The following is a 288,358-nucleotide window of genomic DNA, read 5'->3' as shown; positions in this document are numbered from 1 at the left end:
GAAAAAAAAATGTCGGTTGCTTAAATTCAACTAAACTTGATGTGGCTTCCCGTCGATACTTTAGAAGGGACTTGGCTGTTGTCAAGGCGTCAGACTAAGGACGGAAAAACGACACAAAAGTAAGATGAAAGAGAAATAAAAATCTAAAGGTAAAAGAAGAAAAATTGGGGAAGGATATGCAAATTTTCAAGACCTTAATAGCTTCGCTTAATAACGCATTAGTTAGAAAAATTAAATACTTTTTTTCTTAGAAATAGAAGCGACAAATTAATTACCTTTTACACCAGCATACGTAGCGAGCTCTTGCCTACGTATAACTAAATTCAAACATTTACAAAGTCTGGTCTTGCAAAAAATAACAAGACTAACTCCATAAAATTAGCTTGCGTCCGGATGTGCTTACACACGAGGTGTGTTAAAAAAAAAAAAAAAAAAAAGTTTTCACTGTTCTGTCTTTATTGCTTATTATACAAACTTTCAATCACTATCCATCTAAAATACTTCCTCTACTGTCAATGCATTGTTGACATCTTTTCTCCGAATTTTGGAACGCCTGCTGGAAATTACTTTTTCGATGGCGTTCAGTACTCTCATCGCATTTTCCTAAATTATTTTTATGAACTGGAAACAATGTTCTTTCAAAATGGTTTTCAGTTTCGGAAATAGAAAATAGTCTGCAGTGCCAAGTCCCGAAAATAGGGTGCATGGAACACAACGGAAGCATGATGTTTCCTCAGATAATTTGTAAGTTTTTCAGCCAGGATTTGAAAGCAAGATCTTCCACTTATCAGCATTTTCATTAACCTTCTGAACATTTAAATGACGATTTTCACGAATTCAAGCATCCCACCCAATAACGATATATGGCACATTTTGGAATGTGTGGCGTTACCGGAGGCATTAAAACATATACTGGCATATACTGAAGATTCATTTTTTCCATTGCCCAAATAATGGCACTAGTATATTTGTAAACTGATCTCTAAACGGAACAATGCTGTAGTCCAGTGCCATAATATACTGCAGGAGGTATTCTCCGTTTCTCTCTAATTAACTAAAATGTGTCATACAAGAATATTCAGTGAAATGCTTCAGTTAAAGCTCGTACAATCTCAAATTATTGGCCGTCTATTGACATGAAAAGTCTTTCAGTCCTTGAATCTTCGGCAACTGAACTTCTGCTCTTCTCAAAACGTTTAAACCAACCATAGCACTGTGTTTGGCTACTTATACATTCTTGTATACTTGCTTAAGTATTTGAAATGTTTCCCTGAAAGTTTTCCCCAGTTTTACACAAAATTTCACACAGAGGCTTTGCTTTACCAACTTTTTCATAGTTGCTTTGTCACTTAACAAGCTTATGCACGACGTCATTCAATTGATACAGTACTTCCTCGATAACTACAGTATAAATTGGAACTCAGGGGAAAAAAATAACGATATTTTACAAAGTATATCGTTAGATGCGCACAGTAGTCGGTCGGAGCATGCCATCTGTAGCCGCTTCTTTGCTATTTAGAAAGTTTATTGGTCTTTTTGAACATACACCGTTACGTTTAAAATTCCTCTAAATAACATACTAGAGCAATAATATACATTGTTGCAAGTAGTTCTGGCACGCGCCGTAGCTCACCAGATCGTTTCAACAGGAATCTTTTTTTTTAAAAACGCTTGTCACGATATCTTGAACATTTTTAACAGTCTTAAAATGGATGTTCTTTCAAGTTGAATTTGAGCCAGAAGAGCAGAAATATGTCAGACGGGACAAACTCCAGGAAGTATGGAGGTTGAGGAAACGTTGTTATGGTATGTTTTGCCAGAAGTTCTCTCGCTAGCGTTGTCGTGATAAGGAACCCAGGTGTTAGTGATCTCTGGATGGACGCAGAATCAAGAAAGGGACAATGATCATAGATTTTATCTTCGATTTTCTCATTCAAACCCTCTTTATTCCAGGAAATTCGGTAGTACGCCACTAAAACTTGTGCCGTTGTAACACTTGTGCTTTCAATAAAACTTCATTCTTCTTGTAGATTTTCTGCATCATAGTAAGCGTATCTGTTGTGGATTTTTAAAGTTTAACGCAAACTTTATCGCATATGGCTCCTAGATAATCCTCTGTACTGTGATCACTACATGGAACTACACAAGCAATCCACACTCTGTGAAAGCTCAAAGCTAACTGATGAGAAACCGATCTTTAGCCTAAATTTTCGATCAACCATCACGACCTTGAGAACTTCTGATTGGCTCAAGGAAACGAATCTCACTATTTCCCGGAAAGTTTCTTGAGTAAATTACCGCTATTTGCTGTTGATATCCAACTGTCTCCTGACTGCAGTTATGATAAGTAAGTATAATATGATACTTAATGCACTTTACAGCTGTTTCGTAAGTTCTCAAGGTGAAATTTAAAAGGAAAACAGACAAGGATATCAATAACAATTTAAATATGGAAAGATAACACATGATCTCGCACGAAACAAGAACAGTATTATTATTCGTAAAAGTTACACGTCTGTTTTGTTAACAAAAAATCTATTTGTGATCAGTCAATTCATAAAAATTTAACAACCCTTTTTTTCGTGAAGAGCACGTAATTTTCCAAGACTTCTAAGGGAGGTTGCATAAGCAAACGGCGTTTTCTTTAAACAAGGTTTACATTAATCTGCCTGGCTAACGCGAGAGCTCATAGAGAAGTAAACCTCAAATAGATTAACGGATTGCCCTCTCCTTTTTAAAAAATAAACCTGTACGAATTTAATTAGTTTCAGTTTATTCTGAATAATAGATAACGTAAAAACATTGAAAGTACCAAATTACCAATGTTCAAGTAAGCTATATTAATATAAGAATTCATTAAGAAATTAATTGTTGACTGAAAGCAAGGAACCCGTGTTATTACTCAGTATAAAAAAAGTATTTTGCCTTCGTGAATTCTGTTGAGAATTTTAAGCTTAAAATATATAGAACGATAATTATGCACGCTGTGCTGTATAATGTTACGGAGCATGGTCGCTTACTTTGAGAGAAGTACTATGCTGAAGCTAGTCGAAAATAAGACCCTGAAGCGAATATGCGGGCCCAAGAGGAAATGGAATGGGGAATGGCGGAAACTTCATAACGAGAAACTGCATAATTTTTATATATCTAAACGTGTACTTGTGTATATATGCGTGCGTGTGTGTGTATGTGTGAGAGAGAGAGAGGGGGGTGTTTGTGAGTGTGTGTGTGAGAGTGTATTGTGTTTGTGTGTGTGTGTGTTGGAGTATAACTCTGGATCGCTTGGAACAAACTTCGTACACGTGTTACTTACAGTCTGGTAAAGAGTACCATAGGTATAAGTCCCCCGTAGCACACCTAGGGATAGGGGAAGGGGGAGCATAAAAATGATCGAAAATGACCGATAGTTTTTTGGGCCCATAAGCTGATTGATGACAGGTCCAATTTAAGTCCAATTTCAACCCTCAGTGAAGGTAATACCTCTTAGCAGACCTAGAGACAATAGGAGGGGTGACTTAAAAATGATCGAAAAATCGACCGATATGAGTGTCGAACCTGTAGTTTTCGGAGTCGCTGAGATTAACAGTGACACTTGTGATGCCGTTTAAATCCAAATTTAACCCGTATTAGTAGTCCTGAGGGAAGCGGACGTTGACATGCAAAAACAATTGAAAATGAGCGATAGGAGTGTCGAATTCCTTATTTTCGGGATCTCTAAGTTGATTAGTGATAGTTTTGGCGCCCTTTAATTCCAAGTTTAGTTCCCACTTGGGGTAAGACCCCCTAGCACTCCTAGGGGCAGAGAAGGAAGAAGTATATAAAATGATAGAAAACGACTGTCGAATCCATAGTTCTCCTGGTTGATCAAATAAATAATGACACTCCCGATGCCATTTAAGTCCGATTTAAGTCCTCATTGTCACCGAAGAGAGATGGGGACGGATGATATGGTGACATGTAAAAATATCGAAAATGACCAAGATTGTTACAGTCCGCTTTTAAGTGAACTGTAACATTGTAGTTTTTGCATGTTTTCATAAATATAAACATGTATATATTTTTTATTGGTAATGTTATTTGTTTTTGAGAGGGAGTATTGTCGATTGCTTATTTTTAACCTACGCCATCGGGTTAACATTGTTTCCGTCAGCAGTATTTACACTTTGCACTACGTATGGGTGTACTTTTACTGGTATCTAAGCTTGCTCTTCAGGCAATAATATTAACTTATTAAAGATGTTCAGGTCGTTCAGATGACAGTAATGGTACCGACTGGGTATGTAAAGCAGGGAATGTTAACCATAAGCATGGCAGAGGACAAAATAAACAATCATTCGTTTGGTAGACCTACGTGCGTATATCATATGAATGACGTTCTAATTTATTTTCATAGCAATTTTGATGGAAGTAGCAATCTAATTCAAAATCGAACTCACGGAATTTCTATGATTATTCAGGCTAGAGATACGAATGCTTTCACAATAATTAAGAAATTACATATAGTAATTACATACGTATATGCCATGATTCTTTGAAAAATTTCTATCCCGGATGTAGTTGAAGTTTTGTAACTCAAATTAAATACAAAATTTATAATGCATATACGTAATATTAATAAATTTGGACTTCTAAAATTAAATAGGAATTTAGAAAATGTAATGATAAGGAAATTATGATAAAACGAATATATTGAAAAATATATTTCTTAATAATAGTTGTCCCAGGGGACGCTATGATGTCCGGTGCAGTGAAAATGAAGCAGAATTAAAGTAACTAGCGTAGGACAGTGCCCAGAATTTGAAAATAACTACGTAGCCATAAACCTTTAAAAATTTGGGATTTGAAAGACGTAAATCATTTTGGACACTGGGTACTCGCCAATAAATACTTAGAAATCAGAAATTCAATATATATATATATATATATATATATATATATATATATATATATATATATATATATATATATATATATATATATATATATATATATATATATATATATATATTCACGGGAACATTTTGTTGGTATGTGCGGCCATCTTGGTACAATCCACCGCCTACAAGTGAAAAAGGGACAATAATTTAGGAAAATTACCTTTCGTAATAATGTTGAGTCTGCATGAAAGTCTTAGGTTTATTACGATGAATAATTAAATCCGTTCTGTCTGCACACACATGATCAGGTAAGCCTATGGGGGTGATTCAAACTTATCGCTAACATCTCTATGCCGATTCATTAATGCCATCTAAATAGAGCCATCTAATTATTTTCAAATTGACCAAGTTACTGGATAGCCTAATTAGTCACAATTAACCCAGAAATTCGTAAGTTAAAATCCTATGACATTTTAAGACGACATTTTTTTTTTCACTCTGAATGTCAATAGTCGTTGCAAAAAGCAAACTTTAGAAATGATACAAATATCTCATTTGCCGCTTTTGGCTCAATCTAGGTAACGGTGTAATTGTCAAATAGTCCTAGCGTTCACGGTAAATACTAAAAATTGTGCTATAAAATTTATTATAATTTTGTCGGTGCTCATTGTTAATGTGTGAATGATATGCGTAGGTTAAGTTATGTCAGGTTAGATTAACTAGGTTGTTAGATTAGAGTTTTATTAGTTAATAATATATATCAAATAATGAATAATTGAAATAAATATGTTATGACACAATTTTTGTAAAAATGAAGATTGGAAATTGCTTCTGTTATAGAATAATACAAACATGCATGTGGCGTAGTTGTAATAATGTTTATAAAAGTAAGTGCTAAAATACAATGTTGATAGAATTATTATGGGATGGATTTGTTGATTACGTCAACCACATGCTAGACAAAATGTTTAATGGTAATAAAGTCTTCATGTTAGCACCACCGTGAACCGCTATAGGAATGGACGATTGATGTAATATGTACGTTCAAAATGCAAGAGAAAACGTTCAGATAAGAATGTACTTAGACTGACTGAAATTTTAACAATTGTTATTTACAAATGACTACATAAATGAATGGACATATTTTGAATAATAATGATAGCAACTTTAATAATAATTGTAATAGTTTATATACAATGAATTACACCCTTGGCGTCAGAGCATAACAATGATTGTAATGTAATTACTTGTTATCCAGACTACAATCTTCTTGTTGAAATTTGCAACTTTGGTTTTGAATAGATTTTTTTCTTTCTTTCTATCTTCCACTTGATGTTTGATTGTTGCTGTTAAACCAGGGATGCAAATAAGGAACAACATTTTACTAGCCCAAGAAAAAAGCTACTAGCACACATCCCACAATAGAAATCATTTAGTTATCTTCGATATTACATTAAATACTCGCCCGCACCGATGAACCATTCAGCGAGTGGGCGAGGGGTTATTTGCATCCCTGTGTTTAACGAAAAGAGAAAAATAAACGTATTACTAACATTTAGATTACTTACTTATTGATTCAAGAAAAAATCTAAATAAGATAGTAATCAATAAGATGGCTAAATTTGGATGTAAGAACGCTGTATTTATGAGCTTCTTTATTGGAGTGACATTACTGCAAGTTACTGGAGTAACAGGTAATGTTTTTCTTTCTTTTTTTTTTTTTAATTGATAACCATTGCGCTTAGTAATAATAGAAATCCTAATTCATTTATTAGCTTTAGGTCAGTTTAACCATTTATGAGAAATTTAAGATTAGGTTTTGAACTAGATAATTATTCAGTTACAGTCGTTACAATGAAAAGTAGCAGTGTACAAATTGGCATCTCCACACGGGATTCATTGCCATGGAGACTGAGAATGGAGTTTAATTGTTTAATTTACAGTCTAAAAAATATAGACTGTAAAACATTAGTGTCGAATTTTTATTTTTCTGTGTCGCTAAGTTAGTTGGTTGCAAGTCCCTAGTGGCGGCAAGACCCTTGAGCATTCCTCGGGGGAATGGGAGGGGCAAACATAAAAATGAGAAGAAACGATCTATATTAGCATCGAATCTATAGTTTCCGGGATCGCTTTGATAAAGAATGACACTTCAGATGCCGTTTAAATCCTAGTTCATTCCAATTGACAGAGGATGATGTAGGGAGGTGTAAAGTAAAATGTCAAAAATGATTGAGAATTGTGTCGAATTCATACTTTTCCGGGTCGGAAAAACTTCTGACCCGTTTTAAGTGACTTTTGGAAGATAGTTAGTACCCACTTCAAGCTTAGTTTTTTTTTTTTAAATCATATCAGTTTGATTCAAGATGTAGTCTGTGTGGGTAGGATGTTTTAATATTTATGCCGAAAGTAGAGTATCTTCTGTATTTTTATCATTACATTTTCATTAACACAAATGTCCTAAGGAGGAAGGGGATTCAATATTTCACATAAATCTATTCTTCCTCTTGCGAAGAATGGGCATTTCATTAACATTGTCTACGAGGCTTAGGTGGTTGAATCATGTAGCCAAAATGGAAGAAAGTAGGAATTCTTTCAAAATTTTTGTTGTAAATCCAATAATAATAATAAAAAAAACATGAGGAATACTTATGCGCAGATATGAGTAAGGAATAAGTAAGGAAAAATTGAGTAGATTTTGAGTTTAACGTCTCTTTCAGCAGCGAGGCTTTATGAGACTGGACCTACTGATTAACGTGGAATCCGAATCACATGAGCTCCCGCCAGGAATCGAACCCGGGTTTCCCGCCAAAGGCGCGTAAAGTAAGGAAAACTATTCATTATATTAATCTCTGTGTGCAAAAGTGATCATGCGAATAGACAGGAACTTCTGGTTCCTTGTGCAGGCAAATGTTCATGACAACGTCGTAACTGAAAAGTTCCAGACGTAGTACTTTCAACATAAGATATCCCATCATGATGAGACACATTTTGAATACAATATCTGAAATTGTAATAGTAAGTTTTAATAGAAACTGTGCGATATACAGGAGTTTTGCACACTATATTAAGTTTTGAAAATCACGTCCTTTAGGTGGCCATCATTACAACGAAAATGTTCTTGGATTCTATGGTGCGGTGCAGGGTGTCGACTGAAATGGGTGCAATTTTCCTTCTGATTTCTTCCTCTAGTGCATCAATTGTTCGTGATTTGTTGGCGTATATTTTATCCTTCAAGTAACTCCAAAGGAAATAGTCTTCCGGTGATAGATCTGGTGATCTTGTTGGCCAAATGATGTCACCCATTCGTGAAGTGAGGCACTCTGGGAAGCTTTTGCGGAGAATTGCCATAGGCTGTCGTTCTGTGTGGTAGGTAGCGCCTTCCTGTTGCATCCACATTTTTGACAGACCATGATGTTCTAACTCAGGAATGAGAAACGTATTGAATATGTGGTTATAGCGTTCACTATTAAAGTGTAACGTTCCTCTTTGAGCGTTACATTTTCTCAAAGAGATTATTTTATAGAGATATTTAATCAGCTCTTAGTTAGTGTTATTTTTCTTTTATATTTTGTCAATTCTCGACCCTCAAGATGGTCGACAATTGGACTAGTATGTGTAATCGAAATATGCTACTTTTTACATGTCTATGGCCTGCATGGAGCGCATATCTCTCAGTCCCGGTAGATGATGCTGGCTGCTTGAAATAAATTGAAATTTGTGTTTCGTTTAAAACTGAGGAATTTGTTATGAACACACATATATAAATACTAACTTACGTAATTTTTGTTTCCATTCAGTTATATATATTTTATTATTAAAATTGTCGTTTTGGTTTTACGCTCTGTTGCGTAGAACGGAGCAGCCAATCAGAGAACGAGCGGGACCTATAAGCGCATTCTCCTTTGTCTTAGCTCTTTGTACTGGAAAATCATGGCGATGAGGAAGAAGAGATAGTGTTTCGTTCTGTCTTTTAGACATGGAATTACTGCATATTATGCTGTAAAATGGTTTGTTTCTATCACACACCTTTTCGATGGGAGAGGCCATAACAGAACAGTGATAAGAAAGTCAGTGTAATGTATGATGAATCATAACAAATTCCCTGCAAACATTCAGCTTGTGCCTACTCCGGTTACTATTGGGATCGGTCTGCTACTTATTAACAGTTCGTTGTGTTATAGGTGGAAATATGATAGTTACACCGAGAACCACCACTTGGATTGACTTTTGATCCGGCCTGCTGCCTCTTTCCTGGATATATTATCTATAACGTTGTCAACGTGGATTTTCTCCGTAGCGACTCCTCGTCTTCCTTTTCCTGATTGGGACTTGATCCTTTATTTTGCCGACTGACTCCACCTGCTTCAGTGGGACCCAAGTCTATCGCTTTGTGGAATCTTCGTCCGTGGTTGTCGTTGTGAGCAGAGGTGCTACAACGACTTATACGGTAAAATTGTGTCTATCTGGTGAACGTTGAAGAAGTGTCTCTAGTTGCTGTTAACTAAGAAGAAGGTCGCCATTTGATCAATCTGTACCTGTGGCTAGAATTTGAGATTACCGCGTGTCGAGCTGCCTGGGAGGTCATTGGAGACTGGTTGCTGCCCGAAGATGCTGCCCGAAGCTGTGCTCTTTGAACTGGCTCGTGGTGCCGGTATTATCCACCAGTAGGCGTCGAAAGGTTGAGTGAGCTTTGATCACCGTTTCAGGTAACTCTGTTTTTATTATTTCTATCTCGAGCTATGGAAGGAGTAACGCTGTTCCGGAAATTGTAAAGGACCTTTGTTTATAACTCATATAATTCATTCAAGTGTTTGTCTCCGTTCATAATATCTGGAGCAATATTATCAATGTCGTGTGTCTATTCTATTGTTTTGAGTCGTTCCATAAAGTAAAGGACAATATATGATTTATTAATCATTTGTTACTCAGTGAGTTTACATAATATACGCATATTGATTCTGCAAGGTCCATAATGTTGCTTCAAGTAAATTTTGTCCGTAACATGTTTGAGTAGACAGAAGTGTCTCTATCCAGTAAGTCGAATCATACGCCGACGGGGTAGTCTGATGTCAACACCATTTCTCTCTTGCTTTAAATGAAAATTATTTTCCGAATTGCGTAGATGTATAATGTATCACTCGCTACCATCTAGCTCATGTTCGTCCAGTAGCGGCCACTCCGTATTGTTTATTTTATAAGTACTATGTTTAGTGAAGTTAAAGCTTGATTAGCGACAACTAGCTCTTGTTTGTCCAGTCGTATGCACACCGTATTGGTTACTACAATATATAGTTCATAGTCTAAGTGTCAAGTCGCCACGCAAGGAAAAATCTATGTAAACCCGCGAGTTGTTTCCGTGTCTTATCTCTAATCATAGAACTACTTACTAGTTCAGTTGGACGCGTCGAAGATGGTGGGCATTGCGATAGTACTCACACCTAGATGTGATGGTGTCAGGGGTAGAGTCTAATTTACTGGCTGGTCTTGTACTTCCTATAAATGTTTCTACAGTATGTATCATTATTACCGCCGCTGTTTAGTTGTAAGCTATGTCGAGGGAAAGCGCCCTCTTAACAGTTGGTTGCGGAAAAGTAGTGGAAACGTTATGCTATTGGAGAGGAAGGTTAGTCGATGCAGCCACACACTTACTCCCTCTGTGGTGAGATGTTTTGTAAACAGTAAAGTAATTTGTAATCTCCCTTCACTCGCTGTGATTTAGCCTACTAAAGATTTTGTCTCAATACTTGGTTGAGGAATGTAAACAACTCTTTTACTGTTATCAAGGATAATGTTTAAATATTGTTGTTACTCATCTTTGGTTTGTTGGCGCAAGAAGTTTTCTGGAATCTTTAAAGACTGAATACATATGATTTTTTTTTCTGACAACTGAGTTTAGCTGTCCATGATCGTTAATATCGATGCCATTCTCAATATTATACTCTGTTTGCAAGAGAGTTAAATAAACATGATTTGTAAGGTATGTGGTGTTGTTCTGAAATGATTTTTTTCTTCTCTTCCTTCTCATGGTACCGGCAATACCATTAGTGTGCAAGAGTCTGGAGTTAAATAGCGTTGTGCTCACTGGTCTATAATTGTAGCTTAAGAAAGGAATTATAACGGCGACCCACTTGATTTTTGTTCACTTTTCCTTTCCCCTAACGTTAGCTACGAACAAAGGTGTAAGAATTGGTGAAACTTGTACAATACAAAGGTGGTTTTCAAGCCACGAGATTCTAAGGTCGTTACGAGTTTAGCTACCCAGCTATAGAATCGAACTCGCATTCTTCGAGCTGGCTTCCCATAGGCAGAATCTATCTTTACGTCTCAAGTTGACGACCCAGCCTAGGTATGTTTCAAGTTGACACCCCAGTTCAGGATTTTAAGGTAACGTAAACTTATACGCTTCGAGTTTGGCTTTTCCACAGCCAGGATTGGCGGGTTTCAAAAGGTAACGGCAGAACAATGTTTGTTCTAGAAAAAGTACGAACTGATGGTACATGCATAAGTCACGGCACACCAACTACAGTTTTAATTAGCAGAACACAACCAGACATCGGGAAATGGGCCTCATCTGATGAGATTATTTACCCAAGAAATGTTTTGTCCTGGCTGCACTTATCCAAGAGTATATCACACAATGTTTGTCGACTAACCCTATCTGGCGAGATAACTACTATGCTACCTATATCTTAACTTATACGGATACGGCTACAGGTTTTGTCTCATAATCCTAGCGAAGCTGCTACGAGGGTACATTCACTTCCTGGAACAATCAACGCGTAGACTTGTTTGGACTTCTTTGAATGGCATTTGCAACACTATGTCATAGAAACGAGACTCGAGGCCTTTAGGGGACATTTTTGTTGGCATTTGCTGTTTCTCGAAATTTCTTCACTGCACGGAGAATCACTTTTTGCGATGGTGCATCGTGTTTATTGAAGTATTGTCTGAATTTCTTTTGTGCAATGATCGAGTCTTATTTGTTGAATTATAGTTTTAAAAAAATTGGGCTGTCCCACAGTGCGTTGAAGAAGGCGGATTTGGGACAAAAATCAATCCTGTACTCCAGTTTTCAGTGGAGGGTATTTTATACCTTTAAATACAAAGAAATGATCACCACTGCCATAACAACTGAGAGAAACAAAGCAGTTAATATGCAATCGTGGGTATAACACAAGTACTCAATCCATTCAGGAAGGAAAATGCCGAATCCAAAAAAGGCAATCTGAACAAAGAGAAAATCTCCCTTCTTGTATCTAGGAAATATTCTTTGATATCAACATCATAAGAATTTTGTTTTGTAGCTATCCTTCTTTTGGAAGATATAACAGGATCAGACATCAGTAATAAATATTTCATGAAGTCATGACATGTATTGGATCTAGGTGACTTTCGCGTATGATGCAACCTGCTGTACGGAACAGTTTATGCGTTGCTTCTAAAGCTTCTTCACAAAAATTGACCGATCAGTATTTCAAAAGACTTGATGATATCAATACCGTGAATGAGTAATTTATGTACACTGCTTGGTATATAATACTAGCTATAGAGCTCCAAATACAAATCCTTTGTCTCAACAAGAAGGTTGTTAAACTTTTCTAAATTAATTTCTTTTCACTTGCAACCATTCCCAAGATCAACGAAAACTTTTTAATCAGTCTCTCATCGATGCCAACTATTTCGGAGCTCAGTTTCGAATTAGAAAAAAGCGTCGAACTGTGTTGCTATCGTTCGTTCACCTAAAGCCTTGCTTTGCTACATCTACCAATAAACCCATTTTCGCTTTAAATTCGAACTGAATACGCTCTTGTTCTCTTTTCAGAAGTTCCTGCTTTTCTTTTCCTCGCGCTTGCCATGTTTTAAAAGATGGTCTATAAGCAATGTACATTAAACATTCGAACGTTCTTATCCAACTATGTAATGAAAATAGACCAAAGATAAAGTGATCTTCATTTTTAGGGTTTCTCATACACCTTCCGAGTGTTCATTTCTTTAGGGGTTGCGCCACAAACAAAGCATTTCGAAGATACATTTATCTCAGTTAAAATTTGCGCACAAAACTGTCAACCATGGTTAAGTGTAAGTTAAAAGACACTTGAAGATTGTAGCAATTCACTGACAGGAAATGTGGCACAAGATCTCTAATTTGGGACTTCGCTGCAGATTCTTCACGTAAGGTGAGTTCCGGGGTTTCCTTTTCAAACATATATTTACATGGCCTGCAATGGAGTGTGGATGAGGAACGATTGTTTTGCCACATTGGTTCATTTGAATCTGAATCAGTTAATTTCAAATGAACAAAGGAAACCAAAAACATGTATTGGTCAGTGCTTACATTATCGGTAAATATTTGTATGTGCTGTGACCCGCACTCCCATCTAGTCCTCACTTACAAACCGATTTGGCCTGCGTGTGTTTTTGTAGCATGAGAGATTGAGAAATACTGTCCATAGTCTTATTGAGAACGTCTTGAACACTGGCACTAGGTGTTACATCAGTTACTAAAATAGGATAAAGCAAAATTTTATTTCTCGTCTCTTTTAATTCGTACATACTTGGAAAGCAAACTTCACGCACTGCATTTCCGACAGTTCGGAGTACATTGTATTTAGCTTCTGGAAGGTCAAGGTGACAAGCATTTTTGCTGTTGTGATGCATTCGATGTTGACATCTTCGACTCTGCTTCCGCTGCACCAAAACGAAGTCCTTCGGGGGATTTGGTTGCGATCAGCTCTTCCACGCGCTTTTCTTCGTTTTTACCGAACACTGGTTGAATGGCTTTTGTGACCTTCCGCGAACACTAGTAGCATTAGCAGTTGTCGTCCTAGGATTAATTAAATTACTTACGTAGTTCGGCAACAAGCACGGCCAATTAAGCAACTTTTCATATTTCTTCTGAAGTCAACTACTTGTTCTGTTGCATCTTCGCCACTTTTTGTTTATGTCCACGCATAATAGCTGACTGTATTTGTTTAGTGCGCGATCAACATCTTCTGAGCAATTGTTTAACCCAAACACCGACCGTAGTAACGAATATACTTCCAGAGATCAATCTCTTGGGTCACTTGAAGGTTGAAGCCCATGTTTCAAATACTGTTCTGTTTGTTAGTAACATGCTCCGGCAAAAATATGACATAGCGATCAAACGGGCATGTTGGGGCACGAAATATTTGAGTTATTGTGGAAAATTTTACAATGAACTATACCCTCCACATATCCCATCACATGTTTTACCATTTATGAGAAATGTTTACTTCAAAACACAGACACGAATATAGTGTTAGCTTTATCGAAAATGGAAATAAAGCACTTACACATACATTACAAGCCTTCAGGAACCCAGTGCCATGCAAATATTGAACAGTTTGGAGACTGGAGCTGCACAAATCACATCAAGTTCATAGCACTACTCACGGTGAGTAACCGTCTCTAAAGCACTTACACATACATTACAAGCCTTCAGGAACCCAGTGCCATGCAAATATTGAACAGTTTGGAGACTGGAGCTGCACAAATCACATCAAGTTCATAGCACTACTCACGGTGAGTAACCGTCTCTCTTACAAGTCTTGGTTTTATCGCCACTATCAACACCCCGCATCACGCTGCTAAGAGGCATCTACTACGTTTCTGATCGGCAACATTCCTCCCAACTCTCGTGTTTAATTTTATGTCATTTTGCTATCGTAAACATATACCTGCGTTTCTGATTTTTTGTCCACAGCACAACGCAGTGTGTCCCGCTTAACTCGGGACAGGTGCCAATCTTAGCTTCAAGACATTCAAGGGTATATGATGAAGAATCAAGAAAGCGTTACCATTTACAAATTGCTGAGTATTTAATGCAATTGTGTAAAAAAAAAAAAAAGGTATGTGAGGCAAACACAATTAAGAGTTTTTTTTTTTAACATTCCTGATGGATAGCTTTTCATAGACTGAGGAACTACAACGCACTGCTGTTTTCAGTCAAACTTTTCTCCTTGACGAAGCAGTTTCTTGTTTTAATTCCGTCTATCAAATGCATTTCTTCTACATTCTCTTCCTCTTCTTCTTTTCGTTTTATATTCTATCACGCCCCTCACAAAATATGTATAATTTCTTCTCAATGTTGTAATCACTTTCTTTTTCTTTTCTAATTACCAATTGTACACATGCACCAATTTTAATTGCACGACATCGTCAATTACTACTGAAATGAGCACGTGTCCATCGTTATTGGACCGTCGATCAATGGCACAACTTTGCATGGTCCAATTAATCACGATACTGCCTTCATTATATCGATGACCAGGTTAGAATCCGTTGTCTTTCATGGAAATATCTGCTCGAGACGTGTACAGTAGGACGACGATAGACGGCGGTAGTTCTATTATGACTTAGGGAACCTTTGCACGTCACCCATGGGCTTAGTAGGTTGCATAGAGGCCACTATGACGGTTCCTAGCTATCGACAGGTCATTGCTGATCATGTGCACTTATCCATGTCAGCCATGTTTCTAGCTGATAATTGCATCTTTTTCAGCAGAAAAACATTCCTTGTGTCACAAGGCCAATGGTATGCTGCAGTGTTCGAGGAGCACAGTGATGAATTTCAATAGCTGCAGTGCCCCCAAATTCACCCAATCTTAACCCAATTGATCACCCTTAGGATCTGAGATCTGAGCTCATAGCGGAATTAACAGGGATTAAGTGATTTTTGTGTGCAGATGCTGTACACCATGCATCCAGCCAGCTACCAAGACCACATTGCTTCCATGACAAGCCTCATTGCTGCTGTTCTGCAAGCAAAAGATAGGCTTATCAGATATTAAATAGGTGGTCATAATCTCTTGGCTGTTCAGTATACATAATTGTTCTAGTTTCTCGCAATTTTCTCTTTCATATGACACACAGTGCGCGTGAGACAGAGCGATTACGATTTCTTTCACAAAACGCAAAACTTTCGTCACTAGCTTTCGCAGCTATTAATTCAAATAGAACCGGATTTCCGTGCAGTGGTGGATAGACCTACATCTGAAATTATCCTTCGCTTAAAAAAATTATTTGATATTTTCAAAAAATTCTGTGATTACATCAGTATTCAGTTACATGGTTTTCGCCTTGTTGTGACAATAAATACATATATAAATATGTGAGTTATGAAATTTAGTTGATGATCAACTCGCATGAAACCTTTCAAATGTCAGATAATCTCACCAATTATTAATATTGTCTCTTGTGTTGAACTACAATCATTTTATTTAACTATCCGCACATCGTAGATACACATTATAACAGACAAAACAACGAGAGAAATAAACAAATATCGAATACCATTTTCTGGGTAACTATCGGGGTTACCATACATGATCAGTCTTTATGCAAAATGAGAATTCCAACAGAATCCATATATTACCTACTATATACACACGCTGTCTGGAATAAACACAGGGAGTTATACAGAATGAGTGAGCGGTATGGTAAAAACAGCTGAAGGTAGGGAAAACAACAGAAAAAAGACCGCCACTATCCGTAAAACCAATTAATATGCTCCTATAGGGCTTCCGCTGTAATGGTTTTCCGTTTTTGTCAATAGCATAGGAAGAGGGATTTCCCCGGTGAAGTGAGGGGGAAATGGAATTAAAGAAGAGAGGGAGGTGAACTCAAAAAGCAGGATTATTGTCTTAATTATCTGTAAACTGATTACAACCTGGTTGTTTTTTAACAGGAGGGAAGAAATACATTTTAGAGATAGATGGATGGAAGCTTCGTTAGAAGCATTTTTTTAAAATTAAAAAAAAAAACAATGGGTTTTCAAATGTAAATATTAATGGAATATATTAGTAAATGAATTACTTTTGCAAATGAAATTATAATACGACAGTGTTGGTGCTTCTAATTAAACTCACAATCCAATATGTTGCATCGTTTGTAACTGATAATAAAGTGTACTGAATATGTAAGGTCAGACTTTTTTTTTAAAAAAGTTTAACGTTCAACAACTGTACATATATCGAGGTTTGGGAGACGGTGATAATGAGATGGATGATAATGATGGAGGGAAGAAAGTAGAAGGAAACGGGAAAACATCGAGAAAATCCACACACACGTTGTTTGTCCACCAGTATCCACTTGATCAGAGCTAGAATTAAATCAGGGAACACACACACCAGAAGTGAGCCCTTTACCAGTGAGTTACTGGCCTTAACAGATATTGGGTTAACAATCTTTCTATTGATTTTAGTCTTCCGTACTTCCCTCTCTTAGCCCAGGCTTCTAATTTCTCTCTAGTTTTCTATTCTCTACATCTTGTATCTGCTCCGTATACTTCAATGTCGACCTTACTCCGGGTACTTTCATTTTTGATATTTTCTCCACAGTAAATAGCAGAAATTGGTGAATTACCGTGTTTACTCGCGTAATAGTTGCACATTTTGCACCAATTTTTTAATACGAAAATCCAACTGCGACTATTACGCGAGGAAAGCTGCCATTTAATTATCGCTACAATCAAAACAATTTCGAATTTTGATACAGCATTGTGTCAACATAAAAAATAAAATATAGCCTACTAACGATAAAATATTAAGACATAAAAAATGAACTCGTAACTTACCGACTTGTGAGGATAAAAATGTTTTCTTGGCATTGGTACAAAAGAATATATTTACATAATTGGGAAACACATGAATAACAACTACGTAACACCACAAAGAAGAAACACACGCACAAGAAGTGTCAGAGCTGTCCATACATGCGAAAGGCACTATTCACTCTCATCCGAAGTTTCTGTCCGGATTTCTGTCATTTCTGCATCTGACGAATCTGGGTAGCTGTACCACAGAGCATCATCTTCATTTCCGTCCAAAGCGGTGGATATGCCGGTCTTTTTTGAAACTTTTTGACACGGTGTCAGATGCTATTGAAGACCAACTTTGCACTATCCACTTGCATAAAAGTTCGAGAGATGAACGCTTTATTTTGCCACTGGGTTTCTCTTTGTTGCTCGAACTTGCGCAAGATAAGCATTTTCGAGGAAAGTCTCGTTCACAGAGACAAAAATCCCGTGGAATGCGACTTTTATGAGGGATTTTTTTGGTGAATGTTTTTAGTTCAAATTTAAGGCGCGACTATTATGCGAGAGTGACTATGGTATTACGCGACTAAATATGGTAAGACCTAGTTGATGAATAACGTCTTATAATATGTTTAAATAAAAATTGTGCTTTTTTAATTAAATAAGCTTGTTTAATTTGCAGTAATAATTTATATCCAATTCACATATTCAACATTGTAATGTTCCAAACTAATTTCTAGTTAACATTACAATGTTTCTATCCTATTTTACTAATTTTACAATATTTAATTTTGAAAAACAAATTTATTGTTAATATATGTAGACCAAACAAATAATTACAGACTGTTTGTGTTCACGAAGGACATTGATCATTATACTAGTGTTTATGCCAAATTTGCGTAGCATTTGCAGCTAACTCAAATAACTTAGTACTTTTATGAACAATATGTTGAATTTTTATCTTGGTTTATCTTTCTGAAATCGTCTTCTGTATCCTCCATTGTGTCTTACTGTTTTCAACACTTTCATTCATTACTGTATCTTGTTGACCCATCCAATTATCACCATTCTTCTATAGCTCCACATTTCGAAGGTTTTCATTCCTCGGTTTCTTTTTCACTTTAGAGTTAATTCTTCACATTAATACAACTTATACGTTTCATTTGATACATGTGCTTTCACAAAATCTTTTCTTCATTAGCTCTATATAGTTTCTCCCGTCAGAAGCTTTTTCTTCAAATGTCTTCTTTGTCTAAACTATTTCGTATTTCAAATCTTGTTTGTATTATTATTCTTATAATGTTACACTGTAAATAAAAAAAATCCTTGATACTTTTTTCCACCAATGATATTCTTTTTTAACACTTTTTCTTTTGGCGCATCTCATAATTTTGCCTTGTTCTTATTAACCTTCGTGTTAAATTTGCTGTCAAGTACCTCCTACATTTCATTTAGATCTAGCATCAAAGGAGGGGCTATATCCCCTATAGCCCCCCTTGGATCCCCCTCTGTATATATATACTAATCCGTAACTACGCAACTTCTCGTTAACCCTTTTAGGATTTATGGTATCTTTAGATACCATGGCGTAAGTGTTGTCTTTTACCGCTTATTTAGGTTCTATAACAGGTATTTAGGCCAGTCTTTTTATTGGTCAAGTCAAGAATGGACCAAAGATCACCCCAGATGCATTTTGGAACCAGATGTTCAACTTGGTGACGCCAAGTGGGGGCGGAGGGAAGTGACTTTTTTCCTTAAGGCAAATTTCAAAACTTTCTTCAAGATTTTAGTTTTCAACATACCAGATTGAAATTTTGCATATGGATTGTGTACACCTTCGAATATTTCTCAATGTTTTAGATCCCTACGTATACTCGGGCCCAAGCCTGAGGGGCGCAACTATTCCGAAGGGGTGATTTTTTTTTTAGAAAAATTTCCGGTTTTTACACATTTTTCCAGTTTAGGTGTATGATACGGACATGTGAGTCGTACCGTTCGAAAGGGGCTCGTTACATTGAAGAAAATGGCGTTTGAACCATGACTCTAGGCCAATAGTAACGATGCAGTAAATTTTTATATCAGTTGAGTTGATTTTGAGTTTAACATCCCGTTCAGCAGTGAGGCTATATGGGACATGGACCTACTGATTAACGTGGAATCCGAACCACATGAGCTCCCACCGGAAATCGAACCCGAGTCTCCCACGCCAAAGGCGCGTATGCTAACCAGTTAGCTACATGTGTGTATGTGTGTGTGGCCCAAATTCAGACTTTCAAAAAAATTGTCATCCCTTTGTTTTCAAGATACAAGAGTGAAATTTTGCACACGCATTGTTTACGTAAGTACGTATTTTCAAGCAATTTTCAGATCCTTACGTGAACCCAGAGCTGGACCAGAGTCAGTGGCGGATGTAGAAGGTAAAAACTCGGGGACCCAGCCAGACCCCAGACTATGATAGGTATATCATGACTTTAGTATAAACTTTCAAAAATATAAAAATAATAAATTATTTTTGTCACTCAAAAAACTAGGGCCCTAGGTCCCCGGCTCCGGGCTAGATCCACCACTGGTCAAAGTGGTGAAGTGTTTCGGGGGGATTCTTTTTTAAAAAGTCCGGGTTTTCCCGAATTTTCCGGTTCAGGTGTATGATACTGACATGTGAATGGTATCGTTGGTAAGGGTTTGTTATACTGAAGAAAATGGCGTTTGAACCATGAATCTAGGCCAAATAGTAACGACACAGTAATATATATATATATATATATATATATATATATATATATATATATATATATATATATATATATATGGGCCACTTTCAGACTTTCAAAAATTTCTCCCGACCTTAATTTTCAAGATATAGGAAATTTTGCACACGTATTGTGTACATATCCAGTATTTTTCTTTAAAAAAAAATTCATATCCCTACCTGAACCCAGGCCCGGGCCAGAAGGACGCAAAAATTTCGAAAAAAAAAACAAAAAATCTTCCGGTTTTCCTCGATTTTCCAGTTTCTGGTGTATGATACGGACAAATGAGTGGTACCATTAGAAAGGATGGTATATCAGTGCTGGATCCAAGATATGTAAAGGGAGGGGCTAAACCGTAGTTTGTAGCTTTATCCAGTGTAAAGCAGGATTGAACCCCATTTTATCCAATGTATACCTGAGCGTCAAGGGGGGGCTATAGCCCCTCTTGGATCCGCCACTGTGCTCCATTCTGAAGAAAATTAGGTATAAACCATGGTCCTACGATAAATAATCCCATGATCTCAACATATTTCAGATTATATCGAGAATCAAATTCATGGTGTATATTTCAAGGTGAAGTTTCCCTACCTATTCAAGAAACTTGTATGTCAGTATATACAGGTAAATATTTTTGCTAACTTCATATACCCTGAATTTCATTGCAGTTTATTTTATTATAAATTATTGCTTAATTCTATTATGAACAATTCTATAATTATCTTCGACATTTTCAAGTATAAAGTTTTTTTTTCATTTCTTTATATAACGAAATGTAATGCCATAGTGACATTTTGCACTATGCTCTCTGTTTCGTTAAGAGCTAAAGGTGGCTATTTTATTTCTAAACGAAAAATAAAATTAGTTATATTTAGTTCCAGAATTAAAGATGATGGAAGCCAATGTGCTGACCACACACAAAACAACTTAAATCTATCTTTTTGACCATAGCTAATTATGGACTACAATTGAAGAGCATTCAATTTATTTTTGAGCTATAAACTTATTCATAGCTTTTATTAGTAGTAAAATTTAGAACAGTTTTACGTTTGTAAAATTCTACTTTATTTTCTTCGCTTGACAATAAATATATAAATAAATACTTGCAGAATATCGAATCACACATTGCGATTGAACTATGACAAGTTTAAATGGCAGATTTCCGAGAATCTGAAAGTCATAGGCATATTACTTGGGCTACAACAGGGCTACACCAAATACTGTTGCTTCCTGTGCCACTAGGATAGCCGCGCCAAAGCACTTCATTATAAAAGAAAGATTGGCCTAAGCGTCAACCATTTGAACCAGGACCTTACAATGTTATGCACGAAGCACTTATCGAATCCAAGAACAAAATTATCCCTGTCCTTCATATAAAACTGGGCCTAATGAAAAACTTCGTTAAGGCCATGGACAAAACTGGGGAAGCATTTCTCTATTTGCGCGAGAAATTTCCTTGTCTTAGTGACGCGAAAATAAAAGAGGGGATTTTTGTGGGTCCCCAGATACGTAAACTGTACAAACGTAAGCATTTTTACACCATCCTGACAGGTGATGAAAAGTTAGCTTCGGATGCCTTTGTTCAAGTATCAACAAACTTTTTAGGAAATAAGAGGACAGAAAACTATAAGGATCTTGTGGCAAATCTTATGCACTGCTACGATAGACTGGGGTGTAACATGTCCTTAAAGTTATATTTCTTAGATTCCCACTTGGACTTCTTTCCTGATAACTGTGGTGCTGTAAGCAACGAGCACGGGGAACGTTTCCACCAGAAAATTTCGGACATGGAAATGAGATACCAGGGAAAGTGGAATGCATCAATGTTGGCCGATTACTGTTGGACACTTATCAGGGAATCACCAGCAGAAAACTACAAACGGCAGGCAAAGCGGTTGCACCTTCAGTGACCTTCCTCCGAGGGATAACAACAAGGTAAATACACGGATAAGCTTATATAGACAATAACGTAAAATTATCATAACTTCAAAACGAGAGCTAATCTTGCATTTTTCATTAACATTTTCGTTATCAGGACACCCGAAAACATAAAGATTAGCTGTTCTCATACCAGTTAAAGAAAAAAAAGTAAAATTTTGTTGCCTAGTGTAATTACAAGTACATTGTTATTTAATTGAATTTTACTTCATAAAATTCTAATATACCGTATGCGCTCATTTAATCAGTGTACAAGTATTTATATTTGATTGCTATATAATTGTGGGTATATATATATATATATATATATATATATATATATATATATATATATATATATATATATATATATATATATATATATATATATATATATATATTGTAAAGTTTTGTCCCATATAGGTATAGGTAGAGCATTTAATAAAAAGAGTGTCCGGAATCGATCTCCCACTACCAGTTTTATTATAAAACTTCTCCACTATAAAAGTATTTTTACAAAATACTACACTAATAATTTCTCTAATATACAGGGTTAGTTATAGATTGTCTTTGACCGTAAGTTCGCAGACAGGATCTCCACAGAGCACCGTAGCAGACTAAACATAGGGGAATTAAGGAACCAATGCTCCGTAGCAAGCAGAGGCGGTTTAAGTGGCCAACAGAGCCCCGTAGCAGGCTAAGCCAGGAGATAGGATAGGCGTAATCCCGTAGCAGACTAGAGGTCTGGGGTTAGGTTACTTCAAGAGTCCCGTAGCAGACTAGAGGAGGATCACCAGAAAACTGGTACTGAATTGCCTTTGTCCATCCAATTTATAGGGTTCCTTGGGTGGCGGTGGCGCTGTTGCTCCGATGTCGTCTTCTGCTCCGTGGGAGAGGCTAGAAGCCGTCGTCTGCAAGTGATTGTAGATTCATCTGGTGTGAAGTCTTCTTGCCGAACCACGTGGTGGTGTTTGTAAACACTGATATGTAGAATTGTTTGTTTATAACATCACATGGGATATTACAATATATATATAACGTTATTACATATAATCTTAGATGTTCTTGGGAGAAGATTGACCCGACTAAAATAATGGTTAACGCGGTGACTTTTGGTTCAAATATTTTAATACGATATTTTAAATTAAAATACAATTTATATAGAAGTAAAGTAAGTATGAAGTAACTATACATAAATTCATAATTCGAAATTTTAATTATGAAGTATCTATAGACAATTTTAGAATTCAAAATTGATTATAATAACATGAGATAAGCACTAAAGTGCTTGATTGACAAACCAGAGTAAGAACTGAAAATAAAACAATATTGAATAGGTTTACAACAGGAGTGGCTAGCTTTTCTTAGGTTTGAGGTCTACTTCTCAACAATAAAATTAAGATTAATTAAATACGTTTAAAACATAATTAATTCAGTTTTATTTTCTCAGAAACGTTCATTTGTTATCATAAACTAGAAATCAGTCCATCACAATCATTAGACTTGATACAGACAGTGTGACACAGACCACCGCGGGCTACCTCTCACGATTACCGGTAGACTAGTAGACCATGGTTGATGTGTTAGCCATCTCTGGTCGGTTATAATGACTTGTTTCGCAGACATGGATAAGGGTTTGAATCAAAGATCTTTCGCTTCTGATGTATGTGGTCCAGGTTTCAATTCCCGGTGCTAGTCGGTTTTATTTCCTTTTAAACTATGAATCTACCTTTGCTTTATCCAAGGTTAAACTTCAGATATCAAAGCAAACCAAATTGAACCGGTTAATTTGTTGTAGCTTTCGTAGTTTGGAAGTCTCCTCGCATTTCATGAACAGAAACTGGGGAAAAAATATTTCTTTTCTTTTTGTCAACAGGACAGACCACTGGGCGACAGGTATAAACAAATTCTTAACAAAACCTGTTTTTAACCAAATATTTCCCGCTTTCCTTCCAAGAATCTGGCAGCCAAGAAGGGTTGGAAACGGTGGCCTATTCATCCTTTTATTTCTCTTCGAGGGGCTATACCTGGCTTGCATGCGATAAGTTGAACAGGTCCAACTTATCGCATCGTATCATATGCAAGAGAGATATGATGAGATAAACTAAATTAGACTTGATGATTTCGGAAATTTATCTCTATGCTTGATGGTTTATCATCAAATCTAAATTGCGCCTAAAGTGTTCAAGATTTCTAATGAAGCAGGAATAAACTATAAGCAGCGAAGAATATAGGAGTCTATAATCTGCACAAAGAACACAAGGCAACAATTGAACTAGAAAGAGAGACAGAAGAAATAGCAATTTAGAACGGGGTTAGACAAGGATGCTCTTTGTTACCAATTTGGCTTAATCTCTACATTGAAGAAGGAATAAAAGAAATCAATGATATAAACAGTCATTGATTGGAATAACGAATAACTGTTCATGGGCAGAAAATACACACACTTAAATTTGTGAACGATGTCATGATGTTGGCAGAGACAGCTCTAAATGGTAAGCAACAGGTACTTTGCAGCAAATTCAACATGAAGATTAACTTAACAAGAGCAAAACGAAGGTTATGGGATGTGGTAGAAGAGATGGAGGAATTTTGTTGCTTAGAAAAGTAAAATAATTAGTGATAACGGATGCAAACAAATTGTAAGATCCAGAATAGTTCAGGCGAAGAAAGCATTTGAAGAAAAACACACTTCTAACCGGAAGAAACGATATAGAACTGAAGAAAAAGCTGATGAAACCATATGTGTGGAGTATGGCATGGTATGGGTGAACACTAGGAGAATAGGAAAAAAAAACGGAGAATGGAAGTCTTTGAAGTGCCGTTCTGAAGAAGAATGTTGAAAATCAGATGAATGGAGAAGGTGTCAAATTGGAAAGCATTAGAAATGGTATTATAAAAATGAGTATACTGAAGTAAATTGCGAAAACACAAGATAGGATGATTGGACACATTATGAGGTATGGAGGAATCACGGTAGTAGCTATGGAAGCGCAGAAATGTGTAGCAGAAATGCACGATTCAAATATACGGACCAAATAATACAAGATATAAGGAAGAAAAGCTACAAAAAATAAATAAAATAAAATAAAATAAAACAAAACTCTGGCTTGGGGAAAGACAATGGTAAGCACTACTTTCGATGAAATTGTCAGGTGGAGTGGATTGGGATCGGACTACAAAACAATATGTAGGCACTTTTATTTCGGAAATGTACCTGCATATGTTAGGAGAAGCTTGTTTGTTATGTGTCATTGCATTGCGTTGAATGAGAATGTTGAACTTTCTTTTCCAGTTTATTCGAAAATTAGATAAATACGACATACCATTGTATACTCCCAAGCCCCTGAAATAAAAAAAAAACTACATATTTATATCTGTCTTATGTATAAGAGGATGAGTACTAGAAGGAGGTTCATTTTTCTCTCTCTTTTCTCCATCTACGTAAACCAGATCATTGAGTTCTGGCCGCGAATCCCAACAAATGCAGCAGCTCCCCATGTAATTGAAAAGAAGAGTGCAGCGTTGATTTAATTTTGCTTCAATGGTTTCTCTCCTATTGCAATATGACTGAATTAAGGGCTTTACTAACCGCTCCTGCCTTTTAACCTTTGATGACACATTCTGCAGATACGTTTCCAACCACGAATCCCATCAGTGTTAGAATCAATGGCGTATGTAAGGGGAAAGTTGAGGTCTTTAACCCTCACTCAAGCAAGATATGTGTATATACAATAAGTACTTACCATATTACAGTATGTATACAAACATCTGAAATTATATGAACTTTGAAACTTAATCTCCCACCCTTTGATGAACTTTTGCGTATGCCACTGGTTAGAATTTACTTTCATCATTCGTAAGGGAGCATTTTGTAACAGTTGCGATGTTCCGTATTAATTATGTATTATATTATACATAGATTTATAAATCCTCATTTTCAGTATTTTATTTGGCGATATAAGTATTTCATTTTAACTTTTGTCAATTCACGGAAAGTCTTGTTTTGAAATAGAAAAATGAAAAGATTTGGTCCTGGTTTGATTTAATTTTAATGTCCCTTTCAGCAGCGAGGCTGTATGAGACAAATACCTACAGATTAACGTGGGATCCGGGCAATGTGTGTCGTGAGAGACAATATCCAGTAGTAAGACAATGATATTCCTATATTCAAGAACAAAAACTTAAAGAGTATAGACATTTCAGATTCCCTCCCCGCTTACCTTTCTCTGGACCTACTAGGGTTAAGCACAATGACAAATTTCAATGCTCGAAACTGGCGATTATAGAAAAACCATCCCGCTTTGGTTGGAGGAAATATGGTCATTTTATTCATTAATTATGTTACCCAGACACCAATACACTAGCCAAATACGCTACTTTCTCCTCTTGTTATTGTTCATGTAGAGTTTCATCTTTCAATCACCGTTGCAACTGTACTTTCAACTTGGATTTTCATATGTTCCTATATTTTATAGAACTCCTCGTCACGCATCCTATTATCTGTGTAGAGACTTGTTTATTATTTCTTTTGAATATAGTCAAACACTAAATAATATTGTTGAGAGACAACACTAATCTCAAATTTCCCCACAACTGCATTTTCCTTTTTTATTTCTTCGTCTACTTTAATTCTTATTTATTGATTTAGTTTGATAAATCTCAGATCCTCACATTATAACCCAATTTTCTTTTAACAGCTTCTCCACAAACTTGTCAAACCCCTTTTCTAAATCAACAAATATGACATATACAGATTCTCATCAATTTAATAGAAACATCTGGAGTAAAATCACATAAGTTGTCTGGATTGGCAACGATCAAGCGGTGACCGCAGTGCCGAGCTGTTAATGAAGGTTTGTTAGGAAAACTTCGTACTACGTGTGCAGCAAACTGAGCAGGCAATGATAGTGTAAAATGGATAACTCTCTGATTTCCAAAGAGGGTAAATTGTTTGTCCTCGGTTATCTGCTGCGTGGCGGAAGGGGCAAGTGTGTTGGGTGTGTCGTGACGGACAGTGGCCAAGATGATGACAGTCTACAAAACTCGCGAAAAAAACACATCGACGAAGAGGAACAGCTGTCGGAAGAAAACCTTGAATGACAGATTCCGCTGAGTATTTAAACGGATTGCCATTCAGAACCGTTGTACGACTGCAGTGAAATCACGGAAGAGTGACGACATTCCACATCCCACAACGTGTGCCGACAGGCACAGTCCGCAGCGAGTTAAATTATATGGACATACTGAATCGGTTGCACAGGCAAAATCGCTGGTAAGGAACCATAACTCTTTAGCACGATGCCAATGGTGCCTTGTGATATAATCGGATGAATTATCGTTCTATTTAATTTAAATCACGGACCATGTGTATTTATGATAGACACCCAGAGAAACGTAGGATCCGCGCAGTATCTCCGTCCAACCATGAATCATGGCGGCGGCTTTGTGTTGTTGTGGGCAGCAATATCCTAATTTACAGTGGAATTTGTGCTAACGTTTAACGGTGGCGTCAGCGCTCGTGATTAAATCGCCATTTTAGATAACTATGTACATTCTGTGATCCAGATGTTGTTTCCGAGCAATGACAATGCGCCCGTTCATACAGCTGTAGATATTGCGGTCGTCGTGGTGTGAGGAACAGGGATGAAGTTGAAAACTTCCCTTAGCTTACTCAATCCGTAGAACTGAACGTAATTGAACATCTATGGTCCGTTTTGAAGACGCAAAGCCACAGCAGAAATACCTCTTCGACCTCTATCACGAAACTGAATGATGAAAGACACGCAGAATGGTACAATACTACCTTAATCCATAAGTTCCCGGAATTCACTCACAAAATTAAAAATAGAAGTTTATTCCTGAAAATTAATGTTGACTTATTCGAAGTAATCCCCATTAACTGCAACGTACTTGTGCCAGCGCTTGATCCAGTTCTCAAAACATTTGTGGTACTCGATTTTTGGTATGTCCATCACAGCCGTCTTCAGGGGTGGACTGGCCATAATCAAGTACCGGCCCGATGGCCGCTGCGCCCTCCTCACATCAGTGCCTTTGCGCCCTCCTCGGGAGGGGCTAAGACCCGTCTTAGCCTCGGAAAGGCGCACAGTTTCCTCTCTGAACACATTTTTTTAAACAAAGCTACATAATTATTTTATAAATTCGCTAGCCTTTGGCCAGCTAGGGCTCCACCCCAGACCCCGGTATTTGCTCGGCCTGCGGCCTCGCTCTTTCTGTTTTCGGCGTGCGAATGCTATTAATGATATTAGATTTACCCCTAAATATATAGATTTGACTCAAATATCGGTCATTTTGGACGATTTTTACATATCACCCTTACCAACTCCACGCTCCACCCCAAATCCCAGTATTTACTCGGCCTGCGGCCTCGCTCTTTCTGTTTTTGGCTTTGAGAATGTCATTATAATGATCTTAGGGACCCTAAAATTAATAGATTTAACTCTAATATCGGTAATTTTGGATGATTTTTATATATCAACCCTCCCATCCCCACTGCTCCGCCACCAGATCCCGTCTTTACTCGGCCTATGGCCTTGCCCTTTCTGTTTTAGGCTTTGGTGGTACCATTAATGATCTTAGCGACTTCGAAATATATTGGCTTGACTCTAATCTCGGTCATTTTGGATCATTTTTACATGTCTCTCCCTCCCACTTCCGCCATTATAGGCGCTAGTGGCGTTACATCAAAACAAGACTCCGTTCAAGACTTACGGATGAATATCTGGTATCATTGTTCTTGATGAACTCAGAAAGAGACATTCTGACCAAAATAGACAACAATCTTATTATTGACAAAATGTGTGAAAAAAGCAAGGAGATGCGAAGGCTCCTTCAAGCATAAAGCAGTAACTTTACTTTCATTTTCCAGTTTTGTTTTTGAATTTCTTTTTCCGCTAGGTAGGTATATAATTCTAAATTTACTTTTGTTAATTTGTAGTAAATGTTGCATGTATAGTTTTTATTAACGGTTTTAAAAACAGATGAAAAATAAGTTAATGTTTTGATGAACATAGCTTTAAAAGGACAGAATTATGAAAAATAGCATAAGCCCCAAACTTAACTCTAATCTTCAGTTATAATTAGGCTGTTAACAAATGTAGCCGAAGAATTTAAACAACTGGTGTGATTTTTGTAGTCTCAGTTAAAGTGTGCAGATTTATATAGGCCTAATATACGAGGCGTGTTTTCTTAAGTAAGGCCGTTTGAACATAAGTACACAACGAAAGGTTATTTCAAAAAAGTAAATGTATTTTCAGAAAGTACATACTTTACTCTATTTTTCAACATAGTTGCCAAGTTTGTTCAAACATTTATCATACCTCTCAACCAATTTCAAAATACCCTCTTCAGAAAAACTTGCCGCCTGCTCCGATAACCAAGAGTTCACTGCCATTTTCACATCGTTATCATTGTAACGGTTGCCACTGAGGTGTTGTTTGAGGTAGAGGAACAGATGGTAATCGCTCGGCGCAAGATCAGGACTGTAGGGTGGGTGATCTAAAACTTCCCAGCCAGAACTGTCCAACAAATCGCGGGTCTGACCTGCGAGGTCTTGCATTGTCATGGAGAAGAACAATGCCCTTTGTCAGCATGCCGCGTCGTTTGTTTTGAATCGCTCTGCGTAGCTTTTACAGGGTTTGGCAGTATGCTTCTGCATTGATAGTGGTTCCTCGTTGCATGAAGTCGACCAACAAAACACCATGCCTATCCCAAAACACCGACACCATGATTTTGCGCTGGGACAGAGTCTGTTTGGCCTTCACCTTTACAGGCGAGTGTGTGTGTCTCCATGTCATGCTCTGTTGCTTGGATTCGGACGTGATATGCAAAACCAGTGTTTCGTCTCCAGTTACGATCTGACTCAAGAAGCCGTCAACTTCTTCATGATAACGAATGAAGAACTTCATGGCACACTCAAATCTTTGGTATTTGTTGTCCTCTTTAGGAGTTTCGGGACCCAACAGGAGCACAGTTTCCTAAACTTTAGGTGTTCAGAAACAATTTTGTAAAGCACTGATCTCGACACGTCAGGAAATTCGTTTGAGAAACCTGTTATTGTGAAGCGCCTGTTCTCACGAACCCTCGCTTCAACTGAAGCCACCAAATCGCCTGTAATCGAAGAAGAGCGACCGGAGCGGTCCTCATCATGGACGTTGTCACGGCCATTTTTGAATTCTCGTACCCAGTTACGCACTTTGCTTGCATTCATAACAGTATCACCGTACACTTTGCAAATCTGTCAATGAACTTCTGCAGCAGACAGGTTACTTGCTGACAAGAATCGTATCACTGAGCGAACCTCACACGCGGCGGGCGACTTGATAGTCTTAAACATTGTGAAAGCACAGAACACAACCTCACAGGTCAACTACGGAGTTGAAACTGAGCACAGTTGTTCCCGAGGCATGCCGGTACACGACGCACACGCTAGTTGCGGTATGCGCGCGAACTACTAGTATCTACAACAAAATGGACCTTACTTAAAAAACACGTCTCGTATTTAGTACTCAAAGTTTCTTTGTTTATGAAAATATTGAATTTGTATAATTCTATCGTGATTAACTGCAATAGCTACTTAATCTTTTGTTGTTTTTTGTGTACTAATTTTCCGGGGGAAGCCCCCCGGCACTTTCTTTTATTAGGAGGGGGTATTCCATACAAGCGAAAGCCTCAGATGGACGGCGCCCTCCCAGAGTATGTGACCGCGCCCTTTTTACATTGCCAGTCCACCCCTGGCCGTCTTCGATTTTCATATTACCTCTTCTTGGCTGCTAAAACGCGTTCACTGTAAAGGTTTCTTGAGTCAATCAAACAGGAAAAGGTCGCACGTAGCTGCATCCGGTTAATTCAGTGGCTGCGGAATGGTATTCATTACGGTTTTGGTGACAAACTCGCGGATAACGATAGCATTATGCGACACTGCGTTGCCATAGTGCAAAATCCACGAGTTGTTTGTCCATAGATCTTTTCTTTTTATGCGAATTGCTTCACACAAACGCTTCATAACGCCCAAATAATACTCCTTGCTGACTGCCTGACTTTCTGGCAGAAATTTATGATTTAGAACACCGTTGTAATGCATGAAAACCGTGAGCACCACTTTTTCGACTGATAACGACGTGGCTTTTTCGGTCTATGGGCTCATTGGGTGCTTGCCACTCGTAAACCGCTAGTTATTTATTTATTTATTTATTTATTTAGAGCATCATTGCCAAAACACTTTTCCAACATTTCCAAAGTCTTTCAACCATTGAATCTGTTTTTAACGCAAAACTTAATGTACACTTGTTGTTGCAAAATTAACTCCATTACAAAAATCGAAACATGCACCCAAACAGATGTACTCTACACTGCGCCACTTTCACATATGGCAGACTAGGATATTCAAATTAAAATGGAATATCGCTGATAGGTGTGGCAACCAACAAAAAAAAAGAAAAAGAAAAGAAAAAGAAAGAAAAAGAAAAAAAGAAAGAAAAAGAAAAGAAAAGAAAACTAAAATCAGATGAGTCAGAGCGCTACACGGTGGTGATTCCGAGAATTTGCAGATCAAGGCATCAAAGCTTTTCTAAGGGCGAAAGTATCCTCAATAAGCAACTTTATCCTTCTTAAATCGTAGGCATCCAAGTCTTTCTTCTCTTGTCTCCACATATGCCCCCTATTTCCAATTAGCAAATGCTCCTCTTTCTATTCCGTGGACAATATCTTGCATATTTTCCTTTGCGGTCTCTGTATTGAATTCGTATAACCGAATCACAAATTCGTATCATATAAACCGTAATAATCCTTAGGTATGTACACTTGTGATGAAATAATGACAACATCGGAAATTGTTTATAACGTAGGGCAGATAGTTCCAACTGGACAAAATATGACGTAGAGGCGCACTTTTTCAATCAGAGAAATATAGTTGAGATCGGAATGCGCACGTCACAAGCATTGAGGCTGTCTCGTCTAAAAAATAGTGTTGCCGATGAGACGGGATGTGATGAGAAAGAAGATTTTTCTCGTCTCGTCTCGATTATCGGAAAACTTTTTTCGTATCGTCTAGTTTTCTAAGTTTATATGCAAAATTTATGCCTTGAATATATTTTTTTAATTGCATCTAGAAATTGTCATGAGAACCCCTCCGTGTCATGAGAGATTCACGAAGGATGTGGTAAAACAATATTTAAATTATATTTATTATTGAAATGTATTATATATTAGAGACCTGCATGGGCCGGGCCTGGGCGGGCCGATACTGTTATTTCTTTGGGCCGGGGGCTTGGGCTGGCCGACACTGATTTCTCTTGAGGTCGGGCCGGGCTGGGGCCGATCAATTGCAACTCTTTAATAATTATTGACTTTCGTTAAACGATAATTGGAATAAAGCCAAACGTGAAAAATGTTACAAAGAATGCAATAGCTATTTACACTTAATGCTTGCTTAGCGGTTCCACTTTCACTATTGAGGATTGCAGGCATTATGCGGTAAATTGAGCTATGGCCTTGATCTTCACTGAACTCAAAATATAAAAAGAAGGGGTGGGAATGTTTTGCCTGTCGCTAAACAATATTGCCATCTTCACTTTATGCTAAAAATCAATAAGGTTAGATTTTTGTTACAGGGAATGGAGTTTTCGTTCTCTCGATGACAGGCAAAGTGCTAGGAGGCAATGGTACCATTAGGAAGGCAAGCGTCAGGTTGTGAACCAAAGTTTGGAAAATGTTTCTGAGGGTTAGGTCAAATTTAGTGCTAAATATTGAGAAAGATTGGGGCTCGAGCTATTTTTTTAAAAAAATTATCGGGCCGGGGTCGGGCCTAAAACTTTTAAAATTTATCGGGCCCGGGCCGGGCTTGGGCCAAGAATTTTGAAAAACTTATCGGGCCGGGCCGGGCTCGGGCCGAAAATCTCCAAAACTTTTCAGGCCCGGGCTGGGCCGGGCCTAGGTGCGTTCGGGCTGGATTGGGCTCGGGCCGAAAAATTCGGCCCGTGCAGGTCTCTATTATATATATATTTAAAATGTGATGCATGCTCTTCATTGTGTTCGTACGATCACTTTATCAATGTGTATCTTTTATACCATTAATCATGAAACACTAGAAAGACTTGGGTGAACTATTGTTGTCCAGGAGACTCCAGCAAATTCTTGTCATACTCGTCAACATGATATCTCATCTTGTGTCTCATCTCATCTCGTGCGGTACTCTACCTGGCAGAAACACATTGAACAGTGGAAGGGAGCAGATGAGATATAGAGAATAGAGTAAACAATCGTTACCAGCTTATGCGTAGTGATGGATTCACGAGTAGTATGCCTGCAAAGCCATTCACTACGCTATCGGTGTTCCTTTTCACCTGACACCACTGCTGTTTCTCACGGTGAAGTTTCCTGCCTGCTCTTTCTCCTACCTGTATGTTTTATTGAGAAGAGGAGCAGCAAATTGTTAAGTCTGGAAACCACAGAAGAAAAATGTATATTAAAGATAGGGAGTAAAATTTAACTTTTCTAAGTCACAAGATGCCGAAAATGTTGAAAAATGAACTTTAAAGCTTCATAACTGCAAAACTGTACAACGTATCGTAGTCAGTCCAAAGGAATCACTTAAGAACTGTTATGTGCCCTGTGTATCTATGCTTCAGAATCTTGTTGTAGTTGGGCAACATTTTTTTATATAGCCCTATATAAAAGATGTCGGACATGGAAGAGATAATTTGAGGTACTTATTAGTAATTTGAATGACGATTTTCTCATTTAAAAACAATTTTATCATTCTTCAGTGCTATCATTTTTCACTTGCATGCAACAACAAATATTATTTTCTCTAGTTATGCAATCACATTCTTCCTTCAAAGAAAAGTTTCTGATAATAACTTGAATTACATTTTCTTCCTAATATATTATTTCATGACTTCTGAAATGTATTTATTAACTCGTTTATGTATAGAATTAAAAATTACAAAATTATTAATACACAACTATTTAAGAATTTCCTCTACCGCTTAAGTATGCTAGTGTTTTCATAACTTTTTAATCATTATGTAAAAAACGAAAAGTAAAAAGAAAATAATTTTATTTAGTAACACTAGAAAGAGGATGATGGTAGAACGACAAATAAAATATTGGTGAGGGCTCGAATCCTGATGTTCTCTTTCTTGGAAGTTAATAACTCTTATTCCAAGTTTTTTTTTTTTTTTTTTTTTTAATGTTTAAAGTCTCCACAGAATAGTTAGTAGTTATTTCTTCGAACTAATTACTAAAATTTCTCTGGCTACTTGAGGCTTGACAAGTCCCGCAATTTAGAGATTCAACACTCTTAAGATTGGGATTCGATTCTCCAGCCTCTCCAGCGACTGGATTTTCTTGTTTTCCAGCATTGTTCTGTACGCATTGTACTGTGAGACAAGAAAATCATTTAGCATATATGAGTCTGTTGTTGTAAGCATGATTTAGTATGTTTGCAGTTGCCTCAGAAATAATCGATAAATAAAATATAGATATTCGAAAACAGATAAAACAATTTTCTATTTGTAGTATGTTATACTTAGCAATTTACAAACTTCACTTACGCATAGAGTGCATTCAGTAACTTCCGAAACTATCTCCAAGTAAAATAACGATGCCAGAAAAAATATTACCATGTTAGTTTTCTACACACATCGCTTCCCGCGCGACATACTCGCGGATCCGGTTGTAAAGAATCTGGAGCGCCCTAGAAAAGTTGGTTAAGTAACCTCTAATCATGACTCTTATAAAGAATTGCATACCTCAGGGATTTCCTTTGGAACCCCTTCTTTGTTTTCCCCCTATTTATGAATGATCTGTGTGAAAAAATTAAATACTCAAATATTTTGTTATATGTCGATGAGTTAAAATTATTTAGAATAGTAAGCAGTGAGTACGATAACTATTTACTACAAACGATTTAAATATTGTTAGTACATGATATAAAAATAACTTATTAAAAATAAATTGCGAGAAAACTAAACATTTTACATTAACAATATACAATACTACGTTTGCAAGTATGACGTTAATGGAAAACTATTGTAGAAAGCTAAGTAAGTTAAAGAGTTAGACATAGTACTCTATAGAAATATGAGAATCAGCAATCATATTAATATTATAGTGCAAGAGACTTGCTCTGTGAAACCCGAATTCAAACTATCGTAAATTTCTTAGAACTACTTTGATTAACTCGCTGACTGACCCCGGCAAAATTTGAAAATTACAGTATTTAAATTTAGCACGCAATACAAGGCGAAACAATGTGGTGCACATATACGAGTATGTATCTTAGGTTTTAATGTTAATAAACATGAAAACGACATTTACATTTAGCAAGCAAAAGTGGATGTAATAATGTGGTACCTGTGTTTTTGTGTTACAGGCAATGTGCTACATTTAAAAAATATATATAGACCACACAATAACAAGAATTTTAGAATTTTTACTAAAAAACGAGTGACTAACTAGTAATGGAACATTTTACATTTCAAATAGGGTTTCGACGATAGCTGTGTTTCTTCTAAATATAAATCGATACGGTCTCAAAGTGGCAGTAGTGACGAAATTTTATTTATGACATCTATTGTTCTTTCTTCTGTTAAATAATGATGAAACGGGAGATCGTGCATACAAGAACAAACACTCTATCATGAATCGTTTACATAGGTCTATTTGTTTCCAGTGGATTCATGAAAGTAGTTATAAGTAGAAAGACATGAAAGAGCAGAGAAGTAATAATGTGATTTACATTAGTTCTTGACATTATCAATAGTTAGTGGCAAAATATGAAATGCCATCACTAAGTCCGTAAAATGTTGTAAAGGAGGAAGAAACTTATTCAAGATAGCTTTAAAGCAGAATTGGATTCACTGTGGATGTGCCTAAGTCTCGTAATTGAATTACAAATGATCTGCTCAAAAGTTCTTCGAGGACCCTGAAATAGATTTAAAATTGACAGCAATAGATCAACAGCTCTCGTTTCGGAACAGTATTGACAACAATTTTATATGGACACAAAATGAATATAATAGTAGAAACAATTAAGTTATATGTGAGACTGTATCCTCATATATACTACCTTACCAACAGTACCACAATTTTTTTTTATCGACGGAGCAGTAGTTGTGCAAGCAGCTATTTTACAAATGGGAGAGATTTCTGAAGAATTCATTGAATCTTCAAACAAATATGTTAGAAAGTATAGAGAAAGTTACGAAAAGATTGAAGGAAGGACACCAATTTTGACCTCTCTCACAGGTTAATGTTAAATTTTGACCCATTAATTTCAAGCTCACTTGAACTTCCAAAGACAAAAATAGAAAACAGCTCTAGGAAGTGATTGGTCTGCTATGCATAAAGAAGCAGAAGAGAAAAAAGATGATGGTGACAACTGTCAAATAAGTTTCCGAAGGCGAGTTTGACGAGAGGGCCGTAGAGACTTCAAAACTTTCTGTAAGTGCTTATTTTGCTAAGTTAACGAGTTACAAGTTATTACTTTATAATATGTCAACTAATACCTTCAGTTAAGTATGTAAAAATATTTTTGTTCGTCATTTGCCCTATCCGTGTGACAGCCCAGTCATAAGCCGGTTAGGTAATAATAGCCTACTATACAGGGCAGTATAAAATATCATTTTGATCAATCGCCGGCCACAGGAAGGTAGCCAACCCAAAACTGTAGGGGGGGCCGGTAGAAGTTAGGGGGGCCGATCCAACCATATTATAGTTCATTTTGAAGCCTACCGTGGGAATTTTAGGGGGGGCAGCAAACATTTAGGGGGGCTAGACCCCCGTGGATACGGGCCTGCAGAAATTTAGCCTGCGGTTGCATTCGTACAAAAGTTGAATTGAATTGATTTTGAGTTTAACGTCCCTTTCAGCAGCGAAGCTATGTTAGACAGGACCTACTAATTAATGTGAAATCTGAACCACCTGAGTTTCCGCCGGGAATCGAACTCGGGTCTCGAAGCGTACACTAACCGCTTAATCACGAGGAAGCTCACATCGTACAAAAGTTGGTCTATAAATCTAACAATTAAACAGACAAATGATATTCAAGGATATGAATAAGTTTCTATGAATAAGCGTCTACTAAATTTTATGTACAGTCTAAATTGTAACATTCATATTACTAACTTCAAAGTATTCTGGGCAGTTAGCTACATATTTGCCTTAAGTTCGTCAAAGTAGGATTATTGAACTGCTTAAGACATAATTTACTCCATGAATGTTCAATGATAACTCACACAATAAAATGGAAACTAATGTATTTTCGAATCTTTTCACCATTTATCTTATATTTTCACAAAATTTCTTCTTTATAAATTGAATCGACATCCATCCATAATGGGTTTCTCACGTGCTATATAGTAACTGCATAGAAAAATTTGTCTGGCCACACAGTCACGTAGCCAAGGAAGGGGGGGGGGGTCCGGACATCATCACCCCTTCGAGACCAAAATGAAAAAATTAAAGCAGGATTAAACAAAATGAAATGAGAAAAAGAAGAATCAGCGTTAAAAATATATTTAAAAAAAAAGCTACAGGAAGCTTTTGATTACTCTTTCTTATGAGGAGATTTGTATTACATGCAATACAAGGTGGCAAGGTGAGCGAGATATCCTGGAAGAGTGAGGGAATTTGAAATTTCTAGAAAAGTTACGGAATTCTCAGAATTTCTGCTACTAATCAGGGGGATTTCAAGCTTCTGAAAGCATAGTGCCGTTGTGTAACAACATGGACATTTTTATCATAATTTTTTGTCATCGCATCCTTGCAGTATCAAACATGTTATTTCAAAAACAATGTTCTACTGTTCCTTTAACTTGTCATTAGGAACCGATAGTAGTTGGAATAATAAAAACAAAAATTTATATGGAAAGAAAGTTCTGTTAACATTTGATTCAACAGAGAAAGAAATGCAGATATTTTACAAGACATTATTGGGTATGTACATTTTATAATAGTTGGGATTATAATGAAAGGAAAATTGATATATTTGAATGAACAGGGGAAGGATGTAAATATTGTTAAATCTTTTTCAATACGTTTTTTTATATATTATTTTACTCGAGATTTCTTCATAGTTTGTTATTAAAAACCAACATATCCTCATTTTATTGTCCTAAAAAAACAATATATGTTGATAGTAAAGTAGTTTTGGTTGATCAAGCTCCTGGGCCTTTAGAATTTCATGTCACCCCCCCCGCCCCGTTACGGAATCCTGGCTAAATGAACCAATATATGTTCCAGTAAAATAATTTAGAATGATCGAACCCCTGGTATGGTGACCACAGTATTTCATGTCACAACCCCCCCCCCCCCTTCACGAAATCCTGGCTACGTGCCTTGGCCACAAAACTTAACAACGTAAATGTACAGGTCCGGCCATAAAAGAATATATCTTCGGTACCGGACCATTGTCCATAACATTTACAATTTTATACAAATTATCGTTACAAAATAGTGTAGTATTATCATTATGTTATTATTATTATTATTATTATTATTATTATTATTATTATTATTATTATTATTATTATTATTATTATTAATATACAGTAGGTCGTTAATAATAATGACATTTACAACAAGTTATAAGGGTAGTTGGTCAACGACGAACTATATTCTGCAAATTTTAACGTTTCTTACTTTTTCTTTTAGTTATTTTGTAAAGGAGTTAGTTTTCAAAAATTGAATTGGTACTTAACTGTTTTCTTCATGGCATACTTTATGCAATTACGGTCAATTTGTTTATGGCAAGTAATGTTTAACAAATTTGTTTTCTTAATTTCAATCCACAGATGTCACTCTTGGCTTTTTTCTTTCATACTTATCTCATGGAAGTATGATTTCAAATTAACGGTTAGAAGAGGGGTGAAAATGAAGGATTTGTTTTGACTCTAGTTGGCCATTTATGTCTCAATCAAAACCACCCAAAAAAAATCTAATACATGAAGGAGAAGGGGAGTTATGAGGGGAAATTCTCCCCCTTCAGGCAGTTGGTTATTCACGCTGTATCGATATTGATCGTTAACGGCACCCCCCTTCTCCCCCATTTCTTTCTATAACACACAACGAACGACCCCTTTCGACAAAACCGTTTCATGGTTCTCGTAATTGACATTAGAGGGCACTGCCTGCCCGCCCCCCTTTAAGTTCCCTTTTATTCAAACAATCTGTGCAAACACTACAATAACAAGCTAAGCAATTGCTTATAAAAGTCGTTGCATTTTTACTGTTAGCTCTCAGTCGTGGGAACAAAACACATATATACACACACACACACTATCACAACACGCAAATTACACAACTTTCTATTAGCCCCCCTCCTCCTTCTCCTCCCACCAAAACGTGTGTAGTGATGAAGTGATTGAAAACAGATTCCGGCATTTTATGTTATGAATTTTTGTTTATTTGTTACCCTTGTACCTCTCTCTACACAATTTTTTTTGTTAATATGTGTGCGTTTTTTAAAAGTCATTGTAAAGAAACAATTGCTATACGCGTACAAAACATTGTTTGGACATTTGTTACTTTCAGAGTTTTTTTATTTATTTATTTATTTTTAAACTTGGAGCAAAATTGCTTGAAATTCGTTTGGTTTACGGGCAGTCTGCAAAATATTTTGTTATGATTTAGGGTCGTATAAAGATTGAAATTGAAAACTCAAAAAGAAAAAAAAAAAAAAGAAAAATAGGGAAAATAACAAAGGAAAACACAACTAATGGTTACGTGGTATAATGAATAACTGAAGCCTATTAAACCTGTATATGGTAGTAGTGGTTGATATCAACTTGTATATACAAACTACACATGAAAAGAATGTATCTTATACGTTCTAATTTCACATTTTTTCCCCATATAGCTTTATTACAGTGTTCAAGAGAGTTGAAAATTGCGACAAATAGACCTATATGTATTATATAGTCGTATGTATAGCGAATGACATCTGATATAATAAATGAAAATGGTACATATTTAAAAATAAAATCGAGGCCCTCCAAGTTAACAAAACCTACAAACAACAAACACTACACAACAAAACCTATCAACAAATCATAACTAGAGCAGCCCATTTTTCTTTTTATAGTTTTATTTATATCGAAAACCGAAGTCAAATGGTGTTTATTAATATCACATATTGTATTTTTGTAACAGTGAAGTATGTAAAAAAAAAAAAAGTATAAAATTATACAACTATACACTGCAAATAATAATAATAATAATAATAATAATAATAATAATAATAATAATAATAATAATAATAATAATAATAATAATAATAATAATAATACTTAAGAATCACAATGGTGCGTTCAATGTCTCTTCCTGTCTCTTCATTTGGATCCCTCTGAAGAGATTGCTTAATTCCAAAGTTGTAGATGATTTTCTGTTGTTGGATACAACCTTCTGGAATTTAAAATTCAATTGAGAGTAGGAACACTTCTCTGAATTGAAGCAGATGATGAATTACTCTGATTCAAAGTGTGCACTGACCATGATACAATTAAACTTTACATATTGTAAAGTTATTTTAATTATTGTCCTGTTCCTCACAGGACTGCAATTTTATTTGCAAATAGTTCTTAAGTTTGATATTTCAGTACGTTAGAAGTATATAAAGAAAACCACTTTTTCGCTGTAGGGAAGCAAGCAGGATCGCTCCTGGTTTTGATGTATTTTGTCAATTAGACCCACGAAGAGTACTATTCTCAAGGAATTTCGAAGATCAGACTTTCGGAATTCGAAATATGCGAACATAAATATGATCAGGGGAAACAAACTAAACTACACTTGATTTTGTTACAGTTTGTAAATTAGACCATAAGGAAGACTAATTTGAAGGACTTTTGACGACTCGACAATCGGAACTCGAGATGTATGAACACAATTTTTTAAAAGAAAGTTTTCATTTAAACAGGAGCGGATCCAGGCGGGGGCGATCGCAACTCGAAGAGGAAACTTTCTTATTTTATAGTATATAAATAAACCCATCCCAGAGTTTGGAGCTCTTAAAAGTAGCTCTAAGTAATCAGTATTACAACCCACCGCCCGACAGAAGTCCGTCCTGGATTCGCCCCTGCATTTACATGTATTGATTGTTATTATCATTCAATATAATTTCTTGAGTAGCTGTGTATGAAACGTAATGAGTAACGTATTTATCACGAAAACAATATAGTTTAAGGTGTCTTCCCACTTGCGACAGTCCTACTAGCGACAGGAACTGTTAACTGTCCTATGAGCGACCGATTCGATCTGTTAACTGCTCTATGAGTCACAGATTCGTTCATACCAAGGTAATAGAAGAAGATAAGGTTCTCTCTTCTTTAACTTGTTTCATGCTAATGTGATTTATAACCTACCAAAATGCACTATGAAAAGTTTCGCTCTACCTGAATTTAATACATGAGAATGCTCTCATTACATTAAACAATCTTTTATACGTTTTTCCTAATATTATATTTTTGAATTAATTTCTATGAATACATTGACTATCAAGGGGAAAACTAACTAAATATTAAGAGTACCGGTAGCTCCGCCTTTGTCTATGATTCTAATATAACTAAAAATTTCATGTTAAAATGGTATGGAGCATAAGTCTAGATTGAATATGTTTATGGCATAAGAAAGAAATCAGAAGGAGGTAGGGGCGCCCGAAAAAAATATTCTAGGGAGGGGCATCTCCATGGTTGCTGTATCACGTCTGGTATACCTGGTAGTGATTTGCTATATTCTTGTGAGCCAGGGGGGCGACCCCTGCCTTTCCATCGGGCGCCCATGGAAAAAAGGATTTGAGGATATCCAAGAAGTCTAAAAACACGGTGTATTCGAAGAAATCGTTACACAAGCTACAAATCTCTCGCAGGACTTAACAGTTCGTCTAGTTATAAGGGATTATTTCAGATTGCTACACGACAAGTTTTTATGTATAAGTCAAAACAAGAGAGGAAGGCAAATTAAGCAATTAGTTTACGTTTTAGTAGCTTACAATAGGGGGGAAGGTAGTTTAAAGAGTTTTGTTTACCTTTTGGATTGTTTAGAGTGAAGTGCATTGTGATTGGTGGAATTGGTTGAGAATAGCCAATCAGACGTAAGGAATCTCAAAAGCTGACTTTTATCATTGACATTTTTTTTTTCATTTTATTCATAGAGTCTTAGGAAGTCTAAAAGGTAGATAGTTGGAGAAACTGTTACACGTTTAAGGTTTTCAAAATAAAATATATTACTGTGCTTAGTGAGTAATTAGATTTGAATCAAATTAAGTACAGAAAACAGAGCTTTTGAAGAATGGGGATATTACAACTGGATTTTGAATAATTACATAGGAATATACCGGTACTTTTCATGCAAATATCTCTGTTGTTTCGTTGTTATTTGATATGTTTTATGTCAAATCTAACTCAACATTAAAATAAGTTTTATTTACACTCACAGTAGAGGAAAAATATATTTGACGAACAGTATCACTGGCACGTACATATTTCATACCAAGGTTGTTCGGGCGCTAATAACGCCAGAGGCAAACATATTTTACGAGATGGAATCATTCATATCCTCTTCCATCATCTCAATGTAAATGAATCGGTCGCTCATAGGACAAATAACAGTTCCTGTCGCTAATAGGACTGTCGCTTCTGGGACTAATTCTAGTTTAATACATTGCGAATACAGCATAAGAATGCGTGGTGGCATTTAATAATTTTGTTCCATAGACAGCAAGAAAGCTAGTCGTTTTGATAGATCAAATTGTGCTTCACGGTGTAATTGTTTTTATTCGAGTTATTGTATGAATAGTGCCTTTTAGTGTATATAAATGTAAATGTGTGTATGTTATTCATTTTGGAACAATTAATGTTTTAAACATATAAATTGTAGGAATTTACGAAATTAATTTGAACGACCAGAACCGCTATAGTTGTAGTGTTATGGGAGCAAATACAGAGCTTGATTCATTTATACTGAGCCAAATATTAATGCACTATTTGCCTAGGAAATGTCCCCCCCCCCCCCAATTGTGTTCGATTTGCAGCATCGGAGTTTACATTGCAGGGAACTGTAGCATAACACCATGGATATTGCATCCAACTGCTCTTTACAGGCTTTCCACAGGCCAGAGACGGTGCGGACTCGACGATGGGACAGGCGCCGCTTGAGAGTTCCGAAAGCATCTGGACTCTTGATAGAGATGTGAGAAAACGAGGAAATAGCCGAAATTCCATTTTACTGTTCCATGTGGTGATAGAATTTCTGTGGCTCCTTTCTTGCTCAGCCACATGACACAGTTTCAGGGCGTCCGCACTGCTTTTGCGAACAACTGCGAGGCGTAAATTCCTGCGAATGGCGAGTTTGATTGTCACCTGCGATGTTCGGCATTTGCTGGCCATCGCACGCTCTGAGGGGGATTTTCGAAGGTCGCTATACGCCGAACCACACTCAATAGCGGCAGGATCCTCTTCCCAAGAGACCGGTTTCTAGCTTCTCGCGTCGGTGTAGTGGGTCTAGCAGTAAGTACGCCAGAAATTTTACTTGGGGTGGTGTTCAAAATAAAGGGCGGGGATGCTCGCAGAATAATGACATACATTTTTAAACGAACTCAAAAGAAAACATGGGTGCCTTTTTTTTTAAAAAAAAAAATTTTAATTGGGAAAAAAATTCCCTCGTCCCATGCTGAAATCACATTCGTTTAGTAATTAATACTGTACATAGTTGCAATTTCATTATTTTAATGTTTTAACCCTGTTGTTAACGTTAATTGTTGTAATATTATTTGATCTCTTAATATCCGCTCCTGCCCCTTCCTGACTACGTTATTAGTTCTGAATATCTTTCATAAGAAAATTATTCATTGATTTAATTATTTTCCAGAAATCCAGTTTTTCAATTTACAAATATTTTGAATCTTTCTGTTTTGTCTTTTTTTAATGTAGCCTAATTTTAATGATCCGTTCAATGAATTTATATAAATAAAAATATACTTTACAAAAAAATTAAGCTAGCGACAATGCGTTTCTTCATAACATTAGACTCGGTCTAAAATATACATATACAATTCTTACTTCGATCAATCTCTTCATTTCTAAAAACGTTTTGACTACACCCTTCTAACTTCCGTCTGTTCATACACCACTTGCATAGTAGCACTTACCAATTGAATCTGGTATAGGCTTATTATTACTGTATATTGTCACACTTTTCCTTATTGAGGAGGAGGTAGGTGAATGATCGCTCAAGACGTTGTCAATTTCAGTCATCTGCATCTGTCCATCAATCCCTTTTCTCAGAAACGACCGCGGAGCCCAGGAGGGTAGGTATGAGCGGGTCTGTTTTGTCAATTGTTTTGATCGAAACACCACCCGAGACAATGAAGTCATGTGGTTCTCGAAGCCGTACATGAGAACGAGGTCGCTTCGTATTTTGAAGTGAAATAAATAAATAAGAATATTGCCTTCTTTCCTAAACGCTAAACCTTTTTTTAACTTGATGTAATAAATAACCTATATGATACCGGTTGATACAATTGGATTTGGGGGAGTATTCCTTTTCCATCCAGGGGTGTGTGTGTAAAGAAATTTGGGGGGGTTGGGTGTAGATTACTCCCTGGGGTCCAGTGTACAAAATTACGGACTTGGCACATTTCTAAGATGTGCGTCGCCGTGAACTTAGCGTCGGCAAGGGCCACGATGAGCCTTTCCCAGAATTTGTTCAGTTTCAGCGGTATCAGACTACGATCGACCATATTGCTCTATTGGTGACTAACGAGGTACGGTTTCTTCTTGACTCGTGGCAACAAGGATGTTATAAAATAGAGGATCTGCCCATACAACAACATCGTGAAGCCATACGTCACAACTTCGCCACACCTACTCTGCCCACTCCGCGCCACTAAGATCGCAATGTTTTGAGCCAACAATCATGACGGAAACGTGAATAGCCAATCAGACGTTCCGGCTCAGACGATGCTCGGTTGTTTTTTGGCTTCATTGAGTTCATATGATGAACATACGTATGGGCAGATCCTCTATTTTATAACATCCTTGCGTGGCAATGTGACGGCGATGGATTGCTTATGCGCCGTACAGTTTCACATTGACTTCATCTCAATATAACTGAATTAACTACAACCACCTATATTTCTGGTCTTGAAAGAGATTTAGAAAGATTTCATAAATGAAAATTTGTCTTTGTTTTTCGATGGTTGTGTGGAAAGAACTTGTTTTTTAATAATATCAGCAATGTCAAGTAAAGTAGAACAGATGAAACAGGGACAAAAGCCAATGATAACAGAAAAAAATGACGACAGTATATGGCCTAAATTGATTTACTTAATAAAGAACAATTTTCTTTGAATATTCTATTTTGAAGAATTCGTTTTCTGAATTTTTACAAAATTACAACCTGATTCATCAACCAGAAGATCAATACAGAGAAGTTTCTACTATCTGCGCCACAACAATTTAACGGTCATAAGTCAGAAGATCTAAAATTAGGCTGGAGTTTTCGTTTCAAAACAAAGGATCCAGATCCCGACATTATTCAAAGTCCAATCATTTCAAAAGGAAATGCAACACTCCAAAGTGCAAAGCGCTTATCATCGCCCCACAAGAGAATTTTCGAAAACATTCGTGGATAAATTTGTATGGATATTTTCTCTTATTCATATTAGTTTCATTTTTTGTTCTTTTTTTAGTATTAGTAATATTTTTAGTGATTTTTATTGTGTCTGTGCACTGACTGGCTACAGTGGTTGAGAGCGCTCTCAGTGCCAGTGTGCATGGTGATGATAAAGGTAGCAGGACAAAGTATTTTATCAGATATTTATTATATTTCTATCAGAAAGATCTAAGGTATGATTAATGTATCATATTAATATGCAAGCTTTATATTAACGTATCAATTAACAAAGCATCTTAAATGTATCATATTAAATGTATGTATTGGTGAACTAGAACGTTCATTAGTTTAATTATTTTTTGGGCCTTACGATCTTCCGGTTAGAAGCAGTGCTATGGAATTTATAAGCATATACAGTTCATTAACAGTGGATGTGATGTTTGTATTTATATAGTAACCAAGAAAGTTCTGTCGCTTTTTCACCTAGCGCCTTCGAACATCGATTCACCTAAGACGCACCTAGAAGATCAAAAATTGTCCCCGCCATCATCGACGACCTTCTGCCAACGTTCTGGAAGATCACGGATTCCATCGAGGTAGAACTTGGTGGGCCTTGAAAAGAAGAAAGTATCAAGTGCATTTTGCACCTCTGCTAGGGATTTGGACTGGCGTCCTCTAATGTGATGGTCCAAGGAATGGAACAGGTGATAATCGGACGGTACAATGTCCGGGGGCGTTGTCCTGTAACAGGAGGATCCCTTTGCGGTTGAGAAGTGCTGGCTCCAGAGTTTTGAGTTTTTCTTGAACACAACTCAACTGCTGACAGTACAAAGTTACACTGATGCTCTGACCAGCTTGTAGCAGTTCCCGATGCACGATGCCGCTAGTAGTCCACCAAACAAAGTAGGATCTTCTTTTGGTGCAGTGCTGGTTTCGGCTGTTTTGGAACCGGTTCATGGGATGCTAACCAATGATGACGGCGCCATGGAGCTTCGTACAGGACCCACTTCTCATCACAAGTTAACATCCTGTCCAAAAATGGCTCCTTCCTCAGACGAGACAGCAAAGAAACACAGGTGTCTGCTCGCGTTGTCTTCTTGCCTGGAGTCATATCATGTGGGACCCATCGACCCAAATTCGCAAATTGCTAGAGGTGCTGCCAAATGGTTTCTCCACTCACACTGAATTGTAGTCCCCATTTCCTCACAAGTCTGGCAACTGTTCGCCTCAATTGCAGCCTGAAGATCTTCATTTTGTACATGTGTTGGTTTTCCGTCACATGATGCGTCTTCAAGTGTATCGTCACGGTCTTTAAACTTGTTAAACCACCGCTGTACTGTCCGCGTAGTCACGACACCCTCACCAAAGACCTCGCATATCTTCCGTCCTGCTGCAGCGGCGTTTCACCCTAGTTTGAACTTGTGCAGCATACACGCCCTTATGACGCTCTGTGGAGGTCCCATTTTCACCCTATCCTTACGCAAATTCACTGTGTAACTGAACTGCCACAACAGTGTAGTATGTTGGATATACCCACACCAACAACTGACCTTCGCCTTATCTGCAATCACGTTCAACTCATGGTGTAAGAGCCAATGGAACACAAACTTCCACAAAAAGCGATAGAACTTTCTTGATTACTTTTATATATCAATGTGAAGTACAAGTTTAGCATATAAACACATCCTTTTTTCTTGCATAATCAACTCATTTAAAATTCACTCAGATCCTTCATTTACCTAGGAACATTTGAAACACTCCCGACGAATCGATACTTTCCAAAGAACTGATGTTACTTCCACGTACAATTTCAGATTGGACAAAAGTATTTCGTGAAAAGCCATATTTCTCTCCGTAAACAACGAAAACTTAGAGGGGATGCCATCGAGATGCACGAATGCCATCTCTACATATGAAAAAAATGAGGCCAAAAACTGAGAAGAGATTCTCTATGGCCTGTTGAGGTGATTGAGAAAGACTCTGGACACTCATATGTCGAAATCACAGAAACAAGTAATATAAAAGTCTTGTAGCAGAGAACCCGCGACAACATTGAAAAAAACTCGACTGAAACATCAAATCATTCGACTGGGAAAATAGCCAAGGCGCCTCGTGAACATGACTCATCCTTACTCCTTGTAAACGTCACTTTGAGTCTACAAGAACTACTGAAACATAATATGGTAACCTCGATACCGCCTCCCAAATACCACCAAAACCAGTTGAACATCCATCAACTCAGCCTCTGGGTCAGTCTCTTCAAAATCTGGACATTCGACCTCATGCTGTACTCAGATGGATACGTTTGCATCACCCCTGAGGATCTCAATTCATTTCTCCTGGCTATTCATTGGGTTTATGAAGCTTTCCAACCTGTTCAGCATCAAGATCAGATCTGTCTCTGGCAAATCCCACAAGATAATGTCTCAAGAGACACACATGATGTGCATCGACCCTCGGTTCGCTTTTTTGTTCACTGATTTTATAGTTCCACATATAATCGGATTTGTCAATTCTTTATTCAATGCCATTACCTTTGCTCTCTTTGGTCGTGAGTTGTATGCCTACTTTTTACAATTCTATACTGTCAAATGCATATGAAAACATCGAGATTGGAACTCATCCTCGAGAAGACCCTCAAGACAAAGCTCACATGTCCAACTCTTCATCGACAGCAAAGCTGATCTCCTAAATCCCACCATAGTTTTGAGATCATCTCAAAGGAAAATATGAGTAAATCTGGAATAACTGAACGATTGACCGCTATCAAACAATTCAAGACAACGTAGAGGAAATGAATACCGATATATAATTGATGTTGACCAACAGCATGAGGCCTTAAGAGTTTGGCTTCTTGTTGCTCACAGTAGTAATGATGTCACCTGATCTAACTTTGGACTTTAGCCCCTCAGTGCTCCTGGGCTTCTATTCCAGGGGCCATGGCCAGGGGTGATAGGATCACCGCCTTTATATTTTTGTAGGGGTACCTTGGCCAACCCCCTAAATTTTGTCAGGAGTAAGTAGAACCACCCCTCTTAAATTTTGGAAATTGGACCAAACCTCTATAAGTTTTGTAGGTTCATCTCGTTCCCTTTCATGCGTAAAAAAATTGCCACAAATTCAAGTTTCTGAAGTTTTTGACCTAATTTATTACCTTTGATGAGGTCTTATTACCTTATATGGGCATGTACTGGGGTCCATTCTCTTTCATAAGACATGGGTATATTGGTGCACCGCTTTGAAAATTTGGGAGGGGTACATTGGACCACCCCTTAAATTTTGGAAATTACCAAATTTAAAAATTTGTTATTCTAATATAGGACACTAATAAATAGCACTATAAATTTGGGTGGTTCCCTTTCATGGGTAAAAAATTTCCAAAAATTAGTACAACTACGTGTTTGCCATGAGGTCGGATATTGACCCTATTTATTCCCTCTGATGCTGTCTTATTACTTTGATATTGCCCAATTTAAAAATTTAGTGTAGTAGTATAGGACCCTAATAAATACCACTATAATTTTGGGTTTTTCATCTCCTTCCCTTTAATGGTTAAAAATTGCCAAAATTCGAATTTCGGGGTTATTGATCCAAGTTATTCCCTTTTATGAGGTTTTATTACCTTGAATTTAAGATTATATGGACGTGTACAGGGGTTCATTCTCTTTCATAAGATATTGGTATATTGGTTCATCCCTTGGAAAATTTAGACTGGGGTACCTAGGACCATCCTTAAATTTTGGAATGATCAAAAACCAATAATTGGTAAATGTTCTCTAGGATCCTAATAAATAATACTATAAATTTGGTGGTCCATCTCTTTCCTTTTCAAGGTTAAAAAATTAGTACGACCATGTTTTCGGTTATTAACCCACTTTATTTCCTTTCATGAAGTCTTATTACTTTAAATGATTATATGAATGAGTACATAAAACATGGATACATTGGTGGACCTTTCTTAAAATTTGGGAAGAGGCACACCGACTCATTTCTTAAAATTGGGAATTTCCAAAACCGAAAATTTGGTGAAATCCATTGTAAATTTGGGTGATCCATCTCGTTCCCTTTCATGAGTGCCAAATATTAGTATGGACAGGTGTTCGCTTATTAACCTATTTTTCTTTTTTGATGAGACCTTATTACCTTATATGGTCAAACGGATGAGTATAAGTGTCTTGGACATGGGTACGTTAATACTAACATCTTAAATTTTTGAGAGAACTACTTAGGACCACCCTATTAATTTTAGAAATGAAAATGAAATCTTTAAGTTTTACGTCCCACGGTTATGCCGGTTAGGCTAAAGGAGACGGTGATGATGAGTAATGAATGAAATGGTGGAATGAAGAAAGTGGGAGGAAACGGGAGAACCCCGAGAAAACCCACGCACACGGCTATTAATTTTAATTTTAGAATGATCAAAACACAATAATAGGTAAATATTCTTTAGGACTAAAATATACATTTCTGTACATTTCATTGGTCTTGATTATCCCCAATTATGGGTAGAAAAACAATACCTAAGTATAAATGTAAGCAATACGTTGTACAACGTGGAAGATGTTTGATTCGTGTTATTGATTTTGATGAAATTTAACACGTTATATGAATATATGATTGTGTACAGGCATTTCCTTTTACAGGGCATATATACATTGACGTCTCCTTTTCAAAATTTGTTACGTACATAGGACCACTCCTTAAATTTAGGCGGTTCTGCTTATTCCCTTCTAAAGGTAAACAACTGTCAAAAATTTAAATTGGAGGTTATTGATCTAATTGATCTTCTTAGATGAGACCTAATTATAACACGATTATATGGTTAAGTGCAGGTTAATTCTAGGACTTAGATATATTGATGCACTTCTCTTAAATTTTGGGAGGTGTACATTCCTTAAATTTGGGAATTATGATTTAAAAAATTCGGTAAATGTTCTAGTATGAGGCGCGAAGTTTGAATATTGTGCTTAATAAGATAATTGTAACGTAAACCAAATTTATGTATGAGAACAGATCATCTTTACACGTTGAAACTTAGTGACAACTCAATAGTCTAAGGTTTTAGAACTTGGATCCTGATAGGCAACGATTGGTATGAAACAATACTTTGAACTTTAGTCACAACTCATAGTCTAAGATTATTGGTGGAAAATTATCTTTATCTTTACTAGGGATGGCCACATTTTTTCGAAAAATACTTTCTCGAAAAATGGATTTTTCGAAAACGAAAAACGAAAAACGAAAAATTTTTCGAAAAACGAAAAACGAAAAATTTTTCGAAAAACGAAAAACGAAAATTTTTTCGAAAAACGAAAAACGAAAAATTTTCGAAAAACGAAAAACGAAAAATTTTTCGAAAAACGAAAAACAAAAAATTTTTCGAAAAACGAAAAACGAAAAATTTTTCGGAAAACGAAAAACGAAAAATTTTTCGGAAAACGAAAAACGAAAAAATCGAAACAGAAGGAGATGGAACACGAAGGGACGAAACGAAACTGATGAGAAATTTGAAGTTGCGAAAGAGCAACACTTCCTTCCCTGCCTGGTTTGATTGAAGTTATAAACAAAAGAAAAGAAACGCATCATTACAGCTTTACTCCCTGACTGAAATTGAATAGTATCTTATTTCGCTGATGCGGCGTGTTCTAATCGTAATAGCTATTTGAGACTGCTTTTAGCTAGCTATCTCGTACTCGCCTTTGTTGATACGGTACGTGGTTTCGTATTCGCTGTGACTGAATATTTTGGTAACAATAAAAGATTGTTGTTTAGAGAAAGGACACGTGTCCTACGATATCAACACTTCTGATATGTTTATTGGCCTAGTGGGAGAAGCATTAGTTCGTTATGAGGAATACCCAACTGAGTTCATTATATCAGTTACCAACGCAGAGCTTGTTTCGAACTATATAAGATAACTGCAAGAAGAGATATTTTCGGGAAGTATTTACAATGGGAAAGTCGAATATATGGGAACATTTCACTCGTGAAAATGATGGTGTTTCTTCAAAATGCAATTACTGTCGAAGTATTATCCACAATCGAAATTCAACGACTGGCTTGTGGTACCATTTAAGATCACGACACGTTGGTGTTATACAGGAAACATCAAGATAGCAGTCACTGGAAGAGATTATTGAGGCCGAGGGTGATCCAGAGATGGAGCCACAAAAGAAACAGAGGTAAGTGATTGTACATTGGTGTCATTTGAATCTTCTAGCCCCCTCCCCGAGTGGGGTAGATAAGATTTATTTAGAGGACACTCGTGTTTGACACTCTTAGAGTAAAAATAAAAAAATAACCTGACACGAACACACTTAGTGGACTATTTATCTTTACACTCTTGTAACTTTTAGAATAATATAAAAAAAGCTGAAATTTTGTTACAAACTGAGGATGCTACAGTATCACAAACATCCACAAAGATCCAGGCCCGTGCTGGCTTACTAATGAAGGCGGTGGACAAGTCTACCAAGAGGGCGCTCATACAAACGTGATTACGTTATATATAATGTGTGTGTGTGTGTGTGTGTGTGTGTGTGTGTGTCTGTCTGTGTCTTTTGGAAGATTTAATTCCTGTCTCCAAGATAAAAAGAAAAGTATAGACCAACCTGGGTGTAGAAATGCCTCGGAGCGATGACCATCCGAAAATTTTCGGAAAAATGCAAAAACAGACATACTCCAGAACAAAATGTCGGATTGAAATTGGGCAAAAGTGAATGTCCATTATTTTTAGTCATAGATTCCATTAGTGTACAATCGGATAAAGTGCAGTGGCGGTGCAAGGGTGGCTACCAAAGAAACTGGGGGAGCACAGCTGTCTTCAATATTGGGAGACGGGCAGATGAGGCTTTTTTTATTGAGGCTTTTTTTGGTGGCAAAGGGGCAGATGAGACTCAGATGAATCTGCTTTCTGAGGTGAACATGTTGTATATTATATATCAGGCGATGTAGATGAAATAGTGGTAAATATCAGTATTACAAATCAGTGCCATGAACTTATTCTGAAATCTGAATACATGCATATTTGTAATTGGTATGCTTCTACTTAGACCGCATTAAATTTTAGGACACTTATTTTATAATAACTTAAATAATGACTTTCCCAAAACTATGAAGAAAGAAAATAAATTATGTATGACGCAAGAATACTATTATTTGAGAAAAATGATGATGATCTCAATAGCATTATAGGAATCGTTACAGGAATTAAATAAATAGACTAACAATAATTAAAGACGAATTTAATGTATTGAAATTGGGGGGCAGGCTCCCCATTTCCTCGGGATTTATGCCCTATCTACAGCTGATACAATTTTCCAGCACATATCCTTTTCTGACACTTATTGCAATTTGTGTCCAAGTAACGGGAGCTGAATTAATACAGATTGGTGTGACGTAAATACGCCAGGATACAAAGTTCAGTTTGAAATATGAAAGAATACGATTCTTTTTTTAAAATGAAACAAGCCAAGAGACATCAATTTCATCTCACTTTCCTTTGTGGCAGTCGGACACAAATCATCACATTTCTCCCCCAAAAACACATTTCAAATCGAATTATTGAGGGGACAGTCCCCCGTAGTTCCAAGGTTGGGGACATGTCCCCCTCATCCTCTCGGGATTTGCGCCAATGACTATATGAATTTACTATATAGAACTGATATACAGAAGGACAATTAAAACCACTTCCCTCTAACGTGGTGTTTCGCAGGGTGCTCTATGCGCGGGACGCACTGCACCCTTCACGGGTTCTTCACCCACAGTAACAGCATGTATTCATTTTATAGAACTAAGCCATACAGAAAAATAAATAAAACCGTTTATCTTTGATGTTGTTTTGCAAGGGTGCCTTGACGGGTTCTTTTCCAACGATAACAGTATGTATATTGTATAGAACTGTGCCATACAGAAGCACTAGCGGATCCAGAGGTATCGTTTGGAGGTGCGGTTCGCTTTCTGGAAGATGAGATAGCCTAAAAGTGACCAGAATTTTAATTTGCAAAAATGGGACACATATGAATCCGGGGCTGCAGAGGAGGGGGGGCGTAAACCTGATTCTCAGATTATATTTTGTGACCCGATTTTTATTATTATTATCATTATTATTATTATTATTATTATTATTATTATTATTATTATTATTATTATTATTATTATTATTATTATTATTATTATTTTATGAAAGTATATTCTTTCTCTAGAGTTAAATTAAATACGAACTTCCGTTTCGGAGGCGTGGCGGTATCATAATTCACTTCACACTTACGAGGAAGGTCCATAAACCGTGAGAGTTGAATTTCGATGAAAATTTGTGACAAGATTCAGTTCGAGTTGCTAAGTAACGTAGTAATAGTCACTCGATGCGCAAATGCTTCGTTGAGCTGCTACACCGACGCCATCTTGAAATCCTGTAGGCAATGCCCAAGAATACCCTTTTAGCACAAAAATGAAAACGCTTTTGATATATCTGACTTCAGTATTGTAAATCAAGGTAGATCATCTATATGCGAGAGTACTTCCAGTGCATGACCGCCATCTTGAAAGACGCCATATTGAATCGCCGTCAAATATGATAAATGGCAAGGTGGTCATGTGGGGTATCAAATAGCACTGGAATTTACTCCTGAATCCATTTCCGTAACCAAAGTTTACGTATATGTTTTTACTTGAGAGTTAAGAGGTCTCTTACCCACAGGAACATATAAAAACTGTGCGAGTTAAACTTGTGTCATGAAACACGGTCGTGCGAGCACTTGCATGATTTTAACTAATGCAGTAGTTAATGCAGTACAATAGCCACTATACCAATCAGATCTTGAGACTAGTAAGATAAATCCTTAATTAAATTGAAATTTCTGTAGTGAAAAATGGAATATCAGCCTGCTACAAGTTATACCTATTTCAAAGTGCGATGGAATAGACTGTTGGTCGATGAAACACATGCCTAATAGTACTGACAAGCAGAGAATACCAAAGGGATTGTTCGGATATATATTAGAAAAATTATATAAACTTGTGCATATTAGTTGAACGACCAAAATGGTTCGGATTCCACTATAATCAGTAGGTCCACGTCTCCTTTAGCGTAGCAGGCGTGTGGGACGTTGAATTGTATCAAACCAAAAATCTCTTTTAGGCAATTTTACGTGTTCCATCATAGTGTGTTAAGTTTTATTCTCCAATCTAGAAACCTTACGCAAAGACCATCATTGTTGCAGAATATTGCGTTCCTTTCCAATACTCATATTTGACGACCTATAATTTACCGTGCATATTACGAAGTTAAAATAATTTAATGTATTTATTGACAGTTTCTCTAAATACAATCGATTTATTGCTGCCACATTGAACAATGAAGGAGATTTAAATTATCAGTTCACAGCCAATTCTTAGAAGATACACCTAGAAACTTAGAATTCACTTTTTTGTGTCTGTTCTGCTATTAGTGATAAGAGAATGCACGCAAATCTGCTAAGAATATGTGGCAGTAAAGATTATTACAAGATTCAATTCCAACTTGCAAGCCATAACACAAGTCTCTTTCTTCATTTTCCCTTCAATATAAAATAATTAAATATCTGCATCTTTCCACCTTTAACGATAAAACACTTGCTTATAATAAGGGCAAGATTAGTTTTCATATCAAAACTGTGATAAATAACTGATTGTAGCAGGTGTTCACTTGTTCGATGTACAAGTTATACGGCAAAATTTTCATAAAGAAAATGCATTCTGTTGTGTATCATCAATTTTGTGCGCCAGTCCTAAAGGACATGCTTGCATATGCATGGCAGAAATGTACGTAACAGAAGCAATAGTTGGTTCATTTACAAATGTTCTGAAGACTAGTAGAAAATAGTGTCTGTGATTATGAAGATTGTGACCAAAGTGCATTTGTTAAGTGTTTGCACTGCTCCATGATGTTGTGTGCTAATCACTTCGTTTTGAATCTCCGTTATCACAACTGAAGGTCAAAAGCTTAGTAGGTTATTATTTGCTTATGTACACCAGTTTATATTATTTTTCTAATAATTTTTCAGTTATTTTTCTATCAATTTTCTAATAATTTCAAGACATATTTTTGTAAAGTCATACGTGCACTTAACTTATATTACAGCATTTAAATGCTATGCATAATCGCAACACACACAGACTCATATATATAGCGATTTTGAAATAGGTATAATTTGTTACAGTGCTGCTATTCCATTTTTCACTACAGGCATTTCAATTTAATTAACGACATCACTCACTAGTCTCAAGATGTGATTTATATAGTGGCTATTGTAGATCAAATAACTACTATTGCATTAGTTAAAATCGTGCAAGTGTATGTTCCTGTGAGCGAAGGAGCTCTTAACTCTGAAGTGAAAACATATATCTAAATTTTGGTTACGGAAATGAATTCAGGAGTAAATTCCAGTGCTATTTGATACCCCACATGACCACCTTGCTATTTATCATATTTGACGACATTTCAATATGGCGCCTTTCAAGATGGCGGTCATGCACTGGAAGTACTCTCACATATAGATGATTTACCTTGGTTTACAATACTGAAGTCAGATATATCAAAAGCGTTTTCATTTTTGTGCTAAAAGGGTATTCTTGGACATTGCCTACAGGATTTCAAGATGGCGTCGGTGTAGCAGCTCAACGAAGCATTTGCGCATCGAGTGACTATTACTACGTTACTTAGAAACTCGAACTGAATCTTGTCACTAATTTTCATCAAAATTCAACTCTCACGGTTTATGGACCTTCCTCGTTAGTCACCACAATATATCAGATGCACTGTCTTGCACAGTACTTACACAAAGTACTATATTGACAATGGCATTTATATGTCATCTGTTATCTGCCACGAGCCTCTCCCATATCTCCTCTGTGTATATAAATATACCTTCCCTTTGTTTCACTAAAGTGATCGCAAGAAAACATGAAGTTTGACGTAACTATCAATTTCATTATCCAATAGAATGCCTTGACGTTCGTCGACCCCTATCCATGACATTTTTTTTTCACTGTCTCTCTGATCTGATCTTTGATCTATGGCGCTATGGAAAGAACATTTCCTGAGGGCAAGATGTTGGATTTCCGTTACGTTTCGTTTTGCTAAACTCAATATTTCACCATGATTTCAGTTTATCAACATTATTGACATTTTCTTAAGTGCGCGTTAAGATTGCGGCTACATAAGTCGTACCAAAATCTTCTGATGTATCAAAGGTGAAGAAAACATTTCTGTGATTGGTATAGAACCCAGGATTCACGAGGAGTTGGGGAGTCATTGATAAGCCTTGACGTTATGTGTGCATGGAATAGTTCATTTCAAGAAAAGCTCCCAACTGTACTCAATTGATGCATTTAAAGATGAATATGTAAGGAATTCAATTTCTGGTACATTCAGGAATTTTTAACTTAAGCAGGAGAGAGCAAGAAGACAAATATAGGACACTATTACAAAAGTGTAGACCTCTATACATAGGGTATTTTGATTTGTTGCTTGAGCTTAACGTTCCATGGTAGTGATATGACGGCTAAAGGAGACGTGCACTTATAGATTGTAATGGAATCCGAACCACATTTTTTGTTGAAATGTACCCTCAACGGGAATCAAACTGGGGACTTTAAACACCGTATAGGGTATTTTGTTCGAATACTCTGCTTTTGCAGTGGTATAATTGAGTATGTAAAAAAAAAAAAAAAAAAAAAAAGACCAGACGAGGAAGAGGGTGTTGGAAATTGGCTCTATTAATTAATTTCTTAAAAGCAGCTTTTAGAAACATGTATGCCTACAACAACAATAAAATTATATTATAGTAGCCTTTACCTAGGTGGGATTTCGCTGCCAGACCCCCAATTTGTTCGGAATACGGCCCTGTACAATGTAGAAAATGCTTCCACGTGTATTGTGGCACAATATTTTGCGTTCTCCCTTCTGTGTCTTTCATATACATATAATTGAATCGAGACGAAATTTAAACACCTCGCAAGGCATTTTAGTCAACCCTCACCTATTTTTTTGCCTTTCTACTGTACGTTAAGTGGCAAAAAATGCTCAAATACATGTTTCATTATTTTAAATGAATAATCAAATTAGCAACTTTCATGTCTCTAGCCGTAAGGAATCCCGAAATATAGGCATCTTATAATAATAATAATAATAATAATAATAATAATAATAATAATAATAATAATAATAATAATAATAATAATAATAATAATAATAATAATACAAAACGCTGAAATATATATTGAATTGTTTTAAGTGAGAAGTCCATATATCTAATTCCATGTTTCTAACCTTCAAAGATTCTTAGATATTGATATCTTATTATGATAATTGCAATCCCCGCCCCCTTTTCTTTACACCTCTTTTCCCCATTTTACTGAAGTATCAAAAAATGTTGAAACGCATTATTTTAAATGAGAAATCAAAATCAAAATTTCAGTTTTCTAACCTTAAGGAATTCGGAGAGATGATCATCTTATTAAAATAATTCCCACCCCATTCCCCCTTCCTTTCTTTGAATTTCCCAAAAATCCTTCCTTAGTGATACCTTAGATCGAAAATCTTATCTACTGTCCGAATTTCAAGTTTCTAGCTTAAGCGGTTTGGCCTGTGCGAAGATCAGGACGACTTCTTTATATATGATTACAATAACAGCTTGTAGCTTGTATTATTTCCTAAGAAAAGATGAAATGCCATTAAAAGTCACAATGAATGTTTCCGTGTTGAACCCCAAAAGTCACAGTTCTTTGTTGATGTAGTAGCTAGCGGACATACCTTTGATAATTGATGCATGAGGTTCTGTGGTTTGATACAAGGTAAGTGAACATAGAACGCACTGTAGTGGTTCAGATCCAACTTTAAACTCTAGTTCTCGTTCTGTAAAGCATCGCTTTTGACAAACGACATAAATACATATCAATCAATCAACCAACCGAAAAGTCTCCTTTTAGATTCAGAGAGCTTTTCGGTAAGGAGCGCTGAATATTCTATATTTTTCTTATTCAAGGTAAACGTAATTGAAGATTCGGGTTTTGAATCACACATCATTTTTTTTTCTAGGATATAGTTTTAAAATATACATTTTTAGTTCAAAGAGTGATCCATCTTTCCTTCTTCCTACAGCTGTTCGTTCAACGAATAAATCATTCTCGCTCGTTTGCGGCTTATGGTGACAGTCTCAAGGAACTAGGGACAGAAGTATTCACAATTCAAATATGTCTGTATTAAGTACATACATTTTGATTAGACTCTGCTAGGCTTGTCACACAGATTGGATCGGCCAGATTGAAAAGACAATATTTTTATTTCCGAAAGTAAACTGGAAGTAAAATACCTTTGGGGGAGCGGTCGCCCCCTCTGCCCCCACGTGGTCGTGGATCCACCAATATACAGAAGAATAAATTAAACTTTTATCTTTGATGTTGTTTTGCAAGGGTGCCTTACGTAAAAGGCGCACTGTACTCTTCACGGTTTCTTTACCCACAGTAACAGTAAGTATTTATTGTATAGAACTGTGTCATACCGAAGAATAAATTAAACCGTTTATCTTTGGTGAGGTTCCGCAAGGGCGCCTTATATAGAGGGCGCACTGTAACCTTCATGGGTTTTTTACCAACAGTAACAGTATGTATTCATTATACAAAATTGTGCCATACAGAAGAATAAATAAAACTGTTTATTTTTGATGTAGTTCGCGAGGGCGTCTTATGTAAAGAACGCGCTGTATTCACCACCAGTTCTTTAGCAATAATAAATGTAAGAATTTATTAGATCTATATATATAAAAAAAAGTTGTACCTTTATTTATAATGAGATGTTTCGGAGGGCGCACCGGGACATGTCCCGGTGTCCCGGTGGGCCAGCACGGGCCTTCAAAGATCCAAATGTTTTAGGCTTCTATAATAGTAATAAATGATAACTTGGACGGGGCATGCACATCCACAGCACATTAGCACATTACATACTATGATCATGATTTGATTTATTTCAAATAAATAGGTACAAAGTTGTCATCATAGGTATTCTGCCATTATTGGCAAGTCACTTGCCGCAACTGAGAAGCTTCCATGCTCCTTAGTCTTCACGTAAGGGATTGAAAATTTGACTTTTTTTCCAGAAAGATTTTATTTCGATAACTGCTTGGATGAGTATCATATCCAACAACATAGAAGGTTTTCAACGGACGTAAAGATCATAATGCAGTTTACAGCAATTTGATATCTCAAACTGATCTGGAGATGTGATACACATTGGTAAAGTTTGCAACACTGGTTAAAATTATGTAATTGCAAGAATTTATTGTAATTACAAGTACCAAAATCTGTTTCTGTAATGTTATAAAAGCAAAGAGAATCAAGATACATTACGAACAATCCCCAAATACGTCATTTTTAGGAGTATCACTATCAGTATTCACGTTTTTCATATCTCCTGAACGATTTGAGATATCAAATTGCTGTAACGGCTCCGAGAAGTTTACGTCTTTTGAGAATCACCTACATGATTAGACGTTCTGTTTATGTAAGAAATTTTTCGAAAAAAAGTCTAATTTTTAATTTCTTGTATTCATTCGAAATAAGCCATGGTCATAGTATTCGACACTAAGGTATTTCGGGTTTGCATTTCACTGTCCGTCTCACTTCTATTCATAGACAGATCCAGGGGGGGAAAGGTTATTCACCTCCCTGAGTTTCACAATCACCAGTGCTGCAAAAGTCGGTGAGAGAGAAAACAGAATCTTTCACTACCTTCTTTCCTCACCGTTGAATTCGTCCTGAATCCGCCTCTGCTTTTATTAATACTATTATCAGGTTTCTAAAGTTTAGATGCTTGTCATATTGCAGCGTCCTTAATTTGCAACACTGAATAACAAATTTGTGTTGTAAGGTTTCGTTTAATATTTAGATTTGAGATATGTAATAACATGGCATAGTGGCGTTAAAAATATAACTTTATATTATGTTGGTAACACTATTAATTTGTTGGTACTGCAGAGTTTATTAGACAGAGTTCCCTTGTCGTTATTTGCATCTTACAAAATTCCAGCCATTTTTGTCAATTAGTTTCAAAATTACATAGGCGTATCAAGATAAATGGCCCATCTCAAATTTTTATACTATAAAGTGGAGGAGTTCCATATAATATAAGCCTAATTAATCATTTTTTTCTTTCTTTAAATGTAAAATCTCAAATGATTGTTGTGTTTTCTTCTTTTAAAGAGACTCAAAATATTTTTCAAGTGAAAAGAAAACATATAAATAGAAGATTCGCAATCTAATTTTTATTTTAAGCTCAACACCTTGCAAATGTGTTCCGATGATGATGAGAATATTGGTTTTAGTTTAGCGTCCTATCAGCTATAGAGACGTGAACTCAGCATAACATGAGATACAAACCACTTAAGCTCCAGGCTGGAATCGAACCCGGTCTCCCGAACCGAAAACGCATACGCTAAACATATAGTCACGAGGGACCTCGAATGGCGCTGCGTAACTAAGGGAGATGCTGATGAGCAAAATAATGGATCTTTTTGGCTGATCACTATTTTTTGTGCAATCTGATTGATTGATCATTTTCAAATCTTTGCTGCATACATTTTTAAAAGTTTTGCTTAACATTTTTCCGATTACTGTTTAAATTTTTATTTGAAAATGTGTAATTTTAAAAAACCATGGTTTGAAAGTTTTAGTTCGAAAATTTTGGTGTAAAATTTTTAATTTGAAAGTTTCTTTGTTCATAAATTTAGTTTGAAAAGTTTTGGTTTTAAATTTTTAGTTTGAACATTTTCATTATACGATTTTTGTACTCATTGGTAAATGTGATCAAAGATTTGAAAACCGTTTATTTGTTAATCGAATAGTTAAAAACATAAAATTTGGCGGTTAACCGTGAAATTTGAAGTCATTCTTGGTGCATTTTAGTTTCAAAATTTTAGTTTAAATATTTTTCTTTGAAATTTTTTTATTTAAAATCTTTATTTGAAAATTTTTGTTTGATTTTTTTAGTTTCAAAATTTTGTTTTGAATTTTTTAGTTTCAAAATTTTTTGTTTTGAATTTTTTAATTTGAAACTTGGTTTAAAATTTTTAGTTTAAAATTTGAAAAATTTTGGTTTGAACATCTTGTTTGAATTTCAAAATTTTTGTTTTATTTTCTACTTCTAAGAGTTTTTTTGAAATCGTCGATTTTTTTTAAGATTTCATTTTTATAGAGATATGATTAGTATATCATCATACTTAAGATTTCTTCCCCTTGTTTGAAACAACAAAAGTTTAATTTTTACTGATATGACACCCCTCAATTGAATGTTTCAAAGAAATATGAAAATTTTATTTTCATGTGTATGTACTTTGGTCTGAACTAGTGTTGTAAATAGAAAAAAAATGTTCGTATTTTTTCAGAAATGTGCGTTTTTTAGAAAAAAATCATTGCCTATCGTTTTATTCTGAATTTAGTTATTTTTTCAAATAGTCATGTGTAATGTATCTTACGTCATCTAAGTCTGAAGTATTTTTATGTAGATGTAATTACCATAAAATGCAACATAAATTAAATGCTAGATACTGATATGGTACAAATATTTTGCAATTTATATGAGTAGCGTACCTACTAATAATCCGGGTTTCTGTAGTGTTTCACCAATATCAACTAAGAAATAAAAGTATAAATGAAACTTTGTTTTTTCGTGAAAGTAGGCCTTTAATAAGTACGAAAATAATATCACGAACAGTATAAAATGCAAATAACTTCTCTAAAGGTAAAAACTAATACTAAGTGCATACTAATATTTTTCTAAATATCATATATAAATAATTTGTCGACTAAATATATGATATGCATTGCCGGCTCTACCATATGTGCAACACGCGCATTTGCACGGCGCTGCAATATGTCATAAGTATTTTATTTAAAATAAATATTTTATGTTGGAAACACACTTCATGATCATGGTAGTTAACTTTACTAAGCTGACCTTCTATTTGAATACTACTTTCATAAATTATGTTTAGGTAGCATTAGTTTAAGTCACATGGTCAGTGCTAAAGCAAATGGATAAATAAATTTCAGAACAAATTGCTTGATTGTTGTCAAATACAAGAACTCAATTCTCGAACATCTGTCCCCTTTGGTTAGTTATCAGAGTTCTGATATGAAAGCTTCTCTTGTCTTTGTCGCAAATAAGATCGTTATCATTGAAGGTGGAAACAATTTAAAAAATAACAGATGTAGAAGGAAAATCAAGAAATCAAGATAAAAGAGCTAGTTGCACTATAATTGCAAACTGATATGTTGAGATTGAAACTCGATATTGAATTCTATAAAAAGGATTACCATCTTTCAGATGTGTTTGCTTTATCTTTCACTAACATAATTTATTAATATTTAAAGAAAAAAAACAGACACAACAAGATTGTATTTGTAGTAGTTATTTAAGCCTTTCTGAGTGCGAATGTAGTTTCCCTCCCCTTAGTTGTTCATGCTGAAGTAGTATACTTAAAATCGTGACTTTTAAGATTTGTTCTTTCTGGAGAAAGAGGGAGGCGGCAAATTACGTCATTGCATGGGCGACAAATTACCTAGGACCTGCCCTAGTGATATGTACACTCATGTCCAAAATGATTGTCGCATATCTATAATCTTTTTGTAAGAATATAATTTGATAATGATTTTGCAGGGTACTTTTAATACTGATGTTATATGTATAATCGGAAAATTTATATTTGTTGTAAATTTCAAAGGAAAAGAATTATAAATACGAAAATGAGAAAGAGTAAAACAAAATGTTGCTAAATGGACAAGAAAGTTTTATTTTTGTTTTATTGTTCTTATTTACTGGTCTTTTGACATGAAATTTGCCACATACATGTCTTTGCCGATTATACACATACTAACATTATAAGAAATACCAGGCGGATTCTTCGTTATCAAATTATATTCCTACAACAACATATTTATAGACATTCGACAATAATTTTGGACATGAGTGTACATGCAAGACATGAATACAGGATGACAATTTGAAGTAATGCAGGGTGTTTCAAAATGAAAATTAGGGTTTTAAAACTTTGTAGTATCTATTACAATTAACTTACAATTATAAGTATTATCAAATAAAAGAGCAACTCAAACAGTTTTGTACGCACGTATGCTATGCATTGTTTCCTCTGTCTGCTGTTAGAAAGAGCAAGTAGCAAAGATGGAGACTAGAGGGCAGAAAGCTTTTTGTGTTTTAATTTTGCAAAGACTGAATCTAGTTACAGTGCAACCGTCTGTGTGAATTGAATGTTTTGTGCCATATGGCGGAAAGTTTATGGGCCTTTCTCACCTATCGACTCAATGTGTGCCGTGTGACGAATTAAGCTTACATCGAACGTTTGAAGCAAAAACTGTTTGAGTTGTTCTTTTATTTGATGTATTGTTTATAATTGTACGTAAAATGTACTAAGTACTACAAAGACTTAAACCCCGATATTCATTTTGAAACACCCTGCATTTTTCAGCAACAGTATTGGAACTAGGATGTAAAAAGGAGAGAAAATTTTCCTTATAAAGTGATTGTTTACAACAACGATATTATTATTAGTCAAGACTATAACTACTACAACAATACGGGTTACTAGTCAAAAAAATGTAATCAAATGTATATACAATAACCCTTTCGGATTCAGGTGACCAAAGTGGCACATACGGGTGTGTCACTTTTTTATTCCTCTCCTGTATGGACACTAATTAAGATATCGGGATATATTTTTTTTGCCAAATATGGTTGAACCATGCTTTATCATATTAGTTTCTTTTTCTTCTGTGTGTCGAATTTCCTTCTCAAAGTTCACTCCAGTCAAAAATTCGAGAATTTTCGAATTTCGAATTTTCTTTATTACTTTTCCCCTGTAGCTTCATTCGTTGTAGAGAGACCTCCTTAAGACTTGTCAGATAGATACGTCGGACGGATACCTAATTGTTGACATCAATTGGACGGGCCTGCGCGCAGTGCTGCCAAGTATGGAAATTAAAAGTTTCTTAAATTTGGGCAAAAAATTCGAAATTTTTGTTATAAACCGTACCTATACGTCCGAGTGCAAGTCAACTTACGCCAGTAGAACATTTGTCCTTACTGAACAAATGCGGGTACATATCGTTACAGTGGGGTAATTAGGGGCCGCAGAAAAATTTCGGATTTAAGTTCTATCTCTTGATTTTCCCCTAGTTTTCTGTTCATCGAAATATATTTTTGGTAATTAGAAGATTTGTTCCTAAAATATCGCCATGATACTTGTAGGATATATTAGTAATGTTCCAATGTTTATTTTAAGATAGTTTTCGTCTGTCTGGTAGCAGTGTTGCCAGCTACGGAAAATTTTAATTCCAGATTTTAGGGGAAAATTACGGGTTTTGTCTATTATTTCCCCTCTTGTTGGCTACATCAGAACAAACGTACCAGTATCTGAAAGTCTTGTCTTTGCCTTTCAGAACGCACTATAAACAATTTCAATACGATAGTTAGGGGAAGTACAGTTGAGGTTTACAGTAGACCTTGTTCTCTAAGTTGAAAGATAGCTGTGATTTTTTTAAGGTAGAATGAAATATTTTTAATGGCCTGCTTACTTTATTAGATATCGTCACAATACTTGTAGGATTTATTAGAGGGATATCAAAGCTTATTTTAAGATAGTTTGTGTGTGTCTGCTAGCACTGTTTTTTGGAAAAATTCCCTTTATGTCTCTATTATTTCCCTCTTGTTGGCTACATTCGAACAAACGTACCACTGTCTGAAAGCCTCGTCCTTAGCCTACAATCATAAAAAGTTTCAGTAGAATAATGAGACGAAGTACAGTTGAGGCTGATAATAAACCGTGTTCTGTAAATGGTAAGAAAATTGTGTATTTCTGAGGTAGAATGAGATTTTTTTTTAATTTCATGCTTACTTTGTTAGATATCACCATGATACTTGTAGGATATATTCTTGGGGTACCAAGGTTTACTTTCAGATAGTTTACGTCTGTTTGATGACAGTGTTTCCAGCCAAAACAACTAATTCCCGATTTTAGGTGAAAAATCCGTTTAATTTCCCTTTTCCCCTCTATTATTTCCCTTTTGCTCGCTACGTTGGAACAAATGTACCACTACCTGAAAGCCTTCTCTTTAGCCTACAGAACGCACCATAAAAAGTTTCAATAGGATAGTTAGAGAAGCTGTAGCCCCGGCATATCTGTTGATTTTTGCTTCTGAGACGTAAAAAGTGTCAAAATTTCATGTGTATGGAAACAGAGAATTTTTTCTTTCTCTCTTTGAATGGAAGCCAGCGACTTCAGGTTTTCACTGTACCTTGTCAACACACCAAAGAATATTTTTTTAGGTGACTTGGACCCATATGGCAACACTGGTACTAAATACAAAAAAAATCTTGAAATTCGGTTAGGGGATTTTTTTGTAAATTTTCACCTCTACATTTCCCTCAGTAATTTCTCATCCGCTGGCAACACTGCAATGTAACTTACACCAAAAAATAGCCACATTCCTAAGGTCTTACCCATATCAATCGGGTAAATGTTTTTTGAGCAATAAGTCACTAACTGAAAATGTAGGAAAACGCCAAAAATGACCTGGGTCCGAAAGGAATAATCACACGATTTTGCTCATTTAGGTAGAAAGAAACAAACGATTTGTGACTCAAGTTCTATTGATTATTTCAATAATCTTCAACATAAATCAATAAAATGAAATGAAATTAAGTTTAAAGTCCCACGGTTATGCCGGTTAGGCTAAAGGAGACGGTGATAATGAGAAATGAGTGAAATGGAGAAAGTGGGAGAACCCCGAGAAAAACCACGAGAACGGTGTTTGTCCACCACAAAGTTCACACGGCGCGGGCTGGGATCGAACCAGGGACCCCAAGCACCGAAGGTGAACGCTCTACCACTGAGCCACTGCGGCCCCTATAAATCAATAAATAATAGTTGCCAGAAAAAAACAGACATTTGAAAAAAACGTGGAAAAGAACGGTTTTTTTATTGAAAAAATACTTCACAGAAAAAAAGTTTTTTTACAACACTAGTCTGAACAAACTTTAATTAAATACCGGATGTTTTGTTTCGAATTTGTCCTATCCCCCTCCTTACTATTTTTGCCATGACATTATGCTCTTAGAATCCTGTACCTCAAAGCTTTCCAGAAAGTGGTCATTTTGTCCACGTAATAGATATATAGTAAAGCATTATGGTTAATAAAGCGGTTACTTTATTACTTTTCAGCAGCGTAAGGTTTCGTAATAAGCTTTCTGTAGCGCCACGTTATATGTACGTGGGTGGTTATTTTTTCTTCTTTTTTAATCGAATGATATGGAAACCCTACTCACTATAAACCTGGTTTCCTTTCCTTCTCCCCCAACCAAACCCAATACCCTTTAGCTTCTCTATTCACCCACAATGCTTTGCGGATTGAAGCGAACTCAACCTCAACTAATAACAAGAGACAGGTTCGTCGAAGCATAGTGGTTTTTGTCATTTGTGAGTTTGATTGCCAGCATCGGTGAGTGATTTACCCACTTTGTTCACCGCTTGCATGGGCTTTTTAATAATTCCTAGTAAATTATCCTCCCTCCTTTTTCTTTTTTTAAATATAACTATCTGGTTTCTTTTTTTCTTTTTCTACATTTTACGAACAAATCTAATACATGATAATCTTCACTGATGTGGAATAACGAACGGCATATTGCACTTAATATATTTTTTTTATCTTCTTTTATTGCTGCTTTTTTAAACTGAGTTTCATAAAAATAATAACGTTACTCAGGTATGAGTTTATAACAAGAATCACATAATTATTTCATTTATTATTTTCTAAAATAAGTTTTTACATTGAAATATCTCTTCTTATTTCAATTTTCTCCAGAGGAAAAGTTAGGCACGTCCACATGCTTCTGTTTTATCATAGGGGGCACGTGGGCTTAGTGGGTAGAGTGCTTACCTCTGGTACGTAGTGTTCCTGGATCGATCCCCAGGCCAAGTAAACTTGTGGTGAACTAAAGCGTATCCATGGATTTTCTCGGGGATACTCACATTGCCTTCCACATTCTCATTTCACCAAATTTTCATCATTATTCACTTGCATTAGTCACCCGTCTTCCTTAGCCTAAAGGGTATAATCGTGAGACGTTAAACTGAGAGACTGCATTTCATTTTCATTTTATCCATTAGCCTTGGAAGTTATAAATATTTACTAAATTTATGTCTGATCTCTTCCGTAACTATTGCTTGTTCTCTGCTTTCAGAAACCTTTCTTAACACAGCCTCAACACATACACCTCCCTAATACCGACATTTTTTTTCGATAAAATATATGTAACTATTATTAGGGGATTGAACCTTCTCGCTTACGGATACGAACAATCTTCTTTTCCCTCCAAAATTTTAATAACCTCTTTCTAACTTTATTCTTACTTCATACGTAATTATCAGAGAAAATACTATCTGCAGTTTGAAAATAAATCCTCCAAACCAGCACAGTAGACAGAATATCTCTTTCCCATCAAATATCTCTATCGTATATCAATAGTCTTGCGAAGCACCACATAGAATCAAGGACGTACGCAGGGGGTAGGTCCTGGGGGTGCGGACCCCCTTCCCCGAATTTTTTTACTTTTGTGTAAATTTAGCCTAATTTTAGGGGCAATTTTGGGAATTTTAATATAAAATACCCTCATATTGAGTTTGGACCCCCCGAAAAAAATTCATGCGTACGCTACTCATAGAACAGTTGCGAATTGAATTTGTTTTGTATATTCTCTGTCTAAACTAAATAATTTTCTGGTGGGAGTTCTTGAAATCTTTCGTTGAGCAAACGCGCATGGAGTTTTAGTACAATATTTTGCCACGAATTCTATGGGGAACTTTTTTCCCGTTTAGAAAAATTCACCTACCGTTCCCTTGAAGCTTTCATCTTCCCCTGCAACTTAAAACCATTAAAAAACGAAAGTTATTTGCTTTACGATAAAATTTGCGAGGAATATTTCTTCTCTAACCCTGTTTCAAATATCCCCTCAGTACTGGCATAACTAAGGATATTTATGAGAACACTTCTGAGCACTGGCGCAAATCCCGGGGGGACGAGCGGGACATGTCCCCCCAATCTTGAACCTGGGGACGGCTTCCCCCCCCCCTTGACTTAAAAAGTGCTTTTTTGGGATTAGTGTGATGATTTGTATCCAACTGCCACAAAGGAATGTAAGATGAAATTGATTTCCCTTGGCTTTTCCATTTTTTTAAAAGAATCGTATTCTGTAGTATTTTAAACTGAACTCCGTGCTGTAGTGCGTTTAGTAGTCTCATCAATATGTATTAATTCCACTTCCGCCACTTGTGCACAAATTGCAATAAATGCCAGAGGAGGATATGCCCCTCTCCTCATGCTGGAAAGTTGTCTCAGCTGTAGGTACGGACACAAATTCCGGGGAAATGGGGAGACGTGTCCCCCCAACTTGGAACTGGAGGTCTTCCCAATAATCCGATTTGAAAAGTGCTTTTTGCAGATAAGTGTGATGATTTGAGTCCGACTGCCACAAAGGAAAGTGAGATGAAATTTGTTTCTCTTGGCTTTTCCATTTTTAATGAAAATGAAGGCGTGCGACTGTGCGTGACGTAACCTGATATGAAATCTTATCTTCTCCTCTCCCCTAGGCCCTAGCACACGAAGAGTATATAGACTATCCAATGTCAGTAGAACCCGTCTTTTCAGTAAATGAGCATTTAATATATTTGTAGTATCAGCCTAGGCATCTACTCATGAATCGTAAGCTAGCTGACTCTATAGCCTATGGAACCCGGAGGTCCAATGCCGCGTTCACAAAAGCTACCTTAGCCAATTGGATCCAGTTTCTACTTTGTATTCCTATTTTTGCGAGATCCATCTTAATATTCCTTCCATCTGCGCCTAGGTCTTCCTAATGGTTGTTTTCCGATTAGTCTTACCGCTAACACTTTGAAAGCGTTCCTACTTTATTCCATCCTGGCTATATGTCCTGCCCACCTAAGCCTCCTAGACTTGATGATCCTAACAATGTTTGGCAAGCCGTATAATTTATGTAGTTCTTCGTTATGAAGTTTCCGAAATTCTCCATTTCCGTTTCTCTTTGGTTCGAATATTCGTCTCATTATCTTGTTCTCAAATACTTTCAGTCTATGTTCTTCCCTCAGAGTAAGCGACCATGTTTCGAAACCATATAGAACAACAGGTATGATTATCGTTTTATATATTTTAAGCTTCAAATTCCTCGACAGAATTCACGACGACAAGAGATTTTGAACTGAATAATAACACGAATTCCCTCTTTTTAGTCGACATTTAATTTCTTCGTGAATATGATTTTCATCTGTTAATATTGATCCTAGATATTTGAAAGTATCCACTTTATCAAAAATATTATTTAATATTTTAACGCATTCATAATTTGCCGTATCACGGTCCCGACTCATTTCCATGTATTTAGTTTTATCTGCATTTACTTCTAAATCCATGTCCCTGCAAGCGTTTAATAAGACCTCTGCTTTTCTTTCTATTGTTCTCCTATCATCCCCTATTAAATTTACATCATCAGCGTACGCATAACCTGGTGAACACCGTTGAATTCTAGGCCCTGGTTGCTATTTTTGATTTTCCTTATAGCGTATTCCAGGACAAAATTGAATAATAATGGTGACAACGCATCTCCTTGTTTCAGGCCATTCTGGACGTGGAAGCTCGTGGCCAAAAATGTTTCTACCCGGACTTTACTTTGGGATTCATTTAAACATGCCTTGATTGATCTAATTAGCTTTTTCGGTATTCCAAATTCTGTAAGAACGTTGTACAATGTTTCTCTCCTAACCGAGTCGTAAGCCTTTCTAAAATCAATAAATAGTTGATGTACCGGCCTACTGTATTCCCACTTCTTTTCGAGTATTTGGCGAATGGTAAATATTTGGTCGATAGTTGATCGATTTCGTCTGAATCCACACTGATAATCTCCAATAATTTCATCTGCGTATGGGGTCAATCTTGCTAATAGAATGTTTGAAAGGATTTTATAGAATGTTGACAGAAGAGAGATGCCTCGATAATTATTACAGTCAGTTTTGTCGCCTCTCTTGTGAATTGCAACAATGATTGATTCTTTACACTCTTGTGGCAATTCTTCCTTGTTGTAGATAAGGAGAATGAGTTTGTGTATTTTGTTCCATAATTTTTCACCTCCAGCTGAAATTAATTCAGCCAGAATTTCGTTTACACACGGAGATTTTGTGTTTCTTTAATTTCTTTATATCGGTTTCTACTTGTATTCGGTTGGGTTCTGGAATATACGGTTCTGCGGTGTGTATCTCCCTTTCTCCACACACTAGTTTTTGGCTGCGTGTTAAGCAAATAGTCAAAGAAATCTTTCCATCAATGCTATCTGCGTCAGTGAAAACTGTTCCATCAGCTTTCTTTAATATAAGCACGAGGTTGATAGCCTTTCTTAAATTCGTTGATCCCTTTATACATGTCCCGAATGTTTTAATTTTTACTATTATTTTCAAGTTCCTAAATTTTAGCTTTCAAAAAATCACGTTTCTTTGTTCTAAAAGTTTTGGAAGTTTCCCGTCTGATGTCTACGAAATTTTGTGTAGTTATTTCATTCGGATTTTGTAGCAAACGTAATTTTGCCTGTTTTCTCTTCTCTGCTAGTTCGAACCATGGTTTGTTCCTAAGTATTTCTGCGCGTCCCAATTTTTCTTTTGAGAGAGAATGCTTCGTAAGCAAAGAAAAGAATTCAATTGCTGGAATATTTTTCTTATACATCTTTTAACTAAAGAGTATATGGCATGCGTCAGATTTCTGTAACGATTCTTGTAATGTTATTGAGATTATCATCATTTTGCACAAAGAATATTCTTGCGTCATACATAATTGATATTCTTTCTTCATAGTTTTGGGGAAGTCATTATTTATATTATTATATTATTATAAAACAATTTTAACGTGAATCTTTGTGGATGCCTAATTAGAAACATGCCAATTATAAGTATGCATGTATTCAGATTTCAGAATGTGTTCACGGCAGTGATTTGTAATACTGATATGTACTACTACTACTTCATCTACATCGCCTAATATGTAATATACTCTACAATAGCTGATCAGATTCATCTACCGTAATATGAGTTTCATGTCCCTTCTCTAGAATAAGCCTCAAATCTGCCCATATCACAATGTTGAAGACAACCAATGGAGTATTTAGGATTTTGTTTCGAGAAGCGACGCCAATACAAGGAAGGAACTGGACAATTGCCCACCTGAGTTTGAGAATTAAATATATTTTAATTTATATGCATATATTGAAGTTATAATGGCAAGAATTACAGACCGATAAATCCTATATGATATGATACAAAAATTTAGGAGTGAATCTAACCCTTTATTCTATTTATACAAGAAAAAGGAAGCATCCTCTTAGCCTTCCTAATTTTCCGGGCTAATTATTCCACCGTTTTGATTTTCTTTAATTCAAACATTTTCTTCTTTTAAAAATAACTAAACGATATATTTTTTCCTTTGTTATAATAACTAAAGTCCTGTCATGTTGATATCCGCGCAAGTTGGTGTGAAACATCAGTGTCGCTTATCAACTCCTCTTAGTTTTGGTGTTACTGATGACGGCCGACTTGAATCACAACTGACAACGGTCATAAAGTAAGGCGAAATGAAAGAAAGTAACGTCAAGAAAAAGAAACAGAAAAGTAGAAAGGATGAAAGAAAGAACAAAAGGACGCAGTTCTTACATGGAATGAAATTTGACAAATACAGTATTATCTCTGAACAAAGAGCATAAGAGAATGGAAAGTCAATGACATTCTTAGAAATTGTAAGAAGGACTTATTGTTGTACGTGGAATACGAAAAACTAACAAATTTATTTCGGGGGGAGCTTGAGACCGATAGCCTCCTAAATACGCCACTGAAGACAATTCTGCTCCCATGATACGTCACAGCAATGTTTTCAACTTCATAAATATTTTGAACATCGCTTATATATATATATATATATATATATATATATATATATATATATATATATATATATATATATATATATATATATATATATATATATATATATATATATAATATGGGAACGGTCTTACCCGTTCCCCCAATGCTGAAGACAGATTTGCGCCGATGCTTCTGACAAGGGACATCACCCAATTGTCCGGCACCGCTAGCTGATAGAGGACATATATGTATTATTTGTGATGACAGAAATTTTTGCCATGGTGCATGTTTTCTATTTTTTTATAATTTTTAAGAGTTGTGATGTGGTTATTAGAGATTACTGCAGAAGTCCCTTACTAACCTTTGTAAACGGAGCGTTAATGAAAGAACAACTATGTAGATGCATACAAGGCGTAGGGGGAAGTTGTATGGTAGGTATGACCTTGACGGCAACCATCTTGAAATCCGCCATTTTGAATTAACGTCAAGTTTTTTAAAATTGGAATAGGGTAATATAATACATAATTTCGGGCTAGAATTTAATCAGAAAGATAATGGTGAAGCTAGTTTTGAGATACACCCATTTGGTGAAAAGTTACAGGCATTTAATTGTTCACTTACTACGTGCGAAAGTCCCTTACCTCCGCTTCTAACCCGCGTATTAATGATAATAAGTGGATAAAAGCATCGGTAATATATGTTATGCCTAGAGAGAAGTGATACGGTAAGGTTATCCTTGACGGCAGCCATCTTGAAATCCGCCATTTTGAATTAAAGTGAAATTTGAAAACTGAAAACCATAGCATGTGACATCTCATTTTTATAGCAAATTTTCCCATAAAGCCAATGGTTTGCTTATTTTTGTTCTATGGTTAACCAGTATGAATTTAGTACTTCTTTTAATGTGCACCAAACTTCCATTATTCGATCTTTCAAATTGGCAACACACCTAATAGTCACCGCATGTTTTAAGATTCCAACTGGCACTTTGCAATTGTTACCATGGCTCATTTGCAATTGTTTTCTAAATTTATTACATTTTTTAAGAGTTGCTATTTGTCAGTTCGTGAATAGTGTTGGGATAAGCATCCAGCAATCTTTCTGAATTTTGAAAACTTGCAATGTAATTATTTCTTTAAACGAGAATACATGACCAACCTATGGACCTATGTGACGTAAAGAAATACAAATGAAATTATAACAATCTGGTGTTATACGAACACAAAATTATCAGGAAATGTAGCCTGCATGTTGCGCAAACGACAAACAATAAATTATTTTTAATAAATACAACTTTAAAAGAACAGCAGCAATGACAGGAAATATCAAAGAGGCATAACATGACTGTTCCCAAAACACTGTACCATGAACATAATATGAAAACAGGTAACTTGCTTATAAAGAGATGTAACTTAATTGAGTTCCCGATCAATAATGATTATAAATCTTACAAACATAAATCATCGACAACAATCGCTAGAAAACGAATGACTTTTTTGTCTGACTAGCTAAAAAATTGCCATAGAAAATAAATAAATATATAGTAAAGAAATAAATATAAAACAAAACAAAAGATCCTTGATTTACACAACAATCGTATTTCGTTTTTCTTTTTGAAGTGAATTTTCATTTGATTTTTCGTCTCATCTACTATACAAGCTACGTCTTTGGTATTACCAGAATGCAAAGTTGGAATTGTTTCGTTGTGCGATGATTCATGTCAGTAATCGAGTTTTTGAAGGGCAGGCATAGGAAATAAATAATTATATGGCAAGTCTTCAAAATTCAGAAAGATTGCTGGATGCTTATCCCAACACTATTCATGAACTGACAAATCGCAACTCTTAAAAAAATGTAATAAATTTAGAAAACATGAGCCATGGTAACAATTGCAAAGTGCCAGTTGGAATCTTAAAACATGCGGTGACTATTACGAGTGTTGCCAATTTGAAAGATCGAATAATGGATGTTTGGTGCACATTAAAAAGCAGTCCTAAATTCATACTGGTTAACTATAGAACAAAAAATAAGCAAACCATTGGCTTTATGGGAAAATTTGCTATTAAAATAAGGTGTCACATGCTATGGTTTTCATTTTTCAAATTTCACTTTAATTCAAAATGGCGGATTTCAAGATGGCTGCCGTCAAGGATACCCTTACCGTATCACTTCCTTCTAGGTATAACATGTATTACCGAAGCTTTTATCGACTTATTATCATTAATACACGGGTTAGAAGCGGAGGTAAGGGACTTTCGCACGTAGTAAGTGAACAATTAAATGCCTGTAACTTTTCCCCAAATGGGTGTATCTCAAAACTAGCTTCACCATTGTCTTCCTGATTAAATTCTAGCCCGAAATTATGAATCATATTACCCTATTCCTATTTTAAAAACTTGACGTTAATTCAAAATGGTGGATTTCAAGATGGCTGCCGTCAAGGTCATACCTACCATACAACTTCCCCCTAGGCCTTATATGGTATCTACATGGTATCTTTGGAAACAGTGTCCTTTACAACAAACATAAAACACAATGAAATACTAGATGTAAGGTTTCTACTATCTACATATGACTTATTTGCAAATTTTGCTGCAATTCATTACAACTAAGTTGAAATATAATATCACTGAAACAATGTAAGCTCGTTAATAACAAACTTTGTTTTCAATCTGTTTTGCAACATATTGTATTTCAATATTTCACTACGCGTAGTAATCAATAATCGAAAATCACAATTTAACACAATCGTTTTCGGAATCCATATGCGGAAAATCCAACAGAGACTGATTTCTTCCAACTGAAACTGACTTTCTCATAGTCTTCTTTCACAATATTTTGCCAGGACTTCTACGAACATAGTTGTCGTAAGATAAGTTGAAATTGTTTTTCAAACTGCGGAAAAAAGATACATTAAGGATTGACAATTTTGAGTACTGTGTAGTGGGAGCATTGGAGACTTTCTTTAATATATCAGAATCTTTGACACATATACGGTGCTAATCTAAAACCAAAGGTACATTACCATTAGGCCTATACCGGATTAAATGAAGCTAAGAAAGCTAAGAAAGTGTGTTTGTTATGTAACCTAAACCTATAATGTATACACTAAGATGAACCAAACAGTAGTCCTTTTGTCTGATGACTTTCCTTATGACAAAGGAACTACATGTCGAAATATCCCAACAATCACTGTCAATTTATTCCCTAAATGCATTGATCAACAAAAGCTAGCACGAGTTGTCACTGTATCAAGCAATGTGTGTCAGCCTGGCACACATGCATACAAAGGGTATACTCTATCATAATATCAATTCTTTACCTCCTTTCATCAACATATATTACCGCTATACTTTATTTTTAACTTACTGAAACTTATAACACGGATATTTTTTTCTTAAATAAAGCTTTATGTACCTATTTTAGAGATTTCTGCTTCTTTGCAAAAGGCAAAATTAACTTCTCCGTATATGCAACTTGTCAATGAGAATCGATACTAACCTTCCACGTACTAAATGTTTCTTTTCGCGTGCGTGTATGATCACTAACTTTGCCAGACCTTAAAAGTATCGAAAACTCCCTAAATGGCCCTATATAGTATTTCACAGTCCTCTGCTACCGACAAAATACATGCTCAATAAGTACGTATCCCCATACCCCAACTTCCTTTATACAATTCGTTTCGTCGGGGTTAAGGATTGTTAACTACGGATATTTAAATAGAGTGTATAATGTTCCTATGTAATTCTTTCAACTGCTTGCCATAAGTTCGATAGTTTTCAAGCTAGAACGTTTTAAAACATGATATTTCATATTTTCGGCGGGTTATAATTCTGAAAGGAGTTTTCTGATTCATATTTATTAGAAATGTTTCTTTCATTTGATGTAAAGAATTACTTCCCAGATTTTGAACATCGAATTTCTAAACATACTGTATATTGAACTCTACCAAAAAATTTTAAGAGACGACTCCTCTCTTCAAAATAGGATTTAAAAAAAAAATAATTTTGACCTACGGAGATAAAGTGCATAGTTTCAGAGATAGGCCCTTTCAAAAGGGTGAAAAAAAATCCAACGTTCGTTATTTCGAATACGGGGAACTATGGAGTAGCAATCCATATTGGAGTAAAGGAAAACTATACAAAATGCATATTTCAGGTATATTTCAGTACCCGGTGATATCCTGGCTAGGCATGTGTCTTTTGTGCACGAGGTCCCGGGTTCGATTCCTGGTGGGGGAGCCACTGCACTTCGGCTTCTAGCTTAAACTGTAGTTACCTTTCTCATATACCCTAAGTGCTGAAAAGGGACACTAAACTCAACCAACTAACCAAAAATAAATTATATATGGAAGACTTCATCCTTAATTTGAAAAATGTATTTAAAGATAGCTCTAATGAAACGGTCACTCGTTCTTGTCAACCAGAAATGTAGCTATAACAAACAGGAAGCTAAATTTGGATCGCCATACGCTTTGATGGTTCAGTATTGTATATACAGTATATATGCAGAGAGTATTTTTTTCTTCACGTTGTGCATTGAAATAATTCACATAGCGAATACTGGTTGAACACGCCAGGGTTTCATATATTAATGCAATGAATTATCATGTTATGGCTCAGGAATAGTCGTGCATAATTTGTCCCCTCTGCTTTCCACATGCAATTCCAACATATTACGCTGAAAATATTTCACACATTCTGTCAGCGTTGTCTGTTTAATAATGCTTCCGTGAAAACATTATTAGATTTTTTATTACAAAACCGTTTTTCTCTCTGGCTTTCAATATCATTGGATAATTATCGTTTTAATTGCATTGAATATTGACACGCAATATTAATTTTCGAAATTTAATCGACAGTGCGAACATACACGTTTTTTTAAAAAAAGAACTTTTATTTCTTATTATTTTGCTGTTCCTCCACAAAAAGAAAATTAAAAAAGTTCGTTACATCATTGTTAATGAAAGAGTGCATTGTGGGTCGGATGAAATCATGCGCAGACTAAATAAACACATAAATGTAATTGATTATCCAAAAATATTGTTACATCACCGCTAAACATATGCACATCGTAGCAAATATAATGTGTATATATTATTTACGTGTGTCCATAAAATGAATGAAAAATTCTTACATTATTTTTCTTAATCAGTTCTTAATTTTTTAACTTAGTATGCATATTTACTATTATCCGTTATTTGTAAAGACAAAATCATAAATTCTGATTTTTTTTAATGTTATGAGGAATCAATGCTTATGAAATTGAATTGCTGTATCAAGAAATGATAGTGTAAAGAAGTTTTCGATCCCCTTTGTACCAAGATTTTTAAAAAAATATCGATTTTCCACATATATCTACGTATATACCTATATTAGTATCTATCTATCAATATATATATATATATATATATATATATATATATATATATATATATATATATATATATATATATATATATATATATATATATATATATATATATATATATATATCGTAAGCGGGGCAAAAAGCCGCAGTTTGGTGTTTGAATTGCGCTGGAGCAGAAAGATATAACAGCAGAATAACGAATTTCGCACATAAGTATAAGCGAACATTCCTCTATATTTTGAAGGTGCTAGAAAGCCTACCAATTTATTACTTAATAAGATACAGCAATTTAAAGAAAGGAGGGACAAATTCGGACTTTTACCCCAGTATAGGGGGCAAAAATCCTATCGCAATGGGGCAAAAGTCCGCTGAAATACACGAAGTAGGAAATCGACATACAGGCATTTTTATTGAATTATTTTGCTTTCTACAAGAATCTTAAGATAGGCAAAGAGCATACGAAGCATGAAGTGATTCTTCGTATTTAAAAAAGAATAGACTAAGCAAAAATATAAGTTTATCTCACTGGAGAAAAACTCAATAAACATACAAAGTATAAAGTTATTCCTCGTATTGATAAACTACAGGGTGGTCCATAAGTCTTTGTACAGTGGATTATTTTGGAAACAAACATGAGTAAAGCAAATCTAACTAGTGGAAGGCGGACTTGGGTGAAGGAACTACCGATTGATGCATGCGTGGTGGATGGTGGCCATCTTCGATCCAGTTTTTTTAAAATGGAAAGGAGAGCATATGATACATCAATTAACACTGTTTGTTGCAGGGGAATGCAGTCCCGCAAACAGAAACGCATTATCATGTCCCGTTCCAAAGTTATGACGCCCCAAAGTCCCACCTATAGGATGTGCTCCACATATTTGTCGTCCATTGCAGCACACACCGGAGTCTCTTAATCCAGTCCTCCTGAACTCGTAACAACACAGCTGGGGTGATGCTATCACAGGCGTCCTGGATACGTCCCTGTAGGTGTGCAACATCCCGAATCTTCTCCTGGTACAGCAGATGTTTTAAGTGCCCTCATAAAACATCCAAGGGAGTGAGGTCCGGCGACCGGGATGGCCACTCCACGGGCCTCGACGGCTGATCCAACTTCCAGGAAAATGCAGATCCAAGGATTCCCGCACAGACAGCACACAGTGCGGTGGGGCACCATTTTGCTGAAAATATCGCGGCAAGGAGAAGCAACGGAAACACAAACTCCTGTAACATGTCTAGATATCGGACACCATTTAGGGTACCTGGAATGAATAAGGGTCCTATGATCGATGTGTTCCATATGCCACACCACACCATGATATGAGAAGGGATAACCCTCTTGCAAGGATTGATCACATGTGAGTTTGTATGCGACCAATATCGCATGTTCTGGCGATTCACTTCTCCATCCAAATAAAAGTTTGCCTCGTCTGTGAAGAGAATGCTGGCTGGGAAATGCGATCTCGGTCATATTGTAACAAAGCCCAATTCGCAAATTCCATGCGCCGGTCTGAATCATCCTCTGAAAGGTTGTAGACAAGCTTCAGCTTGAAGGGATGCCACTTTCTCGTATGGAGAATCCTCATCACGGAAGCATGTGGTACGTCTGTTATCGCCTTGTGTTGCGCTTCGGACTTTTCACACTCGCAGCAAGCACTATTGTGTATGTTTCCTCATCTGTCGCGGTTCGTGGGGGACCTGATCATGGTATGTCGGCAACAGTACCAGTCACACTGAATTTCCTAATGAGGTAGCTAACGGTGTTGTGGCTTATTGCAGGTCTTTCGGGGTGGCGCGCGTTGAAGTCCTGGGCAATCACACGACTGCTTCTTTCCCCAGACATTAGGATAATCAATTCTTTCCTGCTTCGTCAGTGCCATTTCGCTCTACCTGCAACGAAAAGAAAAACTGTCAAATTTGGGGCGTCATAACTTTGGAATGGGACATGATAACGCATTACTGCTTGCGGGACTGCATTCCCCTACAAAAAATAGTGTTAATTGATGTGTCACATGCCTACCTTCCCCTTAAAAAATAACCTGGATTCAAGATGGCGGTCATCAAGATGGCCGCCATTCACCACGCATGCATCAATCGGTAGCTCCTTTACCCAAGTCCGCCCTCCACTAGTCAGATTTGCTTTAATCATGTTTCTTTCCAAAATAACCCACTGTACTAAAACTTACGGATCACCCTGTAGAAAAAAATTATACAAAGGTTCGTTGTTGACAAGAATCAGAAAATAAACTACCACCACTCCCAGAAAAAAAACACGTGTATTTTAAGTCCACCCAAAGCGACAACGCTTTTTTCATTTCTTTTCTTGACTTTCCGAAAAAGATGTGGTATCTGTTTAAATTTAAACCATAATTTTCGTAGTGTTTCTAATAGCAAAAGACAAATCTCTCCCAGCACCGATGAACCAAATGACATCAAGAGCACTTTTCACAGTTCAACAGATGGATTCAGCAATACAAACGGGTATGTGCTAGCACTACTGACTATTAATCCTAGGCTCTGTTTACACCGCTGAAATATGAGTAGTGCCGTTGGTGTCATCGGTACCCTAATCAGTGTTGAGCGTGGCTTGCCCAAATTCAAAGATCAACCTCCATACAGGCCTACATAACTTTAGTTAAGCTAAAGAAAGCCCACGTAGCAAATGAATTTAAATAAGTCTACTGTTAGAAACTGGAATTTACATTTAAGAATAAAATCATTTACAAATTCGAGAGCTGGGATCAAAAGTCCGCATTCGGATTCTTGCCCCAGATAAAAATCGGACTTTTGCCCCATTCGCACATGTTTTAATTACAATGAAATGCTGACTTCATAACTGATACCGGGAAAAGGGGAGGTAGTGTATATTGTTACTGAAAAAGTGTTTTCATGTGAAACAGCAATAAAATAAGTCGTAACTTCTCACACAGACTGTAGTACTATTTCCCATAAAACAAAAGCGAGCGAAGTAGCTCAAGTGGTAGAGCGTTGACTTCACATTCGGGAGGTCGTGGGTTCGAATCCCGCGGCCGACACTCCTGACTGAGGTTTTCCAGGGTTTCTCTCAGTCCTACTAGGCAAATGTCGGGATGGTACCTACTAAACAGGCCTTGGCCGATACCTTCCCAAATCCTTTCCATTGTTGTTGTTGGATATCCAGTGTAAAATGGCCTCTGAGCTGTATCTGGTAATTGTTAAATAAATAAATAAAAATATTACTTCAAAGTAAGACAAAATATAACTTACCTCATTGTATTAACAAATTTCACCGCACACCTTTACAAACATGGACAGTACACCGCCATTTAATCTTTCTGCAGCATAAGCAATATTGCACAACTCCAACAAAAGTTCCCCCAAACCCCAAAAAGGACTTTTGCCCCCGGACTCCCCCCCCTCTCTCTCTCTCTCTCTCTCTCTATATATATATATATATATATATATATATATATATATATATATTAGGGATGGCCAATTCCGGAATTTTTACTTTCCGGAATCCGGAAAGTAAAATCGGAAAATTCCGGAATTCGGAAAAATTCTGGATTTCGGAAAAATTCTGGATTTCGGAAAAATTCCGGATTTCGGAAAAATTCCGGAATTCAGAAAAATTCCGGATTTCGGGAAAATTCCGGAATTCGGAAAAATTCCGGAATTCAGAAAAATTCCGGATTTCGGAAAAATCCGGAATTCGGAAAAAATCCGGAATTCGGAAAAATTCCGGAATTCGGAAAAAATCCGGAATTCAGAAAAATTCCGGAATTCGGAAAAATTACGGTATTTTTTTCTTTTTGTAATCCTAAGAATTTTGTTCAAATGCAAACGAACAAATTTCCTTTTTGTAATCCTAAGAATGTATGATGCAAGTTAAGCTGAAACTTACATCCTAAAGTATACACTACTCAATCTTCCCATGGTTAATGAGATGTAATCCAAAAGTACGATGTACTCCTAATATTTAATTTTTGTTTTATTGTGATATTGTCCAGGGGTAATACATATATCACACTGAGATAAACAACTTGTCATAATGAAGATGTTATCATATGTAGTTTTCCAGAAAATCGTGAGAAACGAATTTTTATGAAGTTAAAATATGCGTCGCTTGTTGCCAGTGTGATGCAATTGATAACTTTTATGCTGGAATAGTCTTATTATTATTATTATTATTATTATTATTATTATTATTATTATTATTATTATTATTATTATTATTATTATTATTATTATTATTATTATTAATCGTTTATGTACTGTAAAAGAAAAATATGAACCGTTAAGTAGTAGATTTTATCTGTTGTTTTTTGATATCTTCTAACAGTAATAACAAACTGCTTGTAAATACGCAATGATTATCAAGGACAATGGCATATTAATGTAAGGACTACTCTGCAGACTAGCAATAAACAATAAACAATAACAGATAAACAATAGTTGCAAAAAAAAAAAAAAAAGTAACTCACTTGGGCATGTCAGAATGTTCGCGAGAATATAGGGACGCATTGAGATTCTAGCAAAGAGCGTTGTTTTTATTACTCAAAGTGCCGTACGATGGACGCTAATGTTAATGGCACTAATGAGCACTTACTTGCTCTAACGGTTAACCTCATTTTTGAGATGATTCTTAGAAGTGGGCGTGTTGTCATGCAGTTAGAAGACTTATATCCATTATTTAAAAAGCACACGTTATCTGTGGAGTACTAACGATTTGCGTCACTATCGAACACTAACATAGCACTAGCGACGTTTAAAGTCGAAATTGGAGTCTGACATAAGTGGCTTGTCAACTTCACGGACATTATATTTTCCTTCAATGCGAGAATTTTGCGCCCGGGAAATTTGCGCCCTACCACAAAAATAGGAAAAAATGCGCTCGCAATATATTTGCACTGGTATGTTTGCGCCCTACCGCAAAAAGAAGGGAAAATGCGCCGGCTATATATTTGCACTGGGATGTTAGCGCCCTACAATTCAACTTATTTTTGTATTGTGTAAAGTAACTTCCACTCACATTTGAACTAGGCTTGCCTCTCATCGTCTCAGTGAGTTACTCCATCCGTTATAATATTCCGAACAAATGAAAAAAATACAATTTTAGTTCACTAAAGGGCAATCCATACAAGTACAATTTTTCATTATACTACAAAATTTACAATAAAAGTATAAATGACTGATATATAATTATTTATTAATATAATCAAAGAGTATAATTTAATCTACAAAAGGCTGTTTGGCTCTACCCAGATATCTCTGTTCACAATCCTTGCGAGTTGTTTGGCTTTTCAGGACACAAAATATAGAAAAGAAAATGTAAAGTGAATGTAAAATCAGTTCAGTAATATTATCAAGAAAACTATGTACAGTGTGTTTACTTGCTGGAATTACACTTCAAACTCACAATTGCGTTCAGTCGTTCTTTCAGAAAAAATGTTCCGGGGGGCACACTTAGTATTCCGGAGGGGGGGGGTCACTGCTGGTACTATTCTATTTATTATTATATTATAGACGTATTATTTTGGTCTCCTCTGAGGGGGCACTCTGAGAGCTCTGGGGAGGCCAGTGTTCCCCCAAAATCATCTCTGGAAGAAGCAGTGATTGCGTTGATCCGTTGTGTTCTTTTGGCTTATATTGAAGTTTATTCTCCCCTTATATAGCCACAATGAAAATAAATCACAAATGGCATGGTTGTGGGGGGAGGATTGTTTATGCTGTAATGTCAGCCCCTCCGAGCAAATGCGTAAGCTCCAATAGGTTCTTTTATTTCGCAGGGCTCAAACTTCCCGGTGGAGTTACATCGCAGGCGCAATTTTCCCTGTTCTTGAGGTAGGGCGCAAATTTCCCAGACGCAAAATTCTCGACACCGTTCGAATGACCTCGGAAGACTATATCTTTTTCAATACTTTTTTATAATTTTTTACTCGAGATTTCTTCATAGCTTCTTATTAAAATACTTACTAATATATCCTCATTTTATTGTCCTAACCAATCAATATGGGTATGTTGTCAGTAAAATATTTAGATTGATCGAGCCTCTGGTGTGTAACCACAGTATTTCATATCATCCCTCCATTAGAAATCTTGGCTAAACGAACCAATATATGTTGCCAATAAAATAGTTTAGAATGATTGAGCCCCTGGTAAATAACCACAGTATTTCGTGACAGATCCCCCCCCTTCCTATTACCACATTCTAGCTACGTGCCTGACTCAACTAATTCTCTACATTCTTTACCAAGCACACATTTTCTAAAGCGGAAAATGCTCTCTAAATACCTAAGCTCATTATTTTCAGCAGATGCACAAATTGGGTAACATTCTATCTACATGAATGTTATATAGTCTATGTCGATTACTGGAAACCGCTTCTCGCTATCTATTACCATATTTACTATATAATGATTAACGTTAAAACCGGAAATGGTTGATTTGTACCGCTTCCGGTTTGAATATTACATTCATCAGGGAACTCGATTCTTAACTATTGACTCTGTACATCGTGGCCAAAATTGATGGTAATCCATCAGATAGTTCTTGAGACTGTTTGTTTCACTGACGGACAGAATGAATATATGGCTATAGAGTTTTGATAAACTAAATTCGTTAATGAGTGATGATGGAACAAATATAAGAAAGGGAACCAAGAGTAGGCCTACCACCGGAAAAATTTTCGAACACAAAATTAGCCATCGAAAACCCACATGTCCTGGGTTAGAATACCATAGATGAAAACTCTACCACTGAGTCATCAATCACCCGCTTATTAGTTTTATTAATTATTATATTAATATAAATTAATGAATGCCTGCTTATGTTAATTATTGAACAATTACATTGTATACTTCGTAAAGTCAAAAATTGTAAAATTGTATTTACTGTACATACAGTGAGCGCAGAAAGTGTTCGTACACCTATGCTATTGAAACGAGAATGCCTGCGAAAAAGAAACAGAAAATTTAAGAAGTGTAATAACACACACAATATGAATAATGAAAACTAAGCTTTATGAATATATCAATAAAGAACCACAAAGACAAGTTTAATGGTCAGAATGTAAATAAATTCCGTAGAAAGTGTATAGAGTAGACGCAAAAAGAGATCGTACACCTGACGTACGAATACGAAACAAAGATACCACAACTGGGGTTCACTAGTATTCACCTGAGTATACACCTCTGTATAGCTTGACGAATAACAGAATGAGTTTAGTTGTGAATAGGAGTGAAAAAACTGCACGGTCAAAATGGGAAGCAACCGAACAGAAACAAATGAGGAGACAAGAAAAGTAATTATTAAATTGCATAAGAAAGGTACGTATTTGAGAAAGATAGCAAACCTTGCAGACAGGCCTCGTTCAACAGTACAAACAATAATTGCGATGTATAATGTTTCTATCACTGTGAAAAAAAAAAAAAAAACAACCTGGAAGACCAAGAGTGTTAAGTGAACAAGATAAACGTTACATTATTAGGGAAAGAAAAAAGGTTCCGAAAAGTAGTGCTGTGCAATTGGCAACGGATCTGGAAACACGCGGTGTTAAAGTATCAGCCAGTACAGTGCGGAATATTTGCAGGGTATCATGGTCGGATAGCCAGGAAAATGTTATGGGTGAACGTGAACAAGACAAATCGTATAAAGAGACTAAAATTTGAAAAAGAGTATAAAGATAAGGGATCAGGCTTCTTTCTGGAATAGGGTCATATTTTCGGACGAAAGTAAATTTAATCTTATCGAATCCAATGGGAGGCGTATGGTATGGCGCAAGGTGAATACAGAGATGAATCCTCAAAATCTCGTCCCTAAAGTAAGACACGAAGGAGGGTCCGTGCTCGTCTGGGGTTGTATGAGTGCCTCAGGAGTAGGTCGTCTCCACTTTATCGATGGAGTGATGATCCACAAAGTGTATATTAACATATTAAAGGAAAAGCTCCATAATAGTGCGCAGAAAACAATTTATTGTTCAGCAAGGCAACAACTCCAAACATACAGCGGAAAATACTCGATTGTGGCTACTCTATAATACCTTGAAACAGCTTCGCACACCTCCCCAATCCCCAGACATGAACCCCATAGAACATCTATGGTCTGTTCTGGAGACAAGAATCAGAAGGCACAGCTCCTCTACTAAAGAAGGCCTGAGAAAAGCTATTCAAGAAGAATGGAACATAATCAGTCCCGAAGCTACAGAACTACGAACTACTACAGATGAAATCAATGCCACGAAGACTACAGACAATCATTAACGCACAGGGTAATCCCACAAAATATTAAATAACGTAATATACTTTATAAGCATTAATTCAAGCATAAGTGTACGGTGACTTTTTGCGTTTACAAAAAAGGAATTCTCTCTTTCTTCTGAACAAAACAGTGATTGTCTTTGTTTGGCCTTTCTCTTGTATATAGAAATAAAATGTATGAATGTGTAGTCTTAATTCTGGTTATATATATATTTTCCACCTCCCGTTCTCATGCTAGATGTTTCCAATATAAAGTATGCACGGTGTACGAACACTTTCTGCGCTCACTGTAGGTATGTTGACAATAAGCGAATGTTATTAGAATATTTGTTGAGATTTCTTTTCCTTCACTGCCTTTCGCCTGGTTAAAAAGTAGTTTGCAGTGCTTTGGAGCAGCTGCAGGTGGGAACGCGACAATGTTTGAGACATACCGGCGACTTTTTTGTGTGTGGAAATAAGACCTTCCTCATAAAGCAGTAAATAACTGCAGTAGCAATTGTCTACGTAAGTGATAAAGACATATCCAACTACAAGAAACTAATACAGTATATATATTCATTATTGTGTTTCTTTTTTAACAGCTACTAGCTAGGGATGGCCAATTCCAGAATTTTTACTTTCCGGAATCCGAAAAGTAAAATCGGAAAAATTCCGAATTTTTTCTAAATTCCGGATTTTTTCCGAATGTCGGAATTTATCTGAATTCCGGAATTTTTCCGAATTTTTTCCGAATTCCGGATTTTTTCTGAATTCCGGAATTTTTCCGAAATCCGGAATTTTTCCGAATTCCGGAATTTTTCCGAATTCCGGATTTTTTCCGAATTCCGGAATTTTTCCGAAATCCGGATTTTTCCGAATTCCGGAATTTTTGCGGATTCCGGAATTTTTCCGAATTCCGGAAAGTAAATTTTCCGGAATCCGGATAATTTTGGCCATCCCTAATATATATATATATATATATATATATATATATATATATATATATATATATATATATATATATATATATATATATATATATATATATATATATATATATATATATATGTGTGTGTGTGTTATGTAATTTTGCGTGTCGCTGATACAAAAGAATAGGAATTCAATCTCATTAATAAATAATCAGGAAGTCCTTACAGATGATTGTAGCAGGTGGTAGAAGTCGCAACTCTATTCACGGCTACATAGATTTACTCTTTTCTGGACTTTCGTCATGAGGAAAGAAAAGTAGCATAGGAAAAGAAACTAAATAGTACTAAAAACAAATTAGTTTCTTGAGCAATTGTTCAGGGATGAGTATATAAGCTCGAGCATTTGGGATTTCGAGTTAATATCCTTGCAGGCTCGTGTGATTGTTTCTTTACTAGGCGTATAGCTCACAGTTAATTTGCTATCAAGTCTAATGTGGAAAAAGTGTATGTATATACAACCGAGGAGAGACCTCTAATACAGGCGTAAATTCTACCAAGTTTCTTCCCGATTTGCCTGAATAAAATAACAATCAGGGTTCGAGTTCAAAATTGAGACAATAATTGTAAATAAGGTAATTACAGTGCTGGTACTAATGAGAACCTTATGACAGAATCAGGAAGAATCCTGTAATTAATCAGTTAATTAAGTTTAACCTGGGAGAAGATACGAACTCTGTGATGTCTGTACTATATTTCGACTAAGTTTCAAGCGTCTCGGGTTAATGGTTTGATAAGGACAGATGATAAGTATCACTCTGTTTTTAATGTTTTGATGTTTCTGTCTGTATGTCTTAAGGTTTTTTCACGAGGTCAAATCTGTCATGATAGTTTGCCTATCTCCACCTATCTTTAACCACTGGTTCTTTGAGAGACCTAAGTATCTCAGCCAGTGACTATCCCTTGCGATTTAAACCCGGAAATGGGGCTGGAAACCGAGGTTATAAAGGCAGTTGCTTTTGGCCTCACAGTGAAGTGTGTCTTTAGGAACTCTCGACCTCCTCTTCCCTTCGACAGGTTTGATTTCGACATGGAAAACTTAGTTAAGATCGGTTAGATTTGTGATTTTCTTCTAGTTTTCGTGAAATTAATCGGATTTTGTCAGATTTTTACACAGAATGGCACTTAGAATATTCCGATGTTTCAAGGAATTATTCTCATTTAATAAAATGTTAGAAATGTTGGGAAATGTTAAAATTTTTTCTCGTGGCTTCGTCATATCCAATAGAGTATAATGACTTTTCTATTTATGAATTTTCACTAGTTTTGACTAACTGAAGTGATTGAAACTTGATATAGCGAAGAGGGATACTATTAACATCAGTGGATAATGATTATTTCTCATTATTTTCTACTCTTTGTTTCCCGCTCTCTCTCTCTTTCTCTCTCGCTCTCTCTTTGTCCATACGAGTACTAACATTTTAATAAGCATCTTAGACGGACAGCTCTTGTACTTCTTTTGAACCATTTCATTTTTATACCATATTGGAGCACCTCGGGACGTTGCATGATAGATATTGACTTTTAATGACTATTAAGTAACTTCAATGGGTATCAGTTGATGATAACACGAGAGCCACGCTTTGTATAATATTGATATAAAATTACGAACGTGTAGTTCACGTTATAGACAGTATAACCAACGTTATAGACAGCATAACCAGACTTTGTACACACGGAAAAGAAAGTATCTGACAGCTGACAAATTTTCTTTTGCCGATAACTCGGGAACAAATTAATTAATTTGAATCTTTTTGTTGTTATTCATAGGATAGTTATAATTTGATAACTTGCCAAACTCGGTACTGTAATAGGTTAATTTATTGCTGAGTTATTAAGCAGGCCTAAAGAATTTTGTCAACTGAAGAATACTTTCTTTCGTGACTGTACAACTACGTAAATTATTTTTCTCTTACTTTTCTTACCCCTAATAAATTGTTATTGAAGTTGGAGTTGAAGTTACTAAATCCCTGAATAATAAATGAAGTAATTTTGAACTCTAAATTTTGAACCGAGTGATTCTCTGTACTGAGACATGTTATAGGATTGAAGCACCGCAGATAAAAATATCATCGATGCTCATACCAAATTCGCTCTACCACACTATTTTTGGATGGTAGTATATATATATGTCAAGTTCAATTCTCTCTGACGTGGGTGCGAGCGGTCCCGGGTTCGATTCCCGGTGGGGCCAATCGGTCGAAAAACTCTAAAACGCTTTTTCAGACCAGCCACCCTGAATGAGGTTTTCCTGGGTTCCTCATTCACACCAAGCAAATGCCGAGGTGGTACCTATCTTATAGGTGCCAGGCCGCTTCCTTCCTTCCCTCCCTTTCCCCGGATTGTGTGCTCGCCGAGGGACGTCATGGGCTAAAATTGTGACGGGCTAAATGGTCTTAGATGCCGAAAGCCCAGAAATCTAAATCCTAAATCCTAAATCTCTCTGACGTGGGTTTTGTCACAGTTACGTTAGTTATCTAATGGCTGTTAGAGTAGAGTCTAGGGTTTTAGATGACCCATTTTATCCACTTTTCCACTCTTCATTGGGAAACTAGTGAAGCTGTGCTTTTGCAGAAATATCTCTCATCCGTCCGATATACACGAGGATCTGCTGATCAGGATAGAGGATTGGAATGAACGTCGAAGCTGTTGTCTGGCTGAAGACTCAGTGTATTTATAAAGGTTGATAGGCTGATTTTTATTCATCCTCTTAGGTACGTACAGCTTGGTCATCTCTGCCCCAACAGGTGGCTGCGAATGAGAGAGAAAGACAAAAATCCTAGAAGTTATGGACTTAGGAACTTGAACAACCCTGCTTTGATGAAATTCTGTGCACGCACTGAGTAACAAAGTAAGACAGAGGGGCCCTTTAAGCAGAGAATTAAGGATGGTATTCAAAGAATCACAGATTAAAGATAGAATGGGGATATAGATAGAAAGAAAATGGGAAAAGAAGCATTGTAATAACAATAATCTTCATAATAATATGTTTATAAACATGACAAATCATAATTCAAATATATAGAGATGTAAGAATATTTTTTCAGGTTCCTTATAACAACTTAATTGTCATAGGAGACTAGTTTGCAAGAAGTAAGACACACGTTGACGAAAATTTCAGACGAACAAGAGCAATGGTGTTGCGCAGAAGGCAAAATCATATGATAAGAAATACTCATATTTATCTGCTGAAAAGAAGGTGATTTAGAGAAAAATTCCAAAAGACAGCACCAGAGAGGAAATAGATTGCATCTTAAACCGACAAAACTGTACTGTATCATGTAAGAGAAACCAAGAATTAGCCAGGACTGGTTCAGAAAATAACATAGTGATAATGAAATGTCAAGATGAAAATAGGGATGGGTTTTAATTTGAATAGATGTGGAATTTTGAGAAGCTGAGAAATTATATAATTTCAAACAGTGACGGGTGAAGTGACAACTAAAAATTAAAAATATCCTTTCTTTGAAGAAAAAACAAACAAACAAAATAAAATAAATTGTACTGAAAGTCCAAAAAGACTCTATTTTCAAGAAAATTACTTTTAAAAGTTCTATTTTTGCATGTCTATAAAAAGAAAGCTTTTATACCCAATCTAATATAAATAAAATAAGGAGTTTGTTTGTGTATGTGTCTGTTTGTGTGCGCCCTGGGGACCAGACGAATGGCCTGAGAGTTACCAAATTTGGGTCACGGTTACCTTGGTCCAGGCCCCAGACCAAAACGAAGCGTTTTTTCTTTTTAATTTCAAATCAGATGATCTCAGGGAAGGCGTTTACCGGGACCGGCCTGGAGACCAGACAAGTTGACCGAGAGTTACCAAATTTTGGTCACGGATACCTTATTCCAGACCCCAAACCAAGGCGTTTTTTTTAAAATTCAAACCAGGGGGCGTTTACCTGGACATGTAGAAAAAGTAGAAAATGACCTATATTAGTGTCAAATCCATAGTTTCTGACACAATATACATGTATTTGTGTCATACATGTATGTATTTTGCCCTGGGTAAAAACGTACAATATACATGTATCTAGAAAAATAATATAGGTTATAACAAATGTGTGTACCAAGTTTTGTATTGATATACAGAATAGGGATGAGAGGAATGCGTGAATTGTTATACAAGCTCACCCGGGACCACTCCAGAGGGGTCCAAAGTTGATGGGAGGGATTTCTGGAGGAAATTTTCTTGACATTCTCCAAATTTTCCTTGTTCATGTACGGTATGGGCCCAATACATTAGCACCACTAAAAAGCTTGTTTCATGCTGAAGAAAATGAACTATAAACCATGACTTTCCAATGAACAGTGTTGATGCAATAGCTATTTCACTGCGAGTCTACGATTTTCTTTATGCTACCAGTGTTAATGGGTCCAAGGGATTTACTCCGTTGTCCATGACACCTAATTTTTTCTGCATGAACATATCTTTGTTGTTTATTGAATGGACTAGGTTTGATTCAGATGTCGGGATGACACCTTCATGTCCGTTTCTTGTGAGTACATACAGCAGATAGACACAAATTTAATGGACACGTTACATATAATCATTAAAATATAATATTTAATGCCTAATTTACTACTTGCTGTTGAAGTACATGTGTATGCATTATCGCCAATACTGTAAATTGGAATAAGTTTGAATGATATTTTTAGTTTTATTTCCATCGAACTGAGTGAGAAGAAAATCTGGAATGAGCACACATAGCAAGCCTTTTAACAAGTTAGATTACTTACACAATACTTAAGAATGCTTTTGCTTCAATTTGTCCAGTGCTTTATGTATTTTGACACGTAGCATGTTTCGACTGCTTCACGATTACTAAATATTTTTGCCGAACCTTACTTAATACCTCTTTCTAAGTTTCCACAGTTATACAGTATATTCGATAGAGACATGTCATACACTGAGAAAAAAAGTCGTATGTGGCACATGTAAAAACGTAGGTTACATGTGTAAATTATTTAGTCTTTGGAGTTAAGTGTTCCGAATAAACGTACTTTCCGTAGAAACGAAAGAACTGTATATAGACAATCAGGATCTCACATATAGATGGACGTATGTAATATACGGAAGACTGTTAGATGTCAGACATCCTGCAACAGCATGATGTAACATCTTGTAATAGCAGGGGTGTAGCCAGCAGGTTTGTGTAGGGGGGGCCGTCGTTTTTGAGGGGGGGGCAGCTACATAGTACAAAGCCAAAAAATGTGTTGCTGGTAGTGTTTTTGAGGCCTGAAAGAAAGGAAAATTTTGGTTTCCTTCTGGAAAACTAAAAACACTATTTTAGCTTCTTCTTCTTCTTCTTATTATTATTATTATTATTATTATTATTATTATTATTATTGTTATTGTTATCCATAAATTATATTCAAGATAGTTTTTATTATGCTTAATCAAGAACTACTGCCCTGGACCAAACGCTATACTATAAAGGTATCCAAGAAAGTTTTGTCCTTTTCGTGGAGGTCTGTGTTGAATTGGACCTCACACCGTGAGTTGAATGCGAGGGGAGATAAGGCGAACGTCAGTTGTTGGTGTGGGTATATCCAACATACTACCTAATTGTGGCAATTCAGATACACCGTGAACTTGCTTAAAGACAGAGGGAACATGGGACATCCACAGAGCGTCATAAGAGCATGTATGCTGAACGAGTTCAAATGGAGGTCAAACGCCGCTGTAGCGGGACAGAAGATATGCCAGGTCTTTGGTGAGGGTGTCGTGACGACGCGGACAGTGCAGCGATGGTTTAACAAGTTTAAGGACGATGACGAAACACCCGAAAATACCACGTGCCAGAAGACCAACACATGTATAAAGAGGAACTGGGACTACAATTCAGTGTGTGGAGAAACCATTCGGCAGCACATCCATCAACTTGGGAAGCACTACATGTTGGGTCGATGGGTCTCACATGTTTTGACTCCGGGACAGAAGGCAACACGGCAGTCGCCTGTGTTTTTTTACTGTTTCGGAGCCATTTCTGGACAGGGCGTTGACTTGTGATAAAAAGTGGGTCCTATACGAAGCTCCACGGCACCGTCAACATTGGTTAGCATCCCATAAACCGATTTCAAAACAACCGAAACCAGCACTGTACCAGAAGAAGGTCCTTCTCTGAGTTTGGTCTATCGTGCATCGGGAACTGCTACCAGCTGGTCAGAGTATCAATGCAACTGTGTAGTGTCAGCAGTTGAGCTGTGCTCAACAAAAACTCAAAACTCTGGAGCTATCACTTCTGAATTGCAAATGGGTCCTCGTTTGCGGGACAACGCTAAGTCCCACGTGGCTAGGATGACTCAGGACACCATTTTCCGCCTTGGATGGGAAACATTGCAACCACTATATTCCCCATGTATTGCACCGTCCGATTATCACCTGTTCCATTCTTTGGACAATCACCTTAGAGGATATCAGTTCAAAACCCTAGTAAAAGTCCAAAATGCACCTGATACCTTCGTTTCACGGCTCACCAAGTTCTACCGCGATGGATTCCATGGCCTTCCAGAACGTTTTCAGAAGGTCGTCGATGCTGATGGGGACTATTTTTGACATATCGACGTTCGAAAGTGGTGGGTGAAAAAGCAACAAAACTTTTCTTGGTTACCTTTATATTTAAATTTAAGACCTTGTATACAGAACTTATCTACACAAGATTGATTTTCTTTAAAATTTAACTTAATTTCTTTACGGTTTCCTGACAAAAATATTTATTTATTATTCGTGACTAAAAAAACATAATTATTTTATTATACTGAGTAGAAATAAAAGAGAGCGAATGAAATCCAAATTGAATAAAAACATTGTTTCTCCCCAAATTTTCCATCCTCTATGTCTTTTAAAATACTTGTTAAAGCATATAAAAATATACTGTACTTACAAATCAGTTTAGTACCTCTGTTTTATGGCTGTATTTGTAGTACCTTGTTAAAACGTTTGTCTTCAAACTGTCAAATATAAATCGCAGTAAATTGTGTAATCTGCTGTCACAAAAAAGTATCCTATTTTTCGATCGTTATAAGGAAGAGATACTATACTATTTTTCGATCGGTATGGAAAAACAATGTTTCTCCATACTATTTTACCGTAAATTATTAATTGTCAATAAACTTTGTTACCTTTAAATAAATGAAGCGAGATAATTTTACTATGATGTTTTAAAAGCTGGTCATTTGGGCCTGGCCCCGATGCCCCCCCCCCTTGGCTACACCCCTGTGTAATAGTGAATATTCTGTGAAGAATGTAGAAGAGTGTAATAGTGAATAATCTGTGAAGAATGTGGTAGAGCAAATAGTCTGTGAAGAGTGTGAGAGTACTGTCAATAATCTGTGATAGGCATGAGTCAAGTCGGAGTATACATGTGGGCATACCATAAGTATTGTGAAGAACATTATTTAGTAGCATGAAGATAATAATTAGTAAAGTACATTTGAAGTTTGTGTGCATGTACCCGTATTCGTAAATAAAGAGTAGCTTAGTTGCACTGAGAAAAAAAATTGTAGGTGGCATACTTAAAAACGTAGGTTACATTCGTAATTCCTGTAGTTTCTGGACTTAACGTACAACCGTATATAACATCCTGCAGCAAACGTATAGCTGAAAAAGTATGTATTATACGTACTGTCTGCATAAGTGCAATGACGTCATTCGTGTGACGTCATCTGCAGTAACAAGTATATACGGAGGTGATATCTAGCTTTGTGACGTCAGGGTCGTATGTAGCATGTGGGTTAATAATGACGACATACACTGACTATCAGGACGGAGCATGATTTCAAGAAGTATGCAATATACGTTCTGTACGTATGTTTCTTGCGTTCAACCCCGAGACAGCATCTATATTGTACTTGTGCCCCATACGTACGACTAGATACAGTATACGTATTGTACGTATGTATTATACAGATTTTCCTTATGTCGCACACAGCTTGTCCAGATACAGCATACAGAATATCCGTATGCACCATACAGAGTGCATATATGTAGCTTACAGACTGTCTGCATGCAGCATATAGATTATACGTATGTCGCGTACAGGTTGGCCATATGTAATGTATAGATCGGATGTATATAGCTAATAGGTTGTCCATATGAAATATACAGATTTTACCTGTATCGAATACGTATTGCCTTCTTGTAATGTATGGATCGGACATATGCAGGATCTAGAGTGTACGTATAGTGCACCATTATTAAAGTGCTGCAACATACTGCAAAGTGCATGATACATTCTTACTGTAATGTTGTCAAATATTGTTTTACTCTGTATGAAAACAAAAATAGCTTAAAATATGGTTGATCTCCTTTGTGCCAATAATAATAAAATTAACAATACTACACTTTTCAAATCTTAGTTTGGAGCAGTGAAACTGTCCAAAGAAATGTATTTACCTGCAGGGTGTCCTATAAGTTTGGGCTTCCTGCTAATTCGTTGGAAAGCTACTGCAAAGCCAAGTGTTGAAAAGTGACACAAGCGTTAATTTTAAAATTATGGGCACAAAGGAGGTTAACCATATATTAAACTATTTTCGTTTCCATACAGAGTAAATCAATATTACTGTAAGAATTTATCATATGGTTTGCAGTTAGTTAGTTGCAGCACATCAATAATAATGCAAAATGCAAAGCCTTATACAATCCTATATTCAAACTCAAACAAGATTTACGTACAATCATTTATTAAGCTGTTATCATCCATTGCTTGTACGATATAAAGATTAGTTTACCTCATTTCTTTCCTTAATAGTATCTTCTTCTAAAGTGCAGTTGTTACCACAAGAGGCCTGAATAGAATTTTCCAGAAATAACTTCTCTGTACATTTTAATTAACAGGTAAGTTATGTCTTTTTTTTCTTTTTCTTTTTTTTTTTTTTTTTTTTTTTTTAATGTCGCAATAATTAAAAGTGTAGTGTCAGCCGAAAACGTATTCGCTTACAAGATGATTCCTACTCAGTACTCGCTATTAAAAATGCAACACCAAGAAGGAGACTGGGTAGATGCGCCAAAGTTCCCAGGCCGATACCTAATAGTAAGTGCAGAATACTCTTAAACGTTCGCTGTATTCGCTGTGTGACAACGTGGTGACAGCGGAGGCGTTGTGCAGCCATCGACTAAACATATTTATTCTTCCCTGCTATAGACGTTCTGCAAATCTGGACTTTCCTGGATGCATCCTTCTTAGTGCAACATTTTAAGCAACGAGCAATTTAACAGTCTCATACATTGCTTAAAGAAAGAGCAATGATTCTCAGAATTACTCGGAAGATATATATACACAATTTAAAACGGTTATTTCAAACTTTGCAATTCAAAGCACGAAAAGAACTATAGATAAAGGAACACTGATTTTAGCCAAATAGTAATTAGTAAACTCAATCACACTCAGTACCATTAGTTGCTTGGTGTTATCCGTAAGTCAGAGATCACGGTATCTCATTTCGTGTAGATTTTTGCATTTGTTTAACGCTAAAAATGTATTTTATCGCTAATTGAACCCAGTACCATATATATACCGACAGGACGTACCTTAGTCACAAGGTGACATGAGTGAAACACTAAACTATTCGATTGACACCTGCGGTCTTGTCAACACTAGAGAAAGTTACAAAGTGATTAAATAAATACGGAACATAGTTCATAGAAAGTATAGCGATGTATGAAGTCTCCGTTTCATACGACTTGGATAAAGGATACATCTGAAATAGCAACAAAGAAATATATAATGATTTCTCTGGATAATTTGGATTAGTCCAGAATTCGAACACACACACAACACGAACACACACAAGTCCAACTTTTTTTTTTAACTTCTTTCTTCGGATTCCCAATAAAGTTGACTACTGAAAAGCTGAGTTATAGATTCTGTATTAAAACAACACCTTCGCTAGACATGTTCAGTATACACATTGTCTTACATACAGAACAATACATTAGTTATTAATGCATGTCTGAAATAATAGTGCTTCGTATAGAATTTTACTTCATCCAATCGCAATAGCACAGAGATAAAAAATATTGCGAGGGATAATGTTCTTATTACAGAGAAAAAGAATTAAAATGACTTAACATTAACAATCATTTTCTTTAAACAGAGATAATATTTTATTATAATTTATGGAAGAAAGAAATAATTTGTAGTACAGTATCTTTATTAGGGTTATATATTCGTACAAAATAATGTAAGTACAACTGGGTCTGTCTTCAGAAAGGACGTACTTTTAGCCACAACCTACACTGCTTCTTTTGACTGTCTTTCAAGCAGAATCCTGGTTTGAAGCACGAAATACCTGCAACAAAAATCAGAAAATATTTAAAATGTTATATTCAGTGTGTTTAATTTGGTTGTACTTAACAACACAAAATATCTTAACCTTTTTGAGATTAAATGGAAAAAATCTGTTCGGTCAGGTATGGACTTTTGGGTTGCACGTAGAAAAAATATGAGGTGTTTATTGATGCTGAACAACAACTCAAAATGTATTACCATTCAAAAGTAAGTGGGTACCCCAATGGTGTTCGGGGTACCATGGGGTACCTAATGTCTGTATTTTTTAGATATATGGAAATGTATGTCTCTAAAATGTAAGGAACTGATATCTGTTTACCGAAAACCTCAACTCGGTAAGCCTTATGGATATCGAGATATGGGAAAATAAAGAACGACACCATAGAAATGTGGGGTTTGCGTACTAGATGGGCAGTTTCGGAAACGTAATTACGAGAGCTTACAACCACCTCAAAAGTAGTTTCAATTAAATACACTACACACACGCCCTGATGAGGGTTTTCGGGTACCATAATATTCGCAGAACTCTCATTTCTAAACATTCTAAAATATGTTTTAATAACGTTTTAAAGAACCTTAGAGGTGTGTGTTTACCGAAACCGCAAGTCGGTACGCCTAACAGTTACCGAAATATGATGAAATAAAAAGTGACACCATAGGTACGTGGAGCTTGCATATTAGACAGTACAATTTAGAAAATTAATTAAAATATGACTATCAAGATATTGTCAAATAAAGGGAGGATCCATACAGTTATGGGGTTTTCGTGTTAGGTGGTAAAATTTCCGAAACCGGCCATGGAAAGTTAATAAGCATCAGTAGCAATTTCATCTTAAAGTAATTAGGTATTTCCATGGAGTTTAAGAACATCATGGGATCTACCAAGATTACATTTTAAAAGCTTTGGAAAATATATTTTGACATTTATAAAGAGTATTAGAAATATATATTTACCTAAAACTTCCAGCTAGTACATCTAGCAGCTAGAGAGGCACCATACAATAAAAGCGTATTAGATCTTGAAATTTCAGAAAACAATTATTGATCCTAACAAAAGTTAAATAAGATGGTAATTCTATGGGTTAAGTGAGTACCGCAGACTCGTCAGTACAATTTCGATCGAAAGATTAATTCAGCTCTAAATTTTCTTTGGACAATTCCAAGCGTTCATCGGGCTCTGAAATAAAGTGAACATTTTTTGTCAATATCTAATATAGCAAACGAGATATAAGGAATTGTGTATTTTATGACGTCGTAAAAATAGAGACCCACATGGATTTGTACTTTTGAGTCTTTGCTGTAAGAAGAAGAAATTTTAGAAAACAACCGTATATACCTTAATAGACAATTAAATTAGCGGGGGCACAGTGGCTTAGTGGTAGAGTGCTTACCTCTGGTGTATTGGGTTCTTGGTTCTATCCGCGGCCAAGTCAGTTTGTAGTGGACATCGTATTCGTGGGTTTTCTCGGGGTTCTCTCTTTCCTCCCACCTTTGCATTCCATCAATTCTGCCAACAACATTCACTTGCTTTAATCAAAATCTCCCTGAGACTGAAATGCATAATCGTGGGTCGCTACACTGAAATATTTCCTTTTATTTAATTTAAAATTAAATAGGGAGTTAAGTATGATCGTATCTCTATGGGTTAAGTGAATACTCCAATAGTTTCTGCAAAAAAAGATTAGTTAAACACCCTACCACTAAGCTACTGTGTCCCCGCCCATTGAATTGTCTATTAAGGTATATACAGTAGTTTTCTGATTTTTTTCTTATAGGAAAGACCCAAAAGTACAAATATATAAAGATCTCTATTTTTACGCCATAAAATATATAATTCCTTTTATCTTGGTTACTATCTTAGATATTGACAGCGAATTTTCATTCTTTTGTACAGCTCGATGAACCCTTGGAATTGCCTGAAGAAAACCTAGGACTGAACTAATCTTTCGATCGAAATTGTACTGAGGTACTCATTTAACCCATAGAAGTACCATCTTATTTAATTTTGTTGCGACCAATAATTGTTTCCGAAATTTCAAGATCTCATACACTTTTATTTCACAGTGTTTCTCCAGATGTTAGATGTACTAGCTGGAAGTTTTGGGTAAACACATATTTCAAATACTGTTTACAAATGTCACATTATATTTTCAAAAGCTTTTAAAATTTAATATTGGTAGACTCCATGATGTTCTAACACCCCATGAATATATCTAATTACTTTAAGATGGAATTGCTGCTGGTGTTTATTAACTGTCCATGAACGATTTCGGAAATTTTAGCGAAATCTAACACGAAAACCCCTTAACTGTGTTGGTCCCCCTTTATTTGACATCATCTTGATGGCCGTTAGTCATATTTTAATTCATTTTCCGAGTTGTAGCGTCAAGTATGCAAGACCCACATACCTATAGTATCTCTCTTTATTTTCCCATATCTCGGTATCCATAAGGCTTACCGAATTGCAGTTTTCAGTTTAAAAAAAAATCAGTTCTTTACATTTTAGAGACATGTATTTCCATATATCTAAAATGCAGAAATTAGGGACCGCATTGGAACCCCATTGGAGTACTCACTTACTTTTGCATAGCAGGGTAAAAACGCCAGTGGTTCTCACTTTAAGGTTGAAAACATACTATTTTGTCTTTTCTCTGAGCATTGTGAATCTGTCGGAGCTGTACCATAGTTGGAAGGACTCACTGATCCTTCCTATAATGACCATATAGTCAGAATTCAAAAAGGAGTAGCCGTTGAAGGAAAAACAATATTTTAAAATCCTTGCACCAGTAGTCGTCACCTTAAAATCAAAATGTTCCAGTAATAGTCAGGATTTTCTATCAGTGTTCGTCACTCAAATAACTTGACATAATTTATTCAAAAACGCACTGTGTATCAGTTTAGGGTTAAGAATACAATATAAAGTAGTAAGCTTAATAACTTTTCATCACTTTTAGCACTCAAGAAAGAAAAGAAAAAAACGTTTTTACATACTTTTTAAAGCAATTTCAGAAAGAAAAATGTTAACTGAATTCTAAAGTTAACTCTATATCACTTTCACGTTAAGAGTACAATATTAAATACTATGTTTAATAACTATACGTCACTTTAAACACTCAAAAATGAAAATAAACGTTTGTACATACATTTTGAAAACAATCTAAGAAACAAAATAAGTTAACTGAATTCAAAATTTAATTATACATCACCTTAAGCTTAAGAATACACTATAAAATACTGAGATTAATAACAATGCATTACTGAAGAATGAAAACAAAAATGTTTTAGCTACCGATATTGTATTTAGATGTTATTTCTCATTAACAATTTTTTTTTTTTTTTTTTTTGAGAACTCGTGATCAAGTCTAGGGATGCGCAAGAGAAAAGATTTGAGATTGTCTCCTCTCGAAAAGGTGCCGCGAAAGTTATGTATCGTCTCGAAAACTGGATCCGTTTCTATTGGAAGAGCTCTGTCTCGTCTCGAATTTCGTAACAAAAATTATGTCTCGTCTTGTCTCGTGTGCATCCCTAATCAGGTCCATAGCCAAAAACTTCATTTCCGAAGGGTTCGATAGGGCTTTGCGATATCCGAATTTAAATATAGATAATCGATATCGACAAACTATCGAAACTTGTTCGAAATATTGAAAAATACAGCAATATCGAAATATAAACAATATCAAAAATCGAAAATATAGAAATACGAAAGAGAGAAAAGAATATGGATATATCGATCAAAAATTTCGATATCAATGTTTTGATATTTGAAAATATCAACCGTTCGATTTAAATATCACACAGCCCTAGGCTCCAACTGTTGTCACCTTTAAAATTAATGTGAAAATTACTGACTAATATTCTGTAAGTACCATAAGACGGGATTATTTTGCACTTCAGGATTAACTTTGCACAAAATACGGCAAAAGTTTCACAGTCCTCTGTCGGTAAAATGATGGACTGTAAAGAGAAAGTTTCAACTGTCACCGTAAGATAGAACATTGACTATTTGGTTGGCGGTTAACATCAGTTCTAATTACCTGAAGGGTTTGTTGTTGTAGAGGTATGGAAAGCAGTCACTGTAAAGGCCGACAAAATTTGAAAGATATCACCTACAAGAATTTTCGTCAAAGTCAAGTCAGTTTCGTAGAATACTCTGTGTATAATGGGACTTTGAGACAATAGTTGAAATTGAAGTGTGAAACGTTTTAAAGTCATAGAAAAATAAAACTGGGAGAAGGTTGTTTCAGCCTCTAATCGGGGCTACTTTGCACCGATCAAACGTAACCCCTCAGATAGGAAATTATTACTACGGGTACCTCCTGCCATCTAACTTTAGGAAAATTTCCTATTCAGGTAAATGTCGGGATGGATTTCTTGTTGGAAAATAAATTACGAAAAGCGGCGGATTCAGAAAAATAGTTTGAGAGTGACTTCACACAGAAAGACTTCCTTTATTTAGAAACGACTAGACTTTTTGAAGGGCTTGAAGCGTAGACGCATAGGAATGACTAACATCAGAATTTTGTAAAAAAGAAATCCTGTAATTTGGGTGAGCTTCAGCCTGAAAGCCTCAAATCCCGTAAATCTTCCACTGATTACGGTTGGGATGATATTCTTGGATATAAAGAGCAACCAAGGCAAATCAGATCTCGAAGATTTTTGCTGTTCTTGAGTTGCCATTTTTGTGGGACATACTAAACTATCAGAAGGTGGTTCCTATGTCGGTACCAGAAAATACATAATTTTCTTTACAAATATCAATAATTCGTACTAAGTACTGACACCGGTACCGTAAGTCCAACCTCAATATTTGTAGACTGCATGCAGTTTTGTGTAGGAAGTGAAATGTATCAATAGAAGAGAGAAAACACTGCACAGAAACATGTTCGTATGCTGAAAATACTTTTTTGTATGTGTTGCAAAGTATCTTCAGCTATCAGGTTACTTTGCAACAAAGTTTATATGAAATGAAATGAAATGAAATTTTTGAGTTTTACGTTCCACGATTATGCCGGATATGCTCAAGGAGACGATGATGATGAGAATGAATGGAATAGTAGAATGAAAATGTGTGAGAAAACGGGAAAACCCCGAGAAAAATCACACACAGTGTTTCTCCAACACAAAGCCCATTTAGCACGTGCTGGGATCGATCCAGGAACTTCACGCAGGAGAGGTGAACGCTCCACAACTGAGCTACCACGTCCCCCAAAACACAACCTCAGAATATATTTCATATAGAGTAGAAATAACAATATGTTGTAAAAAAAAAAAAAAAAATGGCCGGTCTGAAAGGCATGTAAGCTAAAAAATTACAATTGCTACTCGATTTGTTTACTAGCATTGTTTAATTATCTACGGTACTGAACATCGCAACACCAACATCATTATGTTATGTCACATCCTTTCAAAACTATGAAAACTGCAAAGTACCTGCTTTGCTTCGTGATGTCCGAAGAGTAAGACGACTGAAGGCGAAAGCAGGCAAGTGGCATACAAATTTATGATGTTGAAGGCATTATTTTTCACAGCTATGGAGAAAAGAGATAGAAACAATAATAACGAAATCTTTGTTTTACGTCCTACGAATATGTTATGTAGGCTGACGGTCACAAATGAGTAATGAAAATTTATGATCTTGGAATACGATTTGGTGGAATAATGAGGGAGAAAAATAATCATTGATTAAATATTAAATTGAAAAGAAATAAGAGCCTGACGCTCAAATACTTATCTATCCGGCACCCATCTTGATCCCTCTAAAATATCATGAAATGCTTGATTGATTCTAAACCCAATAATAGTAATAATAAACACAGAATATATAATTTACGCACCTTGAAATGTAGAAATTAATGGTTGTAATTCCCAGCTTTCCAATAGACCTTTGATTTCTCCAAATGAAGATTCGGATATCTTGTTTCTTCTCAAGCAATAATGGGTTACAATAATCAGTTGCAGTCCAAAGCCAAGTCACTAAGTTAAGTATGAATATAAAAGAATTCATTAGTTAGATGCATACAAAATCCTACGCATGTAAATCCGAATCTACTTATTAAATTGTAAATTTAAACAAACTAAATTATACTACAGATATAGTGACATCAAACATATATTAAATAAGATATACAGGGTGTCTCAAAAGTCCCCTGACATAGGGTAACTCTGTTATTATCCGAGTTATAACAAAATGTCGGAGGGGAAAGCATCTCCAAATATGATGTGTCCAATCTAAAGTGAAGGAATTTTTAAAATCGGATGACCCCTTTGCGCTGTACACTCTTTATGCGCCCAATGTGAAATGAAAATGCAACGTTGCCATTTACCTGGATCCACAACATAAGTGAGTGAAGTTACTGTCTTTTACGCTAACATGTTGATGGCCAGCCTCCGTTTCAAACAGTAACTTCATTCACTTATGTTGTGGGTTCAGGTAAATGGCAACGTTGCATTTTCATTTAAAATTGGGTGCATAAAGAGTATACAGCACAAACATCTCGTCCGATTTTTTTAAAGTGTTCACTTTAGATTGAAAACGTCATATTTCGAGATTTTTTTTCCTCTTACATTTTGTTGTAACTCTGATAACAGAGTTACCCTATGTTAGGGAACTTTTGAGACATCCTGTATACATCATAAGAAGTTCCTTTCTAAATTCTACACGGATGTGGTTAAATTGAATGTGAGGTGGGTGATACACATTAGGCCTTTTGGGAGTACGTCACACGGACGACCGTAATTTTGTGTTCAAAATTTTTATGAACTGGTGGGATATGTGATACATATGGCCACGGGCTAGAATTTTCTCAGTATGTCAAATATGCAATCAGATTTCATGCAGCTTAATTTGGTGGAAAGCTATTGCCAATTGAACGTTACATTTACCTCTTTCTTGCAGATGTTGAACCATGCCGTTAGCACGTGAGGAATGGATCGAAATAATCAAACTGTGGGGCGGGAGGAGTATATGTGCAGTGGTTGCCGATTGCAGAGTCATCTACAATGTGACTCTGTGTCACATGTTTCAGTGTCACAGTAATTAACTAAATTTGAGAAGACGGGCACATTCGTGAACATACATCGTAGCGGTTCAAACTCGCGGGACCTTGTTCCTTCCCCATTTTGAACCGGTACATGAAAATGCCATTTACTCCATGTTTGCCTGCGCCGATTTTGAAAATTCCTTCACTAATCGATTTCTCCCGTTGAGTACTACAAGAACCAGTTAAAATCTCGCGGGCCCTTTATTCTTCCCCATTTTGAACCGGTACATGAAAGTGCGATTTTTTTTTCATGCTTGCCTGCGCCGATTTTGAAAATTCCTTTACTAGTCGATTTCTCTCGACGAGTACTACAAGAATCAGTTAAAATCTCGCGGTCCTTTTTTCTTCCCATTTTGAACCGGTACCTGAAAATGCGATTTTCTTCATGTTTGCCTGTGCCGATTTTGAAAATTCTTTCAGTAATCTATTTCTGTCGTCGAGTACTACAAGAATCAGTTAAAATCTCGCGGGCCCTTTTTTCTTCCCCATTTTGAACCGGTACATGAAAATGCGATTTTCTTCATGCTTGCCTGCGCCGATTTTGAACATTCCTTCACTAATCGATTTCTCTCGTCGAGTACTACAAGAATCAGTTAAAATCTCGCGGTCCTTTTTTCTTCCCATTTTGAACCGGTACATGAAAATGCAATTTTCTTCATGCTTGCCTGCGCCGATTTTGAAAATTCCTTCACTAGTCGATTTCTCACGACGAGTACTACAAGAATCAGTTAAAATCTCGCGGGCCCTTTTTTCTTCCCCATTTTGAACCGGTACATGAAAGTGGGATTTTTTTTCATGCTTGCCTGTGCCGATTTTGAACATTCCTTCACTAATCGATTTCTCTCGTCGAGTACTACAAGAATCAGTTAAAATCTCGCGGTTCTTTTTTCTTCTCATTTTGAACCGGTACCTGAAAATGCGATTTTCTTCATGTTTGCCTGTGCCGATTTTGAAAATTCTTTCAGTAATCTATTTCTGTCGTCGAGTACTACAAGAATCAGTTAAAATCTCGCGGGCCCTTTTTTCTTCCCCAAGCCAATATTTTTTTGTATATTTTGAATGTATTCAAGTATGGAACAAAAGTATTATATAATTCCCTTAGTAGGCTTCTCAACTTAATATTTTTCAACTTAAATTTTATTTATTTTAATTATTTATTTTCTTGTGACTCAATATTTAATTGCAATCGTTCATTGGGGAGAAGGGTGGCCATTCTCAAATATATAAATATAGTATTCTTAAAATTTATGTGTTCTCGTACTATTAGTTTCTTCCACTAGACCTGGAAATTGCAAAATTAATACCTGGAAAACCTGCAAAATTCAGGGAAATTGAGTTCCATATTTATGTATGAACACTGCTATTTACAATTTTTTTTTTTCGAATAGGGAGAACTGTACGAAAGGGTGGTTTGAGAATAGTATAACAGTAGGTTTCTGGGAGTGTTGTTCGAAATGAAATCTTTAAGTTTTACGTCCCACTATTATGCTGGCTAGGCTCAAGATGACGGGGTGTTGTTCGGTGGGGGTCAATGTTGCCAATTTTGGGTAAAGTCGCTAAATAAGGGGAATTCGACCTCAACGATAGCGTAGGGTGACCATAAAATTTTCAGTTAAAAACGGGACAGGTTCTTGCAACACTAGACTTTTAGATCTACCTTTGTTCTTATCAGTGCCTTGATATCAGAGTTCCCCCTCTCTCTCTTCGTTACAGAGCGGGTACTTATGAAAAAGGAAAGACACGTTGAAGTTTGTTTAACACACAACCAACTGCTAAAACCTCTGCTGCCTTTCGAGCAGTACTGCGAACTATAGAGTATGTTTAATATAGGGATTTTCAGTTCAATTTTTGCCGCTTTGTTATTATTTAATACTTTTAAAAGGAGTAAAGGTACTGGGTTTGTTATTTACTTCTTTCATTTACATAAAACGGGACGAATACTACTTTTTCCATCTACTGACGGGACGGCCGCGACACGCCCCTAAAACGGGACTGTCCCGGTCAAAACGGGACGTATGGTCGCCCTACGATAACGACAAAAATCCGATTGGAGACTTTTTTGGGTGATTTTTAAATGACGATTTACCTACTTACACATTTAGCGACTTTTTGCTGCAAACAAAATGTTCATCTGTAGAGAAGCATTATTAGTTCAAAAAAGTTTTTACATTATTTTTTTCTGTTTGTTTGTTTTAATCAGCGCAAGTGATGAAGAGTTTGGAAATACAGCGTACTCACTACTCCACAATCCTGCATTGTTATGTTACCCTTGCCCTCTAACGAAGAATAACTACAAACTTGATGTCCTTTAGTTCGCAGAGTTTCCGTTGAGAGACACACGTAATACATCATTACCGATAGCAACAAGATTAGCTATAGATGCGTGAAAAAAGGCGAAGAAGGTGTTTGTTATATTTGTCCTCTGGGGTCTTTTAATTATTCTGCACTTTTTCTTTTACAAAAAATTGCTTAACGTAAGTACTGTAGTGTTAATTATTTCGGAACTATTTTGACCACAACATGAACAAAAGTACCCGAAACAACCTGAAATGATCCCTGAATTAAAGGATTGGTTGCGCCCTGTTTACAAAGATGTGAATAGAACCAGCGGCGCAAATCTGTCTTCAACATTGGGGGGGGGAGGGGAGGGTAAGACCGTTACCATACTTTTTTTGGCGATGTCCAAAATACTTATGAAGTTGAAAAACAATGTTGTGGAGGATCAGAGTTGTCTTTAGCGTTAGGAGGCTGCAGATTTGAGGCTTATTCTGGGGGACATCTCACGTTCCTTTGTAGCAATCGGACAAAAATCATCAAATTTCTCCCAAAAAACACATTTCAAATCGGATTATTTGGGAGAAGTCCCCCTCAGTTCCAAGATTGGAGGGGACATGTATCCGTCATCCCCCCCCCCCCGGGATTTGCACCAGTGAGTAGAACATATTGTTTAGTTTACATCTACAACTTTTACAATGCTTATAGACAATGAATTTCTCGATTATTTCTTATAGCAACTTTTCACCCAAAATTGGAGTCGTCACCTCTCGTTTCGCAAACTTATTGCCAACATTTTAGAAACTGGCTGCGGGGAGAGCTACAATGGATGATTCAAGTTATTTCGTCGCTTCCGCTGTGAACCTAAGTACAAGATTCCAAAAGTCACATTTTTTTGGTTAAAAACAATATGTCTGCTGGGTGAAAGCATAGACTGGAATGTGTTGCCTTTCCTACCTTATCTTTAATCCCATAGTAGCTCCTTTCCCAAAGTTAAAAAAATGCAATTCTTCCTTTCTTAATAGTACTTATGACCCAAAGTATTACGTAAGCATTGTATGTTACTTATGTAGCTCACAGAGCCGCAGCTATGGGCGAGCAAGCAAAGCACGTGTCCCGGGCGCGTGGTTGGAGGGGCGCCTAAAAGAGAGGTTATATATTAGTACTTTTCCTGGCGGTATTTAATACTTTTCATCAGAGTGCGAAATCATGAAATCAAAGTGAGAGGAAAAAATGAAATGAAATCTTTGAGTTTTACGTCCCACGGTTATGCCGGTTAGGCTAAAGGAGACGGTGATTATGAGAAATGAATGAAATGGTGGAATGAAGTAAGTGGGAGGAAATGGGAGAACCCCGAGAAAACCCACGCACACGGTGTTTGTCCACCACAAGGTTCACTTGGCGGGGCTAGGATCGAATCCGTGACCCCAAGCACCAGAGGTGAACGCTCTACCACTGAGCCACCGCGGCCCTAAAAGTGAGAGGAGACTGGAGAAGTGAAGAGAGAGAGAGAGACAGAGAGAGAGAGAGAGAGAGAGAGAGAGAGAGAGAGAGAGAGAGAAGAAAACGCTCGCACTTTTACACTTCAAAGTAAATTAAGTCATTTATTTTTTCTGTCCCCCTCCTCCCCCTCCCCTAAGTTCTACTGTCAAAGTAAATAGCTAAAAACACTCCCAGGCCAGAACCGCATCTACGTTGGAAATTTGATCGAGATCGGTCGGTCGGTGCAAGAGATTAAGAAAAAATGAAATGAAACCTTTGAGTTTTACGTCCCACAGTTATGCCGGTTAGGCTAAGGGAGACGCTGATGATGAGCAATGAATTAAATGGTGGAATGAAGTAAGTGGGAGGAAATGGGAGAACCCCGAGAAAACCCACGCACACGGTGTTTGTCCACCACAAGGTTCACTTGGCGGGGCTAGGATCGAATCCGGGACCCCAAGCACCAGAGGTGAACGCTCTACCACTGAGCCACCGCGGCCCCCGGCCGGGAATCGAACCCGGGTGTCCCACGCCAAAGGCGTGTTCACTAACCACTTAGCCACGAGGGAGCTCATCTGTGAGGCAGTGTAAACCCCCCAAAAAAGAAAGAAAATAAACGCACACTGGATGTTTGCGCAACTGAGGATCAAAACATTCTCAATGGAGTATGAGAAATAGTAAACGTCAATCAATGTGTGCTTTTGCTTATTCATTACTTCGTTAATACTTAATTCCTTCTAGAAATAGTGAAACAATACTATGAAGAAACACTAATTAAACTAATAACAATTACGTTGTATTTCTTACCATACCGTTTTTACCACCCATAGCATTTCAACCTAGCACTATACTGCATTAGTCACGCCGTAACGAAAGCTGAAATTCAAAGACCTGTATATCACCTGTATATCACGCGGCCTGCGTTGGTACTCCTCAACATAAATACGTCACAGCCCAAAGCCAGGAAACAGCACAAACAGAAGACAGGGGCACAAGCAGTGCCTGACACTTCACGAACTCAAACCCACCAAGACTCAACTCAACATGACCTTCAATTACGTTCTAGAAACCAAACCAGTGCTAAGGCACAAACTCACCAACTTCCTATATGAAAACACAAGAAAAAAATCTAACGTTTTGGTTCCAAAGTGATGACATAACAATAATACTAAAAAGGTTTTAATTTTCAGTAACCCAAACATTAATTAACTAGGGAACATAACAAAGCAAAAATAAATAAATAAAAATAAATTAAATTAAAAAATAAAAACCTGACAAGTAAGCTCTCCCTGACTACTTTTTTTTTTAAATTTCAGTAAGGCTGTAAAATATGTCAATATCTTCGTAATATATATATATTTCATTGTAAACAAGTTCTTTAAACAAAAGAAAGCTCTGAGAGCGCTTACCTCTGACGCGGTAGGTCCCTGGTTCGATTCCTGCTCCCGACAAATAGGCTTTTGGTGAACACTGTAGGTGTGGTTATTCTTAAGACTTTCCAGTTTCCTTACATTTTCTTGATTCCACCATTATCATGTATCTCATCGTCACCTTCTCTCTTACATTGATGTACAATCATGGGGCGTTAAACTAAAAGAAAAAAAATCTTGCAAATATCCTAGTAAAAATGAGTTTTCTAAACTACACTAGTGGCCCCGCGTAGCGTATTTGCTAACGCTCTCGCCTTCGGTGCGAACGGTCCCGGGTTCGATCCCGGTGGGGAAACTCGGTCGAAAAAGTATCAAAAGATTTTAAGTCCAGCCATCCTGAATGAGGTTTCCTTGGCTTTTCCTCATTCACAGCAGGCAAATGCCGGAGTGGTACCTAACATATAGGTCCCAGGCCGTTTTCTTCCTTCCCAAATCCAAAAATGAAAATGAAACCTTTGAGTTTTACGTCCCACGGTTATGCCGGTTAGGCTAAAGGAGACGGTGATGATGAGTAATGTATGAAATGGTGGAATGAATAAAGTGGGAGGAAACGGGAGAACCCCGAGAAAACCCACGCACACGGTGTTTGTCCACCACAAAGTTCACTTGGCGGGAGCTGGGATCGAACCCGGGACCCCAAGCACCAGAGGTGAACGCTCTACCACTGAGCCACCGCGGCCCCATTTTTCCCCAATCCATTCTTCCCTTCCTTTCCCCGGATAGTGTGATCACCGAGGGAAGTCATCCCTCATATGCGACGGGCTAACAAGGCCATTGATGCCGAAAGCCCAGAAATCTAAATCCTAAATCTTCACTACACAAGGGAATTTTCGCGCTGAAAACGGTTTATTAGCAATTATGTTAAGCAGCCCTGTAGTAAATCTGCACCAAGTAATAAATCGTCACATATAAAACGGAATGAATAAACACATAACATTCATTTTGCTACCTTGAAATGTAAAATGTTTCAAAACATTAATATTCAAAGATTTCTCAAAATTCAGATTCACCCATTCCATTGTCCTCAATCATTAACGAGTTTTACAATAGTAAGAATTGTATTCATAAACTACATTACTTACTTAGTACTATATTAAAGCAAGTTACACTAAAAGAATATATAATTAATGGAATATTTAACTAAAGTAATAGTTAACTAGTGTACTTACCCAAGCATTTTTTCCTTCCTCTCTTCTTTTCCGTTTGTAAACAACCTCGTTTCGCAAGCAAAAGACGGTAGTTCAATGACGTCAGCCATGGCGAAAGAAAGAGGTGTCTATAGGCGGCCTGGATCTCACACACAGATGGACGTATATAACATATAGCTGAAGTATTTAACATACGTATATGTATGTAAAATACAGAAGATTGTTAGAAGTCAGACATCCTGCAGCGACATGATGTAATATCTAAGCGGGTAAAAGGCAGTACCTGTGTAGCATATGGATAAAGTACGCTCCGTACAGATTTCCTTAGTAAACATAACGAATCCTTGTATTTGTACAATATACCGCTGTCCGGATAATGGATTTTTCTCAGTGTGGGAAGTAGTCTTTTTATAAGTAAAACAAATAGCAATATAAGGGGGAAGGGTAATACATATGTAGGATATGGATAACGTATGCTCCGTACTCATTTCTGCAGTAAACATAAGGATACCGTATTTTTGTATAAAGGAAACCAAGAAAGTTTTGTCGCTTTTTCACCCGCCTCTTTCGAACATCGATATGTCATCTAAGACGTGTCTAGAAGATAAAAAATAGTCCCTAATCAAAAATAGGCCATGGATTACATCGCGGTAGAACTTGGTGGGCCGTGAAGCGAAGAAGGTATCAAGTGTGTTTTGGATCTCTACTAGAGATTTGAACTGGTATTCCTCTAAGGTGATTGTTCAATGAATGGAACAGGTGATAATCAGACGGTGCAATGTCCGGGGAGTATGGCGAATGCAATAGTGTTTCCCATCCAAGGCGTAGAATGGTGTCCCGTGTGATCCTAGCCACGTGGGGCTTAGCGTTGTCCTGTAAGAGGAGGGCCCCTTAGCGATTCAAAACAGCTGGGAAATCCAGAGGTTTGAGTTTTTCTTGAACACTGCTCAACTGTTGAATTGATGGTCTGACAAGCTATTAGCAATTCCCGATGTACGATACCGCGAGCAGTCCACCAAACACACAGGAGGGCCTTTTTCTGGTGCAGTGCTGGTTTCGAATGTTTCGGAACCGGTTCATGGGATGCTAACCAATGATGACGACACCGTGGATCTTCGAACAGCATCCACTTCTCATCACATGTCACACCCTGTCCAGAAATGGCTCTTTCCTCAGACGAGACAGCAATGAAACACAGGTGTATGCTCGTGTTGCCTTCTGGCCCGGAGTCAAATCATGTGGGACCATCGATCCAACTTGTAGTGCTTCCCAAGTTGATAGAAGTGCTGCCGAATGGTTTCTTTATTCATACTGAGTTGTAGTGCCAGTTCCTCAGATGTCTGGCTACTGTTCGCCCCAATTGCTGTCTGAAGATCTTCATTTTGTACATGTGTTAGTTTTCCGGCACATGGTGCGTCTTCGAGTGTTTCGTCACCGTCTTTAAACTTAAGCAACTGCTGCACTGTCCGTGTAGTCACAACACCCTCACCAAAGCCCTGGCATATTTTTCGCCCCTCTGCAGCGGCGTTTGAGCTCAGTTTGAACTCGTACAGCATACACGCCCTTATGACGCTCTATGGAGATCCCATTTTCACTCTGGCCTTATGCAAGTTCACAATGTAACTGAACTGCCACAACCAGGTTGGTTGTTGGATATATCCACACGAACAACTGACCTTCGCCATATCTCCATTGGCATTCAACTCACGGTGTGAGGGCCAATTGAACACAGACCCCCACAAAAAGCGACAGAACTTTCTTGGTTACCTTTATACAATATATACAAAGCAGCAGTGTGTGGTTTATGTCCATGTACATGTTTTGGAGTTTAAGCACTAAGATACCAATTGCCCACTGTTCTGGATGGATCGTAATTCTATTATGACAAACATTTAATGTTAAGTTTCAAGGGAACTTGGAAACTGAACTTTAGAACAAACGTGTTATTTATGATCCAGATGGCGACCTGACGCCCGGAGTTTCTCGAGCCATATATGTTATGTGTGTGTGTGTGTGTAAGTCCCACTTGATGAATTTCTGGCTACACTGCGGGGGGTGGGGTGGAAATTAACTCATTATTCTGTCTTAACCAACCCATTAGATACTGGGTCTGAGACGCCACTGAATTGAAAGCACATCCATATTAGAGCACAAAGTCATAATCACATTTAATAAGTCCCTTCTCAGCACCGGGACTAGTTGAGACGTGGTTCTACACCATATCTTGAGATCGAAACCACATATCCCACTGAGAATCGAATCCATCTCGCGCCCAGAGGGTGCTTATTCTAAACATATAACAAAGAGAAGGTGCAACTTTTAATCTGTAAAGTCGAGAATGCATGAAAGTAGACATTTAATACAAATAGAAGCTGGTGTCTTACAGGTGATGATGAAGTAAGTTCTTTGTGAAAAATGCGGGAAATTCGTTAACGGGAATTTTTATACAATGCATTTGTTAGATAAAAATAATACTTTTCTACAATGATTCTTATTAAATAATAGAAAACGGCTTTTATTAATCTATTATATAAAAGAGAACGCACAAATCCTTTGTTAGCTCATCACGCTAATACGGCTGAACCAATTTCTTTTATTTTTGGGGGGTTATTAGGATTTGGACCCTAGATTGTTTTTATCATATCACTTTAATTTTTAATTACCAGTGTCTTGAGATAATTGACCATTCAAGTGTCCATAACGTATAAATCCTTTGTTAGTTCATCATAGGTATAAAAATAAACGTATTTATATGCAACCCGCATGACCGTGTCACTCGGCGGGTTAACATAAATGACAGGCGCTATAATGTTAACATTAATGCAATCTTCTATGGTTTTTATCATATCAATTGAAAGCGAAAAAGTAAAAATTATCTAAGTAACAAAGTTTATTGCGTTCCGGGGTGACCGCAGCGAAGCGGGGCGGGTTAACATAAATGACAGGCGATATAATGTTAACATTTACTGCAATCTTCTATGGTTTTTATCATATCACTTGAAAGCGAAAAAGTAAAAATTATCTAAGTAACAAAGTTTATTGCGTTCCGGGGTGACCGCAGCGAAGCGGGGTGAACGCTGCTAGTTATGTAATATAATAATGTACATTCTCATGAAAATTAGTATTGATTTGCTGTCAAATGTTTACAATGTTTCTTTCCTTTTCTTAAAAAAATAAACTTCGGTTAGAAAAATATTTTCTGGAGTTGTGGATAAGTAGTAATAAATAGAACTAGTGAGATGGAAGTTACGTTGAAACTTTACCGTAAAGTTTTACAGTGCTCTTAGGCTTGAGTTAACAGAAACAGGAAGGTCAAGACAATATGCGTTTGGTAAATTTCCTCGACTTTATGGCCTCTTGCACACGGCGTTGAACTGATTTCTCTCTGATTTTGTAATTTAATATTGATGTGAGAAGCAGATTGATTGAATTTGGTTTACATCTATATACAATTCCGAAGTCCTGAGAAGATTGGGATCTACTACTTACATGAACTCCAAATTACGCTTATAATTGAGTACGAGTACTTACAGAGACTTTACTGATGACTAAACGATTGGAGTTCACGCTTTCGGCGCGGAAGATCCAGATTTGATTCCCCGGGAGAGTTGGTGTGATTTGAATCTCATGTTAAGTTGTAGTTTCATATCTCGTATTGCCGCAGTACTGAAAAGTTAGGTTAAAATATTTTTAAAAAATGTACTTAACGACTTTTTAGTTCAGGTTTGTTCTTGTTTATTTTAATATAGGTAATAAAGATGTATCATTTACGTTTTAAAGACCCATAACAATTCCTTTTTCCACTTTAAACATCTGCAAGGTTTCTGATTATCTATCGATCTTTTCCTCTCGGATGGTAGTTTATATATATATATATATATATATATATATATATATATATATATATGCGACTCTCATATTGGCTGGGAAGAAACTGTATCATGAGTAACATGCTAAAAGGTATGGTGGACGGTAAAATAAGAAGGGGCGAAAGATGTTGCAGTTGATGGCTGGTACTAAAACAGAACATTCCTACGTGGATGCCTATGACGATGATGATAGATGACTAGGTTTTCCAAACATAAGTGAACATCTTAATAAGAAAATATATTTGTTTTACACAACACAAAATAATAACACGTTTTTAAGTTTTAAATATTGGTTTTCTTACCACATTTACTTTAATACAGCAATTAAAATATTTACATTTATAGTATTTTTCGTTACAAGAGGAATATTATGAACACCGATAATTTTTAAAACAACATTTTCTTAATTTAGATTATGTACAAAAGTAAAATATCATCACTTATTGAATCTTTACTTAAAGTGTTTCTGGAAACTATGTATATACTATATTTTAGAAAACAATATTCACAAATATTCACATTGGTACGCACTGACACTTTTATACTCTGTCCAACACACACACACACACACACACACACACACAAATTCACACATACATACATACGCAGACGGTCACATATATTTCTTATTTTTATACATGTATTGCAATATTTCAGTACGTGATGTAGCTACAGACATCTGCCAAATTACATTTTTAAAAAACTGCGAATACACTTACGACAAAAATGTATTATATGAGATGATTTACATATTACAGTATGAAAATAAATGATATGGAATGTGTATTGAAATCTGTAATTTTTTAAAAAAAAAATCCAATTTTATCTATATACTTAATATAAAATGTTTAGTAGCACATCATCTCGAACAAAACGATAAAAATGTAAATACCAGTAAAAATATGATCTCTATAGATTATTTACCTTTACATACACTTAAAAAAGGTTGAACAAAAAAAATTGCAATTAACGTTTTAATACCTATATTGTAAATAATATGATACCAGTATGAACATTACTTTTATAAATCATTGCATCATATGTTTCAAACTGTTTAGTTTGTTATTAGTTATTGATATGTTATGTAACTCTTAGTATGACCGATCTTGTTTCTATGCACACTAAAAATGACCGTGCTATTATCTGGTTCTTGAGACTGAACACTGATCCATTGCCTAATTTCAGTATAAACAAAAACAACATTTTTGTCATCAAAGTCCATAAAAGAATTATTAAATTGAAAAGTAGAAGAGTAAGAAAAATGAAAAAGAACTTAATTCTTTACTGCTCCTGCCGATAATATTGAAGTTTCCTCCCAGATAGTTTTGACCAGTCATGTGACCAGCTAAGGTTTCTGTTCCGGTAGTCCTGTAATTCTGCAATGAGCAACAAGTGAAGGGAGCGGGGTGCATCTGGCGTTTCGTTCAACCGGTTGATTAAGACAGAGAGAGAGAGAGAGAGGGGGGGGGAGAAAATAGAATTTATAACGTAAGTAAATAAGCTGTATTCATTCTGTATGACAAGCTTTTAGGTTTGCCACTAGAAGAAACAGAATTTACGTGACAAGATAGAGCTATATCAACAGAAACAGATATATTTTCCAAAAGAAGACACATTTTCACTACCTTTTCCACACTACCTTAATTGAGGCATCTAGAGCACAAAGTCCAATTCCCGAAGTTATAAAACAAAGAAACAATAGGTTTGTACGGTACACTTAAACACATGAAAAAGTTAACATTGTTTTTCACATTATAAGAACTATTTACAATATCTGGACATGAATCTTTTAAGCTCTAAAAGAAGCTTTGGATAGAGATCTTGTTAAAACATGAATTGTGTATTAAAAAAAAACCAAAAAAATGGACTTGATTCCCTTGTGCATTGAACGCGCCTATTGTCGATACTGTTTGGTTGTGCAGGGATGTCAATTACAGTTTCCGCATTTGACAGTTGAAATCACAACATTAATTCGCATTAATTCGTATTTGAATGTTTTGGATGTTGATAGGATATACTACATTGCTATTTTGAATGAAATGATCAGGGGTCTCATTCCGTATCAGTCTTTGCAAAATTAACGGACCACAACGTAATACAAAATATGCGGTAAAAACTTTCGGTGGTTAGTCTGTTTAATCAATTACGGCGATACAGATAATTCCAAAATACAAAATTTGTGTCAGCTATGTCATACTGCAAAATTAGTATGTGATATCGAATATTGCAAACTAAAATGCAAATTTTTCATTGCAATGACGCAGGCTAATATGGAATGTGGCTTTATTATGTTCTTTCTACGTTTGTAGTTTAAGCAGTAGAAAATGTAATTAGTTGAATATATTTCGCTATAAATGAATTTAAAATAATATTAGGCTGACGTAGATTGGAATTGCATGGAATTTTCACGTATGGAATATGAATAATATTTTTTAAAAAAGATTCATTTTAAAACTAGTAATATTACGAGATAGTAAGTGCTGACAATTATATTCCATAATTTTACCATATGTAATTTTTCCGTGTGTGTTTTAATTTTACCAGATATAATTGTACTTAAAGAGTAAATAAGTAATGGAATGTGTACTATTAAAGTAGATGCATCTAGCTACCTATATAGTAGAACCTCTGAATAACGGACACCGATGGAACATGATCGGTAAATGAGAAGTGTCCGTTCCAGAGAGATTATACAAATGTGGGTAGTTCACAGCTTATGTGATAATTACAGTAAATATATGGGTTATTATGTAAATATCGACTAATATCGAAATATTACATTTAGTGTTCGAATTACTGAGGGGAGGAAAGGGGAAATTTTCTGTAAAGAAACAAGAATATCGCTGGGGAATGTGTTTGTGTACTACAAAATACGTATACTGAATACGTAGTAATTTTCTTATCAAGCACGTATCATAAGTTACCGTGTAAAATTACCATAAATTCCCATACTGGCTGTACTAAAAATAAAAGTATCTCATTGAAGGTTTCGTACGACTCCTACCAGAAAGCAATTTATTACGGATAGAAAAAAGAAAAGAAACCACTTTTAGTTTGCAACTATTCAGTGTGGTGGTTTACAATATTGAATTATGACGACGACATAATGTGGGAACGAATTTTCTACCCACTCTAAGATTTTGTTGTAAATTGCGGAAACTTTTTTGGGGGTGTTAAAAAGTAACCTGAAAATAGTTCCTGTCCGTTATGAAGAGGTTACAAAAACGTTGGGATATGATGCAACTGTCCTTGTAAGATTTGAGATAAGTGTACGTGAAAGGAAGGATTATGCCCTGTAACAAAGCATGTTATTTTAGCCGGGTCAGAATATTCTTGTTCGATTTTCCAGTATTTTCTGACGAATTTTTATTACATCAATTTAAATGTCCGTGTATTTATAATTCACTTAAAATAATGTTACACGGCATTATTTTTTATATTTTAACACACTAAACTCAAATATGTAATAACGAGACATAAATTTATATATGAAAATTAATTAGAAAACTCTGAGGGGAAAAATCATTTTAACGAACATTTCGTGTTTTAATATCATGACTGAAACATACATACAACCAGTTTTACGCGTACAATTTTTAAAATAAATAAAGTTGCTAATAAGATTATCAACAACAAAAAACACGATTTTCATTATAATCGTGTAATTCTGCCGCATTAAAAATGTATTAACAAAATAAGAAATTGTGTTGAATTAACGTGTATATATGTAATCCTGCAGACTACTGCTTCTCTCTATGAAAATACACCAACGTTTTCATATTTAATTATATTGCATTCAATCTATATAGCATTGATTATCTGTGTTTGTGTAATAAATACTCAGAAAATAACCTGAAGCATCCTGCGAAAATAGGATTTAGAATGTTTACATTCTATATTCTATTACTAGCGGTAATTAGAGAAAATTTATACAAAAAACATTTCTCTTTTTTGCAACACATATGAATGATTTAATCACGGTGTTAAATAAATTTAACCTTCAACTATTTTCATTTCATTATGATATCCCAGGAGTGTTTAGCTTTCAAATTTAATAATGCAGCTTGTAAAATTGAGACCTGAGTCCATGCTGACGGGCTTTCGAAAAATGGTGGGTAGGGGAAGCTGGTGGAAAAGGGAAGGAAGATCATATTAAAATCTGTTGCTGATTTTCTCTGTCACATGATATATATTTTTTTTATTTTGTTATGGTTTTTGTTCTATATATATGTACGAACAAATTATTATCAAAGCAACATATATGCATATGTATACATACATTTTATGTGCAGACAATATGAGTATGTGTGTATAGTTCAGAGAGGTTGGGTGGAAAATAAATGAATTTTTGCCACACGTTGTTCCTTTTTTATTCGTGAAAATATCCACCAAGTGTATTTTTTACTGTAAATATATATATTTGTTGACCCAAAATCCATATTATATATATATGAGTGTATATGTGTAATATATTTTTTCACGGTACAATTGAATAAAAATATTATTACGTAAAAACCTCGATAAAGATTAATTAATCTAATGTGATAATTATACTTCAAAGCACGCTACATTGTGTAGGAGGGTAAAGAGTTTTTCCTCTCTATCTATCTCTCTGCCTTCAATTAAAAGAAACAAATGTCTTTACACGTGTTCAAACTTTAATTTTTCACATAAACGGCCTGAATAATGGTAGAAAACGAACTTGAAAAACGACTATTTATAGTACAGTATATCATTCTAATATTAGTGCGGTACATGTGTTATATAGATTTAAGATATTTTCTTTTCAAATTTGTATTTTAATTCAGATTAGCCTAATTAAACTATTTACGAAATTATTATAATATATAACTGCCAATTTCCATGGGTAAGAATTGAGTCTTCTTCATAGTATTATCTTCCCTTTGACAATGTCAAACAATGATTCCCTTCTCTTCAATTTACAAAAAAATAGTCTGTGCGTCTTTAAGTCTCAAACTTATTTTGTGAGCAAACTTCCTGCTACTGACTGGATTTGAATGAAAATAGGTTAAAATTAAGCTTTTATGAAATTCCACTCCTTTCAGATTTCTAAACATGATTAAAAGATCTTTATTTCTATAATAATAACACATTCTTTATTTCCATCACTGATCTGTCTCATCTACTGTACATGCAGCTTCAAATGTAAGACTGTACTTTCATTAATTATCTGAGCAATGATTGTAAATTCAACTACTAACCTAATACGTTAAGATATCATGTACACACATCAAAACATGTGAAGTCTGAAATACTTAGAACACTCAATATTCACAAAGTAAGAAATTTTTATGTAGTTGAGTTTTATTTTACAAGCTTGCATTGGAATTGTTAAATTAAAGTGAAGTTTTCCCTCTTTTATTTAATTTAAAGCTAAACTGAAATATGAAAATTACATACATTGTATTGTGATCTGTGAAAACTTATAAGATTCAACTATTATTCAGATCATGTTAGCTAATGTTTTCCTACCATTATCATATAAATTTCAAACGAGCAAATTGGTACAACTGTACCTGGTGTGAAAGCATTTAGAGAGTATTAAAAAAAAAAAAAAAGTTGCTTACATGGTACTGCTGAATGAAATAATGAATGGCTTTCGTAATCTTTGCATTGATTCCAAACACACACTGACTAAGTTACACATGTATAGGTCTAGTAATAATAAGTTAAATTATTTTATAAAAATATATTTAACTTGGTGGTCTAGTGGCTAGCGCACGTGGCTTTCGTCCATGGGATCCGGGGTTTGATTTCCGGTGCGAGAGGACAAACATTTGATTTCACACTGATTTCCTTTCATTAATCATCCGTTTCCTTTAGTGTAAAGGGCATAGCAATGGAATGCTAAACTGAAACAAAGTATATTTAGCTTTAAAATCTGAATATACTTAGGGAGGTAAAGAAAATAAGACAATAATTCGATTGTAAAATAATGAAAAGTATATTGGCAGGAAAAAAATGGAGAAGTGATAAACTAAACAAAGAATTAATTGTACATTTTCAAACTCATTGTGCTTTCTCAAGTTCTTTCTGCAACACCTATTAACGAACTTAATGACGAAACATGTACTTATTTGTTTTCTTTCAAACTATATTAATCTCTATCTGGAGAACAATGTAAGTAGATTTTGTTTTGTATGTCTAAATTCCGCAGACCTCCATATTGGGTTCTTAAATATAGGATAAATTTTACTACAGGGTGGAACGGAAATGTTACTGAATAATACAGACACACATGTATAAATACATTCAAACTGTTGGAATAACTTACCATGGTAGATGATATTGAAAAAGATTGCATGTTTACTTAAAGAGTGATAATAAGAATAAAATAGTGACGCCAATACCAGCAACATTGTGACTGAGTTCTTCTACAGTTTCAATGTACCAGGTATATAGATACGTATTTAGAAGAATTTGGTGTATATCTCTTTCAAATTCCTCCAAAGAGAACAATAGACAAAGACAATTATTGTAAGGTATTAATTTTTAGTGTTTCACTATGGTTTAGAAACTGCGACTTTCACAAACTTTTACTTACGACTCACTTGTTTGTTCGTGTATTATTATTTCCGGACAACATTTTTCGTGTGCCTCTTTGAAAAAAAGTTCAAACAAATCGCGCTAGAAGTTTGGTAACAGTAGTTTTCGGTTGATAAACATGCTGATCCAATCTATTTTAGACTGCTGATGATTTTAGGTAACTCAAGATGACCGCCAGCCTACCAAATTAGACCGTTCATGTTTCGTAGGAAGTTCCAATGAATGTGCTGGTAAACAAGAAAGCAGTGTTATACTGAAATTTTATCATAAGTCTAATCGTTTGGGTGACAGTAGGTAGCAGTAGCAAATAGCAACCTAAAGACTTATTTCCTAATGGTTTGCGTCAATGCAATGTAAAGTCTGCGTTTTAGTTTGAGATAATAGGCATTACAGCTATAAGTGATTCTTGCATGTTTTGCATTATCTTAAGCTCCGCAATTTTAATGATGGTACAGAATAAGGATCCAAATCTATTATTTCTCGTAAATGGATCAAGTGTTAAATCTAGCAAATTATATAAATATATAATTGTGATGTCCTTGTCAGAAACTTTAAAAATTTATTATTACTTTATTTTTTCTAGTAATTAAGCATTCTATAATATTATTTCATAAACAACTGACATACAAATCCGGATTAAACTATTGTAGTACAGTTAGTATAGGTTACAAATCCAAATATCACAATTGTGATTCATTTCAAGTGTAAATGTTTTCGAACACTATTAATACACCTAATTTAATATAATCATTACTGATTTCTTTTTTTAAAAAAAAATCTAAATATAAACTACTAAGAGAAAACGGAAACCTGCAATGATGTTTTCTATGAATGACAAACATGATTAAAGATGTTTTTGCTTTTTTTTAAATTAAACTGTGATTCAAAATAAGTACGGTAAATGAACAAATTAATTATTTTTCTATACTACAGTCCCCAAATTAGTATTGGTAATACTTTACTGCTTAAAGATTCAAAGTGCCCATGACAATAAGAATACAGTCACACGAGATCCGGGAATTCACATAAAATTTAAGCAATAAAAAAAGTGATAACTCCCTGATTTATTTCTATGACACAAACATGACATCACGGAACTAATTGCCTGCATCGAAATACGTTTTAGGCCTAGAACTACAACGCTGCGAATTAGTTGCTAGTTTGCGAAATTATAATTTATCCTAATATTTTGAAACAAATACCTCTATTAACAAACATTTGAAACAAATTTCTCATTAAAAGTTCTTTCCTTCGGAAAGTTTTAAAATATAAATTGAGCTTTAACACTTGCTATTAAAACACTTTTACATTTACATATATATATATAATACACTCTTATAGACATAAATATGTTATTTATATATTTATATATTTCAAAACGAAATAACATTATTTTTTCGAATTTTATTACGCTACTTCGACATCGGATGAGTCTTCACTTAACCTTCGAATACGTTCGTGATGAACTTCGTGGTGATGTATCGTTGTTCTTGTACCCGTGAGATCTGTTGGAGTGCTGAGGACTCGAACATCACTATCTGAGGATTGGTGATGTGAAGTCACAGATTCGTTGTCAGTACTACCATCTAGTTTCCTCGCCTGCTCTTCTTGTAGCTTACGTAACCGTTCTTGTTCTTCTCGTTTTTGTTTGCGCCATTTTGCACGACGATTTTTAAACCATACCTGAAATTAAGATAGATTTTTTTTTAGGAAATAATAATAATGTAAACTTAAATTTGAATATAAAATTATATCCATTTATTGATATAACGAACTGCTCGTTCCAAGCTTAATTTCTATAATATTGTGATGTCTATCATACGTTATCCTTATATTTTATATCGTTTATCTTTAATGATAGTAGTAATAAAATAATATATGTGAGTATCTGTAAACAGGATTTTGCACAAGAATTTTAGTAATGATCCAAAAATATGGATCAAAAGATTTCGATCTCGGCCAAGAATTTTAGGAACGATCAAAACAATGCATCAAAAGATTGCGATTTAGGCCAATAAGTAGATTTTGAATCAGGGGCCACAAAAATTTTTGAACGGTCCCCAAATCAAGTTTTCATTTTTTTTTTTACGGAATAAGCACATCATACTGAGTAAATTGTTAGTTTTGGTTTGGCTACACTATATGTAGTTCTTAAAATATGGGGCGTACAAAAAATGTTTCATTGTATGAAATATATTGAATTTTGTGGATAAGGGTCCACGAAATTTTTGAACGGTCCCTAAATCGAGTTTTCGTATTTTTTACGGAATAAACACATCGTGTTGAGTAAATTTTTAGTTTTGGTTTGGCTACACTATATGAAGTTCTAAGTTCTCTAAATATGGGGTGTACAAGAAAATGTTTGATTGTATTAAATATATTGAATTTTTTGGATAAGGGCCACAAAATTTTTGAACGATCCCTAAATCGAGTTTTCGTATTTTTTAAGGAACAAGGACATCATATTGTGTAAATTGTTAGTTTTGGTTTGGCTACACTGTATGTAGTTCTCAAAATATGGAGCGTACAAGAAAATGTTTGATTGTATTAAATATATTGAATTTTTTGGATAAGGGGGTCACAAAATTTTTGAACGGTCCCTAAATCGAGTTTTCGTATTTTTTGCGGAATAAACACATCGTGTTGAGTAAATTTTTAGTTTTGGTTTGGCTACACTATATGAAGTTCTAAGTTCTCTAAATATGGGGTGTACAAGAAAATGTTTGATTGTATTAAATATATTGAATTTTTTGGATAAGGGCCACAAAATTTTTGAACGATCCCTAAATCGAGATTTCGTATTTTTTAAGGAACAAGGACATCATACTGTGTAAATTGTTAGTTTTGGTTTGGCTACACTGTATGTAGTTCTCAAAATATGGAGCGTACAAGAAAATGTTTGATTGTATTAAATATATTGAATTTTTTGGATAAGGGGCCACAAAATTTTTGAACGATCCCTAAATCGAGTTTTCGTATTTTTTTTAAGGAATAAGGACATCATACTGTGTAAATTGTTAGTTTTGGTTTGGCTACACTATATGTAGTTCTCAAAATATGGAGCGTACAAGAAAATGTTTGATTGGCTACACTATATGTATTTCTCGAGATATAAGGCCTACAAGAAAATTTTTTGCCTGAAATATATTGGATCTCTTGATCCAAAAAAGGAGTTATAGAATCAGCAAATATAATACTCGGATAGATTTTCACTAGATCTAACACCCTACGAAGACTTCTTTCGGCTTGGGAGGCAACCTTGCAGGAGGGTGAAAATGTATCCATATTTTTTACTTCTTTAAGAATGCTTGATCTGTATTTTTTTTTTTTCTACGAAACCAGCACAATGATTTGATGTTGCGGGCTTACATAACAGCAAAGGATAAACACTCGGGTAATAGAATAATTGTGGAAACATTCTTCACCTTCTCATTAAGCCAGACTTTGAATTAAGACTCGGTATCAATGACTACTTAGAGCTAGTGTATATATAGGGTGTTTCAAAACATCGACAACGTTTGGGAGGTGATTTCTGACACCAAGATAAGACAAAACGTATAGACCAACTTGGGTGCACAAATGCTTCATTTCGAAGTTTTAGGCTACTGAAAACATGAAAAAATTAAATTTCAAGGTCCATAGCTCCGAAACTATGGGACCTACTATATTCGGGTCAAGACTTCACTTAACTATTATGTGCCCTATCCAAATATTCAAGTTTCAGGGTCCTGAGGTACTTACGCAATATATTTTTTATAGAGGTAGTTGGTGAGTACTGGAAATTTTATGCCAGTAGCCAAACTCACACTATAAAAATTGTTGCGTGAGTACCTTAGGATTCTGAAACATGTATTTTTGGATAGTGCACATATTAGTTCATACGTGAAGTTGTGACTCGAGTATGGTAGGTTCCATAGTTTTGTGCTATGTTCCTTTAAAGTTCTTTTTTTTTCATGTTTTCGATAACCTATAACTCCGAAAAAAGCATTTGTGCACCCAGATTAATCTAAACTTTTCATCTTATCTTGGTGTCAGGAATCACCTCCCAAATGTCGGTTGTTTTGAAACATTCACACACACACACAGACATATAAAAACATTATTTTTATCTATATAATATGTTTGTAGTTGAAACGACGATCACATTACAAAAGTTTATACAATTTCTCATATATGAAAAACTTTCCAGCGACATATTGTTGAAAAAGACCAAAAAAAGGTGATTTTGTTTTTAAAGTTTGCAATAAATTTTCTTTTAAAAACTTATGGTTTGGTTTAGAAGTTACCGTATTTATTAATATTTTGAAAAGATAACTTGTCTGACCGTTAAGATTAAAAAGAAAAGAAATATGAAGTACGTTCTACTGTTAACAGAAGGGGAAAAAATAACACGAACAAAATAGTTTTCGTACTTATGAGAAGGGAAAACACACTTTTGGTACAAGAAAAAAAACTTTTCAACTTTAAAAAAAATGAAGAAATCTAGACCGAAGTAAAAATCTTCATGGTGTATTTTTCTGTTTTAAAAGAAAAAGTTTAAAAGAGTATTTTTCTTCTCCTTACTTCTTTATTACCTGACTGGAAATATAATTAAAATTACATGAAGCTAGAGTAAAGAGAGGGAGAGAGCAACAAACATTCTGTACATAATGGGATATATAGTTTTTTTTTTTTTAAGTATACTTTTGAAAAACCTTTGTTTTAGCTTACATACAAAGTATTAAGAAATGTATTCTGATTCCTAATGTCACATGTGATTTTTTATTCTTGTTTATTGTTATTATTTACTCTTTTTTTTAAAAAAAAATAATGAATTTATAATATTAATAAAACACATCTTGAAAAAAATCTCTTTCTTTCTTACTTTACATACTTATTTTTTTTTTTTAATAAGAAGGGATAAAAATTACGCGATTGGTAAATTCCAACCCTCTGTTATTGAAGCCACATAATTACGGTACTTTTTCACTTAATATTATGTAATATGAAAAGTCTATATACGGTAGTTCTATGTATCTTTCAGTCGTTTTTGCGTTTATGACGGCCAAGAAGAATAATACAGGGTGCGGCACGTAAAACCGGCCTGTCGTAATATTCTGGTATATTGTGTTTTTGGCAACACTTAAATAATCTACCTTTCTACCAAGAGATGGCGTGTCGAGGTCGGGTCGACTTACGTGACCTGCAGCAGTCACGTGCAGCCGCAGCCAGTGAAACTTGTCGAAACCAGTTGAGAAAAAGGCCACGTTGTGTTAAGCCGGGTGAGTGTCAGTGTGTGATAATGCCGTATTCGATACCCGAGCGTGTTGCCATTGTTGAAGGGTTCATTCTCACTGGATCTTTTGTGAAAACAAAGAATTTGTTTCGGGAGAAATTTCCAGGACGTTCTGTGCCAGCAAAAAGCACCATTCAGGAATTGATTGAAAAATGGCGGCGTACAGGATCGGTTCAAAATGCTCCCAGGAACAGACGACCATCTGTCTGCACACCTGAATTAAAGATGCAGGTGGAGGAGATAATGACAAGAAGTCCTCGAAAGTCAACCAGAAGATTGAGTCAACAGGTTCATGCAAGTGAGAGAAGTTGCAGACATGTTTTAAGGGGACTGAAGTTAAAATCGTACCGGATAAGTGTTGTGCAAGAACTGAAGGAGCCTGACCTGCAGAAGAGGGTGCATTTCTGTTCATGGCTGTTGAGCAATGTTGCCAGTGGTTTCTTGGATCCACTAATGCTCATCATGAGTGACGAGGCGTGGTTCCACCTGTCTGGGTACGTAAATTCCCAAAACAACCGGTATTGGTCGACAGAAAATCCACACGCAATCCACCAGGTACCCTTGCATGATGAGAAGATTGGTGTTTGGTGTGCTATTTCCGCCACACGCGTTATTGGGCCCATATTCTTTGAGACGACAGTGAACAGTGACGTGTATATGAGAATCCTGGAGAAGTTTTATACACATTTGACCGAAGAGGAGCGTCAGTTATGTTACTTTCAGCAGGACGGTGCAACATGCCACACATCAGCTGCATCATTGTCCCTTGTGCATGAGATGTTTACACCAGAGAGGACAATCAGCAAAGGCTTGTGGCCACCTCGGTCACCAGACTTGTGCACGGGAGACTTTTACTTATGGGGACTGTTAAAGGGAAGAGTATACGAAACAAATCCACACACAATTGAAGAACTCAAGACCAGGATCCAGGATGTCACCAATAGCATTACAACACAAGAACTGACAAGGGTATATATGAATCTCCTCAATCGTGCTCACATGTGTGTTGAAGTGGGCGGAGGACACTTTCAGCACCTGCTGTGAAGGTGAGTAGTCATATTCAATACATTACATTTCATTTATGTGTTGTAGTTAATCATATTCAATACATTACATTTCATTTTGTGTTCACTTTACGGGCCGGATTTACGTGCCGCACCCTGTATTATATATATATAATCTCAATCTTGAACAATACTCAAATTAAGACTGAATTTAGAAGTTTTTAGCATTAAACAATGGTGTACAATAAGAATATTTGTAAGAATTTTTTAAAAGTGTGTTTTTGAATGTTTGTGGCCTTTTGCGCCTCATTAATTTCTATGGGGAATTATTATTATTAATATGGACTCGAGTTTTAACGATTTGATTTCAGTAATTTCTTCTTCACGCCTGGTTAAATATTTCTTGCTTTTTTTTTTTTTTTAATGAATTTGCAGTATACAGGATTTTTTCAAACAACACCGACAACGTTTGGGAGGTGATGCCTGACACCAAGATAAGACAAAAAGCATAAACTAACTTGGGTCCACAAATGCTTCCTCCACTTGAAATTAAAGCATGACGAATTAATCAATGGCGTGTAGGCTAGACAAGCGAAACGGAAACTATGGAGTGACATAAAAGAATGTTGCTAAGCAGACACACTACAGCGCGAGCAGATGAGCAGATAACAGGTACAACTCGTTCTCCGTTTTTAAGAAGATAGACAAGATGTGGTAACGCCGCAACCCTCTCATTTGGTAACAGTAATTAAAGCGAACTCGAAGCGCCGCTATAAACGCTGTCCCTTTGCATAGTAATTCTTGACTTCTTTATCTATCAGTAAGAAATATTTCACTTAGATTGAATGGACACTCAGTACTAACATAAATATAATACGAAACTTTCAAACGAAGTATTTTAAAGTTACTGTACCATGTATCATTTGTTCTCTACTGGAATAAAACGGGAAAGTATAAATCGGAGTAATTTCCAATTAGTACCAATACTAGCAACACCATGCTTCGTAGCTGTAGTATTTGTTTAAACCGAGGTAGACAACGACATTCTCACTGCTTCACTGATGGTTCCAGAATTTTCGAAGGGGAGCACCAATTTTCATGCAGCGCCCTTGAGTCATCTTGCGCCCCCATATCTGCTTAGTTTCCTTGGCATTTATGGAAATAACTACATTGATATATTTTGTAAAGTTGAAGTGATGGAAAAATCTTGGGGCTATCATAGTTTTCCCCCTCGGTAGGGAATTACCACTCGTTAAGTCTTGGACTTTTGTGGCATCTTTCCAAAATTTTGGTGTCCCAGGCAGCTGCCAGTTTGCCTAGTATACTTTTATGGTGTTGAAAAGTATGTCGTTTATTGCCAGTAATAACTTGACAATTGTTATTTTGCTGGAAGAAATAATTTGTTATTTAAGCATATAGCAAACTATTACCAGATCTTTCATTAACAAGTCATATTATTATTATTATTTGCTTCTTCCTAAGAGTAACACACACACACACACACTGTCTAACACACATGACTCTACTTAATAATAATAATAATAATAATAATAATAATAATAATAATACTGTAATAATAATAATAATAATAATAATAATAATAATAATAATAATAATAATAATAATAATAATAATAATAATAATAATAAAATAGTCCATGATATAAAACAGTAGCTGAAGTGTAAGTTCTTTGTCTTGCAAGATAAATAGAAAATATTTGAAACATACAAAGTTCTTCTGCCTTATATTAGATGGGGAAAAGTCGATGTATGCAACGAATCCAGCGGAGTTTCGGAAAGTCCTTTTCTAACTGGTATTTCTCACAGCTGTCAGGTAGAGAAATTACCCTCTCGTACCCGCAAACAGTAGACTCATCACATTTCATGGAACACGTTGTTTATTAAAAAAATTAAACGGAACGAAAGATTTATTCAATTTTCACATATGGCTACCCACGTATTGGTCAACTGTCTGCAATCTATGCATAATTTTTCTTTATTTGTTTGTTGGTGTTTAGTAGGAGCATCTCTTTTCAGCACCGAGACTCTATGAGACGTGGATCTACACTTCCGGTGGAAAGTAAGGCGGTAAGATCAAATCCGAATCACCATAATGCATTCAAATTTCAAGGCTCTTCCAGCGAGAATCAAACCCAGGACCCCGTGCACCAAAGATGCACTAGTTAGCCACTAGATTAGCGGAAGAGCGGTGCAATCGAAAAGAAATCTATTATATAAAAGAGAACGCACAAATCCTTTGTTAGCTCATCACGCTAATACGGCTGAACCAATTTCTTTTATTTTTGGGGGGTTATTAGGATTTGGACCCTAGATGGTTTTTATCATATCACTTTAATTTTTAATTACCAGTGTCTTGAGATAATTGACCATTCAAGTGTCCATAACGTACAAATCCTTTGTTAGTTCATCATAGGTATAAAAATAAACGTATTTATATGCAACCCGCATGACCGTGTCACTCGGCGGGTTAACATAAATGACAGGCGCTATAATGTTAACATTTACTGCAATTTGAAAGCGAAAAAGTAAAAATTATCTAAGTAACAAAGTTTATTGCGTTCCGGGGTGACCGCAGCGAAGCGGGGCGGGTTAACATAAATGATAGGCGATATAATGTTAACATTTACTGCAATCTTCTATGGTTTTTATCATATCACTTGAAAGCGAAAAAGTAAAAATTATCTAAGTAACAAAGTTTATTGCGTTCCGGGGTGACCGCAGCGAAGCGGGGTGAACGCTGCTATCTATTATATAAAAGAGAACGCACAAATCCTTTGTTAGCTCATCACGCTAATACGGCTGAACCAATTTCTTTTATTTTTGGGGGGTTATTAGGATTTGGACCCTAGATGGTTTTTATCATATCACTTTAATTTTTAATTACCAGTGTCTTGAGATAATTGACCATTCAAGTGTCCATAACGTACAAATCCTTTGTTAGTTCATCATAGGTATAAAAATAAACGTATTTATATGCAACCCGCATGACCGTGTCACTCGGCGGGTTAACATAAATGACAGGCGCTATAATGTTAACATTTACTGCAATTTGAAAGCGAAAAAGTAAAAATTATCTAAGTAACAAAGTTTATTGCGTTCCGGGGTGACCGCAGCGAAGCGGGGCGGGTTAACATAAATGACAGGCGATATAATGTTAACATTTACTGCAATCTTCTATGGTTTTTATCATATCACTTGAAAGCGAAAAAGTAAAAATTATCTAAGTAACAAAGTTTATTGCGTTCCGGGGTGACCGCAGCGAAGCGGGGTGAACGCTGCTAGTTAGTAATAAATAAATAAACAGAAAATGATAAAGACATTCAGGTAATACTAAGTTTATAAATAGTACATATGAATCGTTCTTGAGAGAATAATGGATGAGGGACTACTTTGATGCACAGTACATATTCAGTAAACAAATTCTTATCTCTTCGTCCAGCTGTCGAGAGAGCAAACGTAAACCGACCTTGAACAACTTCAAGTTTTTGTCAAAATTATTTCCATCATTCAATGAGACAATCCTGTAATGTTGCAGATAAGATATCCTCAACAATTAGCCCTGTCCTCCATAAGCCTAAACAGGAGAAATGTTTTCTACAGGAGCGGTTTCACAAATTGGGCTTCCAGACCTTGGACAAATTCTTGAGGTGACCCCCGCCTACTCGCATAAATTCACATACAGTAAGCATGGTCAATCCCAACAAATGTCCTTCAACTGGCTATGCAAAATATAGGCAGAAACTTTATTAGGTATCTCTACGATAAAATCCATCATATCATGTCAGAATAAAAAAGAGGGGTTCCTTCACAGGTAAATTTATTAGAAATGAACATAGAAACTTAGAAGTTTGGACAGTTCAAAGTTATTACATTATTAATCTATCTTATTAGTTTTTTAACCATAGCAAAGCGATACGCGCCACGTAAAGATGGAGTGGGTTAATAAAAAATTTGATCTATGATCAACTGATCCACCGCCCAAAACCCACCATGACCCACCGCCACCGTGACTCACTCTGACCCGTACCCGTTTCACTGTGTCAGAATAACAATTGATGAAAATTCGAGCTTCCCCATGCTGATAGTGATTTGAACAAATTTCGGAATGTTACTATTCATTTCAGCGACTCCAGAAACTATGAATTCACAATTGCATCGGTCAATTTGGATATTTCATTTTTCACATTGCGTCAGAGTGGGTGATAGCGGGTGGTGGGTCGCAGTGAGTCATGTCCTGTTGACCCACGACCCACTGGCTCACTCCATCTCTGGCACAATGTACAGTATTCCAAATAATTAAAGAGATGTATGACCTCTCCAGTATCTCTCTTTCGGACTTCTCTTATCAATTATATGCAGTATTTTTTGGGAAATGTAAGTTTAAAGTATCCTATGTAAGTCCATTAATACACCAAGAAAAGTGATTCATAAAATTTACGGGCAATAATTGGATAATATGGAACATTATGCCAAGACTGGTGTATTCGGGCTATGGTGTCGATCATTCTAATGGTAAAACACCCGTGTTTAATATGGTGATGCAAGTCGGTAGGTAATTGTTACTTTTCCCTGCTGACATACATCACCATATTAAACATGAACATTTCACTCATAGTACGTCGCCAGTCTTGGCACGATTTTCCCATCAAAAAGCATATTATCCAAGAATTTCCCGTAAATTTGGATTTTTTTTTCTGAGAGTAGCTTCAAAATATAGGCCGAAAATAAGTATATTTCGAGAAATTTCTAAAAGAATACAAATACTACCGAAGAAGAATTCAGTCAACATAAATGTCAGTCATTCTTTAAAGATTAAAACTCATAGAGAGCTTTAAAGTGACAATACGTTTTGCAGTAATTTAGAAAAACAGGTGGTAATACAACCTAGAACATATGTACCTCTAAACGTTAACAAAATATATGATAACTAGAGGTTTATGGAAACAGACACATGCTATTTCTTCCTTATCGACACTATCTTAGTTTTGTATAGCATTGTGTCTGAATTTGTAATGATCTTTATCACGTTTCGTTGCTGATTCTTCCTTATTTATGAAAAGATGGAAGATTGTGAAGCACACGGAGAAAATTATCTGAAGAAAAGATGAAAAGGCTGTGTTGGAAGTGACAGTAAATAGAAACAAAAAACTGGTTAAGGCTGGAATTGGCCGTTCTAGGAGATTTTTTTCCTTTTTTTCTCATCAATTCATTCAAGATTTCCAACAAAACCACCCCCGGAACAAGCTCTGCATTGCTGTGGAAAGGTACTCGAGGCCGCTCTCGTGGTATTCAAGCCCATGGACTCTCATCAACCGCTTGGATGAACCCCGAGAATAGCTGTTGATCGAGAAGGTGGTTCTCCAAACTTCCCGCCAGGGTGGTGGCATCGCATTGGCGTCAGCTTGTGTTGACATCTCGGCAGATTGCTGGTATACAAAGGCGGCAAAGCCTGTCAGCAAATGTCTTCAGAAGCTATTTTAGTTTTTTTTTCTGGCTTTTCTTCTCATTTATACCCGCAGAATACGGCATTTCTCTCGGCGCTAGAGGTTGTAACAGACACCCCCAATTCAGTTATTCTTTTCAGCAAAAGGCATTGAGAGAAGCTAAGAGTTAACAATCAATTAATATGAAAATTAGAGGGTCTTCCATTCTCCTCTCGTTTACAATACAATAGATGTATAAATGAATCAGCATCATAAAATGAGATGGACTACGGAGAAATTCAATGCAAGCTTTACATATATTTTTTCTTGTACATTTACATACACAAGAATACGGTAATGTGCAGTGCATTTCAAAAGTACACGTTAAAAAAAATAAAGATTTATTGATACATCCAAAGTAGAAATACGTAGCGATGTTGCTTACGTTTTATAAGCTTTCTGTTACAAATTACTTAGTTCTGTCAGATTTCAATATGGCCACTAAACCTACGTAAAGATAAAATTACATTATTTTTCAATAACGTTAAAATATTACTATTTAGAAAATATTTTCTGAATAGTCCTTTTACTAGAAGTGTCCGGAAGAGCAAGGTTTAAGAAACATAAAACCGAAAAAACTGCGCCCTTTTCTCGTTTCAGATTATGAATTTTCGAAGACTCTGCAACACGTATACGTTCATTTTAATGGCGAGTTGAAATATCAAATTTTATTCCTCAAACTCAAAAAAAGAAAGAAAGAAAAATAAAATATCGGAAGTTTGAATGTAATAAAACTTCTCTATTTCAAGTGCATCCCTGCTGGTGCTGTTGTCGATGGTGTTTTCCCGTGCCTCCCTTGAAAGATGAGGGATAAGTTGCTCTGGCCGAGATCTTTCAATAGTTGGACGCGGACAGGATTACTACATTGAATTATTTCACGGGCTTCGCTGTGCACTGTCTTGTTAGAATTCTAAGTACCCTACGATCTTCACTTAGCAAGATCACACGATTGAATGACATACTGGCAACACAGTCGAGTTGAGTTGAGTTGGTTTTGAGTTTTTTTTTTTACGTCCCTTTCAGCAGTGAGGTTATATGAGACGGGGTCTACTGATTAACGTGGAATCCGAACCACATGAGCTCTCTCTGGGAATCGAACCCGGGTCTCCCACACCAAAGACGCGTACGCTAACCGCTTAGGTCTGCCCCAAAGTAAAGGGAAGATTTCTTCCGTAAGAGGGCGGCGAGGGTGGGGCCAAAAGTATTTCACATATTTTATTATTATTATTATTATTATTATTATTATTATTATTATTATTATTATTATTATTATTATTATTATTATTATTATTATTATTATTTTGAATTAAGAGTTTCGCGTGTACTGAATTTCACACGCCCAATCTAAACTCGCACATAGGTTTTTTACGAATACACAATCGAACATAAGAGTATTATAGAATTTACTCCTTTTTCTTTTTTTCAGGAGCTGAATTTTCGTAAACGTTGAAACATGTGTTCCTTTATTTTTAATTCAAAGTTTATATACTTTCAACACCTTACACACACACCTCGACATCAGCAAATCCTCATATTAGGCATTTATGAAGAAAGAGTCGCGAATTTTAATAATATCGAAATCCCCCTCCCCGCTCAGGTGCATAATTTTCGGAAACACCGAAACACCTCTTCAGTTATTCAATTAGCAATTCATGTGTAGAGTTTCATCTCCTTAGTCTAGGGATTTGTGAAATATTCTATCATTGACAAGAAAAAAATCTTTGAGGATATGTTTTCCCAAAAAATCCTTTCTCATGCTTTGCTTCCGTGATTAAAGCTTTTTCTGCCCAAATTTCACGTTTCTGGGTATAGTAAGATGTCCTGGGTGTTGATGAATGAGTCACTTTTTCACTTTTATATTAATACTGTAGTATAGATTATTGGACTATTTCGTATGATTTTTAAAAAAATATAATACTACGAATAATATAATGGTTTTGAAAACCGTTCATCATGTACATAGGTTCAATTTATTTCAAATTGGGATGAAGTGAACCAATAATTCTTTTAAAAGAGATCATTTCTCATCTAGATAGTTTATGACATCATAATGTACGGACTACGAAATAAATCCCATGAACAAAATAACCTACGGGTCGATGCCAGCCCTGATTAGCCACGTCTATAAAACATCATGTGCAATTAGTGTGACGAGTATGATTAGTCCAATCAAGAAATTAAGTCGGGGGAGGGAAGCAGAGCAAAGGTGAAAGAGGAACAGTCAACGCGAAAATTTGTTCGTGAGCAGATGTCATAGTTGTGGACATTTGAATCGCTTTCTGTTAAAAGGGCGTAAATGTAATAAAAAAAAAATTGTTGGGAAATGACAAAAACTGTTTCCTTACGAGACGGTTTGGTTCATGAAAAAAAAAAGAAAGAAAGAAAAATGCCTTATATTTATAACACGTTTCACGAAACAAACGTTCTTTTGACAGATATTGTTATATCTACCTCTAAAGTATTCATTTCTTTTTTTTTTTTTAAAAAAAAAGTTAAAATTGTGAAAAATGTTACATACGCCCTTTTAACGAAAATCGATTCATTTTTTGTATACTTCGCTTAATTGTAATGAGTTTTTGTTTATTATAATTCGTTTCGTTTTGAAAATATTTGAGTAAATACAAAATCTGTATCTAAATAATTGCGGAACTACTTTTCCTTACTGCATATATATATATATATATATATATATATATATATATATATATATATATATATATATATATATATATATATATATATATATATATATATATATATATATATGGTGTATGTATCTAGCAACACTAATTCAGCAGGAAGTAATAAGCTCGTGCATATACTGCATAGGAAGTTAAATGTAATGTTTAAATCTTTAGTTCGAGTTCACAAGATGATTTGAAAGCTCGTATAGGTGAATGTGTGGTCCTTTGACATGTTTTCCTTTATATATACACACAGGGTGTTTCGAAACAACAATGACAATATGGAGTTAACAGATTTTTGTAATAATTATTAACAATGTATTCTGCTTTACGAACAATCTACTATTTTAATTTGATGTGTTTAATGCACTATCCAACTTCCTATTATAGGGCATTTTTACCTTCGCTATTACCTGACTGTCTTTCACCCTCCTACTTTTGAAATTCCTTTTCGTAGTAATGTTTCCTTCGCGGTGTCTTTCTATTTTCTACGCCTTAATACGTTTGCGATGAACTGAATTATGGAAAAGTTAAGAATCGGTGACAACGGCAGGTAGGATAGGATAGGAGGGCAATTGCCTGCATCTGGTGACGAAGCCTCTTTCCCTAGGAATGGCCAATTCCTGAATTTTTACTTTCCGGAATCCGGAAAATAAAATCGGAAAAATCCCAAATTCAGAAAAATTCCGGATTTCGGAAAAAATCCGATTCCAGAAAAATTTCGGATTTCGAAAAAAATCCGGAATTCAGTTCCGAAATCAGGAAAGTGAAATTTCCGATTCCGGAAAATTTTGTTCATCCCTATCTCTCCCCGTCCCCAGACATGTTGTATTGTAACGTAGGTAATATAATATAAAATTAACCTTTCCATATACAAAAGAATCGCTATCTTTCAAAATTTTTCTGCCCCTCCACTTGTCCCCTCCAAGAAATTAAAACTGGAGTCGCTACTGTTAAGAATCCTTCAGTGAAATCCTGTATTAATTTCTTTCGAATTTAAAATATTTAATAGATTAAGTAATAGCAAGAAAGGTTGACGATAGGTGACTAAAATTCATCCATTATAGCCTAAATTGACGTCGTAGTGCAGAGTTATATGCAGCATCAGAATTAAATAGATCTACGAATGTAAGTGATATTTCATTGTATAACTTAGGAAGCCAGTAGAATAGAGAGCGTTTAATTTTTTTGACAGTCTAAGTTGTTCTATATGAAAATAGATGTGTGTTACGTGTTTGTCTGAATGGAATTCGGAAATACAATTGAGGAGCGTTTTTTCAAAACTCGATAGAGAACTAATTTTGAGAAACGTAGGTATATATGGGATACGTATGCTTTTTATGCTACCAATCTAGCTGTGAAATCAGAATTGGCAAATCTCGATATGTGCCACGTGTATAGCATACTGAATCATGAGTGTTTTGTCTGAACGCGATAGAGCTCATGCACAGCAATTTCTCAAAACTCGATACAGCACATAGCTGAATACTACCGAATCCTGCAATCCCATGAAGTTGTCAAAATTCTTAACAGGCACTGGCAAATGAAAACACTGAAGAAGACTTCTCAGAAGATTCTGAAAGCAAAGTTGCTATTCCACATAGGGATGCAACGTGTCGTATCCTACAGAAGTATGTACTGTTACTTACTATAAGTGTGCAGAACACTTCCATTAGGTTACCTGTGGAGGTTTCTGTTTCAAATCTGGAATTAAAACATGTCACAAAGAAATGCTGAGATCCTCATGCCTACAGAAGATGAACATGATGTCCAGTGAGAAGAAGAAGGATATTGAATTGAAATGTCACCAGGAGGCTAAACAAGCATGGCAAAAGCCACAAATGTGTTTGATGCAAAAAGGTCGTAAATTCGCTTACGCCTTTGTTACATCAAACTCCTCAATTGATGGTTTTTATTTTGCTGTAAGAAATTATTTATTTATGTACTGTAGCAAACTGTGTTCTCCTAACTGTGACACACATACTCTTTACACACATATACTGCTTGTAACTTTAAAGATATCCTGGAAAATATATTTACGTAGCATCAACACTGAGTTAAATCTTTGGCAAACTTGTGTGAAGTTACATTGTACAGTATTTTCTTTGTATATTAAAAAAAAAAAGTAAATAGTAAGAAAAATACTTGAAAATAAATGCTGTTCCAGTTGTTTTCGAAACTATGTAGTCTGCCATGAAGAGAAGGGTTTCGCCAGTGCATATGCGGATGGCGTTGATGCGGGTAATGGCCCTCGAGGGCTTCATTTGGCCTTATGTGAGAAAGTGGCCGCTGCTCGCACGCTGCCAGCAAACAGCATAGAACAACATGCACTCTCACAGCTTGAATTGCAACATTTCCCATCTTCTTCTCCAACAAGGAAAACTGAAGCTGTCATTCTTCAAATGCAATCGCCAAGTTTCCTAAACACTTTGTATCTTCATTTGCTTGCTCACATTAATATCGATCGGATATATATTTATTAATAGAGTATCTAATGATTATATGCGAAAGTTATTTTACACTGGAGACTACAAAGGTAATTTTAGATAAAATTCTAGCAAAACTTATGTGAAGTTCATTTCAAAAAATTAAAGGTTTTGCACTTGCCCGTGCTCGAAGGTTACTACCCTTGCAAGATAAAAACGATTGTAGAATATTACTAAATTTTCTAGTTTTAACGATCTGTTCTAGTTTTCTGGCATTTAAATGAAGTGGTAAAGGGGCAGAAAAGGGTAAATATTTCGAGTTTTTCTCCAACTAAGGATGTTATTTGTTGAAATGAGCATTATATTTAAAAGCACCATCCTAGCATTTCTGGCATGTCAGCTGATACTGAGGAAATACCAGAAATAATGAAATCTAGGTTATCAGTTCCTGGATTTGACTATTTTACCTACACCTGGAACAGATTTATGTTGTGTTATTAAACTTACGAAAGCGATTCTCATACTCATGAAATATTTACAATTTTAAAAAAGAAATAATAATTTCAGAAAGTAGCCATTGCGGCAAAATCGAACATGATTCTCAGGAGATTTTTAAGTGTGGTGTAGATAATAAACAAACATTTCAGCAATATTAAATATATTTATGATTTCGCTTTCTGGTGTCTTAGTGGGTAAAAAATGAATGATTCCTTTTACATCAAATAATAATAATTTTCAGATTAAACTACGAAGTATGTACACTAGTAATCATATTGTTCGGATCCTACGTTAAGCTGTAGGTTCACGTCTTATATAGACTCGGTTCTCCAAATCAACCAACCAATCTTACGACAAATTGACTTTGACTAACAAGGTACATTCGCGAAGTGTCCCCTCGGGATTCGTATAAAATTGATTCAAATGCAAAGTTCTTCGTACCGTAATGTGTATTGCCCTAATTTTAGCGGCCCATAACGGTAATTTATATATTTACGAGCCTTATCCGGAATTCAATCATACATTACTATAACGCTCGGACACAAAATTGCTATTAGTTTCTTTAGATATAACTGGACATGAATGTGGGCATATGGAAAACAAATTGGATCAAGTACTGGCTCCCTGACAGATGTTACCCATCTCGGCCGCCATTTTGGATCCGCCATATTGGATCCAACCTTCGTTTTTACAAATTGAAATAGGTGCAAGCGATACGTCAATTTCATGTACAATTTTCTCGGAAATTCACTGGTGTAATGAATTTTACCATAGCTTGTACCGTTTGGAAGGTATTGCATGTTCAATCCCTTCACTCGCTTCGCGAATGGACATTGCAGAGTAAGATCAGTTACGCTTACGATTTTGATGTTGACAAATTAAAACAATGTCTAACTGAAAAAATACTGTAGGTGTAAACAAACTCTTTACAACATTGGTGCCATAATCTTATTACATTTCAGTGAGTGATTGTTATTACTTCCATGTTACACTATAACAAATAAGTATTGTATTAGGGTCAAAATGCCTAATGTAAATCCAGATACCACAAAATTTGGGTGAGGACCTACGACTTTCGTATTGACGTCTGTGTTTGTATGCATGTACGTCCAGAGAATGTCTCGTAAACGATAAATAACATAAAAGATTACGTTTACACACGGAGCCCTCCACAACTTTCTATTTGGTTCAATATGTGTAAAGTGCCTGATATTTAACATGCAATACCTTATAAACGGTACAAGCTATGGTAAAATTCTCTACACCAATGAATTTCCGAGAAAATTGTACATGAATTTGATGTATCACTTGCACTTATTCCCATTTGAAAAACCAAAAGTTGAATCCAATATGGCGGATCCAAAATGGCGGCCGAGATGGGTAACATCTGTCAGGGAGCCAGTACTTGATCCAATTTGTTATGCATATGCCTACATTCATGTCCAATTACATCTAAAGAAACCAGAAGCAATATTGTGTCCGAAAGTTATAGTAGTGTGTGAATTCAGGATATATGAAGGCCCATAAATATGCAAATTATCCTTATGGGCCTCTAAAATTAGTACAATACATATTGGGGTGCGGAGAACTTTGCATTTGGATCAATTTTACACGAATCCTGAGGAGACACTTCGCGAATGTACCTTGTAAGAAGGAAGACTTTGGGGGCACTCTCCTGGTTGATGGCCGAAGTCATTTAGAAATGGCTGAAAAGTTCAAATGTTCACATCCTTAAGAACAAGAAGTCATCCATCCAAGAGTATGAGCAAGCTTGTAGAAATGACCATTAATATTCTGTATTTGGGATTAATTACACTAAGACAAGCGTCATTGCACATTCTTCCTTCAGTCGTCCGTTGATTTGGAGTCCTTTTCAGCCCTGAGGCTATAATAAGATATAAACCTAGAGCAAAGCATGGAATCTGGATTACATTCATTTCTACAAAGAACTGAACCCGGGTCTCTAACTATAGCGTGGGTATTCAACACTGACATTACGGTAACCTTTTACTATAAAATAGAATTCTTAGAATTTTGGACACGATTTTTTCAGATGAAAAATACCGCACAAATATTTTTTGTCCTCATGATGTGATTGATTATAGCATATTTCTCAGCTGAAAATAGCTTGTAGAAAATTCTTGATTCTGTACGGATTGCGATCAGTCCAATTTTCGACTACAATATCCTCCATTTAGCGACCAACTTTAATTCAGACGTTGATAAGTTACGCAGAAAATAATTCAGTTTACGATCAATCGGTAACTGGTACTTTTAACAAGCTCTAGATAGAAGAAATCACTGAATCAGTTATCAGGAACGTTTTCTACATTAAGTATAGTTAAAGAAACTGGATAGGTCTAAACATGAAACTTCTTTTATATCTAATTGTCATTAAATCGATAATACCTTTAGAAAAATTACAATGTTGATGGGTATCTGGGTTAAAATGGCATGACATATAATGTATAGAATACTATACACCAAATAATACAAAATCACAACCAGCACAGCAATCCTTGCTTCGTAAGAATTTCGTTCAAAGAATCAGTTACGAAATGATCGCAAACTGGAATATTTTGTCAAAGCTGATAAATCTTATATACCTGTCAATCTGAGCTGACCTCTAACGAACAAAAATTGATTCCGCACCAAGCTGATATATTTAAAATATATATATAAATCTTATCGCTATATTTTATAGTACTTACTACGTTGTAAGATGCAATGTCCTCCAAATTTTATATCCAATTTTACAATTATAGTAAAACAGAAACACAAAGTGAATTTATTCTGAACACCTTCCATTTTAGGATTTAGGATTTAGATTTCTGGGCTCTCGGCATCTATTGCCATTTAGCCCGTCACGTATGAAATATGGCGTCCCTCGGCGAGCATACTATCCGGGGAGAGGGAAGGAAGAAAGGATTGGGGAAGGAAGGAAGCAGCCTGTGACCTACAAGTTAGGTACCACTCCGGCATTTGCCTGGTGTGAATGAGTGAAACCTCGTTCAGGATGGCAGACCTGGAATTTTTTTTTTACATTTTTTCGACCAAATGCCCCCACTGGGAATCGAATCCGGGACCGCTCGCACCGTCTGAACATCTTCCATTAAAACTTCTTGCAAGGATTTCAACCGAGAAAATAAAATCTTGCTAATCTGTTGCAGTGAATACTCAGTCTATTCTAGGTATATACTTTAAGAAAACATTATAACTATGTAAGTATACCGAAATCATATTTCTAAATAAACCTTAATACAGAAATTGAGTAATAAAAACTAACATATACGCTTGTCTTTTTTTAAATTTCTCTTCTCTTTGTAATAAATTTTAACAAGATTCTTATAAGGCATTTTTTTTCTCTAGATTTTGAATTTCTTTTTTGTTTTTATTCTCGGAACTCAAAAAATGAGAAATGAAATGTTGAGGTACGGTAGTTAAAAAAAAAGTTTTTCTTTCCTCAGTGTAACTTTTTTTATTTTTGGTAATACTTTCTACGATTTTTTGTTGAATAAAAAAACAGTCTCTCTCTCGCGGATTTTTATTTTTGCTTTCTTTCTTTTCTATTTCTTCATATATACCTCCTGCCAGCTTCTCTTGTGAGTTCTCTTACCCCCTTCCATTTCTTCTCCCTCCAACTTCCATCCCGTTTTCTCCCTGTCTTCTCTTTTCTGGAGTTCCCCCCAGGCTCAGTAGACACAAGTGATTACGTACCGAAGTGGCCAACTCAATTTCCGACGTGCCTTCTAAAACTTTCCAAATCAAACATTCTGGTAGCCCCCTGCGGGGGATTACTGGATTTTTCCATCAAAACCCGCCTCCTATTAATATATACAATCGCTGTTCTGAAATAATTTGAATGTTTGCTTTAGGTCCAAGCTCAGATTATTCTATTACAACGTATCAACATTAGGGTTAATTTTGTTTAGTCTGAAAACATTTCATTGTTTCAAGTGGATCAAAAATTCAGCGGAGGGTTAATTACACTGGCATTGATCGTTGGGGTGCGGCCCCCTCCTTCCTTTTCTCTTGACATACCCCCCTTTCCCCACCTCATACCCAACGCAACTCTCGTCGGGAGTCCTCCTCACCCTGCCCCGCGCGGGTCGAGTTTTCTCTCTCTGTCTCCCTCTCGCTCACGTCTGTTGACCCGAATTCGGGTGAATTTATCCCGAGAGTTGGAAAACTTCTGCCGTTCCTTTGCCGGAGCAGAGCGCGGGGAGACTGGATGGATGGATTGGTTTAAAACGGAGAAATTTCCCAGTCCCATGCGGCTCCGGGAAGAAGACAAGCGAAAAGCGCATCGAACTGTGTACTTGTACTAAGTTTGAATTGCAAACTGAATTGTTTTGTTACTGTGTTTAGTAACTTTTTTAAAAATTCCTACTATGTTTCTTAAGTGCTTATATGTTTGTCACTGAATTAGATCAGATATAATCTACGACAAAAGAAAATATACTTTATAAGGTCGGCATGCGGAAAATATTAATTTGTTTTGTCGCAAACTAAATTTACTACATAGTCTACTATTTACAACATAATTGTATACAATCGATATTTAATAGAGACGTAAATATGCCGCAAAATAATGCGTGTATATTTTGTAGGAAACACAAAATCATATGTTTAGTCTTCGTTTGAAAGCTGTGAACCATGTTTTCTATAGTTAAGCAACGTATCGATAGTAGTTCAGGATATCACGAAGCTCGTAGTTGATCTGATGTAGGCTTACTGGTAATTCTATTGCGTTTCTTATATTTCTCAGAAGACTATATCTAGATTAAAGAAGTAAAGAACAGTTACATTAGCCCTTTATAATACAGTAGACTCCCGAGAACCCGACCTAATGTAACGGAAGGGCAGGCCGGATAACAAAAAAGCTGGATAGGGCGGAGTTCATTGTAGTATACTTAAAAGAAACATTAAGAATGCCCCAAGAACAATTTACGAGTACAGTACTGTACGGTTATAATCAGGAACAGCGGCAAGCGTACTGTATTGAGGTTCGTTACACACTGACGAAACAATAAGTGGAGTTGAATTTGAGTTTAACGTCCCTTTTCAGCAGCGAGGCTTTATGAGACGTGGACCTACTGATTAACGTGGAATCCGAACCACATGAGCTTCCGCCAGGAATTGAACCCGGGCCTCCCACGCCAAAGGTGCGTACGCTAACCGCTTAGCCACGGAAAAGCCCATTGACGAAACAATGAAGAAGGAGCAGAACGCTGCCCCTTTCCTGTCACAACTCATATTTTCACATGACATGTAGGAGGACCGTAGCAGACGTCCGCTTCCAATGCCTTGGCAATGTTGCCAATGCAATGCCTTGCCTTCCTTATTTACTTACGATAAAAGAAAACTAGGGCGAATAGTCGCGAGCCGGATACTCGGTAGTCTTCTGTAAATGAAAGTGTAATTAATTAAAAGAAATAAACAAGTAATAGCTAAAATAAAGCATAATTAAGGTAAGTAAACAAAGTATAAGTAATCAAGAAAGTATAATTGAGACAATTAATAAAATATAATTAAATAGCTAAGCACACGAAGAATAACTAGAGGAAAGAAAATATATGGAATAAATAAAGTGAGAGGAAACGAGAGAACTCCAAGAAAACCCATGCACATGATATTTGTCCACCATAAAGCCCGTTTGGCGCGAGATGGGATTAAACCAATGACCCAAAGCACCAGAGGTGAAAGCTCTACGATTGAGTCACCCCATAAAGATTTTAAGAAACTAAGAAGACTGACGAATGAACTCAAACTGAAGATGTGCAATACTGGAGGCAGTGTATTTGCAGTTTACTACCAACCTAAATATTTTAGTTTTTGAAGGGAAGCTTGTCGAACAATGGAATAGGTGCATCTAAAAAGTTGATGACTGTGTAAATAAATAATTTTATTTTTAGGTGGTCTTGTATATGTTTGTGAAAAAATGAAACGAAATCTTGCGTTCCACGATTATGCTCTGTAGGCTGAAGAAATGAATAATGGAAGTGTGAATGATTATGAAATGTAAATGTGGGAAGAAACGGAAGAATCTCGAGAAAAACCTTTGAACACAATGCTATCCAAAACAAACTTATATGATCTAGGATCGCAGCAGGAGTCCTCGCACCAGAGGTGAGCGCTCTACCACTGAGCCACTAAGCTCTATGTGTCTATATGTGTGATTTTTTATCTCAATGCAATGGAATTTGCAAGTTTTCTTCTTTTATTTGTCGAATTTTTACAATATTTCGCTTATTTATCGTAACAAACTTTCTTTTAAATACATAAAACAGTAATAAATACACATCTTATGTTTCTATCTATTTGTAGAGTTATTGTGAAAATTGTTTACAAGAATAAAATATGGCATTTGTTGTCACTAAACAGGATTATATTATTGATTTTCACCAGGTATGACAAAACAGTGATTAGTATACCCTGAGACAAAACAAAATAGCATATTGTCTGTACAGTAATCGATTTTTCATGCAAGGGTTACGCCTTCTCTTTGGCGATGAGGATTTATTTACTTATGTTTGTATTGGGAGATGGAATTCATTCATTGTTCAATTTTTGGCTGTTTACAATACAAACCTATAGTAATTGAAATATGTTATTTTATTTGTCGATGGCTGTACAAGGAGTCAAATAGGACTTTTGACAACAGAACCACTACACTAGCGCTAGATCTCATACTATAATTTAAATATTCCCATTTTTTTTAATACAAACTTATTTTAGAATTAGACCAATCAATTTTGTACTTTTTAATAACATAGCTACGAAATAATTTTTGGTGCGAATTTTAATACTTATGACAGAACATACGTTTTTCGCCCATAAAAGAAAATTGACACGCTCAATCGTTCTGGGGTTTAGGATTTTGGATTCTGTGTACCAAAATACATCAAATCCATACATTGGAGTGGAGTACGCTGTACAGAACTTTTATGTGTGTGTGTGTGTGGCTGTGTTACGTGTATCCTCCTTATCTCAAATCGCTGAAGTTTTTCGCCCATTAAAAAAAGATAGGCGCGATCGATCTTCCTAGGGTTTCGAAATTTGGATTCTGTGTAACAAAATACATTGAATTCATACCCTGGGGTCCGATGTTTATTCATTTATTTATTTGTTTTATGTGTGACTGTGTAATCAGCGTAATGGTATTTGGGATTGCAAAACTAAGCTGAGAGACCTCACCAGCAATATCTTGGCAATTTATAGAAGTATCCTGAGGATAGTGGATATCTTAATTCAGCACAAATGAATGGCTCTCCGAACTCTCCTTCTCCAAGTTGTCTCTAAATGTGTTTTCGATCTATATGAAACAATTTGTACTCAAAGAAATACGAAACCAAAATTATTAACATGAGTACCTGCTTTTATTCCCGAATTATCAATGTCGAATGCATTTGTTCTCAACATTTATTATAAGTTCTTTCGTGATTATATAGTTTGCATAGATACGCGCTTTCGGTCCCTTGTGGGATTTTTTGGGGGGAGGGGGGATTGCACGTTAAACTGTGGATCTACGTGTGAGATATTAAACTCAAAACCAACCAATGATTTTTTTATTTTATTTTAAGATAGAAAATCTTTCTCTGGAAAAAAATCTTTGCTCTTCGCTGGTCTTTCATTAAACTAATGTAATTAAATTCACTAGCGTTACAACTAACAAAGGACAATTAAAACGCACGAGCACCCTACATTTAAGATCTACCTCCGTGCCAAGTTTGGTCATGACTTGATGAGTGCTATAAACCGCATACGATAATGTGGGCCTACCATTTGCGTGATTAAGTTCTCTTAAATTAAACCAAAGCTCTTATTTCATTGTCCCCATTTATAGGTTTAAGTCCCTTTGCAATTACGGTAAAGTCTGTTAACTTGGCCACCTCTTCTTAGCACGAAAGACCCGGGTTTCATTCCCAGTGAACGGGATCCCACATTAAGCTGTAGATCCACATGCCATATAACCACGTCACTGAAAGAGACACTAAACTCCACATTGATCAATTGCTCGAACTGGCCTCAACGTTATGGAACCTGCTTTTTCTTGTAAGATATGCATTGCTTATTACTCTATAAAGTAGGTCACCTGCATATCTTGGAACTTTACCACATTGAAGTAATGTTGAGCCTATTTTGTTAACGTCAATTCTACCTCTATATGTTGAACACCTGAATATTTGACAGCGTACCACATCTTCATTAAAAAAAAAAAAAAAAAAAAAAAAAAAAAACTTCGTAAACATCTTTCATTATTATATTCTGTGAGATCAGTGAACCCAAGGAAGACGGAAATAAATTTTATGCATTGAAAGTAACTTCTTCAAAAATACAGGAGAAAATGGTACGGTTTATTGTGCCATATGTCTCGTGTTGGTCCGTGCGTAAACAGAAAGGATCCATCCATATTTCGCATTACTTGAGTCCACACGGACATATTTAGCTATGTGGCTTTTGTTTTCGTCGTGATGTGTCTATAACAAATGACGGCCGAAATCATGTTGCATTGTAAAAAGAAAGAACAAAACTAACCATAATTAGTTTCCGCTTCTTGGAGGTAAAAACCTAATAGCAGGATGAAGTTGGAATAAAATAGTTCGTGAATCCAAGAACTAAAGCCTCTCTATGTCAAGTTGCCCCTGTTGGTGCTGCTGTCGATGTGTGTCGTGCCTTGGATCTCGACTACAGGGTTCTTTCTCCAAAGGAAAGGGAAGGTTTCCTCCATAAGAGAGTAGCGGGGATAGAACCTAAGTATGTTTCACATATTTTTCGAGGGCACACTTGAAATAGCAAAGCTCTAAGGGCCGATACGGATGAGACGGCACCGAAGTGTCGGGTTTTCCTGGAACTGAGAATAATCAGTAAAGAATGTAGCGTTTAGTGCGTAATGTTGGAATTATCTCAATAATAGGGTCGTCAATCATATAAATAATAACAAACTCTAGTAGACATGTATTATATATGTTTTTATAGGCCTATCGCAGAAATAATTTTTACTACGTAATTTTTTTTATTGCTTTCGTAATATCTACTACACTAACGAAGTGATATGGGACTTATGACTTACATGATAACGTGGAATCAAAACCACGTGAGCTCTCACCCAGAACTGAATCCAAGTCGTTCACGCCACAGCTACCTACGTTAACAATATGGCCACAAGGGATCTCTAATATATATATATATATATATATATATATATATATATATATATATATATATATATATATATATATATATATATATACCGTATATACTGCGTGTATCAAAAGTGCGGGACCATAGGTCAACTCCGTTATGAGTAAAGAAACGGAAAAATGGGAAAAGAGGGAAATTGTTGGGAATAAATTGTTTTCTGTCTAAAACAGTGGATTTTTTCCCAATCGTACCAGCAGCCTTTTCGTCTCCACACTGATACAGCGCCCTATGTTAAATAAAAACTAACGTTGCCATTTCGGCAGGGTGTTCCCTTGAGCCCTCACCATACCAAAAATACAGCATTGTTATTAAACGGATTCGAGGTCTTCAAGGTTTCCTTACACAACAATGTACATGTTTCGCATGTCATTGTTGTGTGCCCTTACATAGTGGCGGATATAGAAGGTAAAAACTGGGAGAGGGCAGAACCCAGGCTAGATAGATATATCATGAGTTTACTATAAACTTTCAAAAATAAGTAAATAATAGCTTAAATTATTTTTGTCACTCGGAAAACTGGGGACCCCAGACTAGATCCTCACTGCCCTTACATTCTATTCAAACAGTCTGCACTGACACAGCCTTTTCATGTGAGTTCCTTGCCAGTGTAGAATCCAAACATAAGGTGCGATTGGAAACATTCCAACATTTTAGATTGAAAACCACCCATTCCCAACAACTTTCTTCTGTTTCCATTTTTTCGAATCTTCATTCATATAGAAGTTTTCCTAGAGCCCTGACTTTTCATACACCCGGTACAAGATACAAGTTGATATGTGCGTAATAAATAGTTACTGGATTACAAATGTGTATTATATTATGATCTATAATAGCTATTGTCTCAAAATACATTTATTTTCCGTAACAAGATCAAGTATACGGATGATACGGATGATACAATTATTATAGCTAGAACCGAAGAAGAACTACAGAGATGATGGACAAAATAGCTGGCATTGGGAAACTATATGGAATAGAACTCAACATCGAAAAATCGAAAGTCACGAGAATATCCAGTGGAAACGCGCCCTTACAGGTCAGAGTAGAACAAAGAGAAGTTGAAGAGGTCGATCATTACAAGTCTGCGAAACATTTTAACGAGAGACGCTTACTGCACCAATCAGGATAGAATTGCCATAGCCAAAGAAACATTGAACAAGAGAATATCACTCTTAACTAGCACGCTCAATATTGGACTTAAGAAGAAGTTGGTCAAGTACTATATATGGAGCATTAGACTGTATGGTTCAGAGACTTGGACATTACGGAAGTTCGAGAAGACATATTTAGAAAGCTTCGAAATGTGGTGTTGGAGGAAGAAGAAGAATATAAAATGGACAGAGGGCCATAAATGAAAATGTTTTGAAACGGATAGAAGAGAAGAGGATGCTTCTGGCTAGCATCCTTCGTAGTCGTAATTGGATTGGACACATCATGCGAAGAAATTGTCTTCTTCACACCGCCATAGCAAAGATGGAAGGAAAGAGAGGAATAGGAAGAAAAAGAATAACTGATCGATGATTTGAAAAATAGAATAAAATATTGGGAGTTGAAAGAGGAAGTTGAAGATACAGAAACATGAAAGAAACATTTCCAAGCCCAAAGCTAAAATAAAATAATAATAAAAATCATTAGTCCCAGACCTGCTAAAAGGAAAAATACTTAATAATAATAATAATAATAATAATAATAATAATAATAATAATAATAATAATAATAATAATAATAGTAATAATAATAATAATAATAATGATGATGATGTTTGCTACCTTTGCATAGAACCGATGGGTGCCAATATAAATAGGTTTCGCTGAAAACACTTCTTCAGATAAAAAGAAAGGAGAGCAGGATCTATCAATCATAGCCTAGCTGTTGCAAAGGAAAGTAAACCACAAAGAAAAGAGAAAAGAAAAAAGCATCTAACAGTTTAAATGTCAACATGAGAACTCAAATTATTCAATACTGTAATTACCAGCTTTTTTTTATTATTATTATTATGTGGTTCACGCACTGACACTAAACCAACAGCGGGAAACCAATCGTCTGGTAACATTTAAAAAGCTCAAGTTGCTAACACTGTTGAAGGATAAGACCGCAGTTTCAATCCAAGGGAAAACGCTAAAGAAAATCAGCATTCATCCAGAAAGAAACTGCGTTAACTTTTATTTTTTTTTTGGGGGGGGGGGGTGGCTGATCTGGGAGAGCGATGGGTTTACGTAATGGAAGAAATCTTCGGACCTTTAACAATCAAAATATCGAATGAAAAGATTTTGTTGTAACAAGAAACCCACAGGGACAAGAAAAATATTCACTTGCAAAGACGGATTTTTTTTAAAAGGAAAAGAAATAAAAAGAAGAAGCTTTATCTCGGAAAATCTTTGTCATAAAATTTTAGTTAGAAGGATATTTTTAAGAACATTTTCCGCTTCTAAAAATCGACATCTTTTCTTGCCTTTTTGCATGTGTTTATTCTGCTATCGACTCTATCCAAGTTAATTCTTTCTGTTCTCGTTTTAAATTCACTTTCATATTCACACACACACAGATACAAATAAGCTTCTAGTTTTGTGTTTATAATACATAAATTAGGTTTCCAGTGTAATAAATGTGAAATTAAATCAAGAATATTTAGTCAGCGAATCTTTGGTTAATAACCTTAGTGTGGGTTTTGTGTATGTAGTAAAATCTTATATAATGTCCTATGTAATTACTTGAGAGTCATATGAGCGGTGGCTCAGTGCTAGAGCGCTTGCATCTGCTGCGTGGAGTTCCTGGTTCGATGCCCGAGCAGGTAAGTTTATAATGGATAACAATCGTGTCCGTGAGTTTTCTGGAATACTCCCATTCGTTTGCCTCAATGATCGTCGCCCTCAGCCCTCAGCCCTAATATATATAAAATTAAAAGTCACTGTGTTTGTGACTTGATACCTCTTGAACCACGCGACTGGTCTCGATCAAATTTTCAACAAAAGGTTCGGGCCTGGGATAGTTTTTGTCATTTAACTTTGACGATGCAACTTGGAGGACGGGTAGAGGCTAGATATATACAAAAATGATCGAAAATATCTGACATTAGTATCGAATTCATAGTTTTCGGGGTCGCTGAGACGAACAGTAACACTTCCGATGTCGTTTAAATCCAAACTCAGCCTCCATTACCCTTTATGTCCAAAATGAAACGTATTCTCTCTCTTCGTGCGAAGAACGGGTATTCAGCTAGTTGTCCTTCATATTGTGTATATATCAAATGAATGACGAATATATCTATCTAAGAATTGTCAAATGGTGTCCACAAATACTTTGAAAATGTGCATCGTTGCTTAATAACTGTATAGTATGTATCTACAGTAATTGTTTTTTTTACATATTAATTAGGGGTATAATAACAATAATAATTTATATTCCTAAAGGAAAACTATGTGTATTCCTTTTTCTTAGCCTCAAGACACGACCAGAACTCTGTGTATGTTACAGCAGATAGATACCTTTGAGCTGAAAAAAAAAAAAAAAATCTTGGACCAAGCATGTACTGAGCAATTGCCCTGAAACTTGTAGCCAATATCCAGCACGTATCTAAATTTTTGTCTGCTGGCAGATATTGTATGCTTTACCCAAGTGTTTCACCTCGAGTTATTTTCCCTTCGTTAATTAAGCAATTCCAATCGGGCATTGCAATTGTGGAAGTCTAAAGTAAATAGCACCAAGATATCATTTTAATACAGGTACGTTGCAGTAAAAAAGCTCTTTTGTTTTGAAAAATATTTAGACAGCTGATACACAGTAAATTAGTATTAATTTAGTGGATGGGTATGTATTTCTTGTTTCCCCCGCAAACCTAAAACAATAATAATAACTGAGTCTTTCTACTAAACAGAGAAATAAACAAGCTTCTTTATTTTTCTAAGTTCTTTTTTTTTCTCATGCACTTTTTTTTAAAAAAATAACAACTGTCCCTTGAAGCAAACGAATCAACAAATAAATTAGATATAGGAGAGAGCTGTATATGATAAGAGGAGGGAACAAAAAACAAGCATAAGGTTCCATATTTTCATTCTAACTGTTTTGGAAGAAATCTTCACCGTTTGCTTATCAGATTTTGTAAACATAGCTTGCACAGTTCTTGTTTTATCATTCTTTAAAAAAAAAAAAAAATAATAATAATAATAATAATAATAATAATAATAATAATAATAATTATTATTATTATTATTATTATTATTATTATTATTATTATTATTATTATTATTATTATTATTATTATTATTATTATTATTATTATTATTATTATTGTCGTTGATTAAATTTAAAAAAAAAAAACTATTTTTAAAACACCTTTTCCTCTTGTATTTTTAAGTGTAAAACCATATACAGGGTTTTCATAAAGTCTGGACGGATTTAATTTGCTTATAATTTTCATAAAAATGCTCATAATGAAATCAAATACAGTGCAAACGGTAGCGGAAGAATTAAATTTTTAGTTGGCAACACGGTTAGATAAGCGGCAACTCTGAGAGAGATAGCCCTAAAGTGAACGTTTGGTGCGCTGTGTCCTATGATCATCTGATTGGACCGTTCTTTTTTGAAGAGGAGACCGTGAATGGAGATTCGTACCTGGATACGTTGCAGAAATACCTCATTCCGGAACTGAAGGCACGTAGAATCCAGAACGACATCGTGTTCCAACATGACGGGGCACCCCCTCACTATGCAATCAAGGTGAGACAGTTCCTTGACGAGAAATTCCCTAACCGATGGATTGGGAATGGCGCCCAGTTGGAGGTGTGGCGGTGAATGAACTGAGCTGGTGTAGATTACAGGTAAAAATTTAATCCTTCCGCTACGTTTGCACTTTATTTGATTTCAATATGAGCATTTTTATGTAAATTATAAGCGAATTAAATCCGTCCATACTTTATGAAAACACTGTACAACTATGACTATGAAATGTATTTTTGAAAACAAAAGGGATGGAGGGAATGGATGATGTACACTCATGTCCCAAATATTTGTCGCATGTGTGTAAATATGTTGTTCTAGGAATATAATTTGATAACGAATTCGCTCGGTATTTCTTACAATGTTAGTACATGTATAATCGACAAAGACATATATGTGGCAAATTTCATGTCAAAAGAACAGTAAATAAGAACAATAAAACGAAAATAAAGTCCATTTTGCAACATTTTATTTTACTCATTGTAATTTTTGTATTTGTAATTCTTTTCCTATGAAATTTACCACAGATATACATTTCCCAATTATACACATAGTATCAGTACTAAAAGTGCCCTACAAAATCATTATCAAATTATATTCTTACAAGAGGACAGTTATAGATATGTGACAATAATTTTGGACATGAGTGTACATGACTTCTATTATTGATTTAAGTAAATAAATAAATGAAATAAACATTTTAATTTAAAATTGAATAGGTTTATTATTACATCTAACATCCGGGCAGAAGGGCACGGATAAGAAATGTATTATTATTATCATTGTTTCTAATTATGCAAACACCTACCATTATATGTATAACATAAGTCATACATTCCTTGAATATTTAAGTTGAAGGTAAAGTAAAAATAATTGGCCCACAAGGAAACGAACTTGCATAAAATAGGCAATATATGATATGTATTCAGAAAGTATAGAGTCTTTGGTTGTCAAAAACATATTTATTGAATTGGAAATCTGAAACATTAATCACCTTCAAAGTAGTCTCCTTGATAGTGCACAAATTTCTTCCAAAGTTGGGGCCGCGGTGGCTCAGTGGTAGAGCGTTCACCTCTGGTGCTTGGGGTCCCGGGTTCGATCCCAGGCCCCGCCAAGTGAACTTTGTGGTGGACTAACATCGTGTGCGTGGGTTTTCTCGGGGTTCTCCCGTTTCCTTCCACTTTCTTCATTCCACTATTTCATTCATTACTCATCATCACCGTCTCCTTACCGGCATAATCGTGGGACGTAAAACTAAAGATTTCATTTCATTTCATTTCTTCCAACGCTCGCCCCATTGTTGGAAACACTTCTGGAACGCAATTTTTTGAAATGGTGAGCAACTGTGTTGTCACATTCCGCATGACGTTTTCTCTTGACACAAATCGGGTCCCTTTAAGCGGCATTTTCAGCTTGGAAAATAACCAAAAGTTACTCGGAGTCATGTCAGGTGAGTAGGGAGCTTGACGACACACAGGAATGTTGCGTTTGCCGACGAAAGCGTGAATCAAATTTTGCGGACACTCTCCTCATGCCCAAATTCTCGTTCAAAATTGAATGTACAGATCGATTGAATGGTTCCCGTTTGGATATCGCCAAGATTTTGGCAAAATTTGACGCAGTATCATTACTCAAGGTTTTCTGTCATTTTACAAAAAAAAAAAAAAAAAAAAAAAATCCGACGACCGCCCACTACACACCTTCACTCGTTGGCTAACTGCGAGCAACTGAAGCTTTCTGCGGGCGAAAAAAAATCACGACTACAGCACATGAATGTTCCTTCTACATCAACACTGAAAGAAGTCTCTACGCCTCATTGGTTTACGCGCAAAAAAAAATAAGGTTCGATACTTTTTGAACACACCTTGTAAAAGCAATATTCTTTAAAATAATACAGTGTGTAGTTGAGTACCTTCTGCAATAATATCAGACTCGCAATCATTGTTAAAAATTATTGTACTTTTAGATGTTTTTTTTTTTTCAAAACTCTCATTTCGTCACGAAAATTTTGTTACGTGGGTAACCCTATTTGAAATCGCAGTCACTAGTTTGCGAAACAAGAAAGTTAATCACTCATCTATACTCTTTCTACATTTCTGTAATGATGATGATTTTTAGCATTTATTTGTTTCTTTAACTTTAGTGTTTCTTCTCAGCACCGGGGCCACATGAGATGTGGACCTAAAGCTTAAGGTGTAGTCTGAACCACGTTAATACGTCCTATGCTCTCCTAACCGGAATCAAACCGGCACTACTGCACCAAAGTGTGCTCATAAACTGTATGATTTACTGGTGATACTTGTCTGAGTTGATCAGCCTTGTGCAATAGTAAATTATCAACCTCAGACTAATAATGGCATATACTTATATCTCAAAGCGTCAAATATTCGTGGCCCAAGCGCATAAGCAAGAAATAGATTTGACGAACTCTGCATGTTTTAACTGCATGCTATATAAAATTGAGCTCACATCTTATTTTTCCCAGCTTTCAAGGACAAAGGTCTGAAACATTTTTTTAGCTTCACGTGAATTTCTTTTCTCGAACTGTCCTAAATAACGTTGAGGTATAAATTTATAATTTATTCCAGTTTCTCGTTGCTCTTTTGTAAATGCACTTCTTCAATTATGAATGAGAACTGACTATTGTTTCAATCTCATAACCGAAACAATACCATAATATTAACATTAGCTTTATAAGGAGAGGTAGAAATCTGCTCAGTCAATATGAGAAATAATAAAGAGATTAGTAATAAGGTTTATACAAAATTTAGACGTTCCGCAGTGAGGAAGGTTTTCTTCAGCTATGGTTAAATGAAAATGAGAGTCATAGAATTAGAAAATATTTAATTTAATTATCTTCGCTTTAGTGAATGGCAGGTAAAATGCTGAGACGAAAATCAGTTAACCTCTAACAAAAATTTTATATAAGTACGAGGGTAAGTCAAAATTTATCCGCAATGTAGATAAAATTTTTCTTACATTCTTCATACTGATCCCTTTCCTCGTTTATTTTATTGCGATGCTGTTATGGTCATGCTATGAAAGTTTGATCCTAATTCTTTCATTTGCCTTTCTTTTGTTTTAGATAGATCAAGGCCGCTCCATTAGAACTTTGCACCAAAGACGAACAACGAGCAGTGACACATCATCTGGAAATGAGTCATGGTTCTGCCACTCGTCTGTTCAATAGAACCATGTCACGTGCACGCTCAATGTTGTCATCGTTTGTGACCGTAGATGGTCGTGCTGCACTTTCCTCGTGCGACCATTTTTGAATTTTTCAATCCATTCGTAGACATTCCGTTGCGGCAAGACACTGTTCCTGTATTGTAACGAAGTCTCTGATGGATTGCGGCCCCTGATACACCTTCTAACTACAAAAACCGGATCCCTGCTCGTTGTTCCTCTTTGGTGCAAACTTCAAATAAAGAGGTTATGATCTATCTGCAACAAAAGGAAGACAAATGGAAGAATTAGGATCAAACTTTCATAGCATGACTACTTCATCAATTCAATTCTCACTTCTCTCTCTCTCTCTCATTCATAAACTGTTTGTTTAAGATGGAATATCTGAATTCACTCATTTATAGAAAAAAGTCAGTGATATAGAGTAGCTTCACTTTTCATATTTTATAAATTTTGAAAAAAAGAAAAAAAAAAGGTTTCCGGAAACAAGTATTTAGTTTAATATTAACTACATTTTCACTTGTTCTCATGCAGATTATAATTTAACAATGGTTTAATAACAACATTTTTGTCATTGACTCTTGTAAGCTAACCAAAAAATTTGTACAATATAAATTTCCATAACCTATTCCATTATTGTTATTTCTGACTTTTTAGACCTACTCCTGAAACCTTTTAACTTGTTTCCCAATTAATTTAAGATTTATAGATATACCAAAATCTTTGTGCACTTACCGTTAATCAATGCTGTGACCACACACACACACACACCATATTGCACATAGTTGCACATGTTTTAGAAGCCGGCTTCTTGAAAAACAACAACGGTAATTGCTTTTCTTTTCCGCTCCCTCCTCTTTCCTTTTAAAATACAATTTCTTTTTTATTTAGCTTTTAGTTTTGTATAACGAATAACTTCTACAATTCACAAAGAATATTTTCCTTATACAGCATTTGTGAATCTAAAAGTTAAATTGGATCTGGGACAAAGTATCTTGATTCGTTTTCAAAGTAAACATAGTCTTATTTGCTTCTAAGGTAAATTTATGCAACCCACATATCACTTCTATTGTTTGGGTTGCATAATAATCTTATCAGGACTTGAAGGTTGTGAAGTTTATCATGAGGTTTCTTGGATTGCATAGGTCCAAACTCATAGGTAAGAAAAGTACTCTTCAAACAGATAGAAATATAACGAATGGGGCCCATTTCAGTGTAACTTTGTGGGGGAGCTTCAGGTATTATGTTTCGTTCTCAGATATCCAAGTAAAGATATCCAGATTCTTCGGGGGGAAGGGAGGAAAAGTTCTCTTCCAGGCACTGCTTCCCATGAGTAAAGGACGGAAACTACTGTTTTTTTCTTGGAATTAGAAGTACTTTTATTCACGATTTCCGTTTTATGCATATTTTTCTACGTACTTGGAAATTCGGTTTCTCATAAAGCTTGATGTGAACTGAAATAAACTATAATTTCGAATATGTTGAAATCCTAGTACCTTAGGTAAAAATTACTATATGACAGGTTTTCATTTTGTTTCCCCCTTGCAACTCTCTTGAATTTTAGTGAGTGATTTTAAAGACAATGAAGAACAATAAAAATTTAAAAAGTGAGTTAGATATTATCTTGAAAATACTTGTGCCTAACCTCATTTTTATTTGATTATATTCAGAAGTATTTTTTTTATTATTATTTGGTTTTGTACTTTTTTCAAATAATTGAATCTTCTAATTGCAACCACGCCACAATGAAGTCACGTACTTACGTATCGTATTAGGAGTAATAATACAGTACTTTTAGATAGCTATTAGTAATATCCATTTAGGCTTAATTTACCAACTTCTAGCAAAAATATTTTTCTATATAACTATTTAATTAGGAAAGTGAGCGAGTAAAGAATTTTGCAGCCTTCCATTTCCAAAGCCAATGTCAACTAACTATCCGTACAATTCGCAATAATACCATCTACAATTCATGGTGATGCCTTATAACAAATTTTTAATGTTAAATTTTACAAAAGAGACACTGACCAAAGCTTAAAACTTTACTTTATTTTAAATTATAATTTGTAACTGTTTCGGATAGTATCTTTTGTTAAAACAATTAATCCAAAGCCATGAATAGTCTTACTATTAAATTTTACAATTAAAATAAGGGAATTTATTAAGTAAAAGAATTATATATATATATATATATATATATATATATATATATATATATATATATATATATATATATATATATATATATATATATATATATATACCTGTTTATTTAGCGACCACTGCAAAGTACATCAACACTATGGATTAATGCAGATTGTTCATATTTTGTGCATTCCAACTTTCTGTGCAATTAGCTCGTTAATGATTTTTATGAATTTTAAAGATAACAGCAAAGAAATGTCGATGCTCTGTACTTCAACTGAATTATCTGTAATATATATATTTATTTTAATATTTTGAAAGAGAAATATGAAGAAAGACAAACATTTTATTTATTTGGAATTCTGAGAATTGAATAACATAATTTTCATTTGAAAGTGGTGTCAACTTAGAGCTTAGCTGTTATTTAATCTAATATTCTGGTTTTGATAACGAGAGTTTGTTTTGGTAGATTTAGTAAACAGGAAATCCAAGTGATTACAATTCGTTGTTTTAATGAACTCAAAAAGTCTTATTTTTAGGTACACAAACCTAAAATCTTACACAAATCTTTTAGGTACACAAAAGAAAATCTTAGATCTAGTCATTCACTTTCACGAGTATAAATAAAACGGAATTCACACCGTAGTGTTTGAAAGCAATTACTGGAATCAGTGTACTTTATACTTTTGTGGGTTAGGTGATTCTTTTTTCAGCATATGATAAACGAGTACTAAACTATTTTAATATATGATAACGCGCTGCGTTATCTGTATGTGTTTCGTCTATAAATAAAAAGGATTTGATTTTTATAATATAGTCATCTGGCAACCCTTAGTTTATACGTCAATTATGTATCAATCACCATGATTATGAGGGAAGATAAATTAGTAATATCAATATTATGGCAAACTAAATCAAAAACGAGTTGTGATAAACCGCACTGTGGAAAACCGCACAAAATCTAAGCGAAGATCATTCCTCTTTTGATTTAACACTGTATTCAAGGAACCAGGCAGGAGTCATCAATCGGCTCAACGCCAATTTGAAAACATAACATAGTTGAGCTGATGTCACGCGAAAGCTCATCATCACGCATGTTTATACATAATAATACTATTATTTACTAAGTATGCTTGAGTGTCGTATTATTACTTATTAGTATCTTGTTATTGACCCTCGTCATAGTAGTGAATCATTTTTATAGGTGGTTGTTTGATAAAGTTATGTTTCTAGTAAGCGTCACAACTCAATAGCAATTCAATGTTACGTTTCTTTGATTATGACTGCTTAGAAATAAGGCTGAACAGACGATAGTTTATTATCTAAAATAAATTTTATACTTACTGAAAAAATTACGCAAAGAAATTTACTTTAAGTTTCAATCTTTTATTTGTGAGATATTTGACAAAATATGAAAAATTAGAAACGAAAGTGGTGAACATTTTCTGAATCTCTGAATTTTACGTCCCACGGCTATGCCGGTTAGGCTAAAGGAGATTGAACATTTTCATACAAAATGATGAAGTTGTTCGTTTTAAGAGACGCGACGTATCTTTCTATAATGATGAAAGTCCTTCAAGATGTTAAGTACTCTGTATTATAGAGTTTTACAATGTACTAAAAATCAGTGTTATAAGACTTTCATAACATATTTTAGTTTTGTGAAAAACAAATGAAAAAAAAATATGTTGTTACAATCAACATTAATAAATGAACATAAACTTGGAATTCAGTGAAAATTTTATGTAATATGCGAAAATGTATACAGGAGAGTAATAAAGCCTTGTAGAGTGCAATCTTGCTACGGAAATATTTTGCTGTATTATAAATTCATGTTGGGTGTAATTAAACTCTTTGCCTCACTCCAAAAGGACTTTCTTGCACATGCTATAGGCCAGAAGTGGCTGGTGGCTTTTGCTCTGAACACTGTATTTGTATTGTTTTGGAAGGGAAAGGGAGTCATTCGGTCACGTCTTCTTAAACTTACTTTTACAACATAATAAAACAGAAAGCGTACTAGAAACAATAATAACAATAAAACACATTATTACAAATAATAATACTTCATTCTACGTAGATCGTTCAGCATTTCCCTAAGCTGTTGTCAGGAGACCAGGTCGCTTATGTTGAACCTGAATTCTTATTCAGGGAATTCGACATAAGTGACCTGCTCTTTTCTCCTTGACGATAACGCCTACCCCCACTCAGCACGCAGACAAGACACAACATTTAGAATTAGGGTGGGAGGCCTGCCTCACTCTTCATACTGCCTCAATTTAGCACCGAGTTACTTTCATCTTTTTCCGGTGTCAAAGTCTCTAGGTGAATGTTTCGAAACAGATGAGGTAGTGGAGCAAAATGTGAGGAGAGTACTAAATAGTCAAAGCCCTGATTTTTTTGCAACGAGTTTGGATTAATTGATGCAACAGTGAGACAAATGCTTGAATTTCAATGGGAATTATGTGGAGAGGTGAGAAAGGACCCATTTACACATGTACGTATAGTTTACGAATGTATCGTAGAAAATAAATATTTTACAGCATAGAGAAACTTATATGTACTGAACGACCCCACGTATGTTTAATTTGTTCATTTTCTTCTGAAATGAACTTCATATATCCACTATTCAATTATGACCCAATGGTCGCCCTTCAAAAGTATAAATTTAAAAAATATTTTCAAAACTGCATCTAAAGATTCGTGTTTTACTATGCTTAAACTTAGTTTAAAAAAAAAAAAAAAGATACGTCTCTAGCACACACTAGGTATATTTTCAGAACTTACTATAAAACCAAATAAAATAATAACTTCTCTTAGTCTTCCTTACTGGAAAGTTCCAACTGAATCTACTAACATTCAAAGATAAAGTGGTAGATGAGGATGATAGCAAAGTTCGAGTTTAAGAGCATTACTAAAAATAATACAAAAATTACCATTCTTCTTCTGTTTGTTTATTCATAAGCGAAAAAAGATAATGGAATGCAACTTACCACAATCATACAAAATTTTATTCTACAACAGAAAATATGAACCTAAAGAATATTCAGTGTTGCCACCCATAGAAATTATAACGTTGCCAGAATAACAACACCTCTAAAATATAAGTTAAGGCACCGATTAGAGGAACGAGCTCAACTGCATTTGGTTATGTATCATGTTGATTTGGTTTCCTGTGAGCTACTTCTTAAATAACATTATTATTTAGTGTTATTAACTGTATGTTAAAATTATTTTGTTTATTACAAATTAAATACAACTATTATTTAAAAAGTAGTTCACAGGAAACCAAAATAACGTGATACGTAAGCAAATGCAATTGAGTTCGTTACTCTAGTTGTTGCTTTAACTTAGATTTTAGGAGCGTTGCTATTCTGGCAACACTCTAATTTGTATGAATGGCAACACTGAATATTCTTCCTATTCTCTGTTTTAGAATAACATTATCTATAGTTGTGGTAAGTTGCATTTCATTATCTCCTTTCACTTAGGAAAAACTAGCAAAAGAAAATATAATAGAAAATAAATTTTGTATTATTTTTAGTAAGGCAGGCTCTTAACGTAATCTCTTAATTCTGTTCAGTGAATAAAAATTCCACGTCATATGTCGAGAGAGCATGACGATCTTATATTTTTGGGTACGAAATTGAGGCAAATAACCTAGTCATGGGCTCAGAAATATACGATGATTAAGTATTATGGAAATATCAAAATCGTCACAGAATCATACTACAAAGCATTATAGGCAAAGTAGCTCTTCACATTAAATTAACTTTAAATGAATAATACGAGAGATTTCATCCCCTCACTCCTCTCCAAAAAAAAAAAAAAAAAAAGATAATCTTAGAAATTGTTTGTTTGTATTGAAGTGTTAAATAAAAGATTTTGTAAGATCATTAGATGGTCAGGATAGATTCAATCTGAAACCATTATATGGACAGGATGACTCAATCTTAGAATTAGATGGAGTTGATTACTCAATTTCAGGCCATTAGATGCACAAAATGAACTCAATATCAGATCATTACCGGTAGGGGCCTTTTTAAAAAAAAAAAAAGAAAGAAAGAAAGAAAGAAAAAGAAAAGCATGCCTTAGCTATAAAACCTACTCTTTTGTACGCTAAGAATCCACCCTTTGAAACAAGCCCCTCCCCCCCCCCAAAAAAAAAGGTTAAAAGCATCTTGATTTCATCTTAGAATTCACAGATTTACGATTTTATCATGTACTATTGACTGAGGTAATGCTAAGTTTGCTATTGTTTGAATAGAGACGTCAACGAAGAATTGGTGTAGTTTACAATTACTCTCATTGCCCAGACCCTTTAGCAACAGAGAAAAGCAGACGTTGCATTCACTCCAATATTTGACTTATTGATGGTATCCACGAAATTCTCAATCACACCAAGACATAAAACTTGGATTACTAGTTTCTCATTATTTCTTCATCAGTAAGATTTTGTAATATTGCATTTTAATTAGTCTACTATTAAAATTATTTTGAGTTTACTTTGCTGTTTGTTTTTCGTTACATTCAAATCTTTAAACTTTAATTTCACGCACTGAAATATGTACCTATACGTGCCTACAGTATTTTCACGTAATTTTCGCTGTAGCTTATTGTTTTACTTTAAAATTAATCAAATTAAATTAAACTATTCTCCACTAACTATGTATCCTACTTGTTATGCAACCAAAATGCTTTGAAGTCGGCATTTACAGTATAACACCCAGGGGATCTCCGTAAATTACGTTTCACATTGAGAAACTTTCAAGAACAGATTGAATGTGAAAACATAAAAAAGTAAACATTAATAACAGTAAAATCGAAATCTTTCTAAAAAAAATCCTTTTATAAAATAAAACATTGGTTTTGGCGGGGTAAAATGAAAAAAATAGGACAGACTATAAAAGCATTGGGCGCGGTTGTTTATAATGGATTATAGCGAACTTTTATTTCTTTTATTCCACCAAAACATCTCTTTTATGTATTTCATTATGTGTAGTAAAACATTGTTGTCAAGGAAGCATTTGGACAGGGTGTATGTATACAGTCCGCAGCAAAAAACCTGCAACATGAGCATGTAAGTTTATTGTGAAACTACGCCTAACAGCGCAGGGAATCACCATAACGTCTAAGTGGTATGAATCACGCCAGGAGAAACCTCGGCGTCCTCCCCTGCACACTTATTTTGGAGCAAAAGACTTTGTCTTTTCACAACAAACTTACATGCTCATGTTTCAGGTTTTTTGCTGTGGACTGTACGTATGCATATCATGCATTTTCCTTGAATAGTAATATTTTGTTGTGATAAATGAAGAGTCTCTCGATAACGATGTTAGCCTATACGTATAGTTACCCACAAAACGACAAATGAAAAAAGAAATAAAAATTTTCCTCTAAAAAAAGTGTGCATCAAAAACTCTTCATTCTCATAGGTTTTATGGATTCGGATTGAATCATTGTTGCAAATAAAATATCATTGCTGAAAAATTTCGGTCAAAAAAAAAAAAAAAGACTGATTTTGATTTCTTTGTCTACCACTCTGGCGGACAAAACGTGAAATATCATGATATCGCGCTGCATGCGTCGCATTCTTCCGCTCTACTGCGAGTCTGAAAACAAGTGAGCATCGTTTCCTAGCAACTGAAATCCCGCTTCTATCTATTTATCCAGTGTTATAATGATGTCGACAGAGCCCTTTTTCGCTTGCAAGATTTGCAATAAATTAGAGTTCTTTTCCCAGAGTTTTTCATTACGTACGGTTGAAAGTTCAAAGATAAAAGCTAAAACGTGGAACAGGCCTCTTTTTTTGTTCAGTTTGCCCCTCCCTCCTGTTTGTAGTACTTGCTATCTCCGCCCCTGTTTTTCCTCTTCCTCTCTGAATCTCCGCCTCATGCCACCGTTTTTTTTATTATTTTTTATTTTTATTTTTTAAATATTATTTACTGATTGTGTACGTGTCACAATCTCTGCTGAAAGCTTGTTTCAGCAAAGATAATGAACTCAAAAAGAATTCTTAGTATCTGATTTTAAGACAGTATCTTTAGTGAGAAAAAATAAATAAAAAATAAAAGTTTTCTCTTTAATATATCCGAGAAAGAGCAGAGGAATAAAGCTGCTAATAATATAGAAAGTTTCTCTCTTTTTGAGAATAATAATTGAAGACTATATGAATTATTCGTTGTTAAAGAAAGACATTTCTTTTCATCTTCATTCTTTCTTTTCTTTTTTTTCTTTCTTTTTTTTTGTCTTACACAATAAAAACATTTATTGGCTTGTGTTATTTACAACTTCCTGTACATAACATATTTAATGTTCTATTATAATTATTATATACGTCATCGTTACGAGAATAAGAAAATGAAATGAAATCTTTAAGTTTTACGTCCCACGGTTATGCCGGTTAGGCTAAAGGAGGCGGTGATGATGAGAGATGAATGAAATGGTGGAATGAAGAAAGTGGTAGGAAACGGGAGAACCCCGGGAAAATCCACGAGCACGGTATTTGTCCACTACAAAGTCCACACGGCGCGAGCTGGGATCGTTACGAGAATAAGAGTCGCTGTTAGGAGAATAAGCGTCATTGTTAGGAGAATAGCCGTTACTGTTAGAAGAGTTAGCGTCACTGTTAGGAGAATTATCGTAATCGTTAGAAGAATAAGCGTCACAGTTTGCAGAAAAAGTATCATTATTAGGAGAATAATTGCCATAGTTAGGAAAATAAGTGTCACTGTTAGGAGCATAAGTGTTACTGTTAGGAGCATAAGTGTCACTGGTAGGAGCATAAGAGAATAAGCGTCATTGTTAGGAGAGTTAGCGTCGCTGTTATTAGAATTAGCGTAATCGTTAGAAGAATAAGTGTCACAGTTTGCAGAAAAAGTATCATTGTTAGGAGATTAATTGCCATAGTTAGGAAAATAAGTGTCACTGTTAGGAGCATAAGTGTTACTGTTAGGAGCATAAGTGTCACTGGTAGGAGCATAAGAGAATAAGCGTCATTGTTAGGAGAGTTAGCGTCGCTGTTATTAGAATTAGCGTAATCGTTAGAAGAATAAGTGTCACAGTTTGCAGAAAAAGTATCATTGTTAGGAGAATAATTGCCATAGTTAGGAAAATAAGTGTCACTGTTAGAAGAATAGGCGTTAATGTTAGGAGAATAACCGTCACTGTTAGGAGAATGAGCGTCACTATTAGGAGAATGTGTGACATCGTTAGAAGAAGACAAACGACAAAATAGCCTGTAAAATCTGCAACTTTTAAATATACTGATTTTTAAACATAAACAGTACAAACTGTTCCAGCAAAATTAAAGTAACAAATTCGACAATTATTAGCAATGAATGACAGCTTTTAGCGCCCTAAAAAGTAGTTTCTACCCAGTTCTGTCGAAAACTGTATATGGATATTTACTCTCCAATAGTGTATTCTTATGCATATAATTTTTTATGGTGCTTATGTTTCTGTCGGATACAGTAAACATTCTAAAGTAAGTATAATAATTAATTCTAAATAAAATATAAATTTGATGGATGTACGTATATATAGAGCAAACCAACGAATCTGTGCTGCGTAGTGAAATAGTTTAATAACTCCATTAATTCTTGCTTTCTAGTTCAGGCTTTATTACTTTCTAATTCGAATGCAATTGAAAGAATATCTGCTATAGATGTTTCTTTGGGATGTCGGAGACAGCATATATGAATAGACTTAAAAATGTGGTAATGAAAATGTATATATATATATATATATATATATATATATATATATATATATATATATATATATATATATATATATATATATATATATATATATATAACAGTAGATAAATGTTTTTCTGAGGAGCAACTCTGTAACTGGGCATAAAGCATGTTGTGTTGATAAATAAATAAATAAATAGTTTCTAAACCACTTCAAGATCTTGTTTACAAACAATACAGAAAACTTTTCCCAGTGGAAATCACGCTTAGAGTAGTGTTCTTACATTACAATATATTAAAATAAAATATGTGGAGTCCATCAAGGAATTCCTTGTTATCTTTGTTTCATGTAGATATACAATTAGTATAAATGCACAAGGTAGACTTTTCATAGTATAGAAAACAAAACAGTGATTACGTTTATAATTCGGATAATGCTCTATACTTTATAAGCATTACTACCTACATACTATCATACCTTCTTAACATTCTCTCTTCAGGAAAATAAGTAAATATTAACATACTGTATATTGAAACATATTGTGAAATTATTGTATAATTCTTCAAATAATGTTAACTTGAAATCAACTTCAATAAAAATAGTTTTTTTAAAAAAAATCTTGCGAGTTTTACACAATCTTCAAAATAAATGTATTCCTACTTCTTCACAACCCAAATCGGTGGAATAGATAAAATGTAATGAAGTATGAAGACGAAGCCAGCTAGACAAAGCTGAAGAGGATGACTTTACTGAACGCACGGAAACGGTGGCACAGATCCAAATGGAAAATGGCAGAAAATCTTCTAGAAGTAAGGAGAAGTCCTCAGAGATAGGACTGTTAACAATAACAACAACAACTACTACTACTACTACTACAATAATAATAATAATAATAATAATAATAATAATAATAATAATAATAATAATAATAATAATAATAATAATAATAATAATAATAATATCTGGTCTTCACTCAAAATGGAGTGAGTGTAATGATAGAAAGTGATTATAAAATTATATAATAGCTTGTATTGATGTTAACAGACCAAAAACATATCCACGAAGAAATTAAATGTCGACTGAAAGCAGAAAATTCGTATTGTTATTCAGTTGAAAATCTCTTGTCTTCGCGAATTGTATCGAGAAATTGGAAGCTTAAAATATATAAAACGATAATCATGTCTGTTATGCTCTATGGTTGGGAAACATGGTCGATTATTCTGAGGAAACAACGCAGACTGCAAGTATTTGAGAATAAAACCCTGAGAGACGAATATTCGGACCTAAGGGGAACGGGAATGAGGAATGGCGGAAACTTCATAACAAGGAACTGCATAGTTTATACCATTTATCAAACATTGTTAGGGTCAGCAAGTCTAGGAGGTCCAGGTGAGCAGGTCATGTAGCTAGAATGGAAGAAAGCAGGAACGCTTTTAAAGTTTTAAATGAAAATCCAATAAAAAAAAGTGATCATTAGAAAGAAATAGGCGCAGGTTGGAGGACAATATTAAGATAGCTTTCACAGAAATAGGAATACAAAGTAAAAACTCGATCTAGTTGGTTAAGGACAGAAGTCAATAGAGTGCTTTTGTGAATGCGACATTGAACCTTTGGGTCCCATAGGCCATAGAGTTAGTAAATATAGTGATGAAACAGAAGATAAACAACATTATGATGCTATATTGTTTATATATCTTGTTATAACTTTTCTGTTTGTGAATCAACGTGGTTATATTGTAAGAAGATTATGAAATATTAGAATTTATGAGTGATCGAAGTCAATACAGTTGATTTAGTCAGACACCAGAAATTTAAAGTCTTAATTTATTGTAACAGGTTTTGCACACAAGATGAGAACAGACGAGAAAGAATACTTCCGATAAAGACAGATACACTTCCCGAGATAAGAAATCATTTTCGCGACACCTTTTCAAGGCAAGAAAGCCTTAACTCTGGCCTCATAAGCATTGTACCCTAGTTGTACTTTATATCATGTGCGCAAAAGGTGCGTTCATAAATGTTGGGTAAACGTTAGAGATGGGAAAAACTGTCCGGAAACTGGTTTCTAGATATCAAAAAGCCAACATCGTCTTTCTCACAAACCAATTCGGTTTCCTCCAAAACCCAATTACGCTTTTCAGCGAAACAATTTTCCATTTTCTGCAAAATATTTTTATTCTACTAAAATTAGTGATTTTCACCGTAGTCGGTATCTCTTCTTCTTCTTGTAGAACTCTCTCCAAACGTGTTAACAAAAAAGCAAAATAGAAAGGGAAGAAAACAAAATTCGTTCTAAAACTGAAACCAATTTGATTTTTTAAAACAAACGACTGTTTTAAAAGCGACCCAAAATGTTCAAAAACGAGTTTAACTTTTTCTTTAAAAAAAAAACCGAGTCACCAGTTTTGGGACTGCCAATAACAGTCCAAAAGGCTTAAACAGTATGAGTTAAATTTTGACCCCATGGCATTATCTGAGAAGGAGCTGAAGATTTTCTTCACAGTTTTCATCCCAATTCACTCAAATACAAAATCATGCATCTTAATGCAAGCATTAGTTCCATGAACTGTCAATCCAATAAGTATTTTAATATTTCCAATGACTCAAATGTAGACTCGAGACTTTTCTTTTATAAAGATACAGAAACACTCATATATATATATATATATATATATATATATATATATATATATATATATATATATATATATATATATATATATATATATATATATATATATATATATATATATATATATATATAGTTACAGCTCTATTAACATTGGAATCACACTTTACCATATTAGAATATTTCAATAAATGCTACCGTACATATTTGGAGTACCAAATAGGGATGGACAGAGCCGGTTCCTGGTGGAACCGGTTTTCGGCTCTAAACGGATCCGGTTCTAGAATATAGGGTTCCGGAACCGGGTTTTCGGATCCAGGTCTGGAACCAATTTGTAAGATCCTGTTCTGGAACCGGGTTTTTTGAATCGATGTCTGGAACTAGTTCTGAAAGCCGGATCTCCAAGAACCGATTCTTCACGGAACTGGTTCCGCCGAAACCGGAACTTTGTGGTCATCCCTAGTACCAGACAATTTATGCGAACATTAATGTGAAAAATAAACTAACTTCCTAGCGCATAGTTCCGCCGACAAGGAGCAAGGAGTTAAAAGGAAATATAATTTTAGGTATACTACTTGGTCATATACTAAAAGAAAACGAAAAGAAATCTTACTAGTGCTGGATTGTCCATTAGGCACAGTACCAGGTCCTGGCCTATGGGTTTCGTCTCTTAGGGGCTCCGACATTTGTTGTTATTAGCATATCCAGAATGGATGACTACAGTATTATACTTAGTTGTTATACCGTTACCAACTAAAAACCAACTAACTCTATGGTTTATGGAACCCGGAGCTTCAAATGCCGCATTCACAAAAGCTCTCCATTGACTTCTGTCTTTAGCTCACCGTTATCAATATCTCACCAGAAAACTCAATAAATTTGCGTTTCAGTTTGTGATGGTACTACTGTGCATATTGATTTTGTGAATTTGCAGTGTATTGTTAATAAAGCAAATTTTACGATTTGCGATCATCTAAACTGAGAAAATAATCCCGCTCAGCGTACTACCCAGACTTACCGTCTTGACCGTACAAACACAGCAATTTGTCCTTCTTGTATGGTATACAGTCCAACCCCTTGACTGTACGCTCTATTCACCGTCTTACTGAAATTTTGTAGGAATATTTTATTGTTACACAAAAAGAGTTATATTAGTCTATGTCATGTTTTCTATCTCCCAATGACTACTGATTCACAATTCGTTCTAGTGATGCTTTGGGCATTGTATTCCCCTTTCGTATTTCAGTAAAATCAATGTAACAAAAGAATGAAAAAAAACGAAATAAAGTTATCATCACCAGTGAATTCGTACGTTTTTGACAGTCAACGTGAAATATAACGGACCCACGTGTGTCACAAAATAAGTTAAATTGGATGATAATTTGTCTTGAGTATAGTTCGAACACAAAGTAGCGTTTAATAAAACGTCACGACGCGACGTCCCTTTGGAAGAATTGTGTCCCTGTTAGAAACATGTGCGTCATTGTTAGAATTATGTGTCACTATTAGAAATATGTGCGTCACTGTTAGAATTGTATGTCACTGTTAGAAACATATGCGTCACTGTTAGAATTATGAGTCACTATTAGGGTTATGAATCACTGTTACGTTCATGTACGTCACTGTTAGAAATATGTGCGTCACTGTTAGAATTATAAATCACTGTTAGGATTATGTTGTTCACTGTTAGGATATCTCATTGTTAGCATCATGTGCGTCACTATTAGAAGCAACTCGTCACTGTCAGAATTATCCCTAACAGCACAAGATGTGCTAGGCATGTGCCACTTAGGTTTCCCAGCTACTTTTTATGTACCCGACACTTGGCGCATATGATATTTATGTGCTAAGTATGTACTTCAGCTACCTACAGTTTTAGGTACTTGTTATACCTAATTGATATTTGTAACTATGTACCACAAATATAGCATTTATATACCTGGCTCAGATTCGCACTCTAACAGTCATTTGTTTTTATATCGTCACTTGGGACATATATCTGTCATGTTCTGGGTACGTCCTTTAGGTGCATACTATTTCAGATACCCTAACAGCACAAGATGTGCTAGCATTCGCCATTTAGGTGTTCTAAATTCATCTCCCACATTAGATGCATTTGTTGCTTCTTTTTCTAAGTGATTGTTACTAGAAGCAATAAACGCATCAAATTTATTAGATGGCAACTGTCGCCGATCATTTGAAAGTGAATATGGAAGAACCATGAAATAAAGTAAATAGATACTCGACAATTCACATGGCGAGCAGATTTTATCTGATCCCAAACGGTTCTAGTTAAATATATCCGGTTAAAGGAGCACTCTGATTAGCCGAATGCAAAAGACCTCAACAATTTATCTCTCTACAAGCGACGTTCTCCTCATCGCTTCTGTGGCCAAGTTGGAAGAGCCCATGGCTAGTAATCCAAAGGTTGGTGGTTCGCGCCCACCCTAGGGTAGCCCTACATTTTTTTACTTGTTTAAAGTGTTGTTTAGACCAAGAGCGCCGATCCTCAGGGCCGAGGGGAACCAGGCTCCCCAAAGCTCATGTGGGCCCTCTCATTGTATTTATGAATATGCAATATTTGGCATAATTTGAATGCATTTTTTTTTAAATCCTCATATATGCCTTCTGCATCTAAATGGGTCCCCCAAATTTACAGAGAAATCGGCGCCCTTGGTTTAGACTCACCTTAATGTAAACACATTACGCATATAGGGGATTTAACATATTTTGGGAGAGTAATTTTGTGGTTCATTGACGCTTACGGCATGGGGAACATACCTACAACATACTAGGAACGTTTCCTAGGTACATGCCAAGCATGTGCCTAGGGGCGGACATAGACTGTGACTATCACTTGCCATCCATGTGATTTCTTTCTCAGAAGTATATAAGACATATACTGGACACATTCCCATGTACAGTCAGCGACAGTAGAAAATGGAGGTTGGATACATAAGAAATGATAGCTTTTTCCAGTAGCAGAATAGTTTCACTCGATGTCTGATAGTTGGACAACCAACATGACAGCAAATACGTGCCCGAAAACATAACATGCCAGGATATTCCTCCATTTGGAGGAAAAAGTATTACTATCTGAGAGCATCTTTTAGAGAAACAACCACGAGATAAATCTGCAGAAATTCCATTCACATTAAGTTCAAAGAGATAGGAATTAATACAAAGAAAACGAAAAGAATAATACGCTTCATGCAGAAACCGAAAAAGTACGGAAAGCTAAACAAAATGAGAAAAGAAGGAAAGGAAAGAGCAAAAGACATGGGAATAAATTAAATATTAACACTTAAGGATAAACAGTGTCCGTCTTTCCCCCTGCCCCCGTCTTGGTTTTTCTCCCTTCATAGGATAAATCTCTTTCAGTATCAAACGCGAACATCATTTATAGTGTTGAATTCCTTGAAAAAAGTTTAACTCAGTCTAGGGCGAGACTCGAACCCCAGACCCTTAGAATGACAGTCTCACGCAGTATCCACTTACCTACACAGGCTCTATCTATAAATAAGCTATTACCCGCGCTGTTATCAAACGTGTTAAATCAGCCATTGTCGGTGAGCCACCCCAGTTCCATTTGAAGTTTAAATTTTATTTACCTCACTTAGCCATCTATGGGTAGCAGTCCCCTTGGTTTCATAAAAAGCATTTCTTCTGTAGATTAAAATCAAGAATAAATTAATCTGTACTCTTGGGAGCTCTCTGTACTCTGTATCTATCTATCTATCTATCTATCTATCTATCTATCTATATATATATATATATATATATATATATATATATATATATATATATATATATATATGGGGGGGGGTCGGATTGATTGAGGATTAAAAAAAGCGACTTCGTAAATTTACGGAACGCGTGTTAACACAACAGTAAGGACATCTCGTAACGTTGTTACCTAACACACGCAATGTAAATAAAGTTTCAAACCCAGAAGTCGGAAGATATGCCGTGAGTAAGTCGGTAAGATGTCTGCTTGCTGAGTGGAGAAATCCGGGTTCAAAACTGGGCTGTTACGTTTTTTTCTGTTCCGTTGAAAATACATTTCCATATTTTTGCGTTTGAAATTGCTTTCTTTCATTTTTTGTAGATTATCTTAAATTAGTGAAGGCCGAATAAGGTCAGATTACATATATGTCTGCTTTATCTGTGTGTACAGTCCAGAGATGGAGTGAGTCAATTGGGTCAAGATTTGTAAGTAGGTCAGTGGGTCAGTGGGTCGTGGGTCAAAAGGACGTGACTCACTGTGACACACCACCCACCGTGACCTCTCTGACTCACACTGACCCCACGTTTTAAATTTTAAGGTCTCCCTCTTTATTCGGCCTCCCTCCTTATTATTAAATTCAATGTATAGATAATTATTGAGTTGAGTTGATTTTGAGTTTAGCGCCCTTTTCAGCAGCGAGGCTATATGAGACGGGACCTACTGATTAACATGTAATCCGAAACACATGAGCTCCCGTTGGAATCAAACCAGGGTCTTCCACGCCACAGGTATATAATTGTGTCTTATATAGCAGTTAATATTCTTGCTATAAAGTATCAAATAACTAAACATTTGATGTAAATAAATGAGAAACCTAAAATATTGCAGATTACTGCAATTGCGATTTAATTCAATTTTAAGCATTATACATCCATATAATTGTTAAAGTTGCTTTATAAAGATGCAGATTATAAATTATAGTAATTTTTTCAATGAAATGAAATTAAATTATGTTTGACGTCCCATGCTTATGTCGGCTAGGTAAAGGAGACGGTGATGATGAGAAGTGAACGAAAATTGTGCAACGATGTAGGTAGGAGGGAACAGGAGAATCCTGAAGAAACGAACGCACACGGTGTTTCTTCACCACAAATTTGTCTTTGTGCAAGCTGGGATCGAACCAAGGACCCCATGCACCAGAGGTGAACACACTACCACTAAGCCACTTCGGCCCTATGAAAAATACAACCATATTTATTCTCTCTCTCTCTCTCTCTCTCTCTCTCTCTCTCCATATATATAGGTATCAGAAGCATGAATAATTTTCATTTTGGGGGGCGCGGTGGCTCAGTGGCAGAGCGTTCACCTCCGGTGCTTCGGGTCCCTAATTAGATCTCAGCTCGCGCCGTTTGGACTTTGTGGTGGACAAACGCCGTGCTGGTGGTTTTTCTCGGGGTTCTCCCGTTTCCTCCTACTTTCTTCATTCCACCATTTCACTCCTTTCTCATTATTACCGTCTCCTTTAGCCTAACCGGCATAACCATGGGATGTTAAACTTAAAGATTTCATTTTATTTTAATTTTTATTTTGAACGTATGGTTTCAAGTTGGTATTAAACTCAGAACTCTGATCTTAATGAGTTGAGTTGATTTGGAGTTTAACGTCTCTTTCAACAGCAAGACCATATATGACGTGGACATATTGATTAACGTAAAACCCGAACCATGTAAACTCCCGCCGTGTGGTGGTGATTGTGATTTTGAGTTTAACTGCCCGGTCAGCAGCGTGGCTATAGGAGACGTGGACCTACTGATTAACATGGAATACGAAACACATGAGCTCCCACCGGGAATCGAACCCGGGTTTCCCACGATAAAGTCGCGCGTACGCTAACTCCCACCGGGAATTGAAATCTGTTCTCATTGTAAGAATGTTAACGTTCCTTATTTTACCGTTTTTGTATAACTTCATGGACCAAATTTCACAGAAGTAAATCCCCACGGTAAGCAGGTTTGAAATCCAGACTCCTAAGTATGAAAACATTTACGCTCACTCCAACCTCAAACAATTCATGAAGTGACGAATAAAGGATAATATTCCCGATAAAGTATATGGTTTGAAAAAATACCATATAGGAGAGGGACATATCAGTTCTTTCTGCTCATGGAGTTATTAAAACACGATTATCGGGCAGTGGTCTTTAAACATTGGAGAGGTTTTAGTCCCTTGAGCATTGCGGTGATGTAAGAAATCAGATTCGGTCCCAAGCATTTGGGTTGTGATGTAAACCTTTGCTGTGGTTCAATCTCAGTATTTTATTACGCGAGGTAAAACCATCCATACAGCTATAAATGTTCTATCTTACGCAACCAGGTATTGATATTGAGCCAATGCGGAACCTCATTTTTGGCGCTTTGAGGCCAGAAACTGACTTCGGATATTACGCTGTTTTCAAACGACTAGGATCTTTCCAATGTTACCATCCGCGTCCAACAACCTCATGTTTAAAAGGGGAATAGAAAGAACCCGTGTCTAAAACTTCCGGACCCAGTTTCTTGACGTTCAAGTTTAGGGATCGATTTCTGACATCACAATTGTGCTCAACGGATCAAAACCTTTCAAATGCCGCCAACGCCGTCCAACAACTTCATCTTTAATAGGTAAATAGAAGGAACCCGAATCCATAACGTCAGGACCCCATTCCTTGGGTTGCGTGGCCTGGGCCAGACTTCTGACATTACTACTGCACTCAGGGGACCCGGTCCTTTCCAACGCTACCACTCGCGTCCAGCAACTCCATGTCTAACATGGTCGTCCTGACGTAGGAGAATCGACTCCATGCTTTTTTCATAATTATTCTCCAAATGGATTTGTATACAAGGTAGTTTGGCAAGTTTAGCAGCAGGTCTAAAATAAGCCTCTTGAGAGTGGTCTTATTTGTTAAAGAATACATAACGATCGCTTTTGGCTGTTGCAATGGTCTGTCTAAGCGGCTTGGTAAAAAAAAAAAAAAAAAAAAAAAGTAGCATAACAACAGAAAGGTGTTTCTCTTATATGTTAAAAATAAAAGCACAGAAAGAAAAAGCCAAAGTTTGGTAAGGAGAGTGTCGGGGGACGCCGAATTCTACTTCGCCCCGGGCAACGAAATTTCTAGCTACGGCTCTGAGCTCCAACACTTATCGGTCATTCAGAGTCTCATCCCTTACCTACAACAGCGTAGTTTGATTAACCTGTTATACCAAAACGTTTGGAAACAACCTTTGAGTGTGACTTATTGATAGCTATGCAATATGTTGACAGAGTGCTAGTCTTCAGTTTAGCAACGAAGGTGCCCTTAGGCGAAATTTCACGTTGCTCTCTACTTTTGTCTGTGCCTTGTAAATCGTAACATTGTGTTTAAAGGCAAACAGAAAGAACGTCAGTTGTTTAGTAGTTCTTTGCACAGCAACTGATAAGGCGTTTGTGTCTTTTACACAAATAATTTTTGCCAGATTGCTGTTTGAAGCCTTTTTGCATTATACACTTTAAAACAACATATCCAGATTCAGAGAAATACACAGAAAGTTTAAAGAAGGGTTAAAAATATCTTTATTATTCAGATGCATTATTATTATTATTATTATTATTATTATTATTATTATTATTATTATTATTATTATTATTATTATTATTATTATTATTATTATTTTCTTGAGTACAGAGATACAAAGAACAAGAACTCCGTCACCATTAACATGGAAGCGAAAATGACTTGGAATTGGAAATAATAGATCAATGCATTTAATTTCGGGGAGAGGCTATAGGGCAGACACGGATCCAGGGAGCGATCGGGCCAATCGCCCCCTCCCCTCCCTCGGAAGAGGAAGCTTTCTTATTTTATATATAAATAAAACCCATCCCAAAATTTGGAGCTCTTAAATCTAGCTAAGTAGCAGTATTACAATCCACGCCCTCCCCCCAGAAGTCCGTTCTGGATCCGTCCCTGCTACAGGGGTACTTTAGGGTTCACTGCTTTTCCTTGCAATCCACGCTCATTGCTGGATAAGTATTATATTTTATTATATTATTTGTTAAATTGAGCGAAATAGTTTTACCACAGCGGCAAATTCAACAATTAGGTTTAGGAAAAACAACTCATTGGTTCAAACACACACAGAAAGAGAGAGTCCATTTGTTAGGGATGTTTTTTGAGGTTCGCGGCGTCTCCCAAGAAAAAATCTTGCTAAAACATGTTGTTTTTAACAAGGAACGTAAATGGGTATCAGGTATATCAGTACTTCAAATGAAAAGCAAAAAGAAAAGAGAGACAAAGATGAGTGTAATTTCCTATACTGTATTTTTGGCATTGAAGAATACCGTTACTGTTTTATTGATCTACTGTACGCACTTCTGCGTTTTACTAACCAAGCCACAATCATGCTATATATACCATATATCGGCTAGGTCCAACCTGCTGCCAATGCGCCTTTTCTTCAAGGAACATTTTTTTATTATTACATGCTCAGAAACAAGGATAATCGCCCGAAACCTGAGAAGATGTGGAGAATGACCCAGTAACAATAAACTGACAAAGGGAAGGAAATACAAAAGTGGAAAACTATTGTAATCCAAAGTCGAGGCATTTTTTCTTGCAATAACCGACCCTTTAAGTCGGGGGAAGTTTCTTGAAATAATAGTAGGGTCTAATATATTTTTAACTTGCTCCTTATTTTAGCTTACGTAGTAATTTAAGACACAAAGATGTATCGCATTTTGCAATACATTTTTCAATTTGCAGTGCAAACATGAAAATGCAATGTTGCATTTCCATGTTTGCACTGCATTGCATTCCCATTTGCACTGCAAACTGCGATGCGATACTCCATTTAAAAAATGCAAGGAGATTCCTGACCAGTTGTTCTTTCAGAACAAAATGTTCAGGGTGAGGGGAGCACTGCTGGTACTATTCTATTTATTATTGTATTATAGACGTAATATTTTGGTCTCCTCCGGGGGGCACTCTCAGAGCTCCGGAAGGGGGCAGTGCCCCAAAAACATATCTGGAAGAAATACTGTTCCTGACACCAAGATAAGACAAAAGGTAATAACAAACCTGGGCGCACAAATGTTTAATTTCGGAGTTATAGGCTGCCAAAAACATGAAGAAATGAACGTTAAAGGTCCATAGCTCCAAAATTAGGCGACCTACCGTAGTAGGGTCAAGACCTTATTTAGGAACTAGTACGTGCGCTATCCAAATATCCATGTTTCAGAATTCTGCCATACTTCTGCAACAATTTTTATACAGGTATTTGGTGAGTACTTCAAATTATATGCACATAGCCAAAGTTCCTCTCTAAAAATTGTCGCATGTGTACTCTAGATTCTGAAACATTGTATTTTTGGATAGCGCACATATTAGTTTCTAAGTGAAGTCTTAACCCGACTATGATAGGTAGAGATGCGCACGAGACAAGATTTGAGGCTTTCTCGTCTCGCAAATGTGCTGTAAAAGTGATGTCTCGACTCGAAAACTGTATTCTTTTTTATTGCAAGAGCTGTGTCTTGACTCGAAATTTGTCAGGAAAATTCTGTCTCGACTCGTCTCGTGCGCATCCCTAACGATAGGTCCCATAGTTTTGCAGCTATGAACCCTTAAAGCCCCGGATCCAGGATATGATCAAGGGAGCGACTAAATCACAGTTTGCCGCTTTATCCAGTGTAAAGCACGATTGAAGCCTATTTTATCCAGTGTATACCTGAGTGTCAAGAGGGCTGTAGCTCCCCTTGGATCCTCACCTGTATAATATATATATATATATATATATATATATATATATATATATATATATATATATATATAACTGTTTCTGAGTGATTAGTTTCTTCAAAACTATTTTTAAAAATATGTGGAGAGTTTTGAGACATTCGAGTCGAATCAAGACTTTTACGTGCAGTCTCGATTCGACTCGACTTTTACAAATTGTGTCTCGACTCGTGCGCATCCCTACTTCTCGGTTCGGTTCGATATTGAATAAGTTGTGAGCCAAGCCGCACAAGTCGTTGACAACCGTAGACCCAGGCAGAACAGTTTTAAACATGTTTGCCTGGCACGCTATAACTTTTAACAAATTTTGGCCCAAGCACGAATACTTGATCCTCCGGAACTTAAACCCAGAACCTCGTGAACGATGTCCTTGTGTCCTAGATTTCACGACTACCGAAATCGGCAGTCAACTAGTTTTTAGTATTTAGATGCAAACCGCCTATCTTTCAAACTTAATTACAGAATTTAATAATAATAATAATAATAATAATAATAATAATAATAATAATAATAATAATAATAATAATAATAAGTTGTAGTGGAAGTAGCAACATTGATAATAATTATTTTGTTTATGCAGAATAGGTGAAAAGGAATCCAAATTCGAGTCGAGTTTCGAGTCGAGTCGGAAGAAATTTTTCGAGTCGAGTTCCCGAGTCGAGCTAAAAGATGTCTGTTTCGAGTCGAATCAAGTTTAAAAAAAAAAACTCGCTCGTGCCCATCCCTAACCACTGCCCCTGAGTTCAGTAGTAATGTCAGAAATCAGGCTCAGTCCACGAAACTCGAGGAATGGGGTCCTGACGTTATGGGCTCAGGTCCCTTCTATTCACCTATTAAAGATGAAGTTATTTGACGGCGTTGGCGACATTTCAAAGGTTTTGATCCGTTGAGCACAATGGTGATATCAGAAATCCATCCCTAAACTTGAACCTCAAGAAACTGGGTCCGGAAGTTTTAGACACGAGTCCTTTCTATTTCCCTTTTAAACATGGGGTTGTTGGACGCGGATGGTAACATTGGAAAGATCCTAATAGTTTGAGGACTGCGTAATGTCCGAAATCGGTTTCTGGCCTCAAAGCCCCAAAAATGAGGTTCCGAATTGGCTCAAAATCAATACCTGGTTGCGCAAGATAGAACAATATTTATAGCTGTATGGATGGCTTTATCTCGCGTAATAAAATACTGAGACTGAACCACAGCAAAGGTTTACATCACAACCCAAATGCTTGGGACCGAATCTGATTTCTGACATCACCGCAATCCCCAAGGGACCAAGGTATCTCCAATGATTAAAGCAAGTCAATGATAATAGAAGAATTTGTTGAATGAAATGTGGGAGGAAGCGAGAGTACCTGGGAAAACCCACGAATACGACCTTGTCCACCACAAACTTACTAGGCCGGGAATCGAAACAATAAGGACCCCATGCACCAGAGATAGGGCTCTACCACTGAGCTATCGCGCCCAACGATTAAAGCGTCAATGATAATAGAGAAATTGGTGGAATGGAAAGTGTGAAGAAGCGGGAGTACCCTGAGAAAAACCACGAAGACGATCTTGTCCACAACAAACTTACTTGACTGGGGATCGAAACAATAAGGACCCCACGCGCCAAAGTAAGCGGTCTACCATTAGCCACCGCGCCCAACAAGAACAAGAAAATTGGAAGTTACTAGGAAACATTTTAAGAAGCAATATCTTTCAATGGTAAAGACCACTGCCCGATGATCGTCTTTTAATAATTTCATGAGGAGAAAGCATTGATAAGTCCCTCTCCTATATTGTCTTTTTCAAACCACATACTTTATCCGGATATTATCCTTTATTCGTCATCCGGATGTAATCAGTTATCCGAATGTTCTATTATCCAGATATTATCCGTTATATTAATTTTATAAATTATCCGGATAAATCCATTATCCGGACATTATCCGACATCCAGATAACATCCGTTATCCGGATCTTATCCGTCATCCGTTATCCATCATGCGGATAGTATCCGTTATCTATATTATCCGTCATTCGCTATCCGGATATTATCCGTCATCCATTATCTTCATATTATCCGTTATCCGTTTTGTTGTCCGTCAACCAGATATTGCAAATCCGGATAAGTTTCTATCCGATATCAGTATAAAAATTATCCAGATGTTACAATCCTTAATCACCATCGCAGGAGCATACACGAGCTAAATATCTTCAAAGTCTGCTACACAAGAGCGGGGGCGGATCCAGTGGGCGATCATGGCGACTGCCTCCCAGAAAGGGAATATTTGTTATTTTATATATAAATAAAACCCATTCCAGAGTTTGGAGCTCTTAAAAGTAGCTCTAAATAGGAGTATTACCAACCACCGAGCCCCCAGAAGTCCATCGTAGATCCACCTCTGGACAAGAGAATGGGAAACACTTATTATTCACATTCAGTTTGCGCATCTCAATAAATAAACAATATTTTCTTTCACTTCTGCATTCTACTACTACATTCTACTGAACTGTAACGCCTTTTATGTTTAAAAATAATTATTCATTTTTCAATAATTGTCAATGTTTATAAGTTCAGTAATTCACCATGAATAGAGTCAACTAGAAGTGTTTTTGTAACGAAGAAATAACAACATGAACTGTGATATATCTTCTCACAAACTGTCGAGAGTTGAGAGTCGACAAACTTTGCTCTTTCGTTTACCGTTTACCTCGAAACCGCGGTAGCCAGAATTAGCCCAGGATAGGGGACTTATATTAAGAAAATGAAAATCTTAGGAAAATGCAGAAGTCTTTTAGTCTTACGAGGAAGGTCCATAAACCGTGAGAGTTGAATTTTGATGAAAATTAGTGACAAGATTCAGTTCGAGTTTCTAAGTAACGTAGTAATAGTCACTCGATGCGCAAATGCTTCGTTGAGCTGCTACACCGACGCCATCTTGAAATCCTGTAGGCAATGTCCAAGAATACCCTTTTAGCACAAAAATGAAAACGCTTTTGATATATCTGACTTCAGTATTGTAAACCAAGGTAAATCATCTATATGTGAGAGTACTTCCAGTGCATGACCGCCATCTTGAAAGGCGCCATATTGAAATGTCGTCAAATATGATAAATAGCAAGGTGGTCATGTGGGGTATCAAATAGCACTGGAATTTACTCCTGAATTCATTTCCGTAACCAAAATTTAGATATATGTTTTCACTTCAGAGTTAAGAGCTCCTTCGCTCACAGGAACATACACTTGCACGATTTTAACTAATGCAATAGTAGTTATTTGATCTACAATAGCCACTATATAAATCACATCTTGAGACTAGTGAGTGATGTCGTTAATTAAATTGAAATGCCTGTAGTGAAAAATGGAATAGCAGCACTGTAACAAATTATACCTATTTCAAAATCGCTATATATATGAGTCTGTGTGTGTTGCGATTATGCATAGCATTTAAATGCTGTAATATAAGTTAAGTGCACGTATGACTTTACAAAAATATGTCTTGAAATTATTAGAAAATTGATAGAAAAATAACTGAAAAATTATTAGAAAAATAATATAAACTGGTGTACATAAGCAAATAATAACCTACTAAGCTTTTGACCTTCAGTTGTGATAACGGAGATTCAAAACGAAGTGATTAGCACACAACATCATGGAGCAGTGCAAACACTTAACAAATGCACTTTGGTCACAATCTTCATAATCACAGACACTATTTTCTACTAGTCTTCAGAACATTTGTAAATGAACCAACTATTGCTTCTGTTACGTACATTTCTGCCATGCATATGCAAGCATGTCCTTTAGGACTGGCGCACAAAATTGATGATACACAACAGAATGCATTTTCTTTATGAAAATTTTGCCGTATAACTTGTACATCGAACAAGTGAACACCTGCTACAATCAGTTATTTATCACAGTTTTGATATGAAAACTAATCTTGCCCTTATTATAAGCAAGTGTTTTATCGTTAAAGGTGGAAAGATGCAGATATTTAATTATTTTATATTGAAGGGAAAATGAAGAAAGAGACTTGTGTTATGGCTTGCAAGTTGGAATTGAATCTTGTAATAATCTTTACTGCCACATATTCTTAGCAGATTTGCGTGCATTCTCTTATCACTAATAGCAGAACAGACACAAAAAAGTGAATTCTAAGTTTCTAGGTGTATCTTCTAAGAATTGGCTGTGAACTGATAATTTAAATCTCCTTCATTGTTCAATGTGGCAGCAATAAATCGATTGTATTTAGAGAAACTGTCAATAAATACATTAAATTATTTTAACTTCGTAATATGCACGGTAAATTATAGGTCGTCAAATATGAGTATTGGAAAGGAACGCAATATTCTGCAACAATGATGGTCTTTGCGTAAGGTTTCTAGATTGGAGAATAAAACTTAACACACTATGATGGAACACGTAAAATTGCCTAAAAGAGATTTTTGGTTTGATACAATTCAACGTCCCACACGCCTGCTACGCTAAAGGAGACGTGGACCTACTGATTATAGTGGAATCCGAACCATTTTGGTCGTTCAACTAATATGCACAAGTTTATATAATTTTTCTAATATATATCCGAACAATCCCTTTGGTATTCTCTGCTTGTCAGTACTATTAGGCATGTGTTTCATCGACCAACAGTCTATTCCATCGCACTTTGAAATAGGTATAACTTGTAGCAGGCTGATATTCCATTTTTCACTACAGAAATTTCAATTTAATTAAGGATTTATCTTACTAGTCTCAAGATCTGATTGGTATAGTGGCTATTGTACTGCATTAACTACTGCATTAGTTAAAATCATGCAAGTGCTCGCACGACCGTGTTTCATGACACAAGTTTAACTCGCACAGTTTTTATATGTTCCTGTGGGTAAGAGACCTCTTAACTCTCAAGTAAAAACATATACGTAAACTTTGGTTACGGAAATGGATTCAGGAGTAAATTCCAGTGCTATTTGATACCCCACATGACCACCTTGCCATTTATCATATTTGACGGCGATTCAATATGGCGCCTTTCAAGATGGCGGTCATGCACTGGAAGTACTCTCGCATATAGATGATCTACCTTGATTTACAATACTGAAGTCAGATATATCAAAAGCGTTTTCATTTTTGTGCTAAAAGGGTATTCTTGGGCATTGCCTACAGGATTTCAAGATGGCGTCGGTGTAGCAGCTCAACGAAGCATTTGCGCATCGAGTGACTATTACTACGTTACTTAGCAACTCGAACTGAATCTTGTCACAAATTTTCATCGAAATTCAACTCTCACGGTTTATGGACCTTCCTCGTTAGAGAAAAAAGGAATGAAATCTCTAATTTCTAGTTCTGTTAGTCTTGTAGCTCTTAGTCCGTACCAAAGTACTGATACAAAAATATGGCCAATGAATTATGACTATTTTGTAGAACATTCCTCTTTAATATCACAGGAAATTCATCTTCCGGCTTGCTTGGTTGTGAAAAGTTATAGAGTGTATTGGTCTACTATGTAAAGTATGTGTACTGTCGCTGATTTGTGGTAACAATCAGAAACAGAAGTATAAGGTAAATTGCAGTAATAGTTTTCTGTTAATTTTTATATTCAAGGGGAGACGGAAAACCTACTTTTATCTTAACATTTGTTTTTCTTAAAATTTCTATTCGGGTTCACACCCTTCCCCCTCAACATTGAATACGGAAATGGAGAACTTATTTAGAATTTGATTGTTGATTCCAGTATATTTCAAGCATCACTTCTCGGACCTGGGCCTGTGATATGTTGATAGATCGCTATCGTCGATATATATATTATCATATATCAACATTCGATTTCGCGAATATATGGACATGAATATATCATTCGAAATTTTCGATATCGATATTCGGGGGACGGCGAGGTATAAGGGGCCCCTAAGACTTGCGATGGATGAAGAAATTAAACTTACTTATTACAATATTGTTTTCTGATCATAATATCTTTATTACCACAAATTGCAATGTAAATACATCCACTTGCAAATTTGCAATATTATATGGTATAATTTCTTAGGCGCCAGAACTTTTCTGTTCCCTGAAAAAAGAAACAAAAAATCACGTGCAAAAGCAAGTGCTTCGAACTTTGAACTAGAATTTACCATAACAAAGTTTTTTTTATTTCTCTCTCTTGGAGATTGATTGATTGATTTTGAGTTTTACGTCCCGTTCAGCAGCGAGGCTATATGAGACGTGGACCTACTGATTAACGTGGAATCCGAACCACATGAACTCCCTCCGGGAATCGAACTCGGGTCTTGTTACAAATCGGAGGATAATAATGGGAAAACATACTTTATATTTTGTTTTCAGCTATGGATTTTAGATTTGCAATTGATATATTGTTCCGTCTTAGCCGAATTTGAAACAAAAGAAGTTTCCAATGAGTTACTCAAAGAAATGTTTTCCGCCTCCAAATGAAAATAGGAAGACACTTAGAAAAACTTATTATCGGGTTTTAACACACAAACATATGATTGATAGAGTATCGACCTAAACCACTCGACCATTTTGCATGCTTTTGCAGGCTTTCTTTTAACTTTTGTGAAAGCAGTTTACTGTTCCATACTCGCTTTTGTTTATTGCGATACGACTATGAGTTCTCAGTGAATATTTAGACGTCACAGCTCTTGCAATGTATAAAAGTGTTTGTAGAATAAATCACATTCAATTTTACGTCCTAATAACATACGTAAATCAGGTTGAATTCATGAAATGATTGAGGTTGGAGTGAGCGTAAATGTTTTCATACTTACAAGGAAGGGTCACGCAGTGGCTCCGCTGAGATTGGAACGATACCATTGGGTTTGCATTTTATATGTTATAACTAGATGGATCCCAAAGTTGTGCCACCGGGCGGAATATCGTGAGTTACAACATATTTTGTAATGTAAGAACTACAAAAAATTACCATGCAGAATAGTTTGAACCGTCATTTGTTCGGAAATGGTTGAGTAAGTGAAAAACTCTGCCAACACTTATCCCACCATTTTCAACGAGAAACTTTTTGTGGTAAGAAAAAAATGCCCCAGGGTCCCCCGCGGGGTCCCAGATGGGGTCCAACTCAAAATTTTCAAATGGCAAGGGGGGTTAAGTGGCACATCATTTGAAATCTGTTGTAAAATGAAAGAAAATGCAGCAAGTCTCGACTCTCTACAACAACCGTGTGCAAAAGGGCGACGGGTCAAAGTGTAAACAAAAACATAATTGGAAAGTCTATGACTACCCCTATAAATCGGAAACGGTAAGACAAATGTGGAAACAGGAAAGAAAGCGTGGCATTATTTTCAAAGCACAACGTGAAAATATCTTGTTCCAGAGTCCCCACAAGGTCCCAGGTGGAGTTCAACTAAAAAGTTTCAAATGGCAAGAGAGGTAGGACATCGTTTGAAAGCTCTTGTTAAGTGAAAGAAGATGGAGCACGTCTCGACTTTCTACGACAACCCTGTCCAAAATTGCGGCGGGTCAATATATAATCAAAAGCTTAATTGAAAATCTATGGCCATCTTGAATCCAAGAGACAGCTTAAAACCTATATCGAAAGGATAGGCATACCAAACTGCTGAAGCTAGGAAAACCAAATTTGGCATGAATGTTGATCAGTGGATGACGAAAAGATGCGAAATGTTCAAAAACGAAACGTCTTGAGTTCAAAATGCCGTAGTATGTATCGAACGCATGTCCAGCTCAAACCACTGGTGTTGGAGGTAATCCAATATGGCTGCCAGCGTGAAAAATGAGTTTGTATATAAATATGTTATTTCTTGGAATACTGTAATTAAACCAACAAAGTTTGGCGCAACTCGAAGTACTGAAATGACTTACACATGGTTTGGTACTACTCGCCAATCTTGCAATTTTTTTTTTTTTTTTTTTTTTTTTTTTGTATATTTGGTATTGCTTGGAGTATTGCGATCAAACCAACGAATGACATACAAATGTAACCGCCACGAATACGCAGTTACGAATTACAATAGAGCCACCCACCTACTGATGCAGCAAGTCCTTTATGCATGAACTACGTATGACAAAATTAGAGGAAGTCAGAGTTGTGTGTTCATCGCATATTCGTTATATTAAAGTAAATGAGGGCGAGGGAACCAAACAAAACATATTTGTGTTGTTACCGAATGAAATTATAGTTGAGGTGAATCGAAATTCAATTGTTCTTTAATCTTCCTATTGTTTCTAAATATATAATAGAGAAAAATAGAGATTTAAATTTGTACTGTTATGAACGACATAAGTTTTAACCGGCCATCTTGGATTTGAGGTGGCCATAATTTATCAAATAAGGTTTTGATTACTTTTTGACCCGCCGCAATTTTGGACAGAGTTGTCGTAGAGAGTAGAGACTTGATCCATCTACTTTCATTTAACAAGATCTTGCAAACGATGCGCTACTTAACCCCTCTTGCCATTTGAAACTTTTTAGTTGGACCCCACCTGGGACCATGTGGGGACCCTGGGACAAGACGTTTTACCTTAAATTGTTGTACTTTGAAAATAATGCCACACTTCCTTTCCTATTTTCACATTTCTCACCGTTTCCGATTTATAGGGGTGACCATTGACTTTTCAAGTAAGTTTTTGTTTACATTTTGACCCTTCGCCATTTTGCACAGGGTTGTCGTAGAGAGTCGAGACTTGCTGCATCTTCTTTCATTTTGCAACAGCTTTCAAACGATGTGCTACTTAATCCCTCTTGTCATTTGAAAATTTTGAGTTGGACCCCATGTGGGACCCTGCGAGGATCCTGGGCAAACTTTTTTATCCGAAAAAGTCTGTTCTTGAAAATGACGGGATACATATTATCCGAGTTTTCCATTTACCCAACCGTTTCCGAACAAATGATTCGGTCAAAATATTCTGCCATCTTTGTAGTTCTTACATTACAAAATATGTTGTAACTCACGATATTCCGCTCGGTGGCACGTATAACTTTGGGATCCATCTAGTTATAGCATATCAAAGAAAACACATTTGTCTCGTTCGAATCTCAGCGGAGCCACTGCGTGACCCTTCCTTGTTAGGAGTCTGGATATGTAAACCCGCTTAACGTAGGGATTTATTTCTGTGAAATTTGGGACATGGCGAATAAATACGAGTGAGCTTGGAAATGTGAAAGTTCATCTGAATTTGTTTTACAATCACTTCAAAATACAACTTTATATATACTTTTAAAAAGCCATCCCTATTTAAAAAAAAGAATTTTACTGTACTCAGGCTCGAACCGCCGCCCTCCGGTTCTAGAACTTTAACAGCGCTATTAAGCACGCTTGACCACAGAGGTAACTCACGAAAATGCGTTGTGATATAGCTAATAGAATCGCTCCAAGCGCAGGTTTACACTTGGAGTTTTAAATAGCCAGTTTCTGTTTTTTTTCAGTAATTCCAACTGAAGATATTGACTTATTTCCCATATTGGAACTTTGCGTGAAGTGTGAATTGTATGCTCATTTCAAAAATGCACTATTTTCTGTTCTTTCAATTTTACGTACTTGTGAGTGTTCCTAAGACCTGTTGTGTGCAGCGATTTCCACACAGTTAAGCGTTTTACTAATCCCCGGAAACATAATATGTTAAACGTAGGCAGCATTCTCTTGTTATCATAGTAGTCACTTGTAAAGGCACACCTAGTATTAGTTTTTTTGTTCTTGTGTTGACCTTGTAGGACCAACAAATGCCTTTCGTGAAGCTACAAGTTTTCTATAACTTTATACTTTATAGCAAGAATATTAACTGCTATATAAGACACAATTATATACCTGTGGCGTGGAAGACCCTGGTTTGATTCCAACGGGAGCTCATGTGTTTCGGATTACATGTTAATCAGTAGGTCCCGTCTCATATAGCCTCGCTGCTGAAAAGGGCGCTAAACTCAAAATCAACTCAACTCAATAATTATCTATACATTGAATTTAATAATAAGGAGGGAGGCCGAATAAAGAGGGAGACCTTAAAATTTAAAACGTGGGGTCAGTGTGAGTCAGAGAGGTCACGGTGGGTGGTGTGTCACAGTGAGTCACGTCCTTTTGACCCACGACCCACTGACCCACTGACCTACTTACAAATCTTGACCCAATTGACTCACTCCATCTCTGGACTGTACACACAGATAAAGCAGACATATATGTAATCTGACCTTACTCGGCCTTCACTAATTTAAGATAATCTACAAAAAATGAAAGAAAGCAATTTCAAACGCAAAAATATAGAAACGTATTTTCAACGGAACAGAAAAAAAACGTAACAGCCCAGTTTTGAACAAGGGTTTCTCCACTCAGCAAGCAGACATCTTACCGACTTACTCACGGCATATCTTCCGACTTCTGGTTTTGAAACTTTATTTACATTGCGTGTGTTACGTAACAACGTTAAGAGATGTCCTTACTATTGTGTTAACACGCGTTCCGTAAATTTACGAAGTCGCTTTTTTTAATCCTCAATCAATCCGACACACACACACACACACACACACACACACACACATATATATATATATATATATATATATATATATATATATATATATATATATATATATATAGATAGATAGATAGATAGATAGATAGATAGATAGATAGATAGATAGATAGATAGATAGATAGATAGATAGATAGATAGATAGATAGATAGATAGATAGATAGATATGTTGGTGCACCAGTAAGCTCCCAAGAGTACAGATTAATTCATTCTTGATTTTAATCTACAGAACAAATGCTTTTTTATGAAACCAAGGGGACTGCTACCCATAGATGGCTAAGTGAGGTAAATAAAATTTAAATTTGAAATGGAACTGGGGTGGCTCACCGATAATGGCTGATTTAACACGTTTGATAACAGCGCGGGTAATAGCTTATTTATAGATAGAGCCTGTGTAGGTAAGTGGATACTGCGTGAGACTGTCATTCTAAGGGTCTGGGGTTCGAGTCTCGGCCTAAACTGAGTTAAAATTTTTTCAAGGAATTCAACACTATAAATGATGTTCGCGTTTGATACTGAAAGAGATTTATCCTATGAAGGGAGAAAAACCAAGACGGGGGCAGGGGGAAAGACGGACACTGTTTATCCTTAAGTGTTAATATTTAATTTATTCCCATGTCTTTTGCTCTTTCCTTTCCTTCTTTTCTCATTTTGTTTAGCTTTCCGTACTTTTTCGGTTTCTGCATGAAGCGTAATATTCTTTTCGTTTTCTTTGCATTAATTCCTATCTCTTTGAACTTAATGTGAATGGAATTTCTGCAGATTTATCTCGTGGTTGTTTCTCTAAGTGATGCTCTCAGATAGTAATACTTTTTCCTCCAAATGGAGGAATATCCTGGCATGTTATGTTTTCGGGCACGTATTTGCTGTCATGTTGGTTGTCCAACTATCAGACATCGAGTGAAACTATTCTGCTACTGGAAAAAGCTATCATTTCTTATGTATCCAACCTCCATTTTCTACTGTCGCTGACTGTACCTGAGGGAACATGATAGGCATATGCCTGCTATGTAATTGTGCTGTTAGGGATGTATCACTACTAGCATTATGTATGTCTGTTAAAATTAGATGTAACTGCTAGGATCATGTGCGTCACTGTTAGAATTATGTGTCACTGCTGGGAGCATGTGTATCACTGTTACAATTATGTGTTACTGTTAGGAGCATGTGCATCACTGTTAGAATTATGTATCAATATCAGGAGCGAGTACATCACTGTTTGAATTATGTGTCAGTCTTAGAATGTGTCACCGTTGGGAGCATTTGTGTCACTGTTATGTGTTATTGCTAGGATCATGTACGTCATTGTTAGAATCATGTGTCTGTTAGGATCATGTGCAACACTGTTAGAATTGTCTGTTAGGATCATATGTATCACTGTTAATGTTGAGTGTCACTGTTAGGAGCATGTGCGTCACTATTAGAATTATGTGTAACTGTTAGGAGCTTGTGCGTCACTGTTAGAGTTATATGTCATGTTAGAATTATGTTTCATTGTACGACCATGTGCAATACTGTTAGAATTACATGTCATTGTTTGTATCATGTACGTCACTGATAGAATTATGTGTCATTGCTAGTATCATGTACGTCCCTGTTAGAACTATGTGTCCTTGTTAGGAGCATGTGCATCGACATTAGAATGTGTTACTGTTAGGAACACGTGCATCACTCTTAGAATTATGTGTTACTATTAAAATTGTGTGTCACTGTTAGGATTATGTGTATCACTGCTAAGCTCGTATGCGTCACAGTTAGAATTATGTGTCACTATTAGAATTGTGTGACACTATTAGAATTATGTGTCACTGTTAAGATCATATTGGTCATTGTTAGTATTACGTATCACTGTTAGAAGCATGTGCGGCGTCACTGTTAGTAAAAATCAAACAATTGATACAAACTTACTTAACGGTGGATATTTTTCATATTCAGTACAAAAGTAAAGAAGCATATTCTAGCAGAATAAAAACTATCAACTGTATCAAGTTGCCAAGGACCAACATACTTTCTAACATCATAAAAATTATTTTCTTGAAAACTGCGAATAAGAATGTATCTTCAATTCACTTTGCTCAGCTTTATATGATCTAGCGATTGATATGTATGTCTTATCTTTGGATAATATTGTAATTAAACAAACATTAAAAGTTCAAGATTAAGTAATAATTTTGGGTTACACCTCATTAACATATAACATGTTAATATCATAATGAAAAGTCGGATTACTTTATACGTCAAGATCAATTTAATCTTGATAATAAGTTACATGATTATCGTACAACTAACCAAACCCAGAGGGATGTGAGGATTATAGAATTATCAGTCTCATATCACGTGTAGTAAAACTTTTGCTTCGAATAACGAACAGAAGGTTGTATGGAAGAACAAATGAAAAAAAAGTTGAGGAACAGTTCGGGTTCACGAATAGTAAGGGCACAAGAGTGATCAGTGAAAGGTTTATTAAAAAATTTGAAACAGTTGTATGTTGTGTTGATATAGAAAAGGCTTTTGACCGCGTGAATTGGGAATTGTTGTTGGGAGTTCTCAAGAAGGTTGGGTTAGAATGAAGAGATCGAAGACTCATAGGAAATGTATATATGAACCAACAGGTGGGTGTTAGAATAGAGAAGGAAATGCAAAGGAGAGTGCAATTGGAAGGGGAGTTCGACAAGGATGCTGTCTCTCGCCAACACTATTTAATGTCTATCTAGAAGAGATAGTGCAAACTAGCTTACATAATCAAGACGGCATTTCGACAGGAGGTAGAATGATTAGGTGTATACAGTTTGCAGATGACATGGCACTTGTAGAATCTGAAAAGAAAATCAGGAAGATGTTAGAAAACTTCAGGAAGGTCTGTGAAGAATATAGGATGAAAACAAATGTTAGAAAGACGAAAGCCATGGTGATTCTAACGAAGTGACGGTGTCTAAATATAGAAATAGGATGGAAGAAAATAGAACAGACGACTAGTTTCCGATACCTGGGTAGTATTATTAGTAATAATATAAAGTGCAAAAGTGAAATAAAAGTAATGATAGCAATGGCGAAATAAGCTTTTAGGAGGAAGAAAAGTATGTTTTGTGAGACCTTAAATAAAGAGTTGAGGAAAAGACTCATAAAATGCTTCGTGTGGAGTATTGTACATGGACATTACGTAAAAACTATGAAAAACAACTGGAAGCTTTCGAAATGTGCGTATGGAGAAGAATGGAGAAAATTGAGTCGAGCGGAAAATAAATGAGAGGGTGTTAGAAATGGCGAGGGAGAAAAGAACAGTCTTAGATATTATTAAGAAGAGGAAGAGGTTGGGACATTGGCTAAGAAGGAACTGTATCATGAGGAACGTGATAAGTAGAGGGTATTGTGGAGGAAGGGGGCTATAGTTGATAGACATCAAACAGAAAGGCAATAACGAAGAAGCTAGAGGAAGGCCATGGAGCATGGAAACTTCTCAGTTGCGGCAAGTAACCTGTCAATAGTGTCAGAATACCTATGATGATGATGATGATATTCGTGAACTAATAGATACTAGGAAGCGCCTTAAAAATAGATCTTCGGGTACATCAAGTAACTAGAGGATAACATGACATAAACAAGTTCTTAGGGAAGAATGAGGGTAATATAATCTGGTGGGATCACATTTGTCAAGAACAAGATTTGCTGACAAGCATTAGCTTGTGTAGCGATGAGCAGTAGACATTCTTATGATTATAGAGTTAACTGGTTGGAAATATCGGCATGTGTATTATGCAATGATTTTTAGTGAACAAATTTACGATTTTACGTAGATTGACGTGTCATTGCAATAAAAAGAAACTTTGTATTTTGTAGGGTACAATCCATTTCATATAGGGTATATATATATATATATATATATATATATATATATATTTACTCTATACGAAATGTGTTGTCATCTTCATTCTAGATAGAGGAAAATATCTATACATATCATACCTAAAATAGTAATATAGAATGACATGTAAGAATGCTAATATACAACAAATCTCGCTTTGGAGGCTTGAATATATTGCTTTTCCGATTTTTCTTCGTCTTTTCCTATCTTCGAATCCGAGAAGAATATATATATTTTTATAGGGTGCATATATTGTAAACCTTCGTAAATAGATAGAAGCATGGCAAGGAGGTTTGGGAAAATTCAGTGTTGCTAGGTTACTCCGGGGATAAGGCAACAAAGCGTCACGCAGGAGTTTGAGATATCAAGAAGCCGAAGGGTAAGTTCTTTCTATTTCAGACATAACAGGAGACAATTTACAATGAATAAAACAGAAACAGGACGAGAGTGTAGGCAGGAATAGAAAGTGCATATATATTATGTTTCTTCAACCGAAGAAATAACAAGCTTTTGTTTAGGTGAATAACAGTATAACAGTGGTACGGAGGTTACTGGGGAGAAAAATGATGTTTTCATTATAATTGCTTAAATGATAAATGTTATGATCTGTTAATTGCTCTTTAGAATTAATTTCAGAGATAATAGTAAGATAACATAGGTTTCTTTTTTGCAGAGCAAAGCACACTGATAGTAGATAAACAAATATATATATGGAGAAACATTGTTCCTTGTAAATTGCAGGAAACAACCATTAAATTATCCCAAATAACATTTCAGTTTACTTTTGGTTAATCGTTTTCCTGAATTCTAGTCAGTCATTACAGAAGGTGATAGTTTTCACATGTTTTGGTATATTTAGCTTCTGAAATATCTCTCTTAAGCAGGTGCTGAGAGATACCTTAAATCTAAACTTCAACTCAATTTTTCTCAAACATAAGTTTTAGAAAATTAAGTAGAAGGAAGTCTGATTCCCAAACAGCGCCGGTCTACCGGTTTTCGTAAATAAGCGAAGTTCCAAAAGCGATGGTTAGTTAGTGCTCGCACTGATTCGTTGAGAAGAATTTCCTTAATCTAGGGAAAGAACTAACGGACGTTTGCCAGTGGTAAATGGTTCTACGATTGCATAAATTTCAATCGTGCTTTTGCATATATATAGTAATTTGACGATTCGATATCTAAGGAAACTATTGTTAAACATATTGGGTGTCCAGCAGAGCACAAGGAATCAAATGCAATTACCAAAGTTATTAGAAAAAGAGATATGAAGTTTCTACGACAGGCTTAAGTATATGGAAAAGTTAATACTGTTTTTGAGTTATTTACAATATTAGACATAAATCTTTTAAGCTCTGAAAGAGTATATATATATATGGAGATTTCAAAGATGAAATATGCCCAAAATGAAAAAAAAAAAAAAAGTTGATTTGATTTCCTTGTACACTGAACACGCCATATCCGTCCACAGGATTACGAGAAAAATGACCTCAAAGTTAGAACATAAATTTGCCTCTGTCTAAGGTATTATTGAACACTTTTCCAAAACATTATATAACAACTAAACGTAACTCCTGTATAGTTTAATTTTTATATAAACTATAAAAACTAAGAAATAATTTGGAAAAAGTAATTAAGGAAATGCGTTAAGAGAAAAATGTTTGTATATGCTCAAGTAATGTTTGTAGTATAATATGTTCAAGGAATTTCTTCATGATCAATTGTATCTTCAGATATAAGATGTAATCAATTGATTTATATCCGGAATTTGAGGTCATTTACGATTCCGCAATCGGAAAGTTATTACTACTAAAATAAACTTAATTGGCCATCCGGTGCGACGTAGTCACATTATGCAAAACTCCCTATCCATACCCATCATCAATAAGAAATAAAATAAAGGTAACGTAATTAATAATGAGATATAAAAGTAATGGATGAAGTCATATTAAATTGAAGAATTCTGAGGAGAGAGAAAGAAAAAAAGGCACGAAGAATGATGCTGTTTACTACAAACTTACTAGCGTCCTTATCAGGGTTCATTTGTTGCAGAATTAAGCATTGTACCACTGAGCCACTATGATGCCCATTTGAAGCAATTAGTTTTCGACATATTTACAAAGTTTCTGCTTCGACTAGGATTTGTAGTTTTTTATTGCATTTTGTAACACTTACTCCTCGGCTTATATGGCTGTACAAATTCACGCTTCCTGTCGGTTAAGTACATTTCAATATATATAAAGCTAGTAGAAAGAAATAAGTATGAAAAATACATAACAAATAAATCATTAAACGTTGTTTTTGAGATGAATACAACATTTATTCGTATTACTAGCTGGAATTACAAATATTCCTTCAAACAAATACTTTAAAAAAAATTGACAATAGAAACTGAAACATAATGTGGAAAAGATGCGAAACTTGTTTGTTATTGGTGGTATTGGGTAAAGCTGCTACAATATTTGCTACATTTGCTCTTCATAAATTTTTATTTTTTTCATGTTTATTGTTAGCACAGAAAAGAAGTAAATTTACCTTAACAAAAAACATTTCTATGATCCGCAAAACAACAAAACTAACAACAGCTTTTAGGATACAAGATCTTCACACTTTCATTGGCTTGTCAAACAAATAGGTTTCCACACAACCGAGAACCGACCACCTCCCTTCAAATAGTAGTTGAGAGACACATAACGTACGTAATACCAAAACTAGATTTTGAGTTCTTCTGTTTGCATTAACAAGGTATGATACACAGAGCCCTCATTCGGGCTTTGGATTGAAAATATTAAAAACACATTTTTTACAATGCAAATAATAATAACATAGACCTGATGTCAGAATTTCACTTTTTAACACTGTGAAAATATTCTATTTTAAAACATTAACAATAAATATTTCATGCCTTCCTCCTTGATCTAGTGACTAACACTTGTTCTCGGGTTCGATTCCCGGTGGGAGAGAACAAACATTTAATTTTACAATCCTTCACTTTCATTAATCATCCGTCTCTTTTAGGCTAAAGGGCTCAACCGTAGGACGTTAAAGTAAAAAAAATGCATACTGCTCAACGATAAAGAAATGTTTTTCTTTTTTTTAAACAAAAAAAGTGCTTTAAAATTATCGAAATTGTTCACAGTAATTTATAAACATTTTTTTTTCAAAAATTTATAAAATATGGCTCCTTAAATTTAAAACTTGTTGAAAAAGATACGAAGTTCAGTAAGAAACATAAAGAGACATTTAAAAAAATGTAAAATTCAAGAAACATTCTTAAGTAAATTAATTAATCTTGGTCTTGTCTGAATGTTTTTTCACAAAGCGAGGTTGTAGATCACTTATGAAACGTAACCGCTAAACCAGTACAGTGGGAAGTACGTGATTACTTTCTTGCCCCTATGGTTCAAAATATCACTAACAATATATTCCCAATTTTACGTTCGCGTGTTTAACCAAAGATTAATTTGGTTCCAAAAAATAATGCTATACTATACCAGGGTACAAAGTTTTCGATCGCCAGGTCGCCATTGACGACTACAAATTTAGAACTGGCGACCAGTGCTCAGTAGGAATGGTTTCTGCCTAAACTCACACGGCTCCGCCGTTTCTGTTTCGCACGAAAATAATTGGCACTGAGTGAGAGAAAACACGGAGTGTGAAGTCTTTCTTTGTCAAACCAAAGGCCGTGGAGGGAGGGACTCATAATTTGTATGTGGGAGATACTTGCGACCATCATTTTTGGATTGGCAAGTGTGTCTGACATTGAAATTTTGCGCCCTGTACTATACATAATGAATTTACATCTGCATTTAAGCAAAACCGTATTAGTAAATTTCTTCCATTTAACGAAAGAAGTACGGCAGTGCGAAATCAATAGATACTAGTAAATATTGTAGAAAGAACATTGTATTGTTTGTCTTGTGTTCCTTTTAGTCTTAATATTTAAATATATTATTAATTGAATATATTTCTAGAATTCTCTACATGCCTGGGTCACTCTATTCTCATTTGTATTATTCGTCTGGGCTCAAAGCGGTTAACGTTTGCAATTCTTTTGATTTAGGATTTTCTTAGGTTTTTTTTTTTTAACATTGATATGTTTCATTATTCTTGCTCTGGATTTTAGAACAGTATTTTTTAAAAAAAAACAGTAGATGCGGTTCAGTGATTTGTCACTTAACAACATGTTTGAAGCATGGTGCTTGCTATGTTTATTTAAATAAATTAATTTTGTAATCTTTCTAAATGAACAATCCTTAAAAGTGAAAATCAAAATCAGTCATATATAGTTTTTTTTTTTTTTTAAAAAAACACATGTATTAGAATACAGAGTGAGCACAAAAGCAGTCCCTGATTTTGAAAGAGTATAGCAAACACCAAAAGTACTATTCTGCTCAAAATTTCACAGCAGCTACAGAGGTTGATTCAGTTATATTGAGCCGAATTTGAATGTGTCTTTTACCTAGTAAATGGCGTGTTTCCACCACCAGTTGTGTCTGCAGGCTATCTCTACTGACTGTTGTTCGGCACCCAAATTTCCATTGCAGAAGACTGTTGCACCTGCACCCTAGGATTGCATCCTACTCATCTTTACAGTTTTTCCACAGGTGGAGACGGTGCGTATTCGAAGATAGGACAGGCGCCGCTTGAGAAGTTCGAAAACACAAGAGTTCATTCGTATCTCGACTCTTAACAGGGATGTCAGAGAAGCGGATTGCTTAAATTCCAGTTTCCTTTTCCATACATCAACAGAATTCGAATGATATTTTCGCCGTGTGCAACATTGATTTTGATGTTTTGCTGCACCTTTCGGAGACGCAGTTTAGCCCTATACGAGAAATCGTCCACAATCATGTACACTTTTGGAAAACTCTCCCTGTATGTAATGGCACAAACTTTACTACAGTCTCTAAGGTAAGGTAAGAGCCCACGCCTCATCAAGGGTAACAACGAACTTCCACCGTTCACCCGCGAGATGACATTTATACAGCCTTTTGCAGTTCCTTTCCGGCTCAGACATATGACACGATTTGAGGGCGTGCACACTGCTCTTCCGAAGGCATAAATTCCTGTGAATGGTGCGGTTAATTGCTACTTGCGATGTGTAGCATTTGCTGACCATCGTACAGAGGGAGGATTTTCGGAGGTCGCCATACGCCGAGCCACACGCAATAAAGGCGGAGGCTCTTTCACGGGAGGCCGGTTTCTAGCTGCTCGCGTGTGCTGCATATTTCCGTATAAAACAATTTACAGTAGCATGACCTACACGAAAATTACGCACTTGATACATTTCTACACCGCGCTATACTGTAAATTTAGCGTCGGAAAAGACCATACCCTCCCAGAGTCTGTTCAGTTTCGGGACCATCAGATTAGCTTGACTACCCTGTTCTACTGTGTGACTAACGAGATACTATTGTTTGCCTCGTGGTAAATCTGACGGCGTGGGTTGCGCATGCGGGGTACAATTGCACATTGAATTCGGCTCAATATAACTGAATCAACCTCTATATATAAACTCATAAAATTTTTGGTTGTAATAGCTGGAATTACAAACACGTGATGTGTTCGTCACCTGTTACGCGAGGTACATCAAGACAATAATCCAACTCCAACGACACCTTGTGAAGCATAACCGGTGTAGTAGCTGTTGTGATGCGTTCATGAAGATCATTCAGAAATATGGATAGTTGAGATTTGTACTAGACCAGGACTATCAGATCTTCAGAAGTGCATTAGTGGAGCTATAAACTCCCTTACACCGGGCACGCTTCACAACATGTGGGTGGAGCTGAAACAGATGACACGCACGTCAAGTAAGTAATTCCATTCAACACCACCAAAAGTTTTCTGGGTTTATGTAACTACTGTGAAAGTTTGAACAGAATAGTACTTTTGATATTCAAGTTATATCCTTTCCATATTCCAGTGCGGCTATTACACCGGTTACCAGGGACTGATTTTTTGTTCACCCTGTATTAAACTCTCATATTCTACATATTAGTGAAAGTCTATATGATGCTAACTTCTTTTATATCAGACTTCCGTATAATGAGAACCCTCATTTAAGAAAAAAAAAACCCCTTAGGAGTCTTCATCCCGGCGAAATTAAAATACCGCTAATCTTAAAGTAGGTCTAATTATGTGATATCTTGAAATAGATAAAAGATAATTGAAATATGGAACAAGAGCGCCCTAGACAATATTATTTTGCATGAGGTACCGTTATCACAAGTCACCTAGTGGATTTCCGTTTTCAGCCGTTTAGAAACGCGAAAATAAATGCCGATTTTCAAAATGGCTGGAAATCGAAAGCAGATAAGTGAATCGTGATAACGGTTTCTCATGTAAAATAATATTGTCTAGGGCGCTCTTGTTCCACATTTCGATTATCTTTTATCTATTTGAAGATATCACATAATTACTGTAAAATTAGCGGTATTTTAATTTCGTCGGGATGAAGACTCTTAAATATATTTTAATTATATTCAATATGCGTAGTACTATAGAGGTTATACTGCATGAAAATTTATAAAATAAGAATCTGCGACTAAGGGCATACATTGAGAATTAAGGTGAAACAAACCACGTGTACATTGGAACTATGTAATTAGAATATCATTACACAGATATTTACTTACATGCGCTAATTCATATTCCTCTTACGGAAAGTGCTTTGACTTTTCACTTACAGTGTCCAACACTAAGTTCTTGACAGAAAATCCTTAAGAAGAATTCTAGCAGTAGTGTATTATTAGTGCGATAGATACTCTTCGCAAATATTGTTTACACGCCTTCAGACACAAAGAAAAGTAAAGAAATACTACGATTACAGCATGAGTCTAAATTCAAATGAACTCCCTAAAACACATTTGAATAGAACCACCTTATATATATACATTGTTAATGTTAGGTTTCTTCTATTAACTTAAATGATCAAATTACTTTTTCGTATCCAGAAGAATAAGAAACGATGCCTAACAATTTCATTTTACATTATTTTTTTCCTTTGTCACTTTCCCCCTCTTATTTCCAGTCAACTATTGTATGTGTTTCCTATCATTTTTTTCTTTCTTTGAGGAGGATTTTTTTAAAAAGAAATCCCAAAAAAGGAGATAGCGTCTTTATATTTTTCTATTTTATTTTCAATTCTTTTCAAAGCATGAATCGAAAGATACCATACATATTAATATTATTCTCGTGTTCTCCATAATACTTCGAAAATATGTCTTTCTTTTTCTTCTAACGACAACCAGCTTTTACCTGGAATCTTTCTTAAATTTAATAAATTTAATGTGAAATAATTTTATATTATTAGACTTTGATGGTTTTGTTATCGTATTGGACATTATAAGGTTTATTTCCACAGAAGAACGGATTTATTTGGTTATAACAAATTATTCTTTTTCTTAGAGCTATTCTATTGTTGTTGGGCTTTGAACTAAAGGCGATTTTATTGCACTTTCAGTGGTAAAGAGTTGATTTTATTTCACTTTTACCTCAAGGTCTTCCCAAATGTTAGATCTATAGAAGATTATTAGTTTTGCCTAACTTCCTAAACCAGCCTTCCGCAAGACGATCTCAGCGGATCCGCCAGCCAATCTGAGAAAAGCACACACAGTGGTGAGAAATACACTATTTTAAGTTAAATGATCAAAGTAATAGTGACAAGTCAATTTGCGTAAGAAATGATATTCGATATGCAAGAAGTTGCCTATACTCCAACGGCATTTTTTTTTTCTGACAGAGCCAGAAAGCATGTAGAGACTGATGTAGTGTAAAATATCTTCAAACAAAAAATCTTCTTTGACACAATAGGTGACTCGAAAAGGAAAGAGGGAATGAGAAATTCTTGCTCGTAAGTCTTTCATTGTCAAAAACCTTTATTTATATATTTGTACTATCTTAGTCAAGGTGTCCGGCCCCAGGTTTGAAACCCAGAGACCACCCGATTACGGACTAGGCAACATATATATATATATATATATATATATATATATATATATATATATATATATATATATATATATATATATATATATTAACATGGGGAAGAAATATAAATCTAACTGTAACTGAATATATTGTAAGGGGCCCTTCACATGTATTATAGACTCTAAAGGGGGCCGCAGTGTGGAAAAGAATGGAAAAGGCTGTCCTAAATCAATACCCTCTATAACCTAATCATAATTTCTATTTCACCAATTCACCTATCCATCATCACTTACATTCTAGTCTAGGCATCAACTTGACAAAACTGCTCTCCTTTTCTAGTTTAAGGGCAAATTATGTAACAATTTGGCATCCGATATTTTTTTGAATATATATCCATCACTGATCACAAAAATTCCGGATGCCATAAAAAAACACCTCACGGGAGGGGAGGGGAGAAAGCCGAAATTTTAACCGTTTCTATTATTCACTATATCTTCGTAACCATTGGAGCTAGAACATCCAAACTTTTTTTTTTCATTTTGTTTGTTTAATTGTTATCTACAATTTAATTTTCGTGCATTTTTAGCTAAATATAATTGTTTTCTTGTTATTTTCATTTTTACTCAGTATTGGTTGCGCGTGACGTCAGTTTTGTAGTCACAGATTCTTTACCAGATCGAATTCGGAAAAATGCTTCCTCTAAACGTTTTTCATTATTTTATGCTCTTTCAAAAAATATATACTTATATCAGTGTAGGACTAATAGTGCCTGAGTTATAAGCGACTTTATTCTGTCGTCTGTGAAACTGAGCACGGCGCGGCCCAAGAGTTACCTTTCCACAAACAGTAGATATTAACAGCTGATGATGACTAATATATGTATAATCTTGTCTGCCTGTAAGTATATAATCGTGATGATTAAGTCTGTCTATAATCTAATTAAAAATATCCATTTTTATATCAATTGAGGGGCCTTTTTGCAAAAATAACCCTTGTTAAAATAAAATTTCTCTGAAGAGTGAAATGAGAGCTTTCTCTAATACACACTATGAGAAACTATGCAAATCTGTTTTTATATGTGTCTCTGATATCTTCTAAAACATGCACAAACATGCAGCTTTTATTTCATTTTTCTGAAAAAATCTTGTTTCGACACGGGTTGTTTTTGCTACAATTCTTTCGATTTATGTACTGCAATGATACTGAACGAAATAGAGTAGGAACCAGATTTCAAACTGGCCTTCAAGCGAAAAGCATGAACAATTTGCCACCTATCACCTTTTTTTTCTTAACACTTACTGTAACGGTAAGAAAAAAGCAAAAAATAAGATATGGTTAATACATTTTATAGATGATCAGTTTTTAAACTGTTAAATCTTATTTACAAAAGAAGCACATGCCTATTATTAAGATTGCGTATAGTTGCTGTAATACAATAAATCTATAATAAGAAACGTAATAGAAGAAATCCATGTGCTAAAGAAATCTCTGCACAAGAGAACATATTTGATTTCTAGAACTAGTTCTCAATAATGTTATGCCACTCTTATATCCTAAAAAGTTAAAGAAACTTGTGATGTCTTTAATGCATCATTCAGTCTTCATCACTCTGTTCATTAACTGATATTGAATTTTTATACTCGCTCAGACAACTACACATTGGAGTGCACAAGAAACAGCGATTCTTACATTTGCATTTCAAATTTACACACTCAATTTTCTGACAGTTACACATGGTAATCTCTAAATAAGCCTAGGGAATATCTCGAGTATTTTCAAAACTGGTCTTAGAATTTGGTACTCCAAGTACCATCCGGAGTCTCCTGGCCTTGGTAGATCAATCTCACACTTATCAGCGTTTCAAAATTGCTGTTTGGTAATGAGATCTCTTTATATGTTGTTTCAGAGCATCACTAGTTGGAGGTAGTCTCTTCAGGCTGCATTTTCCTAAAAGTAGGAGTCTAGCTCCATCACAGATCTTCACTTTAACATTGAGGAGCTTTGCGAAAAAAAGTTCTGCAGATTCAATAACGTTTTCTGATAAAGGAGTCTGTCCTAGAGAAAATAAAAGCTGACAGTTCTCTGAGTAAGCAGACCATAAGTAGATAATGTACTGCTGGAATTATCACCTTCAGAACTCTTTGTTGTTGTTTCCTGTAGTTTTAAAGATCAGAAGACTGTTAAGTCAAATTTCGGGATCGATGTTCAAAATCTTGAAGGAAAGCATGAAGGATCAGATTCTAGAATGATACTTCATGCTGTGAATCACAATTCAGAAAGAATTGTTGTGATGAGTAGAGACACCGAGCTATTCCTGCTGTTGATACACTATTATGACAGAATTTCTTGTAAAGGATTGTACATGATGGCGGAATTTCAAAGACAAGAAGGTTTATTCCAGTTCACCACCTTTGCCACCAGTTATCTGAGAATGAGAAGAGAGGTAATACCTTATCACACTCCACTTGGATGCGGCATAACGTCATATCCAGTTGGAACATCAAAGATCAAGAACTGTCTACTTATTATGTCAGAAAACTGTGGCCTTTTATTTTCCTTAGAATAGATTTCTTTATCAGCAAGCGCTATCGAATCTGCAGAACAGTTTTTCATAAAGTTCCTCAAGGTTAATGCGAAGATCTGTGATGAAGCTAAGTTCCTCCTTTAGGAAAATGCACCATGGAGAAATTACCTCCAACTAGTGATGCTCTGAAACAACATATAAAGAGATCCCATTACCAAACAGCAATTTGGGAAACGCTGATAAGTATGAGGTTGATCTACCAAGGCCAGAAGACTGCGGATGGTACTTAGATGACCAAATTCTGAAGCCAGTTCTGAAAACACTCGAAGATATTCCCAAAACTTGTTTAGAGATTACCATGTTTAGCTATCAGAAAATTGAGTATGTAAGTTTGAAATGCAAATGCAAGAATCGCTGTCTCTTGTGCACTCCAATGTGTATGTAGTTGTCCGAGCGAGTATAAAAATTCAATATCAATTAATGAAGATAGTGAATAAGAAGACTGAATGACGCATTAAAGACATCACAAATTTCTTTATGTTTTTGAGATATAAAGGTGATCAAGAAAGTTCTGTCTTTATATATATATGGAGGTCTGTGTTCAATTTGCCCTCACACCGTGAGTTGAATGCGAATGGAGATAAGGCGAAGGTCAGTTGTTGGTGTGGGTATATCCAACACACTGCCTGGTTGTGGTAGTTCAGTTACACCGTGAACTTGCGTAAGGACAGAATGAAACATGAGATCTTCATGGAGCGTCATAAGTGCGTGTATGCTGTACGAGTTCAAACTACGGAACTGCTGCGTACACTTGGAACTTTCAACATAAAATTTTAATTTCAATTCAATTCTTTATATTATTATTGTTATTTTGTAGGGAAGACTATTACGAAAGAAATTTTCTCTTGTAAAATTACTGTATTGATATAACTTCTAAACTCATTTGCAAACTCCCAATTTCCAACTACTAATGTGCGGTATTTGTCAAATTAAATAGTATCTAACAAGGTAAGCTATCCAACTCCTTGGCGAGTACGGCGTTGAAACTTGCACAGCTGGAAGAACATATTGAAAGATGGAAATATGCTTATTCTTACGATTCGCAACGTCGTCCAACTGGAAGTAGCATGATCGTTCTCCCATAGCCCCTGAAAGTTATGTACTCTGGTCATACATGCTAGAATGTGATACACTGGAACCTGTTTTCTCACGAAGACAAATATTACAAACTCAAGATGATAACAGTCGGTGGTGATTAGAATCCCTAGTACGTCATTGATACGAACCGATGTCAAATGGAACACGATACGATACATCGATCGCAAGTTCCAACGAACATATTTACCTGGTGGAGAAAAGAGAGACACTGAAGCCACAACGCCAAAATGGCTTTCTATGATTATATTATTATTATTATTAGTAGTAGTAGTAGTAGTAGTAGTAGTAGTAGTAGTAGTAGTAGTATGTTTAGCATTAATATGAGTAGTATGATGAGTAATAATAATAATAATGAGAAGAAAACAACAAATAGGTAGTATTATTGGGTCCGTTAAGTAATGAAGGATTTCGACCCGTCTTGAGTGTCCTCTAGAACTGCTATAAAGGTTTTAAAATCCACAAACAACCATACCCCAGCCGGGATTCGAAGCCGGGACCCGTGAATCGCTGGCTTGACGCTTCAACCAACACGAACATGAGGTTGGCAATTAGACGAAGACGACGACAAAGAATTATTATTATTATTATTATTATTATTATTATTATTATTATTATTATTATTATTATTATTATTATTATTATTATTATTATTATTATTATTATTATTATTAATAATAATAATAATAATAATAATAATAATCCTATACCTGTGTTCTTCACCTAATTCCGATCACGACACCCATATTATCACACCCTCTTGCCAGCGACCCCCTTATAATTTCTGGCTTGTAATAAGCTCGTGTCGGAGGTCTCACTATATCCATCTATTTCTACAATAGTAGAATCAGTTTCTTCTATAGGCCTATAGTGGATATAGTAACTTCCCTGAAAGCGAATGGATTAAAACGAAATTTTACCTGTTCATTCGTATTATAAACGTCGAATCCGATCCATCATACTGTTTCAAAATGAAGGCCATTTGAAAATTTTTTAAACTTCATAATTTCCTCAATTTTGGGTCATATGATAAAAAAAAATAAAGTGGATTTGCATTCTCTGGTATTTCAATATGTAGTTCTCATTAGTTTCATATCAAATTTCTTTCATTTAAATTGATTTTAAAAACTCTGCACCTGTTGAAAATGTTTAGTAGACCAACTTTTTCTTGTTCTTTACATTATGTATACAAATAAAAATTGTCTATCCGAACAAAATTCAAAATAATAATTATTTAAAAATATTTTCCGGTATTAGATTCTAATTATATTTATCTTTTTAACTTATCTTCGTGACCGCCAGGTTGAGAAACCCTCTCCTATACTATTACTTCTTCTTGCAGATCTCGTGTTTGTGTGGATTGAGGAGTCAAGCCAGCGACTCACGGGTCCTGACTTCGAATCCCGACTGGAGTATGGTTGTTTGTGCATTCTAAAACCTTTATAGCAGTGCTAGAGGATACTCAAGACGGGCCGGAGTCCTTCGTTACTTAACGAGCCCAACAATATAATCTACTTGTTGTCTTCTCATTATTATTACTTTTACTCATCATACTACTCATATTAATAATGCTAATCATACTACTACTACTACTACTACTACTACTACTACTACTACTACTACTACTACTACTATTACTACTACTACTACTACTACTACTACTACTAATAATAATAATAATAATAATAATAATAATAATAATAATAATAATAATAATAATAATAATAATAATACGTCACATTGTCATGACAGTAACAATAATCATAGAAAGCCATTTTTTTGCGTTGCGGTTTCAGCGTGTCCCTTTTCTCCACCGGATAAATGTGTTTGTTTGGAACTTGCGATCGATGTATCGTATAGTGTCCCATTTGACATCGGTTCGCATCAATGAAGTACTAGAGATCCTAATCACCACCGACTGTTATCATCTTGAGTTTGCAATATTTGTCTTCGTATCACATTCTGGCATGTATGACCAGAGTACATAACTTTCAGGGGCTATGGGAGAATGATCATTCTACTTCTGGTTGGACGACGTTGCGAATCTTAAGAATAAGCATATTTCCATCTTTCAATATGTTCTTCCAGTTGTGCAAGTTTCAACGCGGTACTCGTCGAAGAGTTGGATAGCTCTCCTTGTAAGTAACAATAGATAATAATAATTATTACATAGCAAGATAATTTGCTACGATACAAGAGTTGAGGCTTCTTGACTCGAAAGAGTTTGAAAGTGAAGTCAGAAAGCGGATCTGTATATATTGGGAAAAATTGCTCTCTCACTTCGTAATATGCCACGAAAATATTACACATTTTTGTGGCATGTTACGAAATGAGACAGAATCTTACCTCGTGCGAAATCCTATTTTTCCTCTCGCTAAAAAAAATGAATTTTTATAATACATTTTATTTTATATATCGATGAAAACATTTTAAAAATTGAATCAATAGTTAAATCTTGACAAACACATCTATTTTATAGCTCGCACAAACATGAAGAAGTATTGTTGTACAACGAATTCCTACATATAGGAAAACCTTTCTTTCTTACCACATCTAGAGCTGAGTCCAACTTAGTTATTCTTAATCCATTAATCGCGACCCATTAGTTGGTTCTGATAGATTGTTTGATGAATCGCGAAGTCCTCATATCGGAAAGGGTAGAGTCTCACCGATTCTATATCATATTGTAACGTGTATCTTCGAGTCGTTAATATATGTTATAAATGCCCGGAAAACTTCCTTGTAGCTAGATATAGTATATCATGCTAATTTTTCGCTGCTATTTTCAAGTTATTTTAGTTATTTTTATTATGAAGTTATTTTCCACAATAGTGCTCTAGATTTTTTTTCACTCTTTTAAACATTTATTCATTTGTGTAGTTAGCAAAGAATACGTTTGCTTAGAAAAAGAAGTTTAGTCATGAAGTAAAATCGAAAATTGATATATTTCAGGAAAATAACATTGAAATAAAGCAAAAGCAAAATAGGAAATTTACCACCCCCTTCAAAGCTTACGTTAGATGATAGCGTTTAACTGAGAAAACCGGAAATCTATTTCTATTTTCATCATTTTCTTCATCCCCTTCTCCTCTAACGTTACCACCATTTTAATGAAGTAAATCCAAATTTATACAACCTAATTAAGCTATGACAACAAATACATAGGCGTTCGTTAATTGGATCATTTCAGTACGTGATAATAAACTAATTTCGGTTCTGGAATGACATAAGGAATTTAATATATATATATATATATATATATATATATATATATATATATATATATATATATATATATATATATATATATATATATATATTAAAAAAGAAAATTAACTTATTGACCGCGTGAAGTTTCGTGTATTTCCCGGTGGGTAGAGCACTTGAAAAGGTTGAGGATCACTGGTCTAACGATACTTGATAGCTGCAATATGAGCGATGCTACTGGATACCTTCGTTTTACATTCACTGGTTAATTTGATCCTTGGAAATCAGAAGCGAATAGAATTATTCTCTGTTATTGTTAAGAGACCCCAACACGGCGAAATTAAAATATCGCTAATTTTACAGTAATTATGTGATATCTTCAAATAGTTAAAAGTGAAACAAGAACTAGCTAGACAATATTATTTTACATGAGGTACTGTTACCACGACTCAATTATCTTCTTTTGATTTCCAGCCATTTAGAAAGTCGGGGTTTATTTTCGCGTTTCTAAATGCTAACGGAAAGTTCTAGGTGACTCGTGATAACGGTATCTCATGCAAAATAATGTCTATCGCGCTCCTGTTCCACATTTTGATTATCTTTTATCTATTTGAAGATATCACATAACTAGTGTAAAATTAGCAGTATTTTAATTTCGCAGTGATTAGGCCTCTTAAGTAACTATTGTTAATTTGTTATCAACGTATAAAATTGCCCTACTCCAGCACAACTACGCTCGCAAAACAAGAACTGATTCACTGACAATAACTGATTCGCTTACTGATTCACTCACCACCAGTTCTCCAAAACTGTTAGGCGTAGAACCTTGAAATTTTATAGAAATATTGTTCTTACACCCTAGACTGTACAAAAGAAGGGATTTTGTGAAATGCAACTCCTAAAGAGGAAATGGCCCATCGAATTTTTTACCCCTTTCTTCAAGTCTTCAAAACTATTAGACGAAGAACGATGAAATTCTGAAGAAATAATCTCCTTTTATCCTAGGCTCCAGATAAGACGGAATTTTGCGAGATTCGATCTCTGAAGTGTGTAAAAGGGTGCTTGAAAGCATTTTATTCTACAGATCTCCAAAACTGTTACGCGCAGAACCTTGAAATCTTGTATAACTGATTTCCCTCTTTAACGTACGCTGACAATAAGTGACCCCTAGGAGGGAAAGGGGGCGCAGTGATTTTTTTTTCCCGTTCTACTGATCTTCGAAAATATTAGCGTACAACTTTTAAAAATTTACAGAAATAATTTCCTTGTACCCTGAGCTGGACATAAGACAGGATTTTGAGAAATTCGATTCTTAAATGGAAGAAAGGGAAGTTTTTTTTTATTATTATTTTATTTTTTAATGCCATCTTCCAGATCTTCGAAAACATTTACAACCCCCATGTACCTTGGCCGGCGATAAGATGTAGTTTTACGAAATGCATCAACAAGTATTTTGAAACAGGAACATAAATGTTTATATCTTCCAAATTTCCCATAAACCTTACTCTCCCGTGCAAAATAAGCGGGAATTCTATTAGTGCACTTATAAAACGTTTCAATAATGTAATCAAGGTGTATATGAAAGGTTTGGGTTATGTTATGAAGTGCATTTCTTAATCAAATTATTCATTGAAGCAAAAAGTCCATGTAACTCTACACCTATCACTAAACATTGTGTTGTGAGAGCTTTTGTAATTTGGAAAACAAGAGGAAGAAACGAGGAATATATTTTTTTCTATCTTGAAGATGTGAACGAAAGAAAAAAATGAATGCTGATGATCATGAAGAGGAAGAATGAATTGTTTGCTTTTCCGCTCGGAACGTTCATTTTTGACGCTCAAATTTCTTATTTAAAGTGTGTGGGTGAACGGAGACCATTTTGTTTGTTATTACTCAGCTATCCCATCAAGGACCCACAATCGCTTCAAATCTTCACGCCTTTGTGCCTTGCTTCGCTGCGGACAAGCATCTTGTTGAACTCGTCGAGGTAATTTTAAACTCTTGTTTAGCTACCATTTACACACACACACACACACCGAACCACTAACTACCCAAGAACTTCTACTTCTACTACTAATACTACTACTACATAGACCAAGTTAAAGGAAGACTTTTCAGTCTTTTTCTCCTCTCTTTCTTGGTACATTGGTTGTATGTTTCTCTCTCTCTCTGTCTCTCTCACCCTTTACCAGTTTCTCTATCGGCCGTTGTTCTTAGCGCATTGCCCCCTGCCCCACTCGATTAAGACTAATGTGGTCGCCTCTTGTGTTTGCTCAGTCCACCGCCAGAGGGACAACTCTGTTCTGCCATCTTGAACCTCTGGTATGGCCGTGAAGTCAGAAGTTTACTTGTGAACTCGTGTTGACTTTTGGTTCGTAGTTTCTTCGCTTTATTCTCTTCTTCTTCTTCTTCTTGAAGAACCTTTAGCTTACAAGAACTACCTCTTCTACCCTTTATATATATATACATGATGATGATTGTGTGTATGTGTGTGTGCTCCCGCTTTTCTTCTACAAGTGCTTCCTCTGAACTTAAGAAAACTCATTGCAGATGTCGCCGTAGTCGTAATCCATTCATTGCCTTGTCAAAAAGGTAAAGAATGGAGCCCCACCTACGTCACTTTTCCCAAACATACAAACTGTTCAAAAAGAAAGAACACCAATTTGTCTCACTCACACCTGTATTTCCGCTGCACATACAGTACGTTTCTATAAATTTATGGTATCTCAATACTTACTTGGAATTAGCATCAAGTTTATATTATACAAGTAGTATTGTGTGTCACTGTTAGGATTATATGTCGCCGTTAGAAGACAAACAACAGTAGATAAAATAGTGTATTGTTTACATATCTAATACGTAAATAAATAAATAAAGTATTCTTTCCAGCAGATTAAGACTTACCCATTATTATTGGCAACAAATAATATAATTTACAGACATGAAAAAATAGTTTTTCTTCTAAATTTTCTCAAAAACTGCGCATGAAAATTTATCCTCAAGTATGTCATTATCTTCAGCTTGGTATCACATACTGATTGAAACATGTCTCACCTACACAATATTATAATTAGACATCGGATTTTTATGCAAATAAATAGCTATATTTTGTTTGCTTCTGTGCATCTTTGTTTACCTTAGCAGGGTTTCGGACAATAATAACATAGCTAGAATTTGAAATTTTATAGTGTATATAAATATACATTTTAAAGTTTAGAGCATATATTAGTGCTTAAGAACATATTCAGCATATTCTATAAGTTTTTATTTCAGATGTGTGTTTATAGCATAGGATAGGTCTCTAAATCCAGTTTTAGTTTGTATTCTCAATGCACTTATATGTCTGTGAAACAGAATGTTTTTTTTGCATCGGAGGATGGAAGAATGCCTAAGTTATGGAGGGCCAATAATGTTAGCAACCGATCAACAGAACAAATTGCAAAGACGTTATGAGAAATTTGACAATGATAAAGACATTGTAATAACGTGTCGACATCAATTCAGAAACATGAATTGCGAGAAATACTGCCCGGTGAATTCTTAGTTCTAGTCGATGAAGTTCGGCACGAGATCAAGTCAGTTCCTGGTAAATTCGAGCACTCGGTAGTAAAGAAATTGACAGATGTTATTGCCAGAAACTCTGACTACAAAACAACTGAAGCCATGTGAAAATACCTTCAAGGGTTAAATTTCAATTTGCCAGGAAATTTAGATACTAAACTTGCTTCTCTATATAAATATTGTCAAATAAAATCTATTGATGTTAATAGGTCCTTTTCTGGCTACAAATGTCACAAACCGACATCAAAAAATGAAGAGAAGTATCTTGTGACGTACTGTAGGTCTAATTGCGGGAAGGAGTAAATCCCTAAAAACGAAGTGCAAAGTTTGTCACAACTTTGCTGCGTGTCTGAAAATACTCTCTTTTATTGCCTTATTACTTCATATTTAACACCAGGAAATTTAACAGCATAGTTGCATGCATATTTCATGAATTGTAAGTGCATAAAAATCCGTTGTCTAATTATGATTAAACAAAAATGAAAGGTTGGTGGTTAATCGTAATTTGACATTGTATCTTAGTAACCATGTTGGGTCATAAAGAAGAACTTGATCAAGGTATGCATTAGCACCAATAGATCTAATAGATTTCGTCTTAATATATTGCGTTGTTATTGTACATGATCTTTTTTGTTTTAAGGTTTCCTAACAAGATTAGGCTTTCACGAAAACTACGCGTAAAGATTTACGTCCGCATTTTATCATTTTGTTCAGCTTAATTAGATATATCGATTGGTATACGTCTTACTTTTGCACATTTTCATACTTTATACGTTGGGGCGCGTGGTGGCTCAGTGGTAGAGCGCTTACCTCGGGTTCCTGGTTTGATCCCCGATCAAATAAGTATGTGATGGACAACATCGTGTCCGTAGGTTTTCTCGGGGTACTCCCGTTTCCTCCCACAATCTCATTCCACGGATTCTTTCACAATCATTCATTTGCCTTAAACATCGTCTCCCTTAACCTAACGGGTATAATCATGGGACATTAAACAGAAAGATTCCACTTCATTTATGTGAGCTCCTCCGTGGCTAAGCGGTTAGCATACGCGCCTTTGGCGTGGGAGACCCGGGTTCGATTTCCGGCGGGAGCTCATGTGGTTCGGATTCCACGTTAATCAGTAGGTCCACGTCTCATATAGCCTCGCTGCTGAACGGGACGTTAAACTCAACTCCACTTCATTTATTTTTTTATTTATTTTCTTTCATTATACATTAATAATATTGTAGAGTTTATCTGATTACATTAGGTATGAATATGTGTATATATATAGGGTGTTTCAAAACAATATCGACAACGTTTGGTAGGTGATTCCTGACACCAAGACACCAAGATAAGACAAAAGTATAAAGCAACCTGGATGCACAAATGCTTTCTTTCGGAGTTATAGGCTGCAAGAAAACATGAAAAAAAATGAACTTCAAGGGTTCATAACTCCAATACTATGGGACCTACTGTAATCGGGTGAAGATTTCACTGAGGAACGAATATGTGCGTTATCCAAAAAATACATGTTTCAGAAACCTGCGGTACTCACACTGCATTTTTTTAAGGAAAGGAGTTTGGCTACGATTTTATAATTTGAAGTACTCACCAACTACCTCTATAAAATTGTTGCGGAAGTATCGCAGGATTCTGAAACGTATTTTTGGATAATGCACATATTAGTTCCTTACTGAAGTTTTCACCCGACTACGGTAGGTTCCATGATATTGGAGCTATAGACCATGGACCTTCATTATTATTTTTTTTTTTTCATGTTTTCGGTGGTCTATAACTCCGAATGACGGATTCTGCACCCAGGTTGGTATGTACTTTTTTGTCTTATCTTGGTGTCAGGAACCACCTCCCAAACGTTGTCGGTGTTGTTTTGAAACACCTTGTATATATACGTTATATTCTCGAGCGTCATTAAATATTTTCCAACGCAAAATTTGTATCGCAAGCAAAATATTTTTTAAAAGAACTATGGTGAAGAGTTTGTGAAAAAAAAAGAGAGAGAGAGAGAGAGACTATATCTGGGACTAAATTTTGCATCGAGTTGATGTAATTATAAAGTGAAGTATCTGATCTGTCTAATAACTACATACGCAGTGCGAAATTCTGGGAAGACGCTTGGAGATTCCACCACTTATTGTTTTTGAAAAAAATCCCCCCCCCCCAATTAATATCTTACTGGAGATTTGTGATTAAAGAGACACTATTGCAAAAAGTTCGCAAATTAATTACAGTAATTCATATGCAATTAACATGTATTAACATGTATGTGTCTATTAATAGGAAATTAACATTTAAGACTGTATTAATAGAAAAAACATCTAATTAATAGTTAAACTAGCGATTAGCGGTATCCCTGATCTGACATAGTTTAATAATGTTATGTACTATATGTTCAAATTCACTCACACACTCACAGAACTCAAATTCCAATGCGAAGAGTTGTTTTTTTTTTTTTTTTTTCATATTCCTGTCTTCTCCCCACTTAGACTGTTATAATTTCGCACTCTGTATACATATATGTATGTATTTGGCTACTTGCGCCGCAGAATAAGTCAACACAAGCTACAATGAAGGTAATAAACGTTCCCTGATGTTTAAATTGAAATATTGCACTAAATTCTCCAAACAAACGTGTAAGCGTGTTTAAATTCGTAGAAACGAGACAGAAGAATTAACAACGATGTTTATTATTTATTGATGAACAAACATTTCTTCTAATTATAACGAGTGAGTGATCTCTGTTGAATCTGATAAAGAACTTTTGACTTCCTTTCATTATTATTATTATTATTATTATTATTATTATTATTATTATTATTATTATTATTATTATTATTAATTTGCCCACTATTATAAGCGAAGTCGCTCCAAAATTCCAAGGACACCAACTAAACCAACAGAAGATAAGAGAGGATATATGCTAAAACTAATAACAAACAGTAACGGATAGACTTGGAAAGTAGCCTCGAAATTTTTCTTTATTGTAAGCCCATGTACCAAATAGCGAGGGAAAATATACACATTTTTAGAATTTTCAAAAACTGGTATCATGGACTATACTTATTACGGACCTTTTGTTAAATATTATATTAATACTTACCAAGTTATGTTAACTTTCACTCTTTTTACACTACAGTCATTTTTTTAAAAAAAATTACGGTATTTTGCGTTTGTCCATTATCAAATTCGAAGGGTAGAGTATCTCTGAAAATTCGAAGAAAAAGTTTTCGTATTACGTGTTTGAAGGCATAAGAAATGTATTCATCCCTTTAAAATAAAATCAAAGGAATTATTGAACCGATTGCATCGAACCTATCTTCTATTCAAACGTTATTTTCACGATAACTCTCCTAAAATGTATCCAGTTTTAAATAATGTGGTATCTATACGCACTTTCTTAAGATTATTTTAAGATTAAGATTACTCATTATTTTGATAATATATGCATGTTAGTGAGTCACGAAACGACCTAACACTACAACTGTGTTTATAAAATTTAAAAATGGTGGTGAATCGCTATATCATGCTCCACGCACTGGGAGTTCTCAAATTGTAGATAACGAAATATGAAGCGTGACTATTGACACTGAATATAGCCAAACATGGGAAACATTGAAAGAAAAATTCAAAATGCTGTGCAGAAGTCACTTGTAGACACCTTTCAAGATACTATGTGGGGGAAGTAGATTCCACGTATGTTGACTGCAGCTTAGTACAAACAACCCAAACCATCATAGTATGAAAAATTATGTTCTTTTTGATGGACTGTTTCGGGTATCGTGTATCGTGAACTGCTGTCATATGGTTAGCTAATCAGTGAAATTAGGTACTTGTAGTGATTGAAATGTGCGAATGGAAAATTAAGAACCATGCATCAATATTTGTGAATTGCCGAGTGTTGTTCTGCTTTAGGTCAATACGAAACCACATATATTCCTTAGACGTTGGCGGGAAATATTAACACATCTCCGATATTCCTCGGAAGCTGCTTCATCGAATTACTTCTTTTTGGTCACTCCCTATATAATCAACTGAGGGAATGACATTGTCGAATCTGACGAGGTGATCCATACACTGAGAATTTTCAAATTAAAGCATCTCTAAGTTCTACCAGTATAGGACCCATATTTACCTAGTAAATATAAAATACCGGCACCGCTCAAGAAACAAGTCAAAGTTCTTGAGATGATCTTCCTTTTTGCCCAGTTCGTCGTTGGAGCTTACAACGTACTTTTGACAATGGTTATTACATACCAACAACACAAGCTATTTCAGTACCCTAGGAGCTAGGGGTGCATAGGGCACAGGTTGTGCCTATGAGAATATTTGGAGAAACACAATTTTATATTGAAAATGGTACAAGCAAATTGGAGAATGATAAATTGGGGGTAGAAAGGCACATTAAGGAAACAAAATGGTCAATTTATGAGGGAGGGTGGTAAATTTGTTGAGAGAATGGTTTAAGAGGAAAAATGATACAAGTTTAGGAGAGCAATGTTTAATGGATGGTTCTGCCCACGGCTGTGGAGGCTGAGGCACCCCTGCCTAACAGCATACATGGTAAGGCCTACGTAGGTTAATGATTGGTATGGCTGGGAATTTGAAATTGGAAAAATAAAACTGAAATATACATGTGTTGGTCTAACATATCATAGTTTTAAGTGTGCGTTGGCCAACCGACAATTGACATCCATTTCGTACTCCCAATCGCAAGCTTATCTATTTCATAGAGCTTACGCTGACAATTGAGTTGGTTGGCAAATGTTCGGCATAGCGGCAAGTTACAACGTAAAGCTAACGGTAGAACTAAGTTGGTTGCCAAATGCTCCGCAAAGCGGGTAATTCCAACCCAGAGCCAACGTTGGCAATTGAATTGATTGGCAACTGCTCGGCTAAGCGGCCAGTTACAACGTAAAGCTAACATTGGCAATTAAGTTGGTTGGCAAATTCTCCGCAAAGAGACCTATTACAACGTAATGCCAAATGCTCGGCTAAGCGGACAATTCCAAGAAAATGCACTTAAAAGAATAGTTTTTCGTGGGATAAAATAGGACTAAAACTGGAACCATTGGACGCGAGCGAAATACTTTCTTGATATCGAAAAAAAATTAGTCCTCAACGTTAGGAGGAATGCCAAATGCTTTTACTTGTAGTACTAGCCTCATTCCTTCATTTTAGCCCACCATATATACATTCTTTCTAAATGTTTGTTCATAAGGTAATAACTGAATTACTCCACTAAAAATCTTTTTAATGCAATTTATTAAATCTTAGTTATTGTCTAAAGAACGCAACATATACTTTGACTAGCAATACGGTAAAGTTATGTCACTCTAGTGTAGAAGACTCTTTGTTTCGTGAGGCACCTGAAGAGTTTCTGGACGATATCGGGACAGGACAATAATCTAAGAAGATATAACATTTAGCACATAATAGAATCCTTTGGTTTACCGGTCAATCTATGGTTCCAGAGCGAAGATGAGACTAAATTACTGAAAAGTACACTGAGAAAAATTCGTTATCCGGACAGTGGTATATTATACAAATATACGACGAAATCAGTACGGAGCATCATTATCCATGTCCTACATATGTACTGCTCTTTTTCCGTTTAGACGTTGCATCATGCCGTTGCAGAATATCTGACACCTAACAGCCTTCCGTACATTACATATGTACGTCAGCTGTATGTTACATAAGTCCATCTGCATGTGAGATCCTGACCGCCTATATACAGTTCTTTGTTTCATGCGGAAAGTACGTTTATTCGGAATACTTATACAGAAAGTAGGTATAAAATATACTTTTTCAGTTATACGTTTGCTGTGCGTTAAGTCCAAAAACTACAGGATTTACACATGGAACCTACGTATCTACGCTACATACTATTTTTTTCTCAGTGTACTTTTCGAACGTGTAACCAACTATATAGTTGATTTCAACGTAAGGGGACGTTCAAGTTCCTTCTATACCGGTACTTGACTTAATGTTTATTTAGTTCGTACAAAAACTATGACTATGATAAAAGAACTTATATCTTGCTCTAATTATTTACAATATTTTCTCTATTCCTCAAAGGATTTAGAATCCTTGAAATCAAATTAATAATAATAATAATAATAATAATAATAATAATAATAATAATAATAATAATAATAATAATAATTTTATTAATAGTGATTAATAAAAGTTCAACATTTCTAATTGAACTTTTAATTCAGGGTTTGATATTTAAGTCAACGAATGGATTTGCTGAGATTTATTCTGCCCAAGTTGTAAGCATTGCGAATTCTCCTGATTCGTCAAGAACCACTTTTAGAGAGTGTGTAACTTGGACTTTAGAGACCTATTCCATAAAAGGTACAGAACAAGTTTTATAATACTAGTTTAGAACTTGTGAAAAAAAAAACTGAGTAGACTAGGGCTCGATCCTCGTTGAAAGCCCTAGCAGTAGTTCAGTCTCATAAAATCTTAATGTTTGAAAGTGTCTTGTCCCGAATGTTAAACTCAAATGTTATAATAAACGGAAGGCGTTACACTCTAAAATAAACTAATTGTACGCTAAACTCTGAGCGGAATCAAACAGAACATTAAACTACAAAGGTAAACTCTAACGACACGTTAGACTTTAACTCTCTTATAATAAGATGAGTGCCGAACTGGTTATTTTAATTAAATCAGCCACTGCTCTTAACTGAAGTTGGAGAACAAAAAATACTGTCGCATTGAAATAAAATTACAATGACCCCTAAAATAATATTAGTGAACGAAAGAGAAGACTTACTTCCACCCTTTCTTCCTTGAGGTCTACTTTGAGCGCTAGTTGTTCTCTGAGGACGACGTCCGGGTAATGCGTCTTGTCGAAGGTGGCTTCTAGTTGTTCAAGCTGCTCTTCAGTAAAGATGGTGCGGTGTCGGCGTTTGCGTTTCGGTGGAGGAGGTACTTGGAGTGGAGGAGCACTTGCCGCTGCAGCTGCTGCCGCTGCATGGCTCATGTAGCTCGGGTAGAAGTTGGGATACGCCATCGCTAAAGAGAAACAATCAAACAATATTAAATTAACGACAGAATAAATCAAAAGGACATTCATCAAAAGGAAGCTCTCCAAAATTTACAAAGTTGATTTGACTTTAGCGTCCCTTTCAACAGCGAGGCAATATGAGACAAGGGCCTATAGTTTAACGTGGGATCCGAACCATATGAGTTTCCGCCGGGATACAAAGTAATTATCAATTTAGATACAAAATTAAGCTGAGCATGAGGCGGACTGTATAATGGTTGTGTAATTATTGTTACAGAATGTACGTGTCTCACTAAGTGAATTGGCAAATATACTCTCCAAACAGTATCTAAACAAGATACGAATAGTAAATTCAAAGAAATAATTTTGGATTTCACGTTTGCATTCTGGTATGCAACCAAACAGTACACTTGTGTATTGCGTTGTTGCCTATAAGTAATGGTGACACTAAATTTCAACGTCTATTGGATGGAGAAGTTATGGGTCCACTACCCTCAAGTACGTGATACATCAATCGTGAGGGATGCCATTTTTTTTAACCTTGCCATTAACGTCTACTATTGTTATACAAAATTTGAGCATTGCTGCTTTCGAATTATAAGCAGGAAATTGAGAGCACAGATAAATTTAAACTCTTGTTTGGATATGTACGCATTGTGTATAAGAGGAAAGAATTTAAGAAACAAACATGAATTACAATTTGCTCTAAACTAGCCGGGGACTATAATCTTACAAACTCTGTCATATATATAAAAATGCTGCTTTCAAAAATAAATTTGATCTTATTTTCTATATGGTCTACCATTGTTTTCCAAAACCAATCTAGACTAACTTGCTAAGACAGAAAGAAGTTCGCTAAGAAACGTGTAACTCAGCTACATCTCTAATACCAACGCAATGGCACAAACACATTGATGAAGATTGGTGAGATATATTCACTTAAGATTACCACTGGCGAGTTCGTGTGTTTGTTTTGTAGAGTCGCTGTGATGTGTTTATATGCTGTTATTGGTTGAAGGAGTCGACGGGAGGTAGGGGTCTGCACGGGCCGGAATTTTTAAACCCGGGCCAGGATTTCCCTATTCCGTTCATAATCATAATCTCCTTTAGCCTCCAACGCATAATCATGGGTCGATTAACCGAAAATTTTCACTTGATTTTTTCATAATCATGAGACAATTGGAAAATTATGAGAATTATGAAGTAAGGTCCAAAAAGTCACAAATAATGACCTGATAAACTGACCACACATTACCACGTTGAACATGCTACATCAGAGTAAGCATAGCCCTTCGATTGTAGTAACAGTGAGTTGAGTACTTCTTTCTACATGTTAAATAATTTCATCGGTATTTGAAACCCGTAGAACTATAAATAAAACTAAAAAGAACGGGACTTATTTGTTGTCTTTGTCCCCTGCAATTCGACTTACCTCTGAGTACTAAAATAAAATAGTTAATATTATATAGCACATAAAGGTCTGTTCGGCTATGTGAACGTTTCAGCCGGTGGAGCATGGTGTGTGCATCAAATCAAATTAAATATATTTTTTCTACCTACCAAGCACATGGCTGTACACGTCTTAAAACATATGCACTCAGTTTTTGAATTTTTGAGTGTTGTGTGCTTTTTCTTATTAAAGACGAGATCAACTATCAATGTGAGCTCCGAACCAGGACAGGGCCTAAATCTAGTGCAGCTGGTGGGTGTAGAGATTATCATCCACTCTTAGCATATACAATTTCCCATCATAATATCTCACCTCCATAAAACATACTTAGCTTGATATATCTGATATGTAGATCTGGTATCTGATACAAGAAATATGTGAATCATTGATTCCCATTTTCGAATTTATATTTAGTTAAATGTAATACTAAAGCATAATTAAGCACGTTTCCGTATATTACTTCAATCTAAATTTTCTGTACTAGAATTTTTGACCCAATTCACTACTTAGTATTATTACTAGGATTACATTATAAACAAGAGATTTCTGCTGAGCCTATATAAGTTCAAAATGTGTGTTTTCCCCTGTCTCAACCCTACGTATTGATTGGTTCATCGTTCAAAATAACGTCAAAGAAACACAGACAAATAAATACGAAAACACAATAACAAAATAAAATTTGACATTTCAGCTAAACTGTCATACAATATCAAATCCAAATACAGATATAGTCTATTGTGTGTGTGTGTACTTGTATATATATATATAATCAGCTCTCAAGAAATGTCACTAGTAAGACTCTTTCCTCTTTTTACATTCGAAGATTTTTTAAGGGAAGAATAAGAAAAATCGTGAAAGAATTCTTTCATTTAGTTTAGGCACCGTGAAGAAAACGAAATCCGACAGGAATAACCTAGAAAGAAGTAAATCACTTACGAAAAAGTCGGCTAATATTAGTGGTTGTAGTATATTTGAGTATATGAGTGTGAGTGAAAGACGAAAAGAAGTTAGTTTTGGTAGTTAATGCTCTTATCTGCATCTGAAAGGTTACGCTTTAGCGCTGCGAAGGGAAGCCATAAGCTAGAGCAAGTAAATCTGCTAAGGATTTAAGGAATCGGACATGACAAGACAGAATATATGTATATAATCAAGCGGTGAAGCAACGCGAGTGGAACTAAGCTTTAAGAGTTCAACACTTCGCCGAAGAAAAGAAATAAAATCTCTTATCTTTATTTTTTTGCTTTGAATCAAATGATATTTTAAAAAAATGTATATAGAGAGAAAAGAATAAATACGCTAGGAATAGTATAAAGTTTGAATTCTTTCCATTGGGTGCATTATATTCTAGTTGTTGATATTATAAAACTGAAAGATCCGATATAGGAAGCCAGTACAAATTTATGTGATATGGGGGAAATTGGATTTTTCTTTGTTACCTACATTTTTCTCAATAAATCTTTCAGGTTTTCTTTTATAGATGTCAGCGAAAAGGTGTATCAAAATAAATTTGATATTGTGTTCGTACTACCTATACATTAGACTAGAATTTAAAAAAATAGATCTCAATCCTGAATGACTAAAGAAAAATTGTTGGTTTATTTATTTAGAAATCACGAGATACAACTCAGAGGTCACTTTGTGCTGGATATTTAACAACAATAACTTCGGAAAAGATTTGGGAAGGTATCGGCCAGCCCCTGTTTAGTAGGTATCATCCCGGTATTTGCATGGTAGAACTGAGAAAAGCCTGGAAAACCCCAGTCAGGATGGACGGCAATGGGAATAGAACCCACGACCTCCCGAATGAGAAGCTAACACTCTATCCCTTGAGCTACTTCGCTCGGTAAAAAGCAGAGTACACTCATGTCCAATGTTATTGTCGCATATCTATAACTGTCTTCTTGTAAGAATATAATTTGATAATGATTTTGTAGGGTACTTTTAATACTGGTACTATATGTATAATCGGGAAATGTATATTTGTGGTAAATTTCATAGGAAAAGAACGAATACGAAAATTAGAATGAGTATAACAAAATGCTGCTAAATGGACAAGAAAGTTTTAATTTCGTTTTATTGTTCTTATTTACTGCTCTTTTGACATGAAATTTGCCACATGCATGTCTTTGCCGATTATACACATACTAACATTATAAGAAATACCGGGCGAATTCTTTATCAAATTATATTCGTACAACAACATATTTATAGACATGCGACAATAATTTTGGACATAAGTGTACACGTGATGCTTTAGTTGGAAGTAGAGTTGTCCACAAAACGAGAAATTTTTGTCTCAAACGACAAGATCGTCGAGATGTTCATTTTCAAGGGACATTTTTCGAGCCTTGAGTTCAAGCACTGTTTTAATGTTACATGGTCCGTAGAATAAAAACTATAAATTATTAAGGTGATTGTACGAACATAGTGAAGAGCCATTATCAACGTTTAAAGATCACTACACAATATTTTCCAATGACAAATATGAGTTAAATATTATTATATCACACCGTTCGTGGAAATCTTTTGGCGCGGGAGAATTCTAATAACTCCTACATTAAATTAAGAAAATATCAGTTCGAGATGAGAAGCGGGAAACTTTTCCAAGAATTGAGACGAGACAAGAATTATAAAAACATTTATAAGACGAAAAGAGAAGACCTTATTTTTTGTTTCGTCTGATCTCGAGAGCAGCATAAATAGGCTTTGTTTTCTAAATTATAATAATAATAATACATTGACCCAAACTCACTCAACCTCAGATTCACATCATTTCGACATCATGTTGACATTGTGATCATTCAACCTCAATCTCACGCCGTCAATTCAACATCATGTTCATTCGACTTTACACTCACATCATTTCGACATTACGCTCTCATTATCATATCGACATTACACTCGATTTCAAACTTTCATAATCATATCGACATGATGCATGCTCACAACATACTTTCGACAACACGCTCACTTAACCTTACCCTCACGAAATAATTTAATGATCACGCTTACAACATTCGTTCAACAACACGCTGACAACATCATTTCGACACCACGTTTACATCATGTCATTATTGCGCTCACTCAACCTCATGCTCACGCCGTGAATTCAACGTCGCGTTCATTCAACCATACACTCACACCATCATTTCGACATCACGCTCACATTAACGTATCGACATCATACTCACTCAAACGTGCTTCCGAATTCACGCTCACTCGCTCTCACACCCATCATTATTTCGGCACCACACTCACTTTGTGAGGTTGAAGTCGAGTAAGAGTGATTTTCCAACTCCTGAACGCCGACTTCATATGCTTGGGCATCTTTTTTGGTCAGCTCACACCCTAGCTGCCTTTACCCTTCTCCAGCAATCCCCAAGTAACAATTTTGGGGAGGCTACGTGAACCACTGATCTTCATTAGAACATGGATAAATAGAACGAGAAAAAATTTCGGTACCTTCCAAGGATCGAAGCTGGAATACACAATTAGTAGGTAGATCCTTTATCAACTACACTCTGTAAAGAAAAAATAGCGACACTTGCTTGAATATGGTTTTCGCAACACACTTTAATCAATATGATTTTTTATATGAATTCCTGATAATATTACAATGCATATTCCTAATAAGGAGTTCATTCTTAATACTTGCGCCAGAGTTTCAGGCTTTTGACATGAATTTAATGAATTTATATGCATATATAAGTAGCTATGTGTGTTTTGAGCAAAATCGTTTATAGGAAGAGTTATACATAAAACTGAAAAAGATCAACAACAATAGCAGAAAATAAGAAATGGAATTTCTTAAGTGTAAGACATATTATGTGCAAACATCGGGAAGTACCATACACCAAACTAGTATTTTGTATGTGCACCATGGACTTTCTTCAGTGCAGCGAATCATCGGAGCCCTTTTGTAACAAGGCTATTGCAAAATGCAACCTCGATTTCACGGAATAACACCCGGATTATCCGTTCCTTGAATTCCATTCTATTTGAGATAGTTGTCTATTGAATCTTCTGCTCATATTGATCCACAAATTTTCAACTGGATTCATGTCAGGTGAGTTTGTAGGCCACACGAGTCTCTAAATAATCATATTCTTGAACCACGTATTAACGATTTTCGCTCGTTGACATGAAGCATTATCGTCCTGGAAAAGGAAGTAGTCCAAATTTTCTTCACAAAAGTCATCTTTAGCTGTTGTAAGAACTTTACGTACTAGAAATTGAAGATACTTTCGTGCATCAAACGATCCTTCACATATATTCGTCGTCCTGACGTCTTTAACGGTGAACCAAGCCCATACCATCACTCAGTAACTGAATATTTGCATATCTTAAACAAAATCCTTGTCAAGTTCCTTGCTTGTTCGTATCCACAACTTCACACCACCATCGTTTCCCACTATTCTAAACTTCTTTTCAACGAAGGAAAGAACGTGCTTGCAGTTGACATAAGTCCAAGTTGCATATCGACTCACAAAACTACATATTAAAGTCCTCTGTGTTTTGTCAGTTTCGACTTTCTACGCGGTTTCTCCTTTGTAATATCCTCTTCATACAGTCAAGACGATACAGTTGTACGAGTAACTGCAGTTCCAAGATCATGTGAAACTACAGAAGCGAATTTTGGGAAAATCACTCCTTAAATCTGCAGTGCTATTGATTTCTTTTAGCAATCTGTTCTGCGTGATGCTTTCTTTTTTCTTTCACACTGTTGACGAAGGGACGATTTATTATGCTGTTTACACTTGTGAATTACTCTTCCTGCCGTAGAATGATGGATTTTCAGTATTCCATTTATTCCCTTAGACATTTGCCTTAGCTGCGCAAAGCAAGAATTATGTCTTGTTCACATGACAACAAGTCAGATTTCTTACCCATCTTATTTGTTTACAGTCCACATGTGGCAACAATATCACACACAAACAACGCTGCACAACAATAATTTTGCCACTTGACACTGTCCAAACAATGAGAAAGCAAAGAACAATCATAAAATGCTATTTACTTCAGCCTACACATCACAAATGCAATGCAGAATCCTTACTACAATAATTTACGAGACGCAGTCAGTGCCATCTAGCGAAAATATTACTGATACACAAACAACTGGCAAGCAATATCGTACACCACAGATGTCACAGATAACGCAAATGAACTATCCCACTCTTCATTTCCTTCTATTCCTCTTCTAACGGACTGCAACTATGATTTTCTGTGTAAGTTAGCTTGAGAATTGAGGTGTCGCTATTTTTTCTTTACAGAGTGTACGCCACAGCGGCTCTTGTATTTGGTCTAGGAATTAATTCGTGCGGTTTTACAAAAGATGGCGTAACTAGCTTATTGTCCCATAGTTTCGTTGATCCAAACATGCGTTGAAAACTACTGTCATTGAGCATCTTGTTTAGTATATGTCAGTTGCTTGAAGCGGAAACAACAACATTTTTTCTTCAACTGAAAATGGCGCATTTTGTGCCTGATAAAGTGTTTTTGCGGGGAGTTATTCTTCATTGCTTTAACATGAAGAAAAGTGCTACCGCAAGTCATCATATTTTAGTGGAAGTGTTTAGTGACCACGCTCTAGCTGAGCGAACGTGTCAGAAGTGGTTTGCACGGTTTAAAGGTGGTGATTTCAGCTTGGAAGACCAAAAGCAATTTGGACAGCCAAAAGAATTTGAAGATGAAGAATTGAGAGCATTGCTTGATCAGGATTCGTGTCAAACGCAGGACGAACTTGCAGAAGCATTTGGAGTTGAGCAAACAACAGTTTCCAAACGTCTCAAAGCCATAGGAATGATTCAAAAGATGTCTTATTGGGTTTCACATGAATTGAAAAGAAAGACGTTGAAAGAAGAAAAACCGTTTGCGAATTGCTGCTTCAAAGACAGAAAAGGAAGGGATTTTTGCATCGAATTGTAACTGGTGATGAGAAGTGGATTCATTACGAGAATCCTAAACGAAAAAAGGCCTGGGTGAAGCAAGGTGAACCAGGTCCATCACAACCAAAACGAGATATTCATTGTGCAAAGGTTATGCTGTATATATGGTGGGATTTGAAACGTGTAGTGTACTATGAACTTCTGAAACTTGGTGAAACTATTAATGGACACCGCTATCGACAACAATTAATGCGTTTGAAGCAAGCTCTGGCCTGAAAACGACCAGAATGGAATAACAGGCATAATAAACTTATTTATCAAGATGATAACGCTCGACCACATGTCGCAAAACCGGTCAAAACCTATTTGGAAAATGTCGGATGGAAAGTGTTACTCCACCCGCCATATTCACCAGACACTGCTCCGTCTGACTACTACTTGATCGATTGCATGAATAACGATTTGATTGGACAGCGGTTCACTTCTTCAGAAAATATCGAAAAATGGATCTTTGATTAGATTGCGTCAAAAGATGAGGAATTCTTTCGACACGGAATCCGTAAATTGCCTGAAAGATGGGAGAAAGTAGTGGCTAGCGATGGACAATATTTTTGTTAACGTATTCATTTACTTTGTTTTTGAAATAAAGCTTCAATTTTTATTTAAAACCGCACGAATTAATTCCTAGACCAAATAGCAAAACAGTGTCCGATCAAGATTCCAAATCCGGTATTTCATCTTTTTCTTTTTCTTTGTTATTCCTATACCAGATGAAACACTTACGTCCACTGCCTAAGTTATGTGAGTATAGAAATCTCACTGTACACGACGTCACCATCTATCGTAATTCTTACTTGACACCCTACTCACCCCTTCTTTTGCATGGTTAAATAGGAAGATGGTCTGAACCTGAAACGTTGCTGGGATCTGTCTGCAGATGAAACGACGTGTGAGCGAGTCACAGCACCAGAAGCTGCTTCGTGAAGGGATTTTTTCCAATCGAATTCCCTTCCTCTTAGGGAATTTTCGTCTTCTTTCCTGCAAGCTGCTTTCTCTCACTCCACCCTGTTTCCTTCCCAAGCTGTAAATGCATTTCAGACTTCTTACATGGAGTAGAAGTGACAGAAAACATTATTTTGTTTGGTTCAGTGACCCAAAAATACCTCAGGGAAAATATTAAGGAAAGAAAGCAAAACTTTTCGTGCATTTGCAAAATTATGAGTGTTCAGAGAAAATCTAAAGTAGAAATAACTGAGATAGGAGAAATCTTCGCAGGCAAAATTTTATGAAAATGTAATGCATATTAAGGCACCTTGTCACTAAATGATTACAAGCACTTTTAAATTTGTCGATCAATCAATAGTATGATTTTCTTTTCTGTCAACTTAAAGATCAAGCAATACAAGCACTTTTAAATTTGTCGATCAATCAATAGTATGATTTTCTTTTCTGTCAACTTAAAGATCAAAATGATGTGAACAAGTGACAGAATGTATAATATGCACAAAATAGTGACAATTGTAATAATAATAATAAAATAAGGGGAAATTACAGTAAATCAAATAAACTTACGTAGACCTCCTATACATGATTCTATTTACAACTAACTTTGCACGACCTAATTTGTGACCTTATGTGACTTTCCGAATTTTGTGTTTTTGTTTCTTTGTTTATTTCGAGTTTAATCTTCTTTCCAGACTGAGGTTATAAGCGACATAGGTTCTAGTACTAAAGGGACAAACACTTACCATTTTAGCCATAAGAGGAGTATAAAAACAGACTAATTCTTGTATAAAACTATTAGAACATAGGTATGTTTTTTTTTCATTAATTTGAAGCGAAAAAATATTCATTTTTGCCGATATTGCTTCCTCAAGATCCGCCATTGAAGAAAAGAGCCTTGAATATCAGAATTGAACTCTTTCTACTGATGTCTGACTGGTGAGATATACAATCTTTAAGTGATACTAAATCATTTATAAACTATGGTATCACCTATATTATCATTATTAGTTGTAAAATGTAAATGAAATAACAGTATTCTTAGTCTGCATGAAATTACGTTGAAATCATTTACGTGCTATGCATTACTAGCTGCGAAACAAATTTAAATTGGAATCAATATATAACGAATAACAGTAACAGAAATCTAAGAGGAAGTCGATCAGTGCATAATTTAAATATACCATTGTGGTATTCCCCTCGTAGAACTGAGGAAAAATCCTCAGTAAAGATAGCCAGGCACTAGATTCGACAAAATTCAAACATCTACCTTTTTTGTTAGTTTTAAAATAAGACGTTATTGTTGTTGTAAACTTCGACTCTTCGCCAACATGCAATGGCGGTAAGTACAGTACACTGCCTTCTACATCCGGCGGTGGTACAGTATAAATACAAATCGTGTGAAAAGAAGAGAACTTCAAAGCGTATTATTATCTGAGTATCATAAATGTCCTTCTGGGGTTTGCGAAAACAGTATCACTTAACCTTTCTGTCGCCTAGCCTTTTAACATATACTTGACGTTAAAGACAGGTAGATAGAGTGATGAACTGATAAAGCATGTCTTGTAACATTCACAGGTATTAAAAAGAAATATAATCCAAAGCATATGGTTCACACGGTCACCAGGATAACAGAACAAGACAAAAGTTGGATTTTCACACTGCTTTTGTCATTTGTGTGTCGTGAGAATATTTTTGGTACTTGATCCTTTGTTCTGACTCAGGGCACGTTGACGCTGGCACGCTATTGTCTTTTAGGGTTCCCAATTGCTTCCTGGCGCCGAAATAGTAATCGAACTAACTATAAGTTTATTTTTCATGGGTGCCATTATTATTCACGTCTACGTAGGTTAGGTTAGCCACATTGCAACACAATCCACATAAGTCTCCGAAGGTTCGCTGCAGAAATAAAATCAAACCTTTGATTCCCATGTTGGGTCGAGCCAACGAATTCAGGAACATTCTTGCTCTCACAATTTTTCTTGCTTTTTTATTTATTTTTTTTAATTCTCTTTATCACAAGTAAAAGATGGTCATATAACAATAGGGGCTTACTCGGGCTCAGGATCACCTTCCTCAATAAGGTTCGCTCGTGCTCACTAACCTTACTGGGCACGCGCTCACTTGGACCTGGGCACTACTTTGCTACTCACTTATGGGGCTCACGCTCACACGGACTTGAACTCAAAGGGCCAAGACATCTCTATATCAGACGCCTCTCTCCCAAAAGTGTTCAACTTCTCTTGCATCTAAACTGTCCTTTCCATTTTATGTATATTTTTTACTGTTGAATCAGTTGTGCCAAATATCGGTATAAAACAGTGATGGGTAGGGCCAAGACAAAATAAAAACTATGTTTGGGGGACAAGTAGAGAAAAATAAATACATAAATAAAAATAATACAATGATGGCAATTAAAGAAACAGTGTTTTTAATAGAAACAATGAGATTTGTCAATTTATTTTACGAGAATTTAAAAGAAAAATCATTACTTTTTTATTCTCGGGACAGATGTGGTCTATGAGCTACCATTTGGCTATCATTCATACAGTGTTTTCCTAAACTTTGTATTGCCTATCCCCTAAAATATCTTGTTACGAATGAGTACGAAGCTCCGTCGTGGCTAAGCGGTTAAAGTAAGCGCCTTTGGCGGGGGAGGCTCGGGTTTGATTCCCTGTGGGAGCTTATGTAGTTCGAATCCCACCTTAAGCTGTAGGTCCATGTCTTATATTGTCTCCCTGCTGAAAAGGACACTAAACTGAAAATCAAATCAAACGTATGAGCAGTACTGTGCCGTGGGAGAAGAGCGGGCGCCGAAGTAAGGGAGCGCAAAATTCGGGAGAGAAAAAGGAAAGAGAGAGGAAAAATTACTTCGAATATGTGTATGAGGGCGCCGTCGTACTCTCGCCCCGGGCGTTGATTTTCCACGGCACGGCACTGTATATGAGTAAATTGAACCCTGTCATGTGTTAACGACTATTGTTACCCGAATTCCTATACTGCTTCTTTGCATTCTACTGCCTCCTAACTTTCTCAGCCTACCCAAAGGCCTCTTTCCCGCTAGCTTTCCAATCAAAACTCTACATACTCAGAGTTTATTCCTTATGGAAACGATGAGACCCCATATCATATTTGGTGGTATTTTCTCAGCTATGCTTCAAATATACTATTTCAGATATCAATCGCAAGAATACGATATATCGGACGCGACTCACTAAGCTCATCTGAACTTAGCATGGTGGTAGAGCTTGACTTGCTTCGTATATGAAATATCTATCTGTTCATATCCTTGGTTCTGGAGTTATAAACGATCAAAGTTTTTATTTGAACTCTTTCCCAAAGCAAAACAAAACCGAAAATCAGTAGTTGCTTATTTGGTTACTTATAATAACCAAATAACCGCTATTTATAATAAAGATTGCTAACATCAATGAATGATGATTTTTTTCTGCAGTAGGGAAAGTCGCAACAACTATTATAGAAATATTCTAAAGAGAAATCGTCTATGATCATAAACTGTATTCGCACATAAAATATGTTTTCATAAGATGTAGTAACTATCTAAAATCAGGCCCGCAACCAGACACGAAGTTTGGGGGGACATGAATAAGATAGGGGGGCCAAGTCATTAAAAATTCTCTTACAAATATCTAAATTGTGATTTTAGTATTAATAATAGCATTTTGTATTGAGGTCTGGAGGGGTCATGAAAAGTTTAGGGGGGACAGGCCCCCTGGCCTCCCTCTAGTTGCGGGCCTGTCTAAAATGTATTTCACTAATCCTGCACGTCAATTCGCAGTTGTAATAAATCTCGAAAATTGCAATATAGTTGTATGTCAAATATTACGTTAATATAATTACAAAGTTCTACGGAGCACATTACTGACGGAAGTTGTAGTTTTGCCGCATTTCAATCGCAAATTACAATGAATTTAGATAGGCTCTTCAAGAAATAGATCGTTTAGTGATATTCCTTAGTTCTTAATTGTGATATCTATTAAGGAATTTTTCCTACTAGGATAATTCTAATGATATAATGAATTTTGTAGAGGTATTTCAGTAAATATATATAGTGTTTTGTTATAACTTTGATTTTCAAATTGTTTATGATTTTTTTTCAGTGACAGGTTGTAATCTTACATTATTATTAGGATCACACTAAATGAACCTTACCAGATTGTAATATTAATACGTACGTACGTCGGTTACTTCATACGATCACTCTTGAACGAAATCTGAATTCTTCAATTCTATTTTCTTTTTTAATAGATAGTTAGAGCAGGAGTATGAATTAGATTCCTGAGCTTTCGGCATCTATGGCCACGTTAGTCCATCATGCATCAGGAATGACGTCCCTCGGCAAGCATACTACCCGGGAAAGTATGAAGGGAGGAAAGGAATGGGGAAAGAATAAAGCGGCTTACGACCATTATATATTGGGTACAATTCTGGTATTTGTCTGGTGTGAGTAAGCAAGACTCGGGAAAACCTCACTCGGGATGGTCACCGGGAATCGAACCCTGGATCGCTTGCACTAAAGGTGAGAGCTTTATCGACTACGCTACGCATGATTCCCAATAGATAACTGGAGTGATTGTCTCGGTTGAGTTCGGTAATATAGTCAAACCGTTAACATCTTCACGGATAGCGGTGACTAACGATCGTTACCCATATCCTAAGTTAACTTTCAACTGATATGTAAAGGACAAAACATTTAAAAATTGGTGCTTACATAAACATTTAGGCGAAATATTTATATTTCTAATCCTTATTCCATTAATCGTGAAAAGGTTAAGGGATTCACTCAATTAACGAACTCGGTCAAGATAACGGTGACTATTCATATCCCATACATGTAAGTTTTGAGTGATTTTCATTATTATCTTTAGCAGAGTTTATACTGTATAAGTATTATGCTATCATTAGCAGATCTCCTTAAGCAAACTGAAAACTTTCCATGCATGTAAACTCTGCATGTAAACTTTCCATTCAGACTCTCGTGTTTAATAACTGAGCACGATCCTATGTGGGCACGAGTCCCACAAACAAGAGTTTGAGCGTGCAGGAGTCTCGATGTGGCTAAAGAGTGCAATCTTTATTGCACAATAGCAGACCTGTGCCCTTAGTAAGCGTGATTAATGAGCGCAAGCCCCACTGATGATAACAAGCCCTAGGTAGATCGACTGTGAGCCTGAGGTAGCATGAACCTCATATTGAGATTAGTGAGCGTAAGTCAATTTGTGAAGAATGAGCTTTGCTATGCACTTTGCTAATCTTTGTTAAATGAGTTATCCACTTAAGCTTTCTGAACAATCATAGCTCTCAAACATTGTTTTAGTGTTAACGATACATAGTATAGAAACTATGAATTGATAAAGTGATAGTACGAACACAACGAAGAACATGCATCAACGTTTAAAGATAGGCAAATCATTACACAATATAATCCAATAGTAAATATAGTTTAACTATTGTTATATTACACTCTTCGTGGATCTCTCGTGACGCGAAGGAATTCTGATAAGTTCCAGATGAAGTTTTAAAAAAAAAAGCACGGATATATGTTGTAAATAAATTTACAGAATGAGTCAAGAAGACACGAGCTGTTCGAGAATCGAGACGAGACGAGATTTCCACAAAGAATTGCAAGACGAGACGAGAAAGAGTTTTGTCTCGTCTCATTTCGAGGGCAACTCTATTGAGGATTGTTATTAATTCTGCTTTGTACTTCCAACGCAAGTTAGAACTGTTACTTTTACAAAGATTTTCCACTAAAATTTTTATGTTCTGCTCACGTGGCTAACGGGTCCAGCCCATCTTCTTAGACATAATTATATGTATTATTGTTCATATTTATTTTGGTAACTTCTAGCTATATTGTTGAGCTCCCACCATCGCCAGCCATTTGTTCATTTAAACCTAAAAACTATAAGTAAATGATCTTCATAAAGAAAGTAAATCAAAAACAAGAAATATTAAAAGTGTTACAGTTATTTCATTTATCTGTAATTCCCATGTGCGATATTTATATTATACTCGCTCATATATTTCATTTTATCATCGAATAACGAAATTTAATTATTCCAATGAAATGAAACTGAACAATTCAACGTAGTCAACTTTTACAGATATTGTTCAATCATTTCGGACTGTAAAAATAAATAAATAAAAAAAACTCATTTGTAGCATATAGACCACATGGATCATTCTATTAAACTCTCAAATGTATTACTTGATTATTATCGTAATTACAGATTGATTACAACAGATCTTTATTATCTACATTTCATTTCAGGGGAAAATAAAGTATTCAATTAAACAATTTCCTCATAATTTTATCTATATACCAATTCCCTCTTCAGTAATTAAATCTATTTGTACGTGATACAATATAATATTGAAAAATAAAAGCTTAATTACACAACCTTTTTATCTAACTATTCCAATTAATGTATATCTGAACAATAAATTACGGTTTTAATATTATGAAAAACACAGACATTTGCAAATCGATGTTAGTAATTAGGATTGGTGTGACATATAGACTATTTCTGTAACTATGTGATTTTGAGTGAGTGGTATGTGGATACAGGTAGAGAATCATAGGATATCGTGGTTTCTCAATCTTTACTTGTAGAGTTACAACTGATACCTTACTAACTCCATGGCTTGAGCAACTTTAAGATTTATCGCCGCAGAAGCAAAAGCATATCATTGGGTCTGTGCCTGTAATAATCCCTTTAAATCGAGATTAATATTGCTATAAGCTAAATCAAATATCTTTGCGCTGAAACATCCGACGGGCTATGGCCGACCGCATGCCTTTTAGTTCAGTGAAATGTGGTCAGCACATTCGTTCCCATCGCGGTTATTTACTTGTTCTTAAGTTGTTGTTGTTCTGGACTAGGCATGGCCAAAACTTTTCCGGAATCCGGATTTCGTAAAATTTATTTTCCCTAATTCGGAAAAATTCCGGAATTCCGAAAAATTCCGAAATACGGAAAAAATCTGGAATTCAAAAAATTCGGGATTTTTTTCGAATTCCGGTTTTTTTCTGAATTCCGGTTTTCCGAAACCGATTTTCCGTTTCGAATTCCGGAATTTTTCCGATTTTACTTTCCGGATTCCGGAAAGTAAAAATTCCAAAATTGGCCATCCCTATTCTGGACTGAGTGGATTGATTGCAGATGGGAGCGCATAATTTTCATGGCTACTTGAGTTAAGAGATGCCGTCTAGAAAACCGGAGTGAAAATTATAATAATTGATAATCTAGTCACACATCACACAATAAAAATGCATATAGACTTTCATAGCTGTTTGTGGCCCATAATGCTAGAAAGTTAAATCCGTCTTAAACTTTCTGTAAATTGCACATCTACCGGGAAGTGAACCCGCTACCAAGAGCAGAAACAAATGAACAAACTGCAAATTATATCGATCGCTTATTTGGAGAATTTTAAGTTCAAGCTAAAGAATACTTAAAACAGTTACAAAATCTCGTGTCATTTACACTGAGTCATCCAAATTCATAGTTGAAAATAGAGAGGTTATTAAGCGAAGGAAAGTAGAAGAAAAAGATTTCTAATCCTCTGTTTATTGTCACCGGTGCATTTACAATAAAAATCACGTTGGGTGGTGCTAGGGCTTTTTGTTTTCACAGCGGTTTGGCGGCTGAACAGGTGAAAAAACTTGGATTTTTGTTAAGTGGCCACACACAGAGAATGTGTTTTTCTTTGTCCCTTGTGAAATGAGGATCAGCAGCAATTGTCCTTATCCCACTTACAATAGAGCGACAATACCTGAAGGTTTCATTTCTTATCCTATTTCCCCACCCTAAAGATATCTTTTCCACAAATATAGTCAGCTCAACAACAAACAAAGCCTTTCTTCCTGGGTAGGACTTTTTCTCAAGCGTAGTAGGTTTTCCGTTCTGTACAAAGCCATAAATATGAGGAAAGAAAGTATAGGTGCAATTCTGGGCACTTTATGACCACTCAATAGAGTATTTTCGCCAAGACACAATAATAATTGTCAGGTCGCTGGGGGGCACGGTGGTTCAGTGATAAGAGTGCTGAACTCTGGTGCGAGGGAACCCTGGTTCGATTCCGACATATATAAGTTTATGGTTAATAATATCGTGTCTGTCGTGGGGGCGCGGTGGCTCAGTGGTAGAGCGTTCACCTCTGGTGCTTGGGGTCCTGGGTTCAAACCCTGCTCCCGTCAAGTGAACTTTGTGGTGGACAAACACCGTGCTCGTGGGTTTTCTCGGGGTTCTCCCGTTTCCTCCCACTTTCTTCTTTCCATCATTTCACTCACCTCTCATCATCACCGTCTCCTTTAGCCTAACCGGCATAATCGTGGGACGTAAAACTTAGAGATTTCATTTTCATTTTTCGTGTCTGTCGTTTCCTCGGGGTTCTGCCTAGTGTTGCCCACGGGACGGAAAATACGTTTCCAAATTTGATACAAGACGAAAAACGTGACAGTTCTCGTCTCGTTTTCGAGATAATACGAGAAATTTCTCGAATCTCGTGAACAACACTAGTTCATCCAAGTCTTAATCTCAGACACTGTTTAAGTGGTACATGATTTATACTATAAAATCTGTACGTTAATAAAGTTGTTATTTGAGCATAATGTAGAACATTTACAACGTTTAAAGATACAAAAGTCATTACACAATATATTCTAATCATAAATACGGTTTAAATGTTATGTCACACCTTTCGTGGATTTCTCGTAACAAGGAAGAATACTAGTAACTTGTAGACGAAATTAAGAAAGAAAAGCAGGGCATAAACTTTGTATATAAATTTGCAAAATGAGGTGAAGGAAAATCTTTTCGACAATCGAGACGAGACCAATTATCTCCTTCCATGGACAACACTAGTTCTGTCATTTCCCTCCACATTCCCATTCCAGTCATTCTTTTATAACCAATATCATTCCAGTCATTCTTTTATAACCAATATCATTTCAGTCATTCTTTTATAACCAATATCATTCCAGTCATTCTTTTATAACCAATATCATTCCAATCATTCTTTTATAATCAATATAATTCCAGTCATTCTTTTATAACCAATATCATTCCAGTCATTCTTTTATAACCAATATCATTCCAGTCATTCTTTTATAACCAATATCATTGATTATCCGTCTCCTTACGCCTAGAGGGCATAAATTAAAAATTTCATTTTATTTTGTCAAGTGGCTTGACTTACATTATTCTCGACTTGGAATTGTTTGTTTTAGTTACGTACGTACTTCTTTCTCTTCCACCACACGACTCTTCGAATACAATTAGTACACTTCTTAAACACAGTCCTAATCAATTTTATTCTCTCTTTCGATTACCTTCAATATTGTTCTCTTCTTAATCACATAATATTTTTTCATTGCTTTCTCGATCGAACCAGCTTTTTTTTTTTTTCACATTTGTACCCACATATTTCAAAAGTGAAGGCGTTAATTTAATGACTTGAGGTTACAGAGTACAAGAATCCGAAAACTATAAAGACAAAAATAGGAAACACCAAGCCATGTGAGAACTAGACGCAAAAAAATAAAATAGCAAAAATGGGAGAAACAATTGCAAATGCATACGCGAATTTGAAAAAAAAAAAAAAAATGTTATCAATCTAGATTGAATGTAGTGCACGATTGAAATGGAAAAATTTTCACTGATCCCAGAAATGTTTTACATTGATGGTAGCGGCATTCGTGTCTATATTCAGGAATCAGCAATAGCCATACTTAACACAGAGGATCAAACGGATGCTACAAAATCTTGTTCAATATTATTCTTTTAGTTTAACGTCTTGCGATTATGCTCCGACGCTAAGGCAGACAGTATTAATGGGATTTATTATAATAGTGGAACCAAGATAGTAGGAAGAAACGGGAAAACCCGTAGAAAACCCTACACATGGTGTTTGTCCACCACAAATCTCACTTGGGCGGAGCTGCGATCGAACCAGGGATCCCACACACTAGAGGAGAGCACTACCACTTAGCCATCGCAGCTCTTCCAACATTTTTGTGCTCAATCAATTCCTTATGTAGATGAAATAATCAAAGGCCGTCAATGAGGCTTCGGTTATAAGTTAAGAAACGGCCATGTTCTTCAGAGGAACTCGGGTTCTCAATAGGCTTTGTCTCACGATCATCAACCTTAAGACCGCTTGATTACATCACACCAACACACTGAGCCGCTTGGTCCCATTCTTCAATTGTAGTTAATACCGCTTTGTCCCAAATTAATGCTCGACACAATTTGTACCGCATGTCCATCTACACATACGTTACTTGGTACTTACTGCTTTTATTTCGTTATGTTTTAAACATTTGAATTGACAAACCTATTTTCAATTCAAAATAGTGAAATGAAATGAAATCTTTCAGTTTAACGTTCCAGGGTTATGCCCTTTAGGTTAAGGGAGACGGATGGTTAAGGCAAGTGAATGATGATGGAAGAATTGGTGGAATGAGAATGTAAAGGAAACGGGAGTATCCCGACAAAACCCACGGACATGATGTTGTCCACTTGTCTTACTTGGCCGGGAATCGAATCAGTTACCCCACGCACCAAAGGTAAGCGCTCTACCACTGAGCCACCGTGCACCCCTTTTCAAAAAAAAAAAAAAAAACAAGGGCATAAATTTTGTACATTAATTTACAAAACGAGGTAAGAAAAACTTTCCGTGAATCAAGAAAGAGTTATTTGAGAATCGAAACAAAGATTTTACTAAGTTGACAAAATGAGACAACTTCGTCTCGTCTCGTCTCGCGGGCAACACTACTCGTTATCTCATATCTTTCTCTCTCTCCCTCCCTCTCTGATATGTTTCCGGCAGACACACAGACGGACATACTTGATCAAGGTTGCCCACGAGGCGGAATTTTCGTAACAAGACGAAACAGAGCACTTCCCATAGAAGCTGATACACTTTTCAAAACAAGACATCACTTCCACGACACCTTATCTAGACAATAGTCTAAACTCTTATTTCTTAGTCCATACTTCTTCCGATACTTATGCACACCAAAGTTAAAAATCTATATATGTGAATGGGAAAGGGGAGTGAAGATTCATAAACTGAAATTTTGACTTCCTTCGCATTTTAACATTTTAAGACGTTGGTGTTTAGTAAAGTTCATGCTGCATAAAAATGCTGCATTCGTATGCGAGGACATAAGCAAACTGTCAAAAACACTTTTTTGAACATAGATTTTATTATTGCCATTATTATTATTATTATTATTATTATTATTATTATTATTATTATTATTATTATTATTATTATTATTATTATTATTATTATTATTATTTTAGCAAAATTAAAGGCTTTTGGTTGTTGTAGTGCATTAGCTCGCATAAGCAATAAATCTATGTCTAAATATAAACATTCAAATCGCTTATTATAGTTTTCTAGGCCGAAAGGTTAGTAATTTTATGTCGCTTTCAAATTAATTCAGTGTCCTGAGTCAAACTCTAATAAAACTCTAATAATCCGACGATTTGAACTGGAAACCTGCTGGATATGTATCCTAATAACAATACTTTTTTTTTTTTTTTTTTTTTTTTTTTTAGCGCCAAGGTTATTTAAGATAGTTAAGAAAATGGTAACTCACCTTTCCCTCCATTGCTCCCACCTCACACTGTTAATTTAATTCATAAAATTAAGAAGAATCACTGACAAATGTGTTAGCATACTATCGTTAATTAGATTCTGGTGTAAAACAAGGAACGCGATTGATATTTAATGGTTGACACCAAAGTAACACTCCAGAAGGGCCGCGGTGACTCAGTGGTGGAGCGTTCACTTCTGGTGCATGGTGTCCTTGGTTCGATGCCAGCTCGCACCAAGACAGCATTGTGGTGGATAAACATCATGTGCGTGGGTTTTCTCGGGGTTCTCACGTTTCTCCCACTTTCTTCATTTCATTACTTCATTCATTTCTCATCATAACCGTCCCCTTTAGCCTAACCGACATAATTGTAGGACGTAACACTTAAAAGATTTTATTTCTTTTACAGTTGATTATAAATTTACAGCGATAGTAAGCAATCAACTGTCAGTGAGCTCCTGTATTTTTACTGAGTGTAAACTTTCCCCCGAATATAAGCAAATGTCTTCCATTTGTGACAACACGCAAATGATTTCGTTTCTTCCAATACTCTAAAGTAACACAATTAGCACATAATAAATAATGACTTTAAAAGTCTTTTACACTTTCAAGAGCATTTTAAACTTTTTTTTTTAAGATCCATAATTGCTTGGCACCTTTAACCCTGAAAGCCAATCGATGAAAAATGTACAATTTCCTCAACTCATCTATAGAGGGAGGGGAAAAAAGGCGAGAGATGACACAGGTGAACGGGCCAATGAACCAAAACTATTTATATTCATCAGAAGTTAAAGCTAAGCAGATGGAATGTAGCAAAAAGGCAAGAAAAGAGTAAGAGCCACTTAACACAGTACAAATTATTAAGAAGATATAGGCATTAATATGCACAAGTAGCAACCAGCCTATAATGGTTTATTTGCGACACGCATGAAAGAAAGCTGTACTACATGAAGGAAAAAAAAACGCATATGTATACTCCACACACACATGTTGTGTGAACATGTGAGCAAGTAAAGGACAGAATGAGGTATTAAGGAGAAACGGAATATGCGACAACGATAATTACCAGTGGTGCACTTAATTATATTTACACATCAAATATAATAACACTAAGAGTTAATTGTTTTGCATATGGCTGCTTGCGGAGTAAAGTAGGATGTTTCACGTGGACAAACCAATTGCCTGTTTTCTGCTGCTGAATAACACTCTTTGTGTTCTATCACCTCTCAGCTGGCGTTAGGTTTAGAGGAGCGGCCCACAACGAATTGCCACCTCGGAGTCATCATCATTTGATGACAAAGTTTAGGAAAAAAAAAACTCAGTACTCAGTCATCGTCCGTCGGATTGGAGTGCACTTCCTCTGATTATAATCAACTTCTTTGTTATAGTTAATGCTTATTCTATTTATAGCACTGACAACATAACGTACGCTTTGTCCTTCAACAGGGACAAATCAATCTTTAGACATCCACTATAATTAAAGCTTTCAAAATGATTTCTATTCTAATTGCTAGGCTCTGTATTTGTACTGTATATTCTGTGATAAAATGTGGACAACTGTTGTTGACAAATTTTCAAAGTTGGGTTACCAACCGATCAGATATCCAGACATCTCTCAAATGTGTTGGTTATGTTCCAATGTCTGGATTTTTAACAAAATATTAAAATTAAATCAGTATATTAAAGCGTTGCTCCATAAGAAAATACAAGATATAATTTTTGTGAAAAGGTACGATACAATCAATGCAAAGCTCTTCCAACGTTTTCGAGTACTCTTATCTCGAGGGTAAGCCCTAGCAGCCATATGTCATATGCAAGAAGTAATATACAATGAAAAAACCGTTCGTTCATTTCTTGTGTGGTAAATGTTTTCTGAAGTTCTAACTGCAATGCACAAGAAATTTGTTCGTAGAAAGGACGCCAAAATATGGGAAATTTCCGTTCTCTAATACTCTCTTCCAACATGAGTTCTATCTTCCAAACCTAGAAAAAGAATTATCTTTTCGTCCCTCTCCAACCCAGGAGCGGATCCAGAATGGGGCGATCGCCTTCCCCCCCAGAAGAGGAAACTTTTTTATTTTATATATAAATAAAGCCAATCCCAGAGCTTGGAGCTCTTAACAGTAGCTCTAATTACAACCCCCCGCCCCCATCGTGGATCCGCCCCTACTCCAACCTAAAAAATTCCTTTTATAGTATTGTCATTATTATTATTATTATTATTATTATTATTATTATTATTATTATTATTATTATTATTATTATTATTATTTGCGTATATTTTTTTGGTTGCGTGCTATGTAAAACTTTCGGAATTTATAGCAACATATCGGATTTTGCACATTATTAGATCGATACATTTGGAATCAGGCTAATTTTAGTTTTTCCTTTCTTTTTTATGAGGAGCACGATGCTTGAGCTCTTACTCTGATGCATGGGGTCCCTGGTGCAATCCCCACTCAAGTAGGTTTGTGGTGGCCAACGTCATGTCCGTGTGTTTTCTCGGGGTACTCCCGTTTTCTCTCACATTCTCATTACAACTCTTCCATCAGTGGGAGACCCGGGTTCGATTCCCGGTGGGAGCTCATGTGGTTCGGATTCCACGTTAATCAGTAGGCCCACGTCTCATATAGCCTCACTGCTGAAAAGGGACGTTAAACTCAAAATCAACTCAACTCAACAAGTCTTCCATCATCATTCACTTATTTTAATCGTCGTCTCCTTTAGCTTCATGGGCATAACTGTGGGAGTTAAATCTGCAAGATTTCATTTCATTTCATTTTATTAATATATAATTTTTATACTATGAATTATGTACCACTAAAACAGAATTTGAGAACTAAGACTTGGGTGAACTAGTGCTGCCCATGAGTCTCGTCTTGCCTCGACTTGAAAAAGGCACTTCTCGTCTCGGGGACAACACTAGGCGCATTTGATAAGAACAGAGCGAGAGAATAAACTCCAGGGATTGATTGAACCCAGGCTCTGTCGTCGGTAAGTAATCTCCTTTACTCACTATGTTACCCTGGTTGCTTTCATAATGCATAAGCGTTCAATGAGGTCGAGTTGCGTCAGTGGTAGAGTGTTCATAGTGAGTATAGTGGTCCGGGGATCTCTGACACGTAGGGTTCCTGGTTTGATCGCAATCCTGTAAAGTGGTCTTTGTGGTGGACAAAGTTATCTTATTTTCTCCCGCTTTTTCTTCATTCCATCATTTCGTTATCAGCAGCAGCAGTTGCGTACGCAAGGAGGCATTTGGAATTCTTGTTCTGAAACAATATGATATTCAATGTTTGAACTCTCCCTTGACGAAATTCCACGGACACCACTGATCAAGACAGTCTCCTTTAGTCTTATAGGATAAACATGAGTCGTTAATCTGAAATGAGCTCTTAGTGTTGAGTGATTAGAACTATTAGAACAATTAATTGATGATAGCCTATGATAATGGTTATCCATAATTTGAGAAATGCGTTGAGATGTTGAATCGTTAAAAAAACATTTTTAAACCGTGTAATCTCGAAAAGCTGGAACAGCCCGAACAGCGACGAGAAAGATTTTCTGAATTCAATGTGCCAAATTAAGTACAGTATTGTGACGAACTGAGTTAGTGCTATGACTTATCCCTAAATTACATATAACTAAAACTAAGGAGGAAAATTCTAAAATGCCAACAATACGCATTTTCTTAAAACAGAAGATAGAAATTAGGGGGTGAATATTGTGTGATAGGTATTTTTAAATTAACTGTAATCTCCGACTATGCATTAACTTCCATAGGATTTTACGCGAACGAATTTTAATTACTCAACTCCTATAATAAATAAATAAATAAACTCTGGAATTATAAAACAGTCAAGATTCCTACGATGTATGAAATAAACATGCATTTTTTAAAAGAAACAAGTGAGTTTCGTTTTACAGTGTGAAACTTCGGCAGAAGAAATTCTGAACTATGTGAATTCAATACTCAAAGTAGTATTTCTACAACTACTGGTTGCAATAGCGGAATAAGATCGAAGATAGAAACTGTTTCTCGGACACTGAATCCATATCAAAAACATTAATTTTTGTATCTTACTATTTTCGCTTCATGTGGGATTAACATTAAAACCAGAAGTGTTATTGGTAATTGATTTTATTCTCTTTATTGTAATCAAAAGTGATATACATCAGAGATGAAATATATTCTTGTTACTAGATGCATTGCAAAAATCAGCTTGTTCTAATTATTTTTGTTTTATCCATTATGTGATCAGTGCTGTAATCGAATGAAGGTAATTTTCAGCACTTCTGGTGTCAAGTAGACAAAATTCATCCTTGAAACGCTGAATCTGTGTCAAAAACAGTTTTTTTTTAAATATATATCCTTTACCGTTTATGCTTTATGGAGAAAAGTATTCAACCGGAAGTACTTGTAAATTTTTAACCATGTCCGGTTTCTTAGTGTTGCAGATGGTGATGATATATTCTCCTGAGACACTGAACCAATTACAAAATAATTCTTGTCGACATCTATTACTATTTTTGTTCTGTAACGATAAACACTGACACCAGAAATGGTTGTTTCCTACAACTTCAGGTTTCAATAGATGGTTAGCCTAGGACATGAAATATATTCTTAGGACTCAGAATCGATTGAAAAAAAAACATTTCTCGATATCTTTTACCATTTTTGCTCTATGAAAATTAGTGTTGATACCAAAAGTATTAGTAAACTTCAACCACTTCCGGTTTTAGCAGTGTTGCGGATGGTGACAATGTGTTTCTTTGAGACACTAAATAGATTGAAAATACCTGTTATCGCTATCTACTACCGTCTTTGTTCTACGGCGAAAAATGTTGAAACGGGAAATGACTAATTTCGACCACTTCTGGTTTTAATAACAATTTAACGCAGAAGATGGATCCTGCTCTTGAATAGATTGAATAAAAGGCTACTTCTTGAAATATCTTACCGTTTTTGCTTTAATACCTCTCGCCAGACAGATGGACAGACATAGCCGTTCTATAAGACCCACACTTATCCATAACATGGTTTGAAACTCTAAAGAAATACGAATAAAAACTGAGTTTTTAAAGCTTTGTTTAGAAATTACGTCCCTTCGCCTCCTGCAAATGAGTAAATCTAATTCTCAGTAAAATTGGCCTCCACTATATCGATCATAAATTACATACCAACGCAATATGAGTAATATTGTTTATAGTAAACAACGATTGATTGTAAATATGAGGCAATATTGTTACAGAACAATATAAACAATTTGCATCATGGCTTGACGTCTACATCTATTCATTTATGACAATATTTTGATTTTCCTTTATCTGAATCTGCAATTAAAGTATTTATTTATTTATCAGATTTCGTTTAGAGAAGATGTAATCGTTAACGTTATACTCACTCTGTTTTCCCACACAACACACGATTTATATTTCCCTTGATCCTTGTAATATTTTTAATAATAATATAAATACGATTCTGAGACTTCGTTACATTTATGAAAAGTAACTGAAGTATGTATATATGGCAGCAGCTTTTCTTTAATATATATATATCTAAATATATACTGCTGCCATAACCGTGTAAAGTAAAACATGAGGCAATGACGTTCATCCTGGTTTTATAGAACAACCACTAAGCCAACGTGTCCCCACAAAAAATATATATTCGCTTTATATATATACAGCGTTCACCTCTGGTGCGTGAGATCCTTGGTTCGATTCCAACTCGCACCTAGTGAGCTTTGTGGTGGAAAAACACCGTGTACATGGGTTTTCTCTGGGTTGTCACGTTTGCTCCCACTCTTCATTCCATCATTTCATTCATTTATCATCATCACCGTCTCCCTTAACCTCGGTGCATAATTGTTTGACGTTAACCAAATATTTCATTCCATTTCATAGATATAGATATACTGTATAATTAACGTATTGTAACGCAATGAGCAATAACGTATTAGTACATTGCAAGTATGTTCTTTCATTTTCACTATTGTATTTTTGCAATGGTTTACAAAATATGTGTCCTTTGATAAATACGAGTGTTCCAGCTGTGATAATGAATTTATTGAAAATTTACCAATGTTCACGAACTTAAAAGAATTCTGATGTGAATTAATTATGAACTGACTCATTCGTTTAAAACTTAGGTCTATAGAAATATTGGGGGGAAATAGTAATGTTCAATTAGGTTCCTTAAAAAATTACTGTGAAAAGTGCATGGATAGAGCAATATAGGCTACAATTTGACTCAACAAATATAATTGTTAGCTTGTGATATAATGGTTTCGGCTTTCACTATTTCTTTCAAGGAGTTTGTTATACCAAACAAAACTTCTTTGTACAGTGGGACCTCGACAATTCGAAGTTAAAGGGAATACATAAACATTCGAGTTATCGAGTAATCAAGGTTTGAGTTATCAAGATGGCGACAAGAAAAATTATATACCAAGGTTCCACGTTCCTCATGAAAAATGACTATATAATCTCCATAATTCGAAGTTTTATTTATTCAACCTCTGTAACTCGAAGTTGTGAAAGTTTCTTAAATTATAATTAGGATGACTAGTAAAAATAAAATACTAGACATAAGTAACACAATAACAGTACGCATTAGCTATAACTTCGAGTTATCGAGATCACATCAAGAGAAATTCGACCTATAGAAGTTTGCAGACACGAAAGTTAGAGGGTTACCGAGGTTTTTAAATATGATTATGAAACAGTTAAAATTCGAATTATCGAGGTTGTATGTAATTTTTAAACATTCGACTTACAGAGGATACATTAACATTGACTGTTATGGAGAGTTCAAGAGGATGTGAAAAAATCGAGTTATCAAGAAAAGAAATTCGAGTTATTGAGGTCCAATCGTATATTTACCCTGTCTATTCATGTGTCGATCCGTAAGACAAAATCTCAAGAACTACGTACTTGATGGATTTCACTAATTTTGGACAGGATATGCAGGGCCTAAAGTTAGGAATAGAGTTTGCTGGTCCATCCACTGAATGTGCCACTAAACTGAACCTAAACGTAGCGCATTACTTGATATTTGGACAAGTAACAATTTAAATTTCGATCAGTATGTTAGGATGCTAAAAATGGAATTTGATCCGTACCATATGATCTAAAACTTAAAATTCTAAACAAGTTTTTTTTCTAATCGATATTAGTAATAGTCGAATTGATTATAACAGTTATATACGTGTAAATTAGCGTTTGTGCTGAATAATTTAAATTAAATATGCAGCTCTAAATTAATAAAAGCCTCGGATCGACATGTGCATTGCAAAATCCAACTGTATCGTAGTAATATTTTGCCTCTGATATCGGTATACAGTTAGGAAGATACATAGGTGACAAACAATATTTTATGGTTTTAATTATGAGTATATCGAATGTCTGATGTTAACTTTGGAAACAGCTCTATGGAATCTAATGTAAAGTTCATATTAATGAAATATGAATTATTATAAGACATTTATTCCGAAATTGGTCGTCCGCCTAGTTTTCGGCAAAAAAAAAGTGTAATAATTGGTTTCTTTCTGTACCAAGTTTAATATTCAATTCACATAGTATTGCCGTGCGAGCGTTAACGAGTGAAGGCAGGTTAGAGCCCGGCAGGGCACGTTGTTTTCTGTCTTTATTGCAGCTAAATGAGATGGGAGACCTGTGTTCTAGAACCTTGCCGCCATGTTAGTTATGTTATCATTACATTGAAAAGTATAGCCTAATTTTATCCACGTTTCTTTACAGTTATTTGCTTACCCCATTTTCTACAATTTATTTTTTTAGATTTCTTAAGCAATAACTTTACTTACTTTTATTATACTTTTATTATATATTTTCGTGATTATTACCAGCCACGTTTACAAAACAAATGATTATTACATTCCCATACTCCTACCATGAAGTAACCTTGCGCGCAGTAACTCCCTCCGCTTGCCAAATAGTTCTATGTTTAGAACCGTTTATATAAGAAAATAAACACAACTTTCGATTTCATACATTATCAAGCACCCAAACAAGGAAATTATTCATTTCTTCCCGGTAAATTTTCAAAATTTTGCTAGAAACGCATGACCAACTTTGGAACTTAACCCTAATATAATGAAAAGTATTCGACTATTATGAGTGTATAATGCATATTAATGATAATAATACTTAAAATGTTTGTATTAGGGCCGGAGGGCATATTTCCCCCAGTTTTTTGAGTGGCCTAAAATAATTGAAGCTATTATTTATGTATTTTTGAAAGTTTATAGTAAACTGATGATATACTTATCATAAGCTGGGTTGTGGTTGCCCACTCCCCAGTTTTTACCTTTTAGATCCACCTCTGCCCAAGAATAAAATTCCATCTCCACTCTAATCTCTCTACTAAAACCGGAAATAGTAGAAATCTACTACCACTTCACGTTTCAACATTAATTGGGACCATTTCCAGATTTTAAGATTTCCACAATTGCTTCCAACAATTGAATCTTTGTATGCAAATGTGTATAGAGAGGGAAAAGGGCATCCTGAAGGGAATTGTATGTTTGTGACAATAAACCGTACTTTTGGCACCAGTCCCGCTAGTTTTTAGCCAGATCTCGTATAGAGTTGGGCAAGAATACGCTCTTAGTTTTAGATTGCTCATGTCTCCGTTGTACAGAAAATCAGAAGTTTGTAATTTACAACTGACAATCTTCAAACATTCTCCTTTAGTTTGAGATGTTTCTCAGATTCTGGTTGCAATAAACGATCAACGGCAGAAGCTAATCCTTACCCCACCAATCGCGTAAAAGTTTGCGTGGGACAATAAAAGTGCAAAACAGTTACTACTATCAAGTATACCGTAAGAGTATATTAGTATTATATGGAATACAAATTATCATTACATGTATCATTAAAAAAATGACTATGCATAACATGCGTTACCTTAAAATTATACAAAGAAACAAAATATACTATGTATGGAAAGAATGCTGCACTATAAGCCGAAGGAAACTTTCATTCTTTTAACTATTACTATAAATTTAGAGAAAATGAAGAAAGACATTCAAGTTTACTATGAAAATTTTATTATAAAACCCTTTTCCATGTTTCGAATCCATATTTTACTTTCCGCTATCGAATCTATACTTTGTTCCTTCATCATTCTCTGTAAAGCAATTGACACACTACAAGTAATTGAGTGGAAACCGTTATTGATCGGTATTAGATAAGAAAGATTACTTTACTCACTGCAATTAGAACGCACCATATACTATCCTTTTTTTTTTTTCCTGTAGCGAGGCTTGGTTTGAATTCTATTTCAATTTAGACTATAATTTTTCTGTAGTTGGAAACTGAATGACAGAACTTTGGGAAAGAGAGATATAATAAGCATCTATACAACATTAACTGGAAGATTAAATGAAACAGGAACAGGTCCAACAGGAGTTCCTGTTTCACTTACATCTAACATGAAACCAAAATAATGGTAGTTGAAATTCCCAGCAGAGCTGTAGCTGAAACAGGAAGATTAGCTGTGTACAGGGGCGGATTCAGGGGAGGCGATCGCCCTCCCCCAGAAGAGGAAACTTTCTTATTTTATATATAAATAAAGAAAAAAACATCCCAGAGTTTGGGGCTCTTAAAGTAGCTCTAAGTAGCAATATTACAACCCACCGCCCCAACCCCAGAAGTCCGTCCTGGATCCGCCTCTGGCTGTGTATTAATAATTCAGATTGGATTAGTTAACGCAAGAAACTATCTTTATTTTAGTGGTAATGAGCCTCCGGTTTTCTTAACTCTAGATAATTTCGTTGTTTCGAATGCTTGATACTTTAATATATTTCATATAACAAGGCCTGTATCATACTTTGAACATCGTCACATGTTGCGTATAGTTATGATGAAGTTTGTGTTGCCTTTGGCGAAGCGAAATGTCAATAATTCAGGCCATTAGTGGATTAAGCCAATGTTTAGCTATATTGATGATTTAGTACAGTATTTACGAAACATTATAAAACAAAGTGATGGGAGTCTTTGAGGATCGTTTATAATTTAAGCATTTTGCTAATTATTACATCTTGATCAAGTTCCCCATAACAAATGCCTAGTAGAAAACATTACTAATGAATTGCTTATTTCACAACTTTTTTAAATATTTGTTAATATCTTCTTGAAGTTATTGTTGTTTTTCCCTTATTTTAAAAATGTAAAAAAAATAGGAAGAAGAAAAAGGAAGAAAAGAAAGAAAGTCAAATTTAGAAAAATCTTATGGTTCGTGTTAATGTATTACTTGAATGTCAATAATATTAGAATATAGTAGAAAATTATTTCTTAGTTGAGATGGCCATGTCGTGATATATTGTAAATACCGGGTGCCCTATGTAAAACGCCCCGGCCTGACTATCTTGAATCTCAAGTACCGCCTAGTATGAAGTATAATTCCCCTATTCTGAAGTATATTTCACCTGATCTAAAGAATATTCCGCTTATTGTGAAGTATATACAGTCTATTATGTAGTATACATGGCCTATTTTGAATCTTAAGTACACACCTCCAATTCTGAAGAACATTCGGCTTATTCTCAAGTATACATAGCCTATTCTAAAATATACTCCTCTAGTTACACATGAAAAAAAAAATTTCTGTTAGTTCTACATTATAAGTAACCGTTTGTAGTAGCGTTTCTAAAAAGTTTTTAGAACTGGGGGCCTCTTTTTTTACTAGTCAGACGGTTCTACGGACCACCTACCTCTTGTCGCATTCGAAAATGAATTTATCGTTGTGATATAGTTGTGATATACCAGTATATTTATTTTTTAATATTAATTAAATTTCGTTAGTTTATGTTCGTATTAATAGAAGAAAATGCACATTAGTTTATTTTTAAATGTAACAATTAAGAGCTATAAACAATATTATATTAATACATCTACTTGTGTATAGAAACTAACAGAATTTATTTTATCTTTACTGTTGTAAATTGTATAATGTACTATTATTTGTATAATATATGCCTATTTGAAATTCTCAATATAGTGTGCGATATGCAATTAGCTTCAATTGTTCTATTTGAACTAACGTTCAATCTAACAGAAACACGAACTTGTGGACCAGCTTGAGAAAATCTATAGTATTGTAGTGAACAGAACTCAAACAAACTAATAATCAAGTATCGTACATTGTAATTTATTTTTCACACAATATGAAATAACATTACAGGAGTATAGGGGAAGGTCGTCTGGTATCGGACACCTTAGGTTTTTTTAGTTTGTCAGGCTGAAAAATAGCTATATCAAATTACTTAATGCACAAAATGATACCTTGGTATCTTACACACAACATGTTAAAGGCGATTTCACAGGTAAAAACTAATAATATATATTTTTGTAAAAAATCGAAGGTAACTCAAATTAGCGTTCTTAAAAAGTGGAGGGTGGTATCGGACAAACATAAAACTGTAGAGAATTAGTCTTTTGAGGTAATTTAATAACAGAACAAATTCCAAATATTAGCTGTTTACTTACAGGAGTTCTTACACAGAAAATACAGTTTTATTACGCTTTGAAATACAGCGTAAAATAAAAGTAAAGTAGACCTTAAAATTCTTAGTCTCATCAAGAGTTGCTATTTTTTATTCTGACTCAAATCACAATAATAAAACAGTCTGCCTTCGAAAGGTGCACATTGTTCATGGACCAAATCTTTACGTATATTGTGCTGTATCTAATCATCACAAAACTCCCCGCAGATTATAATGTTTAGTTTTTCAGCAAGTTTGTAAACTAGTTTTAAAACTTCTGATATTCTTAGTGGCATTAAACTAGTTAACTATACAAAGCCTTTACATGATTGTATAGTATTTCTTCTTGGTCATATTCTACTAAATGTGCCTTTGTTATCCGAGCAGCGAGGCTTAGCTGTTGTCTCCTTCCCTTCCGACAGTTTTTCAACACGATCTCGTAATGTGCTCTAAGGAACACCATATCTAGCACTGGTCGCACGTGCTTCTTTGGAAATAACTTTGTTCATGGCCAATCTCATATTTTCTTCATCCAAATTGCCACGTATTTTCCCCATGTTTTTTTGAAAAAGCCAGAAACCATTAAAAACGTCAAGTTTACTTACCAGTGTTTTGTCCGATACCACCCGATTCCCTTTTGTCCGATACCAGCCGAAAGACTTGTAACTTATGAATGGCTATCTACCACCTTGTAACAACATGAATACAACTATACGCCTAAATTATAATATATATATACCCTAATAACTGCTGTGATAGCAACAATATATAAATACATTTACTTTGTGACAAGTTGCAGCCACACAAATCTATCTCCATGCACCTGATCACTCGCAAAAATACAAAAACCTTGAAGCACGAGATACACCGTTCATCGGACAAATCCACAACGGCATGGGTTTGGCTAATTCATTCCGATCAACTCACTGTATGCTTGGCAGGTGCCGCCTTAAGCAGGAAATAACGAAAACTGCTTTTGTCCGATACCACCCGCTGTCCGATACCAGACGACTTTCCCCTACTTAAATCGATCGTGCCCATTTTACGTGGAACACTCAAATGTAACTTATTTTCGATCAGATTACAACGAGCAACTGGTAAATATGACGCTACAATATCATTTGCAAGCAAATAAAACAAGAACAGCACGGTAGCTATTAAAATAGACTACACAGATTTCAACTACAATATCGTTTATATCTGATTGGGAAAATGGGAGGAAAACTAAACAATATTTATTGAAAATTAATATTAAAATATATATTTAGTTTTCCATTATAGATTTTGCATTTTCTTTATTATTTTTTCGAAAGATTATCTTATATTAGAACATGAGTTTGAACTTCGAAGAAACGGAACTTCTTTGAGAATACGACTGTTTTTAATGTTATAAGCATAGGTATTTCCACATAGGCGAATTGTCTTGGCGTATTGCTTTCGTGCACATGGCTCCCTCTCAATACTGACCCAATATTATGAGAAATTTGAATTAAAGTATGATTTGAATAATGTATTAAAGTAAAGAATTCTAGCCTAAAATGCCCAGAACTAATGGTGCTGCGATCCGATGCACTGGCCACTCCTCCTCTAGTTAAACCGTCTAATAGATCAAAGTTTTTCATGAGCTTCTGTGCCAGTCCAAAGTGGTGAATGACCATATTTGTTAACTTTTTTATGTTTATTGTCTCTTTTCAGCACCGAGGCTGTGTGAAACGTGAACCTACGGTTTAAGGTAGGATTTCAACCAATAGTAATGTGTTCAATGCTCTCCCATTGGGGATGGAATCCGGGACCACTTGTATTAAATACACACGCATTAGTCATTAGACCAGCGAGGAGGGAATGATCGTACTTCAGTTAGTATAGGAACAATCATTAATTAATGTTCGTCTTCTTCCTCCAGTGTTACCTGATTTTTATTGGATATTTTCTATTCTAAGGCTCTTCAATCCTATGGACACTCATTTTTTAATGCAATTTTAAATCGTCATGAACGATTATCTTCACGATATGTTGGGTAACTGTACACGAAGAAATTAAGAACAAAGAAATGATGCTCACTGTGTTGTATTTAAAGCTTAAGCTAAGAGTTAATGTTTACTCCTTATGTTCTCAATAGTATTCTGTCTACTCTGCAGGCAAATTTAGTTCGCGAACTCACGTTTCAAACCTCACAGCCCTGATTTAAATAAGCATTTATATGTGTTTTAAGACCTTTCCATTGCCATAGAACTGTAAAACACTTTTAAGATGCCTATTGATTTTTCTATGTAGCGGTAGCCAAATGATTTAGAGCGCCTACCTGTTGATGTCGGTGGTCCTAAGTTCAATTCCTGGTAAGGAGCATACACTGTTTTTTCAACATCACAACGAAATCGAATACCTACTTGAATTATGAATGGATGAATTCGCTTTAGAATAACAGAGCTATTGGCATTATGATTCGCTGAGCTAATCATGTATTACCCAGTAGAAACTGCCCCATCCGGTCGCCGGTCCGCCAATGCTGCCCATGAGACGAGACAAGACGATAAAGAAGATTTTCTCGTCTCGCCTAGTTGATTTTCTAGAAGTCTCGTTTCGTCTCGTTTTGCAAGTTTACGTACAAAATTTATGCTCTAATTTTTTCTTAATATCAATTAGAAATTATCAGAATCCTTTCGCGTAATGAGAAGGGTGATATATAACATTTAAACCACACTTATTATTACAGTATATTATGTAGCGACTTACATATCTTTAAACGTTGGTAATCACTTTTCATTATGTTCATACAATTAGTTCTTCAATTGACAATGTTTACATTATCAATTATGTAACATTAAAATAGTCGTTGAGATCTAAGACTTGGGTAAACTAGTGTTGTGCACGAGACCCCTGAAATATTTCGTCTTGTCTTTTAAATGAGACAAATATTGTCATATTTCTCATCTCGTCTCGAATTTAAAAAGATACTTATCTTGTTTCTTGTCCCGTTTTCAAGAGGAGACGAGAAATTTGCCACAGAAACATAAGTTGTTGACAATTAATCCAGTGTGAACTATCTTTTCTTCCTGTCCCATTAAGTAGATTAGTCTGTTGATGTCTTCGATTAACGTAATTCTTTCCGCATTGAGTAGTTCGAATGAAATAGGCTAGTCTCTCGGAGATTTATATTTTTTAAAAAAACATTAATAGCTTTCAATATTTTAGCAGCAATTCTAAGATTTCTGTGTCCTTACGGTCCCCACGAGACGAAATATCAATTTCACGACAGCTTTCCAAGAGAAAATAGTCTCAACTCTTGTCTCGTGTCTTCTTTTCCTCGTTTCCCGCTTATATATTTAAGAGATCAAAGAATTTTTTTCTTCCATCTATGTGAAACATTTTTTGATATTTTGCTTTCTTGTTCCGAACTATACTTAATTTGGGTTGAAATTCCTGAGTTCAGTTTCTACAAATTACTAATTACACACATTTAATATACAGAAAGGAAATACATCGCATCACACGTTATTCCGAACCCGAAACAACATGGTTCCTAACACTTCCGACTTCCCTCCCAATCACTGGATGCCCATTGTTGTTAACGCTTACCTCCTGCCTACTTTGGAGCCTCCTTGAAATCAGGGTATATCTGAAAACTCTATTGAGAGCATATCTGAGAATTACACCCTGTAGGGAATACCTTGTACACCTATTGAAAATTGACGAAATATGCACTTTTGAATTGTGAATGCGTAGGTCCCTTTACGCTGATAAGAAACACCCTCCACAGTGTCTGGAATTTGAAATATGGCCTCTTGAAATTTGGCTTTTTCGCGATTTTGGATAGACCTAGCTCTGAAACTATGCACTTTTCGCCATAAGTCCATATGAACTTTTTCTCTTATTTTAATGTGAGGAATCATCTCTTAAAGTACGAGACACTTCGCAATTATTACGCTTGTTCAGATTCTGAAACCGCGATAATCTAGCCCTATTCCTAACTGAACTACTGTTTACACTTGTATACCTTGATATCCTATGCTTTTTACCATTAATATAATTACCTTCCGTTTTCGTCACAAACTGCATCTTTGTAAAAGTCAATTGTTACGAATACTACGATTTTTTTTTTTTTTTTTTTTGGATTCTTTAGTCTTTCTACCTCAAATTTTAGTCCGTTGACGTTCCCCTCTAAACATTAACAAAATTACGAGATTGTGATTCGAGTTGCAATTTATTCCATCTGTATATTATACGATCGGACATCTGTTACGTTGGTTCCACTAACTTATCCAAATGCCGTATTGACTCGAAAATAAGCCGCACCCTAAAATTTGAAAGATCATAAAAGAAATAAAATGATTGATACCCGAATACATACGATGAGAAAAAATATCGGTTACCATTTACCGGGTGATTCGCGGAAATATAGTTAGGTAGGTACTTATTTTATTTTATCATAAATACAACTGCAATAGGCCTAAGTATAATTATCGAAAAGTTAAGGTGTGTTATATCTACTTCAAGAGTAGCATTCTATTAACTGCCAAAAGATAGTTTCAATAATGCAGTTGATGCATAACATTAAGGTATCTACAATCAAGGGCGCCGATCCTAGGGGGGGCGGGGGGCCCGAGCCCCCCCCCCAAAGCTCATGTTGTCTCCCTAGTGTATTTATGAATATACAATATTTGGCATAATTTGAGTGCAATTTATCTTAAAATCTTACATATAAGCCTTCTGCATCTGAATGCCCCGTCCCCCCAAATTCACAGAGAAATCGGCGCCCTTGTCTACAATGAGTCACTTCCTACAATTCTATTTTTCCACTGTTCAATGCGAGATTATTATTATTATTATTTTACATCTTACGATATGAAGAAATGTCAATATTTGTAAGGTCGCAACCCTTTAAGATGCATCCTAATTTTTCACAATTACATCTGAATAAAATGCGTGGCTTATAATTATTCGGGCAAATAATATTTTTTTTTTTTTAGCACAACTATCCAAAGTAGTCGAAGTACTTTATGATAGTCATTATAGTGTTAATGCTACAAATACGTGGATGTAATTACTTGATTCTTAGCTATTTGCTTGATGTAAACTGTCTTCACTAATTTGCTGGTTTGAACATCTCTTTTCTGCTTCTCATCCCGTTGAAGTATCCTAAAATCACTTTTATATCTTTTACGTCACGTTTTGATAAACAGTTTACAACACATTCCAGTTCTTCGTGGAAATCCTCTTTAATGCAGTCTTTATTAACTAGCTAAAAAAATCTGCGAGACGATGTAACTTTTAATTCTTGTCTCGTGAGGAAAACTAGCTAACTATGTGAAAATTGTGACACAAATAGAAATACCACATCACTGAACGGTCAGTTTGATATATATGTGATACTTAAATGAAATCTTTCAGTTTAACGTCCCACGTCTATGTACTTTAGGCTATGGAAGACGGATGATTAGATATGTGCACGAGACGACACGAGACGTAATTTTTCCTGACAAATTTGAGTCGAGATACAGTTCTCCCAAATAGAGAAATATACATTTTTCGGGTCGAGACATCACTTTTACAGCATATTTTCGAGACGAGACAACCTCAAACTTTGTCTCGCGCGTATCCCTACGGATGAAGGCAAGCGAATTATGATATAAAAAAAAAATTGGTGTGATGAGAATACGAGAGGAAACAAGAGTACCCGTACAAAACCCACGGACACAATTTTCTTCACCAGAAACTTACTTGACCGGAAATCGAACCAGGGACTCCTACACATCAGAGGTAAGCGCTCTACCACTGAGCCACCGTGCCCCCATTTGATATTTAATTATGAATTTTATAAATTCTATTTTAGGAACTGCCGGCAGGATTTTCGTCATTTTACGAAGAACCGTGTTCCTAAGCTGTAAATATCGGTTTCGTAAACAAACGTTTAAAATACTATTCTATTTAGAGACTATCACTTCCAGCTCACTTAACTTCTTGAATTGCTCGTATATTTACGTTACTTTCTATATCTTTTTCACCAATGGTACTTAGGGTCCCGGGTTCGATCCCAGCCCCCGCCAAGTGAACTTTGTGTTGGACAAACCCCGTGTGCGTGGGTTTCCTTGGGGTTCTCCCGTTTCCTCCACTTTCTTCATTCCACCATTTCATTCATTACTCATCATCACCGTCTCCTTTAGCCTAACCGGCATAACCGTGGGACGTAAAACTCAAAGATTTCATTTCATTTCACACTTTTTATATCTCTCCATTGTATACTTAGAAGTCTTGTTTGTACAGATTCTCTAGTTCCACAGCTTATCCTAATTCCTTTATCGTTTTTGCTTTTTGCATCTTCTATATTAATTCCACACTAGACATTCAGTTGCTTAACTACTTTACCTTTTTTTTTTCTAAAGTAAATTGGTGGAGCATGTTTCTTAAGCCTTGACTAGTGTTGTAAAATTTTCGGAAATTTTGAACCTGTTAGTAAAAATCCGTTTCTTCTGGTTTCTTTCCGGAAAAATTGGAAAAAATAAAAATCTTTGTATTATGTCAATTTTACTAGTACTGGAATTTTATTTTTCGAACGCGTGAAAAATGCAAGTTCAGAAATTTCAATATCGCAAATATTTTTTTAAAAAAGGCACTCGAAAATAAAACTGAAAATAAAACTGTTAAAACTGTTGAAAATTAATAGTTGGCGCCCATTTCCTTTATGTTGTTTTTAGTCGTTTATTCATGGATGTGCATTGATTACACAACTTTTACAGTTACATACAAGCCTACCATCATAAACCGTTTCTGTTGCAACAAATGTATTTCTTGAGTGAAACTGAGTTCTTAATATGTTCTTTGATCTTATGAAATTTTATTAATTACATCTTAAAAGAAAGAGCAGTAGACACATTTCGCTAATACTCATACACTAAAACAAATTCTTACACTTTATGTACAAAATCCTACGTATACGTAAACAAATACCCGGTTTCTAGTGCGAGAAATTATATCAAAATGAAAGTGACTATGTTTGTAGCTTAATAACTCTTGACCGACCACTCGACCGACCTCGATAAAATTTTCAACGTAGATAAGGTTCGGGATGGTATTTACCATTTCACTTTGAAGATGCAACTTAAGGGAAAAGGAGGAGGAGATATATATATAAAAATATTCTATATTAGTGTCGAATCCATCATTTTCGGAGTTGCTGAGATGAACAGTGACACTTCCGATGCCGTTTAAATCCAAATTTAGCCCCAAAACTTGGTGGAGGGGATATATATATATATATATATATATATATATATATATATATATATATATATATATATATATATATATATATATATATATATTGAAAATGACCGATATTAGTGTCGAATTCATAGTTTTGGGGGTCCATAAGTAGATTGTGACAGTTGTGGTGCCCTTTATGTCCGAAATGTAACGTATTCTTTCCGTGGGAAGAACGGGTATTCTACTAGTCTAGTCTCTAATAATAACGAACGGGAGTTTCACGTATTTAAACCTTTAATAAATTTACTTACTTGTGCTACTTGTGCGGTGTATGTGTAAGTAAGATCATCTCTCTTTTTGAATTATTCGAAAAATGTACAAATAATAAAAAGGAATTTCACCAGAAATCAGAAAACTAAAATGTAAAATTAAAACCTATTGCTTTAAGTATTTTTCCCGTTTAACGAAATGCATTGGTCTATGCTGCAAACATGTTGCTGCAAGTAAGATTACAGCCTTTCTATTTTAAGTGTCTCCTCGGATTAAAAAAAAAAAAAAATCAAACATTCTTCGGCCTTATTTCCGCCAACTTCATAGGTAGGGAACCTTTCCTTTGCTTTGGAGAAAGAACCCTGCCCCCATCCAAACATTGAAAGGATCTCGGTCATAGCAATTTGTCTCTCCTCTTACGAGGGAAGTATAGGAAAATATACATCGACAACAGCGCTAGCAGGGCGCACTTGAAATAGAAAGTCTCTAGCATCAGACGAAGAAATAGTTTTTTTAAAATTATATTTTATGGTTTTTGCCAATATTTCCGAACAAATGATTTTTCCAATGGGTTCAAAATTCCCGGAAATTTTACATAGCATAAGGAAGATACCTCTATAAAATGTGTTCGATTTAACATACTAACTAAAATGATTCTGGCCCCGTTATTTTAACGTTTCCCTGCTATCAAGCGGGAACTTCATAATATTGCTTAAGATAATTTTAAGGCATCTATATTAATTAAGCTAACTAGGATTATATTTTAGTTTCTTTTGTAGCCATAACTCCATTCTATCACATTCTTAACTTTAAAGTGTTTGGATAAGTGGTGCACATATTTGTTGACACAAAATTTCCCTATTTTTTTATGCAAGAAACATAAGTACGTAATTATCTTAACTCTAAACTAGTAAATATAAAATAGTTTTCATTTTAAAAGCATAATATAGCAAAATATTCGAAAATTTCATTTTTCCCCAAACTTTCCGTTTTTTTCAAGCTCGAGAAAAACCGTAAAAAACTTTTTTAACCCAAAATTTCCGTTTTTTTTGCCAGCCCTTCACAGCACTAGCCTTGACAGTTTTATTTTAACGAGGCAGAATTCGTTAATCCTACACAAGACTTCTAATGAATGAAGAATCGTTCTTCTCATAGTCAGCGGTTTCATCCAATTTTAGCCGGGAGCACAGAGAATCAAATTTAGTTCCACTATCAATGAGGCACTTTATAGGATCCATATATTTTACAATTGATAAATATAACACTAAAAGTAAGTTATGGAAAAGTGTATATGATATTGAAAAAATGAGCAGAAAAAAAATATCATTACAGCGAGGATTCGAACCATAATCTTTCGTTTGTCGTAGAAATAAGGCACCCTTTGGATCAAACGATCAGATTCTTTTTAATATTTTCCTTGGTATCGTTTTATATATGAACTATGAACATCAGTGAAGGATTTCGAAAAATTGATTTTTTAAATTAATATTACAAATTCTGCCCCCAACAACGCTCCCACTATTCTAGGGGTATGTGATTGCCTATTTTTAACTAAAATAAGGATAATTTTATTTTAATAAATACAGAAATTTGCACGTCGCGGAGGAGAATAATGAAGATCGGAACTTCACTTCGAAACACCATTAATATCTCATGATTCAATGGGATTGTCTTTTCTAAAAGCGCTTCCCCCTAAAACTTAAAAGAAAAAAAAAAGAAAAGGAAAAACGAATTCATCCAAAATATACAGTAAGTCTGGGTACAGCTGTAAGTATATAGGACGAAATAAAAGTATAAACTGGATAAAAAAAAAAAAAACTTTCAACAGACAAAAGGCAAACAAAATAGAACTGATTGCTCTTAGTTTTAGCAATCTTGAGAAACCGGTTTTGTTGGTGCCCTACTATTAATTAAATCATTTTCTTCATGTATTTTATTGGCAAAGTCATATTAACAGTCGTACATTAATTTCTTCCATTTTCAGCGTTTACTGGAAACAAAGTCAAATCAAAAAATCCTTCCTGGCTCGTTGAGCTTCTAAAACAGTCTAACAGTCTTTTATTAAATCAATCTAGGAAAAACCTTTCAAGGCCTCTCAATAGAAAGGCAAGTTAGAGAAAAAAAAAATATGATATATAGGTTGAAAAACTGGAGGTCAAAGAATGAATTATTTTAAACGATTATCTTATTCATACTTTCCTGAATACTTTTCAATTTAATTTACTTTACAAAGTAGATTGTTTCAAAGGAAAACTAGGGATGCGCACGAGACAAGATTTGAGGCTGTCTCGTCTCGAAAATGTGCCGCAAAAGTGATGTCTCGACTCGACAAACGTATATTTTTCTATTGGAAGAGTTGTGTCTCAACTCCAATTTTCTCAGGAAAATTCTGTCTCGACTCGACTCGTGCGCATCCCTAAGGAAAACTAAGGACCAGTATCACAACTGAAAGTTTTATGGAATAATTTTGCCCCTTTGCAAATATAAAATAAAGATATTACTTAAGAGAACCACTATGAAGTTATCTCATATGGAGCTGAAAATTAGAAATATCGAACAAATTAATTCATTAATTCTAAAATGCAGAAACAACTGACCTCGCACATCTCAGCAAGAAAGAAAGAAAGGCTTTTGATTTGTTTATCTCTTGTATTTAACTTACACCTGCTAATAGCTTTTAAGGGGCGTAGTACGAATCCTCTCCCCTTTTTGTATGTGTATGTGTCATAGTATTTGCGCCACTGTTACAAGTGAAACTATGTATATATATGTGTGCTGTGTTTATGTTCACGCATAACTTAAAAATAGTCCCACCGATTTTTTAAAATTCTTTTTAAGTCTTCAGAGTTAGGCCATGAAACAGCTCAACAAGTGTAATCTGAAAAACGTAATTAACCAATTTTAATATATGTATGGTTACGCATAACTCCGACACTGATTCACCAATTTTGATGACTCTACTTCTGTTTAAAGATCTCCGCTACAGCGAAATTAAACTACCACTAATTTTAGAGTTTTTCTATAATATCTTCAAAACAAATAAAAATAATCAAAAAGTAGAAACGTAGTGAACTAGATAATACGATTTTGCATGTGATACCTTTACTACAATTTACCTATCTGCTTTTGGTATGCCGCTATTTAAAGAACCAGCAAAAAATGCTAAATCAATCTACAGTTGCAAATCGAAAGCAGGTAGATGAGTTGTGATGCAAAATCGTATTATCTAGTTCACTACGTTTCTACTTTTCGAATATTTTTATTTGTTTTGAAGATATTACAGAAAAACTCTAAAATTAGCGATAGTTTAATTTCGCTATATACCCCCTAGTGAAGACCCTTAAAAGAATTCTATCCTGATATTATCATATAAACTTCATAAGGATCTAACTATAATCTACGGAATTAGACTATAAAATTCGTCAATGGTTGGGTTTCATACTATAATTGTCTGTATGATCACCTCACAGTCTAACTTCAACATAGAAGCACAGATTTTTTTTTTTAAGAGAGAACATGCTTTTTCGAGTTTTCATATAAATTTTATTAGAATTTAATGATAATCTTCGAGCCTGAACTCTTCAACAACTAACAGAGTTAATTTATAATAATTAACTTACTTCATTTTATGAATGTTCACGGATATTAGTTTGAAAGAGTATACTTTCTCGCAAGTTCCACATAAATTTTATCATGATGTCATGAAAGAAAGGTTTTGGAATTAAACCATGGAACTGTTCAACAGATGATAGCGTTAATGTCGTGTGTATATTCACGTGTAATTCCGTAATCCGTAGACCCGCATGTTTCGTAGGTCGCCCCTTTTTATAGAAAGTTAGCCTCCTCCCTTTAGTTTAGGTGTCTAAATAAACAACTGGCGATGACGAAAAACTGGAAAAATTAAATAAACTTAGAAGAAAAATAAATGACTTCAAGCACCCACTAAATAGCAGAAAATAAAGTCTTCTTTTAAAAAAATTAACATGAAGGACTTCAACAAAAGTGCTAAAAAATAGCAGAAACACCTAAAAGCTGAGAATAGTTGTTTCCCATTATCTATAAAAATTTTTGAAGTCTGTGTCGAGCTAAACAAATTACTTTTATTATTATTATTATTTTCAGTGTTTGAGCGTTTATTATTATTTTATACTTTTTATCGTTTTTGTTGAAGTCGCTTAAAATAATTGTTTTTTGAAAAGTTTTTTTTTAAAATTTTTAGTAACGTAAGTTCATTTCTTCAAAAAAAAAAAAAAAAAAAAACCTTGCTATGGCTTATTGAGCATTTCCTCAAAAAAAAAAAAAAAAAGTAAAAGTAATTGATATTAAGCAAACTTAACTCAATTCTATTTTCCTGTTTTGATTTTTTTGGTGAGTTTTTATTATAAGAAATTTAATAATAGCCTATTTATTGGTGATTAATCTCGAAGTGAAAGGTGGTGGACAACATCGTGTTTGTGAGCTTTCTCTGGATTCTCCCGTTTCTCCCACATTCTCATTCCATCAATTCCTATTATTTATTATTATTTATTATTTATCCATCCATTATTTATTTTCATTATTCATCCGTCTCTTTTAGGTTACAGTGCATATTTCTAGTCGTGGAACATAAAACTGGAAGGTTTCGTTTCATTTTTCACTCTGAACTTATCTGAAACAATTTCGACAGTTCCTTAGGAATAGACATTTTTTTACGCAGTAGACTAATTTTCTTCAAAGATAGTTGTTTGTCTCTCTTTCCTTATGTTTTATTTTCTTCAATAATGTTGAATAAAAAATATCTTCCGTAGGTGATTTAATTACAGTACACTATAATTCATATGTGTTCGTAAGATTTTTTTATTGTAAATGAAGTTAAAATTCAAGAAACCCAATTCTTACTGATTAAGAGGAGATTATAATTTATTTAGAAAATTCAATACACACCTGCTAAACCCAATTTACAGTAAAAAAAAAAAAAAAAAAAGCATTAATATAATGGACCTTGAAAGAATCTTGGCATAATAAAGATATCATTCCAGATCTTGAGTAGAAACACTGAAAATCTTTCATAATAGTTGTTAGCAGGATTCAAACCTGAGCTTTCTGATTATGGGGTAAGGACGCTAACCATTTATCTAGCTTTACTCAATAAACAAAAGCATTAATACTCATGCTTTAATCAGGAGTGAGCTTTCTTCTCAAAATTTATGACGCACCATCCCTCATTTTTACTAGTACACTATAACTTGTGTGTCCATGCCATAAACGCAATATCTACTTTTAAACTGTCTCAATGATTCTAATGTCCAATAACCCCTTCTTTTTATGGTACAGCCTTGATTTAACGTGTTGTCCTGGTATACAGTATAAACTCTGCCAAATTATGTATGATAATTGCTAACTTATTTAAATGTCTATAACTTTTTTCTCCCTGCTATAAAAATTTCATTAACGCAGTATGCGTCATAACACCCAGTTTGGGTATCCTTGCCTTAAGTACACAGGAGAAACAATATTTATCTGGATTATTGACTAGGCAATTGAAATTATTGTTTTTGGAGATATTCGGGCGACAAAAAAAAAAAAAAAAAAAAAAAAAAAAAAAAAAAACTGGACACACAAAGTTTAGGTCAGAATATTTCTATAAATATGTACAAATTAAACTGCAACAAGTTATCTTGTTTTTCTTTCAAAAATATATACCTATATATATATTTTTAATTTTATGAAGGAAATTGTTATTCTTGAGATAGCAATCTCTCGATTAGTTTGACGTAGATTATCTTTTTACCCTGAGTCAGACTTCTCAAATCATTGTAATTTTTTTCTTTCCTATTTCGAAAAGAAGAGCTAGGATGATTAGACACAGCATAGAATCACGCTTCCGGTTATGGAAGGAATGCTTGAAAGAAATTTCCAGAAATCCAAGGAGGAAAGAATAGATTATTGCAGCATTAAAATAATTACTTTTATAATATTATTAGGGTTTAACAAGAAAAAAATGTCCAGAATTGAGACTTAGACCAATCAATGAAAGCTTTGAGCTGAACAAAGTAATTATGTGCTAGTGTAGATCATGCGTAGTTTTTGATAATATTAAGTATAAAACTAATTTGTTTGTAAACCTTAAAATTGATGCTGTTCAAAAATCACGCTACCTATTAAAGTTGAAACAAACATTGAGGTATACCATCATTTAACTATTCTTTACGACATTAGAGAGATGATAGTAGACTTCATAGTATGGTTAATGAAGTAATAATAAACTCTTATTTTTTTAAATCTTTTATTTCGCTAAAATATTGTCTAGATATAAGATGTTTATATCAATCGATAGAGTACATCGAGCGGAACCAATTAGCATGTTGAAATTCGCATGCATAGTTTTCGAGAAATCGAGGAAGAAAATTCATTTTTATGGCGCTAAAAGTTATGTCGTTCGTTATCAGTATTAATTCGGAGTTTTTTATTCTCCTAAAAAGGTCTTATTTATTTATAGTCTATGATCGCCAAACTTATGAACCTTCTGAGCTACCGTACCGTTTTAAAATCCTACTGTGAGCTACCAATCAAAACAATTGCAAACTGAAAAAAAAAAAAAAAACACATTTGTTTTCGCCTATAAACTTACATTTCTAGTAAATATGAAATCAATTTTAATTAAACTGTATATAACAAGAAAAAATTGAAATTAAATTGTACATAAGAAATGAATTGAAGTGTAGTTAGTAATAAATAACAAATGTAATATACTAAGAGATCTTTTTTTTAATCAGATTTATTAACTTTAATGAGAAGGATGGAACTCAAGAACTAAAAAGTGTTTCCAACCAATAGTGCTTGATTTGTTCAGAAATACAAAAGTCGCTAAGATTTGTAAATAAGTCTCCAATTTTGTCATTTAAAAATTAGCTACCAAAAACGGCGCTAATCGGAAATATTTTTGGTCGCTATTCTGGAAGTCGAATTCCCCAGATTTAACAACTTTTTACTCCCAAATTGGCAAAACTGAACAAGATTAGCCAAACGGAGTGTTACCATGATCTACCGAAAATATCATCGCGAGTTACTAATAGCTCGCGATCGACGGTTTGGCGATCACTGTATTATACAAAGGTTTTGGGGACAATTATTGACAATATTTCTTAAAATAACGTTTTGTAGATACTACCCTGTATTACTTTCTACATTTCAATATTCTATTCGATTAATTTGATTTTCAATTCGTTTTCAGTACCAAACTTTCTCATTATCCTTACGTCTCATTTTTCATTGTATTTACGTTATTCACTAATAAAAAAAATGGAAGATTATATTTCTTGTATGAGACACTGAGTCTCATACTCCTAACAGTCACACAGATCGTCTTAAGACTTATGCACGTATAATATTGTTTGCAACTAGTTCGTGATAATTTATTTATTCATTCATTCAGTTTGCAACAGAGATAATAAAACAGCTATAACAGTAGAAAATAATGTAGACATTTAGTAAAATAATAATAATGTTGTTGTTGCTGAGTTGAGTTTAGCATTTCTTTCAGCAGCGAGGCTATATGCCACATGGACCTACTAATTAACGTGGAAATCCGAAGCACATGGGATCCCGACGGGAATCGAACCTGGATCTCCCACGCCAAAGGCGCGCACGCTAATTGCTTAGCCACGAAAGGTCTCAATAATAATAATAATAATAATAATAATAATAATAATAATAATAATAATAATAATAATAATAATAATAATAATAATAATAATAATAATAATAATAATAATAACTCCATTGTAGGGTATATAAAACACTATCCCGTAAAAAAAATCGTTGCCGGAGTACAAAAATCCACTCCATCACACGCAATTACGGTAATATTTCTCGTTTACACAAGCGACGTTTCAACGCGTCTTCATAGCGTTTTCGTATTATTATTACATCAAAAATAAAGATCTAAAATTCTTAAAATCTAATTTACCTTATTTTTTTATATTATAAAATCATTTTGAAATAGGAAAAAATATTTCGAGGGTGTAGTTGATTAAATAAACTTAGCCAGTAAAATTGAGGTTTAACTTATTCTTTGAACTTATTTTTTTTATATGAAGTTCGAGCTAAAATAATCCTAACAATAACAAAGGAAAAGGCAATAAAAATTAAAGCAATCAAGAAATTACTCAGATAGGGCCTAAGTTGATTTCTTAAACACACCTAATACTATAGGGTCTAATATACATTGAGTTTATTCTATTATAGAGTTTATTAGTTGTTTATAATTTTTTTAGCTCTAAGAAAGTATTACTATTTTAGTTTTTTTTTTTTTTAAGTAATAAAAATCTTCTATTGGATTTATTTGATCCAATTGTACACCGTGTATTTTACGTTTCTTTTCAGTGCCGAGAATGTATGAGACGTATATAGCCTACTGTTTGCAGAGAGATACGAATCTCTATTCGAGTTTTGCATGTGAGACAAGTACCCCTCACCGAGAATCAAACCTGGGACCACGCGAACAGAAAGCACGAAATTTCCATGCTAACAGCTATAAAACTTATAATTTATATCTATGTAATTTGTTCATTTTCCTAGAAGAAGATTAACTTTTCACTCCCGGTTTCGCTATTTTTAAAAGAAATTTTAAGTCTGACATTCTTAATTTGAATAGTATTATTGCTTCTTTTGCTTACAGAGAAAGTATTATAATGTAATCGGTGGAGGCCTATTGATTAAAAAAAAAAAAAAAAAAAAAAAAAAAAGTACGAAAGTAAAAGTACTGGTACTTATAGTATTTTAAAATTACAGAAAAATGCTTCGGTTTCTATTGATGATTCTTTTTCCGTGATATAATAAATTAGTATTTGCCGGAAAGTATTTTCGATCCGTTGACATAGAAGAACAAAGCAATCCCCGATTATTATTATTATTATTCTTTAACGAAATACGATTATCAGTCGAAAGATGTAAGTGACTTACAAAAAGTTTCCTCAATAAATTATGAATTAAGCTTTTTAAATAAATACAAGTAGCACAACATACTGTCTAAAGTAATTCTAAATTATTAAATTAACAACATTTGAAACACTTACCCAAAAAATCCGCCGACGTCGCTCCGAAGCTGGTCGCGGCGATGTGTCCCAGATGTAATGGGTGATGCAATACTGAAGGTATTCGCTGAGGAACCACAGGTCTTGGTGCTAAAATACTGTCTATGGTAAATAACGACGAACTTCTTGATGTACTTGTAGATTCGCCAGTGTACTGTTTTAACTGTTCTGCGCTAAGATAACACGGTAACGGTGGTAATGGTGCGGGCACGTAACCCCCTAAACTGTGTGCATATCTGTCTTCGGGTCTAGCACCCCCTGTTAATGATAGCGAAGGGGGTCTAGCTCCCCTTAGGGGTCCTGGACTAGTTGTTGCTGGTGGTGACTGAGGAACTGTCTCCACCATGTCGTCGTCCAGATTCGAACCCAGAACTTCCGTCTTGGTCGCGTCTTTGTGATTAAAACACGAACAAAAGAAGTGTGAAGTTTGAAAACTTATTTCTTCTGTTTTCCTTTTCCGTCACCGCCTTGGAACTTGTTTCTTGGCGCCTGACGTGTCAGATGCTCACTATTACCGGCACGTCACGCCAACGGACAAACCAACCCGACACAAACAGAGAGTGCCCGCCTCCTCAGGTTAGTAAGGCGTTGCGCTGTGGCCCCGGAAGATGCGTAAAAACCTCCGTATCCAGAGCTTTTTCATTGTTGAATCTCTCTCTCTTCAAAAAGAGAAGCCTATCGTTATAGGGAGGGGATGACGATGATGCTATAGCAAAAGGGATGGGGGAACGGGGAAAATTGTAAGGTTGGGAATACAGCAGAAATGATGGAACTTAGGCGCTCCGAGGGGCGAAGGAGGGAGGAAAACAGACGAGGAAGAAGATCTTGTTTGTTTTGCAAACTTCATTCGCTTTGCGTATAGACATTTGCGATAAATGGCATTTAAGTCCCTCGCTCGCTGTCTATAAGACCTTCTCTTGTCTTTAGCTTTTCTGAAGGAGCTTCAACAAAAAGCGGATACTTTTTCTTGCTGTACATAAATCGGCGCCGAGATAACTGTACGTACGGAAAGTAATTGTTTATGAATGAAGCTTTATTTATTTATCTACTAAACAAATCGAGTCTTGATTACATCAATTTTATGCACCGAAAGTTTACCCAGTGACTTATTAAAACTTGATTGATTCAATTAACCAAATCTATCCCCTAATAAAACAGCGAAATCCATTTTTTTAAACCACCCATCTCAATGTAAATGAATTCAATTTATATTCCTCATAATTATATTCAATAAATAAGACTTGTGATACTCCATCTATACTGATTGTGTGTAGTGTATTTTCAGAGTTGTATTAATTGTTAAACATTGGAAAATAAAATTTATAGCAAACTAAGACTTAAAATTAAACCACAATAAATGTGCAACACTCCCCGAATTAGTAATTACAACTCTGAGGATAAACACAGTCGTACGTTTGAAACGTTAGTCAAATAAAATAAGCACAGATGGAATATCAAAAACTGTTTATTGAAATTCAATTTAGTTTAACTATTCAACCTTAACAATTTATTTATTAAGATGGTTTATATGTAGTAAAATCTTTAGTTTAACATTGCGAGTTTATACTCTGGAGACTAAAACAGACATACAATAACAGCAAGTTAATAAAAGGGTAGAACTTTTTAAGAACATACAAATAGAACACCATTTACTAGAGACCAGCACGGGCCGAATGTTTCGGCCCGAGCCCAATCCAGCCCGAATATACCTAGGCCCTGCCCAGCCCGCCCCATAAGTTTTTTTTTAAAATTCTTGGCCCGGGCTCGATAAATTTTAAAAGTTTTTGGTCCGACCCCGGCCCGATAATTTTTCTAAAAATTTAGCTCGAGCCCCAATCTTTCTCAAAATTTAGTATTAAACTTGACCTAACCTTCAGAAATATTTTCTGAACTTTGGTTCACAACCTGACGCTTGCCTCCCAAATGGTACCATTGCTTCCTAGAACTTTGCCTGTCATCGAGAAAACAAAAACTCCATTCCTGTAACAAAAATCTAACTTAATTGATTTTTAGCATAAAGTGAAGATGACAATATTGTTTAGCGACAGGCAAAACTTTCCCACCCCTTCTTGTCATATTTTGGGTTCAGTGAAGGTCAAGATCAGCGCGCAATGCCTGCAATCCTCTATAGTGAAAATGGAGCCGCTATGTAACACAAACTGTAAATAGCTATTGTATTTTTTGTAACATTTTTCACGGGCACACTTCTTCAACGTTTGGCGTTATTCCAATTATCGTTTAACGAAAGTCAATAATTATTAAAGAATTGCAATTAATCGGCCCCAGCCCGGCCCATGCAGGTCTCTACCGTTCACCACAAAATTAGCTCAACCCAGGCGTGCACCAAGAATTTTTTTTTGGGGGGGGGGTCCAATACTTCAAGCCACTAGGTCTATCTAGTGACTTTGGCAGTTAAGTTATTATTCTGCATCCGAAAGGGAGATAAGTAACTGTGAAATACGTCCACCTATATTTAGTATACAGGAGAAAAAAATGATAAGTGAGAGAGTACAAATGAAATGTACGATCAAATTTTTCATACAACATCAATCATTTCCCTGTTAAACACGTATAGGTAGTTTTATTGAGAAAGTATACAAAAAGTTCGTTGAATTACGAAGTTTTTTGGGGGGAGGGTACGGACAAGGTGGACCCCTCGTGGTTGCGCCCCTGGTACAGCCTGAAAATTAGTTACTCTTCGTACTAGAAGTGACCACTCTATCACTAAGCCATTGTTAACAAAATTGTGTGTATATATACGAGGTTTGTCACAATTTTCCATTGAAAACGTAGTATACAGTGTGCAGTAGTATAAAAATTTTCGAAAAGAAATTAACAGAGCTTAATTTATACGATAGGTATACTATTAGTATTTAGAAGTTCCATACCAGCATCGTTTAAAGACACTGAGGGCGAAGATTCCGGGAGAAAACTTGATAAATTCCGCTCAAAATGACGTCATTAAAAATGTACGCACACAATGAACTTTTCGAATGTAGATTCAATTAAGAAATTTAAGAACTAGTTCAGGCTATAAATACTCGGATTTTCCAAACTAGAGTTGCCCATGAGACGAAATAAGACAGAGCTCTCCCAGTAGAAACTAGGGATGCGTTCGAGTCGAGTCGAGACAGAATTTTCCTGACAAAATTCGAGTCGGGACACAGCTCTTCCAATAGAAAAATATATATTTTTCGAGTCGAGACATCACTTTTACAGCACATTTTCGAGACGAGACAGTCTCAAATCTTATCTCGTGCGCATCCCTAGTAGAAACAGATCCGAGATGACGCACTTTCATGACACCCTTTCGATATGACACAACCTAAATTCGTATCTCATAGGTAACTCTAAATGAAAACTACTATGTTATCATCCCTAGTAGCAAGAAAGCTTTCGGCCAGTTGACGCGTGCTTGGTATTTGGCTTTCTACACTTGCACTTGAAACGCATGCTTTCATACAATCTGCTTTTTATTGTACTTGCAAGCGATGCTTTAAACCCTTCGCAGAGCGTCATAGCATCACTGGCCGTTCATTGTCTATTGACTTTACTTGACTTGTGAAAAGCTTTCGTCAAGCTAAAATAGAACACTGAATGCAAGGTTGCCGTCATGTAACTTCGTTATTGGAATCCAGCTTGCGGTATGCTTGCACGTTTTCCAATCAAGCTGGATGCAAGCTTGGCTTCAAGCTGACAGCAAGCAGTTTGCAAGTTGTCTCTGCTATAGAGACCTGCACAGGCCGAATTTTTCGGCCCTAACCCAATCCAGCCCGAATGTACCTAGGCCCGGCCCAGCCCGGTCCCAAAAAATTTTGGAGATTTTCGGCCCGAGCCCGGACCGGCCCGATAAGTTGTTTAAAATTCTTGGCCCAAGCCCGGCCCGGGCCTGATAAGTTTTAAAAGTTTCATTTTGTAACATTTTTCACGGGCACACTTCTTCAATGTTTGCCTTTATTCTAATTATCGTTTAACGAAAGTCAATAATTATTAAAGAATTCCAATTAATCGGCCCCAGCCCGGCCCAACCTGAAGAGAAATCAGTGTCGGCCCGCCCAAGCCCGGCCCATGCAGGTCTCTACTCTGCTACTAGTAGGGATGTAATTGTGTATAAGGATGCCCACCCCACCTTGTTTTCTCAAAAACTATTATCTGCTTTGAAACTTTTTGGTTCTAACCTTTATTATTCTCGTTTCCCTCCCCATAAACCCTGGGTACGGTCTTGGTATAAATGTGCTGTTGTAAAAAGCACTTTTCAACTTTGTCATTCGTTTCAATTAAATTCTTCTCCCCGTTCTAAAGTTTTGGTTCGTTAATTTAAAATTTAGATATACTGAGATCGTGGGAAAAAATCTAAATCAAAATTTCATCGGATTCACACATTTTGTTTACTCTATGTGTCAAAAAGGTGATTTTTAGATGTCTGTTCGTTCATTCCGATACCCTATGTATATTTAAGACTGTAGGCCATCTCAACATATCAAGCGCTCAATAAATATGTTCAAATATAGATAGAAAACTTTTTATAAATCGATATTCTTAACTTTGCGGTGTCTTTTTTGACATTTCGATCTTCTGACATTCTTGAGAATTCGATACTTCTGATATTTCGATATATCGATCAAGTTTTGATAATTTGTCTTAAGGAATTATTTATATATTTTTGAAAGTTTATAGTAAACTTATGATGTACGTATCATGGTCTGAATTCTGGCTGTCCCCCGGCTTTTAGTTTCTAGATCCGGCACTGAGATTCCTCTAAGCTATATGTTCCTCTAAACAATTTTCTACAATCAGAATTTATTTTTTTAAAAAATAAGGTTTTCCGGTGTGCTCCGCCCTGTTTTCCCGTATGTTTGTCCTCCCGTTTGTTCTGGAGACAAAAATCTCCAGAACTATACAGGATGTTTTATCATCAATTTTGGCAAAGGATGTAGAAAGTCAAAAATTAGGAATCGAGTTCGCTTATGGAGGTAAAATTCGAACCGGAAGTTGGTATAAATCAAAGATTTTCAGTTTTACTGTTGATCATTATAGAACAAATACGGTAACAGTTAGAGAGAAGCTATTTCCTGCAATCGATTAAACGTCCCAAAAATATTTTTTATCTCCATTTTTGACGCTATACTAAGACTGGTAGTAAATAAAATTTCATACAACTTTCGATTTCAGTATTGATCTACATATAGTTACCAATTAATTACTTGAGCTTGTTTAATTAAGCAATAGTTGTTCATTATAATAATCATCAGTTGCCACGCAGAAGTTTGTTAAGGGAAAGGTTTACGCTTCCAAATTCATATCATTTCAGGTGTTTTGTGTATATATACCGTATCTCAATATGATAAATGTTTATTTTTGTATATCTTGCTAAAGAGGAGTGATGTTAAAACCCCGAAACTCCTTCCTTACGTACGCCACTGATAACCATAGCTGAGCACGTTTTAGTTTTTTTCCTTAGCCTACGAGAAAAGTAATTTTTATTAATTATATTTAAGATTATTTTTAAAAAATAACATGTTCCTTATTTTTTGTGCTAATACATGTCTAGCTATTAAATTGCTGACTGCTTTCCACTACGAATGACGAATATTAAAACGCGTAAAAAGCGAGAACGTGTGAGAGAAGCGAAAAGCGACGAGAGAATGAAACGATCCTTCTCGACACCAACGACCTCTAGGGACATCAAATCGTATTAATCATTTAGGAAGATCTCTCTCCGAGTAAAGCATCTCCCCAGTGGGTCGCCACTCCCCACGTCACGGGGTATCCACGCTCAACCAATACACGAGCATGAATCACCTCCGCGATTGGACAAGGGTGCGCGAAGTAGGAGGAGCAGAGAGAGCATATTGGCACGTATAGCATGTTGTGTTATACGAGAATTCCTTAAATTCTTGCAGCAAAGTTTGTTACTTATTTTTCACTGTATGCGGGAGAAACAAGTACAAAAACGGTTTCCTGTATGTATAAAATCTCATCTAATAAAAGTAACCATTATCAGTAACTTGTCCATGCAAGAAAATGAGGATTTAAAAAAAAGTGATATTACGATTGAAGTTTAGTCTGTTTCGTTTTAAATTAAGCTGCTCTGTATCATACAATATTAATCGTTTAACAACCAAAAAAAAAAAAAAAAAAGACATGGCGATCAATCGATAGGCCTCATTAAGCTGAACAAAATCACATGAGTGTAAAAAATCTTCATGCGTAATTTTCGAGAAAAATCCCAAAAACGATTTTATAGGCCTATAAACCTAAAAATTAACTCTGTACGATAACCTACGTACATTTAAGATGAAACTGGCATTAAAGTAAACCCTTATTAAAAGTTTTTTTTTTTTTAGTAGAAGCCCAATAGACCTATAGTTAATGAGATATACATAGCCTGAAATTGTGATTAACCATTAAACTCTAATATTGTCCAAAGATAAGACAATATACATCAATCGATAAAGCACATCAAGCTGATCAAAATGCGATACTTGAGAGTAAACTCTTATGAGTAGTTTAGTTTTTTTTTTTTTAATGAGGGATGAGAGGAGTTCAGTGATAGAGCGCTTACCTCTGCTGTGCGGGGTCCCTGATTTGATCCTCAGCCAAGTAGACTTGTGGTGTACAACATCGTGTCCGTGAATTTTCTCGCGGTCCTACTACATTTTCCTCCCACTTTTTCTTCATTCTACCAATTCATCCATAAATCATCCACTTGCCTTAATCCAGGGATGCAAATAAGCAATGAAATTTTACTCACCCAAGGAATAAGCTACTAGCCCACATCTCTCAATAGAAATCATTTACTTACCTTCGGTATGATATTAAATACTCGCCCGCACCAATGAACTACTCGCCCCGGGCGAGTGAGCGAGTTGTTATTTGCATCCCTGCCTTAATCATTGTCTCCCTTCGCCTAAAATGGCATAATTGTGCGACATTAAACTGAAATATTTCATTTCATTTTTTTTTTTTCGAGAAAGTGACAAACAATTTCCCTTAAGGCTTCGAAAATAATGTTGTCCACGACATGAGAGTCGAAACAAGAACAGTTTCAAATTCGAAACAAGATGTCAAACATCGCAATTCTTGTCGCGTTTTCGAAATGGGACGAGAAATTCTTCAAGTCCCATTGGACAGCACTAGTTCAACCAAGACTTAGATCTAAACATTGTTTTAGTATTAGAGTCTACTTATTCATAGCACAAAAAATTATAAATTGATAAAATGGTTGTACAAACACAATGAGGAACATTTAGGTCTATCAACGTTTAAATATAAGCAAATCATTGCATAATATACTCCAATATTGTTCTATTACACCCTTCGAAGTGCTCTCATATAGGATAAATTCTCCTGTAGATACAAGTAATGGATTTTTCAAAGTCAGATTAGGGCCCAAATTTTGTATACATGACTAGTATTTCTTTGGGTTAAAATTACGTCAAACAGTGAAATATTCCAATTGCGACTTGGTGGTTGAAATAATATTAAAGAGAACTAACTAACATTGGCGTGACAGCCCTTTGTGGACCTGAGCTGCTCCAATGCTATTTGCTAGCTACCGGCTGAACTATGTCCGTCTATCAGCATCAAACACGTGGCCAGTGCGTCGCACTATAGACGTATCAGAAACTCTCTAGGCTTAGTGACGGTTACGTTTTTATTCACGTGACTCCACAGTTGGTCTTACGAAATTGGGATGTACCAGCCGGGAACTACACGGATGTAAATCCAACACTCTAACAACTAAACTACGAAGCTCATAATTGAATAATATTGATTTAGAGAAAGTAGTAAGTTGAGTTCGAAGAGGGGAGAAAAGATCAAAGAAACCCTAATGGCTTCTAGTATATAATGATCACGAAAGAAGTGCGTAAAATATACGCCAAGTGATTGGGAGGATACAAGACAAAACAACAAGAATAACAAGTAAAAAAAAAAGTAAAAGTAGAGTAAAATTGACTTTGAGACAAGAGTTGAGGCTGTCTCGAGCTTAACACTATATATATTTCTATTCTGGAAGAATTCTATATTGTCTCGTGGCTTATATCGGAAATTGTTACATCTCGTCTAGTGAGTAAATCTAGATGGGGATGGGGAGAAAGGGGACCATAATATGTATTCAATTAGACTTAGTATTATTAGAATATACGTAAAGTATAGTCCGACTTATAGTTTTCCTTATCTTTATCTAGATTACACTTTCTCCTTAAATTTAGTAAGTTGTATGGGGTTTAGAAATCTCTACTTTGAATAATCATTGAAAATAAATACAGTGGTATTAACCAAAAACACTCATTTTAAAGTAAAATTAAGGGAACAAAATAACTGTACTGTACGAGTATATGAAAAATCAAATGAAATCGTTGAGTTTTACGTCCCACGTTTATGCCGGTTAGGCTAAAGGAGACGGTGATGATGGGTAATGAATGAAATGGTGGAATGAGAAAGTGGGAGGAAACGGGAGAAGCCCGAGGAAACCCACGCACACGGTGTTTATCCACCACAAGGTTCACTTGGCGGGAGCTGGGATCGTACCCGTGACCTCAAGCACCAGAGGTGAACGCTCTAGCACTGAGCTACCCCGACCCCTGTACTGTATATGAAAAACTAGTTAAATGCAACGCACTTTCCCTTTAAAGCACCATATTTTCGTAAGGAATTAGAATATGCGCGGCTTCGACATTGTGCAAATGCACACTAATAGATCACAGATTAATCTACTTACCTTTTGTCACTGCTTTTAGTTCAGTTAAAAAGAATGTCTCAAATGTGAATAATAATAATAATAATAATAATAATAATAATAATAATAATAATAATAATAATAATAATAATAATAATAATAATAATAATAATAATAATAATAATAATAGGACATGGAAAATGAATCGGAGAAAGAAACTACTGGAGGAATTTCTAGATGAAAGGAGTAGTCTTAAGACTGAAGAAAAATTCGAAGTAATACATACATAGAAATGGAAACACATATTTTTGAGTCTCCGCATATTTTAAGGTGAATTGCATCATTCCGTCTGCTCACAGTAGCTGAATATAGAAGACTTTAAAACTTGAACGCACCTCGTATGTAAGTGTATGCTTGCGTATGCCATTCAACTTTTCAAAAACTTATTGTTGTTCTTTACCATTTTGCAAAAGTGGTGTCTACTTGTTTTCAGGTTCATTAGCTGTTTCCGCTGATCTAGTGGCTAACGCGCTCCTATTTTATGCACGTGGTCATGGGTTCAGTACCTGCTATGAGAGCATTCTTGAATGCATTAGGGTAGTTTGGATTGTACCTTAAAATTAGATTCACGTTTCATTTAGCTTTGGTGCTGAAAAGGAAAGCTAAACTTCAAGAAATAAACAAACAAATCGAAGGTTTACTTGAGTCCACAAGCAGATGCTGAACCAAACTAAAAAGTTTTGAGTTGCTCCATTAAGATATAATATATGTTTAAGTACCGCTGATTACTTTTGTTATGGTACGAGACATCTTTCTCGATTCAATAAGTCAGCCAAAGATGCTGATTCTTGATCTTATACCTGTATCGGCCAACAATATTACAGAATCTCGTCTTCCTGCACTCAAAGGTTCGGAATCGGAAATCTGCATCCCAATGGGTGGGAAAATCTTCCTTGAGACCCAAAAATGCAGATCAAAATCACTCAGACGTTAAGCTGATACTTAATTGTGTTATTTGATTTTTATGATGTTCATTATGAATACGTCCCACGGGTTGAATCATCCCAAAAACAAACAAAACACTGGTGTGAAAATGAAATGAAATATTTAAGTTTTACGTCCCACAATTATGCTGGCTAGGCTAAAGGAGACGATGATGATGAGAAATGAATGAAATGATGAAATAAAGAAAGTGGGAAGAAACGGGAGAACCCTGAGAAAACCCACGAACACGGCGTTTATCCATCACAAAGTTCACTTGGCACGAGCTGGGATCGAACCAAGGACCCCATGCACCAAAGGTGTACGCTCTACCACTGAGCCACTGCGGCCCCCAAAAATGGTGTGACAGCATTTTGTGGGCCTAAGCCACTCCAACACCATCTGCTAGCTATCGGCTGAACTACGTCCAACCTAGTGAGGAACACGTGGTCAGTGTGTTTCTTCGGTCTATCTCTAATAGGCGTATCAAGAGCTCCTCAGTTTGCCTCACGATGTTGGGTGGACGTACATTGTCACCTATTATACAGGGTGGCGCACCCTGTATTTAGAAAAAAAAAAACATCTTTTGAAATTGTGCATCTGCTATGCCTTAGAAGATGCTTCTTTATAGTAAAAGGTTTACCAGAATGAGGTATTACTTTCTTTTGCGCAAACTGTAAATTGTTTGAGGTAATTTCATTGGATCTATACCTATACTTTATGGCCTTAACCTCTATGTTCATTTTCACCCGTAACTTACAGATTGCCTGCAACAGTCTCTTCGTTACTGGGATGATTATGTTCTACGAATTTACTTGACTCCTGAATCTAGATTCATTTAAAAAAAAAAAAACATATATGTATCATATGAAATAAAAATACTTTATTGTTTGAATTTTGTCCGTCTCGCAAGAGTTTTGCTTGGATTTTGTCCCCGCCCGATGCAGAGCATCTTGCAAGATCATCTTGTTGCACAGAAGAGACCTTTTCCCATCATCTTATCCTGCCCTCTATATCACCAAATTACACCACAGCTCTTGTCTACAATTTCATTTGAATCAAAAATTACAGATTAAGACCAATTGCTTAAGAATAACTGCATTACGACAGCTGGTATAACTCTGCTAAATTTCTCTCAATGAAGTTGCAGAAATAAATATCCATTTCAATATGATGTGAATAAATTAAATTAAATTTATTTTGTTTTCCTTAATATTTCTTCGTACAGCGCTGAAGCTATATAAAACACGGAATTACAACTTGGAAGATGAGAATTACGTAAACTTCCTCTGTTCTGTATTAAAACCGAAAAATTGCTTTAAAAAAAGACAACAAATGCATTCCGGAAGTCGATCTATTATACATACATACTACACAATATTCTTTCAATGTATTGAAGCAATTCTTTAACAGTTGTCTACAGTCTAAATCATATACGTACTACAACCATTAGAACCAGACTAAAAAAACATACAAACACAAGTAAACAAAACAAAAATAAACAAATGAAACAGTAAACAAAAAAGACCACATTAGTTTTGATTTAAAAAAAGAAGCAAGAGGGATCAATGGTGATTTGTTTGAGAACTTCCTAAAACGTGTATCTTAGGTAAGACAGATCTATGCGTCAGTAGCGTAGCGTGGTATTCCGAAATGGGGATGCCAAAGTTAGTCACTTGTGCGATACAATACTACTAAAATCAGCAATACATAGCTATACCGATGGGAATATAGGGTTATTAAAAAATTTAGGGGGAGGCCTAGTGGGGTATACAGAAGCAAATGCGTGGATTACGTTAGAAGCCAATAAGCAATTGACTCAGCTCCTTCTTACCACTACCGTGTGACAATAAAACTCGGCCCCGCTGTTGAATGAACATTGTTTCCAGTATAGTTCCCTTTATTTCTTTCTCGTGGGCAGCTTCTTTCTCCGCATACCATACTTCAATCTCGTTCTTTAAAAAGTCGCCCCTAGAAATTTATCATCTTGAGTCTGGAACTCAGAGCCTATTCGTGAATATGGACCTTAGTGTATACGTATATCATTTGAAGATGCAAATAGAAAGCACTTAAACCAACTCTGGGGGCCTGTTTCTGTGTATGTATTTCGTTGTCAGATATCCAGATACTGAAGGCAGGGGCGCAAATCTATAAAATAACAGACAAATTCTGACCAAAGCATATATTAACTCAGTTAATATATGCTTTGGTCAGAATTTGTCTGTTATTTTATACAAGAAGTTCCAAAGCTAGAATGAGTGGTATTCAGGGCGCAAATCTGTCTTCGGCATTCGGGGAACGGGTAAGACCGTTCTCATTTTTTTTTTAAGCGATGTTCAAAATATTTATGAAGTTGAAAAAAAATGCTGTGGAGGATCAGAGGAGCAGAGTTGTCTTCAACATTGGGAGGAGGGCATATTTGAGGCTTATTCCGGGAGGAGGGGAGATGAGATTCATATTACGGTAGATGAATCTGATTTCTGAGGTGAATCTGTTGTATTTTAAATACCAGGCGATGTAGATGAAATTGTGATACGTATCAGTACCGTGAACACATTCTGAAATCTGAATACATGCATATTTATAATTGATATGTTTCTATTTACACATCCACAATGATCCACATTAAAATTTTAGGACACTTGTTTTGTAATAATATAAGTAATGATTTCCCCAAAACTATGAAAGAAAATCAACTATGTATGGCGCAACAATGCTCTTATTTGAGCAAAATTATGATGATCACAATAGCATTATAGGAATCGTTCAAGTAGCTGCAAATATACTAACAATAATTAATGGCAATGAAATGTTAAAGAATACGATTCTTTTTTAAAAATAAAACACGTCAAGGGACATCAATTTCATCTTGCTTTCCTTTGTGGCAGTTGGATACAAATCATCACAATTTCAAATCGGATAGTTAGGGGGGAGTCCCCCTGTTCCAAGATTGGAGGGGACATGTCCTCCTCATTTCCCCGGGATATGTGCCAGTGACTGAAGGTCCCAAGCAATCCTTACGAGGGGCTAGGAGTACTGGCTTTCTTGGTCTACCAGATCGGTGACCGTGATTCTACAGAATGCTTTATATTTATGCTTGTGTGTGTGAGCTCCCTCAAAGAGTTTCTGGCCACGCCACTGGACATACTATGTATTTATGATGAAGATTAATAGTTTGCCTTTAATTACGGTTAGAATTACGATGCATTTAATTACGATTAAAGTATAACTATTTTTATACTATTATTTACATAACCGGCATGCTTCAAAAACGCATTGAATTAACCATTTTTGTTCTGTTCTATCACCTTGATGTTAGCGCTCGTACGTTCTGTATAGAAACTATAACTTAGTTCAAGATATATATAGAGTTGGAAATACTTGAATACGCCAGCGTATATCTAAAGCAAAATGTAGAGTTGCAAGGTATGAAGAGAGTAGTAGCTGGGCATGCGCATTCGACAGAAAGCAGACGAAAACCACGTTGCTTGCAGTAGGCCTGGATGCATAAAGAACATAGCATACGACAAGAGGAAAGAGATAAAATGTGCATCTGAGTGATGCGCATGCGTAGGTTCCACTTGTCAAAGTAAGGCGAGAGAGGACATCCAGAAGATTGCAGTGGAAATAATTGTGATAATTACAAGCAAACAATTTATATACAATGAAATACGTACTTTTTCTTATTAACAGGGGATGCCGGGCATACCGGCGTTCCCTTACGCTACGCCGCTGCTATGCGTAGGAGCACACCGGTAGCAACTAATGTCCAATTCGACCAGTGTTATATCCTGACCAGGATAGCAGTGCGGTTTTGGAAGGATGGCGCTGCTGTTGTGTTTACATCAGTTTCTTGGCAAGCGCGGTGGGACAGGGGAGCGGAGAGTTTCACTCTGCAGTGTATCCAACGGCTTTTAAAAGTTGCAGTTTGGATGTTATGCATAGCTTAATCTCTTTCCGCTTTATAAAGAACGCCGTAAGTTATGTGGTTGTAGTAAACCATTCTTGCAGTAATGCAGATGTATTGTGAATAGTGATATATGAATGGAAATTACCAATTTAAGAACAACATAGCACAATTGACAATTCAGTGAGCTTCTACCGTGTATTAAGCTGATTGTATAAAAATTGATTACGTTTTATTCGATGCCATTATAAAACAGGAGCAACCTGTAAAACGCTGCTCGCTAGCTTGTTCGCAAGTTAATATGGAGGGTGTATTCTTGTTGTAGTAGTTTTTTTTTGCTTGTTACTTAAGATGTTCTGCAATAACTTCAATAACTTTTGAAACTGATTGTCTTAACTTGAGCCAGGGGCGGATCCAGACTGAATGTTTGGGGGGGGGGGGTCGTTCGAAGTCAAATCAAGGTAAGAGTGTATTGCAAATAAAAGTAAAACAACTTTAGAAAAGGAGAAGTAGCTATTGTCTGCAATTTCTAGAACAGAAATGGCCATCTGCCATTTCGAAGGTGGACTTTTTTTTTTTTTTTTTTTTTTTTTAGCAAGAACGCCAATGTAAGTAATTTCTTGCAATTTAATGCTTTATTTGACTTCTGCAACGTAAAACAAAAAAAAGTAAGGCCTACCTATTTTAGGTTTTATTTTACATTTATAAAACAAAGGTGAAAATTCTTAGGTTTTATTTTTAAAATAAAAAATACCCTATCCTGGGGGGGGGAAATCGTCCCGATCACCCCGCCCCCTAGATCTGCCCCTGACTTGAGCATATGCGTGAAGTTGTTTATTACGAACAGGACAAAAAGAAGATTACAAGTAATCCGGTTGTGATAGATTGATTACAAGTAATCCGGTTAGAAACACTGCTGCTTGCATTTTAGTTCCAAAATCGGCCGCCCGCATTCCTTCGCTGGTCAGGTAATAGCAATGTGAACAGCAGCCTTAAATGTTTGGGAGAGCGTCCTCGTAGCTAAGCGGTTAGCATACTCGCCTTTGGCGCTGTTTTGTCTCGGGGTCCTTTCCCAGCGGGAGCTCATGTGGTTCGGATCCCACGTTAAGCTGTAAGTCTAAGTCCCATGTAGCGTCGCTGCTGAAAGGGACGCTAATTTAAAAAAAAAAAAAATAAAAATAAAAATAAATTGTTGGATCGCCTGTTTGTACTGCAACCAACAATTCAACTAAAAGTTGTGGGTTTCATAGCTATCAGAGATTACTTTTACATTTTACTCTTGATTGACACAGCAGATCAAACGCAAGAATAGCGGACTTTCTGTTTCCGTATATTTTTATACGCTTTGTCTGTACGTTGTGATGTCTGTGATGTTCTGTATGTACAGAGCAAAAAGAATTATCGGTATATCGTCTTCAGTTTCGGGAACAGTACCTTCGATTTACCTAGTCTGCTTTCAGTATAGTGGCCAGTCTAACAAAGAAGTATCCGGAAATCTAATTTAGGGGGACTTCGACTGTATTTCAAGGAGCGAAAAGAGCAGCAATGTGAAAGGACTTCAAATTATAACCCTCGATTTACGAGCACTTTTTACATTGACGTCGTCAGGAATCAATTTTGAGGTCTTCCATTGCATCTATCGAAAACGACGAAAATTAATCATTAAGTTCATTCATGGCAACGTTTTCCCATCTTTTTCGGTTTTGGCGCATTATTAACTATGTAATTAAAAACCCTACGGCACACAGCAAAAAATTAACTTTCCCCTTTTTTCATAGCTAATGCCATGTTGCTTTGTATTTTTACAAACATTACAGTGTGCAGAAGAAATGCAACTAAATGTTAAATAAATATTCTATAATGGGGATCTGTATCATTAATTAATTAATTTCCTTGTTCTACCTTTCTTCCGGCACACTAGTGGCTCCGTCGCGACTTACCGTTTGAGAATATCTGGCCTACACTGTCCATCATGACGGTTTGTGGTAGCGGTGTAAAGCGAATATGTCATATAGTATAATAAATTTTCAGTTGAAGTCATAAACCTCTGACTCCCTATTTTAAGAACACTCTATTTTGTTTCTTTCTTAGTAGTTGACCTTTAACAGACTGTCGGTCTCCTCAACAGGCGCCTTCGCTATTATTGTACTGTAAATGAACGGCAGACAAACTACCATATAATGAGAATACATATAAACCCTGTATTTACAGAAAATTTTAACTTTTCATTGATTTCTTCGATTATTTCTTCCGTCTTTTTTGTCGCAAAGCTTTAAAATATAATCCTAGTCCTTCAAGAGAACGCACGAATGTTTTCTTTCATATTTTAGCACCTGATTACTTGGGACGATAGTGTATGTTTCATTTTATTCCTCTTAAAGCACGTTTCACACTTTGGCAAAATACCACTGGCGCCTTCACCTTTTTCCATCCCTTATACCCGTTGCCTCTGTTAAACAAACAGGACAAAAGACCTTCTCATCAGTTTTGTTTAAAGCATTGCGAGGGAAGTAATTGCAGTAAACATGAATTGTCCACAAGCGTGGGATAAAAGGAGCAACGTGTCCCGTTCTCTACATAATCAGTGTTCCTTTCAGAAAAAAAAAATGTTTCGCGGGACAGAGCACACTTAGTATTCGGAGGTACACTGCTGATACTATTTTATTTAGTATTATATTATAGACGTATTATTTTGGTCTCCCCCGGGAAGAGCATTCTCAGAGCTCCAGGGCAGGGGGAAATGTCCCCAAAAATATGTCTGGAAGAGAAACTGTGTATAATATTTGAAAAGAGAATGAAAATAATTGATGAATAGAATGTGTACTTAGTAATTAACTTCAGTAGTTATATAGGTAATTGTATATGATAAAAAAAATACCAAATTAAGTTCTGAATAACTTACTATACCAGGAAGGTTTCGAGTGCATAATTAAAGTCACTTTTCAGTCTTAACAACATTTAACTCATGTCGTTTTTACTATACAATTTCTATCGAACCTCAAGCTGCTATGTGTGATTTGTGTGCTAATGATTAACATTTTTGCTTTGGAATCGGTAGATTGCAGGATCGAATTCGGTGGTCAATCATACTGACTTGACTTTTCCCTCAGCTCCACCAGAAGAATTTTGGTATGGTACCTTTAAATATAGACCCTTCCTACCTACTTCCTTTCACACTCTTTCCCATTATTATTTTGTTGTAGATTGTTAACATGTAAATTAGCCTTAGAAGCTCCTCTATCTAGAAATTGGTTAAATAATTGTTCGTCTAGTTACAAAGAACGTCAGATTCGTCTGAAGAAGAGCAACTGTGACGTTATAGAGCATTAAAATCAAAATTGATTAGATTGGTTGCTTGATCTGGAATTTAACATCTTCTCTCAGCCTTTAGACTATATAAGATGTTGACCTAGGACTTAACGTGGAATCCGAAGCACAAGAGATCCCAGCGATGCCAATGATAACTATAAAGCCTAGAGGAAGCTTATGCCCGGGGGTAAATATAACTTAGGCTAAGGCAATTGAATTATTGTGGCAGGATAAATTAGGAATAACACAAGCAATATTAGTAAAAATAGTAAAATAAATAGATAAATAAATAAACTGGCGATCGCCAAAAGATCTCTTGTTTGGTCCCAGATCTTGTGAATACGAGAAGCAGTCGAAAAGTTCCCGGAATTTTGTTCTAGTTTTGGCATTTGTGATTCAACCACAATGATAACTTGTACAGTATAATCCTTAGATTGTCTAATTATGAATTCGGCAAGTATTAACATGTCATAACAGGCAGTGTACAAGTAATGTAACTGAACGAAGGAGAGTGTATAGAGATCAGTTGGTGCAGTTTCACAGATCGAGCAACGTGCAAACATCAAGTTCATGTGCAAATTGCAGAAAATCTGCTTCAGAGACTTTGATAGCCTTAAAAACAGGATAGCACTATCGGATGTTTCTCTTCCCAAAGCTAAAAATTGGCCTTTTCCATTTCAGCAACGCAGAAGAGATCAAAACCAATTCGACACCTGAACTTCCGAAGATACCAAAAGAAGACTTTCATCGGTGTTACTACCAATCGCAGAAGAAAAATGTGTATGTGTGTTACGAAGGTATCAACTTTGAAGGCGATTAAGAAAATACGTAGTGTACTTACATGGTAGTAACAAAGAGCTACAACAGACTTCCAGGAAGTTTTTGATTGCTCCTCATATATAAGAACAACATTTAATTCGAAATACTCTCATTTCCTCTTACATTTGTCATTCCACCGTTTCTTTAAAACTTGGAAATTTCACGTGATCTTTTTAGCAGTAAGGCATAACAATGAAGCGTTAAGCTAAATTTAATCTGCATATTTGTTTTACTTTTAAAAAAATCCCTTTCTTAAATGCTGGACTTCTTTTTAAAATTACATTATATTTCTTTCTCAGAGCTGCAAAATAATAATATCGTTAATATTGTGTTCTCCCATACTATTTTTTTATTTTCTTTTTTTTATCTACAATCAAGTACAATAAACATTAATGCTAACAGAACTTGCACCACCCAGTTAAAAATAACACATTCAGTGTGAATGCAAAGAGTATATGGAGAGGGCTACATGGGTGGCCATGCAGAAAGCTGTGAAGTTAAGTGGCTTGCCAAGCCCAATTCGGCAAACAAAGCTTTGCAGGCGCGTGCTGGCAACATTGGACTTAAGGACTTTCCGGTCTGAAACGTGTCATTGATTGCAAAGACACACACATACGCACAGAAAGAAAAAGAGAAAAGAGGCATTTTTGCAAGGCATGGACGTTCACACCCCATTGTAACCCTAAACCAATCCTTTGTTCTTTCATATATATATATATATATATATATATATATATATATATATAGTATATTCTTTCTTCGTATAGCCAACAATATAGACATTGTTGATCGCTTTGCGTTACATCTGAAGTCGATATCCTGCTATTACTGTTGACATTTCGTACAAATTGTCAAGTCTATTGACAATTTCATGCAAATGCATCATGCAACTAATCTAAGCAATCACGTTACCATATACACACACACACACGTTTGCACAAATTCGCAAATTCTTCGCTTTTTATTTATGTACCTTAAATAACGTACACAGACTCATCGTGACGTATGGCAACATAGCCCTCCGACTTTAGAAAATTAAAACAATGACTAGGTCATTCGTTTGTACTACGTTTCTACCGTTTATACCGAAAATATTTTCGTTTGTATCATAGCATTTTCCTTATAGGGTTACTTGAGAGGTCAACTGGGGGGCTATCTTGGGCCCCTTCAAATGTCATCCCCCCTATCTCGAAAACTATGAGGGTACAAACAAAACTTTTTTCGGTACAAACGGTACAAACGATTTACTTTGGAATGGTGTATTTCAATTTTTTTTTTGTGTGTGATACGGGGGGCTATCTTGGCGCCAAGATAGCCCCCCCAAATGTCATCCCCTCTTTCTCGAAAGCTATGAGGGTGCATACAGAACGTTTTTCGGTACAAACGGTAAAAATGATTTGTTTTCGAATGGTGTATTTCAATTTTTTGTGCTGTGATACGGGGGGCTATCTTGGCGCCAAGATAGCCCCCCTCAGTTGACCTCTCAAGTAACCCTATAAGGAAAATGGTACAAACGAAAATATTTTCGGTACAAGCGGTACAAACGTAGCACAAACGAATGAGCTAGTCATTGTTTTAATTTTCTAAAGTCGGGGGGCCATGTTGCCATAGGTCTCATCGTGCTAAGTTTTTCGCTTATTCAGGACATACGTTATCGTGAGTTTACGGACGTGATCATTAAATTTTTAGTCTAGTCTTATCTAAATATTAACTTTAATTCAAACATCCTCAACAGTAGAATATTGTGTGAATTTTTCAGAATCAAATGAACAACAACATAGATACATATAAACTTTTCAAGCGTACTTTAAATAATAGGCAAAACCTTTTCACTCTAAATCTGTTTATATACTTTCTCCATGAAGAAATGAAATAAAATCTGTAATTTGTCATTCCACGGTTACGCCGTTTTGGCTACAGGAGATGAATGATAATTGAAAGTGAATGGTTATTAAAGAATTGGCGGAATGAGAATGTGGGTAGGAAACGAGAGAATCCAGATAAAAACCACGGACATAACCTGGAATCGAATTAGGGACACTTTGTGCCAGAGGTTGTGTACTTTACGCCATTCTTTTTATGTAGTTTGTACCTCTACAAACTGAAAAAAAAAAAAAAAAAGAATGGAATCGCCTATAGAATTAAAGGATTGAGTTTCTAAATTTAGTTTGTCATTATAAATGTTCGTTTGTCATTCTCACCAGGACTACTGAAGCTAAATTTGTAGTAACAACAGCTTATATTGCAGATAATTATTACTTCCATTTAAAAAATCATTGTGAACATGTAGAATTTATGATTGTATTCAGGTTCAAGAAATTTGATTTTGACATGTATGTTAAAGCCTCTATTCGAATTTTACGAAATATTGTATAGGAGAGAAGTAAACTAAACTCCTTGCCACGAACTACGAAAATGGTGTTGAATACGTGGGCCACCTTTGCTTTTTAGTCCATTGATTCAAATAGGAAATCAGGGACGTACTCAAGGGATATGCTTTGTTAAGAAACTCCCCGAAATCCCGACTTTTATGTAAATTTAGCCTAATTTTAGGTGTAAATTTTAATATAATTTATCCTCATGTTCAATTTAGACTGACCAGAGAGCATTCTACCCCTCCCGAAACAAATTCCTGCGAACGCACCTGTGGAGAATTACTTGTTTTCTTTGAAGTAAACTCAATTGAAGTTTAATGATTTGATTTTATTGATTTGTTCTTAAAATCTATAAGTATTTAAATTTCCCTTACTTCATGAAAATTAGATTTCATTATGCATAATTTTAATATTTAATAACCTTCCCTTTTTAGTTTAACGTCCAACGATTATGATCCGAGGCTAAGAGAGACGGTAAGGGTGAACGAAATGATGGAATGAGGAGAGTCGGAAGAAGTGGTAAAACCTTGAAAAATCTCGCACTTACAGTGTTTATCCACCACAACTCACTTGGCGCGATTGAACCAGGGACCCTACACATAAGAGATGAGGACTCCACCACTAAGTCACTACGACAACAATGGGCTATCAATGGGCAAAAAAAAAGATGGTTCAGATATTCATTATCTTTAAGCGTACCGACCGGAAATTTTAAATTGGAGGGATCCGCCACATCCCACATATTTATGATCACCACATCGTGAATGTGGTTGCTATGGTTTTCTTGGTAGGAGATCGGTGCTACTTTCATTTTTTAATGGCTTGTTAATTGACCTTACAATACTGGGGGAGCTGCTAACATCTTCTCATTACACCAAAGGTGAGCTGCTAACATCATTTCATTATAATAACTCATCATCTTGGTTTCTTATCCAAGTACTAGCCATCCTTGCACTGTAAAATGGCAAGAGATAGCGAGAAACGTGTTTTTTTTTTTTGGTAGAAATCAATCAAGCTGAAGTGGTAGAAATCAATCATTTTCGGTTTCAAAGTTTATAATTATAGAACAAAAATTTCGAAAATCTAATATAGAGGCCTATATATATATATATATATATATATATATATATATATATATATATATATATATATATATATATATATATATATACAGTGGCGGATCCAGGATATGATCAAGGGAGGAGCTAAACTATAATTTGCCGTTTTATCCAGTGTAAAGATAAATTGGAGCCCATTTTATTAAGTGTAAACCCGAGCTTCAAGGGGGGGCTATAGCCCCTTAGCCCCCCTTAGATCCGCCCTTGTATATATATATATACAGTATATATATATATATATATATATATATATATATATATATATATATATATATATATATATATATATATATATATATATATATATATATATATATATATATATACACCTTTGCTTGCAAGAAAAAAATTCCTTTTTTAAGTATGTTTGCTTGCTTGTATATTTGAAGGGAGATGGGGCTCTGAGTGGTCCTGACAATAAGTATATATATATATATATATATATATATATACATGGCGGATCCAGGATATGATCAAGGGAGGGGCTAAACCATAATTTGCCGTTTTATCCAGTGTAAAGCAGAATTGAAGCCCATTTTATCCAGTGTAAACCTGAGCGTCAAGGGGGGGGGGCTATAGCCCCGTAGCCCCCCCTTAGATCCGCCCTTGTATATATATATATATAAGATATATATATATATATATATATATATATATATATATATATATATATTGCTTGGCACTGTCTGGTAATATTGCTTGGCAATGTCTGGCAACATTGCTATTCATGTTCATTTGTTTTCTGCTGTTTTCTGCTTGGTAACAGTTATTTGCAATGAAGTCGAAGTAATCAACAATGTGTGATCAAAGTCCATATAGCATTGAACAAAGATTAGTTGTTGCACTTTGGCTTCACGGAAGTCGTTACACAGGTGACACCACTTTCCATGTTGGGGTGGGAAAAACATGCATTTGCTACGTGCAGGGTGAAAGATCTTCCCCGATGCGGTCGACCGATAGAACGGAGGGAAACGTATGGATGGTGATCATACCGATTTTTATGGCTCTTAAGACTCTTAAGACTTCAAGGTAACTGTGTGAAGACATTCTACCCTAACCAACACTATATTGTTGAAACTAAAGGGGACTACGCCCACTTCCGGACAACATATATATAACAAGGCTTACCATACTTGACAGTCCGGGATTCAAACTGTATTCGGGATTAATTAATATCCGAGATTTTCGAGCTATTCAATGGAAGGCTACGAAAATTTCCCTCTGTTTGGCCAAGCGATTGGCTTGCAAATCTTTCTTCTGTGGACTTATACGAAATAATCAAGAGTGATAAGTAGACTTCGGATTTTAAGGCAAATGCCTATTTTGTTCCCTTTATAGGAAGTAAAAAATACTTCGGATCTTTACGAATCATGAGGAATTAAGCCTATTAAAACACTTTATAAGTGCCCTAAAAATGCCTAAAATGGAGTTTAGCGCCTATTTTGGCCGTTTTGGCCTAAAAATGCCTAAAACT

The 288,358-nt window shown here is 35.6% G+C and overlaps 1 protein-coding gene across 1 annotated transcript; it reads right to left on the bottom strand.

The window, feature by feature from the left end:
• Positions 1-120,419: 120,419 nt before the first annotated feature.
• Positions 120,420-266,250, bottom strand: LOC145690354 (uncharacterized). The gene is made up of 3 exons (XM_081765167.1): positions 265,675-266,250; positions 217,439-217,680; positions 120,420-123,099 (listed from the first exon to the last, which is right to left on the bottom strand). Exons 1-3 carry the CDS (start codon positions 266,036-266,038, stop codon positions 122,824-122,826), a joined length of 882 nt encoding a protein of 293 aa, XP_081621293.1. The 5' UTR covers positions 266,039-266,250; the 3' UTR covers positions 120,420-122,823.
• Between the last annotated feature and the right edge of the window lie 22,108 nt (positions 266,251-288,358).

Source organism: Thermobia domestica, chromosome 7 (assembly GCF_964235325.1).
Source record: "Thermobia domestica chromosome 7, izTheDome1.hap1.1, whole genome shotgun sequence".
Classification (NCBI taxonomy): domain Eukaryota; kingdom Metazoa; phylum Arthropoda; class Insecta; order Zygentoma; family Lepismatidae; genus Thermobia; species Thermobia domestica.
The sequence above is the reverse complement of the archived record's forward strand: the minus strand, read 5'-3'. Positions and strand labels throughout refer to the sequence as shown.

What these genes read in the sequence shown, in the direction of transcription:
- LOC145690354 (XM_081765167.1), bottom strand. Translation starts at nt 266,038, where the DNA reads ATGGTGGAGACAGTTCCTCAGTCACCACCAGCAACAACTAGTCCAGGA. An exon ending in GACGTCGGCGGATTTTTTGG is followed by an intron (nt 217,681 to 265,674) that starts GTAAGTGTTTCA and finishes GTTTCTCTTTAG; the next exon opens with CGATGGCGTATCCCAACTTC. An exon ending in TCAAGGAAGAAAGGGTGGAA is followed by an intron (nt 123,100 to 217,438) that starts GTAAGTCTTCTC and finishes TCTTAATTTCAG; the next exon opens with GTATGGTTTAAAAATCGTCG.